This window comes from Lepisosteus oculatus, chromosome 8 (assembly GCF_040954835.1).
Source record: "Lepisosteus oculatus isolate fLepOcu1 chromosome 8, fLepOcu1.hap2, whole genome shotgun sequence".
Classification (NCBI taxonomy): domain Eukaryota; kingdom Metazoa; phylum Chordata; class Actinopteri; order Semionotiformes; family Lepisosteidae; genus Lepisosteus; species Lepisosteus oculatus.
In genome coordinates this window covers 39,742,673-39,947,263 of record NC_090703.1, presented here as the reverse complement: position 1 = coordinate 39,947,263, position 204,591 = coordinate 39,742,673, and the positions used below count along the sequence as shown (strand labels likewise).

The 204,591-nt window shown below is 38.9% G+C and overlaps 3 protein-coding genes and 2 long non-coding RNA genes across 11 annotated transcripts; 2 read left to right on the top strand and 3 right to left on the bottom strand.

The window, feature by feature from the left end:
• Positions 1 to 351: 351 nt before the first annotated feature.
• tnfsf10l (TNF superfamily member 10, like) lies at positions 352 to 23,474 on the bottom strand. The gene is made up of 5 exons (XM_006632725.3): positions 23,106 to 23,474; positions 16,364 to 16,528; positions 6,465 to 6,501; positions 5,151 to 5,264; positions 352 to 4,485 (listed from the first exon to the last, which is right to left on the bottom strand). The coding sequence occupies exons 1-5, from the start codon at positions 23,298 to 23,300 to the stop codon at positions 4,037 to 4,039; spliced, it is 960 nt and encodes a 319-aa protein (XP_006632788.3). The 5' UTR covers positions 23,301 to 23,474; the 3' UTR covers positions 352 to 4,036.
• LOC138241045 (uncharacterized) lies at positions 22,161 to 31,002 on the top strand. The gene is made up of 3 exons (XR_011190257.1): positions 22,161 to 22,202; positions 24,808 to 24,870; positions 30,917 to 31,002. It is a non-coding gene; the product is annotated as an uncharacterized lncRNA (long non-coding RNA).
• On the bottom strand, positions 30,491 to 39,404 carry LOC107077868 (uncharacterized). The gene is made up of 4 exons (XR_011190256.1): positions 39,202 to 39,404; positions 35,377 to 35,466; positions 32,710 to 34,995; positions 30,491 to 31,097 (listed from the first exon to the last, which is right to left on the bottom strand). It is a non-coding gene; the product is annotated as an uncharacterized lncRNA (long non-coding RNA).
• Positions 39,405 to 40,995: 1,591 nt separating this feature from the next.
• ccnb3 (cyclin B3) lies at positions 40,996 to 53,700 on the top strand. Of its 2 annotated transcripts, XM_015351398.2 has the most exons (13): positions 40,996 to 41,176; positions 41,302 to 41,501; positions 41,771 to 41,904; positions 44,386 to 44,469; positions 44,817 to 44,926; positions 46,288 to 46,390; positions 46,731 to 46,829; positions 48,135 to 48,227; positions 48,401 to 48,538; positions 49,582 to 49,737; positions 50,675 to 50,824; positions 51,762 to 51,892; positions 52,704 to 53,700. In XM_015351398.2, the coding sequence occupies exons 3-13, from the start codon at positions 41,812 to 41,814 to the stop codon at positions 52,768 to 52,770; spliced, it is 1,224 nt and encodes a 407-aa protein (XP_015206884.1). In that variant the 5' UTR covers positions 40,996 to 41,176; positions 41,302 to 41,501; positions 41,771 to 41,811; the 3' UTR covers positions 52,771 to 53,700. The 2 variants fall into 2 exon arrangements, with proteins under 2 accessions (XP_015206884.1, XP_006632856.1); XM_006632793.3 differs by lacking the exon at positions 41,302 to 41,501 and having other exon boundaries at positions 40,997 to 41,176.
• A 729-nt stretch (positions 53,701 to 54,429) lies between these two features.
• si:dkey-172j4.3 (diacylglycerol kinase delta) lies at positions 54,430 to 138,385 on the bottom strand. 6 transcript variants are annotated; one of them, XM_015351392.2, is made up of 31 exons: positions 137,756 to 138,385; positions 137,419 to 137,571; positions 135,859 to 136,106; positions 89,325 to 89,435; positions 88,478 to 88,558; positions 88,266 to 88,370; positions 87,525 to 87,657; positions 86,920 to 87,026; positions 84,991 to 85,116; positions 83,850 to 83,952; positions 82,524 to 82,683; positions 81,309 to 81,417; positions 79,807 to 79,946; positions 78,861 to 78,942; positions 78,125 to 78,216; positions 77,554 to 77,653; positions 75,515 to 75,746; positions 74,308 to 74,409; positions 72,977 to 73,070; positions 72,016 to 72,123; positions 71,559 to 71,655; positions 69,612 to 69,719; positions 67,916 to 68,029; positions 67,080 to 67,214; positions 66,614 to 66,777; positions 64,239 to 64,353; positions 62,458 to 62,547; positions 61,277 to 61,393; positions 59,865 to 59,973; positions 58,704 to 58,834; positions 54,430 to 56,214 (listed from the first exon to the last, which is right to left on the bottom strand). In XM_015351392.2, exons 2-31 carry the CDS (start codon positions 137,537 to 137,539, stop codon positions 56,140 to 56,142), a joined length of 3,609 nt encoding a protein of 1,202 aa, XP_015206878.1. In that variant the 5' UTR covers positions 137,540 to 137,571; positions 137,756 to 138,385; the 3' UTR covers positions 54,430 to 56,139. The 6 variants fall into 6 exon arrangements, with proteins under 6 accessions (XP_015206878.1, XP_015206881.1, XP_015206877.1 ...); XM_015351395.2 differs by lacking the exon at positions 137,419 to 137,571 and having other exon boundaries at positions 137,756 to 138,384; XM_015351391.2 differs by lacking the exon at positions 137,756 to 138,385 and having other exon boundaries at positions 137,419 to 137,747.
• Between the last annotated feature and the right edge of the window lie 66,206 nt (positions 138,386 to 204,591).

Here is a 204,591-nt window from a genome sequence, read left to right as displayed (position 1 = left end):
TTTGTAACTGTAAAACCCCAGGTATCTGTCCTTATTGCATCAGTTAGAGAATCAGTTGCCTGTACTACAGCAGTAGCAATAAAAGGAAATATGGGAATAGAGAAAAAACAATTCTAAAAATAATTCCTGATTTTCAACAAAAATAACAAGAAATGATTCATTAGTCAGCACACAGTATGATAAGAGAGATGAGAAACAATCTAATGAACGACCAACAAGCTTGGGAAACAGCATTGTGGTTTTGTGATCCTAAGGACAGTTACACTGAAGCAAACAGACTCCATATGTTAGGCAAGCAGGGCAACAAATGAATGTTGTCCAGACCAAGGAAAACAAGTGTTCATTGAGACATCCTCTGACAAACTTTTATTTTTACAGATAAAAAAAATACACAAGGCAGAAAAATACACAATACACATTCAGTCTACACTCTGGAATTAAAAAAGCTGGAACCCATACTCTTTGAAAACATCCAGCCACCCAGTGTTAAAGTTTGTGCATTTAGTGGTACAGGTGGCAGTAAAAGGCTGCTTCAGGGGTTGAGAGATGTTCTTAAGCAGCTCAGACTTAAGCATGTTAGGCTCTGTAGGGGGAAGTTCTTCACTGCACTGCACTCCTGTTGTGCAGGAAATACAGGACAGAGTTTACTGCATTCCAAAGCAGACAAAAAAACACTGAGTTGTTTATACATTATTACAAACAAATGTAACTCACATTAAATCTATCAAGCTTCCTTTAACTTTGAGAAGCTTATTTATTTAGGGGTCTTATCCTAAATGCAGAATAGGTTTTAAGTAGTTTTCCATTCAGTACCCAGTGTAATCAGAATCCATTTCTGATTGTGTGGTCTCTAAGTACATACTGCAAACTATGAAAAATTAATCACTGAGGGTGTTGTTCCGACTTGATCTGCATGCTGCATTCTCTTGATGCATCGAGGTTTTGCCAAAAGCAGTTCTGAAGCTACTCGGGAGCGTAGTCGATACAGTGCCTTCAGAAGATCCTGTTCCATAGTTAATGAATACACTGGTCTGGCAACTTAACCAGGTCGCAGTAGGGCCCTATGTACTGTACATCACAGAGTACCGAGGCAAAAAAAAAAAAGAATAGCTTGCCAAATCTAGCCAAGTGTTAAAACTGCAGGATTGTGGTGACTTGGACAAAGCACCAAGGAAACAATTCAGTGAAGAGAAATTTAAAGACATCTTTCACATTAGGTAACTTGTTGAGCTAGTGGATTTAAAGCACTTATGGATCCCTTACAGGCAGTAGTGTTAAAGAATCCCAGGAGTCTGCTTGAAAAGCACCTTAAACAGCTCACTTCCACAGTTTTCCTGTGGCAGGGGAAAATATTCTGCTTTAATGACGCATGATACACAAGCTTTTATTGCATGTGGCTGATTCTACTCATTTATACAGCAACACGGAGAAATTTCCATAACAGCGGGTTCTTAGAGGACAGCTCTGGAGTGGAAAAACTTTGGCAACTTTAAAGAATCTCTGACTAATTGCTTATATTCTAATTCCTGTGAAGAAGCAAGAAAGCTCAAATGCCCAGGAGCGAATCCCAACCCATTGCTAAACCTACGCAGGTGTTCGAACTTGTACAGAACTCATCTCTTCTTTGTGAATGAGTCACAGGTCTCCAGGCAGACAAGAAGTCAAAACTCATGACATGCCCATATGGATCATGCAGGAGAAATCCACTTCCTCAGTTACAATTTCCCAGCACAAGTAGTGCCGGTGCTGCTAATAACAAGTTAGGTGTTATCACGCTTTACATTGGGAGACTGGTTCTGCACTGAGACTATCGGAGCAAAAAACGTAAAAAAACAAGTTTGATCAATCCTGATGTCTAATCCCTCAGAAGCAAATAAGAGCACCTCTATCCTTTGTATTTTAGTTATATTCTGTTACAATACAGGTTGCAGTTATTAGGAAAAATATTTACATTTTTTTTAAAAGTATAAACCTTTGGGAGGTCAGATTTTAAAGCAAATCTAAGAACTGAATACTACGAGAGCAGTAAAGCAGAAACTTGAAAACAGTGGTTCCCTCCTGTGCTTTCTCGTGCGGAAGCTGAGGCTGTACAGGCGCTCAAACTGTACTTCAAAAATTCATTTCACTTTGAGGGAGGTTCAAGGTTTTCAAAAGAACCTATATGGTGTTACCAAAAAGTTAGACTAATTCTGTAAAGATCAAAACCTTTCACTGACACCTAATAACTGCTCCCCTGTCAGTGCTAACATGTGAACACATGAACCAATCATGTTGCTGTGTGATGTTGAGTTAACAGCAATTAGACTAAGCTGAGCTTGACCTTTGTTACTATTCTTAACAGAACCTCCCTCAGGCAATGCCCAGTTCTAATGTGAGCCTAATAGAGGACATACAGTACAGAAGGCCTAAATTAGCACCCTACCCCAACTTGACTAACCAGATCTAAAGAATTTCTCAGGAATGTTTACTCGTTGCGGCTGGTAAAAACAAAAACTGATCTGTCCTGGATTATTTTCATTTTTGTTTTTTATTTTTGAGCTAGAGCTCTCTTTCGTGAATCATGTCAATGATGGATAGAGCCTGGCCATATTAAAATGACACACACATGAAATGAGGCACGCAAGGCCAGGCAGGCAGATATGAATGTGTTTGTGCCTGCTCTTTTTTGTGCTTGGTTTTTTTATCTCTATGTCAAGGCTGCCTCTTTTCGTAAATGCAAGAGATCTGCAAAAATATTTTTGAAACGGTGACCCATTTGCTGTAACTGACAAATAAAAATACCAGCATTTCATTCTGAGCTCAAAACCTCAGGATTTTCCTGTCTGATTTCCTCCTAAGGGAAGTAAACATAGATGAGGTCATCATCAAAGTATTCCATCTTTAGGAATCTCCCAGATGAGAAACGTTTTGCACAAACACAATACAACATTTAAAGTATAAAAAGCACTTAAATAGCACGTGCAGAAACAAAGCATATCTTTTTCCATTTCACCATAGTATGACAGAAATATCATTTCATATGGACAGATTTCATGGATCACCAACAGACTAACTCAGGAGAGGTAACCATGCTGCCTTCATGCATGAAAGAGACATGGTTACTCTTTTACTCAATGCATCTGAATCAGGCTACATACATTACAATATTAATAGTTAACAGCTTTTCATGCAGCAGGGAGATAGTCTTTCTGAATACAATAAGCAGCTTCACTTTCATACTCATACAAAGCCTTTGTTCAAATGCAAAATGTGTTCCAGACTCAAATTAAGCTTTAATAAATCTCTTTTCTTAAGCAGCAAAAGATGTGCTACATTAATTTGCAATACTGGGATTTTATCTGTGCACAAAACCATACTACAGGGTTAGGCCTAAAAAATAATATTTCCTGGGGCCTACCTATATTAAATCAAATCTATCAAAGCAAGAGTTCTTAGAAGTTGGCTGAATTTCCTATCACTTACAGAGGACAAAGCAGAAATCCTCAGATAATTAAAGTTCAAACCATAAACCACTTCACATATTACACACCATGCATCCTGACCTCTCCAGTCAAATTACCTCAGACAAAGTACCTCTTCTTCTTCAAAGTGAAGTCAATATCATCAACTGGGATGCCCATAGTTGCACTAATAGCGAGAACCAGGTTTTAAGTTATTTTCTGTTTGGAAATATTATGTTAGGTATCACCGGAGAACCCTGGCCGAGTTTTCATCTCGTCTTACTACCTGCTGGAACCTCTGGTCAAGCAGTAAGTGGTATTAACAGAGCTGGCCTAAGGAATGACTTCAGTAGACCTTGCTGGACTGACTGGGATTATCTTTCAGAGCTGCAGTTCAGAAACCCTTCAGCACGGTTATCCCAGAATGTCACACAGGTTAAATCAGGTGGGCTCCTGACAGTTAAGAGCCAGATGCATTGACTCCTCTCCCCTTTTGTGTTGCTTCAGAGTCTGCTTCCTTCATATGACCCAAAGAGTTTTGTTTGTTCTCCCCCTTGGAAAAGAGTGGTTAATAGAATCCAAAGCAGCTCAGGAGTTCAGAGGTCAAGGCGAAATGCGCCAAAGTAGCTGGACGTTTCGTCAGCGTACACCATGGAAGGGGAGGATACCGAGATGAAGACCTCGTCCCCAGCCGTCAGCTCAAACAGCCCTCCCTGGTAGACCGAGTGGAGGGCGTACTCTGCGTCTGCTGCCCAACACTTGGTGCCCACGCCCTTGAGCAACTGGATGGGCCTCAGGTAGGACGTCTTCTTGTAGAGGCACTGAACCAGCTGGTGGCTGCTGCCCTGCAAGTTGGGGTCCGTCGGGGAGGGATAGCGGAAATACACCTGGGAGTAGAGGTAGTAGCGGCCATCTTGGGGCACCCGGAGCCGCCCGTTGCTCAGGCTCATGTTGTGGACATGTGAGCCAAAGGACTGGGCGTCCCAGGACAGGACTGGGTGACGGCAGGACTGGTGCAGGTCAGGCTGGGGGAAGGCAGAGGGTCCTGAGGGGAGAGAGGAAGGGCCTTGTCAGAGAGACCGACACGTTACTGTTTTTCAACATTTGATCATTCAGCCGGTTTGAAAGTGAATCCTAGATGAAGAGAAAGCCAAGGAGAAAAAACTGGTGATTCGGAGATCAAAAATACATTAGCAAAAAACAAATGAGAAAACAAACCATTCCACCTGGACCCACACTATTAATGAAGCAGAAGTTGCTGGAGTTTGCCGAGTTTGTGTAATATGCTAAGAGTCTGAAGCTGAAGGTAAAGTTTTTATTGTCAGGGAATTTTTTCCTAAAAACAGGACATTCATTTTACTCACCAGCTGTGTGCCCTGAACTTAATTTTGTTAGTGTTGCATCAATTAAAACACAGAATGTAAGAGTATATCTTTGTGGTATTCGTTTATATAAGGCCTTTAAGGAAAAGGCAGAATTTTTAGCCCCACTGTACAGTATAGCAAAATTTCAGCATTAAGTCAGAATCAACCAAATGTATATCTAAACCAAACATATATACTCTTCTATTGCCTTTATAGAATTGTGTACAGGCTAAATTAGTCCTACAAAAAGACTGTTTCATGGGTTTTCACTGAAATATACAGTCAAATACCACTGGAGATGGGTCACAATGAATCCCTGTCTCACAGAGTGAGGTGACACTCTAACCTGAGGTCTGGGGCCCATTGTCTCTCAGAGTGAGGTGCGCTGAAGGCCGTTGGGTTGCCGTGGTAATGACCTTTGACCCCGATGTGTTGAAACTTCGAGGTAGATTTCTTGCTTCTGAAAGGCCGAAAGAGAAAAATAGGTGCATAAAGCAACAGCAAAGAAACAGTGACACCATTGACCTAATGGTTTAGTCAAAACGAGAGAAAGTGTCCAATCAGAACATTAGAAAAGGGTGTGGAGCTAAAGCACAGTACTGTTATTCATTAATCTAGGCCAACTTGCACATTTCAGCCATGCCTATAATAACGTTAAAGCTAACCTCGGAGAAAAATCCTTCATGTTATTTGATTGAATGTGGATCAAAAAACCAGGAAGAAGGAACATGGTTATTTGAAAAAACAGAGAGCTTTACCCCAAACCAAGCAAAAGTCTTTCTTATCCTTTTCTCTACACTTGTTCTGCTGGATTGCTAAATCACTTGCTGGGTCTTTGAATCTGCTTCATGTTGAGGGATTACAATGCCTGATTTGTCCTTTCTGTGACCAGCTCTATCTAAAGTCAGCACACCGACGGGTGACTCAAGCTGGCCTCTGACATCTGACACTTCCTTCACTTGCAGACAGTGGAAACTGAACTCCTGTCGTCTGAGGACATATTAAATCTTATTTTTCAAAATGAAAAGATTAGCCTTTAACCCACAGACTGCTTTATTTCCGATGACAGCGCTGCTCTGAAGTGTTTTGTGGGGCAAAGATAACGGCTCCAGGGCTCTCAAGTTATTACAGTCTAATATCCTCTAGTTTATTAGAATAAAAATGTTATAATGTCCTTAAATGTTTGGAGCAAAGGAATTTCCTTGTGGGAGGTGATTCCACAGTTGAAAATAATTACACCCAGGTGACCAGAGTATGACCAGTCAGTGAGGAAGGGGTACAGCCCCTTCCTACAGATAATGGCTTTAAAAATGATTTATTTCATGATTAAAATGAATCACTCACAATTAACATTTATTTTTTAAATGTGTTGCTTGGAAATATTTGATGAGGCTGAATTAATATTTCTTTCTCCTGAAAAGTCAGACACCAGAGTGACTGTTCTCACTTTCGGTGTCCGGTAGTGTAGGTTCAAGCTGTTCATGATAATGAAAAAGCTCAAGCAAGTTTGGTTCTTTGAAATGTAGGATTCTTTTAAATGCTCAGCTTTTGTTTTAGAATGTAGGTCTGTAAACTGGATAAATACCAGATGCAATTGGAATCGACAACCATAGTTTTTCAGACTAGCTTTCCCACAAGAAAAATTAACACTGAGACTCACCCTGGAGTGCAAGCTTCCTTATGGCATTTTCAGTCACCTGAAAGACAGTAGATCCAGTTTATTTATTAAACTTTTACATTTATTTTCTTCCCACAAGGGCACATTTCGGACCATTTAACCAGCTTGGAAGTTAGTGTTTAATTGATTCAAAGATCCAGACATTTCTTGAAAGAAACCAGGGTTTTGGTTTCAACAATGTAGCTGGGTAGCTGTTCCATTCTTTCACAACCCTTTGAGTAAAGTAGTGAATCCTATTTTTGGTTTTAAATCCACTTCCATGCTTAATCAGGTCAACTGGCACTGCTGTTGAAGGGCTTCAAGTCCCAGGCCTGACTGTTCTCAGCACTGCCCCCCAGTGGTGAAACAATATATGTGCACTAGGAGCTTATGCCTATGGGGGACAATACGAGGAAAAATATTTGTTTTTCTGGGCTGAAGATCTTGGCAGGGTGCAGTTGTCAGTGGGAATTATTATGGTCATTCCTGCTGGTGCAAAACCCCTCCTATCATATTGGACATCAGGACACAGGGAGTTCCTGGAATAAGAAAAGTGGAATTCACTGTGCTGATCAAGATGGGGGTCAAGTTCTGTAGAAGCTCAGTTCCACAGAATGCAATGAGTAGTGAGCTGTGTTATAAGTCAATAAAAGCTTGGCCAACGTCATCTTGATATGAGAGCTCAGGGACTTGCAGATTTTTAAAGGCACACGTCTAGCAAAACTGCAACATAAACAGGCCATGGTTTTATCAAAACCACACTGCAGGCACCACTCAAGAATGTGTCACCTTGTTTGCCAGAGGCATCTTGTGTTTGTCCAAGGGGAAGCTGATGTCACACACAGCACTGGGTTTGGAAATCGCAAATGATGATTTTATTCAAGCCAAGCCATATGTTTTAAAAAAAAAACGTAGCTGTAGTTTTGCGATAATTATTATCTTTAAACTCCAGATTTAAATTCCCAAATTTCCCAGATTCCCAAATATAATGTAGTAAATGCACAGTGAATTTTTGCAAGGCAGCAAAAGGCTTTACAATCCATTGCAAAATGTTTGCCGATATCACGATACCTGCAGTTATTTGACGTGTGTCTGCCCAGCATGATTATAAGAATGATAAAAAGAATGCCTGAAGGATTGGTCAGCAGGCAACATCATAGTCAGGCTGCTCCCAGCTGTCTGATTCTCCCAATATCCATGCCATGCTGTGTTTATCACCTAACAGCAGGTTACAGGGCGAGAGCATTCATCACATCAGACGCAATAAGAACAGATTTACCACAGTAATGAGTGATCAAAGTTTAAGGTCCAAGTCAAAACAAACCCTACAATGCACACTATTATAGCACTCTGCTGTGGTCCTTGTTTCATTACAAGAAATTCCAAAGAGTACAGGAGTTTTTTAAAGCTTTTGTATTGTTCATATGAACGTAGAACCCGTATCAGACTTCAGTGGAATAACCAGACAAGCAGCTCTGGTTTACAGAAAGAAGGAAAGCAGAAATGCCAGCAGCCATATCACCCTGCAACTCACAACTGGCAGCCCACTGAAGCTAAGCAGGTGTGAGCCTGGTCAGTACCTGGATGGGAGACCTCCTGGGAAAAACTAAGGTTGCTGCTGGAAGAGGTGTTAGTGGGGCCAGCAGGGGGTGCTCACCCTGTGGTCCATGTGGGTCCTAATGCCCCAGTATAGTGATGGGGACACTATACTGTAAACAGGCGCCGTCCTTCGGATGAGACGTAAAACCGAGGTCCTGACTCTCTGTGGTCATTAAAAATCCCAGGGTGTTTCTCGAAAAGAGTAGGGGTGTAACCCCGATGTCCTGGCCAAATTTTTCCCATTGGCCCTTATCAATCATGACCTCCTAATACTCCCCCTCTATGAATTGGCTACATTACTCTGCTCTCCTCCCCACTGATAGCTGATGTGTGGTGAGCGTTCTGGCGCACTATGGCTGCCGTCGCATCATCCAGGTGGATGCTACACATTGGTGGTGGTGGAGGGGATCCCCATTACCTGTAAAGCGCTTTGAGTGGAGTGTCCAGAAAAGCGCTATATAAGTGTAAGCAATTATTATTATTATTATAAATGCCTGGAAACATTTGGCTGTTTTTTCAGAAGGATGAGTTTGTCATAAAGAGTAGCCTTAAAATAAATTACATTTCGCTTTGTTGTTTTAAAAGTGGACCAATATTAAAGGATTTTCTGATTGGCCCATGGGTGTATAGGCAGGTCATGAGAAAAAGACACAACTGACTTGTAGCATGGTTATAATAATATTTTGAGAGACAGGCAACATGGATTTAGAAGAATCTCAATTAAATAACATCCTTGAATTATTTTAACAAGCAACAAGAATGTTGCTTGAATCTTTAAAGCACTTTGCATGATACAGATTTCCAGAAAGCATTTGATAAGGTTTTTCATTAAAAACTAATTATCAAATTAAAAAATATAGGAATGCAAGGTAATGTATGAACATGGCCTAAAAACTGGTAATAGACCGGAAACCATAAGTCATCTTAAGGGGCATAATCTTGAATTAGGCAACTATAAGATGTGGTGTACCTCAGGGTTCCATCTAAGGCCTACTGCTCTGATCTGTGTCAATGATTTAGATTCTGGTATACTGTAGTTAACAAACTAGCTAAATTTTCAGGTGATATAAAAACAGGGAGATGAAGCAAACAAAGAAACAGCAGTAAGGGATTTACAGAAGGACAAAATCAAGGACTGGCAAATTAATTGTAACATTGTGTGCAAAGTGAACTATGCAGGAAACAGGAATGTCCATAATACACATCACATCACACGGGCAAATCAAAGCTGCAAGATTCTACTATACCCGATAGGGATCTGAGTGTTAATGTAGATTCTCAATGTTCTCTTCAAGACAATGTAGGGAAGCAAAGAAAAACAATCAGAATGCTTTAGTATACTGTATAGCACAAAGTGTGGAATTTAAATCCAGGAAAGATTTATTCAAGCTTTTTTAGTAAGACCTCATTGAGAATATCGTGGTCATTTGTGGTCACCATACTACAAAAATGGAGTTCAAAGTAAAACAATTTTGATTTTGTCATGGCGAGTGATAAAACATTTCTTTAATGATTCTTAAATGATTTATGGTCACAGGGGAGTGTCATGTTAAAGGAACTAAATATTTTCATTCTAGATCAAATGATTTAGATTCCCACAGCTATTAACCTACCTAATTTGGACTATTGAGTGTATATTTAACTTAATATTATTTCACCATTCATGTATCCTCAGTATCTCACACACTGATGACCCAAGTTCTTTTTTAAAATATTTTTTTAAGATTACAAAAGCTGCTAATTTTTTTTCTCATCTTATGCATGTATGTTTCTTATTTGATAATGAGTTCATACTGTGTTATATCTTTTACCTGCCCACAGAAGTAAATTTATCATCAGGGACAAGAAAGGAAGTGAGTAAGGAGATTAAGAGGAGATTTGGTCCAAGTATAAAACAGTGTTTCACTTTAATTATCCACGATCATTTTTAAATCACTTTTTTACAGACAAGTGTTTGGTATTGTTTTAAAAAAGTCCTTTACATTTACCTGACTCTGCCAAAGTGCAACTGTATTCTCAACTGTCAATAAATTCAATTTAATGAAGCTAAACAATCACCAAATTAGTCAACTTATCTGTTTTCTGCCTGTAAGAATGTATTACAAGAAATGATTTAAAGAATGGAAGGTTTCAGTTTCTTTGAAGTTCCAAACAATCTGGGCAGAAGGAAGTAAGGAGTTAAAAAATCTTTTATTGTTTCTCAGCAGGGCCAGGCTGGCTCACACAATGAAACTCTGCTCTGAATTCCTCCTGCTGTGTTAGAAATCCGAGTCTTAATGTTATCAAGTCCAAACAAAACCAATTGGATGTTTAAGCAAACGGCTATAATGTAGGAGATTGCCAACTGAACTGTCCCATGAAGGTTTACAAACATTGTCTTTCTCTGAGTCTGCTCTGTTTACAGACAGAGCAGACACTGCCTCCACACTGTTTTTTTATACTCTTTATTTTATTTTTTTTATCAAGATACTCTTTATTGCTGTGCCATGTTTGCAGGTATTGTTGCAGCTCTTTACAGCCGAAGGAAAATACATGAAAAACATTCATTCCAGAAAATCTGAGAATGTAAACGCTCCCTCCCTCCCCCACCCCTCTCCTCTCTGTCTCTCCCCCCACCTCCTTTTCCCTCTCTCTCCCTTTTCTTCTGCTCCCCCCTTCCTTGATCTCTACCCCTCTCCTGGCCACCTCCCCCCTCTTGCTCTCTCTCTCTAAAACTAAGTCAAGCTAACAGCAATCAAGGAGTTGTTTGTTTTAGTCATGCTGAGGGAAGCAGAATGTGGTCAGTCCAGGTAGAAATATGTGTACAGATTTTCTGGAAAACAGCCACTTTTAACTTTCTACCTCATAACTCATACTGTATTACAGTAGGTGTCATTTCCCTGCAAGCTGTGCTTATCGTCTGTTTGCAGGCAGAACTCCAGCACAAGACAGCAATCCACAGGCTTTAAAGGAAGCCCAGAGAAGCATTTGGGTTCCATTTTCATGACATTCTATAATCTCTTAACTCTTTCTCTTACTCGTACACCTGTCAGAGAAATACCTGCCTTCTGCACAAATGTTTGCACTAGGCTTTGCAAGATGTAGTGGACAAAAGTACCACATACTGTCAAGTTTGTGCGTGGTCTGTATTGTGCTTGGTGTGGCTTCACAGTTACCTTAAGACCATATTCATGAAGCAGCTGTCTGAAACAGTTACATTTCTAGCACATTTTTAAGAAATCAATTTAAATACTGCAAGTTATTCAACACCTTATATCTCATCATCATCTGATGTATAAAGCACGTGTACTCCTTCATGGTGCTGTTTTCCTCTCCTCTGTTTTGAGAAAGATGCACTTTGCCATTCAAGTTTCATGGCTAGGCTTTTTTTGATGTGGCGGTACATTGTCTTCCTTGTTTTACAGGAGTCAAAAGCCCACTGGTAGAGCTCTCCTATTAATGTATCTGTTCTCTACAGGAGGCCCACTTGAATATTCCTTGCTCAGACAAGTATGAGTCCAGACTTCTCTGTACCACCGGGCAGACTGCAGAGTACATCTGTTAGGCCTATATTCATCCTGATTCAGCACTCCTATAGTCACTTAAGACCCCAGGCTGTGTGTTCTAACAGCGGGTAAGTAACAATGCTTAATACACTCACTCTGCTGGGGTTTAAAGCAATACAATAAGACCCTTCTTTGTCCCTTTCCTTGAGAATCGGAAGAAAAACACTTTAAAATAAAACCAGATGTAGCCTCTAAGAAAAAAAAACGGGTGACTGACGTCATGAGTTTTCAAAACAACATCCAGGTGTGATCTATTTGCAGTTCATTTCAGCAGCTTCATTACCAACTTTTCCCCCAGGTTCTCTAACTTCACTATAGAGGGGACAACTCTCGGAGCTCTCTTTATTTAGATAATTGCCTTAAAACTCAACACGTGGACTGGCCTAGCACTTCCTACAGTAATGAAGTGCTAGGACTCTAATAGCTTTTCGTACAGTGCTGTTCTTTTAATCAAAAAATAATAGGGAAGTGGAGGGTGCTCATGCTATTTCAAGGAAAGTAGCATAAGACAGTTGCTAAATCCCCTAGTAAGAGAAGAAGAATGTTAGAGCTCTATATTCCTGTCAGATTGCTTCAGTAAACCTTCAGAAACCCTCTTCCTTGTTCTTGATTGTTCAAAGGGGGGAAAAGACATTATACAAAAGCACAAGGTATTCTAAAAGCTCTGACAAGAGAAGGGAAAGACCTGAGCTTTGGGTGGTCCTGTTTTCCTTTTCAGAATTAGGTGAAATGGTTTTATCACTCCAGGGTCAGAGAGGAAAACCACTAGAGACAATACATTCTCAGCAGCCATTTAAAATGTGTAAAGTCCCACTGTTTTCCATCAGTCATCACATAGTGCTTTAAGAATTATATGTCAGGAGTTGTTACAGAATATGGCTGTTATTCAACAATTCCACACACACTACAGGGCAAGGATGGGCATCTCTATCCTCTAGAGCAGGAGACAGAAATACTGTAGGTGCATACTTTTCTATTAACAACTGATTAAAACCTAGAAAAGCTGATCATTATACAAATTCTATAACAGTTCACTAATTGTTTAATAATAGTTCAAGTATGTAAGATCAGATGTGAAATGCAAACCAGGGAATGCTGAGGTCCTCATGGACTGGAGTTGCCTAGCAGGATACAAATTAAAAATTCCTGTTCAATTTTGACATTCTAAAGCAGCTCTTACTGATATGCAATGAACCGTTAAGGTTAGCAAAAACACTTATTTTTCCAATTATATCAAGGAAAACAAGCACAGCTCTAGAATAGTTTTCTCAACGAAACTGACACTACTATTTCATTTGCAGGACTAAGTGTGAAGAATTCCTTATTTACTTTCAGAACAAAATAGTTCCTATAAGAGATCAGATTTCAGGAAATCTGATTGTCTTTTTTACCTAACTGTCTGACTGGGCTGAATAACCCTTCTAATGTTCTTAAATTATCCTGATTTAATAAGGCCTGTTGAATCAGCAAAGAACTCATTCTCTTTGATTAATGTACAAAAACTAACGCAAAAGTAACAAACACAAAATCACTTACAGTACCTTTCCATAAAGATACAGTGTTGCAGTTAGTAGTTCTTTGACAACACAGGCATTTAAACCTGTTTATAACTAAACTAATAAAAAATCTCATTAAAAAAATCGCAGACTGTTTAGTTTTAAATTACTTCAGAGCAATTTTGAGGATTTTAATTGTATTTTAATCATAATAATAATTAATACAGAGACTTTCATGATACAGTACATCAGGCCATGGCTAGAAAAAATAATATTTAAAATGACAATTTGTCCCTGATGGTAATTGCCAAAGCAGTAAATGAAAATCATTTTAGAAAATGGGCCAGTATTTTGGGAACTGTTGTGAGCTACTTTAGATCGTATTTAACAAATAGACAATATTTATGTCTATATAAGGAATCAATAATAATAAATGGTGTTACACAAGGATCCATACTGGGCCCTCTGTTGTTTTCTTTATACATGGTATTTGTGCTTTACAAGCACAATTATTTATAAAGACTGCAAGAACTTTCATAGCTATGCACAACACACCCAGCTATTTCTGTTAGTTTCACTCAATTGTAATGCTAATGTCATTAGGTTTGCTCAGAAATGTCTTCAATTGAATCAAGACAAAGAGAAAGGTTACACTAACAGCTTCTTAGCAACACAGAGAGCAGGAAGAAGGTTTACTTACCTCATCTGTTATATCTAAGATGAGGAATCATGCAGTAACGTTTAATTCCAAACTATGCTTTGATTCACACTATTCAATTGCCTTTATAACATTGCTAATATAATCTCATTCATATGTTCTAATGCACAGAAAATAACATACACTGTTTGAAAGGGGAACTGCAGTCCCAATTTCCGGTAATTAAATCAAGGTAACAAAATAAATTAATAGATGGTACCGCACAATTTTACTTTCCAAATTAATCACAAAATTGTGAACTTTGTGAAATGACTGAATAGTCGCCATGTTGTCGCAAACCTCTGGTTTCTCCACGAGCGAGAGCTTGCACAAATGGTGACATGAAGCTGCCCTTCCTGCTCACTAGTCACTGTAGGGACAAATGTAATGCAACGTAGGATGGAATAACAACCGGTTGTGCAGCAGACGTTTCTCCACAGAAATGTTCCAACGTGAGCTGCATGCAGATTTAACAAGTTGTATTTGTCAACAAAACCGTCTAGAAATCGAGAGTAATAGTTCCATTGGATTCAAAGCCCGCTTGTTTGCAATGACATAATCCCGCGTCACGTCACCTGAAGTTTGAATGCCTTGTTCTGAATCGCAGAATATGGCGCTGGGCATACCTGGAAATCTCATCTATTTTGTGATGTAATTTGGAGGTTTTCCACGTTACTGTGTACATTTTTCTTTCATTGTGGTTTGAAATGCACACAATAATGCCGATCCTTTCCAACCCCAAAATATAACAAGAGTGTTGCAGTTCCCCTTTAAATCTCAAAAACTGTATTTCAATTCTTTCCTGCTCCTTCACATAATTTCTGATGTCTACTTGTACGGAATGCAACTACTAGAACGCTAACAAAAACTAAAAACAGGGTAGACAGTGTAGACAGGGCAGAACTTGGCTGCTGGTGCATGATAGAGTTATTTTAAAATACTTTTACTTACATTTGATGAACTGAGTACAATGTCACCAAATTGTTTGACTAAAATACTCTTTTTTATCAGCCAGAACCTCTATTGTGATCTGATTAAACTGGCACTCCAAGGGTGAAATGGCATAAGGCCTAGGGAGACCACTCCCAGCCTGTAGAACTCTTTACACCCATATCATCAGCATTGTTCAGATCTTGTTGGATAACATACTGTATTTGTTCACATCTGGGAGAGCTTTTACACTTCTAAATGTCATTACATTGAGAATGTACTGTCTGTAATGAATTATGATTCCAGGCAAAGGTATAATAAGAAGAAGAATTAAGAAAATAATTTGAAATATCAACTATTTGTATTTTACTATGATTTCTGTGGCATTTTTCATTTTGCAAATGCTATATTAATTATTTCTACTTTAATATATGAAATATATTGTAAAGTGAGAGGTGCTTTGCTTTGGCGTGAAAGATGCAATAATAATATATTTATTAGTAATAGCAGCAGTAGCAGCTCTAGTAGACGTATGGGATATTATTCTGCTATTCAGCTGGAAAAAGTCAATCAGTACTACCTTGTAGATTGATTCTTATTAGGAAGAAGATAAACTGGAGTTCACTGGGAAGTTTTTTGTGATTAATAGCTTTTGTAGTTATACTGTAGTTCTACATAGTTATACATGTATTTATATATACATGTAGTTGTACATAGTTATTTTTTGACAATTGTGTTAAAGCGTTAATGTAACGGACAGTTCTTTCCGGACCCTATGCGGACGACACAATCCGACGAAGTGGGGAAACACTGGGGAAACATCATGCAGGAATACGGGGCTGAAGACAGGGGGGCGTGTCCAAGGTGCGCTGGTGCACGGGGGAGGTGTGGCCGAGGCAAACAATCCAAAAGTGTAATCCTTAGAGTATCCAAAAACACACGAGTAAGTCCAAAACCAGGAGATCCATCAAAACACGGAATTAAAAACACGAAGGCCGGGTCGGAACCGGCAGACAAGGAACAGGAACAGGGGTTAAAACCTTAACGGGACCAGGCGCTTCCAGGTCCCGGACTCGCACGATATGGAAATCAGATGCAGAGCCCGGATGAGCGTCAGTGCCTGGCTTTTAAGGTGGGCTGGGAATAGGGAGCAGGTGCACAGAATAAAGTCTCACGTGAAAGGGCTGGAGCACCCTTAAGGAGGGGGGACTATAATCGTGACAGTTAACCTAAAAAGTAGCTGATATGGCTAGCAGGGAGAGAAGTTCGGTTCATTTTTTAAACCCCTGATGATCTGCAAGGTTACGTATCTGGAAATAGCTAAGAAGGCTAAGCCACATTGACACACAACATCTGGAACACTGCTTGTGTTGCAATTGAGTTTGGCACACCGTTAGGTGAAGTCACTGATTGCCATCTAGAATTGATTTCAATTTTAAAAACAATTGCAGGGTGTAATCATGAATCACTTAACTTCCATTCATGCGTTACAATATTTGTGCAAGTCACCATAGCATGAAATTAATTAATTAATTCTTCATAGGGAGTTACACTAAATGCAAACACTGCAAGAACTTTCATGAGAGTTTATCACTGTGAAATGTGCATGGTGATCCACGTTACAGCAGTACCCACCTTGGAGATGTAGGTTTTGATGCCCTCTGCTAGTTTTAGGCAGGGTTCACTGCTAAACAGCCTGGCCAGCTCTTCAGGAATGTCGTGTCCCTTATTGATCTGCTCCTCAATAGCGTTCAGAAATTGCAGGCACTTCAGCTCCTCCGTGACACCCTGGTTCTTGGTCTGTCAGAGAGAAGAACCATTTTGCATTTCACTCAAATGTCCATGCCCCATTGTATTGCAGTGTGTATTCTCTATCACGTTCATTGATAAGTCTGTTTTTCACATGTCAACCCCAAAACTGGAACTTCCATTAACACAAATGCACCCCCCTTCCTTGGCTGCTATTTTCTTCAAAAGCATGAGTTAAAGAATATTGGTCTTGGTAAAGATGGAAGATATTTTGAATCAGTTCGCGTGGATGGATTTTGTGAATTAACACAAGACTCTCTCATGTTGGTGGTTCCACATAGCTTTTCGAGGAATTGGTTTCTCGAAAAGCAGTTAAGTGTGCAGAAAAAAAACAAACTTGGTAAAGTATCTTTCCTGAACTTGAAGAAAACTCAGGCAAAAGAGGTCTGGAAGTCATGATACTAGACATGTGAATGGTTGATTATCACATTATAGGTAACCTCTCAGTGATGCATTACATTGAAAAGTGAAAGCTGTAGGAGTCCTGTGTATAACCAAATGAGACAATTGGTTATAAAACACTGCAGAGAACACAAAGCAAGCTATCAGGAGGGCTAATATTGTTGCCTGATACAAAGCTGGATGGCAGTAATAATAATTATTATTAATTGCTTACACTTATATAGCGCTTTTCTGGACACTCCACTCAAAGCACTTTACAGGTAATGGGGACTCCCCTCCACCACAACCAATGTGCAGCATCCACCTGGATGATGGGACGGCAGCCATAGTGTGCCAGAACGCTCACCACACATCAGCTATTAGTGGGGAGGAGAGCAGAGTAATGATGCCAATTTTTAGATGGTAAAAACAGTACTCGTCTGTTTAATACAGTGACCATTGTTCAAACAGGCTAACTTGCAGAATCCACACTAGAAGACACTAAAAGCATCTCTTGAAACACTTTGGAACAATCTAATGCTATTCTGGAATCAATCAATTCCTAGCATGAGAATATTAGTACATTTTCCAAATAGAAGTTTCTGAAAGCAAGCAAAGGTAAAGATTTTGATCACCCCGGCTCGAAAAACTAGTTTTGTCATGTCAATTCCAGCAACCGGTGCCCCAAGCAAAGGATTTTTCATTGGCAGGATTTGTTTTACGAGAAAGTCATCTGGTACCCGGAACTCTCTTTGTAATTTGACAAAGAATTTAGAGGGGATGTTTTCAGTTCACTAACCATTTAAAACTGTCATAACACCTGTAACAGTTGTTAATTTAACATTTAATATATTGTCATAACATCCATAACGGTAGTTAATTTAACATTTAAACAGTTCTCCTATAAAATAGTTAGTGCTTTGAAAATAATGCTCTTAATGTTACTGATTACATTAGTAAATCTGACTGATTACACTGGAAGCTTTAACACTACGAAGCCAATATATGACCTTATGTTGACTAGATTATTGTTTGTATTTGGGGTAGGGTCAGGTTGTGGCTTTTATTAAGTGGGGTGGGTCAGGGAGTATGCAGGTTGCAGGTTCGGGTCTTTAAAAAATCAGGCCCTTCCTGGAATCGGCTTCAGATTTCAGTTTTATACAGATATTGTTAAGAAGAAACTAAACAGCACTCACGGAAACGATTAATTAGACAATGTCTTTTACAAGGCTTAGTGTTCTCTGTGCAGTCAACTTTGCCTAAAGTTACACCTAGCAGGGGAAAACAAAACTCACCTACTGTACTTCACTTCACAGAAAAAAAAATTGCTTTAAAAACTTGGCAGGAAACTGGTAACAAATCTGTGATCGCACCAAAGTCATAAACCAGGAGCACTTTCTGTCAGTGCCAGCAGTTGTTGTGATTCACTGCTCAAAACACATTTCTCAATACCTGTCTCATAAATACCCTTGACATAATAGCACTATTGAGATATCTTATTTTTATGGATTTTAACACTACAGTATTAGTGTCTTTACAGCAAGGTTCCATTTTGCAAGTGCAAAAACTAAGACATGGTGAAAATGCATTTTTTTCTCTTTAAACGTTGTGTAGTTTTCCTTTTTGTCTTCTTTTCCTCCATACCAATTTTCATTATCGCTGAAAGCAACAAAACACTGAAATTTAAACGATGTGACAAAAAAAAAGCTTTAATGTGGCAGCAATTATGAATTCAATGCTTCAGTTTTACCCTCCTACTGGTTTAGTAGAAATATAATGAGCTGAGTTCATTATCCAGAAATTAAGAGTTCAAAAACGGGATCTCACCGCAGAATGATTTCCAGGTGAACTACAGCTCAGAACCAAACTAAAGATAACAGAAAACATCAGAATCTCCATTGAAAAGCACTTTTTAATTTTATAGTGATTATTATACATTCAAAATAGTTGGTACTGTTAGGAACTATACAATGAGGTCTCTTAAAATAGGTTATTTTTTCTAGTTTATCAGACTTAAACACCTGGCACTTGTTTTTTTCGTGACCTTATATTTGTTTTGCATTTTCTAACTAAAGACAAGCTAATGTGATTCTGCAAATGTATATATTGCTTAGGACTACTGTGTACTCGTGTGAGAATCACATAGTTATCAGTAAACCACAGAACAGCTTTAAAAGAACATGAGAGAAACTAATGATCAAAACAAGACATGCAGTCCTTCAGTGCTGCTTATTTTTCTAGTCTGTGATTTTATTACAGGATCAAATGAGACTAGTCAGTTATTCAAAAGCCCCTAGAGAGCTGTAATACATACAGTAATGTCTACTGAATGTATAAATATATACCGGATGCAACCCAACCCCATGTCTTTTACAGAAGCTGACACTCCATCTGTTTTCAATAACTGCTTAGACCATTACAGGGTCAATCTGATCCAGAGCCTCACCTGGCCAGCAGGTGCAAGGTAGGATACACCCTGAATTGGACTTCAGTCCATCACAGGGGCACAAGGGGCATTGTAGACATGTTTGTCATGTCTGTCAGCCTAGACAGAATTATTTCGAACTGTTGGAGGAAACCAGAGGATCCGGCAAAATCCCACCTGGCTTCAGGAAGAGCATGCAAACTCCACACAGAAACTGAATTGAACCCAGGACTGTGAACTTGAACCCAGGACTGTGAACCTAGCGCCATGCACCAGTGCTAACTGCCATGCCACCATGCTACCGAAAACTAATATATTTTGGTTAAAAGATAAAGTATATTTTGCACAATTCCTGTTTCTTATATAAAGTACTTCATGTTAATTTCCAATGGGCACGACGTAGTGTAGAGTGCAGGGTGTAGAGACATTTGCTGCTGTGCAGAAGAGTGGCAGAGGTCTACTGTATGTACTGTAGTAAATATCACTGGAGTAAAGACTGAAGGTATCAACTAACTTTTTGTCGGGTTTCTATGGAGTCGCAAACCTTGACTTAGAAAACATCTTAGGCCTGTCTCTTGGGCTGACTCCTGGGCTCAAAATGGATTTTACAAAACAGCCGAATCAGAAATGCCAATGAAAGACTGTTTATGTAGTCATATCTCTTTCACAGCTCAGAAAAAGTTTTAAAAAGCGCATATTTAGGGTAACAGAACTCAACAAAATTAGATAGTGAGGCCTCTTTAAGTGCTATGAAATTGCTGTACACAACGAAAAGTGGTTATGAGCTGCAGACATTCTGCAGCCCTGGTCTATGCTTAGTGGCCACGTTTTGTTTTCATTCAAGTTAGAATACTGCAAAAATAAACTGAAATCAGGAGGTGGACTGTAGCTTGGCCTGCCACATAGACTGTACACTACTAGCGAAAGGAGTTGGATTAGACACAGTGCTTATGAAAACACTGAGATTTCTCAGTGGCCAGGCTCTTATCCTTCCAAAGCTGGAATTCCCTGAAATACAGTAGGTCATTCTGCTCTGGCCAACTTTCCCTTTCTTGTAAATAAGTCTAAAGGTGGAGTACTGCCTCCTGAGACTTCACACACCTTTACAGGAAGCAGCACAGTAACAGGAAAAGTTATTACTTGCACTCAGGCTAAAGGTCTAGATCTTCAGTAAAAGAAGCCTATTAATTATTACCTTGTTACTTTTGGTTTTCTGTGTGTATAAACTTGGTTTCTTCTTTTAAAGCCTGTGGTGGACAAAGGAGAAATGACCCTTCAGGGGTTTATGACCATCTTGGCCCCTGGCCAATGAGATGTAGATTACTTTAAGCCACAACTAGCACGTTTCTTTCCCCCTCTGGCCTCTCCAGTTGCTGCTCTCCTCTGATGCAAAGACGGGACAGTGTCATCTATATCAGTGTGTGATGGAGTCACTGGAATGGTCATTATAATGATGTTGTCCATTATGTTTCAGCAAAACTGGGTTAAACCAACCAAGAATGATGATGACGTCAAAGCTGAGGATCCCTGACTTTATTTTCCAATTGATAAACCACAGATCAACAGTCAATCCATTCCTCCCCTCCATCCTATCAAACCTTGAATTGGTGTTGTGATGTTTTCAATCTGGTTCTGTGCTCCCTGTTTGCCACAAAGTGAAAAAACAAGGCACTGAGTAATCCAGTTTGGGGTGATCTGGTCTTTACGGGCATTGTTGTTATCTTGTTGTGAAAGTGCATGGTGCTCTTGAAGGTTTTTTCAGAGTGCTGTAACGTTGTTGCTTCTCTGCAGTTGTATAAATGTTTATAAGAAAATTGTTATTTTTTGTTTTCTGTGCATGAGGACTGAATGTGATGATGCTGAACATGTATGCTAGAGTAAGATTTACAGACCTTTGGGATTCTCTGCGAGCAGGATGTGAGGTTCTCATCAGATTTTTGAAGTTTTTATTCCCAATTGGTCCAGTAGTGAGACAATACGCTTTCTTAATTGGGTCAAAGCTTAAAAGCTTTTTATGGAGCTCAAAAATGGAGTAGCATATAGGCACAATGTAGTCTAATTAGACAGAGAACAACTGGTCAGCAAAAGCAATTTAGTGCAAAGTTATATTATTCTTTGCTGGGCTCTTTTCAGAAGACGATAGCATTCTCTCATCTTTTTGCAAACTTTAGTTAATGCACAGACACTTTCAGGTATTTTTGTTTGCATTATGGATTAAACAAGGCACTCTGATATAAGTTCAACTAACACTCACAAGTGCAATTAATCAAATTAATAAAATCTCCCTGATACTTTGTCTCAGAAGGTTTAATTGCATACATCACAGCTTTTTAGTGCAATGCTTTATTTGGTGCTGTGATCTGAGCACAAGCCCCCAGTGAGTTAGCTCTGTAAACTCAAACTAGTTTTGAAGAGTCTTATGTCCTTATTCTCAATTGAGACTGAAGTATAAGAGATGATCTCAAACAAAACCATGCTAGATTTGAAATCAGGCTCTGTGAGACAAATTTCTTGTCCGGGGGAAATAGGCTTGAAGTTTTTATGCCAGTATTTTACTTGCATCTGTAACTAATAAAATATGTTAGTCAATAAAAATCCCCCTACAGACAACTGCCCAATTTAATCCATAATGACGCGACAGCAAAGCACGCTCATAATATCATCTTCCATACGTCCTTATGGAAACGGCCAGAGAAAGTTTCGAGACGTCAAAGAGACACTTAACTCCCGATGATTTCTATTTTAATTTAAAGTGTAACTTTCAGAATGTTCGCAATTTGGTGGGTGTGGTGGCAGTTTGTATTTAAAAACAGACAGCGGGGAGCGAAGTGGGATGCTAACCTGCACTCCCTCACCCTGGTAAATGAGCTGTTCAACTTTCTAAATGGTACAGAACAAGCTTTGTTCTACCTATATACGATTGGAGTGATTGAATGTAACGATTAAATGAAGCGCTACCCTGTGTGTTCGTTTCATGGATTTTTGTTTACCTGAAGTCCCACGTTTCCTGTTTAAAGATAGCAAGGTTGTATCTATAATTAAAAGAGCGTCAGTACTTTGACTATCGTTTAATAGAGCTGCAGGAACTTCTTCACGATAGCAGTCGCCAAGACGACTCTCCACAAAGAATGGCATGTTCACGACTTGTAGGCACGCATTTGCTTTTTTACACTTTTGTCCCCAGAGTACACTGGCTACAAGTGTTCGTAAACTAAAAGCAAACTTTTAAATGTGCAACTCAAGAAAGAGACAATGGAGGTTTGGGAAAATCAAACAAAGCGACCCCCCAACTCACAACTTCCCCCAATGGGATTTTGCGCTTCTGCAAAATGAGTTTTCCAGAGATTGGAAAAGTGGATAAAAAGTTATCCCAGAGGGCAAAGAAAACTGTAAAGGTGGTCATGTTCTGTTTTACACGGAATGTAGAGATTTAAAAAATATACAGTATATAAACATTTCCACGGCATATTTTGCCTGCACGCGGTTCTACTGCATTCCATTAGATCTACAAAAGCATTAAGGTGGAAATAAGTATGAATTAAGGCAACACAGCTGATATGATTAAATCACCATAAACTGCAATGATTTTAAATAATACAAAGTTTTAGGATTCCCCTTTCCCTCATGAACACCTACCCCCAACCGATGTAAACAATTGATATCTTACCAAGTTGTGAGTTCTGCTCTCTTTTCACCGCAGATCAAACGTCTGCACCTCGACCACATCCCCGAGTTTTCAGTACCGCAAAAACACTCCCTTACCTGCGCTATAGACATGTTGAAGTACACAAACAGCCCGGTAGTGGAAGCGATTTGGAGCACGACCACAACAATGACCACCATAGCGAGCCATAACTTTGACGGCGCATCCCCCTGTTTCTTCGCCGGCATCATCATGTAAGTGGTGGAGTCGTTGCTGGCAGATCGGAAATAATCCTGGTTATTATGATTAGCCATTGCATTCCTGTCCAGTGATCCAAAGGAAAACCTTAGGTTTTTTAGACTGAAAATCAAAACTACTTTGATTCAAGGTTTGTGTGGGAGTGCTGTTTAATAACTCCTTATCCCGCCTGCTCAGCGCCGTGCACTCTGAAGCGCTGCCAGCCGAGCGCAGAGACTGCGGTGCGAGGGAGGTACAATATAAACTGAGTTAACCCTTTCCACAGCTCTCTGCCACTGAGAGGCGCAAAAACTCCACATCTGCAAGCCGGCAATGCCGTAACAAGTCAGCATTGACCTTTTTAGACTTGTGAACTACTCTTAAATCTGATCGATATCCCCTTTAGCTTTAGAAAGTGCCCTGGGCTTAGTATTTAGAAATTATAATTTAAGAGAAAGTATTTAGCGCTAATCAAAAGTTTATTTGGAAGAAACCTTCTCACTATTCAAATGTATTCTTTTCACTTTCTTTTCACACATTACTCCTGTATTCACCAGAGGAGTCTGCGCGGCCAAGTTATGACCAGGAGGAAATGATGTTAGCTAGAGTTCATTTCCATCTGGCCCCAAAATCGAATAACAACCTGCACAAGGTCTTTTTCTTCAATATAAGCATATACATCTATATAAGCATAACATTTGAAAATATATTTTATCTCTGTAAAAAATAAGTTCACAAGATGCCTTGCTTACCTTTGTTAACATTCGGTGGTCTGGGACCGGTAATAAGCAAGATCCTGGAAACCGCTGAGAAAAAAATCTATTGCAATAAGACATAGTCAGCAGCCATATCATCCTGCAACTCACAACTAGCAACCCACTGAATCTAAGCAGGTGTGTGCCTGGTCAGTACTTGGATGGGAGATCTGGGAAAAACTAAGGTTGTTGCTGGAAAAGGTGTTAGTGGTGGCACACACCCTGCGGTCTGTGTGGGTCCTAATGCCCCAGTATAGTGACAGGGGCCCACAACTGTAAAAAGGCACTGTTCTTTGGATGAGATGTAAAATCAAGGTCCTGACTCTCTGTGGTCATAGAAATAGAGTAGAGGTGTTCCACTGCCATCCTGGACAAAATAACCCCTTTGCCTTCAGCAATCATGGCCTCCTAATAATCCCCTTCTGTGAACTGGCTTCGTCATGCTGTTCTCCCCTCCACTGATAGCTGATGTGTGGTGAGTGTATTGACGCACTATCGCTGCCGGTGGATGCTGCACATTCGTGGTGGTGAAGGGAAGTCCCCATTACCTGTAAAGTGCTTTGAGTGGAGTGTCCGGAAAAGTGCTATATAAGTATAAGGAATTAATATTGTTATTAATATTAATAATAGACTGATGTGTAGTGTTTTTAAAGATTTCCAATATTCTGCGCTTTAACCAAACTGCCTGGTGCTTCAATGTAAATGCAGAGGAACGTGGCTAAGAGGCACCTCTGATGAAAGGCATTATAAAGCTTTATCTAATGCTGAACAGTCTAATGATACATAGCATAGATGGGCTTTATAGAATTTGTAGTCTGTTTAATTCCAGAACAATGAATCAAGGACACTGTTCATCACCCAAAGGACAACCCACAAATGGGAGACCTGCAGGGTGAGTATCAGGACTAAACCTGTTAACATCTGCAACCACTCACCAGTTTTGATGTCACACCTTAAAGACTAGCACCCAACTCATTTTTCATTGGTTAACTCACTGGCTCCTCACCTCTCTCCAACCATCCTGGCAATCTGATTTTTCAAACCAGGTCACTGCAAGCAGTCTGAGTAAGGACTTAAACTTTTCTCCAAGATGCCAAGTAAAGACAGTGAGTCAGTACATTACAGAATTCTGCATAAGAGATTCTTTCTGTAAAAGAAGATATCTTGTGTTTTCTAACCCACTGTATTTTTCACCTGGCCAACAAAACAAGACAGTTGGGCTATTTTTTTGTTGACATCCTCAATATCCGAGCGTATCCAGAACCTAGCTATATCTGGGATTAAATGACTTCTGCCACCTGTATACCTTGCAGTTGGACCCAAGAAGACAACCATGCACATACTGTTTTTAAAGACCAATGTGTTGCAACACTAACTTTCACTAACTCCTTCTCTTCACTTTGTACTGGGGCCCTCAGCTAGCGGGAGGTTTAAACTCATAAATGATGTTTGACCAACAGATCTTTAAGTATAAAACTTCTTTGTTCACATTAGAATTCTCTAGAGTTGAACTATTATTCCAAATGTTGTTTAGTTAACAGTACTAAATGCATATTTACTTGTGTCTGAGAGTATGAATGTGATGCAATATGAGAGTAATAAAACTTACCAGGTAGACCATGACATGTTATAGTCTACATACTGTTATGTAGTTATTATTTCTTCTCCTTATCATCCCTAAGTGAACGATTAGCCTTTCATATAACCGCAGATTGTTTCACAAATATATTCTGTTTGTATTTTTGTTATGCATGTTTTGAAGTTATTTCAATATATTGTATATTTAGAATACGTGTGTGAGATAGTAAATTATTATGTTTGATTGATTCATAATTGATTCCTTGTCAGTAACTCACAATTTACTGTTCCAATTTCTAACTGTTACAGTAAATTAAAGCCCTCACATTACTACAAAGGATTCTCTGAATTTTATGGGCTAATTAATTTAGCTTGCAGGGCTAGTTTGAATAAATGATTTAATTCAATAATTTATTTATTTTCATAGGTACCTTTTTTCTAATTGTATTTCATTAACATTGAGAAAGCAGGAGCTCTGCTACAGCTGCAAGATTTGGCTGTAGCATGGTTGTTTTGCAGTCTGCAGGTTGAAGCAGGCCAGAGCTGATTAACAAGGGCACTCTAGGTGTTCACGTATTATTAAGATTCCCTTACTGAACCTTTCTCCTCTGTTGAGGCATGTCAGTTTTTTTATACCAAGCTTTCACTTGACAAGTGGAGATGAAGGCTCCAGTACACAAGCACTTGGCATAGAAGGAACAGTTCCTAACTTGAAGCTACAGCCATACTGGGGTATGATGCACAAACCCACTGTGTCAGCACTGTCTGGACTGCTTGCACAAGGTGAAGTGTTTTCTTGTGCTTTATCATAAAGACATAAGACAGGTCATAAACAAGAGAAGGCCAGTGTATTGGCTTCAAGAACATTGCTGGGATAGCTTGTTCCATACTCTCACAAACCTTTGTGTAAAGTAGTTCTCAGTTTAAAAAGTACTTTTGCTTAGGTTACCTAAAGTAACCTGTTAGATGCCCTCTGTCTCATTCTGAAGAAGTCCACTATGTTGACTTTGTCAGTGCTTTTGAGTATTTTTAATATTTTAATCAGGTTTTCATGTGTGGAATTCCATTTAAAGTTTGCAAATAGATCTAAAACTCTAAACACAACCAGTTTTCATACTGTGTTGGTATATCATCAGCCTATTGATTGTATTTGTCTACTTTTATTTTTATACTCTCTATAGTTGTAAAAAATAGTTTGGATCCCAAGCCTGGTCCTGGTTGACAATACTGTATGTTCTGTATATTTTTGCCCCAGCTGAGTTTTAAATCACAGACTAATTGATTTTAGTTTTACATTTGCAGATAAATTTGAAATTTGTTTCCAGCTCTCAAAAGGCCGAATGGGATTTGTCATAAGGAGCAGCGCTGTACCAATTTTCAAGTGTGAGAACTGCCCTTGTTCAGCAGTGATACCTGAACAAATTAGTCCTTTGTAGAAGGACAAGTACTCAGATGTGTGGAAGGGCTAAGAACTGTTAGTCAGAAATAAAAGTGAGAAAGCAGAGAAAAATCTGCCTAACATTTGTGTTTGCTGAGTTGTTGGTAACAATACACTTGACGTGGAACATTTTTTAAACTCATGATTGACTACAGGCACAAGAAAACCAAAAGAAGCAAACAACTCAGTTAAAGGCATCAATTAACCCTGGAGATTTAGACCTCATCTGGAACAATAAACAGCAGACACAGGGGTCCCATGGGACCGGGGTGGAGAAAACTAAAGTTTCTCTTCCTCTCCATACTGTCACACTGTGGGCTCCAGTCCAGGAGTCTGTGGATCTAAGTGTAGTAGGATTCCTTGGATACTTTGTATCATCTGCAGATGATGATAATTATTAGTTGATCTGGTTCCTTGATCTATTCCTTTACTTTTTTATTTCTTACATTTTATTAGTGTGTCTTTGTCTTTAAACAGCTGGGCATTTGATTAGAGTCTGAGTGAAGTATCTTGAGAGCTGTGTCTCACCAGTTTAATACTCTTTTCTCTTAGGTTTGAGCTGCTGATGATTGGCAGAGCCAAAGAAAAAATGTGTTAAATTGTGGGCACCAAAGACCCAGACTTGACCCTGACCTGAAAAGCACTCTGAGATGACTGTTGTCTGAAAAGTACTTATTTAAAACTGGTCATTGCTGTTAACAACATTCCCCCTAAATTACAGTTCCATTTGCAGCATAGTGGTACTCAAATCCCAGAGCCCTGCTCAGATTGCCATGTGTAAAGAATGTTTTTTGAACTGAGTCACAACTAAAAGATTCAGTAAAAAAACATGATAATTATTTATTTAACATGATATTTAATTATATGGTTATGTTATTTCCGGATTCAAACTCCATGTTGTCAAAGTTTCAGACCTATCTCCCCCAAACAGTAAAGTACTCATATGAAGTTTCATACTGTATAAAATCAAAGCAAGCTTAAACAAATCCCGTTTGCAAGTTTCCTCTAGAATGCGCTCTAAGAGAAGCTGACCTTTAAGAAAATTTGAATATATCAACTTAGGATGAGTCACAAGGAAAGGCACAGTGATGATCAGAGCCTTCAACACCTTTCATTAATAGCTTGGAAACAGTGTCACGTTGGCAGTAGCGAAGGTTAAATAGGTTAGGGGAAACTGAAAAGAGAGTTGTTGTATCTTCAGTTTGGAAACAAGAAAACAGTTTGTCTTCAGTTTTTAACAAGGAAAGTGTAGTGGCAGAGAAAACTGTAATATGAGGCTCTCTTGCATTCCTTGTTGTTGATGGCGTTTTTCCCTCTCATTTCCTTGAAGAGCTCTGGGCTCTTCAAATTGGAGACAGATGGTTCTGTCTCTACCGAGGCTTCACAGTCTGTGACACAGCTTAGCCTCCTGCGGCAGCTGTACCGTGGGGGTGGTAGGTGATGTCAGCTCTTCTCTCTGCAGCTTTGCTGAGACACAGTTGTTGAGGTCCGGAGGTTCCATGTCTCTGAATACAAAGCAGAGCTCTTCAGTACGGGAATTCTCTGCATATCTCCCCCACACAAACTGGGGGCCATTTCATGGTCCCCACCCATTCTAGCTCAACACAATCCCAACTGATCAGTGGGCTGTAAATTTGCTGGTTTCAGGCCAGTTATACTTCAGATTTGCTGGTGGAATATCAAATGTCTCACTCTACAGCTGTGGTCCGACAGCATAGGCCGGAGAAGGAAAGCAAGTCTTCAAATTCTCCGGTGGGCTCCATAGCGTTTTGTTCCAGAGAACACACTTAAGGGCTGACCTTTCTGTCAGTCATCAGAAAAAACTGAGAAGGGCCGAAGGCAAGATCTTGCGCTACTAAGATGTTGTTGTGGAAATTACTTTTATAACGACAGCAAATCTGCTTGCAAGTGATCCTTTGACTTTGACACAGCTCCGGTAACAGAATTACCACTAAGAGACATCACCATTTCTCTAATTTCCTTTGGAGGAGGTTGTTATCCCCATCTTTTTACTATCCCTGGTTTAGAACAATCAGTTCCAAGATCTGACAGGTTTTATTTCTGTTCCCACCTGGGCTTTTAAACGACAAGATGTGAAAGTGACACCAAATCAGTTGATTAGACTGCATCAGAGAAAAGTAAGACCCTGGGTGGTAGGTCGATTTGTAAATATATTTACAGAAATTAGTATGTCCACAGGACTGCACAATGGCATGGTGGCTAACATTGCTGCCTTGCGGTGCTGGCTCCTTGGGTTTTTGGAGTGTTGTTTACATGTTTGTATGTTCTCCCTGTGTTTGCATGAGTTTTTCCCCACTGTCTGAGACATGCTGGCAGGTTCATTAGATTCTGGGAAAACTGGTCTGGGTGTGAGTGTGTGTCCTGTGATGGGCTAATATCTTGTGCCCATTCCTTGCCAGGATAGGTGCTGGCTCCCCTGTGACCCAGTATGAGCTAAAATGGTTAGAAAATAAGTGAATGGATGGAATATGTATTCAATTTCACCTCACTGAAAATCTGATGTCTCTAAACCAGATTGAGTTCAATCAGCATGTAGGTATCTTGTTGTTTAGCCCTGGAGTCTGAGATGTTGAGAGGTTTAGTTTGGCTTGCATAACATTCTTTATTTTTTCTTGAGAGGGAGATTAAACTCTCAATTCATTTGATACCCACAGTTATTTTCTGTGTGGCTTTTTCTTATGTAACAGAGTGCTCATGAATTCCAGCATGAAAGAAAAGAAAACAGGTCACTTGTTTTGAAGGGTGTGAAAACCCCTCGAACTGAGAATCTTTTAAAAAGGTGCTTTGGAGATGTAAACATACAATAATAAAGAACACCAAAAAACAGGACAGGCCGCACACCTGCGAATCTCTTTAATGCATAAATTGTTTAGTACTTAAAGATTGTTGAAATACTTTAGAAACTGTCTCTCACACTAACCATTCTTTCAGGGATGCTTTGCTATCCATGCTATGGTTTTCTAAATATAAAAAAACTTCATGAATATAGAATGAATCCCATAATTCTGTGATCTCAAAAATCACATTGTTGTCTGTTGCTATTTTGTCATAGTATAGCAAAGCTGGTCTCAGACTGAGAAGCAATGGAGGTTCTCTGTTCACACTGAATCACCGTCACAGGAAAGGCTTGGAATATGTAATGAAGCTACTGCTCTCCAACCCTACTTTTAAAGTAATATTTCTGCTTTTATATGTTATTTTAATATTATACAACATGTGTGTTTCCACAGATATGTTTTCTCAAAGAATGGGTACCTAGTGGTAATGGACATTGTGATTACATTTCAGAAAGTTTGTTGTGAAAAAATGCATAGACACTTTTCAGTTTCAGACACGTGCATTTTTCCAAATATGAGTACAGTACAGTAGGATAAGAATGCCATGTGTTTTCAGCAGGAAAAGTTACTGATGCAGCAGTGTGTCATGTTAGCATATACTGTATTCCCCCTTCAGAACGGAAGAGTCAGAGTGTTGATAATGTATACTGTCTTTTATTTATACAACACAGTAAAAAAGTTTCTAAACAATTTCGAATGCATTTCTTAGTACTTAGTTTAGGTACTTCTAGGATTCTCTTTACTCTAGAGTGTCACAGTACTGTGTACATTTAAAATTCATGAGAATAGATTTCTACTGTACATGGCTTTATCACAGGGAACACTACTTCTAGTGGGCTATACAGTATTGTGCATTTTATTTCAACTGACATACTAATAGCTCTTATTTGAATTTAAATAGATGAATGTAATACGTTCCACAATTTTAAACTGCTATAAACCCTGCTGATCCCAAGTTGTGCATCACTGCTCTAAAACAAACATACCATTGGCAGATCCTTTTCCTGTTTTAGAGTAATTCCATTCACCCTCTTAATGTTATTGTCTGTGCTGTTGATCTTCAGTGAGAGCTGTGAGTCACCGCAGAGCCTGGAGTTGTGTCTGAAGCCACTCAAGCAGAGAGATGGGAAGAGAGCGCCCCCTGGCTTCGGTATGTTGCCTTGCCTCACAGTATTGGAGCAGTGAGGTCAAGAGGTCTCCCACAGTCCATCCATTGGTCACTGCACAGGACCCTAAACTGCAGAACTGAGTCACAGAACAACAGCACAGTGGTCACTCATCACAGATCCCTAACCTGGCCCAAAACAGGTATTACAGTTCAGACTGAGCAAGCTTCAAACTGCAGCTCCCTAAGGTATTAACAGTGTTATACTATTTGGGTATTTCAGGGCTGGTCCAAACTTAACTAGGTTACTCATTTTTACTATTTCTTTAAAACTAGAATAAACAGAACACAAATCTAGCTTCTTTTACATTTATCTCTCCCCCAACCTCTAAATAAAATCTACAGATAAACTGCCTTTTATTGAATTTATTATCGTAGCGCCCTCGCTGGACGTTTAAGCGGCTGCACCTCCTTATTAGTTAGGCGCCCGCTAGGCAGTCTGGGAACAGCTGCAGAGGGACTGGACTTGTGGTCAGTGCGTTGACCTGGGATTGACCTTACACTATAAATAGTTGAAGCACGTTACTGAGTAAGCATTGTAAATAGTGCCTGGTGTGCATTGCTTTCCGCTTATGTCTCTGTTGCCCCCCCACGAGTTTTAAACCTCTGTCTGTTATGTCGGAAAGTCAGAGGTTCATAAACGTGTTGCCTGTGCATCAAAAAGGGTGTGTTTCATTCTGTGCGAATTGTCCGACCATTACATTATGAAAGAGGTCAGGTGTGAAGAACCTACATCACTTTCCATACTTTTGGAGAAATATCTAGTTTAAACCTTTCTAAAACGTGATGTACGCAGAGAAAACATAATTTCAGGAAATGTTGTTATTGTCCAATCACTGACTTCTACTACTACAGTAATAATAAATTAAATTAATTAAAATAATTATTAAAATTAAACAAATTCATACTTCTTATTGATGCATTCAGCGCTGTCAGCAATGTTGATACTTGACTTCAGTGCATGACATACAGTAAGTCTGTCATACTTCAGCCAGTGTCTGTATACAGTATTTACAACAAAACCCTTTACAAAACTTAATGAATTTTATCAGTTATAACTTTTTATCTAAAATTCACTGAGGTTTAAATCCCTTTCAATAACCTCAACAGCCTAAGAATCCTGCAGTTAAGAACTATGAGACACGAGCACAGGCATTTATAGATAGATAAAAACATAATCTTGTTATTATTGCTGAAAATGGTCAGATATACTGTATGTGTTAAATCCATAAGACTGAGATTAACACAACCTAGAAAAATCACCATGAGGTCCATTAGGTGTACCCTATATACTGTAGCATCCTCATCTGTAGTTTTTGTTAGTTTTTTTAGTAGTTAAAGGGAAATTTTAAAAATATTCCATATTTACCTGATATTTTTAAATACATTTGCAAATCTATACACCTCTTTTCTTTATATGCCTTGAAATCATATGGTGTGTTCTTGGATATAATATATTTTGCCAATAAAATACTTTTTTTTCTGAATGTTGTATGCTTTTCCAGTGTTTACATATACAACACAGACACCCCATTTCCTACAGTTGTTTTCAATCATTTTCTGAATGTAATTTACTTCTTTATTGTTTTCAGTGCAGTATGATTTTAAAATATCAGAGAAGCTTACTGATCTGTAGACGCTATGCAGGTTTTTTTTGACCAATTGTAATAGTAAAGGGTGGGAACCACTTACCTGGCTGCAAAGTAGCTCAGCTGTAGTTGCAATCTCCAGTACAGATGTTTGCATCTGGGAGGCTGTGATCCAGTGGAGCACGCCCACCAGTTGCTGTGTGCTTATGTCATTTTGACTATCCAGGTGCGAGACTGCCCTGTAAGCTGGCATCTGGGTGTTTGCCATTTTCAGGGGGAGTTTTGTATCTGATTGGAGTTTACTGTCAAGACTGTTGTCCTGCTTTGAAACATGGGTCTTCACAGATTCTTGCACTGAATTTTTCACCGCCACTGTATCCAGATTTTCAGGAGAATTAACATTTGTTACCACCGGCTGTCGGACCCTTGGTTTCAATTCCGGCATGTGGACACCAGATCTTTTCACTGGGGATCCACAAGCTTTTGCTGTTTTGCTTTCTGCCACAGAAAGAAGAGAATCCTTCACAATTCTTTTGCTCAGCTGTTCAGCTATTACACAGACTGGATCCTTGAAGCTGTCTGAAGTGGGTTCCTGAAGCAGTTGTACGGTTTGAAGAGGAATGTCAGAGATCATTTGGCTAGTAAGGCTGTTCAAGTTGGCTTTCTGAGGTGCACAAAAATTATGACTAGTGGCAATAATGGTAGCATCAGAACTTGTTTCAGACAAAGGAACATAGTTGTATGTTAAAGGTGAACAGCCAGATGCTCCTTCAACACTAAAACTAACAACTCGTGATTCCTGGCTCAGGATACAGTGATTATCTGGATGGGTTCCGCTTTTGGCCTCTTCTGCGTGTCTGGAGATAATCTTCAATGATTCTTTAATTACGTTCCCTGCCCATTGGTTCGCATGGATTTGCAGAATGTCCCAATGAGTCCTGTTCTGCTTAGTTGCTATGTCTTTGCCAGTGCTCTTGATTTTTACATGACATGAGGGATCCTCTCCTTCTCTGGCCTCACTTGTTTCCTTTGTAGGGTGTGACTTTGGAAGACTCTCACTGGAAAGCTGTTTAAGGTCAGCCAAGCTGTTGTAACCCCAGTTGATTATCTTTAAAGACAACTGAGCTGCATAATTTAACAAGGCACGTTTGTCCTCCAGAATTCTCTCAGTGGCTGGGGATTGATCTCCTGGCAGTGCCAGACCAGAAGTATTCTCCTCCTTTTCCTGCTCCCTTTGGGAACACTCTAGAGACAGAGAGCGGATGAGTCTGTCTACAAACTCTGCCTTCTTGTCAGCCATGTCTGGGTCCTCCTGAGGTGAACAGGCTTGGTCCTTGGGTGTGGGAGGAGGGGGTGATGGGAGAAACTCCTTAGCCAGTCCACCTTTCAGTTTCCTGGAGAAACTGCTGCGGTTCTTGGCTTTCTTGGGGACCAGCGGTGTTGGGGGAGGAGCATCAGGATAGTCTATGGAGCTCCTGGTGTGGAGGCTCATTTGGGCCAAAACATAACTGGAATATGTGGACACTGAACTGCCGAAGGAGGTCGGGCGGCGATAACTTGAGAGCCACTGGCAAGGCCTTGAATAGGGTTCATTTGCAGGCTCTTCCAAAGACTCAGAAATTGTATGGGACAAATGTTGCCTGCTGCTGCAATCTCTGACAGTGCAAGAGCTTTCATAGCCGGTATCAGTATTTTTGGATGGTTCTGTGTACTCATTCATTGTGTGATCACTAGTTTCACGAAGAGATCTTGAAAGAAGCGACACAACCTCCTGCATGCATTCTGCTTTCAATTCAGCTGACATTTTTGTTGCAAATTCCTCAGCCACCGACTGGAGGTTGTACTGCTCTCTACCCTCTGGAGATGACCTAATGCTGCATTGTGAAGAAGCCAGATACTCTGACTTACCTCTACCAATCTTCTCCAGAGCTGCTTGGATGACGTTGGACGTGATCTTCTGAGCCAGTTCATCCATGTCAATATCTCTAGAGGAATTTAGTCCTGTGGAAGGGCTTTGCCACCCTGTGTTACCTGTGTGTCTTGGCCATGTTCCTGCGTTTCTGATGGATCCTGGGCAGCAGCCAGACTGTGAAATCTCACTATTTCTAATTAATGGCAAATCTCCTGTTTCAGTGGATTCCCACTGGCTTTGCATGGATGTAAGTATTTCTCTGGCCAAGGAGTCTGCGTAGGTGGGAATTATGTTTCCAGGCACTCGTGACATAGACTGCACAGACCGTGTGTCAGTTTCCATTTCCTGGTCATCAGAGCTGCTGCCCCGGGCCTCACACAGAACATGTGTGTATTCCCAGAGTGCACCGAGCACAGATGACTTGGTATAGGCTGGTGTGGAGCATGAGTCTGCATTAAAATGAATGATTCCTGGTGTCTGCAAACATAATGATGTAACATAAAATTAGGGGCCTGCCTGGTAATAAGACATATAATAACAATAATAATAAGTATATACTTTAATAAATATATATTAATAACTATATTAATATATTTATGTTGATATATTAATAAATAATAAACATTTGTTTAACTTAAAAGGAAAGTACAGTATTGTCATGTCAGTATTTCCCAGTTGTTCAAGTCTGTGATGCTGACTGTCATGAATTTTAGACTGAGTATTTTACAGATTACAGTGTTATTGCCTTTGGTGAATGGACACCAATTTTTTTCCTTGGAAGGAAAAAACACCTGATCCCCCTTGTGGTACTTTCTGGAACAGCCACAAGATACTGAATTTAACAGCAGACGGGCATACCTGCTTTGCATCTGTAGTGTGTTCCGAGTCAGGGCTGATTTCACAGAGCCTCAGTCTACTGCTGAGCCACTCCTCTTCAAGAGACATTTCCTGAATGTGAAAAAAAAAAACTTCAAACCTGCACAGTAAAGGAATACCTCCAAAGATCACCATCATTGTAGTGCATAGCAGCAAATGACCTAAGTATATGAGTATGTTTATTCTCATTTGCAAGTTTTCAGAGCCACTCTCACAACTGAATGTAAACATAATTATGTTTAACAAGTAATAGGTTTATTCCATGCTGAAAAGAGAAGAAAGAAAACACAACGTTTCGTCCGTGGAGCCTTCTTCAGGTGTTCTCTTGCAGCCTACCCAGGCTGACGCAGCTACCCACCTGAATAATTATGTTTCTGTGGATATCAGTATCAAGTCCTGCTGGGAACTCTATACTTCACAGATATGGTAGCCGAAACATTAATACAGTGCTGAATGACTTTTAACTGGGGATCAGCTCAAAGGGTGTTAATTTAATGAGATGGGAGCTTTGTCTCTAGTACAGAGGTAAATATTTGAAAGCCATCAAGCTTTGTAACCCTTCCACCTGCAGACGGTTTCAAATAAATTCTGTCTAATCTAATTCACAGCAGCTTTTTTTGATTGTTTCTAGAAACAGGGCCATGAGCCACACAGGAAGCAATGTGGTTTTCAGCATGCTGCTTCAGGAACAGGCACGGTAAAGTGGCCCCCACTATAACTGCCTAAACTGATAAAGGTACGTACAGTACAAAATGTGAAAGCAATATTTCAGAGGCAAATTTTCAAATGCAGCCTGCAATAGCTCAGCAGGAAGTCACCGTGCTACAGGAAGGAAGAGATTATTAGAGTGAGCAATACGTCTAGATACCTTTGATTACTAAAGTGTCCTTGGACAACAAAATGTGAAGGAAATAACATGATGAGTTTTCACTAGGATTTCCGTCTAGTGCAGTAAAAACTCCACATCCCACAAAGGCTACAAAGATTTCTTTAAATCACACGGACTACATTATTATGTAAGATGTGCATTATTCTGATAGGTCCTTACATTCCTAAAAAGTTCAATTTAAGAACAAAGGCTTTCGAATGGTTGCTTGGTTCAAGCCCGTGATTCTGATTGTTTCGTTTTTTATGTTTACAGGCATGTTTGATTTTTAACTGAAGATCAACAAAGTCATTAACTCCCTGCCTCAGAGGTGACATGCAGTCAAGATCCCGAAATCCCACAACCTGGTATCCAGATTGACTGTGGGGACAGTGGCACTTTGTTTTTTTGTTCAAATAAAAACTCCTTCTTTTTAAATGTAATTATTCATTAGATTGTCTGCTTTATCCCAGGCAGTAGCCACGTGAAAGAAGTATCAAAATACAAGGAGATTAACTTAGATTGCACAACATGTTAAGATAAACAAGGCGAGTCTAGGCACAGTACTATGCATAGTGCAATAAAGGGGTATTCACAGTATGAGATAAACCGCTTAAAACAACATAGGAAGTTCAAAACAATATGCAATGCAGTATATATGTACAAAAATGGGATAGTAGCAATGCAGAGATTTCCTTCAATCAAAAAAATCACAAAACAAAAAGTTTTCTTTTAGATTATGTTTCAACCAGCTGCCTCATCAATAAAACCTCGACTACACTATGTAAGGAAAAAGGACACAGCAGAAAGCTTGTTATATCAAGGTTTTTTCGGACTAAGAATTTGCCTGTAGCGACAAAACAATTTAATGGTCAAATGCATTTTATGGGTATTGTCGGGGAAGATATAAAAATGGCCCCAGCAGAATGAGAACTTGAATCTTATTTGAAACCACAGTTTATAAAAGGGCCTCCTTAATATGTTATCTTGGGTGTCATAGCTATGCAACCATCGTGGTTTGTGAAAGGCTAGCCCAAGAGCCTGTGCCCTTCAGTAGAAACATGAACTGACACAAAAATCGAGGATAAAAACAGTGGAGAAGGTTGATCTGTCAGTAGCATATGGTGGTGGGAGCCAGATGGTGATCACAGCAGTAAACCGAGGATACAAAACAGGCAAAAACATGAAAAAGGAAAAAATTGTAACAGTAAATTAAATATAATCTACAGTATATAAATATAAGCTTTAATCTTGAAGGCTTGATTGCATTACCAGCACATTATACATGTTAAAGGACTCATACAGCTTTATGAAGTTCGTATCCCCCGGCCGGCAGAGGAATCGTACCCCGTTGGGCCCCTGAGCAAGGCCCTTAACCCCAACTGCTCCAGGGGTGTCGTATAAATGGCTGACCCTGCACTCTGACCCCAAGCTTCTCTCCCTGTCTGTGTGTCTCGTGGAGAGCAAGTTGGGGTATACGTAAAAAGACAAATTCCTAATACAAGAAATTGTACATGGCCAATAAAGTAATCTTAATCTTATTTTTACTGTCTACCAAGAGGCTGGGTTAACCACGCTCCTGTAAGGAAGACTTTCCGGACGTAGCTCTGTCTAGGCAGCACAAAGTCATAAACACAGAGGTCCAGGGATAAGTACAAACCTCTGCTTCTTAAGCTTATTTTACTAGGGCATGACTAAGATGGTGTTTCTGTGTACAATGTGGACAATTCATGACTACTGAAGTTCATACATTATGGGGAGTTGAAAGTGGAAACAATCACTGATTCAGGGCAGCATTAGCAGTAAGGATTTGGAAATCAAAATTTGGATTTGGAAATCAAATAAAACAAAATCACAATTACTGTGGGCCAGTGTGTGGCTGCATATGATGACTGGAGAAAAACTACCCCCACAGCTACTAGAAATAAGTAAAGGTGAATTCCAGAGTTAAAAGTGTTCGATGTAGGCTGTTGAGCATTCTTCAAGTGTTGAAGTGCTGTTGAGCCTTCTTCAAGTATTTACTTTTCATCAGGGACTTAACCTTTACTTTTTCCTTTTCAGCCAAAAGCATGCTGACAAACGTTCCCCACTCGAATGTTCACTAGAAACATTACTGTCTGCTTCTGCATTGGCTGTCTTGGCCTGCACAGCCACGTACAAACTCACTATGCCTCAAATTCAGCCAATCTCCCTGGACACCCATAGCCGTGTTAGATAAAGACTTGCTCCTTTGAGCCTTATGAAAGAAAGTGCAGTGTAATTCTCAGAGATGTTTTTACCCAGCGAAAATAGACCAACACTTAGGTAAGGTATCGCAACTTCTTTTTTTCCATCACATAAACAGTCCTATTTGACTTTTGTGTTTTACGTAGCATAGTGCAGCATGCTAAAACAAGTTGTTTCTAAAGCATTTGCAGGTGGGAGGCAAATTTACATCTTTTTTCAACTTGTTGTTGAATTCCTGTTCAGGTTAAAAGTTGCCCTACCAGCAAATCTAACTGTGCGTTGTGCCGTGAGAGGGTCAGATAAGGTGAGCAGTTACTTCATCTCATCGAACTGCTATAATAGCTGTAGTTTTTTAGAAACCAGTTCTTGCCAGCACCTCCTTAAAGTGACTCAAATTAAAATAACAAAACTCCTTTAGTTGCGCTTTCTCTTCAGAGTAGATATTTAAAGCATGTTCACATCGCCATAATCAGTTATCTGAAATTGAAGGTATTAAAAAAAGAAGTAGACTATAAAATAACTAAAAACAAGCTAAGTATCGTTTTACTTATTTTCTGAGTTGGTTTGACAGCAACCGAGCAACTGTGTCAGCCCACGCTTTCTGTCTTCCTTGTTGTATACTTTACAAAGAAGTTTAAAAAAGCAAGATGAAGGAACAAATGGAAAGATAATTCCCCACCGATTAAATTTTATGTAGAACAGGGTGGTCCACTTACCTCAGGTTTGCCTTTTGCTGTTAGGAAAAAAAATTAAGATGAAAAAAATGGCTATTCAGACAGACGTGTGTTGACAGGAGAAAGATGAGGAACTGAGAGATGGTGCCGCAGTAGCTATGAGATTAAACTGACTTCCTGTTTAAAAACCTCAGCTGCTGCAGAAATTGTAACAAGCTACTGTAGTGACAAAGGTGCTGGTAGACAGAGCCGAGATTCTGAAGGGCACTCATTCTGTTTACTCACCTATTGAGTTATTTGTAAAACCCATCCCATGACAAACCTGAGTACTTGTCCCTGAGGCTTATTCTTCTATTACTTCTTTGGCACAGTTTCTATTGTTGAGTTTGCAACGCTGAATGCCCTCTAGGCCGAGTTGTCTGCTGGTGTTTCGGTGGCTTTTTATGCTGGAATAGGGTGTTATGTCTCTCTGATAAGCGAAATTCCCTTTATGAATTTTTAGCTCGTGTTTTCAAATAAAAGCATACTCCCTTTATATTGTGTCTCCACTTTCTCTTCTTAATTCGGTCTGAATAAAAAACAAATTTTACAACACCTTATACAATAGAAGGAGTACGTCATATCACCCTGCAACTCATAACTGGCAGCTCCACTGAAGCTCAGCAGGTGTGAGCCTGGTCAGTACCTGGATGAGAGACCTCCTGGGAAAAACTAAGGTTGCTGCTGGAAGAGGTGTTAGTGGGGCCAGCAGGGGGCGCTCACCCTGTAGTCCATGTGGGTCCTAATGCCCAAGTATAGTGACGGGGACACTATACTGTAAACAGGCGCCGTCCTTCGGATGAGATGTAAAACCCAGGTCCTGATTCTCTGTGGTCATTAAAAATCCCAGGGTGTTTCTTGAAAAGAGTAGGGGTGTAACCCTGGCATCATGGCCAAATTTCCCATTGGCCCTCCTAATAATCTCCATCTATGAATTGGCTTCATTACTCTGCTCTCCTCCCCACTGAGAGATGGTGTGTGGTGAGCGTTCTGGCGCACTATGGCTGCCGTCGCATCATCCAGGTGGATGCTGCACATTGGTGGTGGAGGAGAGTCCCCATTACCTGAAAAGAGCTTTGGGTGGAGTGTCCAGAAAAGTGCTATATACAGGTAAGTGTAAGCAATTATTTTTATTATTGTTCACCCCCTGCTCATTTTAATGTATACTAGGTGAGGTCTTAACCAGTAGCAGAACCACTGTTAGGTATTATCTGAATTCTGCATAATGCCTCAGGACAGCCCGTTGCTGGTAGACAAAAGTGAGACCTTCAGTGGCACACTGTAGAAAAAGTGAAATACCTTAAAATATCGAACTGCTGTAATTAACAAAGCTTTAAAATAATTTTAAACAGTGCTGAACAGTGTCCAGATAACTACTCCTGTTTGTCGAATGTTGTTTTGTATTATTATATCGTATTGTTCTATTACTGTCGTACTGTATGTTATATGATCATAAGCTTTTGATGTGCAAGGCACATTCCTTTAGGGCCAATAAAAATGAATTCATTCAGTTACCCTAAAACGAGTTGATTTTAGCAATCTAACTTGCTTAACACAGTCTTACTACGGCGCCAAGCAATGACGTCTCAAAGAAAGCAAGATGCACTCCCTCTTACACATCAATATTATAATTGATGATAATTTGACCCTTTAAAAAACACAGACACATGTCATCACTCCTTTCTTTCTATTGGTTACTAAGAAGTTTGAAAATTCTAATTGCTCCACCCCTTAACAACGGCATCTTAGAGAATCGCTGATTGGGCGTGCAGTGGAGTCCTCAGCCTATCAGGACAAACAATGGGTTTTCGTGTGGAACTTTGCGAAACGCTAGCTTTTGATAACCAAGCGCTCAATAGCAGTAATCAAATCTGTCAATTTTTCTACCAAAAGTGCTATTTTATTTTATTTTTTTGTGTTTTATGTTGTTGAAGCTATTAAGGGCACTCGTAAGGTACCAAAAGGTCTTCAAAGGAAGGTAAGGATTTTATTATATTTGTGTTTTTCTCGGTTGAGGTTTAGTTTGAAAGAGCATTGTGTGACTTTTGCATGCACAAAATTACTATTAAAAATCTGTCATGATGCTTAGTTTTCTGTTTGCAGGGTTTTTGCTCTGAAGCTCACGAACAGTTGATACGAGCATATGTGTGAGAGATCCTTTTTCTCGGTGGTCCAGCGTTGTCAATGCTTCGTGTAAACATGCCGAAATGCTAGGTTGGATGGTAACAAAACTCTGGAAATACAGTCGTTTAAGCTCGGGTGAAGATCGCATCTCTTTTTTCCATCAGTAGCCTGAGATTCTGGTACTTTCCTTTGCTAAACCTTTACCGTGACGGGGTGCACAAATGCTCTTTACTCGTCCTTTTCCAAACTAAAAATCTCTGTAGGCACGTACCATTTTCCGGACAAGCAATCATGTAAAAGGTTTACATTTTGGACAGTTTGCAGTTTTTACAGCAACTAGATGCTATCTGCGATAGGCTAGGGCAGTTTCTATCTGCAGAACAGCATTTAAATGTCATGTGTGCAGTAGCACTGCGGCACTTTTCACGAAAAGCCTTTCTTTCTGCAGAAAGCTTTTGCTTTGATCTCTGGTGACAGAAGTAGCTAAAGATGCCCTTTTCGAGAGGTAGAAAGCAGGCGACCTCCAAATTGCCCCACTTGAGAGGGAAGGGACCTGCGATGGAGAATGCCCTACACAAACAGGTATGTAATCCCGATTTTGATTTTGTCCACAAGGGTGAAAGTCGATGTATAATTGGAAAACTAAAACCCAAAAATGCTACTCTGTCAGACAAGGAAAGCTTTAGAATAAAACGCGAAGCAACAATGTTCTGTATGTAGTGTGCAAAACTAGAACGTGGGGCAGTTATCGCGGGAATGTGCTTTACAGCACGGTATAGTCGAAGAAATGTAAAATGAAGTGGACTAGTGCTTGCGATTTTGGCTTCTACTTATCATAGGTAGTATCGTTTGCTGGCGCCTTTGTTCACTTAATGGTCAGTCCGACAGACATTGCCTCCAGCTACAGCCAGTGTTCTTGGACATCTTAATCAATCCGAATGTCATCAATAACACAGTCTTATCATTTTGACAATGTGTAGTCTGCACAAAATTTGAAGAAAAAAGAAAACCCTAGTCAGTACTTAAGTACAAATTATGGGGAAAATGAAGACTTTTACAGCACTGTGTCTGAATAGATAGTTACAAATGGTGTAGGGGTGTAACCCTGGCGTCCTGGCCAAATTTGCCATTGGCCCTTACCAGTCATGGCCTCCTAATAATCCCCATTTATGAATTGGCTTCATTACACTGCTCTCCTCCCCACTAATAGCTAAAATGTGGTGAGTGTTCTGGTGCACTATGGCTGCCGTCGCATCATCCAGGTGGGTGCTGCACATTGGTGGTGGTGGTGGGGAGTCCCCATTACCTGTAAAGCACTTTGAGTGGAGTGTCCAGGAAAGCACTATATAAGTGTAAGCAATTATTAAATGGTGGGTTACAAAAATTGTGAGAACCAGGAACTGAATGAGCAGTTAAATCAATTGGTGAAATAAGCCCCCAGCTTGTAAGTGATTTCTAGCAATATACCCAAGCAGTTGGTATAATTAGAGGCACCTGAATTCTTTGTTCTCTGGCACAGCTTTAGTGAGAGGAGTAATAATCCAGGCACACGTGGTTGGACAGATATTTATTAAAATGACACCAACAACATCACAAAACATACAACACAAGTGTCTCTATGCATTTCAGTGGTCTAACATTCTGGTCACCCAGAAAACCCGAGACTGCTACTAATCATTAAACTCTTAATGCCTTCAGAGGCCACATAAGAGAGAAGCTGCCCTCTAACTCAATGCAAAGGAACCTGCAGTTAAATCTCTCTCTCTACACCCTGGATGCCATGAAAATAATGGGAGCCTATATCCCTATCCATAAAAATGCACCCTAAGCAGGAAAGACGTTTCTAACTGAGGTATCTTTTACCCAGGAAAACCCAAGTTCCCTAAAAACACAGAAAAGCACGCTGTCTAACAAGGTCCAAATACTTAGCTCCAGTCAGGTTTGATTTGGGTGATCAAGAAGTAAGAGCTCTCGCCTGGCGCAAGCTTCAAGTCCTAACTCCTCCGGACTCCTCTCTTCTCCCTGCTGCCTGTTCCTTGTTTCTTCCTCCTCTCCCTCTTTTTTCATGTGATCTTATATTGTGTGTGTCTGTACTGCTCCTTGCCAGTCGTTAACCCAGCACTTCCCTAGGTATACTAAGATAAACTTTATAATTGTTTCTGCTCAAGGGGTCCCCAGACCTCAGCAAACATCCTCTCTCCTTTGAAGTAAGAAGTGTTTGCTATTCCAAGCAGCACAAACTTCATCTAAAATCGGAGACACCTCTGTCACCTTAAGCTTTAACAATGTTTAAGTGTTTATCAAAGTCATTGCTTTATATGTAAATTGTGTTTTATGTTAGTAATTTAATTGATTAATGTTTGGGACTTCCTCTATTTTTATGTTTTATATTGTTTTGCCCCATGAGGGGTCCTCACCATCTCTGGGAAAGACTTCTTAGTCTCTCAGAGGGTGCACAGAGCTATCTCTTGCAATGCACAGTGGCATTGTTTGACGATTGCCATGAATGCATTAAGGCTTCCTTGGGGAAACTGTCCTACCGTGCTACTCCTCATGTTTGAGTTTTGAGCTCTTTCTTAAGTCTTGGAGCAACTGAGTGTGAGTGGGATTATTGTGATTGAAAAGTTATTGGCAATAATGGGTCTCAAAACCCCTTCCTGGTGGGCCTGGCATCTGCTGGTGTTTCTTCCAACCCATGTAATCAAATTGCACAAGGCCCTTAACCCCAGCTGCTCCAGGGGCGCTGTACAATGGCTGACCCTGCGCTCTGACCCCAAGCTTCTCTCCCTGTCTCATGTGTGTGTCTCATGGAGAGCAAGTTGGGGTATGCGAAAAGACAAATTCCTAATGCAATTTTTATTGGCTAATAAAGTGATCTTATATTACACTAATGCAAACCAGAGGACACCAGGCCCTGGTCTAGTACCAGAAGAGCTACCTGGAGGCTATTGATCTTCGCCATGTCATTATACTTCTTCTTGTCTTGTGAATCTGCGACTGATGGAAATTGTTCCGGAATGCCCTTCTGTGGTTATAATCCAGTTATTTGTGCTTTCACTGAAGGAGGAAGGCACCCAGGTGAAGCGTTCGCCTTCATCTCCCCAGGGGGCCCCCAAAAAGAGGTCTGCATTTGTGGATATTACAAATGTAAGTATTTTATTTAAAGTGGCATGCGTTCTTAAATGTCTTTTCCTGCCGGCGTTCCCAGATCTCGTTTAGTAATTCCCTTTTTGCACAAAGAAAGGGGAATGCCTCCCAATAATGCTCCAGCCACCTACAGAATATGTCAATATTTTATAATATGTCTTTGTTGTAAATGTAGATTTTATTTTACTTCTATTTTGTTTTGTTTAATGTAAATATCATTACTTTCATTTGCTTTGGCAACACTGATTGTACCCATCAGTCATGCTAATAAAGCACCTTGAATTGAATTGAATGAGGAACACGGGGGGCCAGTTTTCAACTAGCTGATTTTTTTCCCCCTCTGTTAGGCCAGCAAAGGTCTGCCAACCCAGAACAAGAAGAAAGAGCCTGTGAAATCCTCTGTCAAGAAGAAAGAGAAAAATACTGTTGCTGCCAAAAATGAGGCTAATCTCAAGAAGTAAGATGCATTTCTTCAAGGTGTTTCTCTTTAATAAGAACTTAGGTCATAATTGTTCCCAGTTGCAAGGATGCATTTAGAAGATTTATAGCTTTTTACTACTAGGTATATAGGTTTTCATTTGAAAGGATTGAGGAACCTTCTACAAGAGTTCTTTATGAAGATGCAAGCAGGCAGGTCAGTAGTCTAGATCTTACTTGCAGCGTTTATATTTCATGATGGAAAACTGTTTAGATGAAGCTCACTGTTTTGGGTTCATAGTCACTGCTGCTTCTTTTGCTATGTGATACAGAATTTCTTGGAATGTTGATCTTGAATTGTGCCGGTACTTTTCTGTAGCTGTAATATTCTATCAAAAATCTAATGAAATATATTTGATCATCTATGAGGACCAATTGCACTTTAGGACATTAGTTAGAACACGGGCATATTTGTGAGTAAATGCGGTAAATATATGCCCACATATAGTCCGTCACTCATTCAGTTGATAATTTACCTCAAGTTTCAGAGTTAATGTAAGATGTCTGTTGCTAATAATGGCAAAAAACAAGCTTTATGCAGCCACATTTACAGTATGGAGCAGTTAAGTCAACAGTACAATGCTTTAATTTGCTTCTGTCAGTTCAAATGCTTCTTATATTTTGAATAATTGGACACTATTTTCAGATTAACATTTTTAATAAGGAGCCACCTTTATCTTCACACTGTAAAATGCAGCATTCTTGGGGACACAAGCAGACAACTTTTTAAAAGTGGCAATCTCTCTTAAAAGCCAGATTTTGGAATATTGTTTGTATTTAAAAGGTCGTGCCTCTTGATTCATGTTGCACCACAGAGGATTGTCTTCCTATCACATTCAATGCAATGGACCATTATGATGGAAAATTCAGAGTTTAGTGAAATTTTACCCTGAAAAAAGACAACTGTGATATGATCAGTTCTTAAAAAGGTAACAGAATCTTTAAAGCAAGCCTGTGATCAGCTGTGTAGAAAGAACAGTAAATTTAAATGCATTTGGTATGAACTTTAACTTTCCACAGGTCCTAGTCTGAAGGTTCTTTCACATGATGGCAGGAACGTTGTGGTTGCCACTCAAGCAAAATGAATAGAGACACTTCCTTTTACCTAAAGTTTCAGGGTGATTTGTTCTGAGTTTTCCATGTTTTCCATATTTTTCTTTTTTTTTTCCATATTTTGTGAGGTGTTGTACAGAAGTTGTACCAAGATTAAATAAACATTTACTCTGTTTTTTGTGATGTTTTTCCTAAATATCCTGTAACGTTTTTTTTTAACTGTTTATATCTTGTATAACGTGGAAGAACTTTTTTTTTGTGTATTTCACTTGTGATCTTGACCTCCAGATCTGGCTCAATCACCCCTGAAGAGAAGCCAGAGAAACCACAGGAGAAGAAAGCGATCGAGAAGGAGGCAGTGAAGCCCCAGGTTGAAGAACAGTGTTCACAGGTATGCAGATGTTTCTGAAGGTAGTTGTGATAACCCGGTTATGTATACTCCATTTTCAATATATGTTTGCCATTTCAAAAATATAAAAGAGTGCAGACATTTTCAAAATTAGTGAGCAATGTATTTCCAATAGTTCCTCAAGCATTAATATGGTCGTTCCAGTGACTACTCAAACGTAAACTAATTGCTTCTCGGTGTGGGTCTTGCACCATTGGCACATAGATGTTAAGGGGGCCTGCAGTACAGAAGAAATAATTTCGTAGTCGTTAACACAGGTGTGTAAATTCTTGGTTGTCTGAAATTGTATCCTTCCTTGATAAAAGCAAACTGTCTCCGTCAGATTCCAGAGGAATTTGACATCGATAAGGACCACCTGCAGGACAGCTTCATGACGGCAGAGTATGCCAAAGACATCTTTGACTACCTCAAGGCCCGCGAGGTGAGTTATTAAATTGTCATTTTATCACAATGCCTTTTTTTCCCCAATTGCCAGTGACTGGTTTTATGACCCCTCTGATATGGAATCGCCGGTTGTTAATTAAGTGTGAAACTGCGTGCTGGTGAGTTCTTCACCTTTGAGCACATGGCCAGTCTCGCAGGGCTCACAGGAGTTGTACAGCACTTGCCAATGTTCCTGCATGTTCACAGCTGTGCAGCCTGCTAAGGAGTCTCTGGCTCAGAGCTGTGAAATTGGAAATATTTTTTAAATGGGCAAACTCAGGTACAGTAGGTTGTGGACATTACACTTAAAATGAGCATCTTTCATTTTCTAGATGTTTGCAAGCCAGCTCCATTGCACTTGTACTTTGGCTGAAATGATGGTTTAATACTGCTTTTGACAGCTAGAAGGTTTAATGTGTGCGTCTGTTTTAAACGGGTGAAAAGTCATAAGCTCATCAGGAAGCCCTTGGGGTAAACTGTGATCATCCCCCCCCCATGGGTGACTTAAAAGTAAGTCCTTTCTGGACCTCATTTTATGATCTGCTTCAGAGGTATTGAAAATGCAGCACAAATGCTCATTTTTCTTCCCACCACTATATAGCAAACTCCTGTTTGAACCCAAGTGAGCTGCACATGCTTTCCTTTACAGCTGTAAGCGTATCAGTTTTATTTTTCCATTCTGGCTGTGTGGAAGTGTCTATACTTTTTGAAAGTATTAGCAGTGCAAAAATACAATTTACAATAGCTCAATACTTTTTGATCTTAAGATGTTTTAACCTAACTTGGCAGGTTTGCTGTACCGGTTTATTTTGGTTAGTTGACTCAATTGCATTTTCAATGGAGGCTTTATTGCTTTATTCTTTAAATGTCTCATTTTACAGTGGCCACATTCAGCAAGCAGGTGTAAAGAGAGATTGTGGCATTTGTTCTTTTGCAGAGCACTGCCTCTTTTTGCAACATGTTCATGCATAGCTTTATATAAAGCTTGAACCTTTTGTGTCTTCCTCCCATACACTATGCCTTTTAAGAGATTGTTTGAAATAGTTTCAAACTGCTATTTAATTTTTTAGCTACCCAATTATATTAATGTGACAGACTTGCTGTTAGTAAACGAGGTGTCAGTGTCTACGGACACTGTTGTGTTGTTCTGTTGTGGCACAGCTGGATCCAGAGTCCTGAGTTCTGCAGGACATTACACTAGCAAATGGGAGTAGCAGACCATATACTTTATTGAAAGTAAAGAGAAACGTCCTAGATTTTAGCTATAGTGGATATACTAATTTATATAGCTTCTACTTTGCAGGAAAAGTTTATCCTTCAGAATTACATGGACAAACAGCCTGACCTCAACAGAGAGATGCGATCCATTTTAGTGGACTGGATGGTCGAAGTTCAGGTGAGTGCATGAGTTTTCATTCCACTGGATGCTTCTGGTTTGGGTTAGAGCTGTTGCTGGAGAGTGTCGGAGCAAGACTGTATGGGAGGATGCAACAGGGAAGGGTTTTGGACTCTATCCCGCAGTGTTAATAACTATCCCGCCTGATACTCATTGTCTGTTGTCGTCTTCAGGAGAATTTTGAGCTGAACCATGAGACACTGTACCTGGCAGTGAAGCTGGCAGATCACTACCTGTCTCATACTGTGTCTGCAAGAGAGACTTTGCAGCTCATTGGTTCCACCACCATGCTGATCGCATCCAAATTTGAGGTAAAACATCTATTTTAAGGGCTTTGAAGGGCAGCTGCTGGAGAAGCCTGTCTGTTTTCATATTCTACCTGCTTCTGGTGTGCCTGATTTTTTTGCTCACGTGTAACCTGGGACTAGACCATTACTGCATGCCATACAGTTTACAGATTAATATGAGATCTGCAGATTGAGTTGTTCTTGTATCGGATTGGAAGACCGACTTCCTACTGATGGGCAATAGTCGTCTCCTGTGCAGCACCAGGTGTATTGAACTTGCTGCCCAAATCCATTTTTATAAACTAAGATTTGTCAGACTCAATTAACAAGAAAATAGTTGTTTTCAGTGACCAGTTTGCTAGGCTTTTTTACTTGTGTATCACATGTGGTGTTATATACTGACTTGTTTCTTAAAAGCACTCTTAGATCTTTGTGAACAGTTTGGTAGTCAGACAATTGCAGCATGGATGTGCTTTGCTTGCATAATATCTCCATATTTGCTTCTGCTAGTGAATGTGCTAATGGAATTTTTTGGACCTATACTCACTGTGATGAGTACCTTCACCATGTTGGCAGCGTTGTCCGTCTCTGTGCCTGAACATTTAATGGTCCTGTTGTGAAACTTAGTAATCTTTAGTAATATGCTCTGCAGCACGAGTGTACCTGAAACAAGTGCTCCTTGATTCACTTTATAGGTGGTCATCAAACTAACAACGTTTCTTAGTGTGGCCCAAGCAACACGGCCCTTGAGCCCAGTACAGGAACCTGAGTCTCTGTTTAGCCAAACATCTGTGATTTCTGAATTTTCTTGGCTCCACCAGGTGAGAGATGCTCTCAAATGACTTATGTAAAATGATTATATAGAGACCAATTCATGTGGCAGAACAATTACACAGAGGATTTTAGTTTGAAACCATAGCTCCTACTACACCACACTGCTACTTAGTGTGACTAGACTGTTACAAGACCGAGCACCTGTAGACAGCGGGATCCTTTTTTTTTAAGCCCAACACTCAGGCATCTCCTGGGGCAGAATAACCCACAGTGCCCTTTCCACATTCTCACAGGAACGCTGTCCGCCTTGTGTTGATGACTTCCTGTACATCTGTGATGATGCCTACAAGAGGGAGGAGCTAATTGCTATGGAGATGGACGTTCTGCAGACGCTCAAGTTTGATATCAATATTCCGGTGGCATACCGCTTCTTAAGGAGATACGCCAAGGTACGGTGTTGTCTGAACCGTCAGGGTTTGGGGATTTTTTGTACTTTAGATGTCCTAAAGGGATCAAGCTCTGGCTCTGTACTACTTTTATGGAATTGGTCAAAATCTTCTTAATTATAGTAAAATACTGTGTAGGAGGTGTACAGATGTTTATGATCACTCTAAGGAATACTAGGTGTCCAACACCGGAGAAGGAAGTGGTCTTGCCCTCAGTTTAAAATGGAGTTTTCATTTTTTGGGGGAAAAAAATGCTAGTAAGGAGTTCACATCCATCTCTTCCCCTGAATTTCACCCTATTGGTAAAAAAATCCCTTACTTTGGGTTTCTATAAAAGGTTAATTTAGTAAAGCACTAATTCCATCTTAGTTTTATAACTGCAGTGTAGATGAGAACATTGGTGTAGTAGTTTCATTACAGTCTATCCTGCACAGGAGAAATAAACCCTGTAATTATAGAAATGTTGTAAGCATACCAAATTCTTTGGTGTCTCACCATTTACACTTGTTTTCTTCCATGACCAATATTTATAATTTTACTTTCTATATGTTAACATTTTTTGCTGTAGGGTTACTTTACTGATGAGTAACAGGAGAATAGTACAGTACCTAGGTTATGGCATAAATTTTCCAAAGGGATCCAGAATTTTACAATTTCTTTATGGTTCCTTTTATGGTATTTTTTAATGTTCAGCTTGTAGACTGGTTCCTGAAGGCTTCTGAACTTTCAGAACATCTTTCTTGTCTCCAAGAAATGGTCAGGACTCAACTTTCCTTAGTATTTTGTTTATGGCTGGCCAAAGAGTGTGTAGTTTACGTGCATTTACTGCGTTCCTGTGTGCACTCCTGTGCTGTGTGGGGTTTGGCCTGATGACAATGGAAATGAAATGACGCTGATTTCCTACTTAAAGATTGTTTTTCCCCTCCCCGCCTCTCCTCAGTGTGTCCAAGCTGACATGGAGACCCTGACGCTGGCACGATACATCTGCGAGCTGACGCTGCAGGAGTTGGAGTTCGTGCCCGAGAGGGCATCTCAGCTGGCTTCTGCGTGCCTGCTTCTGGCCCTGCACATGAAAGACCTTGGTGGATGGGTGAGCACAAGGCCTCCAGGAGCACTGGGAAAACACTAAAATGCAAAACCTTGACTGCATAATTTCAGCACTTTGTATAAAACTAACAGAAGAGACACCAGTACCTAGTTGCATGAGTATTTGAACTAATCTGTTGTAACAGTCTTGGTGCAATATAATGGAGATTTTCCTGAAGTCACTTCTAAGTACTATATGTGCCACTGAGTTGGCCGTTTTAGAAACCAAAAAGAAAAAGGTATTTTAATGGAAGCTGAATTTTTTTTATTCCTGATATTCAAAGGTCTAGTCCTGTATATGCCTCGAATAAAGGCAGGATAACTTGGCCTGGTTAAAATGGAGTTGTACAGATTAAATTAGACGGGCGAGATCTTTTCTTGAACATGGGGGGGAACATTGGTAGGACCTTAATATTTGGCACTACACTCTTTGCCTAAAGTATAACGTTTAGGTGTCAACGTGTAAGCAAATGAGGTTTTGGTGGTTTGAAAATCTGAGGTTTTAATCTTTGATCCCTGTCTCTTTATTTGAGCTCATTTTAAAAGGTTAGTGGGAACCCTAACTGATTGTGTTCAACAGTCTTTAGGATAAATAAAACATCTCCATGCTACTCTCTATACTCCACCACTGGAACTTTAGTATGGCTTTATAGCAGAAAAACAATAGATTGTAAACTGCCCTGCTTAGTCAGATTATATCTATATTCCATTTCTCCCTTGATCATTTCATTTTTCCTTTCATATATCCTTTATCTACTCTCTGCCCTGAATAAAAATGCCCTTTTCTAATAGTTTTTTGTTGTCGGTCTAAAGTAATGGATCCATGTTTGCTCTTTTTTTCCCATTCACTCATGTCCGATACAAGTTATTTTTCCCATCTGTCCAGTTTAATGACTCATTTTGCAGACTGGGGTGCAACCTGACTGTGGTTCTCATTTCAGACGCCAATCCTGCAGTATCACACGGGCTACACACTGGCTGACCTGGTTCCCCTGGTTAAGAGACTAAACTTCTTACTCACCTACCCAACAGATGACAAGCTGAAATCTGTCAGAAGCAAATACTCGCACAAGTAAGTCTGTTTAATCTGTGGGAACATACAAAAGGTCACAAATGAGAGGAGAAAATTCAGCCTTTCTAGCCAGTTTAGTTTGTACTTTATTGACCCAGGTGTCTTGTGCTTCTGTTTCCTGAGGAAAGCCAGCATATCAGCTTCAGTCACATGGCTGGGCAGCTCTTTCCACACTCCTACAGCCTAAACTTGCCAATTTAAGATGGCAAGACTGTCAAAGACAGCTGGCATGTAAGTGTGTCAAATTACTTCTTGAGAGCTGTAAAAGTTCTGGAGCTCCAAGTCATCTGATAAACCTTAATTTTGCTTTTTGGTTTCAAATAAAAAGTCACCAGATGGTAAACCATGAAAAACAGTTAATAATTCATGTGTATATTTGTTTTTCCATCTTGTGCAGATTAAATCACCAGTAATTTATATGCGTTGGTCTTTCGTGTTGACACCAACCAATGCCCACACATGTTGTCAACAGCAGCATTAAGAAGGTTTTAGCAGAAATGTAGAGGTACTGTACTAAAAGATTACTGGCAACAGTATAATATGAAACTTTGGCAACACCTTAATAAATTCTATGTTGTCATAAAAGCTACTATTCAATTAGATCTTGAGATTTGCTAAGGTGGCATCACTAAACAGGTTTCTAATTACTGTTTAGTTCTTTGGAAACCCTCTTTTTAGCATATACTACTAGTTCTCTGTGTGTCTGTATCTGAGAAACATTTTGGTCAGAGCTGATGGGGTTTGAAGGGGAGACTCAAGAACCGTGTTAGAATCTTGACATGAAGTTAACTGACTTTTATGAATCCTGTAGGGTGTTCTTTGAAGTAGCGAAGATCAAGACTCTGGACATGATGCAACTGCATGAGGCTTTGTGCTGACCTTAACTGCTGCAGCAATGGGGAAAAATGTAAAATATGCAAAACATGTATATATTTGTATCTATTTTATTTTGTATGTACTGTATTTTACTATTATGTAAAGAAAAGGCATTGTTAACTCAATTCATATTAATTTTAATATCAGGATAGTAAGATTCTTTTCTGATGTTCATTTTAAAACTCATGACGGTAAGACACTGATAATTAAACTAGGAAAACTGGTGTTGGATTATCCTTTTAAAAGACTTGTAAAGATGACGCCTGTTTACTTCAGTATTTTTAGCCCCCATGTCATTCCTAGTTTTGTTCTATTGAAGGGTTTGTCATTGAATCAGTTCACCTTTTGAGACTCTTTCCCTCCAGGAGTAGAAAATGTTACTTTATGGTCTTTCTTGGCTCTCAATGCTGATTGATTTGTGAAATTCAGGCTCCTCACAATAGAGCTAAATTAGTTTAGAAAGGTTGTAGCCAAATCTTGAGGTAAAGCTGAATTAATACATTGATGCAAAGACCAGATGAAGACCTTGAGCCTTGTCAGAAAATAATTTGTGAAGTAATTGCATCACTCTTAAAAGGGGAATTATGATGTTGAGCAGTGCAGTTCTGGAGAATGACCTTATCAAACAAACCATTTGACTTCAGCAAAAAAGAGCTTTCCAATCCTAGAGAAGCTCAATGCCCTCTTAAGACAGTGCTAGATATTGGTTAGGTTATTGTGTGAATAGAAGCTTTTTGGTTTGATGAAAGTTATTGTATATCTGGAAAATTGTAATTGTGTGAGTTTTTGCTTAAAAAAAATGTGAATGTATGTACATATATTAATATAAGTTGTTAAACTATTTTTGAGAATTGTTAGAGAACTTTAGATCTTAAAGGATAAATCCCTGGAGATATGTATGACTAATACATTAAAAGTTACTGTGGATGTGAGCTTTTTGTATTTTTGTCTTTTTTCGGAGTACATTTGTCTGCTTATTGGATTAGTTTGTGACAACCTAAGAGCCTCATGCTTAAGAGCTCTGTGGTTTTTAAACACGAACCACTGATCTGTTACTTAGCTGATTGTAACACTACACTGCTGTTTGGATATAGACACAAATTCACAGAGGGCCTACTGTATATAGAAATATAGACCCTTTGCAAATTTTTAGGTATGTTTTTTTTTTTTTAGAAGTGGAAAGACCCGAAGTCAGTTGAGGTTGGCAGAAATGAGTTTAAATGTGGTGTAGTGTTAGTGTAATCATGGAACCTGGCAGGTCTGGGTTCTGATCCAGCCAAAGTTCTCCATAATAGGCTATCAAAGATTTCATTTTATTATAGTTTTAAAAAATATTTTAGCTATTAATATATTGTAAGTGGTATGACCTCTAGCTATTGCTAGTCCATCAACGGCTCATCTGTTAAGGGCTGTTTAGTTGGAAACATGGAAGCAAATTCTTAGTTGGCAAGTTGAGTAGAGACAGCATAATGTTCAGTTGGAAATAAGGACTGAATGCAGAACAAAATCAAAACGAGCAATTACCAGGATCAGTTAGCCCCAGTGATGGAAACACCCAGCTGGAACAAAAAACTGGACACGGTGGTCTCTTCAAGAGTAGATTTCAAGGGGACAGAACATCTAGCCTCACTTGGCAGGATGTGCATTAAACAGACTGGCGCTGGGATCACAACAGTTTTTAATAGGATTCTTTGCAATACTTTCTTTCTAATTATTGACACCCCAGTAAGAATGTAGTTTGTAGATGTGTAAACAGTCATGAACAGCAAAATTGTGTCACTTTAGAGAGAGACACTGAAACTCTGAGCCTTTGGAGCAAAATGGCAAAATAAGCAAAATCATATCTATTCTATACATTAGGCCAATTTGTTTTCAATGCATTGAATATTGGGTTCCAGGATAAACGTTTGACTCGGGAAGATTTTGATTTACAAAGGCGGAATAAGACATACTTGGATATCATGCTGGCTTTGCTTTCCTTCTGTGTTGGTACTATAACTGATCACATTTATGGTTTAATGTAGTATGTCAGCTTGTTCCACACTATTAATCCTCCTACTAACAGACTGCAATGGGGTTTGGCAAATGAGGTGTTTTGTTATTTGACCTTTGTTAACTTAAATATTTTTTGATGGTGTGTAGGGAAATAAACTATCCAAAAGATACAAGCAACCCTGTGTGAAGCCTTAAAATTAAGGTCTTCACTTTTTTAGTATGAATCATGTTAATATACAGGAAAGGCGATCCTTGAAGGATCTTGAGCCCTTTAACCACAGCTTAGCAATGTAGTTCTTGTTAAAAGAGAACCTGCTCCAACACTATACAGTTGTTTAATGCTTGTTTCTACATGGTCTTGTTGATTAAAAGCTCAGTGATGAAAATGGTTCACATGCGAATCATTTGAGAAGTGGAACACTTTTAAAATGCTCTACCTATGTGGCTACAGAAAGATGCTGAACAAAAGGCTCACTTCTGTTAAGGGTTCATATTTTTCTGATAGCTCAAGGCCATGCAGTGTATCTATACTGGAAGTATACACATTAACATGAACTGCACAAAAGTGATGTATTGTTAATGTAGCTGTACTGTATGCTGCCTGAAACAAAGAGGCCCTTTTGGGAAAAAAAAAGAGAAGATAATACTGTTGGCTGTCTTGCATCCAGGACTTAAGTGCAAGGTGAGTAATTTCTTTGCAATGCACAAAACACAATTCTGTTGACACAGCCTTGTTGTGCCTTTGTCACACACACGGGCTTGGCACCAATGTACTGTACAGAAATTGAACAAAAGCACAAGTGTGATGTACAGGTAAGAGCACAGAATCGTGACGTTCACCATGAGAGGTTGGGGAAGGTGTAGAAGCCATGCAGGATTCTGGTCACAGTACAACAAGACTAAGAGGCCCAGCTTCTCTTAGAGGCCTTTTCCACACACAATAATGACATGTTCCACATACTCTTTGAGATATTTATCCTTCTGGCAGGTCTGGAGTGTTTTCAATCTCACAGCTATGCTAAAATCAGTCCCTCGCCTTTCGCTTTCAGCTCATTCTCAACGCGTAGCTGGCCTTCCAATAAAAAAACGAAAAAAAAACACCATTGTACATTGTCAGGCCTTAGCCAAGGGCTCAGGAAAGCACATTCATCAGAAAGTCTACAAGCAGGGGAGACATCTGGATTCGGAAATACCTCCCCCCCCCACCAGTCTCACTCCCATTCAGCAACACTTGAATGGGTTCAGCGCGCGCTCGTGCTGGGATAGAAAGAATAAATGATGACGCTCTGCCCTTTGTTCTTAACACATCCCTCGCAGAGGAAAGAAGACCAGCTTGTAGCGGAGTGAATCCCTCCAGGATCGCCGCATTGTTCTGGTCAGATGGACGTGGTAATCTCCTTAATTCCCTGAAGGATTCGCTTCATGTGACCCACCTTTGTTATCCCAAGATCCTACAGGATAAACACAATGAAAGTTATTTTACAATATCAATTTTACAGGCTGTCTTCCTTTTAAAGACCCTGGAGACTGGAGGCTTGTATTGTAATTTAACTTCTCTCAGTGCTGGGTTGTAAGGTTGGCGCTGCTCTAAGAGGTTTAGTGCTTTGCTTGATCAAGTTTCAAATGAAGTCATCTCTATCATCATGATAAAGTTTGGTTTATCACTCCTATTTCCCAATGGACTTATAGTTTAGAAATGTTAAAAAAAAGTCTGCTATTGAAGTTCTTAAACCTTTATATAATAATATAATATTTGTGAAATTGTTATTGAAAGCAACAGGTGATCTACTGTGCAATGAGTGAAGGTGAATGAGATGAGATGAATGGGGGATATCTGAAAGCAACGTCTCCAATGAATGAGCCCCCTGGCGTTGTCTTTATTGTACAACAGCCACTTGTACTGTATGGTCTGTTTATATTGAGGTGTGTGGATTTGATGAGTGATACAATATTTCCATAGTTACAATTCAGGATTTAAAACTGAAAGTTCATTCTAAAACATGAATAAACAGCTGATATATTTCTCACTTGTTTATCGAATATCTCTTGCAAGAGTATTATGCTAGTAACGGCCCACTTTTTTCTATTTTTATTTTTTGATCTTGGAGAAGGATTTGTCCAAAAATCAGAGCGTGGTGTCGTGTTTCAGAAATATGGAACAAGCAGAAAGCTTGAATTGGCAGCATGCAAATAAGCAAAAACACAGAATTACTGATCGAGGAAATTACATTTCAGTGCCTTAAAGGCTTTCAGAAATACAAGTCAGGAATGACTTGCCAAATGTTTCACTTGGATTTTAGTGCAGAGAAAGGTTGCAAATTGAACAAGACAGGAATGAAAGCAATGCAACGAACATTACAAAATGTATAACTACAGACAGCTTTAGAGACAGCTTTAATTCAGGGTAATGAGTAGCATCATGAAAACCGCTTTCAGGATGCAAGAGGTCTTGAGCCAGAGATAAACCCCTAATATCATCTTGGAAAAACTGGCAGATGGTGGTAGAGAGGAGGAGTGATAGGGTGTAATAATAACGAGATTTATTGTGCTCAGACAATCACTCTGCCAATACGTAGAGTTATTATGCCCTTACTCAGGAAGAGCGACAATTACAGTGGTGCCCTGTGTAGTCATTTCATTAAGGACTATTGCAATATAGGATTAATGCCTGACAACACTCCCACACAGAGCTCTGTGGCTACAATTCTTGGTATTTACCAAGTATTTCAACTTCTTTTTTTTTGTGCCAATTCTTTATACCTAATTTGGAGTCATCAACAGTATGCGACACAGAGTAATGGCTGCAACTCCTGTGCAACCTAAAAAAGAATTAAATAGAGTTGACCTAGCATCCTGCCCATTCAAGCTTGACGCATTGCAGACTCCGCAACGCTGAGCTGTTGAGCTGTGCTCATCTCTCACTGCAAGGTCAACAGAGCCTGAGAGGAGAGTTAGTGCTGAGTAGAACAACAGCTAATCTCTCACTGACGTCACTGCAAGCTACTTCCAAAACCTCAATTAAATTAGCAGAGGTTGAATGTGTTTCTTCAGCTTACAGAGTTAAAGAACAAGAATTTTTAGTAAGAGATGTGTCCCATTTCAGTTGGGTTTTAAATTAATTAAGCCAGGGTGCAATTGTGGAGATATTAGACTAATGAAATCCTTCAATGAGCAAACAATTGATCTTTTGCTCAACAAATGAGGGGATTTCAGATTTCCAAAATGGTTTTCTTGCACAAAGGAGCATTCTTGAGCAATTGCTCTGCAAAACAGATCAAATCGATAAAAGTGAAGACGTTTATTTTCAAAACTTTCTTTGCTCCAGCTGAAAGACATAAGACACAGAGTGAGGTTGAAACAGACACAGTTGAGCCAGAATTTTGCCTAGTGGTGGGCAGAGCACAAGGGAGAGATTCTCGTGGTGTTAAATTATCTCATTGTGTTTTTCTAAAATGAGAAAATTCCTGTTTGTTCCCAACTACACTTTTAAGTTTTTTTTTCTGGTTTTGTAAAAATTCACACTCTCAAATGAACAAGGAAGTAAGATCTTGTAACCATGCTTCGTAATTGTACAGTGAACTTTTAATTAACCTTAAATGAATGGCAAATTTTGCAAATTAAGCAGAACAACCACTGATTAGTACTTCCAAAGGGTTTGTTGTGAGGACCTTATCATGACATTAGAATATTTATTTGAGGTAAAATATGTTTACTATTTTAGTAAAAATGAATACCTATGACAATGTACCTACTATCAGCCAGCAAGTCTTTAAATAATATTTCAGTTTTAAAGAAGGTGGAGTAATATTTTGGCCACAGTGGAATTGTAATAACAGCTTCCTTTTCTCTTGGATGCCATGGCAACCCACAGCTCAAGTGTAGGAGGTGTGTCTGTTCAGCCCCACTCCACACTGACAACACGAGTTTCCCTGTCTTGTACCTTGAGGTCTCGTCTCTCGAGGAGAACCAATTCGGACCCCTGGATGTCATGGCGGACAAATATGTCTTTGTATTCCCCTAACCCAATGGAATCCAGCCAAGCTGCTACTTCCTCTGTGCGCCACTTCTCCACTTGCAAAAGGAAAGGCAGGAAAAACAAAACAAAAAAAAAACAAACAGAAAAGCACATAGCACAATATGCAGTAACACACCAGACATCGACAGGAGGAGGCAGAGACTGACGGGGGATCAAAAGCACACCAGCTGGACAACAACAGGGCTCAGGCGCCCCACAGGGACACAAGGCAGACTCTGCCTTTGTTTCAGCTCATTTCCAGATTGACAGGTTAATGCTGACATGTCAATTCTGCTGGAAAAAATCTTTCATGTGGAATCAGAAGGTACCCATGCCACACTGGACAAAAAATATATATACTACTAACTTAGCCTTCCTTCATTTTTGTCTTTGTCATTTTCAGTGGCTTCAGCTGACATGTTTTCTCTAGCTTTCTCTGTCACACAACTGAAAAAACAGCCCACAAATCAAATATGATTTGTCATTAAAAAGATCTGGTCATCTGGTCATCGCATCTGGGTATTTTTCTCGCAAAAAATGTGGGCTCCCAAAAGCCGAGAGGTGATCAGCACTGAAACCCGTCCCACCCCCACACATACAGTACACACACTTTAGTCTTTACTTATTCAAGTCCAAACAGAAACACTATTGGTAATAATGTTTTCAGCAGTATTAACCGTTTTGGTGTGTGGCAGGTGTGAAATGTACTGTAAATGAAGCTAAGACATTGAAAAGAGCAATTAGTGTTAGGTTGTAGAATATGAAGAAAAATACACATTGAGGTTCAATCCCTATTGTTTAGTGCCTTCTACTGTAACCAAGGAACACAACGAAAGCTTGTGAATTCTCATCTTTATCTTAAATAATTCAGGTAACCAGAAGGTATAAGCTTGCTAAATTGAATGAGACAAAATTAATAGGGAGCTGGCAATTTTGATGGAGGTAACTGCCAAATTAAAAAAATCTGAATTTACAAAAAGACAAACATTGAGTAAATACTGTATGTCTTCAGTTGTTGGATTAATCTTGGCGTTAAACACAAAATCAAATAAAACAAGACCACAGAATCCCATGTCATGCTCTTACCAGGCAGAGAGCTGTTTGATTTTTGTTTGTGGAGTTTTTCTCTGTCCTTCTTTGCCTTAGGTATGATTTTCAGCTTGATGCTGCTCTTGCTGTTGTTCCTGGTGGTCTCCTGAAACAAACAATGAGATAGGGATAAGGGCCAACACGACAAGATGAGTGGTTCAATCTTTAGATGATAATTTTGCCATCCTCTGCTGATTTCACCTGGGTGCTCGTAGCTTTTTCCTAATTTTACTTTACGATATGTTGTTTTTGTACAGATTTCATGTCATAGTAAATTACAAGCTGTTTAGCCACATTAAAGTCTACTTCAGTAATTGCGGTTCTCCAGAGCTCATATGGAAGTATGGAGCATTATGGTTCTCTCCTCATCAAACCTTTACAATTATGTGTATTGCAAAAGGAAAAAAAGTAATATGTCGATGAATAGTCATGTATACATATTTTTGTCACATGACTTCATATTGCATTTTAATTACACCTTACTCAGTCCAGATACTTAAACATTAAATGGTAATGAATCATGCTAGAATGCTGGGAAATCCTGTGCAGCTTGGGAAAGCAGTCTAAAGAATTGTCAAATTCTTTGATGGTGCATAAATACACTGACTAATACTTGTAAAAAAGTCATTCACCTCTAAAGAGCAATATTGTTCAATGGTTCAGATTGCCATCTTTGCAATGAAATATTTCACTAATTTTGTATTAATGATAGAAAAAATACAGTTGCCTTGGATTATTGAGCAGACACACCAGAGACGTTACATTTAGTGACAGACCATTTAATTACTATCAGAGATGGAATTATTAGTGTGATTTTAATTACTGTTGTTCATTTTGTACTTTGTTTGGCAAGAAAACGTGAATCTACAAGAGGGATCTCCAATCCTGGTCCTAAAGACCAACCACATCTGCTGGTTTTTGTTGCACCTGATCCCTCAGTTAAATAATTGAACCTCTAACAGACCCGTTCATAGGCTTAATTTCAACTGCGAAGGAAAAAAAACAACTTACAAAATGCTCCAACCAAGCAACCTGTTCATTGAAGTAAAGAGCTCAGCTGCAAAGAAAACCAGAAGCTGTGTGTGTCCCCAGCACCTGGATTGGGAACCCACATCGATAGCAAAAGCAATCCCAAATGACTTATGAAGCCTTCAAATTGGTTGAAATGTATATGTATATTCTAAATTGGACTGGAGCTTTACAGTTTATTTTTATAGCATGCCATGTCGTTCTCCATTTTGTGCAATGGAAAGGTGACAGAAGTGAAATAGTTTTGGGGGTGCAACTGATGTCACCCAGGTTCAGTCCTTGAAACAGTTTATGTCACAAGATGTAATGATATGAGTGTTAGAGAGTCTGATTCTCAGGGGGCCGGAAGAGAGAGTTTTAGGGTGCTCTGGCAAACGGACCTCATCGGTGCAGTTGACGATGTGTGCGATCCAGTGCACGTCTCCCAGTTTCTGAAGCTCGCTGCTCATACTGTTCAGGGCAGAGTGCAGCTCCTCCTCCTGCGGGGACTCCATCTGCTGCGAGGTTGAGATGAACGTGTTACAGGACATGTGGGCTCCCAAAAGCCGAGAGGCGATCAGCCCTGAAACCCGTCCCGCCCCCCACACATAGAGTACACACACTTTCTTCTTTACTTATTCAAGTCCAAGCAGAAACACTATTGGTAAGAATATTTACAGCATTATTCATGCTGGTTAATGGTATTAACCATTTTGGTGTGTGGCAGATGTGAAATGTACTGTAAATGAAGCTAAGATATTGAAAAGAGCAATTAGTGTTAGCTTGTAACAACAAATCCTGGTCAGAAGGTTCTAAAAAATTAAGTCAGGACACCGCCATTATTAAAAAAAAACCAAACTAAATCCATATTATGTAATCAGACCATATAATAAATTGCTTCTCTTTCTATTGCACACTGTGCAATAGATAGTGCTATGGAGTCCTTTGTGACTAAAAGTACTAAACAAATACAAGAAATGATTACAGACTATGTATGAGGAATAATAATTATTATGTTGTGGATAACCTTGTGTATTTACCATGCAAAAAGCTGTAATTCATCATATGATTACATAATCATTAAGAAAGCGTCTGAAAACTGGAGAAATTTCAACTCCCACTTGTAGTTTTCATTCAGACCCAAGAATTCAGTATTAAGTAACCTGAGTCTGAAATGACGAAATGTAGTTATGGACTACAAAACAAAGGAAAATGATGGATTAGTGAACTGGAAGAGCACGAGGTGCAAAACATCACAATGGATACACTACTTGCCTAACTAGCTTCCTATTGATTTTTTACAAATAATTTTACTATGACAGAATACAGATATTATTATGAAAGATATGAGGTGATACATCTACAAAGAGAAACAGAACTCATCAATTATGGCAGTAAGCACTGAAACCTTAGATGAGTTCTGTCCACACACATGGTTTAAGTTTGCAATGGGCCTGGTCTGACCCAGGTCAAAGACACAGAATTTTAACGCCACAGGCAACAAGACAGGGGACTCAACACCAGTCATATACTGTAGTACTGAAGTAGCCCGGAAGAAGGGACAGGTACAGTATGATCTTACCAGTAACTTTCCATCCAGCAACATTTTAGTTTCCAGCTGTAGCGCTTTGACACTGTTTACAATATCAACCGCAGTGTTTCGGCTGATGAACTGCAGGAACACAAAAAGATGTATAGATATCAAAAGTGGATCCCTGGCAGTGATGTTTCTTTGCTGGCTTTTAATCGTCAGATTTGATGTTTGCCCCCTCCACACACCGCAGGTGCAGAGTAAGCTAGTCTTTATTTTCATTTACATTGAATCGGAACAGAGAACAAACTGAAATATTGTATTTATTTGCTTGAAGCCAACTTCTGTTCTGACTGTGTTTAAAGAACAAAATCTTTAAAAATTAGTGCAGGAAAAAAAAAGTTTCAAGTTGTCTAAATGTAACTATAATATTAGAATCAATATTTTGATTTTGATCAGGTCAGGATTCTTGGCTTGGAGCTGGAAGCTTGTGAGTTCAAATCTCGAGATACTACTGGTATACCCTTAAGCAAGCTATTTCACCCAAATTATTCTAGCAAAATACCCAGCTGTACAATTAGGTACAAATTTGCTTTGGGTAAAAGCCAACAATGTTGTTCAGTAATTTCAGTAAAAAATAATAATTTTGTTTGACAACGCTATCTCTGAATAACATTCATTTATCCTAGTGTATACAGATGCCATTTTTTTAAATTAGTTTATTCACTTGAAGCCTTAGCTACCTCTTGCAAGGTTGAATGCGGTTTCGATAAAGAAAAGCTATTGGCATTTAATTATAGCATTTTAACCAGCAATATGTATTCTAATTGATACATCGGTGAATAAGAGTTTTGGTGATGGAGAGAGCAGTAAGTTAATTACAATGTTTTTTTTTTATCTAGCTCTTCTTCAAAATTACAGCTACTGCAAGTTTGTAACAAGGATACGAATAATTGAAAAGGGAGGGGATGATATTCATCTATCTTAGCTGTTTTTTCATAGGTGCTTATGTAAAGAAATATATTGTTGCAATTTATACAGGCTGGAAGTATCCAGTTGCTCTCTGATGAAACAATAAAAACAGTACTGCATAAGACATGTTAAGACGAAGAGGAACTTCTATTGCAATGCCACTTTATAGTATTGAGTGAGTAGGTCTCAGGAAATTTTTCCTGCTCTATGTATCCTCTGTCCTCAGCTAAATGTAGACATGTGCAGATAAAGTCCCTCCACACCTCTGTTACAGAATTTGGCTTCATAATAGCATTTCATCAGCAGTCCAGCACACAAGGTTATACAGTCTGTTCTTGGATGAGAAAGGTGTGGCAGAGCCAATGTTATTTCAATGATGCTTCTACAACATTGCCTAGGACTGAAGCAGACCAGAGCAGTATAACCCACATGTACTGAAGCAACTCAATAGCAACAATAAGGACTGTAGGGACTGTTCACAATGATTATAATTAAGACTTATTTATGACTTAAGCAAATCTATTTCTGTTTTGTACCTTTACTGTTGTGCGACTTTGTGACTTAGAATTAAGGAGGACAGAACTAAAGCCTTGCAAGTCAAGCTAAACAAGACAAGGTGGGCTTGTTTTCATAAGCCTACTTCAGAATTCTATTAACTGGACTCTAGATACAGCATCCCAGAAGATCAGGAGGCAGTGGGCTGAAGCTGTTGAGCAGCTGGCCCAATTATAATTGTAGATTTTCTGGGTTTATGTTAGTTATGGTCAGCACGCTAGCACTGGGATACACAATGCTAATTCTTGGGTTAGCTGGATGGGCTCACCGGATGCCAATTTGCTTATTTTAAGCTGGTAGCTTACCTCGGGGAAGCTGGATTTGTTGGAGAAAGCCTCGCTCAGAATGAGAGCACTGGCGTTCACAGCATGTGCCAGCTCCTGCTCAACGATTTTGTGTGTCTTTGCAGCTTCCCGGATTCTACAGACAAAACAAAAACACTCTCGCTTATTCCCGAGCTTTTCTATTAAACAGCCGTTGCAAAAATATCCAGTAAAACCTATAAGCAATTCTTGAAGTTCATACTGTACACACTCTCCCGTTTTTTTCAATCTGCTTACCCTTCAGGTGCCTGAAAGCAAAAACTGTGGCAGAAGCCTTTTTGCTCTCAACAGAGAGCTGCCATTAAGTGAAGAGCTTATCATTTGCAACTGGCAGAAGAGTGGAGGATTTAATTGAGGTCAGAGAGCAAAACCATAAAAATCCCCTGAAACAAGGTTGGGGAGTGTAAATTTAGGAAGTTATCTTCAGAAAATCATCCTAAAATGTTTATTTAAATTTTTTATTTCAATTTAGGAAATTAAAAACAGCATTAGGATTTGCTTTGCTCCTGAGTGTTTTGGTTGTGATGCAATCATTTCCTTCGATCTCCCTATTTGATGCTCAAATGTTGCAGTGTGTATGCATCATCCACTCTTGGCTTTGAGCAAATACACAGATTCTGGATTTTCTGCTTGTTTGTCCAAAAGGGAAAGCAATCCCATAGAGCAGTGGTTCTCAAACTTTTTGGACCAAGTACCACCCCTAATCCAACCAAAGCATCCAAGTACCACCTACAACTCATCATCTCATAGGAACCCCAGCAATTCTCATTGACCAACATGAGCGCACGTGCACACACACTCACACATACATATAATAAATATTATAATAATAAACTTTATTATTATTATTAAGCCTTTAAAGGTGGCTTCTTAAAGTGTTTTATAGAAAAAAAGAACAACAAATAAAAATAAAAAAGCACCATTTCAGTGAGAGGGGTGAGCCTGTTTAGTCGAGCAAAGCAGATGTGAATTAATTTTTCGAGCCTTCATACAATTCACAACAGTCTTAACAGATTTTAAATCGTCAGGCATTGTCTTGACGGCAAAGGTCTCGCGGTGGATGTTGCAATGAAACCATTAATTTCTGGAGCAACCTCTCTAATTCGTGCAACTACACCGCTGTGTCGGCTTGTTCATTGCTCTAGCACCGTCTGTACAAACTCCGACACATTTTATCCAGTCAATGCCATTCACTTCGATAAATTCATTCAGAAGCTGAAATACGTGCTCTCCTGTAGTTCCTGTTGGTAGCGGCTTACAGAACAAAGTCCTCACGGGACGTACCCTCAAACTCGTATCTAACGTAAACGAGCAAATTGGCCAAATCGACTACTAATTGCAGTGAAAAACATCTGCTCATCTTAACGCGCTCTGTCACCGTACTTTTGATATAATCCTTCATTTCAATAATTCTATGAATGACTGTGTCTTTCAGGGGGGGCAGCAGGTCGAGCTGTTCGGCAGCTTTTTCTCCACACATAATAGTGTGGGGCTTACCTGCTTTAGCAATCCGCAAGCTTTCATTTTGCCACGTTTCTGTTTTTATTTCAGTGTTTATTTTAAGTATTTATTTCATGCGCATGGAAGAGAAACACAGAGACGCTCAGTGTATTTTTCTCAAATTAACTTAGAACAGTTCTTAAATATTTTTCTGTTATTTTTCACGCTTTCCTGTGCTCACAAGATTACCAGCGTTCGTAGCACGCATTTCTATGCATTCCTGTGTTTACAACGTTGGGATTGTTCCAAAATCACGCACATTCTCCTTTCTCCCTATTTGCTGGAGATACAGTAGCTTTTTTTAAATACAATTGGTCACTTGCGTCCGTAGCACGCATTCCTACAGAGTGGTATAGAATTACAGAGTTTCTCTTGTGTCCACTGAAGTATAAGCGCGCACTGTATCGTAGTACGTAAGCTGCGTATTCGACACGTATAAAAATACAAAATAAGAAAACCCGTTCCGATTTTTTCAGCACACACAACACAGTTCCAGGGTCATTTTGCGTACCACCTGGCGGCACGCCACGTACCACTGCCGGTACGCATACCACAGTTTGAGAACCACTAGAGACATGATATGAGACCCAGGAAAAGCCTCTTGATTCACATTGCCCTGGCGATGCTGTGACTGACATCATTGGCGTCAGTACATGGAAAGGCTATCTGACTGCTGTGGAGGAATCTGTAGGCATAAAGGCTGTCTGACCACATGGGCAGAGTGGCAGTGGAGAGATATGTAGATATAGGGGCTGTCTGACTAATTGATCAGAGGGGCAGTGGAGAGATATGTAGATATAGGGACTATCCTGGGGCAGAGGTGCTGGGCAACAGCCTAGGTGGAGGGGTTGTCTGACCTGTTGATCAGGGTGTCTGCCTCCTGGCCCAGCTGCTGCACCAGCACATACTCCTCCTCTGTCAGGTACTCCATGGACTGCTGGGAGTTGAGTCTTGGCCTTGACGGTCGGTAACCGTCACACTTCCTCTTGTCCTCCCATGACTTCAGGGTGCTCTCAAAGGCCTGTGTCAATTTGAGAACAAATGAAAAAAGAATTCATGTAGTATGAGAAAACGGGGATGAGAGAAAGCATTTGTCAAATATCTTCATAGCAGCATAACGATCTAGAAGCACAACAGCTCAGCTCTACACATGCAGTGTCTTTGTCATCCCTGCTTTCTGCTTCACACAGGTAGAGTAACTGTTTTCTGAACTGCACATTGGGAAGTAACTCTTCAGCGGCATCTTCTAGGTGCCATTTATTTGACTTCAGCTGGGCTCTTTAGCTGTTTGCTCCTCCAGGCCCTTGTGGAACCTGATCCTACCCTGTCTCTTGTGAGCATCTGGGCACGGTTCTTGTGGATGATCTTGACAATTCCTGGGGGCTGAATCCAGGCTTCGCCATCCACTTGCACAGGAACCCCTTCGTCTCCCAGGATGGTTATCTTCACTGCTCGGCACTGTCAGAAAACACAGGAGTCAACAGGTTGACAAAAAGCTGAAGCCCCACTTGTTCACACACGGGCAGGCCGAACACACTTTCCTTTCTTCGCATAATGCTGAAACCAGGTGGGCATCCCCAGTTTTAAGGGTCTCTTGTTTTCATTTCCATTATCCTTATCAATTAGATCAATTTTTTTTTTACAACTCAACCACTATTTTTAGGACTTACATAAAGGTGGTCCATACAAGAGACACTACTTACTACACTGGCCCACTGTTGTCTTCATTCTTGAGAATAAAATGGAATCAGCTATTTTATCAGGGGAAGGGGCACAATAAGTGAAGTAAGTGATAAGACTAACTAATTCGCTGCACTTTTAACACTCTGTCTCATCACATTTTTCAATAGCTTCAATTGCACTGTCAGTATTTTATAGGACTCTATGTAACAGGAAATTACCGTGGTTCCAGAACTGGAATCATTAGCCATTCTAGGAGTCAATCACTGAAAATCAGCAAAAGTAACAGAAATGGTAACTGTGTAGTGCTGCTTTTAATGTTTCTATTACAGTAAGGGGCAATACTGCACTGTACAGAGGCTTGACTTGACTCACTAGCTCTGGAAGAAGGACAAGTCCCAATACATCTAGAACACACCTGGACTGAAGTTTCTTGTGCCAGTGTGATATGTGGCAGCTGCTACGATCTGAGCTCTCACCTGTGCTATGCGATGATGTTGCAGATTTATTACTCGGGACATGGCCATCTGCATGCTCCCAAACACTGCCACTACTTCCAGCTTCTTGTCATCAAAGGATGGGGCCCCAAAGTTCTGAAATAATGAGCATGTGTTAACAGTGACAAGGCTGCCAAGACCACTGCCAAGCTCCTCCACTGAAAGGTTTATTTAATTAAACTTAAGAGTAAGCAAACAAACAGCTCATTCATCTCTGCCCCCAAATGCATTGCATCTGTAGCAGACGAAATATTTAGTGTTGTTTAGCTTTAATGTCTAGCTTGCTGATATTCTGTCTGGTCAAGGAGTCAATATTAAACATGGAAATGAGATTCGAAGCAAATTGGAAATTGTGAATTTGAACATTGTATGAAATATTAAGGAACACAGAATTGGACTTTCCTGAAGACAATTATTTCACTTTCAGAAGAATGGTTACAACTGACAACAGCATGCCATTTGACAGCATGCAGGCTAATTATCCAGTTATTAGTGGCTAACTGATCCTTGAAACCCATCTGTGCCCTTTAAAATCATCATGATTTCTAAGAGTAGCAGAAATTAGTTTTCTTGTAGCGAAATGCAGCCAGCAAGAAATTTAAAATAATGCAAGGTGATTTGTGTAGCATAGAGTTTTAATAATAATCTACAATTAAATCAAAGTGGGTTTTACCGGTACTGTATACAACACCCCAAGAAAGACACATAAGGATTTCCATTCAAACATAAGTGTTTCTGAACCAGTGGAGGCCTGCAATATTGAATGTATTGGTATAAATATAGCAAGACTATTGATTTTATTGCAGAGACCACTATCATGCAAACCACTCTTCAGCAGACATCAATCAGTCCATTATACAGTAACTCTGCAGCCTCCATTACATAGGATAACGTCCTGGTGTATGAGACTAGAACAGGAAGTAATTTATTCTGGTTATGGTACAATTAGACTTCTCAAGTATTATTTACAAATCATGAAACACTTCAGATAATTCAATACTGTTGTTTTTAACTATAACAGGCCAAGTTCACAAAGTCAAATCAATTTAATTGCAACTTAGTTAAACTCTTTGCTAAACACAAATCACAAATTTGCAACAAGGGAAGGTTTCAAAAACATTCAGAATTCATTTATAGTGAAGTTATAGGTATGATCTGTTGTTTTTTTAAATCTCACAGTAGACATACAAACCTATTAACCATGTGCGACACAATTAAGTTGCCAGTGGATACAATTAATTTTAACACCCATCTTGCATTTGTTTGCCTGAATGTCATCCTTACAGTAAATATCGCCTGCAAGAATTTCAGATTTATTTTTAAAATACTCTGGAAGAGAAAAGCCAAAGGCTATCACCCTGAATCTTCAGAAAGGCAGAGGATTTGTTTTTAAACAATCGAGAGACTTTCAGTAAGTAAGAATTCCATTGAACCAGTACATGTACCGGTTACATATGGCAATAAAGTTCAAGTTCAAGTTCGATTAGATTCTGGTCGATTTCAGAAGAGATGTGTTTAATGAGAAATGTTCAGCTGATCATCCACTAGAAAGTCATGCAAACAGAGACAAGTATTAGAAAAAGCATGAAACGCTTTAGGCAACATCGTGTAGGACAATAGAATCAATGAGGCCCACCAAGCTTTTAAAAGTGAAACAGAAAAATTAGAGGTTACTCACATTGTCCTCTTTGGTTCCCCCCCAGAAGTTGATTCCCCCAGCGTAACTTGGGATGTTGAGAACAGCCAAACCCTGGAGACTGGGCAATGACATAGGGACTCCATCGCACTGTGAAAACACACATGACAGAGTGCCAGGCAAAATTAATACTAAATCCTTTTTGATAAAGCGCATTTCTATATCAAAGACAAAACAAGTTACTTACAATCAAGGGACAGAATAGCACATACTATATAAAAATATGATTTAAAATCTGACATTCTAAGCATTGCATCCCGAAACATTAAGTGTGTCATAACTACATGCAGGTAGCTGTGTCAGCATGTGTAGGCTGCAAAGCTATTACAAAGCTCTTACAAAGCTATTATAGCTGCTACATTAATACAGTATACACAGAGCCATGTCATTCCTGCATAAACACAACAAGAGTTTGCAATATATTCTGCAGCAGATATGGCACACACACTAATGAAGGCACAATCTAACACGACACAAAGTTCAAAATAAAGCAGAGACAAACTCCCCCGTGTTTAGGAGCTTGGCACTGAATTTCACCGGGGCCTGATGCAATTAATATCCTGCGGTAAACATGTGGTATTGGGGGTTGACAATCTGACTAATTCAGAGTCGGAGTTCTTAAAAGCCAGAAATGTCTCTGTAAAGCAATGTCTTCACTGAATACACATAAGTCTCAGTATCTCAGACTCTACAATATCCAGAGCTCAATAAACCCCACATCACATTTTACTTGATAGTTTTTTTTATGAAATAAGAATAACAAAATTATTTTTTGATGTACAATTTTTTTTTTTATAAAGAACAGCAGGAATATCAGGACAAGTGAATAATAAAGTGGCCATTTCAGTGTGAGCCATTCAGAACCACAGTTCTGGGCACCATGGCAACCTCAGCACACACAGTACATAAAACCACAGGAAGCAGACTTCTCAGCGCTGTATCAAGACAGAAATGCCGCTTTTTTCTCTGAAGTGGTGATAATTTGTCCCTTGAAAGGATTAAAATCTATTACAGAATCCTTTAACTGCAATTTAGGGGGCTTTCAAGCACCTTCGGGTTGTTTTTTAAGAAATTTGTTGTATTTCCTTTGGCATTTTACAGAAAATAAAATGGCTCAGTACTAAGTCTCCTGCTGGGCTTTTCTGTAAATAGATTCCTAGAACTGAGAGGAAACTTTGCGTACAGCACCTTGTAAAAGTATTGTCCCCCTTTCCGATGATGTCTCATTTTGTTGAATTAATAAGATATACACATTTGTATACATATTTCTAATTACATTGTGAAGTCTCTCAAATAGGCAAAAGAAGAAAAATTCCAGCAAAAGCAAAAAAAACTAAAATATGTTGATTTATAAGTATGAACATGAAACAAAAAAGAAAATTTCTATTTCCTTGTCAGCTGTTTTTTGAGAATTAAATTAGACTTATTTTTTAAAGTATTTGCTTCTGATAAATTTTAGCTTGTTGGTTAATTGAGCAAAACGTTTAGTCTCTTGACTAGAGGAAACTGGTCACCAACAACATCTAATGCCCATAAAAAGTGTTCAACCGGAACATCAAGTTTTGATTACAAATATCCAACTACAAAAATGTATACAGTATGTAATTTGTAATTCAACAAAATAGGAATTCATTGGAAAGGGGAAAATACATTTTTACAAGGCACTGCATCTATTGTTACTCTACATGCTTCTTTAATTTCACACAGATTCATTCATCATAGACAAGACTTCCATAACAACTTAGGATAAAGTAAAAAAAAATGGAACCTGAGGTGCAGTAACTTATGGGTGGTTTGCCAGCTGTCTTGTGACTGAGCAGCAGATGACACAATATCAGCCCTTGAGTTTAGAGAGCTCTGAATGACAGCTGCTGAGTAGATTTCACTTAGCTTCTCTGCTTGGTGGGCTGATCCTGTAAAGGACTATACCTCCAGCTGTACACGTTGCTCCAGGTTCTTGTAGGTCTTTTGAAGCAGCTCCTTGGTTCCCAGCACTCCGTACCACATCATGTTCTTCGTGCGACTGCTGTGAAGAACAGTAGAGCACAGCGCAGCTTGCTGAGAAACATCTCTTACTGAATTACAGCTTCTCAAAATGAGGCAACCAGCATGACAGGACATGACGTTGAAAAGCTGTCGTAAGTTCCCAGATGTAGCCAGCATTATTTTAACATACTTGTTCGCCTGCTGGTACATTGAGGCGGTGTGAATTAAAATTTTAAAACGATCCACACATGTGCCATGTTTCTGTCTGAACCAGAAATCGATTGGCAAATGACATGCCAATGTTGTATAAGAGTAGTAACACTGTGATATTTACATCAAGGCCAGCTGCATGTATATACACCATTATGGTGCCCAAGGAGCCCATCAGATATACTCTTACCTGCATTTTTTTGGATGCTCCTCCCTTTTGTTGTTGAATTCCAATGAAATTTTGGCATCCAGCCCAATTCCAAAGTAGTTGTTCATGACACATTTTTCAGTGCATTGCCTAGAACCAGAGATATGCCTGAATATACTGTGCTGTTCTGTGATGTCAAAGATGATACATACAAGATAGATGTTCTTAGTCTATAGTGTCATCAGAGCATTCTAATTATCGATAGAATATACACAGAAATGACTGATACTGTATATATACAATGGAATCAGAATAAACTCTATCTGTACATATTTTCTGAAACCTATTCAAATTGAATCAGAGCATTTACTTGCATAAATGAGTTTCTGATTTAGGGCTCCATAACTAGTTATTTCAGGCCTCTTCACTGCCTCATAATTATGACTTGATATAGTCGGTTTGCAATTTTGCTTTAGTTAAAGTCAAATGCATCAAATTCTATTACAAGTAGGAGCTCCAATTTCAGTTATAAAATGTAAATTGTTGCTTTTTGCCATGTACAGGATATCTACAGTACTCTTGTTAAAATACTGTATCTGAATATGGCTGGCTAGACAAGAAAAGCTTTCCTATATAGTGTAACCAGATGTTTTCAAAAGCTCTTCAAGCATAACTTTTTACCACACCTAGAATGTTTCAATTGTATTTATTTCTCAGGCAGAAAGCAAAGCAAGAATTTCCATTTGGTGTTGTGTTCCACTGTGTTCTGTTGTTTATTTATAACTGCCTGTGAACAAATGAAAGACCTAAACAGAATTCCGTTGTTCTGATGAAGGTTTGAAATCAATTAGGAACAATATATAAAATCTCCCACTGTGGTGAGAACTGTCTTTGGAACTTTTCCAGACCCGAGGATCACCTGCCTCCAGTGTCTAGCTGTTTCAGGTTAATACAGGTCTGTCTGAATGGGAGAATTCTGTTGCTTCACAGCTCCTATTCTTACATGGAGTTTGGGTCCTCAGTGAAATTATCACAGCTAAAGCTTTCTGACTTTTCCAGGAAGATGGAAGACGTGGTCGAAGACACCGTTCCCCGGCCTGTGGGAACAGAATAATAGAGTGTTTGCTCAGTGAAAGATGTAATGTTGAAGTTGTGCATGGACACAGAACCACTCACTGGAAACTCCATGAAGACTTCTCCCTATTAAACATTTTGAATAGTTTGGTTTGTTTGCTCTCTCAGGGTTCAGGTTCTGGATTATTTAAAAATGGCATTAAATAAGTGATAATTGCATTTATTCATGCTAAAGAAGCTCAAAGCTCTTTGCATAAATTCTACACATATACTGTAGGTGGGGCCCCACTTCACCCACCATCTGCAGATGCATCCACAGCATCCATTCTGCTTCAGCAGCCCCACTACACTGTAAATTACAAAGTGCATTAACAGCAGGAGGGCTGACGTAGCCCAGATTGTACAAACCCAAAGTGGAATTCAGAGGGGACAACAGTTTTATCACCCCTGCTCAATCCAAAACTACTTTGAAGTTTTCATGATCAACCACTTAGGGAGTCTATTTAATATCTCATCCAAAATAAGAGCTAAATGTTCTTAGTCAGCATACTGGAGCACTGCAAGTTTTGGTTGAGGGGGTAATGCAGATATTACTTCCCAGAGTGGCATTTAGACAGGACAGTGGGGTTTAATACCTCCACATTTACAAACGGCGCCATAGGATGTTTAATGACCAAGTGGTGTTGGCTCAGCCTTGGTTTCACGTTTCATTCCAAACAACATTACCTCCTAGACCACAGTGATCTTGGTCATCATACTATTGGATTGGATACAATTAGCTACGGGGAGGGACGCAACCTGCTGATTTATGAACATCACTTACAGCAGCTGCCTGGGTTTCTTGAGATGGTCTCCTATCCCAGCAAATGGCCAGGTCCAGCCTTGCTTATTTTCTGAGATCTGCAAGGACCAGGCTACAAGGTCCTAACATCACTTCCAGACTGGAAACCGCCATGCTTCCACTCAACAACATGAAGATAGTTTTTGGAGTACCTATAGCATACATACTACCCCATTGCACACTAAGTATACTGTAGATAATATCTTTGCTGGAGCAGGTAGAGACAGTATGTGAGGCTGTTCTTGGACTTGGGTTGAAGACAGATTGTTAGGATATGACAGAGGTTTCTGTTTGAAGCAATGCTGTATTTAAGAATTAGGATAGAAATAATGTTAGCATGAGCAATGTAAACTTTTACTGTATGCATATATGAAGCCACTTGAAATTAGTAAATGAAGTGAAGTACAAGCTATCCTTACGCTGCATATCAGTCTCTTTCAGATCCTCGCTATTCTCTCTCTTCATTGAGGAGGAGGAAGACATCCTGTAGACCTGAGTGTGCTTGTTCTGCTCATCCACCACTGAGGAAGAGAAGAGAGAAGAGCACAGAGATTCTGTAAAAGCACACACTGTATTCTTGCCAGGAGGGCTCTCCAGGACGAGAATGAGAAATAGCTTCTTCACCCTCTCAGGGACACTAATTGTCTTCATAAATACTGTAGCAGTAAGAACCACTTCAGAGATGAAACAGCCAGGATGGTACAACAGTTTATTTACTTTTATTTATTTCAGTTTAATGGTATCTCTTAGAAATTAAGCAGAAACTGCCTTTTCAAGAAAAAAAAACACACAGATATTTGTTGTTGTGTATTCAATCAACTGAGGACAAGCTCAACTCTTGTCTCGGATCACCTCATCATTAAGTGACTTCTGAGTCCCCAGGCAGCTGTACTCTACTGCACACCTACAGTAGGCAATACCTGCCAACTGCTATTACCTGAGCATGTCTGGCTCATTACCAAAGCTTAACCTTATTATTTTATTTTGCTTATGAAAAGATCAACACATGAAGCCAATTTCCTTGTGTCGGCTTATTCTTTTAGAGATTTTTACAACAGGACAGGTTGTGCTAAGACAGTAACTATGGAGCCAAAAGCAGCTAGGAGGCACTGTTAATCAAGGATGCTATTTCACTTAACATTGGTTGCTCTTGCCCATGCAACCACTAAGTATATATATATAAAACCCACTAGGTATATATTAACTATAACCTACTTATGTTCTGAACTGTGAGCTATAGCCTACTTGAAACCCCTTCATTGGTGAGTAATTTCAACCATATAAGATAAGATCACTTTATTAGCCATATACAATTTCTTGCATTAGGAATTGGTCTTTTTCTTGCTTGCTCTCCATGAGACACACAGACACACAGACAAGGAGAGAAGCTTGGGGTCAGAGCGCAGGGTCAGCCATTGTACAGAGCCCCTGGAGCAGTTGGGGTTAAGGGCCTTGCTAAGGAGCCCAACGGAGTAGGATTCTTCTGCGGCCACAGGATTTGAACTGGCAACCTTCCAGCCACAGGCACAGATCCTTAGGTGATAAGGTTATTATAATGTTTCTCTGAATGCTGTGCAAGTGTTTGTAAGTGAATGCTTATATATATTAATGGAAAATAGAATATACCCTTTTCTGCTTGTTCAATGATCTGCCGGAGTGCTTTCTTCAGGCTGTTGGCTCTCAACATCAGCTGGTCCTTGGACTTGAAAGCCCTAGGAATGGGCTCTTCTGTGTTACCACTTTCTCCTGGCAGGACCTGTGGGAGGGGCAGGAGGGATCCAGCGGGCACTATCTCTGCCTCGGACTCCTCACTCAGCGCTTTTACCAGTGAATCCAGCTTCTCATTCAACAGCGCACACTGCAGGGGAAACAGTAAACACATTTATTCTGACTCTGAGTGGAGAATTGATAAAAATCTTCTATCCCAATATTTTTACAGATTAATTAGTCAATTTTTTGTACTGAACTGTTCACTCAGAAGACCTTTTATCCTGGTATGGGTTTGTTAGATTTAGAGTGCTGAACTAGAAAGGAACAAGTAGAGTTTAATTGAACTCAATTAAAAAGAAGTAGTGAGATGCACAGTAATGAACAAGGCTTCAACTAGAAAGTATTGTCACACATGAGAAAAGATCCACAGCCAAAACACTTTGCAATTTATTAACAATGTTTCTTTTACAGTTCAGGGTGGAATTAACCTCTACTTTTTGTATGTCATTTATGGTGAACAAATCTTAAAGGAATTCTCCTCAGTGTTGTAATCTGTCAAGAGGTAGCTTTTTTCAAAATACTATTAACATAAGACATGTTACAAATCAGAATAAGTCTTTTGGCTTTTTCAGCTGGTTTGATAGACACAAGCTAACTGATCCAATAATCTAGCTGATCCAGGCATTCCTGAAGGAAGCCTGAGTATCAGCTTTAACAATATAGTTGAGTCGTTTGTTCCATACTCCCACAATCCTTTGGGTAAAAAAGTACTTCCTGTTCTCAGTTTTAAATGTATTCCATATAGATTTTACTTGTGTTCTTCGGTTCATTTTTCACTGTTCATTCTGAGGAAGTATTCTTGGTTGACTTTGTCAATGCTTGGATAGTTTTGAATAATTTTATTAGTATTTTTCAGTTTTATCAAGTCCCCTTTAAAGCCTTTTCTGTTCAGCAATACAAAGGTTCAGTTCTGTCAGTCTGTCAGTGGAGGACATTCTTAATGTATGTTTGTTCTCTTCTGGACTGATTCCAGTTCAGCTATGTATTTTCTACAATATAGTAATAAAAATTGATTATATAACTGTATAATTTTAACATAACATCTCTTGATTTCAATTCTACACATCTAACTACACATCTTATACAGTCCTCGCCTTTTTGTTTGTCTTTTTATTGCTTCTGCACAATGTCTAAAAGATGTAAACAATGTATAAATATAAATACCTTATTCTTTTTTAATAAACAGCCTCTTCCATCTCAGTAATTATGGGTTTTACAGTTCATATTTTTACTACCTGCATGCAAAAACCTGTGCTTGTCAACATCAAAAATTATCTTCCAAATGACGGCACAGTTTCTAAGTCTTTTAGAATTTCATTTGCTGCTTCTATAGTTTTTTTATCCTTCTAGTTGTGTATCATCTGTAAACTTGACTAGTGTACACATTTTAGCTGAATCTAGGTCATTGGCATGAATTCAGAAGAATGCTGGTCCTGGCAAATATGCTCCAATTTGAGCATTCATCCCGTATCTATTTTCTCTGGGTTTGACCTTGCAAACTCAATTCCCAAATGCATTTCCCTGTAATTCGAGAATGATTTTTTTATGTAAAACATAACTAAATTAACAATGCTAAATTTAATACACTGAATTAAACTAATTTTGTTGAATGTGTATCTTCATGGAGATGGCAACAAGACCAACAGAGAATACCATCTACACCCATGATAAGACCAAGACAATTATATAGAAATACAGTAATAATGTTCAATAGAAAATGATTCTAATTTCCAAGCTTGCCTCTGCATAAACTTATTTGAATCATGTACTAGTAGTATTGCTCTGTTATCCACAGTTCCATTGTCTTGTGCTTTAGCTCTTCCACAAGGTGGATATTTCAATACGCTTAGTTATTTCAAGTTGATGGTTTTTTCACAGCTGCTGCTGTTTCTCACCTTTTTTGCCATCGCATCGGCCTCTCCCTTGTTCTCTGTGGCTTTTTCATATGCCTTACCCACTTCGGACACAAAGTCGTTCACTGTGCCACACAAGAACCTGAAGAACGACACCCAGCACACACAAAGTGAATGTGCTGCTCTTTCTAATTGATATGCCAAAGAAAACAATCAAACAGTTCACAAGCGATTCTTTAAAATGCATCAGTCAAAAAAATCAGTAAAAAGAAAAATCTTTTGAAAAAGTAAGTTCTAAATAATGTACTTATAACCCACCAGCAGTCAATTGCCACTTCATGTGACCCAGTATAACATTTAGGAACAATTGGCTATTAATTATGTAATGGAATGAATTGTCATCTATGCAAGAAATAATGAATTGCTTGACCCATTCAATGGGACAGGCTAAAAGCCTGAGATTTGAGTGCCTGAGTTGCAAACATTTTATTGTTGATTTGTTCATACACGTAAAATTTAACTAAACAGTTGATATGTGTAAACATGATAAATGGCACTCAATGCACATCTCACGATCCCTGATCTGCAGAAAGAGGGAATTTAAAAGACTTACTTTGCTGAGGAAATGACGTCAGAGTGTTTGTCTGAGTCCAGGATCTTTGTCAGGTGGGTAGCCACAGAGTCAGCATAGTGAGTCATCTGCGCCTGAGTCAGAAACAGTTTGCATGTAATTCTCTCTGAACTCCAGCAGTTTATGTGCAGCATTCAAATACAGACACACAACAGTCCTGTCAGTGCTTGAGTGTGCACAGCGGCCCCGTATCTGGGTGTGCACAGCAGCCCTGTCACGGTCTCAGTGTGCTCACCAGTCCTGTCAGTGTCTAAGTGTGCACAGTGGTCCTGTCAGTGTCTGAGTATGCACTGAGTATAATTTAAATAATTATTTTTCCTTATTGTTACCAACGGTTGACTTATAGTCACCCTTCAGTCACAGTATTGTCACCCTTCAAATCCTACAACAGCATTTACTAGTTTATTAAGAGATATCAGATTTAACACTGATATCTAGTATATTCAGTTCTGATTCTGATATAAATTTATTGAAAGTCACATATCCTCTCATGGCAACTAGATTTTGAGCAGCATTACTTTTAAAATCAAACGCTAAAACAATGACTGTTCTGTGATACTTGGAGAAACATTGGTTACTGAGCCATCAGCAGGTGTATTTGCCACACTCTTTTTCACTAATTATATGACCTCCTGAGACCATTGCCTTTACTGCAGTATTACCCAGCACCTTTGGAGATTATGGTGTTTCTGCTGACTTTCTGACTCTGTGTTTCTACCTGAAGAGGCGAATCATAGTTCTCCTCTTTAATGGATGGAGAGGACTGTTTCATGGGAACTTCATATGTGAGGATGCTCCACCTGCAAGGAAACAGTTATTAAAACAATCAAAGGAAGCAGACTCTAACAGCAGCACTATTCCTAGAGTACAGTCTACAGTGGGTGATCCATGTTTAAGGCATCAGTCCTTACTTAGGATTCTATTCCAAAAACGTTCCGTAGACCAAATGCAGTTGCTATCCGTGAGTGTGTGATTGTTTTCTGGAAGCTTTGCAGAAATAATATTTTGTGGGTTACGTAAAGATAAAAAACCTGTTTTAAACCTTTTTTGATAACCCAGTCAGACATTTAATTGCATTGGATATTCTTCAGGTCATGAAGTTTAATTAAATTTTTTCTACAATTATTGAAGCTAAAATACATTCAGATTCTGGACTACACAAATGTCAAATTGTTGTGCACAAAACGTCAATTAGAACCACTGCAATTGGTATTGTAAAAGCACAAATCAGTATACCTAAAGTGAGGTAGCAGATAAAATGATACAACCGTTTAATTCAGATCACATGCATATCCCCAACATATATTCTTGAGGAACAATTTTACAGTTCGCTGCTAAGGGCTTTAGTATAAAAGGTGGAGAAGGTTCTGTTACAGATGAATAAACTACACTGGCCTGTTGGCTGAGATATAGTCAAAGATTCACTCCTGGTCTTGAAGCAACAGCGCTGTAGGTTTAGTAAGAAAGATCAGAGATTCAAATAGTTCAATATGATCAATTTACCAATATATCTATCTAAAAAATTGATAATTGATTCAGCACCTCTAGTTGTTATTTAATAGATACAGGACCCAAAGCCTTAGACTTCTGCAGCCTTTTTTACAGGTATGAACCTGTCTGTTTGCACAGGGCAATTCTTCAAAAAAGAAACCATCTCCCGATACCTGTCCAGCATTTTCGTAGTGGCTCGTTCCAGCTTCTCTAGAATCTGCAGGAGCTGGGCGTCATCGTCACACAGTCCCCCCCAGCCCAGGACGCGTGCCAGATCGTTGCCTGTACCCAGTGGCAGCACTCCCAGCTGGCACTTCAACACACAGACAAGAAAGAGAAAGCATGGTGGGCACCAGTCGCACTGTGGACGATATAACTCACTGATGTCCACAACCAACTGTGACCTTCACAGAGCCCTACAGTAATCTCCTTCTGGTACAAGTACCTTCTCTAGAACAGAAAAAAAAAATCTGTGGAATATTAAAGACTATGAAACACTGTCTCTCAAATCAATTTCTGGGCAAATCATTTTTATCTCAAATTGCTTTCTCTGTACTCTTTGTGACGAAGGGCTGTTGCAACCCAGTGTTTCATGAACGCTGGTGAAGTCTTTCATAAACGCTCATTGTTTGCTTTTCATTCCAGAAAAGATAAGGTCTTTTGTTTATGTATCTATCTTAAGATATTATGGTAAATAGGCATTGTTGATTTATGTATTAGCTATTGAATTTAGGCATAACATAAGCTCCAGCTGCCCCTCGACCCTGAATTGGAAGAAATGTTTACAAAATGGATGGATTTATGTACAGTATTACCGGTTGAAGACCCAGAGTGTTGTCCTTGTCTCCAGTCTGTTCCACCATTTTGTGTGGATTTTCAGCCCCTGCCTAAACTCTGGTTTAAATTCAGGCTAACCTGTCCATCAAGAGGATGCAGGTGCAGTTTGGGGTATTTAATCTAGTGTAGTAAATTAATACTAGTGGTGTAGCAACTTTCTTTAGTCCTGATTTTTATGGTGTAACCTTGTTTTTGTTGTCACAGAGCCAAACTATGGAACCATAGGTCTATTTTTGAAGAATACCAGTATGAAACTTCCTTAATGAAACTGCAGTTTGTTATTTTGTTGAATGTTTGTCGCTCTCTTTTGAACTTTGAACTACACAAGAACACTACCACTAAATGGACACTTTTTCATCTGGCCTATATTTTTATGACTTCTGTAGCCACCCCTGGACTTACTGCCAGGTAGTTTAGTCACATTTGCAGAGTATCAGGGATGGCAACTAAGCATGTTAATGGACGCAAATCCATTTTAGGTGAATGGAACTTTCTGCCTGACACAAAATTCAAGTACTGCATAATCTCATTCAGAAAAAAAACAGATTCATAATAAAAAGTTAAAGCTTTCAAACTAAGGCTTTTTCTTATCTGCAGGGACATTATTTTCAAGCTGTATTTGGGAACATGTTGTATCATAGCCTAAGATAAACTTCAGATAATCTGTTTGAACCGTCAGCAGGAACAGCTAACTGTTAGCTAACAGTGTTCTTAAGACACGTGAACAGGTCGCCTCTTGGAGAATCTTGTTGCCAATGAAAACAGTTACTAGTTGTGCGGTGGCCGGGAAAAGTATGATCAACACACACACAGAATTCTAGTTCCTCCCCTGCCTTACCTGCTTGTGCAGCCCCAGTTTGTCCAACTCTGAGAGCACCCAGCCCACACTGCCATCCCCCCCGCACACCAAGATACGGAAAGTAACAAACTTCTGAAAAAGGCGCAGCCTAGGAAAAAGAAATGAGAATAAAGTCAGGTGCATCTTAAACACAAGCTTACTTCTTCATGAAGACTTCTGCAATTCTACATTTGTTGGATCTTTGGTCACAGAAGCTTTCTTGGACGTGTTTGTGGTGCTTTAGAACGATGGTAGTTTTAGTGTCCAGGTGTAGAACATCTTCTCGGACAGCTTTTACAGCTTTGCACATCTCCACCACCTACCTTAAACACACACTACTAGATATTAAGCCCATCACAATGAAATACATGTTCTTGGTGCGCAGATAAGCTCAGTCTATAGCACATGCTATTCAATTAGCCTGCAACATTGATACACATGCTATTTTATTAGTATTATGTCTTTATTCACGTCATCAACACGGCTGGGTAGATTATTTCATATTCCCACTACCCTTTGTGTAAAGAAGTGCCTTCTGAAATTAAACTGAAAATCTGGACAGAATCAGGAATGCTGCCTGTGCCAAGTTGAACAACTGGTAATGCTAACTGATAACATGGCTCTGGGTATGATGAGTCAAAGACAGCTTCAGCTCTTCCAGGCATTGGAAATCCTCCCATGCTAAGGCCATCTGTGCAGATGTGATAAGACTACATCTGAAGGAGTGGAGAACCAATTGGCTTGGGGCACACATCTGCCAAGACATTCAGAAATTTAGAATGGAAAGGTGAAAAATTCAAAGAGAGATTGCGAGGGAGAGACATGGAATAATGTGTTTTTTCTGAGGGAAACATAAAAGGACCAGGTAATTAAAATAAATCTGAACTTTATACCAGACATGGAGCTCTTTTGTTTTAATGATAAAAGTTTTTTCCGTGTAGTTCAGGTTTTTTCACATAGCTTTTATAATAAACATGTATAGTAATTTCATCCTTGCATTTAAACTGGTGATAATAGCAAAGCATAGTCGTTTTACAGTAGTAAAAGTCGTATAAAAGCAAATAAACGGAAAATTAAAAATAAAATACTTTTACTATCTCTTTCTTCAGTTTCTTTTTTAGACTTGATTTTCTTTTTACGTTCACCACTTGCACCACTCCCGCTGATTGAATGAAATTAAGCAAGCCTAGACGCCAATCTAGGAGCCCCACTCACCCAAGCTGCGGACCCCCGTTCATGAGGTCAAAGACCTGCGCGGGATTCAGCAGCTGCTTGAACCTGCGCAGGAACTTAACGCCCTGGTTGTCTCCACTCTTGGAATTGACCAGCACCAGCAGAGGACTGGAGCACGAAGGTGAGGTGGCTTTCCAGAACCCTGCCAGCAAACCAGAACAGAACTACATTAACAACTGGGTTCTTATTCAATGCACATTTACGATTCACTATTACCCATTCTGTACATTCCTGGTTGGATTATTTTCTAACATGAAAGAAATGTGTAAGACAGGCAATTCGATTGATCCTTTGGATTTTTAATCATTAGCTTCGTCCTTTCCCCTGAGGGATCACATATTAAGATAAGATCACTTTATTAGCCATATACAATTTCTTACATTAGGAATTTGTCAATGGTTTGCCCCTGGATATATGGATGTCATTCTGAATGGAGTACCTGGAGCTCATGCCAACATATGGGTTACTGTTCATTTCCTAATGGAAGAGAATGACTGTTTTCCAAAAACATTTTAATTTGCAAGTATGCTTAAGAAGCAATGCAATTTGAGCAATATTGATTAATGTCACTGCTGGAACAGAGCCCCAGTTTCTGTCTCCAAATTAATGCGCTCAACCCATTTGTAATTAATTTTGCAAATTTATCACTGTACTAATCCTGAGATTTGTTTCCGCCTTTTTTCAAGTCAATTGCTTTTATGAAAATCCAATAGCATTTTTGAATCATAAATATTGCAGATGACAGATTTATTAGCACTGAACAGCCTTGACTCATAAAAGGCAGGGTATCTCCTTGTTCAACACACATCTTCCACCTTCCTCTTAGTTAAAGGTCTTTACGTTCATTTTTAGTTGTATGCTCACAAAATTGAGAAAATCTTGAAATCTAATAATGTTCATTGAGGAACTGTGAGCTAAACTGTTATTAAATCTTCAAGGACTAATCTACTATATCAGCATAACATGGTGGACTACAAGTTGGAAGGAGTAAAGGTCTTTGCAACTACTTCATAAAATTCATGGATGTAAAAATGAGTTAACCTGCTCAGAAGTGACAGTTCTAAACTTTCTAAATTCTCTCTCTCTGCATGCTGCTTTTCTACTCGAAAGCCAGAGCTGTACCAAACTGTGGCTTGCTGGAGAGTCAGAGAGAATGCATCTGGGAGATGACTCTGCAGTGCTGAGCTGGCAGAAGACGTTGCAGTGAAAACACAGCATATCAATTATTGACTGAAGCCTCCTCTGCTCTCTTCTCTGATTGAAAAAGGCAGGTTGCTGTGGCGACTTGTGAAATTTCCCATTACTCACCATCAGAGTCAATACTGTTGAGGGCTGTAGGAGGGATGATGGACACTTTGCACTGCCCTAGAGGGCACCTCTTTCCAATCTGCTCCTTACAGCTGTTATGGACCTGCGAAAATAACCCAGAAGAACACCTGTGATGAATTTAATTTGGAGGAAATGTAAATATAGCCCCTACCCTGAGCTGAGAAACAGACCATCCTATTGATTGTCGTCCCAATTTAAAAACATATTCACGAACAACAAATCTGGGCTCCAGATTGTCAAATTTATCTTTATGTATGTTTAGGATTATTTTTGGTGCCTATTACTTGCCCGAGACAGTCCGATTTAGAAAGACGTTGTCCATATGTTCAGGTTCTCCAGCATCTGAGAGGTCACTGCTGGTCTGCAGCTACAGCAGCAATTAACCAAGTGACAATTTGCAGTCTATTTAAGTAATTCTGGAGAGTCATAGTCTTTTTCCTTGGAGCGGAAATGGGAGATGTATCCTAATTCTTCCTAATTCTTCTCGCTGTGCCAGATCCACTGGAAATGAAAATCCAAAAAATCTTTAAGACTCAGCCCATGGCAGGAATCCCTTTGTCCTTATCGGGAGAAAGAAGAAGTGCAGACAACTTCCTTTGCCCAAACTGCCCATTGAGCCATTTGCCTTTCAATGTACCACACTGACATATGAGGAGATTCACTACCAGTTGGAAGAGCAATTTCCTTGCACTTGATGTCATGTGCACTGGAAAGTCACTGGAGATATTGCTCGAGACACTTTTTTACTTGGAGCTAAGAGAACCTTGAGCAATTAATTGCAGCCCTTGCCCTGCAGAAACAGAACTAACTTGAGAAATCCCATTCACAATCAGTCAGTCACATGACATCAACCTCAATTAATCAATCGTGAGCTTATGGGTACTTGCAGGCTTGTACTGACATCATCTTTACTGGATGAGCCACCCAGAGATCTAGGTCATCATTTTTTAACAACTAAGTATTTTTTTGCTTTTTAATTAATTCTAGAAAAGCAGTATATTTGAAGAAAAACATTATATCTGAGTAAAGTGGCAATTAAATATAAAACATCCAGAAGAAGCTACAGAAGAGTTTGTTTTGTGTTCTTGTTCATCAGTGGTGGAAGGTGAAGGTGACTCACAATAGCTTTGCACCACAGACACCTCCAGTCCTGCAGTCTGCGCACACTGCCACAGTTCCTGTCACACACCACACACTTGGCACTCACTGGCAGGTTTCCCTCTAGCCACTGGTGAGGCATTGCCACCTGAGAAAAAATGAGACACAACAGTTCATCGACACCTGGGTGTTTCCTTTCGTGTCAAGTTTTGAGAATACTCTTCTTGTGAAAGAGGAAACAGGACTAAAGAGCTGAGTGTGAGGCTCGGCATATACTGTAGGCCTACCTCTAAATTCTGCCTGGAGGGGTGCAACTGACTGTGCCCAGACTCCATATTCTGAAGTTATACCTTAGGCTACTCCGTTTGCAGTAGTTCTTTTACAATGTTGGTGTACGAACATGAGAAAAGAGGTTGAGAAATGAAAGAAACTACTCAGATCATCGAGTTCATTTAGCTGCTAGTACCTTATCGATCTGCAGAAATCAGATTAATTGTGTCTTGAAGGAGGCTGTTATATAAGCTTCAGCAATACGGTAGTGTAGCTTGCTCTAGATGACTGGAGTGTGCTGCTTATGTCCTTAAGGTTTTGTTACATGTTGACTCTTAATAGTTTGAATATGTGAGTCAGGTGCCCTCACAATCTTCTTCTTTGTTCCTGACTAAACAGGTTCATTTTCTTCAGCCTGTCAGATGTTTTAGATATTCTTTTAAGCCTAGACATGTGTCTGTTTACTATTCCTTGCACTGATTTCAGAGCAGCTCTATCTTATGTGTGGTGTGGGGATACATTCATTATACATTCATTCTTTCTTTTCATTCTATTTGTTTTTTTATTCATGCTCCCTAAAGGTGTCTAGAGAAGCAAAATGAATTTTCACCATAAGCCATAATTTTCATTCTTTTTCACAAGTGCCATCTTCAAGATCAGTTTTACCAATTTTTATGTAGTAATAGTTCATGTTTTTGCTACCTGCACATAATAACTATTGGCATGTCTACATTAATTGTATTTTCCTAGTCTTGCCTTTTGTCAAAAGGTTTTGAGCTTCTTTAGTGTCACTTTCTGGTACAGTATGAAACTTCCTGGTATGTTCATGTGTTGGAAGTTGGAAGGCATGGCGATAATAAAAAATCATATATATCATATACTGTTTTATAAGGTACAGAAGAATTTCTCTGAATCCTCTCTATAAACACAAGTGAAGAAACTGTATGCCTTCCAGGATCAGCGTGAATCTTCTTTTATTGGAAAGGAGAGCAAGACACTCACTTGTCTTACTTTTGTAGTGTTTGGAAATCACAGTCTGCCGTTTGCCCATTTCTCAATAGTTCTAGTCCTCTACAAAAATCACTGATAATCCTAAAACATCTAATTTATATACAGAAAGAACAGTATTCTTTAATGTGAAGTATGGAATGGCATGACATTAGATAAGATTATAAAATGGTTTTCTTCAAAGAAGCAATTTGCATTAATACAACACTTAGTCTATGTCATTATGGAATGCTGGGTGTCTGAATCACACTGTGAAATGAACATACTGTGGTCAGCCTGATTCATTTTGATACAAACTAAAATTTGTTCAGAAGAAGCTTGAAAAAGATCAAACATCAGTTCCCTTAAGCTGGATGCAAAGAAAGTTCTTCCTTACTGTCTGTAGATGTTTCAAATTTAGCTTTAACATGTGATAAGACATATATGTAACACTTTTTCTATTAAGTTAGTGCTCCAAGGATACAAATTGTTGTGAAAAGATTGTGTTTGTGTTACACCTGAGAAATTCGTAATTCAAAGCTGCTGGCCATTTTGAGATCTTGCATTGGTAATGTAATCTTGTAACTAAGTGAATTGTGCCTGTTGACAGACAAGTTCCTTCCCAAGTTTGGTATACCAAGCCTGCAAATTACATTTGCTTCATACCTTTACTGAAAGGCCTGTGTTTACTTACCCCATCCTCATCTTCAATAATATCATTGCCTATGGAGGCTAATGTGGTCCATTTACAGTTGTTCGTTGATCTAACTGCACAGCGTTTGTGGGCTTTGAATTTACACACTGGAGGCAAACAAAAAGAAGAAATTAGGCTAGTAACCATAGATGTTGCAAATTACACATTATAAAAAAACAAATAGACACTCAATCTTAGAAATTCTACTCAATTCTATTAAGAAAAGTCATAAAGTCAAGACAAATGTAAAATAGAAAGATGAAATATCTGATTTTCAATAGTTCTCCTAACAGTATTGTAATCTGCTGGTGGTTATGATTTAATGCAATGGCAATATTCTCATTCTCAAAAATAATCTCACCAATGCGTAAGTTAACACGTTTCCCCTCAGCATTATGAGTTCTGTAACTGAATACATTTCTGCTTGTGCTTTGCTTTGTTGACCTTTGTAGCCTTTCTGACCTATGGTATGCCAACATGATAATTGGAGAAACGGTGAGATATTGGAAACGAGCGCAGCAGTGTTTTATGTGTTTGAGTCAAATAGCTCACTACATGTTGTGATGTTGGATGCTGTGTCATCTGGTCCATGGAGGAGAGAATACCTTCACAGGACAGTCCATGTGAAGTGACCCCTGAGAGGGCATCCCGACACACGTTGCAGAAGGTGGGCCGGGCGTGGGAGCAGGCGTACCAGTTGTGCATCCCAGAGAAGTGCTCCATGTTGAACTGGCTGGCCTGTGGAGAAAACATGTCTGTGTTAGTTGAGTAAGATGGCTCCTTGCCCTAATGACGGTTGACTACAACCAGTCTGCACAGAATGTTCCCTCTATGGTTTATTATTGCACTTTATGATTCTTTACAGATTTTACCCAGCTATAACAGTCATTAATATGCACTTCACAGAAGTAAAAGTGATATGACAGTCTTGAAGGAGAAAACGATTCCTCTCTCCATCCGTTGTTTCTTTTCCAAATATTCAAGTCAAATATTCTGACTTTTCTTTAGTCAAATATCCCAGTGGTCCTTCAGTTTCTGTTTTAAAACTCGACAATTTTATAATTCAATACGATCCAAGGATGAGATTCACAATCAGTGCTTGTGTGCTGTTATTTACTGGACTTTTTAATGAAAAAAGACATAACAATAATACAAAGACAGATCTACAAAAGTATTGTAGATCATTATGTATCTTTATATGAAACAGTGTTTGACCTTCAAGTGAAAGTTCTTGGCAAGGGTCGTTCTCTTTCCTAATCCATTCTTCCTTTTCACTGAGACTCCTTCCCAGTTGAGTTCAGCCCTTAACATGTCCGATATCACAGAAATACAGTGATTTGTCTCACCTCGTAACTTTCCCACTTCTGCACAGATTTAAGAGCACCAATCCAGTCCTCCATTTCCTTCCTGTTTTCAGCACATAGGATCAGCTTTCGAAATGGGGTGATTACCTGTCAGAAGGATGAAGAGAAATAAATGAGAGACCTGAAGGCCTATAGACGCTCATTACTAAAATAGACTAGGATAGTGCTATTTCGAATCTATATTGTTTACGTACCGTGAAGCTGTTATTAATGTTCTTTGTACTTGTTTCTGCAACGCTGGCATCTGACAGGTCAACTTCATCAAATATTAGAGACTGAAATAAGAGCAAAATGATAAAGAAAGAGTGATTAATATAGTATCCATTTATCACAGGCCTGAGACAATAGGCAAGTGTAAATTATATTTCTCTAAGAAGATCATACACCATTTCATTGAGTCTAATGATGTCTGGGAATGTCTTCAATGAACCATTGCATTACAGTAGTTCATATATACAGGATCCCTCATAACTATTCTTCCATCAACATCCTTTTAGAAACAGGTGTAGATTTGGAGAACGTAGAATGAAAGAAGCATTAAAAAGTTTTGTTATATATACAAACACTAATAAACTAATAAAAGAAAGAGGATACACACTTAAAGGGTAAATCAAAGAGTAAAAAAGTAAAAAAATATATTATTGCTTCCAAAGGTTATTTATTCCCACAACTAAAATTTCAGAGAGTAGCCATTCAGGATATTTAATGTATTTGAATTGAGAACTGGTTAATTGATAGAAAAAGTACAGACAAGCTTCAATTGTTGTGACATAATTAGTGGAGTTCCATAGGGATCTGTATTAGGATTACTCGTTTGACTAAAAGTGAAGATCCAAATTGTGGTAGTTACTAAATTTTTCCCAACAAAATAAAATAAAGGCGTTGAATAACCTTCTCTTATTTATAAATCTTTTCATATTTTTACCATACTGTATATATCAGACTTTTTATAAATACAATGGCAAAAAATATTTTGTACATATAACAAAATTATATTTAATTAATCATTTCAGGAAATTAGAGAAATACTTAAATCAGTACCTTTGAATCTTTGGCATAATAGAGAGTTCTTCCTCTCAGTTTGAAATATCTCTTCTTCCATCTCTGGAAGGAACTGGTTTGTTTCAGCAGCAGTCCTTCTTTGACACTTTTCTGGAATGTGACAGAAGAGAGAGGGTTTTAGTTCTCATACAAATCAGCCCTATTGATATCTCATAACAAACAATATCTTCTTATACGCTATAGTGCTCTTCAGATTGTACTCTAAATACGCATTAAATACTTTAAAACATCACAGAACAGAAGACTTATAGATTTTTGGAAAAAAAATCATACTGTATTCTTAATAGATTTGCACAGCATAAAATTATATTTGTCATTTACAATAAATTTTAAGTCACATTATTTTACTGTATATGTTTTATAAAGGCTTCTCTGGCACGGATTACACTTGCTATCCTATGTGTTTCTGGCACATCTGAGGAATCTTTTCTTCAGGCTGTATTGCTCTAGGTCCTTCACACTCTTTGGTTTCTGTTTGTGAACAGCCTTCTTGAGTTTGAACCACAAATCTTGATTTGAACGAAGTCTGAAAAATGAAATGGCCAGTCAAAAATGTTTATTTTGTCTGCAGGTAACCATTCACTTGCTGGTTGGGATGTACGCTTTGGACCATTGTTATCCTGGAATGTCCATTTTCAGCACAGCTTGAGCTTCTTGGAAGAGGGAACCAGGTGTGTGGACCAGAATTAATGATTTCCCTTATCAAGTTCAAGTTCAAGTTTATTGTCATTATACTCATATACAGGTATATGGTATAATGAAATGCTATTTAGCTACTGTAGCTCTCAGCCGATAAGTAGTACAAAAAAACAACAATACAATTGTATATTAAAAGAAAGACAGAGACAACAGGACAGGTAATGTGCAAAACAACATCAGATGTGCAAAAACATGCATCAACAGAATGAAATAAAAGGATAGAAATTATGGGGAGTGAGCTTCTTGACATGTAAGGCAGAGGTACATTTCAATGTGTGTTTGAGTTTTTGGTAAGAAAGAAGGCACTATGAGGTTCAGATCATAGGTGAGAGGTGAGGTGAGAGTGAGAGAGGCTGGGAGTTTAATAGTTTGATAGTGTGGGGGTAAAAAAGCAAAACAACCCAAAACATAGACCTCTGCTTTATTTCACGGTGGTTTTCCAACATCAGCTTCACTTGTTTTATGTCAAATACTAATGAGCGTGACCAATAAGCTCAATATAATTTTATCTAACCATAAGACATGGTTCCCATTGGCATTCAGGTATATTTTAGTTTGGCAAAATTCGAGGCATCTGCTTATGAGATATTCACTGCCAGAAAAGATTTCTTCCTTGAAACCCAGCCACGACTTTGAATGGTAGTTTTTGACACTTTGATGCTGAAGATGTCAGTGTGTATTGGAGATCTCCAACTGTTGTCTTCGAATTTATGGCTGCCTCTCAAACACCTTGTCTCACAGCCTGTGCCCTTTTCCTTGCCAGGTAGTCACTGTACCAGCCACCTTACATGTATTTAAATTAATTAAAATAAATTTACCTTTAAGCTAAGTGCAAATGATTGGATTGAGAATTAGTTATTATGTAGAAAAAAGAAGATACAGAAAAACATTGAATTATTAATAATAATTGGGGTACTACCACAGGGTTCCGGGACTACTACTCTTTTTAATTAATATCAATGATCTAGATTCCAAAACAGTTGACTTGTCAAGTTTGCATATGCTACCAAATTAGGAGGATTAGCAAACACCATAGAAGTAGCAAATGAAATTAAAAAATTTTAGATAGAAATCACGATTGTGCAAACATCTGAGAGATGATGTTTAAAGTAGACAAGGACTGATTACTGGATGCAGGTAAAACAAACATTACAAATTCAAAGTGGTAAATACTGAAGAGGCCACTTACAAAAAAAGACTCGGCTGTTTATGTCGATGCATCATTTACATCTTCTAGACAATATGGGGAAGCAAATAAAAAGGCAACAAACCAAATGCTGGTATATATACTGTAGTTGGGACCGAATTTAAATCAATAGATGTAATATGAAAAATGTATGCACTAATAAGGTCTTGTCTAGAATATTGTGTACAAAGTTATAGAAAGGAAATTGCTACTCTGGAGTCTTCTGGATGGTAATTCATAGGTATTGTATGTGAACTGTAATTACTAGTAACAGTAAGTTTAATTGTGAAAAAAATACATATTACACCAAAATGAGATATGCATGGCATGAAGATGTTTCAATAGAATTCAGTATGAAAACAGACTGGATGGCACAGTGATATAGTAGTTAACATTGCTATCTCGTAGTGCTTGTAGTGACCCAGGGCTCAATTCCTGGGGTGCTATCTGCATGAAGTTTGTATGTTCTGCCTGTGTTCACGTGGGTTTTCACCAGGTATTCTGGTTTCCTCCCACAGTCCAAAGACATGCAGTACTGATAGGTAAACTGGCCTCTGGGAAAACTGGCCCTGGTGTGAGTGTGCATCTTTGTCTCTATGTGTGGCCTGTGATGAAATGGCTTCCTGTCCAGGGTGTATCCTGCCTCATGCCCGTTGATGGTCAGGATTGCTCCCCTGTGATCATGAATTGGAAGAAGTGGTTGAAAATGGATAGATGGATAAAATATGATGATGTCCCATTCTTAAAATGTGAAGGGAATGTTCATGGATCAAGGTTGCAGTCTATACTGTATATGCCTTTCTTGGTCAGTTAATTCTCACTCCACTTCTCACTTTCTGATGTTTAGGTAGCTTGCTTAAAAAATATTCAGCTGTTTGCTGAAAGAAGTAGTCATCAGAACACAGAGGGAAACATATCAGTTGTGTCATCCTGGGTTTTCCTAAAGCTCTCACTCTGGTGTAGCATGGGTAATATAAACAGTCAAGTGTCGGAGCACTGTGAAACCATTCGAATACAAATACAAAACAAAAACAGAGTGGAAAAGCAATGTCAATCGTGATACAGACTGTGGGAAACTAATAGCTCAGACACGCATGTTGAATCCATGGGAAAATTTCTAAAGCAACCCTCAGTGTTTAAAGCATTCACCTACAGTACATTCACCTACATGTGGGTGGCCATCTGATTGTGTGTCAGTAACGCTTTCGTGAGATATTGTTGGTTGTCAAAAAATGTCTTCTTCTTGACCGTCTATTCTGAGCACTGAGTTTCTTTACTCTCTCCAAGTACTGTAGGTAGGTCTATACGTGAGCAACACTGGCCCATATGTCCAGAACATAACTTAATTTCTGTGGGGTTAAGAGAACATGGTTCCCATGGCTCTGTCATGACCTGTCTCCATATGATTTATATCTTTACCACCAGGGTAGGTGACTGCCTAGGGCCCCGATGCTGCCAAGGAGCCCCCTCAACATTTTGTTTATCAGCACATTCAACTGTGAGCCAAAAATTCCTTCCATGGCTCTTTGTGTTGTTGTTGTACTATTCTCAGCTGTTAAAGTTTGTTGAAATGATATTAGTCGTGAATATAAGTGCAGCAGTTTATTTTACCGTCAATGTAGTAAATGACTTAGATGAGTACATTATTGTGATTTCAGTTGGTACTTCACTGAACGGTGTTTTTTTTTCAAATTGTGTAAAGTAGTATGTACATATTGCTTAATAGTTAAAAATTAAAATCCTGTAGTTGCACCTGGTAACCAAATGTTGCACACTGTCCTTCAAAGGGACTTACCCATTGAATGCTGAGAAGAGGACAGGCTTCGTTCATTAAAGCTTCAGAGTTACAGATTCATGTAACTAGTGAATAGTAGACAAGCCACATTTTCTAGCTAGCCATGTAGACTACTTTAGGTGTTTTACTAAAAGTTAACAGATTCACATTTCACATTGTTACTTTCAATGTAATAATACATGTTATCTTTGTCAAGTGTGTGCCTCCTGTTTGCAAGCTACTTATTACAATGTTCTGCAAATCTGGTTAATAAATGTTATATAAGTTATATAATTCATGTATTTAATTATTCTAAATAGTAAAATAAGTTAGGGGTGGGAGCTGATAAATCGTGATCTGGAGGGGCCCCCAAAAAGCTAGGGCCAGCCATCGACGATGAATACCATCGAGACTACAATCGATGATGGTGAGGGGAGGTGGTGTTTTCTTCATCTGTTCTTGTTTGGTTCTGTTTTTGAGGACTTTAATGGAAAAAGGCCTTTGCAAAACACACTGTGCTTACAGAGTGAAGAGTGGTGGGGTGATGGGTGAGGCCTACAGAGTCTGCTGTCCTTCAAACTGTTCTGCTTTTGGGGACTTCTAGCTCACAACTGATAAAACACTTTGGTTTTTGATTATTATGGCAAAATACAGGCGTTTTTGTTGTGCAAATCTCACTACATTCTTCAAGTCCTGTGTCAAAACGAAGTCTCTTTCATAACCATTGGTGAAGAAATAACATTTGGCATGGTGAAAGACACAAGCTTACAAAAAGCTTGAAAGACAAAGGTTACAAGCTCGTGTTGTGATTATGGTTTGTTGTGGGCAAATCTTAATGCTTAAAAGGTTTTCAGGACAGACTTTCTCTGTTTGCTCACAGCCTATAGATTTTACCGGCTATGATGAAAGCATTATGGTGGTGAACTGCCATTTTCAGCATGCACTTCTGCAAATGGATTATAACAGGCTGCAGGCAAAAACACAGGCTTGCTGTGGCTCATATTTTATAAAGCCGCATTTTATTTTTAGCTACATTTTTTTTCCCTTAAACAACAGGGCAATTTATTTTCACCAAGTCAAGAAAGATAACAAGAGAAGCACTTTAAGAGTGGAGACACAGACCCCATGCTGCCACAGTAATAGTGTGTTAGGTCCTGTCACGAGGAAGGCATTTCTCAATGCCAAGAAGGGAGAACAAGCTGTAAAACAAATTTAACAGTGTTTACCACCTGTGTTACTTTCCTATTTTTAAGTTAGAAACAGCTCAGCATAACTGTCTAGTTATAGCACATTCTTATTTCCATGTCTCCAGGCACTGTCATTAAACTGCAGAAAGGAGCTGGAAGCTCGTGGCAAGCCACACTTTGCAAACTCCAAAAATGGATTTCAATCATTTCAGGAAAAAGTTCCTGGAGGGGATTTAATCTGGCAGACATAAAGCCAAGAGAGAGGTTACAAAAAGGTTTAATTAAATTTAAATGTATGTACTTATAGAAATGTAACATGCTCATACAGTATACACTATTTATCCATCTGAGGGTTATGGGCAACACTTCCCTCACCCTCACATACAGTAAGCCAGTATAACACAGGACTACAAAGAAAGGGCCACTTTAGGACTGCCAATCAAACACTAAGGGACAATCCACTCAAACATGTGGAGAACATGCAAACTCCATAGAGACAAACACCCCAGTCTGCAATCAAACCCAGGGCCCAAGGGCTGAGAGACAGCAGCAACAATTCTCAAGTTAGCACTCTGTCCTGATTTATTTGTCCTGCTTTCAATGATGCTGCTAGCTTTCTCATAACGATTTCTAGATCTACAGTACACTTTTGTATTACCCTTTGTCAGTCTCACTGCTCAAAGTAAAAAAGCTCAAATAAATTACTCTGTGATAAAAAAATACTGTTTCTGTGCTGTACATTACTTCTGTCAGGAATGACATTCCCTCTTGTTTATCCAGTTTTAAAAAGAAATTCTGAGAACCATGGCATGACTTGTTAAAATACCAAAGGCACAGTGAAGGGAGACAAACTAAGGTCAGTTCTCAGAGTTATATAGAAGTGAGAAAAGCAAAACATGAAAAACCAGATGATGCATTTATCTTAAATATTTTAGGAAAGCTGAAAGATTTTACTTAGAATTTAAAATATATAGAATAAACTTTTTCTTCCACCAGAGTAATGTTCTTTCATCATGTTTTTCCATACCGTAAATGAGCAATAGGTATGCTTATTAAGCTCAAGTAATCTTAGGGCAGCACTGTGCTAGAAAACGCACTGCAGTACTCAGGGTGGCACAATGTGACGAATGAACCTCAAGCTGCTGTCACACTGAACACCTATAGGAGAAGCTGACCTGCATCCTGGCTTCTCGTCAAGGCTGTATTAACACTGTAAGACACTTCCTGATTCTGTGACTCATGCTATCCACCCTGCGGTGCTTTTTTTTGTGTGCTATTTTTATGAGGCACATGGAATACATTTGAAGGAACGCTCAGTGAATTTTAAACTGAGCCAAAGACAGGGTACCTTTTTATCCCTGATGGTCTGACACTGAGATAAACTGTTTTCTGTGCTCTAATTGCAGACCTTGACAGTCCTCACACAGAGCAAACAATGAAACCAAAGCCCAAGGAATTCTCCTTGATAATAGATTGCTGCCTCTGTCCCTGCAAAGGGTCTGTTGTGGTGGGCATTCAAAGAAACAGGGAAATTATAACAGAGATCTGGTAAAGCATATGTATCATACATATGCACTGAGCAACAGCCAGAAATTCTAGTCTGCTGAGCCAAATGTATTGGCATATACACAATACATCAGTGCTGGTTAGCTATATAAACATCACTTCTGGACTTTTTGGGCTTTCTGCTTCCTCTGCTTCTCTTAGGAGCAGTCATAGCTTTGTGTATCATCATTAGATTAGAGTGGGGTGTAGAGTATGATTTCATTTTAAGTGATAGCGATAGAATATGATTCTGTAAAAAACATATCAACATATACTGTATATTTATATAAATAATATGTAGGAGTATATAAATATATGGAGTATATAAATGCTTCAGTGCTAAAGAACCAAAACTAAACTACTAAATAGCACATTCACAATGAAAAAGTTAAGATCTCGGTGTAAGAAAAGAAATCTCACTAAAATCAGCTGTTATTCACAAGCTAGTTTGCTCAGGCTATAAATGATTTTACATCAGAGCAAAGACAACATCTCCTGTTATAATGCCACTACATAGTCTTTAATGAGGCTAGAAATTGCTGACAACCTGCTGCTGTACTGCAATTTAAATAATTGAAGAAATAACTAAACAACCACATTACAGGACAGAGGAGGAGGCAATTAAATGCTACAACAGTATGCAGTGTGCCCGAGCTTGGACCTAATTTTAAACCAGAATCTAATAACACAGGGCTCTATTCAGGCAGCTTTTAATACAATTATAACATAAACTGTAGTTATGTATCAGAAGTTACACTACAGGAATAACCAACAATATTGTTTGTTTTCCATTCCCACACAACCCCCAACTTGTGCTGTCAATTTACTGTTGGTTATTTAGTGTTATGAAGCCAATATATTGCAAGCCGTGCCATGTGTCAGGTGCATGGCTTGTTTTTCTATGAATTCTGTGGTTTCTATAAATAGAATGAGGTTTAATTGCAACAAAAATACAGCAATTGGTTTCTCTCAGAACTCAATTTAGGTCAGGGTCAAAACTGAGAACACAAGCACTTTTCAATGTACCTAAAGCTTTTGATGTCCCATTGATTCTGTTCACTGTTCCAAATTCCCATTTTATCCCAAGATTCCAATGTGTTTTGCATTCCGGAGGGACTCTTCATCCTCCAGTGAAGTACAGCTCTGCTTGGATGATGCTGCACCAGCACACAGACCCACTGCATAGCAGATCAGATGAAGAAGTGAGAAATGCACTACCAATGAACCAAATGTACCAATTCTGAAGATAAACTAGTAGTCTGTGTCCGATTGAATGTGAACAATAAATTATAGGATGATTTGGATCATGCCCAGAGACACATATAATAAATAAGACAATTGTAGGTGCTCACATTCTAAGATAACTATCCTAATAAAATAATTTTATAGGGGAAAAGAGAGAAAATGAAATACATAAATGCAAACGTAAATTGGAATATTAGATATTCCAGCTGTTCAATCTACAAAATAATAGCTCAGGCTAAAAATAACTCATCATACCATAAGTGCCAGTGTTTATTAAAAAAGACTGCAAATGGAAGCGATATAAGGGGAGCACAGTGAATAGTATTGCTGCCTCACAGCACCTGGGCCCTGGGTTCAATTCCTGACCAGGGGTGTTGTCTGCATGGAGTTTGCGTGTTCATTTCCTCTGGGTGCTTTGGTTGCCTCCCACTGACATACCGGTAGGTTAATTGGCTTCTGGGAAAACTGGCCCTGATGTGAGTGTGTGCATGATTATGTTCGCTCTCTGGTGGACCAGCATCCAGTCCAGGGTGCAGCAGTTAGAAAATGATGGATGGATGGAATTAAAAATGATTTATGAAAAACAACTCAAGATTGTAGATACTGAGATGGCTACCAGGTATATCATGTTATGTATGATGAAGACGTGTGTACGGTCCATCGCATATCCCTGGAACCCCAGACAGCATCACTTTGGCTGCTAACTGGAGGTAATGTCAAATACAGTACTATGCACAAACAAGCAGGAGCAACACAATTATCTCACAATGTCTTTTCTCTCAAGCATTCAGTAGCATTTTATATGAATCTTAGCGAGTTAGGTTAAATCACTTAACTTAAAGCAGACTTTGTGGGAATGAAACAGAGCCATGGTATGAGAGGATAATGAAGGGAAACAAATGCTTGAAACAGAACAGAAGTATCCCAAGATCAGGTCAACAAAAAACTATATATTCCAAATGGTTCCACAAATAAATTAGAAAAGGGGAACAAGGGAAAAGAAACAATTTCATTAAAAGGATTAAAAAAACAGGATCCTGTTAAGGGAACAGAGTACAATGAATCACAAGCACAAAAAATGATATTAGAAAAGCCAAAAGAGATAGGATGTAATATTGCCATGGAAGCTAAATAACAGTAATCTAATATGCATCCGAGACAATTCAGGGAAACATCTAGACAATGAAAGGCTAATGTACTAAAATAGCATTTCACTCAGGTTTCACTTAGGAAGAAATCATCAACATGCCTCAGGCAGCGGAAGGACGAAATTTTCTACTCAATGGTATTAGTGTAGAAGAGGCAGAAGTATATTGGGTCCTAGAAGCTTTCAAGATTAATAAATCTCTGGGGCCCAGTGACATTTTACCAGTTAAATGAAAGGAAACAAGAATTTATTCATAAGCTATTGACACAACTCTTCCAGCAGTTGCTCAAGACAGGAAAAAAACCCAGGCACTGGACTGGATGTAGTACCCATCCATAAAAAGAGTGACAACACGGAACCAATTAATTATAGCCTAAAAAGCCATTATTCTATTACATGTTAGAATTCAGACACAATTATTATGGATGAATCTAAAGTAAAGGAGGACCTATATGGTAATAGAATCCTAGGCAATAATCAACATAGAGGTCTTGCTTAACTAACTTGTTTGAACAAGCAACAATAGTAATGATCGCACAGAAAGCACATGATCCGGTCTATAAAGACTTTTGAAAGGCTTTTAATAATGTTCTCAAATTACAGGCAGTAGGCATTTTGGGAAATGTATGTTTGGATTGTTTAATAAATTGAAAATAAGGGATAAGGGATGAATGCTCAAATTAGGGTGATGTAATTAGCAAAATATCACAGGGATCTGCATTAGGACCTCATCATTTATACTATATCTAAGATTCAAGAACACCTGTTTCATGCAGAAAAGTATGACATTGAGGCTAAAAAAGCAAACTATAAATGCAAAATAAAGACCTTGGCATATTCTTCCAAAACAAAACAGAGTAAATTGCTTTTCCTGAATGCTTTAATTCAATTCACAGAACCAAGAATAAGGTATGACTATGTCTTGGTGGCTGTATGAGAATTTCGTTTTATTGAATATGCAATCTGTTCTGAAAACTCAACAGATGTTCTCAGAACTCCCCCTCTACAGCTTGTATTTACTATAGATGTTATCTTGTCATTGTTAAGGCTGCCTTAATATGAAGCTCAGATTCTAGTGCTTCAGGTGCAACCTTCTATGAATTACTGCAAAGAAATAGGTATCCAGAACTGTATAACCTTACTCCAGATAGTTAAAAAAGTGAATTTCCAAGCAATACTGTAAGTGAATTTCATCCAGGATTGTAAACGCTTGGCACAAAACACTGAGGTAGTTAAAAAATTTGGATTGGAAGAAAGGAGGTAATTGTTTTCATGAAAGCTGCTGTCTATCTTTCTTATTCTGTAATGTGTGTATTGTGTCTATCGGGTGAGTTGTGGCTCTGTGGCTAAGGATCTGCACCTGTGGCTTTAAAGTTGCAGGTTCAAATCCTGTGGCTGGCAGAAGAATCCTATTCTCCTGAGCCCCTGAGCAAGACCCTTAACCCCAGCTGCTCTGGGGGCGCTGTATAAATGGCTGACCCTGTGCTCTGACCCCAAGCTTCTCTCCCTGTCTGTGTGTCTCATGGAGAGCAAGCTGGGGTATGCGAAAAGATGAATTCTTAATGCAAGAGATTGTAAATGGCTAATAAAGTGATTTTATCTTATTGCACATTTTGTACACCAAATATAAGTAACTGTAAAGGATTTCTCTTGAATCTCAGCGTGAATTTTGTACTGCTGGGCAGTAAAACTCTTATTGTTCCTGTCAGCATTCTCTTAGATTCCTTGTAACTGTTTAAAACAATCTACTGTATGTCTGGACCTGAACAACGTATTTCAGTCAGTCAGGGCTCTGTTTCATTGATGATGTGCAAAGCAGAAAAGAGGGACAAGACAACATTGTACTGCAGTAAGTATGACATGGTAGAGGAGAGTGATGAGAATCATGTTACAGGTACAGTATAATCAAGACATCAGGCTTTCAGTGCTCCTGGTAGGCACTGTGGCCAGGCAACACCTCAAACTTTGCTCTGGGCAGTGATATATTGGATGTCGAATTGCACAGTGTACTATACTGCACCGCAATATACAGTTCAGTGCAGTAGGTCTGTCCTGTCACACTTCCAAGCTTAGAGGCTTCTATTTAAAACCAGCAGAGTACAAAGTGTATGAGTAATGTAGGACTAAATGCACTAAACTAAGATGAAGATAGCCACTACTGTGCACCACCAGTACTGCTTTACAGTCTATCTACTCATAAAATAATAAAACATTCAAACAACTGTCTTTCCTGATTATAGGTGCAAACTCTAACCAGAGAGGCTCAACAGCCTGCAAGAAAAGGAAGACTGTAAAGAAAATTCAAGAAGTGTCAGCTAATCCTGAGGCTTACTGGCCCACATAAATTCTCAGTCCTGAGAGCTCCAGAAATGTAGTCTCTTTCAAAAATATGAAAGCCGGTTTCTGGAAAACGTCAATGCCTAGAAAGCCTCTCAGTCCCCAACTGATTTAGGTCCTATAACGTTTAAACTGTCTGATGCAATGTTCCATTTTAATGGACAGATGTGAGAGTTCAGGCTTCCAAAGATGCTGTCTTGTCATGTTCCTCCTGTCAAGAGCTGTGACATGGCTGAGCCACAGATAAGATTACCTGAGCAAATACTGAGATAATTTAAATAATTAAGAGCTTTCGAGAAACTGAAATCAGAAAAGCTTACAGCTGAAGCAGGAGGCATCTGCTCTGAAAACGTTCCCTTTCATTAAAGGTAAATAAATCAGTGGCAGTTAGCACATTAATCTGTCCCATCCCCACAGGAGCCACCACTGCAAACAGTTCAATCTCAAGACCAGAGATATCAGCAGAGTAAAAATAAAGAGCCAAAGGGTGTCCAAACCTGTCTGTTTCTGAGTGGATCCTGTTTGCTCATTTTCCTCTGTCTCATTTTGCCCCCCTCTGTCACTGATTGTGAAAGGGAAGGGGGGAGAGGGAAGCTGCTGGGTGTAAAGTTCAGAGGCATGATAGAGCTGTGAATAAGACCTGGGATGCTCTAACTTACTGCACAGGGGAGCCCGCAGGTGTGTGGGACACACCCACCTGAGAATCCCCCAGCCAATTGGGTGAAATATGCAAATTAGCTGCTTTCTCCAGGATCAAGAGCCACTCCCACCAGTCCCACCCAATACAGCCACCCAGGTAAGGAGCTGAGAGACTGTACAGAGCAGGTCAGTGTTAAAAATAGAATTACATTATGGTGTTGGGTAACCTGCTGAGCAAGATGATAACTGAAACAGGAACAAACACTTAACCTGGTCGAATTACGTGACAGGCTTTAACAATAGAGAGTTTTTGCCGCATGGTTTTTGTAAGAATAAATGCAGGGCTATTTTTGGAATGGTCCTAAAGCTACAGATGACAGGCTTGTATTTTCTGGAAAATGTAGGCGTCAGCTTGAGGAAGCAGGATGGTGCATGTTCATTTATTTATTTAAACAAAGGCACGGCCAGCTCTCACTCCCAGTGATACCAGCCAGGATTTGGCCTTCTGTGCAGGGTCAAAGAAACCATCCCAAATACATCAAATCTGTAAACCAGGCACTTTTTAAGGTACAAGTAATAGGTTTATTCCATGCTGAAAAAAAGAAGAAAGAAAACACAACGTTTCAGCCGTGGAGCCTACTTCAGGTGTGAGGTGTGAGGTGCTCACACCTGAAGAAGGCTCTACGGCCGAAACGTGTTTTCTTTCTTCTTTTTTTCAGCATGGAATAAACCTATTACTTGTTCCTTTGCAGCCTATGCATGCTGACGCAGCTACCCACCTGAACTACTTTTTAAGGTAGATTGCAGGCTGCATATCCAAAGGATTTTCCATCTCACTCTTTTTTTAAAAGAAATCTCAAGAACTAACTCTTCTAATTCCACAAAATCAATATACCATTTGGACGAACTAGGAGGCGATTAAATTAACATACTGAAAGATGAATTTGACACTTTACATCTGCTTTTCTAATTGGGAAAGACAGATGCCAATATATTGACACATGCGTTTGGAAACCAGCATCTTGAGCACTGGTCTGGGAAGAGAAAGTGAAACAGTTCAGGCTGTGATGTGGAAGGAGTGACCTGCCCAAATGCAATAGATACAGTAAGTCATTTTGTTTTCTCAAACATACAGCTCAAAGTCCAGTTCATGAAATCAGGTCTATGCACTGCATCCATAAATATTCCTCATGTAAGACATTTTGCTTATCAGATGGAAAGAGGTGTCGATAAAATCATACTGTCACATTGGATTCTTGTCTTCCTGTCCCCTGTTTGCAAATTCCATCATCATTCTAATAATTGCTTGGCTACCAGGCACCTTTTTAGTCCAAAACTGAGTCCCTGACCACGTGCCTTGAACACATACACCTTATTATGTACCATCGAACATACCCATCACTGCTAAAGAAAAAATGTGTCATTCAGGAACACAATCATCTTTTACGCCATGCTTGGTATGTGGGAGGTAAATGAAGTTCATCTGTGAAAAGGAAACAACTTGTATTTACGCCTCTTCGTGACCATCGGTGACAAAGACGTGCTGGGCTGTAAGAATTTTAAATTCTGTCCTTGATGTGAATTCTCATTTCTCTTAGGATTGTGCTTGGAGAGTCCAGAGAGAAAGGTGACTATTTTCTGTTTGCAGATAATGAGCCACAAGGGATAGATAAGCCCACAGCTCATCAGAGGATTAATCCTGTCCCAGAGATGACAGGAGCTCTATCAATCAATCAATCAATTAAAGTTTGCTGCAGCAGTAGTTGCTGGCAATGAAATGTCTTTTCTACAGGCTCACGGGGGGGGATACAAATCACAAAATTAAAGTTACAAAATAAGGTTACATACAGTACTGCAAGAATAGATAATAGTGCAAGAGAAATGAATAAAATAGACTCAGAGAAAACTCAATATAAATAGAGCTGCTATGTGTCCAGGGTGTATGCAATACATTATGTCCAAGTAGTGCAGTGTGTCGAATACAATGAAAACTGTATGTCCATGTAGCCATTACGGATGATTTGCTGAAGGAACTGCTGCTTGGCTGTCTAGCTAGCTAATCTTCGTAGAACTCAAAAGATAAGACGTGCCAGGGTGGTATGGTGAAAAACAGCTAGAGAAATCAATATGTTATTTACAGCTGGGCTCAGTCCACAAATTTGCACAACTCTTAGAGGTAAAATCCAAATGGATTTAGCTGACGAGAGAGTTGGGTTCTGCTCTGTTTGGATTCAGTTTTGTCAATGCTTCAAGTCTAACCAGAAAGCTCCTAAATGAGGCTGACCGTACCAACTCAACTGTTGGAGAATGTTAGGATAATATATACAAAAGAAGATAAAAGTAATTTTTCTTACAATGGATTTAAGGTTTATTTTCTTGCATTATATTGCATTTTCATGCCTTGTCATATATCCATCACTTCACTATGTCAATAACAAAGAAATTATTTTTTAAAGGCAAGGGTTTTCCATATGAAGTCAGCCATGCACTGGAAGACAATTCTGAAAATAGACAACATTGCCTAAATAAGCATATTCTACTGTTGTTGCATTCATGACATGTTGTTACATTAATGACTTCTTCACAAATCTTCAAAAAGGTTCAATTTGACAAACATTAGATGGCCCTCACTTGAACAAAAAGCCATTAGAAAGATACAAGGTTAAGGGATGGGTTTGGTGGCTCTGGCCACTGATGAGGAAATTTAAATAAAAGCTTAAGTGGGAACACAGTACCGAATATGCCCACTAGAGGGAAGCACTTGAGGCCAGCTGGTCCTGTGAATGGGTGCTGCAGTCATTTGTATTTGTCAGCTCTCTTGGAGCCAGCTCTCTGCCCTCTGATCCCTCTGTTCAAGTATGACTCTTCCAAAGCAGACACACGTGCTTCTCTGCAGCAGAGTGATCAGCTCAGACCCAGAACTCTACTGCTGCTTCACTGGATCTGCATATCTGGACAGCTACATTTACACAGTTTGAATTACTACAGGATATCAAACAAGATACAGTAAGATCACTTTATTAGCCATATACAATTTGGTATTTTCGCATACCCCGGCTTGCTCTCCATGAGACACACAGACACTCAGGGGCATTTATATGGCCGCCACTGGAGCAGCTGGGGTTAAGGGCCTTGCTCAGGGGCCCAACAGAGTAGGATCCCTCTGCCGGCCGGCGGCACAGATCCATAGCCACAGTGCCACCACTCCTGCTCCACTCCAGACTGACCTTTTGATTGAAATAAGCTGCATTTAAGAATCGGATTTACGTATTGGGTACTGCTTGTTTCTCTTTGTGTATCAGTTTAACACAATCTTTAAAAAAGAAAAGATACAGCAGCTGCCCTTCAGATTCATTCAGTCCAGTTGACCATTTGTGGTTTGAACTAAATAACATGGTCATGAGGACATAGAGCAATTCGGCCTGGAGGAATGGTCAAAAAAATTCCCCCTCAGAACAGCCAATGTTGAAAATATAATACCTTTGTTACATTGCACTATTGTTGACTAGTATTACTGTTACTAATATAATATAATTCAAGGTATTCATTTCTTCTTATGTAAAACCACTTTCGATTTATAAAGGACTCCCATTTATCAGAAGGCAGCACTTCACTCTTCAGTCTCGAGTATTAGAAATATTTGTTGGAATATTCTTAAGATAGCCACACAGGTGTTCCAGACATGTTTAGATGGGATTTGGGCTACTTGAGAATCATTGGTGCCAATAGCAAAGCAAAGCGAGACTACTAGATGTTTTCAGGTAAAGAACCACCAGAAGCAGTCAGCAGTGCACCTTTTTCAGAGATTTCTCCAGGGCTTCTGTGAACAGGAGATATAGCCACTATTGTAGTTTGCCATAAGTCTGTGTGGGTTGCTATGGCAACAGCCAAAGTTGCAGTTCAGGAGTCCAACTGGGCTGAAGGCTGATACTCAGAGGTCGTGTCTGAGTGCATCAGCTATGGCTCTTGCAAAGGTGCTTCGTGCTGCACTAAGAAAGCCAGTGCCCTTCAGAACAAAAACTGTTGTCCAGCAGACCTCAGACAGGACTATGATGCAGAGAGGCGCATTGTGACCAGTCTGCTATTGGTCTGTGTACCAGTACACCAGTACTCCACTACTGTACCTTATCCAAGGGGCTTTCCTAAATTCTGACTTCAGGCCACAATCTTTTAAATGTCATTTTCTGTGGGTTATATGTTTGTGTGTGTATTACTTCCCGAAAAAAGCATTGTCACTGCTGTTTTTCAGTCTGTGAAGCAGACATGACATTTAATATACTGTATATAAGAGCAAGTACAGCTTCAAGGACAGTCAATACCTCCACTTTTTTAATGCGTTTGTTTCTTGCAAAACTGTGGGCACTTGTTATAAATGGTGAGGCTATTCAAAATATTCATGCTATCTACATACAGTACTTCCCACTATTTGTAGTTCGTTGTTACTAATAGTACTGTAGTTTTCATATAGGATAAGTTAAGAATTTGTGTCAGTGACAATCTGTTTTCTCATTTGTAATTTTTGCAGCTCACTCCCTAGTCTGCCCTGTAACAAGGCTGTTACAACAAAGCAGCTTTTTAAACCAGACTACAGGGATTCTTCTGTTTTTTTATTTAAACTAACCATATTTTGAAATGCGGGGGTGGGCGACACCCAGAAAACCACTTCCTTTCCAAAATAGCTCTGCAATGTATTAATAGAAATTAAAAAAGAAAAAAAAAGCAACAGCTTTCTTGCTAGAAAAAAAACCCCGATGATAGAGATGATGTGACAGATTAATTACTGTTTTTTATCAGTCCTTTACGAAGGGTTTAGCCATGGAAATATGCTGCTGTCGTTATCAGCTCAATCAAAGAGCTAAAATAAGCAGTAAGGTTATATGCATAGGCTATATGAATGAAAATACAGCCCAGGCATATTGAAGTACATTTATGGTTCTTCTTTTAAACCTTCAGTAAGATACAGTAGCTTGCATTGGCCAGCTGATTGCTTTCATCATACTGTTCCAATCTGTCTTTTGTAATCGTCTGTGATTAAAGCATGTCCTACAGTACCTTCAGCCTCCAGTGCAGGTTTCATCGCTGACTTCACTATGCAGTTTAATGCAGTTAGCGATCAAGGTTTTCTTGTATTTTCACTTGATTGTCCCCTTTGTATTTCTCTCATACCGAAAGAAACTACTGTAGAACAGCTCATTTCAGCACATTCTCAATGCTATGCACTTCCTGTGATGTTCTTCAGATGAATATGTGTACTGTTCCCTGGGCACCTGCTGTACTTTTTCTTTATTATGAAGTGTGGGGGTCTGGGCTTTTCGAGGCCACTTCTAAACAAATGACCTGAGCTGAAAGAGACTGATTTTTCATAACTGGAAAACTGACAAAATATTTTGACCCTAAACCTACGAACTTAATCATAGTGTACTTAGGTTATGACTGTGCTAAAATGCATAAGCTTCGCTTATTCCACAAACAAGAAAAGCATAGACAAACCATTCTTCCTCAAAATTAAAACAGGCACTGTCTTTGTGCATGCCCTTTGAGTTGTAATAAATATTCCCCAAAACAGCATAAAAACTAAATTTCAGGTATTATGAAAACATTGACAGCCCGGCACAAACAGCAGCAGAGTACAGAAACTACAGCGACTCATGACATTAAAAGAATATGATGGAAAAACACTTTAGTCTAGAAAGTGATTGGGATGAAATCTTTCAATTATAAAACCAGCACTAGATAAACATTCAGCTTACACAAGGATCTGTCTGAGTTCTTGTAGCTTTGAGCTAGATTTTATCTAGCCTTCTTTATATGCTTTCTGTTTGGTGTTTCATTCTATTATATTAATAAACACTAAAACAATTTAGAAGCAGTCAGCAGGGGTCATGAACATTTAACTGTAGCTCAGACACTGCTGTATCCCTGCAGTTGTGATTGAAAGTGACAGATTTTATATCTTCCCACAGATTAAGGCTGCTTCTGCAAAAAAAAATATTTCCATGTGATTACATGCTGGTAACCTCATTTTTACAGCCACTACCTGTCAGTGGGGACCGTGGAGCTATCTTGGTTTCAGTGCCCCCCCTCTGAAAAAGGAATAATTAATAAGCAGGGAAAAATAATGCTCTTGAACAAAAATCTGTGTAAATAAGAAAAGAATAGGTCTTTCGTTTAGTACTGTAGCTCAACAATGCATTCATCCCCCATGATCTCTGATACTGCATCAACAGAATAACAAAAGGTACAGTACAGCAAATTAGATGAGATCAGGAATGCTATTGCACCTGGTCATCAATAGCTTGAACAGGAGTTAATTTAATTTCTCTGGTTGGAGACACGTTTTCAGAGAATACCCATCAGAGACATCCAGAGAGCAGAGACCGTATATATGAAACATAATCGCTACAGCTTTTTTTTTTCTTTCCTTACCAAGGCTGCAACCCTGAATCATCACGATCTCTAGAGATTAAAGAGCTGAAGTCATGTCTTTACAGCTCATCGGCAAAAGACAATTCCCATTGAATGCCCCACTACAATATTGGACAACAGATACCAATGTCATCTGATACTATTCAATCCATTTTATTTATGGAGTGTACAGTGTGTGCTAATGCTGAAAACTCTCCTCTATCTTTGAGGAGAACAGAACTTTCATTTTTAAATTTCATTTAAGAAGCAAAACCCCTGAAACAAATATATTGAATTAGACAGAAAAAAACAGGCTTAAAATGATTTAAAATTAGCCAACATGACACAATCAAAACCCAGAGAAATCACAGAGCTTTGAGAAGTTAAAGAGACCGAACAGACATTTTATGTCTCTAAAGCAGGGTTTGTCTTAGAAAAGCAATAAATAAAAGGATGGGGGCACACAACTCCTGAGCTGGATCTGGGGGAATTCCTTGCACTTCCTTAAGAAACAGACGGGATTCTTGCTGCGTTGTTTTATTTTTGTTTCTATGGTGACATTTATGGCGGAACGGTAGTGCAGTAGTTCGCATCGCTGCCTCGCAGCACTAGGGCCCCGTGTTTAGTGCCTGGAGTGCTATCAGCCTGGGGATTGTATGTCCTCCCTGTGTTCACCTGGGTTTCCTCCCACAGGCCAAAGACATGCTGTCAGGTTAAGTGGTGTCTGAAAAAAAATGGCCCTGGTGTGAGTGTGTGCATGTTGGTATCTGTGTCAGTCTGCCCTGCGAGGGACTGGTGTTATGTTCAGGGTATTTTGCCACATTGGGCTCTTGGCTTTGCTAGAAAAGGCTCCTGCTTTCCTGTGACCCTGTCTTGAATAAAGTGATGAGAAAAAGGATGGATGGAGATAATAAATAATTGCTTCCAACGGAAAAGGAAATCACGAGCCAAGGGTAATGTTCACTAATCCAGAGAAGAAACCTAAGGTCGAAGCTGCTTTCTAGTTTTGCAAACCATCCCATTGAATATCTTAGGATGCTCAATGCTTTACAGTTCTCTGTTTTTGAGTGGTTTGTGAGAAACACTGTTGTAAATAGTACATCACCTATTGCTTCCACAGCCATTAACCTCTTATACAAGATTGATTTGTCAAACAAGCAGCAGAATCAATAGTACCAGTAGACTAGCCACAAAATTCAAAATACATGTATCATTCAAGGCAACATGGAAAATGTCCCTTTCAATGCAAGCATCCAGACCCTGCATAAAAGATTTGCATTAAGATGCTCATGCTGCTATTAATATAGTTAGCATTGTTCCTGAAATTCACAAAATGCTTAAACCATACTAACAGGTTTATATTTGTAAACGTATCAAACAAATCAACATTCTCTCTTGCAGATATGCTATGCTTTTTATCTTGCAGAGCAAGGAGTTTTACTCATAAATAAATCTGTGATAATCAATGTCATAGCTTCCCAAAAAGATGTTCTAAGCTACAGTACATGCTTCTGTATAAAACAACAGTGACTGGTGTCAAGTACATTTTAAATTGAGAGAAAAGTATATAAAGTAAAATATTCAGATAGTCAGGTCTAAGTATTCACTTATACAATCACCAGATGTCTGGTTGTTCCTAAATCAGAGCCAGGACCTAATGAACATATACAATACTATATTTTTAAAGTGGAAACTGGAAAATGGCAGCAACTACCAAATTTACTAGATTTTTAACGAGGGAAAGTTCTGTGATCTTATTCAAGGGAGTCAAAAGTGTTTTCCAGAGGGCTGTCCTATTGCCTCCCATCAATCACCTGATCAAAAGAATTACTGTATTCAATAGAAGACTTTAACAGTACCTTTCCAAATCTTAGGACATTCCTAAGGGAGCTGTAACCTTAGCTGAGCTGACTTACAGTATAATCAGCTGTAAAAGATAAGAAATTCTAAAATCTCCCCACTTCATATAGTTCCTGAAAGTTGTTGTGGTTCATTCCACATTAAGCTTAATTAACCTAATAACATGCTCAATTGCAAACACATTGCAGGTTTTCACAGCCAACAAATTGAGTACTGTGCTCGATTCCAGTTATGGCATATCTAAATTATTTGGAGTCTCCAGTTAATTTAACAGTTGGACCAATTAAAAACTTAAAAGCTTAGGGGAAACAAAAGCCAAAAGACACTCTAGCACTCTAGTGTGAACCCTCCATGATTTAGAGCAAACATTAATTGCTCACCTCCTTAATAGACTTGTATAGGAGCTCCCTCATGCATTCCAAAATCTGCTTACTAGTCTCTTAACACCTTTGACAGCGAGACTAACAGTGCCATCAGAGCACAGTCTGATTAATAATCCTCTTTGCCTCCATCTGTGAGCAGCCTCTCTGTCCTGGCTGGAGTGCAGCAGCATGTGTATCTCACAAGCCAGTGATTCACAGCCGCGTGCCCAGAATTTTGACAAGGCCTCTCCTTGGCTGAGAAGGACAGGGTGTGACAGCTTCAGCAGTGTAACTTGAAAGGAACTCTTCCGTGAAGTGTGTTACTTGAAGCAAATGCCGTGTTTACTAGTTTAACATTTAAGGAGGAGGCCATTTCCTCCATCACGGGCACACGGTCTTCTCTTTTACAGTATAGTTCTACAGTACTTACTATTTTCTACTTCATGAAGTGGGGATTTTCAACATGTGTATGTTGGCTCAGATGCATCACTCATTTGGTGAGGTGCTTGGAACCGGATAAAAATGTGCTGACAGTGATCTTTCTTGCAAAAGCCAACCTGCAATGCAGAAATTGTGCTAAACTGCTTCGGTGCATGAAAAAGATCCATGCAAAGTCATGGCCATCAGTGTAGTCCTTCGGTCCCAATATACTGGCAATTATTTGAAGTTGTTATTCTGTACTTTTTTTCAAATTGTACGCACTTCTCAGGATTACATTTCAAACAAACATGTTGCTTTTTTGATGTGGTAACCAGAATTGAGCTTGATGAAGTGGTGGCTTGTCTTTAGCTTTGGTTTTGCTTGCAAGCTTCTTGCTAAAATAACTGTTGGTAATACTTTGCATTTTAACTTAGAGCTATGGCTGACAGCGTTAATAGAACTCTGATAGGGACCAATGTGACCAGCACACTGTTACTTAATTTATAGTAAGAGACACAATTGTTAAACGTCACAAATTGAACAGTCAGGGACTCCTTTATTTGCATTTCCTGGATAATTAGAAGCAATTGCCTCTTGCTGGTCTTAAATAACAGCCTTGTAAAGATGTTTTAATGAAACCATCAATTGTGATTCAGGACAGAGTTGCTTACAGGAGAAACTGAACCTGTTTCTTGTCTTTGTATTAGATTGCCACAACTGGTAGCTTCATCAGGCAATGTGATCAAGGTGCCAGCTTCTGATGAACACTATTTCATCCAAATTCTGTGACCAGTTTTGATAATTATAAAAAGGGGTGCAGTACTTTCTTAACTTTCTAAAACACTGATCATTGCAGAACTGAGAGAGGTGATAAACAATAGGTACTTCCCTTGCTAAATGGATAACCACACTTTACGACTTTCTCATGGACATTTACGAATGTGTATTTCACATAATCTGATTTGCACACTTTATGAACAGATTATAGAATGCAGAGATTTTACAGAGTACTGTAGCACTTTCTTTATGTTGATCCATTGCTGCAGATTTAAAACTGTTTGGTCTTAAATTATCTTTAATAGACATTTTAATTTCTAAATATGATTGAAACTGATGGCAGGTATTTTATATTCAGTACAAGTATTGTTTGCCTGTTTAACTCACAAATCCCCATATTGTTATAAAGTATTTAATTTAAATGAAACAAAAGGAAAATGTTAGTAATCTCTTTTGCTTAATGTTAATAAACAAAACACACATTTTTATTATTGTATTTGGTGGTAAATAATATATATATACAGTATACTATGATATACAATGGATTAAAATGATATTCTGAAACAAAAGATTTGTTCAAGAACATTACAGCATTAAAAAAGTAATGAACTTTTTAAAATGTAATTCTGGAAAATCAAATAAAAATAGCTGAGTTTTTGTTTTCAACAACAACAAAAAACTTTCTTTTCTTCAGCATTTAGACTTTCATTTTGTCTTTGAGCAGCAGACTCCAAACACTGAAGTCAAAGTCAGACTGGTAGATGTTCACAGAACCTTTAGCTGTCTAATTAACAAGAGATACCGGTCATCCAAGTATCACAATACTTCAAAATAAAGAGATTCATTTGACCCAAGAGGGTAGAACAGACTTTATTAAAAATAAAATTCTTTAAGTTTATTCCTATCTGTCATGTTTCTCTAAGAAAAGTTTATTATTGGAGTTCATAATGCAAATCCCAGTCAAGACTTGACCCAATAAACTTGAAGATCACTTGATTTTTTCAATTTTTTATACCACTATAAGAACTTAAACCACTGACCCAGTTCTTATCACTACATATTCAGTTAGTCCATTCAGACAAAATACATGAATAAGCACAGAGCTTTCTTATTCTTTTGAGTACTGCACAAAAGTAGACACTGAACATGAAAAGTGGACAGACTTGTGCCACAGAGTTTGTTTGATTTGTGCCTGATTAGAAGATGAAAGAAAAGAGAGTGAAAAGAAGGACAGGATAACTACGCTCAAGTGGGTCAGATACAGTAATAAGAAACCTTGTAAATCACATAATGGAAATTTGAGCTGTTTGTTCATATTCACAGAAACCACAGTGACATCACCCAGGTCAGATGCTCCCTTATCTGACAGAAACAGCTAAAGTATAAAACGCAAACAAAAATTAAAATAGAACTTCTATACTCCAAAAGCACGATCTGTTTTAAAAAGATATGTTAGTTCTGCTCTCTTTGATGTTCATGGCCTGATTATAATTAGTGAAGTACTAAAATCAGTAGCTTTGAGGAACTTTGCATTTCTTTTTATGTTTCAGAATCTAGTTGTGACAGACTACACTATTTTACAGCAAGGAGCACTTTCCATGCTTTTTTTATCTAAATACAATCCTAAAGTGAGCAAAAACTGTGCTGCTTTAGATCTTCAGTACGCTGATGTGCATCTTCATTTTTCCATTACTTCATTTCCAAATTAATAAAAATAAGTAATTATTTACCATTACTTTTGTCTAAAGAGTTCTTTCTTGGGCAGCACAGTGGCACAGTGGTGAGCATGGCTACCTCACAACACCGTATATAGTTTGTATTTTCTACTTGTGTTCATGTGGTTTTGCTGCAGTTTCCTCCCACAATCCAAAGGCTTTGCGCCCATCGCTTGCCAGGATAGGTTCTGGCTCCTCCATGACGCAGAATTGGAAGAAGAGGTGAGAAAATGGATGGAGATTCCCCGAACCTAATCTGAAGTTGCAGCAACAAATGCCGAGGCTGCACACAGGGGAGAACGAGGAAGTGTGGGCAGACTCCTCCAACGTGCCCAGCTTCCAGTCTTTTGCCCTTTAACACGTCACAGCCTCGTAATGGAGGATCAGTGTCGACTGCAGGCTCGTCCCTCACTGACAGCACCGCAAGCCTGCAGGCACCTGGGAGGCTGCAAAGGGGTGCCATGTCTTTGTGAGCCCTAACCAATTAATCCCACTTTCCTCTAGGTGGTGTTAAAATGATTTACTGCTAGGAGAATCCCAGCAACTGTCAACCAGTGACATGACCTGGGAGACTTGAGCAGCTGAGCCACTTGACAGGCCCCCCCAATTGCATGGTGAGTGTTACAGTAAAAGCCATTCAAAACAGCAGCAGTTACTGTACATGGTCAGTTACACAGCTGTGTGTGGTCAGCTGCTTATATGAACTGTTTCACATACCGGGGGCATAGATATGAGCTGCTGTGTTCCAGTACAAGATCCTGCCATTATGGCAAAACTAAAACCAAGAACAATTGTATTTTTTAGGTAAAGTTTTATCTTAATTTAACTAGAAAAGAAAACCTGCTTGGGATTTTGGTTCTGTTTACAGTCTTTTCTGAGCTGATGCTACAATGGTTACGGAGCTGTGGCTCCTTGATTTAATCAGACACCCTTAATCCAGTTCACCTGGTAATAATTGCTCTATTTGCATTTCAATGCCTGCCTAAAAATAGCCCAATTGATATGACTTTGAATATAAAAGAAATTCAGTCTGCTGCCGGCGAAATTTTTGTCGTGTTGTAAACGGCTGCTGCTGATTCTATTAATTGATGCCTGTTAGGGACGTTAGCCATTTTCTGCTGTAATCCTGGCGGGCACATGGGCATGACAGTTCGCATCGCGCTCATCACACAACGCTGAGCCAGGGTTTGCTAGCTCAGTATGAGTGGTTGATGGTAGAGCGGGCTCTGAGACTGAAACGCCGCTGCTTTATCAGCAAGCAAAAAAAAGGCAATGTGCAGCCAAAAAAAAACAGACACAGTGCAATTCTCCACTTCAGCTGAAGGCAAATTGAGATGTGCCAAATTTCTAATTTCATGCAACACTTGCATTTTTCTTGACGAAGAAATTATTTCATATTTCTTCAAAAAAACAAGAAAGCTTCTTCAAATCTACAAGTTAAATTCAGTGTTTCATTAAGTGTGCTTTCCCCCAGTCCCTCCCATCGAAGAGCTGTATGAATGACAAAGGTTTCTCAGAGTCCATATACTGTACAGGTGTTTTTCTAAATTAGGTTTGCTATCAGTGTGAGTTCTCCCCTTGTACAAACATTGGATGTGTTCAAGCTTGGATTCCTCAAAATTGGCGCCTGACCACCACCTAGAAATTATGCAGACTTTATTATTAAAAAAGGAGTTGTCAGACTTAAATTCTGAATTTAAAAAGCTAATTTAATGAAAGATTCAATACTTTTTATGCAACATTTGGAGCAGCATATCTATTCTGGACAGATAATTATAGTAGTTGATTGATTGGTCTATTAGGGATACCACAGCAAAAACCTGTCAAGTATTAATCATGCTCTTGTGTCATTGTCTGGAGATGTCACACTACCCCCTTGAAACTGACCTTGACAATGCTATGTGATGCACTCTTTTTAGTAGACTATCTTAGGTATCCTGGACCTCAGGCTCTGTACTTGCAAAAGTACAGTATAGACCTCTGGGACATAAAATTGTTCATATCAAGACAGTTTCCATGGTCTTCAGCATTATGAAGAAGAAAGGAGCCAAGCTATGTCTTAAACTCATGCTTAGTAATTTGCAGGAGCAATTCAACCTGCAGTTTTCAATTCTTCAGGGCTGCTTAAATGTTATCACAAGAAAACAGAACACTGGAGAAATTTAAATGGACACAGTTGCTCTTTTAGACAATCAGACAATTCAAATGCAGCCGTCGCAGACAACAAAAAGGACTCTATTTGTGAAGTAGCTCACTTCCGCCACAGGTTTGATCGTCACATGGTAGAGAAGCTCTCTGGCATTCGACCTCACTGTCCTGCAGGAGGAAGTCTAAGTGGCAAAAGAGAAGAATAACAGTAAACCACAACACTGTGTTACTGCTTTGTTTCTTCCTTCTGTCTCCATCCTGCTTCTGCATGATCAGATCTGTGCTGCTGTCTTGCATGCTGCCTATGCTGCCTCTGTCGATGATACTGTAACCTTAATTAAGCACTGTTTTTTAACACCATGTCCTTCAGAGGATGAAACTATGCAGACTATTTTTTCCTGTATTAAAATGGTTTCTCAATGCCTTTGCACTAAAATCATGCTGGGTTAGGCTCAGGCGAGGTTGCCATGGCACACTGACGCAACTGTTCTCAGAAAGTTGTTTTGTAAAAGAAGCTCCTAGCTGAAAAAAAGCACCACAAAAGTCTAAGAATAAGAAACTAAGAAAAGGGAGACTGCTGGGAAACGTAAAATCACTTACATTTTGTGTCCATGTTAGGTGAGGAGTTTGTGTCTTATTTTTATAGAAAAGAAAAGGCTCAAGTAATATCCTGCCCCATAATAAAACAGAATAAATACACACACACCAATCAGAAAATTAAGCTGGATATTATACTGTAGGTTAATATCATTTTGGAGCCAAAAGGCTTCTAATTATTGAATTGTAGATCATGCATATTGTACAATGGTTAAAGTGTAAAAGACACTGTATGTCTGCATTATGTGAATACCGAAATAAACTTTAGATACCTCAGAATAGTTCTTATGATCCCTTATTTAAACAAACTATCACAGAAACCACATGTCACAACGTTACTGTAATCATAGAGTTATCAGAGGCCTTATCCTTGTGAAAAGAGATAATATTCTATTGACTCTACAAACATTCAAGTGTTGTGTCCCATCTTGACTGGTTGGATGAGTGACAACTGGCAGACCTTCATGTGGTGTTATGATACGGCTGAGAGGTTTTTCTTCACCCCGTCAATGCAAAACACACCCACAAGACTTTGCAAGTCAAATTGGAGGAACACTTTCATTTTGTCCTCCATTGAGGACTATTAACATTTTCTGCATTGGCCTGCTGGCAGGTACTGATGTACCATTTCAATGAAGGCTTGCTGGCTCAATGCTGACATGAGAAACAGCTTTTCACTTTTTTATTTTCTATACCTGATTTAATCAGGCTTACTTCTTGAAAGAAAGGCTTGCAAAAATGTAGGAAAACATACCGTATCAAGTGGCAAATCAGTACATTTAAAGAGATAGGTAAATCAAGTCAATCAGTAGAACAGTACTTTGCTTGCATTTGGAGCAGGTAATTACAGTGCTAGTGCAATCCTCATATGACATCTGCTGTCAGCAAGAACTACTATGATTATATATCACATGGTTATCACATAGTTTACAGCTGTAACATCTATATATGGGACTAATCTGTGAGGAAATAAATGTATAGTAGGTGTGTTACTGTTATTTAAAGATTGTCTTCATATCTGGCCACACTTGAATAACTGTAGGAAGCAATATGCCCAATGAAAAATACCCTCAACCACAAATTCATGAGTTGTGAAACAAAAGAATTTGTGTTCCCACACTTTCACTTCAGGCATTCTCCATTTTGGAGAAATGAGACAAAAATGTTGAATCATTTTGTTGTCATTTTTGTTCCTGCTACTCCTGAAAATTTGCATGACTGCAGATTTAAACTACCAACTGCCAGTGTTACTAATCACAAGGAAGTGATGCCATAAAGAGACATTCCAGGGAGGTGGAGCTCAGCTGGAGCTGCATTAGGATCTAGTTAATGACAATACATTGTGAAATGGGAAGACGCACTGCTCTGGGAACTAGCTGCACATCTGAGGGCTGTATGCCTGCTTTGTAGTATTACACAGTGGGCACCCGCGTCCCTTGCACTAGAATGCCACAGTCCTTCTAATTAAGTGAATGGTGCATTTATATCAGTGACACATGCCATTACAGAACAGAAGTGTCAAAATCTAATCCCTGAGTTCATTGGTGCTCGCCAGATTTCAGCTCCTTTAAATGCACAGTTCAATGACCAGATTATTAGATTATTCGTGCAAGTGCAACTCTTCTCTTCAGGCCTTAGAGACATTTATTGGTACCTCCAATAAATCTTCAGGCCTTAGAGACCTTGTAAACTAGGCGTAATCAAATAACAGACCATGCAATAACTTCCACTGCAGGAATGTGTTAAAGCCAACTTGTGAACATTTTAACGGATAATTATTGGGCTCACATTTTAATCTGTCAGTGGAAATGGCCGCACTTTTGAATAGTCCTGTTTTTACACAGTTTGCCCACAATCCAACATAACCAAGGTCACCTCCTAGACATACACCTGTTCTTTTGTATCTTTCCGGAGTTTCCTATCAGTTTTTAATAATTTTAGGCCTCTACTTTCCGCAAGTGTTCACAAATGCCAAGCAGTCTACCATTGTTTAGTTTTTGCTCTTTCTTTACTTTCTTTCTATCTTCCCTCCGAAATACTGGAAGATCGGGTGAAGCTGTAATAGCTCCCTAAAACACTTGATTCCTTGCCCCCAGAACTCATCCTGTCTGCTGCACTCATGTGCCCAGTGGTACACAAGCTAACCACACTTTATGAAGGCAGCCTTGAGTCTTCAGTCATTAAGATGAATAAAGGGAAACTGTAACAAGTGCTAGCTGTTTCTTTCTATGATTATATCTTATTACTGAGATAATAATAAATCTTAAACATGCATTTTCACACCATTAACTACTGCTTGCTAAAACCTAACAACCCAATCACATCACCTGAGTCATCTCATTAATGTAAAACTAATAACAATTTTACACAGTTAAGCTTTGTAACACCCAGTATAATATTCTCACCTCATCTCATGCCTCTACAGTACTGCCTCTTTTTTTTCCATCCTCGTTATTCTCTTTCAATTCAGAAAAATCACTCCTGCGTGCCTTACTAGTATCACATATCAGACCCACATCCTGTTTGTGATCCCCATTCCCTTGTCTTATTTAGCTCCTGTTCCTCTGGCCTTTGCCCTTTGGTGCTGAACATAATAAATGACTCACCTGGCTTAGCGCCGCCAGTTTTACAAAAACGCTGCAATTCCACCAAGTGCCAAAAAACTAACTAATAAGGCTTTGAATAACCTGTATAATTTTTGGCCCATATTTATCTTGCCTTTCCTTGGGATTATATTATACTAAAATGTTGCACCTGAACAGTCATGTCAATCTGACAAATACAAAGCATTGAAATTTCTCTTATTCTAGTTGAGAATAAATGATATGGAAGCTCCTGACAAATGATTTGTGTATGTCAACTATTTACATTCTCTTGGATTTTAGATGGGTCTGCACAGTGGCGCAATGGTTATAGCGTCACAGCAATGGGTTGTGGGTTCAATTCCTGGGGTGATATTTGTGTAAAGTTTGCATGTTCACCCTGTGTTCAAGTGGGTTTCCTCTGGATTCTCCAGGTCCTTCCAGAGTCCAAAGATATATTGGTAGGTTAATTGGCTTATGGGAAAATTGTCCCTGGTGTAAGTGTGTGCTCATACCATTCATCCAGGAGAACCGAGTAATTTAAATCAAAAGGCTTGGAATTAGGATTATTTCTTCAGGGGATCCAAGCGAACATTAACATCCCTTAAAACCTCTGAAGCATTAAGATTTTCCCCCAGCAAATCGGAATCAAAACATGAGAGAATAACCACATCTTTCACCATGCTAAATGGTATTACTTCACCAATGATTATGAAAGAGACTTGTTTTGACACAGGGGCTTTGGAATTGAGATTTGCAGAAAACTGCCTGGTTTTTGCCAGAATAGTAAAAAAACAAAGTGTTTTGTCAGTCGTGAGGACAAAACCAGCAGTCTTCACCAGCAGAATCCAGACAGCAGACTCTGCAGGTTTCAGCCACTGCCCCCACCTGCCTCCACCACTCCTCACTCTGTAAGCAGGGTATGTTTTGCTACAGAATGAAACTAGAACAGAAGAAGACAACACTGCCTCCCTCATTGGTGGTATTCTCCCCAAGATTCCATCTACAAGAAATCTGGAAGACAACTGATCTGATTTGCTCTGCGTTCTGATGACTACTTCTTTCAGCAAAAAGCTTATTGTTCTTTCTAATTATTCTACCTAAACAATAGGATAAACACAAAGAATTGGAGGCAGAAACTAACTGACAAATAGGCATACAGTATATAGACTGTTTCCAACATTGATCCATGAACCTTCCCTTCACGTTTCCAGGACGGGACATTTTATCCATCTATCCATTTATTTTCTAACTGATTCTTCCAATTCAGAGCCTATCCCAGCGATCAATGGGCACAAGGAAGAATACACCTTGGACGGGACAATATTCCACTGTAGGGAAGACACAAACACAAACACTCACACCCAGGGAAGAAATTGGAGAAGCCAGAGGAGACCCATGCAAACATGAGGAGAACTTACAAACTCCCCACAGACAGAACCCCAAGTCCAGAATTGAACCAACAGCCCCAGCACTAAGAGACAGTAATGCTAACCACTGAGCCACAGTCCTCCCCTTACACTTCATCCAGGACCTGAAATAATGGACATAAATACTTTTGCTATAATCCATGATAAATTTAACTCCATATTATTGAATACAGTATTCCAATCTCAGATAATTAATGCATTAGATTCTGTCTTGTTTTTGCACCATGTATCACATTACAGTGGAATGAAAGCCAAGCTACTTCTTATCATTTATAGCAGCATCAGGCTTTAATGCAATTTTTTTTTTAAAAGCCATTAGTAAAAATCTCCATAACATGCCTGACAGGTCTGTTAACCTACAACTGCATCCAAATCACCCATGTTCTAGTTTGTGAAGTAGCAACAGCACAAAAAGCTTTACAAAGCTTTATGGCAAAGAAGGCCTCTTTATTTACAGGGTATGTCTTGCCGTCCAAGAGAATATTTTATAAACTCAGAGCTTACACCTAATCCAAGTCTGTGTGTAGGCAGAAGAGCAGGAGTGATTTCTCTCAATTGAAATTACATACAAAATGACTGCAGCTCCATGTCTGCATCTGACTGAAACTGTCAGAAACAAACCACATGAGGATGCGGCACAAAGCTCAGTTAAAATAACGAATAAAAGCTGTGGCTCTCTGTTCATCTAGAATTGTGAAAACAAAACAGAAGCCTTCAGCAGTAGGCCTGCATTGTTCACAAGATTTCGTGAAGGGGAATTTGTTGTCACAGTCTCTTCAGCATATTGACATCATCTCAGAGTTTCACATTCCAGATCCTCGCATTGCTATATCCACTAATTTTAAACACATTTACTGTTACTGTAAACTCTGCCGTGGGATTTCAACATGTTTCTCTTGTTTTGCCAGCAGTAAAGATGTAAGAGAACCTTATTTTGCTGTGTTGCCTCATCTTTACTTGGTTTTCATCAAAAGTGTGTTTATGGGTACAGTAGTTGCTAATGCCTCTTCTTTGAGAGCTGACTGGCTGAAGGACACATCTCAAAATGCCTCAGAATTTCTTCATTACTTGATGTTTGATTGTCTGCGCTGAAGCAGCTACATTGCATAGTATCCCTTGGTACCTCCAATAAATCTTGCTGGTGAAATCGCCCTTGTGCAACAGGTCTGCAATAACATTTTAACAGTTTCCCCCAAAAGAAATTTAACTGAGATAGGCACGTCTTCCCTTTTCTGTTGCAAGCACCTATGAATATTGCAGAAAATAATTCATATTTTTCAGCTGACAATCATTTGGTGGTTTGACTGAAACTGCACCAGGGATTAAAATGGTAGTCGAAGTCAATCCAGGATCTCCCTTCCACTGAAATAGGTGGATTTGTACAAATTTAACTGTATCCCTCCTCCTCCACAGGGAATTTGCTTTTCATGTTTCTTGTACCATTTATTTCAGAAGACTTTATTGTTAGATTCAATCATATTGGCGGCTAGTTGGCTACAAAATAAATCTTGCACAAGCAGATACTCAGCAGAAATAACAGAAAGCAATCTTTCTTCCATATTATGAAAGAGGCACTACAGCGAATGGTCTTTTTGTGCATTCAAAGCTTTGCTATAGTACCTCCAGAGCAACGGGTACAATGTTATCTCCTCCATCTCTGGGTTTCCTCTTTGCATTGTTGTGCTCGAATGAGCTCGTTTTGTCATCTTCACATCGTTCCCCCACCCCAGCAGCCTCCTCCAGAGGGCTTTCATTGCATTTCAATGTTAGGTATTCTCTCGCAGATCACCTACAGATTGTGGTACATGTGGCTTTAAAGAGGAGCACAGCACTGTCATGGAACCCTGGCAGAAACCTCCCAATGTTGCACACCTTACTTCCCCTGCCACAGCATTTCACAAACTGCTCCGAGAATGTCAATCTGAGCTGAAGCTTTGTGTTGGGTTTCCTTTGTAGGCCATAGTAAGGATTACTCAGCTCAGTTTATTCAAAAATGTGATTTCAAAAATCCTCTTTCGATACAGTGCAAACATCCTACACTTTTCTCTGCTAGAGCTGTATGTTTTTTCAATTATGCCCAATCTGTCTGTAAGCTTACAGGTATATAGGCGCAATTCCAGTAAAGAGTTAAACCTCTACACAAAGGGAGCTTGAAGACGACCATGCCCAGTCTGAATCGTATTCCATCCTTCTGTTCAGTCATCTTATGTTATAATTAATGAAAACATGTTTGAAGTGAAAGCATTTGGGCTGTGAATACAAAGCCTATAGGGGAATACCGAGATGTACCCAGCAAGGCTTACACACAAGCGCAAAGCCTATCAAGCTTAAAATATCATGATATCTTTTGAATTCGGTTCCATATGCTTTGAGGGGTTTTATTAGTCTATAGGGAACGTTTGAAAATTACAGGCCTGTGCTTCAGCTGAATGGATTTCAATTTTCACACAGTGTAGTAGCATCTCATAAACATTGCAGTTTATGCAGTCCTCTTTCAGTGCTGGAGATCACGTACAGTACAATCGACTACATGTTACAGCAGTTGAGATGGCTTTTGAAAGAGGATGTGACTGTTAAAAAAACAATAACAATAATAAAAATGGTTAAATTTATGTTAGGGAAGAAACGGCTTTTATAGTACATAAGAGTTCAGGTGGTTCTTACTTTTACAAATAATGGAACACAGAGTATCTGCAAGAAGATAACAAAAATAGCTCAGGAAATGGCATCGTTTGAAAGCTAATTCAAGTAGAATATTGTTTACAATTTTGGTGAACGTGATACAAAAAAGATATTGATGCCCTTTATAGAGAAGGGCAACTAGACATTCTCAGGCTTAAAAGACACTGACAGGCTATTACAGGTGTTTTTAGTGTTGAATGGAGAGGACTGTGACAGGACCCAATTCAAGTACTCAGGATCATGAAAGGAACTAACAAAAGCAACCCAACAGACCTCTTCAGAATCAACAGTGAAACATTTACAGGAGGATACAGGTCAAAACAAAGGGGAAGCACATATAAAACTAAAAACACAATAACTCTTTACACAAAGGGTTGTGGGGGCCTGGGACAAGCTCAGCTACTGTTGTTACTGATTCCCTGGTTTCTATCAAGAAGAAAGCTGAAATCCTTGGATCATAAAGCAGTCACACAAGCCACAGTGGCCAAATACTCTTCGGTGCTCTGTAACTTCTATATGTTCTTATGGCTGATAAAATTCATATATTCTTTGGGCTCCCCGAGACAACCTCTAGAAGTACTTTTGTTCTAAAATATCTGTGGCTTTTTAAAAAAAACGTTCAATGCAAAACAAACAAAATACCAATGTAAGACAACCACGGAAGGGGGTTATTAATCAGTAACCAAGCTTCTGTGTTCTTTTTCATCTGTGTGCAAAGGAGCTGAATACCCAAGATCATTCTCAGGCTGCTTAGTTTTCTGTGTTCCCATCTACCTCAGCCTCTGCATTAATTACCATATGTCATACAAGATAGTACTGATGTCATGCAACACAACAGCATAGATGAATGAGTCAGGGATATACAGTACACTATGCCTTACTGCTACCGTTCCTGCTCAATGTTCAGTCTGAGAAGACAGTAAAATTGCAGTTCTATCTAGTTCGATAAATTACACTAATGAAGCATCACAAGCAACCATGCCAGTTTGATGCATTTTAAAGACTTGATAACATTATATATTAATAATACAAACAGGTCTTTTAAAAAACATTTTCACACTTCTGGGAAATCTCAGGTGTTTCTGTAGCTGTAACCCAGGTTTGCAAGTTAGGTTAAAGGCTTCAATATTTGATTATGAAATAGCTTAAGTGAAATGAAATAAAAAGAAGCATTTAAAGTGATCATAGTCTGATATGAAACATTTCATATAAATAAATTCTTTGTTCAAGAATAATTATAGGCACAATCAGGTCAGACATCTGTACCAGTGAACACACAGGACTTTGAGAGTAGGAAGAATAAGATAGTTTGCACTTGAAAATAACAGAGTGTGGCTTTTTATAAAATGAATCATAACAGAGTGCAATTGGGATACAAATGTACGCATTGATAGGAATGGAAAGCTTTTCTTGGTGTTCTTCATTCATTGAGCTCCAGAAAAGCAAAATTCCCATAACTTTATAATTCAATCTGTAAAACCTGTACTGATGGCCAACCTACTAAGCTTAATGGCTTTGCTGGCACCACTGTGAGTGCTTGTTAGAAAAATGAAGGTAAAATTAGAAGCTTCTTGCTTTTAACATGTTTCTTAATGTCACAGAGCATGTCTGCCATTATAGAAATATGGCTAATGGCCCATGCCTTCCTTTTTATAATTGCTGCATTAGCAAAAAGAATTGATTGAGTATCTTTGGAGGACTCTATGCTAAAAACTGAAAGTATATGGATGCAACTATCTTTTGCTGTATCCAAGGGCTGAACAGGAAAAAATCTTATAAATAATAAAAAATCTATTTTAAAATGACACACTTAACCTTATCTAACCAAATTCTGACCTGTGGTTTCCCAGTGTTACTATAAGAACAGTTAAGTACACCTTTCACTTTAGCACAAAGGACCTGGCTGGACAGACTCTGGCCACATGCAGAGAAACAGAGGAAAATTCTCCAAAATAATATAGTAGCTTCAGTTTGCTTTTGAATGTTTGTGGCAGATTCCACTTCAGCACACAGGGTTAATGAGAATAAGGAGATGCAGCAGTTGTATGAGTTTTGTTCTGACTTGCAAGAATTTAGCAATTCTCTCTGTGTACAGGGGCCCTGCTGACAGCTGTTAGCAGGGAGAAGAAAGTGGTCAGTGCCAGGTGGGGAGGAAATATTACACTTATCACATGCCAAGCTGAGGGGCAAGACCAGGCATTATTGCTGTTTTCCATGCCAGCTTTCAGCCTAACTTTCTGCCCTACATTTATGAAATTACAGACAGCCAAAATGATTTCTGTGTGCAACCATCTCAAGATCACACAAGAGGGCAAGAGGTCCAAAGCTCAACCTTCTCTGCCTATACGAACTGCTCTGGTCATGTACAGTACAGTAGTTTGCAGTGTTTTTTCACTAGACTGTAGCTGTGATGTAGCTATAACTCAAGGCAATTTATTGACTAGACAAACCAGCCACCTGGCCACTCAACAGAACAGGTTTTGTTCTGGTAAGCTTTGAATGCTTTTGATTCTGTTTTGACTGGAAAATACCATATACTGTGCAATTCATGCAGTTGAGCTTTAAACTCAGCACAAAGGTGGCCAATAGTAATCACAGGTGCTTTTTGCTCTCACAAAATACATATGTTTTACTCAGGAGGAGAAAAAAATTAAACCAACACATAAGGAATTCAATGCACTGCTCCTATTACCATTCTTAACCTAGATCTTAATGCCCTGCTAAAAATAAACCACCTGGCCTAAAAATTGACAACAGCTACACATGAGGGAACCAAGCTCTGCAAAAACCACTTCCTTTAGTTCTAATTCAGCATTGTTTGTAACCCAGTTACGGCTGTACTCTCAATTCTAGCATGCAGACGTGAAAAAAATACTGCAGTCTTACTTCCAGCAAGCCTAAAAATAGAAACGGTAGGGTTCATGCCTTCCCCATTAACCTCAACAAAGGTACACGTATGCTGTGAAAAACAACAAAAAGAGACTTAGCTCTTGTAACGACAGATTCTGCTACATATTTATTTTAAATTTAAATTTAAATATTCACATATTTATCACATATTTAGGTAGTTAATCATTTCACAATTGAAACGTTTAACTACCTAAGGTCTCAACACCATCCATGTGCTTGCAATAACACACAATTTATTTTTGCCCTGCTGTTTAGGAGAGATCACCTGCCTAGGCAAGTGAATGTAAACTCAGCACCAAAACATCAAAGTGAACATGTACTTAATGACGATACAAGTGTTAGGACCTTGCAGCCTGATATGATCATATTTCATAAGATAATCAAAGCTGGGCCTGGTCAGCAGGTGGATGCGACACCTCTTAAGACAACAGTTTTGTTGCTGCAAATGGTATTAGGGGACCAATAGACTCTTCTCTTTGTACCAGTATGTCTGAACTAATGCCACCATATGGTGATGGTGGAAGGACACTGCCATAGGAATGAGATGTGATGAGATGTTAAAGAGGGGTCCTGACTACATGGTCATGAAAGATCCCATGGCACTTTTAATAAGAGTAGCGGTGTTAACAACTGCCTGAATTCCATTCGATTCCTGCACAATCTGGCATCCCAAAGATTCCCTCATAATTCAATTAGTGAAGTAATTTCTCACGTTTCCACCTGATCTATTTCTAGTAGCAGTGTATCTGCTGCCGCAGGATGGCTGCTGTGTGTCGCCTAGGTAGGTGCTGTAGTTTGGCCATGAATGAACTGGCTCCCCTCCTTATACTGTATAAAGCACTTTAAAATAAAAAAACACTGTAAAATGCAGGGATTTAATATTATTAGGTTTAGGATTAGTACAGACAATAACAAAGTTTAAGGACCATATTCATACATGTTTTTCACGAGGCTTTTAGCAAGGCAAATATATACTTTATATATTAAAGTAAAAATGAAAATACAATATTCTCAGGTTTCCTGTCAGCTCCCAGAGACACACTGACACACTGATGTGACTAGAGTGTCCTAATTGCCCGTCTACTAGAGCAGGGGTTCCCAACCTTGTTTGTCAGCTGAACCCCTTCAACCAAAAATATTTGCCTCAAGTTCCCCCTTGAGAATTTAACTAAATCAAACCTTTCGATAAATGCTACAGCAACCCTCTTAACATGCTTCTTTTGAAAAAATATGAATATTACTACTGTTGTTTTTTTATATTCTTATTATTACATTGTTATTTATTAATAGTACTATTTAACAACTCAAAACAATATATATATATATATTTTAAAATTTAATTTAATTTGACATTGATGTTTCCATCACAATATCACGAACCTCCTGAAGTACTGTACAGTCATAACCCCTAGGGGTGTGCAACTCCCGGTTGGGAACCCCTGTACTAGAGCATTGTGTCATTTTCATATGAAGACAGTGATAGGTGTTCATTTTAAACATTGAAAAATGTTTTATCAATCAAATATATTGGTTCACCTCTAATAAATGTCTGGCTAAATAAGTATTCTTGCTGTTTGTTCTTAAGTGGAAATTGCTCCTTTCACACAAATTAATGGACTTGTTTTTACCAGAATCCCACCACAATCACCTCATGGGAAGTCTGGGGAATTTGCACTGTGGGTTAACAGACTCCTACAATAGCTGTTACTGTAATACTGATTACAGTAACAGAGCGGAGCGTTGGCACTGCAGCTAAGGATCTGTGCCTGTGGCTGGAAGGTTGCCAGATCAAATCCCACGGCTGGCAGAGGAATCCTACTCTGTTGGGCCCCTGAGCAAGGCCCTCAATCCCAGCTGCTCCAGGAGCACTGTATAAATGGCTGACCTTGTGCTCTGACCCCAAGCTTTTGTCCCATGGAGAGTTGGGGTATGTGAAAAGACAACTTCCTAATGCAAGAAATTGTAAATGGCTAATAAAGTGATCTCTCTCTCTCTGATGTGTTGAGCACATGAATAATTATACTTATGAAATCAGCATGTTTTTGAGAAACAATAGGCTTTGATTGCCCAGTAGGAACCTATATTCAAAGAATTTCTTCAGCTGTTATAAACTGGAAAGATTCAGCAAAAACCCGCTATACAAGATAAGAGCTTGTCTTGCTTGTCTCATTTTCTTAATCCATTAGATGCTATTAGATGTTTATGAAAAATGTAATTATTTGACATGGCTGCACTGATGCTGAGCTGTATCTGAACACTTACAGTATGCATCAAACATTTAGATTGTCTTTGTACAGTAGTCTATACAAGTCCTGTGCTCAGTATTAGTTTCAATATCATGCAGGTACTGCTTTTCTTTTTGGCTTGTGCTATTGTTTTACATTGATGGGTTCTGTCATCACATAGGTGTTGATTTAAAAAAGTAATGCCGCTAAAATATGCATGTCTGCGACAGATTTGTCATTACTACAATAGGAATTTGTACTGATGGGGGAACAATTCAAATTTTTGATGATGTATGTTTTGTGTGAAATGAATCTCTTTAAACAATCAAAACTGGGATGCACTAAAGTGAATCTATCACCAAACCTTTATCTTTGATGTTTTGACTCATGGATCGCCATTTGCAAAATGCAATAATGAAATCTGAATTTGTAAAACGATCAGTGTTTCTTGTATAATGAACTTTTAGAACCTGTATACAGTAGTTCTCGCACAAACACAAGAACTAACTATAAAAGAGAAAGGAGTTGCCTGGGATTCATTATTTTGAGAAATATCTGGATGAGATCTTTAGTTACTAAATACCAAATGAGGTGATGAACTAAACAGCCTCCTTTAGTTGTTAACCTTTCTTATGTTCTCATAATGCAGTGAATCTTCTTATGTTCTTAAATCTCTCATGGTACAGAGGTCTTTTTTTGGTCTTATTTTCTTGTGGTACAGGGAATCTTGCTCCTCTTGCTACATTAAAGCAACAGTGCTCACGCAAACCTAGACTAAGAGCTACTGATTGCCTGTGCCGATTGCTCCTGATGTACAGTACTCTCTTTGTGATAATTCCTGTTTTGCTCCAGTTGTTTTAATTTCTTTTGACCTTTAATTTTGCAACAAGACAGGGTAACAGGGGTGTCCCAGGCAGGGTGGTAAACCAATACAGCTCTCTTATGCACGAAGAATAGTGTATTTCCTGGAAAAAAAAACGAATTATATTCTCCAATGTGCAAATAATCAGTGCAGCATAGTAAACCCATATTCTGATTACATATCTATTTATATAGAAAGTTTGTACTATTTAACATTTTACTACAATTATAGCTACATTTACCATACTGTATCTGTTACCACATTGCTTACACTGTTTCGGTTCATACTGTGCTGCAAAATAATTCCATGATTAACATGTTTTTCTAATATCATGCTTTCCGCTCTTTAGTGAGAGGTCTGTTAGTGAGCACATGCTTGCTTCATGTGCCATGGCTACTCTTCATACACACCAATTCCGGTTTCTACAGCATCCTGTTTGGGGTTTTTAGTGTACTGTAGAACATTCTGGGTGTTATTCTTGGTGTTTCAAAAAAAAGAGAGGAAATGTCAAAATAGTGTTCCTTCCTGTTTTTGTTGTTTTTTTCCCCTTTAATAAAAGCAAATAGAGAACAGGGGTTATAAATATTGAAAGACACCTCTCTCTACTCAAAACTGAGACGGTTTCTTTGTAATGGCCAGCACCCCTGAAAAGTTCATCTGGCAATGCCTCACTCGACCTACAGGACAGTCTATTCACTATCATCACTATTATCTATTATCTAATATTCTAATATGTAATATAACTAATATTCACCATTGACTTTTATCCATTACTCAGAGGCATCTCTGCCAGAGCACATAAGGCTATATAAGAAAAGATACAAATCAATATTCTGAAAAACAGCTTTATAAACACCACTTGGAAATTACCTAATGTAACATGTTATTTTAAATTTACGGCTCCTTTAAAACACTTCCCAAATTACTTTTGGTGAAAAACCTGCTGGCTAAATCCATGTCTGTTTGACAGTTAAGAGATGCCTCACGAGTCTGGATGAAACATGATAATGCATTATCTTTTGAAGAAGTTTGGTTGACGCATATATTTACTGAGGAACTGGGAGGCTTGTATCACAAATGCATAATGAAAAGACACTGTATTCTTCTGGCTAATTTCATAAAAGCATGCTGTAAAAAGCAGTAGCACCTATTACTAAATGCCAAACCCAGAACAAAATGCCCACTCTGCAGCCACAGATGGCCTCTCTGGCCATAAAGTGTCCAGAAAGAGAATCAATTCCACTGCTTATCAGGGTCCCTGGCAGAGACAGGGGCTTGAAGGCTGCAGTAAATAGGATCACCACGTTCTGAATCTTGAGGGTCAGTTTGAAACAGAAGAATGCGGTTAATAGTTCAGGTTCTGTACAATCTTATGTCCTATGAAATGTATCCCCTCTGCTTTCTATATTCTGATGGATTGGCATTCAGGGTCTGAGACAGCAAGCAGCAGTTATTTGCAAGAGCTTTATTGTGGTGCTATACTTCTCTCTAGACCAGTATAAGTGAAAGGATCTTGAAACTGCATTTCATCCTACAGTATATAATGTCTAGGTACTTCACAAAAACCACTGGCTTATAGCAGAGAGTGTGTGCTTACTTTACAGTCTATAGGCATTATTCTGGGGGCTAGAGCTGACAGACATATTCACTATCTGCCCACTTTCACTTGATTGATTGTCCTTCATTAAGTGACCTTCAACTGAAAAATGAAGATAATCTATCCTCCACCCATGACAACCTGCAACTCTGTAAGCACACGTGTGAGTAACAGCTAATGTGGTTTCTATATACTAGTTTAGCATGAGCCTACAGTTAAAATGAGAAACTACAGATTCAAGCCAATGAAAAGAGAACAGGTAAGCTTATATTATGTCCATTAGTCCAAAAAGTAGTAACATCAAATGCAGGATTTTCTTAGAATATCAGTTCATATATAATACATAATTTAAACAAATGCAGGCAGTTCTTAAAATAAAGAAACCTGTCTTATGAGGGTCCAGTAGTATACAATATTATACTAATATTTAAAAACATCTAGAGTAACAAATATAAGTCATTCTTGGAGCTCAATATTTTCAATAGGGATTCTGTTTTTCTGTTTATAGAAAACTGATTGTGCCAGGGAACCAGGTAATTGTGACGCTCCTTGCATCATAATTTATGCAGCTCTGTTTAAGTAATCCATCTTCATTACTGATGAGATATGTTTCAAATTGACCCTCCAGCCACAGCCATCCATTTCATTGTATCTCAGGTGTTCTGAAAGTTGTTTTATGAGTGTCCTGCCAATGTATGAGTACACTATGAATTTATGATTACACAACCTCATTAAAACTGGGTTAAAACTTATTTTTCTTGAAAACATAGGCACAGAAACAAGTAGATTGAAATGTTTTTCTTTATATACTGTATGTACCGTGTTGTTCCCATAGACAGTGGTGACTGAAAGTTGTTTCTTTTCAATTATCGCATGCCAATCTCTGAATGAAATAAGAGTTTGTGCCTCATCTACTATCTAAGTACTGGACAATCTTTGTTTTTCCCGAATTTTGGTATTTTACAAACTTTGTTTTCCCCAAATATTGGAATCTAGGGAATGGACCTTAATCAATGCAATTCTTTATGGAATAAAACAGATAATACGTTTTATAGATTTTTTTTTTAAATACGGAATTAGAAGAAAATAATTTTTTAAGGACAATTTGCATATACGTTTTTTTTTATGTTATCACTGGCCTAGGCAGATTGAGACAGAGGAAGGAAGAGGAACAGTGAAATCAGAAGGGGAGCCAACATACAGTAAACCAAATCAGCCCTCAGTTCTGTAGCTGCACATTTGATAAATAGCATCACATTCAGCCACTGGGGTCTCAAAAAGACTTTGGTGCTAGTGGCCTCTGGCTCAATTGAAACACGTCTGGCGAAATCATTTCTAAGCTGTAGAAAGATCCAGAAAGCCTCTTATTGGTGTGGTGCTTGCTGCTCGGCTAGTGCTGCCTGATACAGCTGAATGACTTGGGGAGGAAGCCAGGGGAAGCAGAAGAGAAATGGCCAATCAGAGAGCCACAAGCTTAAAGGGCAAGTACACCTGTTACTCTGCCATGTGTCTATGGTGCAGGAGTATCTTCTAATGTGTCAGATAAGAGACACTTAATTTCTTTTGCCTCGGTCAAGAAGGAAAACCCCAAAGAAGACGGCTGATACCAACGGTCTGTCCTGGAGCAATAATTCACGAGCAGGTAGTGTTTTTGAATAAAGAAAATGCATTCAGACTATTAGTGTAGAATTTGTTTGAACCTTAATGCTACACTTGGAAGCATAAATTCATGAACCACTATGTTTAGGAAAAATCTTAGAATTTGGTCAATTCTAATTCAAAATAAAAAACATACACATGAACATATCGTGAATGACATAAAATGTTGAGTATGTAATACAATTGCTTTTAATTGGAACTACAGTACACAGCATCAGTGTGAACCCTTGCCTAAATGATGTCAGGGTAAATTCAAAAGGCTGTACCTTTCTGTGGCCGAACACTGGAAGTTGCAGGTGATTCTCAAATAAAGTGTGCCCTGTTCCAACCACGCATCATGTTCATTAATTCATTGCAATACAGCTCCTGTAAAACAATCTCACACTTTCGTATGTCTTCTTTTACCAGCAAATGGCTATTTTCTTAATTGGTTGTGAAATAGATAAGAGTCTGTTCTTTGCTAATTGAGTTTCTAAATAGCCTGTGAAGCTCAGTGCAGTATAGAGACTTAGCACACTGCCTGGAGCTGAATCCAGAATTGTATTATTTATAATACGCAACAACTAGCCAAATAAAGTTGTGTGTTCTAGCCATATAAAAAATAATGTTGCTTTTCTATTGCAAAATTGTGCTTAATTTTTTGTAATCATGTTAAAGAAAATATACTACAAAGAAGAGCAAGCCGGTACAAATTATTAAGGAATGTGCTACATTAACAGGCTTAAAAAAAATCTTAACCATTTTAGTCTCAGGCACTGAAGTATTCAAAACCTTTCAAGGAACTGGCAAAGTCAGCTCAATGCACTTCTTCAGAGTGAACAGTGAAACACAAAGCAGAGAACACAAATGGAAACTATGTGGAACTCTGTATTTAAAACTAAGAACAGGAGGCAAAGGGGGGCATTTCTTTACTCAAAGGCTTGTGGGAGTATGAAACAGTATGAAACGGACTAAACGGCCAAGATGTTGAAACCAAAACCTTGAATCCATTAGCTACCAACTACCAAATGATTTAGACGGGCCTTCTCTCAACGTTCTTACATTCCTACAGTATGTCAAATGAATGCTTCTCTACACTGCAGAAACTTGCAGAAGCCTGGTCAGTGCCACTAGTTCTCTAGAGAGCTGAAAGTTTAATTTTACTGTTTGTCTTCTAAGGAAAAATGGAGGATGTAATCTAAGATAAACATACATAGATATATAAAGACATAGATAATGAACGATCATGTCTGGAAAAGAGATATGTTTGTTTTGCAACAGTAAAATATAAAGTAGTGTTAATACTGTGTGGTGTCATATGTTGCCTTAAAGCAGCAACACCCTAACAAATTACACAGCACTATTGATAGGAACATGCAACCATTTGCAAACATGGACTTAGTGTGAAGAAGTCGACAGAAAAGAGTTTACTGGGATGCTTTTGATCAGTCAAGAAGCTGAAGGCTCATGCCCAGTGATGAGCCAGACTCTCTGACTCAGTTAAATGTATCATGGACTATATATAGCTGAAACTCCAATGTTTTCACTCAAATTAGGCTCAAAAGTGTACTTATCAGATTATATAAAACAGAGGCTTGATTTGTTGTGTTGAAGATATAGACTGTTTTGGTTCTCTTCAAATCTCTGCACAATTATTCTTTTGTGTTGCATGGTCTGTCAGTTTTGGAACTCCTCTCTGCAACGGAGATCAGTGAGTGAACTGGGAACTCATCTGTTTATCTATCTATCTATTTCATGGGAGACAGCAAGTCTCCCCAGTTTCGTCTTCCGGATATTGAACCATGTCATCTGAGTTGTCTATACACCTTCACTTATCATGGCCGGCCCGATTCGTGCCTTCTCAATTACAAAGGCGCAACAAGCAGCATCACAATCTCCAGCACCCAGCAAGATATCAGCTCTCAGAACAAAGCATTCTGTATCAGCAAATGTATCTGTAAATGTATCTCAACCCCAAATCATAATAATAGGTAAATGCAATTTATTCTTTACTTCTCTGTCACAAAACATGTATATATTGTTCTTTTTTTCCAGAATTGGACCTACAGTATATATTTAAAATGAATGTTGCTGCACTACACAACAAAATTATGCATCTAGACAACATTGAATGGGCCCTCAATACAGCAATACAAAACATATTTTCTTCAAAATATAAGTCCGTTGTAACATTCATGGAGATCGAATAGCACCATATTTTAACCCACTATTTAAAAGTGGTGATGTGGTTTGAACCTCTTATAATTATTATTTTTCCTTCCTCTTCCAATTAATAGAGTAGATACAGTACATGAATGAATGGAAGGATGGATTTCCTATCAAGATGCTATTGTTTTCTGCCTCTTACCTAAACTATAGGCCTTACCTGGGAGAAGGGAGTGTGATTAAGCCCACGAACCCTTCCAAAATGCTAAAAGTCTTGATTTGTTCATAAAGATCCACTAGGTATCGCTCACTGTTTTTAAAGCATCCATTCTCTCTTCATTTTTTCCAGTTACTTGCTATTTCCTTTGTCAGTCACTCTTCTCTACCTTGGTCCTTTCTCTTGGACATGTTCATCCCAAACAGGACAAAAAAATCAAATGACCAAAAGGGGTTATTTATCAAACAAAATAAAAAAAATGCAATTGCAATTTTTCAAATAATAGTGTATTTCTGTACTGTGTATTTACTGGCAGAATTTTTTAATACTGTAATGACTTACTTAGGTATATGTCCTACTTACTGTATGATTCCCTTTGTTTTTAAAAATATTGATCTCTGTTTACTTCTTTTTACTTTTGCATGAGTCCAGCACAATGATGGCTCTGAAAACTTGAAAATTCACTGAGCATGTAGACTGGAGCACATCAGGGAAGACTGTAGTAGAGTCAATGGGACTTTGTCTCAAACTGAAATCAAGTTCTCTATTTTATTCCAAATAAAAGCTGCCTGGCCATTGTTGTATGAGACTCAGTCCCTGAGAAGAGTAACAGGTTAAACCTGGCACTGGGGAGGCTGTCACATGAGGAGAGGTAAACAGAGTTTAATCTCTTTAGGACTGCATAACAGAAGCCTTTGAGGAGATTTGATTGATGTTCCAAATCCTGAAGGGGATTGTGAAAGTCATCTCCTGATTCTACTTAAGGGCCTGAAGAGATACCTTGACCACAGGGTGAGTCTGGAAATTTACTGAAGTTAGATTTAGGACAAAACATATAACACAGATTCAAACAGCTTTTTTAAAACCAGAACCCCCCAAAACAGCCACGAAAGATTAACTGACATGAGCTGTGAGTTAAAAGCATAATGTTTCTACTCGAAGGTGACTGCTGCACTTATTAGGTTTACTAGAGATGTGTTCTAAACAACTCGGGCACAGAGACACCACAACATCTGTGATTCTTTCGTTATCTTTAAGATGCCACAAAAAAGCTAGATTTCTTTGTGATATATCCTTCTTGGGTTGAAGAAGGAGAGCCAAGATTGTTTCGTACTCCTTAACACAGGGAACATAGAGAAATGACTACCTAAAATCAAAATGTTTTTCATAGAAAGGGCAATCATTAATCAATGCTGTTAAAGCCCTTCTGATATTCTCCTGGCTGCAAATCTAACAACACCCTGGAGTTGAAAAACATAAAGAAATATTCGTTTTGAAGGTTTAGTCATTCAAAGAAAAAACAAATATATATATATACACTGTATGTATGCATTTTATCACAGGTAAAATGCTGTTATGTTCTTTACCAAGTCAGCTAAGGAAAATAGAATACAATCTTTCTTTCATCTGACATAAGAGCAATTTATTATACATATTTATGGAAACATTTAGCAGATTATCATTAAATAATAAAAGCTGTGACTATAGACAGGGTGGGAATTAAATTATTATAATAAAACAAAAATTAAACACAATAATCTTAAAAGAACAATACACTTACAGCATATCTCTAAACATAATAAGTTTACAATACAATACTGTATGTCAGTGTGCAGAATTGGATATAGGGATGCAGTTTAAAAATACAGATCAGTTCTTAACGGAGAATTAACCCTACTGTACAGTATATGTAAAAATCATTCATTATTGATTTATTGTGGACTGGATAGTTTTCACAATATTTTGTCCACAGGGAAAATAATGACTTACAGTAGGTCTCTAATGGCCTTTGGCTGGACACTCTGTATTCTTAGTGCATTACAGAGGAATACCCTATCACTCTATGAACTCAGTCTTGATTTGGAAATGTGTATCAGTACAGTTGCAGTAAATAATATAAACAGAATTAAAGGGGTCACATTGGTTACAGATTCTTGCATGTAACCTTCATATCTCCTAGCAAAATGCAAAAAGATCCTGCAGGATGCATTACACACAGAAAAAAAGAATGCAAGGATACCTGAATAGAGGGTATCTGAGCTGTAGAAGAAAGGCTAGGAGAGTAACAAATACAAAATTATGTGATGAGGATAACCAATCATGGTTTGGAGATCAAACCATCTGCTCAAACTCCAGACTTGCAAAGCCTCCAGGTCCTTACCTTGGCCCGTATCTGCCCGGAAGTGGACACCTTCCTAATGAGCTTGTGGGAGGTCTCCTCCTGGTCCCCGTCACTGTCAGATGACTCTTCTCCGGCTTCTTGCTGGGCCAGCCTGTCCGAGTCGTGAGGAGACAGAGACTCCTGGGGCTCTCGCACGTACAGAACATTGGGGCTCAGCTTCTTGGCCATGGTCGGGTCAGGTTGGGGTGGACCAAGGACAGATCCACTCCTCTTACCAGTCCAATATTCTGCAGAGATGAGTTTGCACAGTTAGCTTTTTATACCACATTTTCCCTATTTCTAGATTTCTTCAAAGAGGCTTTTCCTTTATTCCTCATTGACAACTCCCTGATACTGTTATCTACTGCTTCTTTTTTGTCTGTTAATGTCTTTAATGTGACTTAGTGCTTCATTGTTCATCTTCATTTAACGGAGCAATTCTCCCGTGTTGCTAACCTAGTTAAGAGGCTGCTTCCTTTCACTCTCTTCTTGCTTAATTGATGATTCTTGTCTAGTTGGCTAGAAAAGAAAGGGAAAGTGCCAGCATTTATCAGTGCCCAAACAGCTGGTATGAGAAAACAGTTTTGCTTCGCTCATTTGCTTTGTCCTGTCTGGACAAGACTGAAGCCTGTTTGAAGGACTGAGAGAACATTTTCTTTTCCTTTAAGAGAAAATTGAAGGATGCTGGCAGCGTGAGACTGGCTCAGAAACGATACGACAAAAAAGTCACAGCAAACTTAACCCAAATACTGTTTCATGTAACGAACAGAAATAATGATGATCTTAGTGCATAAAATATCAATTGCATATCCCCTTATATTAAAGGCATGTACAGTAAACGAAAGTAAGACAGACTGTACATACAGTATGAGTATATTTACTTAAAAACTCTACTAAACCTATTAAAGCACCACCATAACTTTGGACCCTGCTAGTTTTAATAGTTAAGTTGTTGCTGTTATGATCATCATCATCACCTTCGTCATTATTAGTATTAGAAGCAGTATTCCGTTGCATTCCATGTTTATAATGCAGATCATCTGTATTTCAAAATACAAATCCAAATACAATTTTTTTCACCTGTTATGATACAACTAATCTCCGTTCCCTTAGAGTCTCTTATTTCTCCTCAATGAAATAACACATTCCATCGATTTCTGGGCCCTTCATCTTTCAACAAAGGAGTTGCGGTTTCATAATTTAGCTGCATCATAACATTGGATAGCATGAATAAAATTCTTACATGAATCATCATAATGATGTAGGACCCTTTAGGTCTATATATGTTCAATCTGCCTTTCTTTCACGGAATGTAGCCCTCTAAACACTGTCCCGAGGCAACAGGCAGGCGAGAGTGCTTTGCCCTTGGCGACACGTACCCTACCGAGTAGCGCAAGGAATGTGTAGCTCCTTCATTCATTCATCGCTTCGCGTATCCATTCAGAATTATAAGACTTCCCTTCACTCTGCAATGGCAATATCTGCCTAAAATTCCACCTCCCCGATTTCTCTGCCTTCAGACCCGAGCGCTTAAAAGGATATACACGCTGTTCTGTTTACCTCTGCAGCGGCGCTTCTCCTTTGTAACGTATTGAGCTGTCACTGTCGGTTTCGGGTCCTTCTCTTCACACACACTCTTCTTATCAGTCTCCCTCTCTCGCACACACACACATGCAGGCATGCAGATGCATGGGCTCGGAGCTCGGGGAAAGGCTGGAAGAATGCACACAGACGCATCTAATCGTCCTTGAGTCCATGGTTAACTGGCTGAACAGAGAAAACACGTCCTATACGCGGATGAACATGAACGGAAAGTTCATGATTTATTATTTAGGACTAACACAAAGCATTACACTGACTGCTTACACAGAGTGGCAGTAAAATATCGTCGCCTCACCTGTTCTGTGACAGCACCCACGACAGGTGGTTACATCATTCAAACGCGATAACCTCTAAGCTCTCCCAGAGAACAGCATGAGGTTTGGCTCGCAATTAAACCTTCACTGCCCTGTTGTGTTCGAATAACTCTTTCTAGCTACCGTATCTCCTAATTTCTGTACCTTTTAGAACAAGTCATTCAGCAGGTCTTGGACTAAAGACCTGCTTATTGGTTACCTAGACAAGTTCGGCTTTTGAACTAAGTCTCCTTCTCGTGCGTGCGTCTGCGTCCGCGTTATTAATACATTTCTGCAGATTACTCATTTTGAAATATTTTGGTCCACTTCCTTCTTGAGACACACCAGACGTTTTGAACAACGCGCTGACGCGCTATGCTACCCTGAATATTAACAAAAAGCTATAAAATGCGGTTTCACTTTCATCATTTACAATTTCGCCACCCTTTGTGAAATAGGGAAAAAGCAACTAAGGATTCGTCAGCATGTGCAATCCTCTCTGTTGATTTTCACGGTGGGATTCATTGACATCAGAATCCTCCCGAACATTCAAAGGTTGTAAAACTCCGATCCAGGATTAAAAGAAAATTGTGATTCTTGATCTAAATCTAGAACGTCTTCGCCATGTGCTTGTAAGACTGTTCGCAGGAAAGCCTTCTGCCCGCATAGTTAACCGGAACCGGTTTTAAAGAGACCGGGCTGAGCAGCGGGTATGAGCTGTGGCAGCACCTTCGTTACTTATTTGCTAAGGTACTGTACCTTATCTTTCCGTTTTTGCTCTAAAAAACTTAAGAAAATTACAAACCCTAAAAATAAAACAAACTAGATCTCTAGTGGTATACAGGAAATTGCAGATTATCTGTTTTTATTAACAGATGACTGCACCAATTAATCCCGTCTTTTAATTCCATAAAAGACGTGAGGCACCTGTAAAAGACGGGCATGTTCTTTCTGTTAATTACAGGCCAGGCACTGTCGGAGTATTCTGATACTGTCTCTATAGAAGGGTTACAGTATATGCCATACAATTCCCAATGGGAGCTAAAAAACAACTTGGAGCTGACTTTAAATCAGATAAACCACAATATAGTATGTTTTCAAGGGTTTGAAGGGTAATCATTTCACATAGTCTTGCCAAATTCTAAATGGGGATTGAATGTTTGCCTTAAGAACACAGATTCACTCAAAAGTCTGATTTTGTTTCTTGTGCAGAAAAGTGAGATTTTGTTTCTTGATTTTCTTTTTTTTGTACACCGCTTTTATTAATAAGAACACAGATACAGATTATTTTCATTTTAGTTACACCTGGGCCTACAACTGTATGTGCCTGTCATCAAAGCAGTGAAAATCTGTTTTTAATCAAAATTTGTTGAATTTGCAAAAAGCTTCAGCACTAGTTCATGAGTTCATGGCCACCATGGGCGGATTTTTCTTTCTGAGGTCTGTGAACTACTGAAATACTGCTTATTATGATCCCTGGAAAAGCCCCCACCTGCTCCTGGAACTGCTGGTGTGGTTCATCCCTAATGAATGACACTTTATCAACCAGGATTCAGGTCAGATCATTGTCCAAGCAACAGTAGCAATGCAGGATGCAGCCTCAAAGGGACGACAGACAGTCACAGGGTAGACAGACACAGACACACACACTCACACCATGGCTAGTTTTCCCAGAAGCCAAATAATTTAGCACAACAGTATGTCTCATTTACCGTGAGGAAACTGGACACCTGGACACACTGAACACAGGGACAACATACAAACCATGCAGAGAGCAGCCCAGGTCCAGAATTGAATCCATGGTTCCAGCAATGCTAACCCCTGCGCCACCGTGCCTCCATAATTAGTTCAAACCTCATTTGATTCTTTACAGGATCACTGTCCAGCCCACATGTCCAGGGTGACTTGACAGGTGTGATTTCCATTCCTTCTTAACTATGACAGACCAATTTAGGGATATGCACTTTGGAATATGCCTGGTGCTCCATGAAAACCAAATGGCTACCACGTAAAAGCTTTCGAGATTTTGTTACAGAATTTGATATGGTGTTTGTGTTCAATCCTAGATGCCGTGATACCAGGCTTTCCCCAAGTTTTTCAATTAAATCATCCACTTAGGAATTAGTGTGGATAGCAAATCTGAGCACTTTAAGCTTTTGAAATTTCTCAAAGAATTGCCCAGGCCAATCTGCTGTTGGAACTAAGAACTAAGAATATTGGATTTGACCATAGGTTGTCAGTCTCTTCATCCATCCACCCATCCTTTTTCGAACTGCTTCATCCAATTCAGGGTCACAGTGGAGCCTCTTGGCAAGCAAAGGGTTCAAAACAGAATACAGCCTGGATGGGATGTCAGTCCATTAGACACACACATAGACACACCAGAGCTAAGTTTCCCAGTAACCAATTAACTTACCAGTATGTTCTTGGACAGTGGGAGAAAGTCAGAGTGCCCACAGGGGACCCACACAACCACTGGGAGAACACATAAGTAGATAGCACCCTAGGTACTCCAAGCAGATAGCACAGCAAATCCAGACTTGAACCCAGGGCCCCAGCACAGTCACGCAACAATGCTAACCACTGAGCAACCATGTTTCCCTTCAGTATCTTCAGTTGACCTCTTTTGCATTTCTTTTTACTTCAGGAATCCTTTAGGGAGAAATATGCACCATCAATCTCTGTAGTTTCTCGGTTGCAGGCTTCAGCATGTGAATTATCCCCGGCAGAAAAAGACACACCTTTGTTTTCATGCAAAAACAATTTAGGAAGCTAATTCTCCACTCGCCTGTGAGCTCCAGAGTGATTTGAATGGTCTCAGCATAGATCACTGTCACATAGTAGTGAACAATTCAGTTAGATGTACTTTGTGTTTGAGAAAGCAGGCAGTACACCTGTTGTGCAATTCTGACAGGAATGGATCTTTATTTAATATAAACTAGGAATGTTTGACAGCAGAAAGTCTGCAATGTTCAAAGTCATATCAATCCAAATATGGCTGTCTCCTAAAATGAGATTTATAGTAGTATAAAGGAGGCTGTTGAAGCTGTGTTTTTGGTATAAAAAGCTCCTGGAAATGCCTGGTCACTATTGTTGAGGAATGAGAAGATGATGTGTCTCTCTGGAGTCCACCCTAAAGAGGACCTTTCATAATAATCTAATTTCATAATAACAGCCAACTGAAAAGAGGTGTTCTTGGGCTTTCCAGGCTTTAAACTTATTTGTTCTTTTTGTTGTCTGTCTACAAAAACAACAACATGCAACTGTTACTGTCACTGTTTTAGCTGACCTCTGGAAAAAAAATTCTGGACTGAATTTGAAGAAGAGAGACAGAGGACTCCCCAGGTACACAGAATCAATACAACGGGTATCATTTGACACTTGTCTCCACATCTGAGTAGTCCCTCATGTCTGAGAGGTGTGTTCTGAAGGTTTTTTTACTCAAGATTACATCACTTTAATCTTGCAGGACACATGAATCTGATGTTTAAGAAATAAGAAATGGAAAAATCAGAAGTAAGAGCAAATGTGATACCCCACTGGTATGTGGTTTATATTTTATATATATAACATCCTCACAGTCATAGTGAAAAAAAAAACTGCAAAATGCTTTGTCCCCACCAAAAGTTAACAGAACTGAAACCGCTACATTTATATTTTCCACTTGACAAACCTTGTCAAATGTAAGTAGACTGAAAACAAAATAACCCAGAGATGTGAACACAGTGGATATAGCAGTTGCACTGTAATTTAGGAACTTTCACACTTCCTGTGTTCTGTTCTAGGTATTATTCAATATGTTAGTATTCACTTCCTTAGCAGTGTTGGGGTTGGCAGACATTGGTGGTGTGCTGGCACAAACGTGCTGAGAAGACTACTTTTAGCTTCCACAGAACCTTTTAGGAAGGAATACGAGCAAGTCAGCTCAGAAAAACGAACTGCCAAGCAGATGAATCAGCAGTGACACCATTGTCTTGACTTTGTGCATAGTGAACTGTATGGATAACAAAGTGTTAGAAACATTGTACATATTTCTTGAGCAGATCAACCCTCTTGACACAAGAATACGTGCAACTCTTCAAGATATACGCGAGGATCACGTAGGTATTTATAGTATTTTAGGAGATGAAAAGAACGTTGGGAGCGATTGCTGATTACTAATTCTTGCTAATTACTGATGCCTGAGTCTGATTGAATTTGGTTGTCATCCCTCCCAAACTTTCGTTATACACCCCATGAAAAGCCCAGCTCATTTCACTGGAAAGATCTTGACACCTTCTGGCTTTAGGAATTCAGCATGCAATTGTGTTGGTGCATCTTCTGAAATATAAAAAGAAAATCGATAAAACATTCTTTAGGATGTTCTAATAGACAAAAAATTGCAAATTGTTTTATACTGTTTTTCTCTACGATCAAACTGTGCACCCTGACTGAAAAATTGATAGGTAGATTCTTAATTGACTCTTGGAAAGGGATATTTTCCACACCAAACCTGCACAAGAAACTGTATTTTAATTTGTATTATTGTTCTAGCTAATTTAAATACATTTATAAGGCAGTATTAAGCATCTATATATTGTAAAAACTGTATGAGGGTTTATACAGTCTGTGCCATTAGAATTCTTTGAACAGTTTCATAGATATTTTCTGTGGTGTCATTATTCTGCGAACTTCAGATAGAACCGTGATAATTACATTTCCTACAAATTTAAACTGAAACATTACAAATAAAACAGCACAGGACTAGTTTTTGTTTTCTTCGATTATTGTAAACTATTCTTTTGCAATGCGGAGGCTTTGGTAACAAAAAGACAAGAAACAAATCAGAGTATGCTTTCTGATTAGACCAAATATGCTGTTGAAAATCTTTTCAGACTCTGCATCTAACCAGATTTATAACAGGAATATAAATGTTGTGATTAGAGAGTGTCTTTTAATTGCCCATGTTTGTTCCCTGCTATAAACTGACATCACATTTAGGAACTAGTCCCAACTTGCTCACTATACCTTCAGATTCCAGATTTCTGTGACCCTAAACTGGAATGAAATGTTTTCTGATAATCATTGCATGGTTAGGGCTGAGAGCCATCTAGTGGACTTCTGTGTTGTGCTTCATGATTTAGTGTACTGTATTCCATACCTCCAATTGTTTTTCAGCAGTGGTACTGTTAAGAAAAACACACATCATTTCCTATGGTGAACTGCTCTGGGATTCAGTGCCACTATGCTAAGCAAATACTCTAAGTAAATGGTAAATTGCACAGAACAGTATTTCAGATACCAGTATTTGCTGTAATGCATTACATGATTATTCCAATTTGCAATAACCAGTTACTGACTCCAGGGGCGAAAAGAAGAAAATGAATATTAAAATGAATGAATGTATTATAAATTTGATATTCAGTCCAGCATTTACACATACTGCACATATTTCACAGTCATACTGGAAGTAGAGTTCATTGTAATCATTATTACTTGTTAAGCAACACCTATTGGGCACTGATCTAAACATTTTTATATTTAATCAAAATGGATTCATCCTAGCAAATAATTTATCCGATTTTTAATGCTTTACATAATATAAAACACTTCACAGAAGCCTTTGGACTAAAGAGCAATACTCCATGAGTGCTCAATGCCACACCCAGTTTGTGATCTATTACTTTACATGTGAGCTTGCTGGGCTGTATTCACCTGCATTTCTATGGGTTTTTCTTTAGTTAAATTAAGGCACACTCCTTTCACGTACACAAATTTGAGAATGATGCCAGAACAAAAAGAAATCGTGAAGAATCATGTCTCTCCGTTGTGTTTTAATAAATGGTTAGTAATGAAAGTGCAGGAGGAATAACCATTTATAACATCATTATAGAGATGAGTATAACTTTCCTCTCCTGTGCTGCTCAGCAAAGCTGGTAGTCAGCTGTCTGTACAGTACCTTTTAGGATCTCTCTGACCCTGAAACAAATGCCCACTGTTTACTGTTCCTTGATTGGTGCTCCATATTGCCTGTTTATCCAAACACCTTAAGCCAAATCTCTTTTGCTCATGGACATCTCTGACTTCAGATCCTAAGGGACAAGTGAAGCATGCTGTTTTCCTGAGGCTGGTGTGTTTGTGCCTAGTGAGACTCAGACAGGTGTTGCACTGAGAAGATGTATTGTAAAATAATAGTTTAATGTGGTCTTCTGAACATGCAAAGAAAAGAACTTGAATGTGTGGTCATCCCTGGGGGCTGAGATGGAATTTTTCCCAGTTTTCTATACTGGGTCTCCTTTCTCCTGGTTGTTGAACAGCTGTGTCTGCTGTGTTCCATGCTCTATCAACATGCTTTTTGCCTGCTATTTTTTGTCCTGCCCTGCCAAATGCCAACATCCCCATCCCAACACGACCTTCTCACCATGTGCTTCATCATCCCTGACTGTTTGACGTCTTTGGTCAATTAACAAATGCAAATGTCCGCACTCTGTCTTCCTGTCAGGTCCTTGTATGTCTGCAGCCAGCATGAGGTTTCACACTCATCCAGTCTTTCCCCTTCAGCCATCCTGTTGCATCACCTGTCTACTTTTGCCATTATTATAGGCTTGGCTGCTCTCTGCGCTGCATTCTGCTAGGTATGATCCCCTCTCTGCTGTATTCCTTCTGTTTATAAAACAAAATGTCTGGGCTGGTGGATTCAACGTCTTCTTGTATTTTGCTAGTATTTTTCTAGTGTTGTGCACTAACTTAACAACAGTTACCTCGTTCGCCTCCTTCCATTCTTCGTTTTTCACTCTCCTAGGCTGATGCTATGTATCCCTCCCACAAACAAAATTCAAATCAACCAGCCTCGTTTCTCCAGTACTTAAATACTTTAACATCAATCCCTACAAATGATGGCATAATTACAAAATTTACAATATTATAATTATTGTAATTGCAATTACCAACACACTAATCGTGACCATTAATGTAATTACTACTAAGTCTGTTACTACGATACCTATTAAATTTAACTCTTTAACATATTTCTCTACTCTAGGTACCCAGGGGTTCTAGCTGGCTCTTTGATAGGAACAAGTAATAGGTTTATTCCATGCTGAACAGAGAAGAGAGAAAACACAACGTGTCGCCTGTGAAGCCTTCTGACACGGCTACCCACTAAAACTGCCTCCCTGATAGTCCTACTATCCCCCTTACCTGCTTGCTCACCCCTTCAGCAATGCTGTTTGCAAAGAAAATGGGCACAGAAAAAAAGGTGAATTCACTTTTCATTTCGCCATTTGTCATTACTCCATGTTCACTTATGTGAATAGTCATCGCTTTGCACTTTCGATTGTAGTTTTGCATCTGACCTGTATTTTCATAACACCTGTGACCACTCCCAGACTTACAGTCAGGTGGTTTAGGTCATGTGGTGTTACAGCTGGGATCATGAGGGACAACAAAAGGGGATGGATGGATGTCAGTGCGGATCGTAAACAGCCTCTGGTATCTGAAGCTCAGAAGAAAAAGTGTACATATTCATACTTGGGATATTCTATTCCTTTAATACGGCATTTAGGTAAGGTAAAATATATAATATACTTTGGAGAACTTTTATCCCAGTGGCAGGGGCCTTGTGAAGTTCACATTAAGACAGGGCCATTGAACTATGAACTGTACCTGCCAGGGAAAAGACAGAGAAGCTAATTTTTCATACGATATAAATTTGTTTAAACTCTGGGGAGCCCCCGCAGTAGTCAAGTCATTTTTCACATCACACCCAAACATTGGTAATAATACAAAAATTCTCATTAAATACAGCTAAAAACAACAATAATTAATACTTCTAGATTCCACCAGGGGGAGATACAAAACTTGAAAATTGTGAGCCTTGATTACAGTTAAATAAACAGTGAAAACAGTTGGCATTTCTGGGGTCTAGTGTTCATGCATCCGAGTTATTTGCTGTGAGCAGTTTTTTCTCCACAATTTTATAAAACATATTTTAGAAGAGAACTCCTAGCATCTGATGACATGAAGTAAAACATTTTTAAGGGACAAGCTACAGGTGCTCATATAAGGTATGACATGATTATCTGTTTTTGTTCGTTTTAAACACATTCCAAGTTTCCCTTGACAGCTTGTGAAGCAATAAAACGTATTTTGTTCTTAAAAAGTCATATGACCCTTTTCTGTATTAGGTCCTTCTTGTTTATTTGATTTAATTGTAGGAGCTACTGTGGCTTGTTTTATATTCCTAATGACCCAAATGTTTCAGACGAGGTGTGCAAAACAGCTTCAAATGCTTCTTTTTTTTTTTCGCTCTCTTTGTCAGCGCTCAAGCAAGAGCTTAGACCTTTACCTAGCCCCCCACGTGCCAGTTTTATTCTGATCTGTCCTTGGAACAGGGCTCAAACCAGTCGGACTACAGCATAAACAGAGAATGTGAGAATTCACATTTACACAGCGCAGTGCTTTCAGTATCTCACTCGCCCAACAATGAATTCCCATTACACCTTCATAACAAATTACCGCAGGCAATAATTACAGCTGCAAAGAACAGAAGGAGCCATAATGCGTTTGATGGCTATTGGACCCAGTAAATATGCTTTTGATACAAATAAGCCAGATCTTTTTGTGACCTTTCCAGAGGAACTACAGACCTCTAGGGCCTTCTTAGCACAATACTATTTGAGGAAGGAGATTCTGAATGGAGATGCAGTTTTTATATGGAACAATTCTGCAGGGTGCACATTCACTTCTGCATGTACTGTACTGTATGTCTTCAGACAAGCAATTGCATATACAGTATATCACAGTTTTTTAGTGGAAAGGAAATTACACATTTCTGTGAAAGGAAATCAGCTATTGTTATCTAATGATGAAGCATGGAAAAGAGGATGTCATGGCTGGCAACTTCCGTGGGTTTTGTTTCTGATAATCTGTAATTTGTACAGTATCTTTCACTCTCAATGAAGTTGACACCGAGTCTTTCGGTATACAGTTTTTGACGTTTAAAAAACAAAAAAATTGTTTCCATCTGTCAGCCCGGTTGATTTTATTCTCACCAAGCTTAGGAAACTCAGCACATGTGGGATTGAATCTGCACCCTAAATGAAAGACTCAACAGAAGTGTCCATTGGAAGTTTCCATAGGTCTTTTGGCTCTTAAGTGGACCATTAGCCCAGATATGATCAGGAAAAGTCAAAGTTCACCTGAACTACATGAACCCTATAAGGCACAGTAGAGGGAGACTGGCAAGAAAATAGGGATCTAGAGACTTACTGCACGTTTTGATGTGAAAGATAAATAGACTGTATCAATACTGTTTTGTGATTTGTGGGAAAAACAGCAATTTAACCTGACCCATAGTATGCAGGTTGCACTAGGATAAAATAGAGGAATGTCCCCAAAGAGAGATAGGATTTGATTGGATTTGTTGGTTTCCTTTTAAGTTTCAAGTGTGCAACCTTGTGAAAATAAAAAAGGATTTCAAAAATTGAAACACAGCTTATATTGCAGTAAAGGGTCTGTCTTTGCACTGCCATGAAACGCCCATATGACAACGTACAATGACTACTTCACAAGGCGTACCTTAATGGTTGCTTTTCCTGTCCTCTGCTGTATCTCGTATTACTTGAGAAAGGTGAAGAAGTCATACCCATCTTCCCAGAAAACTGCAATATTAAATACACTCAGTCTTCCAATATTAATATCTGCCATTTTCTGTTTCACGTCTCACTGGTTTTCTGTTGTGGGAAATAAAAATTATTCTCCCGCTCTCTCCCACAGACAAGGAAAGACTTTTTTCACATTCAGTAAGAGACACAGCCAGCCATGCAGAATCTCAAAATAGAATTGTATTGGTGCGTACATACGCTTCATATCATTAGTAGTTATTAATGCACTGCAGAGACTCAGTATTGATTCGTTAAGATCCAGACTGGAGCACATCTGCTTTTGTCTGCGCAGTGTCTTACAGTACATATACAAATTTGTGATTGTATTGAAGAATAATCTACTGTGGATGTGATTATAAAATGAGACTGCAGATTCTGTGTACGTATTGCTCTCAGGATTTCCACAGTGATCTGAATTTCAGTGAAGAGTGGGGAAATATTAAGGATGCTGCTTGGATAAGCATGCTGCATTTTGAACACCAATATAATATAATAGGGAAATTACATACTATAGAATCCCACAATAGCATCCCAACATCAGGTACGTGATTAGAAAATAACAGGGGATTTTAGACATAGATCTAAAAACATCTAGAAAACATTGCAGGTTTTGAGAAATCAAAATGTACGGACATACACAAATGATACCATGTAAGCACATCATTTTAGTAACCGACCAACCCTCACTGATAAGAATGAATGGGGCACACCAGACATTTTTCTCTCAATCTTTGCACTGGTAAACGGCAGCTCTAAATAAGCAAATGCAAATGAGAGGCACACATTTTGAGACTCACATTCTTCAGGCTAAAATAAACTGGGACAGGTTATTGCAAGATCACATTCTTCAGAATCAAAGAGGGGAATTTCCTCAGGCATCCCATTTAGTTCCGAAGCCAGTTTTATGACACACTTCACTTTTGGGTAGTTGGTTCTCATTTGGGGTCCTTGAGAAATAACACCTCCCTGATGGTACTGTTAGCAATTTTCTATATCTTTTCTATATATGTTTGCTACTGTATGTCACTTATCCAAACAAGGGAGCAGCCCTTTCCTGTCTACTGTTTATTCTCTTCGCCAGCAGAACATTAAGTCATTATAAGATGAAAGCTGTTCTTTGTCACCCTGTGATGAGCAGCTCTATATAGGGCCTGGACTGTGGGTGTGAGTGTTTATCTGGCAAGTTGAGCATCTTAGACAAGGATAAGACAAATAGGCAAAAACTAGTCCATTTTCAGTTCACACCTTTTGTCTTCTTCTGATAAAATAAAGGGTCTTAACGTACAGTAGATGCTCTTAGGTTAGGTTCTTCTAGGCTGTAAAAGAACTCACTTAACCATTTAAAATCTCTTTCCATGGATTCACAGAGAAGCCTGTTTCATTGCGTATGTTCTTGTTAAAAGCTCACTTACACAAATATAAAACCTTAAATACTACAGAACATATACAACCTTCTCAGAAAACCAAAAATACAGCATACTGTTAAGCAAGTTAACAGCCACAGGCTATATTGTAGCTCACAGACCAGCCTCAGTTTCAGAGCAAGGAATTCAACATGAGAAGCTGGGTCACTAACAAAGCTGCCTGTGAAACTGCAGTCCTCTTCTTTTGGTGATAAGAGCCATGAGGCCTGACACACTATCTTTTGATTTTTAAATTGTTTTAGCACTTCAGTCTCTTTTCAATAAAGGCATCTTCATTGTGTCCTACTATAAATGGAGCTACAGAAAATGCAGAGTCTGGGGGCAATTGTTTTTCTGATATTAATGAAGCTTTGGGGATTTAACAGATGCCCTGTGTGTCATATTCAATTCTAAACTCACTGAAATGTACAATGCATGAAGTCACTTTTGTATACAGCGTCAGCACTACTTTTTGTGTGGCTTCAAACTTCATAGCACAGAGTAGTGAAAACAGAAAGATGAAAAAAATCAAGATCTTCCTATTTAAATTCAATTTTTTGTGCATTTATACTGCTTGCATTTATATATTTATACTGCTTGACTTAACCACTTGACTTATCATTCTTCTTATTATTATTATTCAGTGCTGCTTAGGACAAGAACACTTGAAATCAGTGTTTTGTTTCTAAATATTTAAAATATCCTTACTGAAAGGAGGGATATTGCTTTTCAGAAAACAATTCTGGAATTTTGTTTTTTAAAAAAAGCATCAATTTTGGCTTTTGCAGTGACAGTAATGTTTTATTTAATTCAGTCGCATTTCAAAGTCATGAACTGATTTCTTTGTATATTTGCTGTGGCTGTTACTATCTATAATAATCACAGTAATCAGTGTCTTAATTAGATGTTAAGCGCAAAGTGCGAAAATACTCAAATTCACACTCCTAATGACACCTTAGAGTCATCTTTTTTTTTGACATCACAAGCAAAACATCTTTAACCAGGAACTACCAAGGATCACTTTATGCCAGGACAAGCCACCTGTTCAGAGTATTTGTTTTTACAAAGGGTTGTGGGAATCTAGAGTGAGCAGATGCTTTCAATTAAGATCTTCAGATCAATTGTCTATGAATCTCATCAAGAACTAGATGTGCTGAGTGGACCCTCTCCTGTGCAGCCTTTCTTCTGAAAGTAAGGCTGGAACCCAAGGCAAATTATGTAATGTCAAATATAAGAAACGTCTGTCTGTAAATTGTGACTGAACAGTGCCTTAGTGAGGAGAACTTGTATGAACTGGTGTTTATTTAATATTGGATTCTTACATTGCATTGGAAGTCTATGGTGTTGGTGGACATTTAAAAAACAATAGTTCAGGTGGGTAGCTGAGTCAGCATGCATAGGCTGCAAAGGAGCAAGTAATAGGTTTATTCCATGCTGAAAAAAAAGAAAATAGAAAACACAACGTTTCAGCCATGGAGCCTTCTTCAGGTGTGAGAGAGACAGGGCAGTAGGTAAAGGTAAAGTAGCGGGAGAACAAAGGCTGGGAGAGAGGAGGAGCGAGATGCGGGAGCATGGGACAGAAAGAGAGGCCAAATCAAGAGGTGTGAAGTCAGAATAGGTGTAGAGAGGTGTGACATGAAACGTCCAATGAATGGAGAAAATTTAGAAGAAAAGTAGTTTGTCATTAAGAAAAGGGGGAAGGTGTGATTCTAGCTGCAGGATAATTTGGTTTCAGTAGTCTTTCTGATGTATGAGTTCGGAAAACCATCTTTGAGAACACAGATGGAGAGAATAGAGTGGTCATGGCTGTCAGAGGTGAAATGGGAAACAATGGGCTTGGAGAGATCTTTAATCTTCACAGCCCTGTTCTCTGAAGCGGTCTCCGAGTCTCCTTCCTGTTTCTCCAATGTAGATGGCTGGGCATTTACTGCAAGAGATACAGTAAATAAGGTTGCTGGAGGTACAAGATGCCATCTGGGTCATCCGGAATTGTCCTGAGGGGCCTTGAATGAGTGTGGTGTTAGATGTGTACTTGCAGGTGATACAGCGAGCTCTGTTGCAAGGGAAAGTGCCTGGTGTGGAAGGTTGCTGAGGGCAGTTTAAAAACCAATGGCAAACAAGTCACAGAAAGCATAATACTCAGAATATACCAGTCACAAAACTGGTGGCTCTTTGTCAGTTGTGCTCTGGTACTTGTGGAAATACTCACAGTCAGCTAGTACCCAGGCACATGTGCCTTCACCATGGTCAAGCAGCCAGAACAAATGAACAAAAAAATGAATAAACTAAAAAACGTATAAACGAACTGGCAAACAAATGAACAAATGAACAAATCAATCAATCAACCAACCAGTCAATCATCTCAGTATAAAAAGCTCGCATGTAGAAAAGAACTCTGCTATTGTGGGTGAAGAGTTCAAGAGCAGCTGCAAAAAAGAGACTTGAGATCGTTTATAGATGAGGAGCCTCTCAAAGGACTTTGAAAGAGGTTAATATTACAACACGAGACAGCACACATATGTTAAAATGCATAAAGTAAAACAGGTTAACAGTAAATCAGGTTAGCAAAGCACAGATAAAGGATTCCTTTGAAAGTGATTTCAATTTTTAACAATTAAAGGAAGCTTCTCTAATAAAAAATAAACATTTATAAGCAACACTGACAAGTGTGGAAGGTGATATGCAAGGAGAGAAATAAACACTAATGATATACAGTTATGAGGACAGCCATTAATGATTGTGTAACCAGTATTTACTAGGTATGAGAAGCAAAACAGATTTAAGGAAGGGTAAACACAGCAGACATGTCTTTATTACATCCCTGATCAAAAAGAAGGTAGGGATCTACCTAACTGTGACTTGTAGAGAGCAAAGGTGCGAAGCAGCTTATTAGATGCTCACCACATGTCCTCTCTTGGGCACAGCAGATGTTGGAATCAAATGGTGGAAGAGGCTATACAGGAAAACAACTGAGTGTTAATCATTAGACATAGATGGAGAGCTTGAATACGTCAGAGCAGAGCCTTGCATAAGATTTGAAATCCTGATGGGCAGCCATGGCAGACAAAGCAAAAATGTGTGCACTGTTAGGCAGAGCCAAGCCAGGACTGAATAATCAGTCAAATTGCTTCATCTAAAAAAAAAGAATAAATTAAATGCATAACTGAAGAAGCATGAAAGAAAACATCTGTCTCATTATTGCAAATATAAACTGAGATAATGACACAAGCAGTTATAAAAATCCCACCTTTTTGTTAAACTTATTATTTACTGTTCTTCTCAATTTGCAGTCCCATTACTTTATTCTGCCTTGTACAAATGGCAATCAGAACTTGTCAATGATAAAAATTGAGAGCATTAGCATTTGCTGATTACTACAGAACAAAATGTCAGTTCTCTATTCCTTTTAGTTCTTGTGAAAGCTAAAAGCCTAAACTTTTAAAATAACCTTTCATGCTTGAAGTCACAGGACATGTAATCATCCTTTAATAATGCAATAATAGAGCACTATTATGCACGCATTTTGGTTATGCATTACGGACAAAACATTGTGTGGTACAATTAAAATGAGCCATTTAAACCAGATCTGCAATGATTGCCATACTGTCCAGATGTCCAGATACTGTCAGTCATCTGAAATGCTTTATACACGTACTTAAATTGAACATTTGCTTTAACAGTCTGATGATTTAATCTACGCTGTAGTTGAAATGAATTATTCATTAAGAGAGATGGCTTACTCCTTAAGAGACAGTTTTGAGGACCATGTGAGGCACTCCTCTCTTTGAATTCTCTGGTTAATTAAAACTACCTGTATTGTCTAGCATCCAGTTAGGTGATCCCCATTGTAAAGTGGTGAGGCCAAATACAATATAGCCACATCAAAGTGAATATTTCACATCAAAATGGATATATTGTTTCTTTTTTCTTCCATAGATTACAGAATGGTCTCCCACCTTCCATCAAGGTACGGAGAAAAAGCTAAAAGCTAGACCATTACATATTCCTGTCAAATAGCAGTTTATAAATAAGAGTCCCTGCATCAGGGAATATTAACTCACTGAAAGAAAATCTCTTTGAACTGTTCTTGCAATCGAAATCTGGAGAGCTTTTGTCAAGAAAACAGTAGAACTCCACAGTCCTTCTTTGATCTGTTGTGTACCTGCCTTGAAACATTTTTGAAAGATTATTTTCCTAGAACAAAAAAGTCCACTGGCAAAACGTCATGCCACTTTCACGAGTATCCTTAACAGTAACAGGCCAGCTTGGAAGCGAACACACACAGCCATGCCCATATGAATTTGTATCCTGTCAGTACTTGAAATTAAACAATCGATTGAGCAGCTGTCAGGAAAAGCTAATTACAACCTGAACAACAGGGAAAAGGCAATAACTCAGATGTACAAAAATAATATTGTTGTATTATATTTTTCTGTGCTCATAATAGCCAGATAAATTCTTTAAAATGTCACAACTGTACACAGTCTGCAAAAGAATAAATATAATAATAGAATTTGTCACTTACCGTGCTTGGCACGCCAAAAAGGTTTAGTACAGAAATGATTTATTTGGACTGGCATTTTGTTCAGTATGCATGGTGCCCAGTCTGCTGAGTTAGGCTCCAGATCACTCTCACCCTGTACTGGACTAAGAAGTTACTGAAATTGGATAGATTATATATTAGCTTTCACAAACTGCTTTTACACAACGGTAAATTAAAAAAAAACATTTAAAATTTCAAAGAAAAGTGTTGGGGAAGCATGATCTTTTGGAAACTTGAAACTTCTCCAGAAAGGAACTGTACAATGGGCTTGATTGCTCGAGTCTATTGCCCCCTAATTACATCAGTTTGCAGAGTGGAATACGCTGTCATCTACATGTAATTCCTTCTGGGGTTAACTGTGTCTTCACCTCCCTTTCTCTCCTCTTTAGAATTATTTGCATGTGTGGTTTAATCTTTAAGATTAAGGTTTAAGATTTCTAGGAATGTTACTGAATGTTTCTGTTACAATGACTTAGTTTGACACAGTATGTTCCAAAACTCAAACCTACAGGCGTTGCTTCCTGAATGATTCAGGCTGTAAGACTCTGACCTGAGTTCAGGCTGAGCACTCTGATAATGGGCTTGAGCCTGGGCAATGTGACCAGGTTTTGCAAAGTGGAAATGCACAATTGAATGAATGCAGAGATGTAAAAAAACATAATAAGGAGTTCCCAGTTGGGTGGGAACTCTTAATTTCTATAAATTGAAAGAGCAATGATGTATCCAACTGAAGGTTCACACAGTAAATATAATGTATTTATGTGCTTTTCTTCTTCTCTTACAGAAAAACAGAATAAGGTTATTGTTAACAGAACTGAAACACTTACTGTAAATTAACATTGAATGAAAAAAGGTGCATAGCCTTTTATATTTAGATTACTATATAAGAAGAAAGAAACTCAATCACTTTTCAAACACCTTCTCTCTCTTGAGAAATGGAAAAAGTGCTATATTTCACAGTGTTGGCACAGTAATTTCCTGAATCATTGATTGCAAAAGGTCATTTCAAGCACAGCTGGGTGGTTAGACGGACTAGAGAGCAGTGTTGAGGTTTCCTTGGGACCTTGTTTTTTTATTAAAATATGTTATATAAAAGTCTGGCCAGAAAAAAAATACTGTAATGTATTAACACATCACTGACTTTTCTGCCATCCTAAGCCTCTGGAAATGAGAAAGCAATCTCTTTATAATTCATGAGGCGATGTACAGTACTAACAGTGTGTAGTAAGTGTGAGCTGCAATTCATGAGACATTCTTCTGCATACAACTCTGCATTGCGTGAAAAACCTTCTTTGGGAGTGAGCAAAAGGAAAATGGATTGTCCAGTGATTTTTCCTTCAATATTTTCTTTCAAAGCTGAAGTCAGAAAAATAATGAGTTGTACTTACGCCAGAAAACCACAACATGTATGCACCTAATGAGTGGAACAGGGACTGTAAACAGCACAAGCCTTTTGGAAATGTTACCTTTGTCCTTATGGGGGAATAGGTGAACACTAGATTGCTGAGCACACAGACAAACTCCAGTTTCATTTGGTCTTAGAAAAATATGTGGATTACCAAAGGCATGTACAGTACCATGACAAAGCAAAGTGCTTTTTAAAGCAACCAATGTCACAAGTCTCATGAGAAAAGAATCAGCATTTTATCAAGTTTTCTTTCTAAAAAATATAAACAAATAAATTCTTAACCCTACTGTACCTACAGTATGCTGGTCTACAATAAATGGTCATATCTTAAGTGACAATAGCCTGCACTCATTTCAGGACTTGATGGAGACTTTCCACATTTCTTTTTTATATATCTCAGACTCCAATCAGCCTTTCAAGTACAGCTTTTGTCATGTCCTTTAAAAATGCAAGAATGCTTTTTTTTAAAACTCAAAATGATAAATAATTTATTTTATTTAAAGTGAGAAATCCTTACACACACAACAAAATTTTCATTTATTGATAACTGAATGGTCATTTTTTCTTTATATAATCATACTATTCACTGTTGTTGTAATTTGTAGACTACTGTATTTAAAAAATAAAAGTTCTACTGTACCTAGTTCTATTGGGGTTTTTCCCCACTTACTGCAAGATTTTATAGAGCTGCTTGTCATCCCTTATTGTAAATATGTTATGAATTCTTATCATACAACAAACATGTGATAATGCTCATGTGAATATTGGACAGCAATGTGTATCTCCAGGAAACCAGCACTCTTATTTACTAGTCAGGATTCCATACTCCTCACAGTGCAATTCTAATCAATCTGTCAATTAAAACTCTAGGACACTCCAGGAAGAATGAGTTAAATCCTTCCTGGCTGTGATTAATTCTCAATTCCCATTGTGGCAGCTTTCTCTTGATGTGTCTGCCATGTGGTTTGATAATTAGATTTTGCCTTCCAAACAGGGCTCTTACTTTGCAGTACATTTCTTTGGACCTTGAGATGATAAACAAAAACACCAGATATGACAAGGAATTGTATCAATAAATTTAATCACTTTTTTTCTCACAGCATTCTCTGAATGTCCTTTCGAGCTCCTTCTCCGAAGTTGTGTCAAATTAAGCAAGGATGCACCGGACTGTCTGGTTCCTGTCTGTCCTGTTCTTGACACTGGTCCTGGAGTAGCGAGTTGTCATCTGGTTTTTGCTCCAGCTCCAGAGTTCTAATTAAAAAGGCTGAATTTCTCAATTTTCTATACGGGATATATTTGGATGTATGTAATATTACTAAATAAAATTCTTGGTTGGCAAAGTGGTGCCACAAAGCACTGGAGCACTGCTATCTGGGCTATCTGTGTGGAGGTTGTATGTTCTCCCTGTGTTCTGGTGGGTTTTCACTGGATGCTCAGATTTCCTCCAGTAGTTCAAGGACATGCTGGAAGGTTAACTGGCTTTTAGGAAAACTGGCCCTGGTGTGAATGTGTGCGTGTCTGTGGTATCTCCCCTGCGATGGACTGGAGTTCCATCCTGGGTGTATCTTGCCTTATGCCTGTTGCTTGCTCTGGCTCCTCCTCATGGTTTAATTGAAAGAAGCAGTTATAGAAAATGGAAGAATGGAAATACCATTAATTTTTAATTTATTTCATATATTAAATGCAGTCATTTAAATGAGTTAAAATGTAACAGGGTGTGGTTTGGAAAGATTCACTGCAGCATGTTTTAGTGCATTAACAATTCTAAAACACTTCGAAAAAAATGTTATGCATGAAAAAGTCATGCAACAACACTGTATCAAATAGAAGTACTGTAGCTTATAAACCTGTCACCCTTATATCACCTTGAAATACAGTATGTGAGAGGCTCAGAGGAAATATTTTGAACATGTATTTGAAAGCTGTAGTTTGAGGTGCAAAAATAATAGATGTATGTATTCAGAATCGACGAATATCCAGATATATTGTGAAAAGGTGAAAAAAAAGATTACTAAGCCTACTGTGTAATACTAAGCAAATGAGGAGAGAAACATAACACTTTGTGAACGTACGGCTCATTACCTCCTACTGGTGTGAAAAGCATTTTTTTTCATCAGCAAGGCAGTACAGTGAACTCCATTTTACACCCAGAAAACACTTCAGACATATTCTTGACATATTAGAGTTCAGCTTAGTGCTTTTTTCATTAGCTGGAGCTCCTAATATCCCATTTAATAATCAATAGCAAAATCTAATGATTAAATTACTAGTGAATGAATAGTGAATAATGTGAATGAATGAATAGTGAATGATGAATAGTTCTACACTATTTATAATTACTTTTAAACAGCATAATGTGTTTTATCTTTCCCTTTCTCAGCCTTCACCTGCTTTTATGGCTTCATCTAATGGGGAAGTAAGGACTCAATTGCATTCCCTATTCAGGACTCAGAGGCAAGCGATCAAAGTATTGATGAGTTACTTGGTAGACAGAGGCACCTTAAAGTGTGATGCTGAAGCCTACAGTACATCACAGGCTTTAAAAACGATTTAAGCCCAGCTATTATAGACTGATGTCAGCTGACAGCTGCAAAATTAAAATTGGGTTCCATGTTGTCTCAATAGTCTGCGATGAGAGATTCCACTATGTTTGTCTATTTGTACTTCAAGGTTATGTTCCATATGTTCCAGTACTCATGAAGAAAGCTAGAATTTCAGCTTTGACAGTGTGGCTGGGTAGGTTGTTTCATGTACACAAAACCCTTTGTTCTCAGTTTAAATACCTTCCTATTTGACCATTTGACCTTCTGTTATCTTAAAATCCATTGTTTTTGAAGTAGTGTGTTGGATTGATTTTGTGGCTTTTGGGATTTTTCATTGAGGCCACTTTTAGTCTTTGATCAAGTCTGAAGAGATTAAGTTTCTCTAAACAAGCCTGGGTATGGTATCCCTTTAAGGGCAGGAGTTATCTTTGTTGCCCTACTACGGGCTGATTGTAGAGCAGTGAAATGTGGTAAACCAAGTTTGAAGTAGTTTACCTTAATTAAGACTATTCCAGACAGTCACTGTTTGATTTTGGTTCTAACTGGTTCAAAAGCATAGATTTCATGTTCTCTGTCATCTTCAGCTATTTTGCCAGATAGTTCTGTCTTTTGCCCCATGATCCTTGGTGAACTGCGAAGTTACATAAAGCAGGCAGCAGTCTGGTTGACTGATCTTGTACTGCTTGGAAGCCAGCAGAACCTCAGAGTTAGCAACAAAAACAATGAATATGGGTCAATTGCATCATAATATGAAATAATCTGTAATCTTTAATACCCTAGGTTTACTCTGTCAGTTTTGTACTCATCATACGGTATGTTTCACAGCCCGGTTAAACTTCAACTAAGATTCTTTTGCAGTGGTTAGAATTGCTGCCTTGCTGTGCTGGGGCCCTGGGTTCAGTTACTGGATGCTACAGTATCTGGATGGAGTTGGAATATTCTCCACATGTTTGCTGGTAGGTTATTAGGGTCTGGAAAAATGCTGGCCCTAGTGAGAGTGTTTGTGTCTGTGTCTATGACAGACTAGCATCCTATTTAGGATGCTTTGAGGTCATTGCTTGCGGTGATAAGGATAGGCTCTGGGTTTCCCTCAACCCTGTGGCAGATAAAGTGCTTAGATAATGGATGTATTCTTTTTTAAAAGGAAAGAAGCTTTACTTGAAATAAAGTACAACGGTGAATTTTATTAAATTAAGTTTTTCCTTCTCATTTTAAAATAATTTTGACCTAACCACAGAAGAATCAGAGTGAACAAGTATAGAGCACAGATGAGTTAATGAGCCAAAACGACTAAATAATAGTGTATTTAATAACAAGAGTTGCCCTGTTGTTGAAGCCATACTTCTTTTAATAAACGGCTAGATGAAAATTTCAGATCAATGAGCTACTAACTACAAAATGGGCTAGATGGGCCAAATGGCCTACTCCTGTTTGCAAAGGTTCTTGCATTTTTATATAAAGATGAATGACCCTGCTGAAGTATCCATGAGGATTGTGATCAGAACTTCAATGCAGACAGTGACATTAAAATGAGCTCAATTACTGTCTGAGTCATCAGCAACACAGTAGATTAATCAAGGTCAGGTATCAAAATAAACACATGGGAGACAGGATAATTCAAAACTCTTGTCATCTGTTAACACTCGTTGAATATTTTATTGTTGGGCATAGTGGTATTTGATCTTTTGATATTCCTCTTCATCTCTCCTCGATTGATTTATTTTATTGCTTTCATGAATGCATTAATGAAACGGAAGCTCATCTGACACAATATGAATTGTGATTGAAAGAGTTAGTTTCTTTGGTTTTGGGAAGCTTCCAAATGCTTGTCCTCCAGGAGCATGACGTATATAGAGTTGCAGCATGTGTCCTTCTCAATATTCTTTGCAAGTTTTGGAAACAAATATGAAATAATGTTGCTGAATTTTTTTTTGGGGGGAGGCTGTGGAATTGAGACTATAAATTAGACACAAGGGTATAGGAAGGAGAGCAGACATTGCAGGATGCCTGCTTACCTAACCAAGTCACCGACCAGACCAGCCAAACAAGTCTAGAGCTAAAGAGGCATCATGAAGGGCTGAAAGAGTTTAAAGCTCTTCTTCCATCAAGAGCCCTGCTACTCCTAATGGAAAGAGGGGCTAAAGGCAAAGAACATGCTGGATCAAAGCCAGATAGTATTGTAGGGACTATAGTAAGCAGAGGAGAGAGCAGAATATACAATATATAAACAAGGACAGATCAGATATACCTGATACCTGAATCCAGAGGGGTGGGAGGTTACAGGGTTTGGAAGCCTTGAGGTTTTGAGCAGGAAACTGCAAGACTTGTGGATGTGGTGTACGTAGCTACCACTCATGACTCCAACGAGCATTGAAGAAAGAGAAGGTCATAGAACACCTGCTGGCTGAGGTGAGGATATGATGCTGGACAGACAGAGAGTTAAGGAGTCTGCATCAGAAGCAGCAGTAGGCAAGGCAGTGAAAGTGCCAGTGACAGAAGCACTAACCTAGAGTGAGAGGGCAGACTAATGTGTCTAATGGCTTAAAAAGCTGGTTTTAAGCCTGTCGAATAATAAAATGTTCAACACAATCCATGTCGCCTCACGTTTGTGTGAGTGTATAGCAGGAGAGGGTCAGAATGGAGCCCCACAAAGAGCTGATCTCAACTTTGGCAAACGGTAGATTCTTCTTTACATGACACTGCTGTTTACCTGTCTCTTTCTTTCCCTGAGTTCCTCACAGCTGACAATGACGTCAACCTACAGGCTTGGCAGTAGAGCATCTTGCTGCCATGCATCACAAGCTGCCACTGTGGGATTTATGGAGTTTTGTTTTTCTGCTGTAAAGAACGGGGGATGAGCAGTTTGGGTTAAAGGGTAAATCTCTAAAAGCCCATAACAGCTGGCATACGTGTGTGAAGAGCTGTCAGCTGAGAGAGGACTGAAAGCCATTCCAATAAATGGCAGGTTCTAGTTAGGACTGCATAGTAATATCAGACTTTTGTGTTAAACTTGGGAGTGCCAAAGATTTTGCTTAGGCTGCGTTTTTAGAATACAATAGTTCCTGAGCATAGCACACTTCTTGTTCTTACTCTTTACTCTTAGTCCTCACTCCTTACTCATACTCATCCCTTTTTTAACCTTTTTATGGAATTTAGTCATGGAGGAGCCAGACTCTATCCCAACCAGCAAAGGGCATAATATGGCATACATGTTGGATGGGACAACTGTCCATCACAGGGCAGACACACAGACAGAATGCACACACTCACACCCAGGACAGTTATCCCAGAAGCCAATTTACCTACCAGTATGTCTTTGGAGTGTGGGTGGAAGGAAACAGGAGCACTTGGAGGAAACCCACATGAACATAGGGAGAGCATACAAACTCCACACAGACGGCACCCAATGTATGTAATTAAACTCAGGAATGCAACGCTGAGAGGCAGCAATGTTTCTGCTTTTGGTACTGCAGTACTTTCTGTACTCACGAACACAGTACTTATAGACCAATATGGTGTATTTAGGCCCCCTTTGATTGCATTATAGCAGCTTTTCATATGTGTCGGCTTCTCAATTTACCAGGAATTGTAGTGATTCAAAACATTTTTTTTTGCTAAAAACATAATATTATGTTTTACATCAGGATTCTGTTGCATCTTCTTACTGCTTCAATTTGCTATAAAACATTTATTGGGGCACTTGAGTCCTTACAAGCTGTCCTGAACAGTAATGTAATGTTAAATGCGCCTCCTGGCAATGCTGTTCAGTTCTGATATACTGGAGTGTAAAAGTTCATATGCAGTTCTGAAGAGGACAATGAAAGTGCCAATCACTGAGGAGCACAAATACCTATAGGCTTTCATCTGTCAGGAACAACAAAACAATTCTAGCTACATCAATCACTACTATAATGTTCTGAATGTGATCATTGCAAACAAAGATACTAAATTCAAAGCAAAAAAGATCTATTCATCTGAAAGTGTCATAGCATAGACAATTGTTTCTCTATTTCCATTGATAGTGTAGTGATTCAAATGTAGACAGAAGAATAGGTACTCTAACTGAAGAGCTGCAGTATGAAAAAGGCAATGTAAGCCTTCAGTAAAGCTTCACCATCCATACACATGGCTAGTGTTCTCTTTTTACACTTGAGCAATTCGGTGCAAGCAGCTTCAGCTCATGCAGAGCCTTGATGTTTGGAACATAGCTGAAAGTGGAAAGTCTGCGTGCTATTAGCCAACTGTTAAACCAAACCCATCAAGAGAAAACAACAAAGACCAGAATCTTCCAACTGTGATCATTTCTAATTTGCATTGAAGGATGTGGAAAACTATTCTTTATGCACATTTTATTCAGTTTTGCACTTCATACCAAAAAGGGGAACCTGTTTGAAAAAAAGTTTGTGATTAATTGACAAATAACATGCTGTTCTCTGAATGTAGTGAAACATGGGATCACAATTGAAAAACATTTCTTTTTGGATTTGTGGAAAACTGGAATAAGCCAGTAGTTGCGGTCCATATTCTGGGCACTGTTATAACAAATGGACACAATCTTAAGATTCAATTAACTACTAAACTACCAAATGAGCAAGACTGACCAAATAGCCCCCTGTTATTTGTAGGCCTTTCTTATATTGTAAGATCAACAAACATCTTTTATCTACAAGAAGGTCTGGCTTTGGAAAGGCTGGCAAAGTAAACATCGCAAGATTACATATGACAAGGCCCAAACATCTGACTTAAAAATTGTTGTCAAAATGACTCCAAGAATCAAATAAAAACACATTGAAAACAACATTGTTGATTTCTATTTATACCTCAGAACATTTTTTTCCCAGCTTGTCTGTACAGTATTTTTGGAGCCTGATAGCTCATTCAGTCAGTAATGATGCAATGACCCTTAATGACTGTCCAGGCATATCCACACAGGCTGTATATAGACTTATTTTTGGCAGGCAGTGCAGTAACAACACAAAGCTAGTTGCACCTGCAAATAACCCAACCCTCCTATCCCTCAACAGATATTTTTAAGACGCTGTAGACAACTGGAGTTCTGCGAAAAGGAAGTTATACAACTCTCAGAACAGTTTTCCCTTATTTTCCCTTTTATTGACTACTTACACACTGATGTTTATGGGGCTGTGTGTGTTGTCACATACAGGTGTCTGACACTTAAACAGATTAAACTGGTATGGTAGCAGATATTTTTGTATTATTGTATTGCTACAAACTGTCAAATTGACACAAAACCTCTGTACAACTGGGGCAGAGTCCTTCAGAATTAGTAAGATGCCCTACTCGGCATCTTTGATTATGAGATGGAAGGGGAAGGGTGTTAGCATAAACAGAGAAATAAAAAAAGGAAATGAAATATGATTCTATCACTCTGGTGATTGAGCTCATTATTTAAAACTGCCTTGTAGACCTTCCTGCCTTTCAGACGTGATAAATCTTCCTTCTCTCTCCTTTGACTGCAAGGAAGGATTTCAACAACATGACCCTCCTCTCACCTCCTCCAGCCTCTCTGTTCTTATCTTTTGCCATTTCACACAGCAAAATGAAATCACGCCCAGGTCCTTAAAGTTTACGTTGACTGCAGGGGAGTGTTTCCCTGCCTCACGAGGCTGTGGAAATGGAGAATATCAATTCTGCAGCCCTAATCAGATTCATCAATGTTTCTAGCCATCTGTGGGTGACAAGCACAGCAGATGTGTTTTACAGAAATGCCCTTTGCTAAATTTTAATGTGCCACATAACTCATGCTGCTGCAAAGCTTATCAGTTCATGCAAATTGTTATTATACTGAATTTGGTAGTGAAGTAGCTGCAGCAGGCTCTCATACATAAACTCTGTGAAACTGAGTTGCAGCAGATTAGAACAGAGAAGATTTCACAAAAAGATATTACTATTAGGTATTTTTAAAGATTGAACCACATTCCAAGGGAAATGAGGAATGTAAAGTCTCATGCCTCACACAAGAACTGTGTTCAGTCAGTACATTTAAGCATAATTCACCAGTAAGGACTAAGGCAGTAACCAGTGAGGCATTTTGAGATATACTGTATTTTCTGCATGTTCAGGACCTCATAAAGGGTGTACAGTATTGAATGTTTATAATATATTAATATATTTGGGTATGAGCGGAATAAATGCATGATGGTTAGCACAACTGCCTCATCTTCAGGACCATGGATTCAAGTCTGAACCTCAAGATCCTGTCTGTTTAGATTTTGCTCACTGTGTTTGCATGGATTATATCAGGGTGCTTCAGTATGTTTTTAATCTCACCTACCAAAGACATGCCAACTAGGTTTGATTCGCAATTCAGCATTGCCCCCTTCACCCTTATTAATATTAATAAAAATTAATACGATGCACTGTCATCCTTTCCAAAGTGATGACAGCCCGTACTGTACCAATGTGCATCTGGGATAGGCTAAAAGCTTGTTGTGACCCTTCATCAAGATAAGCAGCTCACTGATAATGAATTGATAGATAAGTGTAATTCATATGTATGAGACGTAGAAGCCTGGAACTAAAAGACACTGCTGACCGGGTTATTATCCTGCCATCAATCCATTTTCAGGATAATTCCTTTATCCTTAGAAGGTCACAGTGAGACAGGCCATAAAACCAGCAGGCACTGGGTGCAAGGTGAGACCCTGGATGAAACGCTCATCCAGCACAGGATGAACACACACATATATTTTAATAAATGGTGGGGAGGGGTAATTTACAGGCACCTATTAATGTCGTGGATAGCATGCCTTTCGACCACCGGAGGATACTGGGGCACCGAGGAAGAACTCTTAGAAACACAAGGAAAACATTCAAACTCCATACAGAAGACACCCCAACTCAAAATTGAACTCAGGACCCCAAAACCGCTGTCATGCTACACTGGATGGTGAATTATTAGTCTGAGTGATGTGGTTGGTTTTGTATCGAAGATGAAAACTTTAGATTTACCTTTTTTACCTATGTGAAAGCGTAAGATTTTAATACAACAGAACTTTGTGTTAAAGCTTAACTGGTCATGTTTTTTTTGTTTATTTACAGAACAATCTGAAGAAGACAACTTTGGAAATCATGTAGAACCATCCCTGATACATTTATTTGCATGAGTTTCATACAATAAAAGCCTTTTTTCATATTCTGAACCGTTATGTTAGTTGCAGGATCTCACTGCTGAACATGAAAACCGAAAGCAAGCTCATGTCTCACACTGAAACTATTGTTTCCTGAAGATGGACAATGCACAATCCATTTTAATTCAGCAATGCTCTAGTTGTTGCAACATGCTAACAGCAATGCCAAAGAAATGACACGCTGTGATCAGCCATCAGACTGGTGACATCACTTTAAAACAAAAAGCTGCTTACACATGAGGAATAACTGGGCGACTGCAGACTAAGAAGGGACTCCAGCACTTAAAATCCTCAAAGGTAATGACAGTGTCAACCTGGTCGCATACCTCACACATACTTCAGAATCAGCAGTGAAATCTGAATCAGAGAACACAAGTCCCAGATATCCCTGGAGTAGGGGAACTGTCACACCCTGTACATCTAGAGGGCACTCTACTTCTGTCCTTTTCCTAGTTCCCTAGTTCCTAGTTCAGCTTCTTAAGAACAAGGAAAAGCTTCAGCTTGTCTAATTAAGCAGATATGTAGTTCAGCTTGGTAATTAAGGGCTCAGGTGGAAAGAAATCCCCAAATCGTCTGGACCCCAGGACTGAAATTGTGTCCCCTGCCCCAGACATCTACTTCACAGACACAGTGGAATTGGCCAGCCAAGACCTCCAAAAGTCCAACAAGCTGCAGGGTGAAAGTGAGATAAGGAAAGGATTAAAGTAACAGTTATATTTCTCACCATGAATACCACCTGCAGTCCTTTATGACTAATTAAGCACACAAATGGGGGGGCTTCATTTTAAAGTCTTTCTTTCAGCTGAAACTGTAAGATGGAACTTTTCTGGCTGACCCAGTTTTGATGTTTTTGTGCTGTTTACTTGATTATTTTTGCTGTGTGTGAAAGAGTGGCCTGAGGATGTTATGCTTTTGTTTACAGAACAAAGCTCACTGGTTTTCCTACAAGGCAGTGCAGCACATTTACCCAAAATACAAGCAGCAAATTAATTAAAAAGAAGGACGAAATGTGTTTCATTTCAGAGAATTAAAAAAATGGTCTCTTCCTGGTTTTTGTATATTTGATTACCTCTCTACATGCACAGAAATGCATTTAAAACCTAAAAGAAAAGGCACATATTTACATAAAAGGTGATGGGATTATGGAATTTACCCAGCAATGTTATTAAAGATGATATCTTAGTTTCTTTTAAGAAAAAAAATGTGAATGAGATAATGGGATCAATTAACTATTAATGAACAAATGGATTACATGAACAGCCTCCTATCATTTATAATCTTTTTATAAAGATTATAAAAAGGTTTATTATCTTTTTATAATAAGAAAACAATAAAGTGTTTGCTTAGATCATAAAGCAAACAAAAGTCGTACCAAATGTAAGGTTTTAAAACATTTTTTTATACTTTACTAGTATCACGCCCAGTACACCTAGAGGGCGCTCTACTTCCCTCCTGTTCCTAGTACCCTGTGATTATTCATGTCTTTCTGGTGTGTCTTGTTGTGTAGCCTATTTACTTCTTGCTTTTGCTCTGCTCCTCGTTTAGTATTGAGGTTCGGATGTCCTGAGATTCGCCTAGCACCAGGTCACTCCTGTCCATGGCCTGAGGGCATAGGTTTCTATACGGCATTTCCTGAACAGATAACCCATGTCTCGCCGCTACGCATAGGGTCTATTTTCGTTTCCGACATCCGTGACAGCTAGTCTTTCAAAGAAAACACTTAATTACTTGTCATGGTACTGTGTTTTAATGTGTCAGGCTATGTACTGTAAGCCTCTGGTATTTCCTCACAGTAGTTTAGTCTTGTAGGACTCAAAGAAGCCCCGTGATTGCAGCATTAATGGTTAATAAATATTAATATCTTAGTAATAATGGACGCATGAGATAAAAATACAATTTTATTAAAATATGATCATATTATTTCTGGACATAGGTAAATGCCTTTATTGGTATTGCATTTAACTAGCAAAATATGAGAAGAATTTTAAAAAATAGTTTCAGTCATGTTCTAGCAGATTTTTCAAATTATTCTTTAGAATGATGGGTTACAATGGCAAAACGTTTATGACACACTGTATTATTTTTCCTAAACTTATAAGAACAAAAAATCAATGAAAGAAAAGGATAGTCCCAGCCTGTAAATGACTAAAGTCTAAGCCCCAGCATTGAACCGCAGGCATGAACCTGATAATAAAAGACGCACTTGGAGAATTAGTAACCTCCTCTAGAGCGGGATAAAGTGAGCCAGACTTAAGCAGGCTCATGGTAAATGCAAAAGATTCCCTGAGCGAGGAACATTGTGCAAAAGTCAAAAGAATGACTCTGAAAATGAGAATACAGTGCAAATAAGAAAAGAAGTGTAATAGTGACCCAATCCTTTTGGTAAAAAAAAAAACTTGGGGAAATGTCCTATAAAGCCTACTTAATTCTAGACCCACTGACTTCCCCAGTACTTAAAACTTATTTTGGTCACAAGGAGATACTATTTGGTTATTCTAAGGTTAGATAAGTATAAGTAGAAAATGGAACTAAGTATTTAGAACCAATTATTCTTCCAGAACATAATTGCTCTTGATCTGTTAGGACACCCTGTAGTGTTCCTTTCCTATGGAGCTCCTTGATTGCCAAGTGCCTAGAGTCATCTGACTTGCTTGACTGGCCTTCCTGCAGCTCTGCATTTTTGCAGTTTGAATATTGTTCAGGTAAACTGAATGTAGTTCTACAAAATTCCAAAGGCACTGTATGAAGCTGTTGTAGCCCCTCTCCAAGGTACTGAAATCTGAGCTAAAAAAATACAAGGCAAGCTGCTTTTCTCCCAGTAGTAAAAATCAATTCAGAAGAATACAAGCTTTTGTATTTTAAGGATAATAAAATCTAACATCAGAGAGTATACTGTACTTACTTTAATTAGAACATGTCTCAGAGTCACAGAGTTATAATTTACTTGTGGCACCATGTAGTCTCTTAACCCAAGATTTATCTATTTCTAATTTCCAGGCAAATCACAAGGCTAAAAAAAAAGGTTAAAAAAGACAAGAATTGTTTCACCTTGGAGCTCCAGTGTGTCTGTCCTTTATTTTAAACCGTATATTACACTCAAGGTCAAAATTAGTGCTTATGTCTTATTCCAAAGTACTGGACAAACCTTTCTTTCTCAAGAAGCCAAACTTGACAATCTTAGGTTTACAAAAAATTGCCTATACCCAGATATTCTTGGCTCCAAGATTAAAGTTTGTCCATTTCTGGTACATAAACTCAGAAGTATCTCCTTCATGATCCACTTCAATCCAATTACACTGCAAACATGTTTTCCTAAAGAATTCTTTCCAAACATCTGTTAGGGCTACAATGCTGTGCCAGTCTGTGCTTACACAGGAATTATTTGATTAAGTCTCTGGTTTGCTCTATAATAAGCTTGATCAACAGGCAGCTTGTAGCATCCAAAACAAACATTCCAATTTACTGCTAACTATAAACAATCGTTTCCTTTGTTTTAAAATGCCCTGGCAGATTCATGGACACGTAGAGTTCCACTACCCTCCAATCTCTCTCTAATGAAGAGGATATTAAAGACTGACAAGTAATTGAAGCCTTGTGTTCCTGAGGAATAAGTGATTTTATCTTTATTTACTGTATTTGGACACTCACCGTTGGATGCATGCCCCTTAACGATATGCTTTTCTTTGCAACCATACCTTATATTTACTTCTGATGCTCAGAAAGCTTAAGAGTCCTGACAGCATTATTAGTCGTAACTAATAAGTCGTAACCACTCATCATTTGGATGAAGATCAGGCAATGACAGCTGCAGGTCAGAGATGGGAGGAAGGGTAAAGCTGTCAGGCATTCCATGTGTTGAATTTATTTTATACAGGTACTGTATCAGTGATATACTGTATGGCCTTCTTCCTTGACTACTGTACATATTACAATTTGAAATTTTCTCAATGACCCTTAGAGACTGTCCTTCAAAACATAATTTTTCAATGGTAATTGACTTAACTGGTTAAATAAAGGACAAAAAGCAGGAACCCACAGATGTGTATTGTATGCAGCAGCAGGAGTTGTTAGTGTGGCACGTCTCCACCAACCAGTTTGTGAAAACTGAGATGATCACAAGACGGCTGCCAATAAGAAAATGCTGATCTCATTGGATATACAGCACATATATATGTGTTTATATTGTGGTAAAGTAAGAGCTTGGAACACTGCATGCGAAAAATCTCTTATAGTAGAAATGTATCCAGTAGAGTGGGGAGACAGGAGTGCCCAGAGCACAGGCAATCCGAAGGAACAGATGAAGGTCAGTGCTTAACACAAGGAGCCATAACGGGAGCTCCAAGAGGGAGTAGCAGAAACAAAGTAAATTTGTATTTGTTAAAACAAGCACAACCTAAACTGAAACATCAGAACAGAGTCATTTCAGAATTTGAAGAAGCCTCAAAAGCATCTGCTACCGTGCTCAGCATGGATTAGCATGAAACATAAAGCACTTTGCAGTTGAAATACAGTACATACAGTTAGCACACAGAAGGAAGCCATTCAGCTACACCTCAACCCCTGATCGTGTCAAGATTTATAGAACTCAGTCATCATCCATCATCAGATTTGATGGCTTCTTCCCTACACAGTCCTTTATTTTTTCACTGTAGGCAAGCATCCCACTACAGACAAATTGGACTAGATGGGTAAGTGGCCTATTGTATGTAGCTGTCCAACATACAGAATTAGCAGTAATGTACTTTGTGTTGTAAAAAGGTTGCTGTGATATGCATTGTGATGGAAGTGATTTTGCTCAATAACCCAATCAGTCAATCAGAGACTCTTGCAGTTTGTTGAGCTTATTCCAAGATAAGAAACTCAAGTTTTTATATCAAGAGGGATTGGCAGTTCCAGTCCATCAGGGCTCTACAGGTTTTAACAACTGAAAACTAAAATAAACACAAGGCCCTTAAGGTCCTGAGGGATTGGAGTTGGCCACCTGTCACGATATTATTTCCCCCTCCTTAAGGGTGCTCCAGCCCTATCACTCAAGACTTTATTCCATGCACCTGCTCCCTATTCCCTGCCCACCTTAAAAGCCAGGCGCTGACGCTCTTCCGGGCTCTGCATCTGATTTCCATATCATGCGAGTCCGGGACCAGGAAGCGCCTGGTCCCGTTAAGGTTTTAACCCCCTGTTCCTTGTCCCTGTCCGCCGGTTCCGACCCGGTCTTCGTGGTTTTAATTCCGAGTTCTGATGGATCTCCTGGTTTTGGACTTACCTTCGTGTTTTGGATACTCTATGGATTATTCTTTGGGATTGTTCGCCTCGGCCACACCTCCCCCGTGCACCAGCGCACCTTGGACACGCCCCCCTGTCTTCAGCCCCGTTTTCCTGCATGACGTTTCCCAGTGTTCCCCCACTTCGTCGGATTGTGTCGTCCGCATAGGGTCCGGAAAGAACTGTTCGTTACACCACCTCTGTTATACGTATGCATTTCAGACTTGAAATTCTTCTGAATTAATTCCAGAACAGCAGGGTACTGTGTATGTTTTGTAATCTGGTGATCAGAAGCAGAACTTCCACTCATCACAAGGTAGGGTGAATACAAGGGTAGTTGAAGGAGAACATGCAACTTGTTTTCCTTTTTTTACCATCAGAGAGCTTTTCAAATGATTTTATATTTTTGTGAAAGGAGTCTGATTTAATATTGAATCCCTGCAATTACTCAGTGAGCTGTACTGCTAAAACTAGTGGACAGGTAGCATATGTCCAGGCCTGGTGAACAATGACAGCTGATACTGACCTCTTCGCATTTTGTACCAAAGCAGAACATTAATAACACCATTTCAAACACAAGAAAATAGCCTTGCAGTCTAGAGGACTCAATAATTAAAAAAATATTATCATGTTATTGACGGAGTTGTTAAAAGATGATGTCTTGCTTTGCATTTTGACAGTCAAGGCTTTGTGCTTTTGAGAGTAAAATTTCCCACTTGGTGTAATGTTGAACCCTATCACCTGGGTAAGCACTGTCTGCATTTCATCTTAATCTGCCATGCACTTAAGAGCATTAAAGATAAAATCAAAGGATCACTACAGTGAATCACTCAGCTGGTAACACAATTATATGGCATGTATTAATCTTTTAGATTTACATCCAAACAGATTGCAAGCAGAACAGGTGTGTATTCCAATATTGTCATTTGGAGAAAATCATTTTTTGTTTGCTGGCATCACCAAATTGCTATGCAATCTGTGCTGTACTTAAGAAAACCATACACTCTCTAGAACTGATTAGGACCCTTCAGTCAAACTAGCTATCCTAGAGAGGCAGGCAACATACTGTTATTGGATTAAGAGGCAGGAGACAGACTTCCATCTCTTTTCCAGGACAAAAGAAAATCCCCTGATCTGAATTGTATTGGAACGAGTAGGACATAGCATTTAAAGCCTGCACATATTCCCCTTAACGCAATGTTAGCTGAAAGCCATCCTGCTGGGAGAAAGGGTTGCAAATATTTTGGAAAACATGCCACATCCAGTTACTGGGGGGCAGTGAGTGCAAAATCCTAAGGAAACCAATGTTTTTTTAAATTTATTTTTGGATAAGATAGTATTCTTTTAGTATCATTTTAGTCCAAGACCTACTAAAACATTATTCTCTCTTCTTAAAAGGTATGTCTGTAATTATCCACTTAAAAGTGAATTTAAAAACTGCTGCAGGGCAACAGAAATATTGAAGTTGATATTCATTAATAGTCCCAGAGTAGTGTTGTCAGATTGCCCAGTCATCTCTTTTACCTCTGATTATTACTGCAGTGGCACAAACTGTTATGATTGACTCATTGCGCTTATTAAATTATAATTTAACATGAAATGTTCAGTGTCACTGCCATTTTTAATTCACCTCCCAACACATGGAAGAGTTTGTGTACATAAGACTTCAACACTAAGATCAATCAATATCAAGTGCACGCAGGAATTACTTCATCATTGCCATTGTGTTTTCTGTCACTCAGATTCTGCCATTCGTGATACCAAGGAGTTTCTATGTTTCGTTACTGAGATTTTACTGCTATCCTTTCCCATCACTTTCTTGATATTATAACACACCTCTCCTCTTCAGCTGTCTTGATTGGCCTACTGGGATCAGCACCTACAGCAGTTAAATTTCAGAATATACATACAGTACAAGCTCCAAGTTATTTACAAATAGACTCAGACATAATGCTGTTACTGCAAAACCCTGGACTGGCACTCCTTGAATTCAGTTTGCCCATTAATCTTTACTATTAATAAATAAATCAGTGCTTCATAAACCCACAAGTTTATTTATTAGTGTCACACACTGATTCCTCTCACTACCCCATGTGCACACAGACACACTATTTCCCTCTGCTATTGGGGTGTGGTGCTGGCCTGATCATTGTGTCTTTTGGGATACTTTGCATTCTGGTTCATTGCAATCATCTCAATGATGACAAATAGCTCACTAAAAAATACAGTAAATGAACGGATGGACATTTTGGTGAAAGAGTGGGCTGTGTATGGATGTTCAATAAAAAGGTGAGATCAGAGAGATAATTCTGCAGGAGATGGAACGTCAATATCTATATCCTGTGTCATGCTATATCCTGATGTGATCCTCAGTTACCGCTGTTCAGCAATTCCCCCAGTCTTTCAGATTTTCTTCCTACTATGCTAAGATAATAGAATGCCCACGGCAGAGTCTTGCACTACACACAGAGTCTGAAGTACACAGTGCCCTGTCTGAACTGAATCTGCACATTGTTTTAAAAAGTTACCATAAGCATAGTGAATTTTAAATACAACTATAAGAGACAAAGTCCAAACCAAAGCACAGTAGCCCATTAGACAGAATTCCTGTGATCAGAAGTAAACTGAGATCACATGATCCCCAGGAAATAAAAGAGTATTGTGTAGTAAAAACAAACAAGAAAGAGTAATTTATTAAGTACAGAATAACATGGGGTACAGCAAACAGGAATTAATTATTTAAGGAACTGAATACAGTTCTCAAAGATGCTTTCTCTCAGTAGTTCTCTCAATATACTGTACCATTCTGACTGAGGGCTTTGTACATGTCACATCACAGAGCCAGAACCATATCCAGAACCAGTCTGGATGATATTTTGTCAAAATTAACCAGTGTTTAATCTGGATTGAACAATCCATTTCTTCTTCAGAGTCTAAGAGATACCAGGGTGAAATTTTGCACATTCACACAGTTATTTCATCAGAAATGTTGTGCTGTACTCAGCATCTTAGAAAAGTACAAAGTAAATAAGATGATTATTATAAAGTTAACCCTTTAACTACTAAAACTCTACCTCAGCAATACAGATCCCTATTTTCAAGGCACAACAGCAGTCTCTGTACTTGGTACTTGAAATCACAGACTGTCAATTTTGAGTCCAGAGGCTCACTACTCTACAATATCAATCAGTCTTATCTTCAAACACAGCTGTTGAACTGATATAAGATTCTTCTTAAAAGAGGAGCAATTGCTTGCTAATATACAACTATTGCAATTCCCTTCTTCACAACAGAAGCTGAATCCTAACATCTGAAATTCAGAACAAGTTGAGAAAAAAATAGTGTCCTTCATTATAGAGGCAGATCCTTGCATTAAAATTAATAACACATGTTCAAAGAATGACAATTCAAGGCATCAGAAATAAGACCCTGTACATGTTTTTCCCTGCAGCGCTTATCGCCCCAAACCAGATCAGCTTCACAGTACAAGAGGCCATTTTTCTCAATTTGTTGCTGCTTTTAATTTGATTGAGGGATGTAATGACAAACATCATACACAGAAACGTTTTGCTTATTCCTTGGGCTTTCCTTTGACATTATGACATGTTAAGACGTCTATATGAGGGCATGAAAATTTCTTTCTCTATACCGATGGATGAATATTTGAAAAATCTTCTATGTGAAAATGGGTATTTTTTCATTTCCAGTGGCTTTGACCTACCTGAGGAAAACCAGCCATTGAGTATTGAGTTTCATTATGAAAGTTTACAAATGAAAGGGGGCTAATTAATAATAATAATAATAATAATAATAACCACAACATCACTTTATTGGCCCTATACTATTTCTTGCATTAGGAATTTGTCTTTTCGCATACCCCAGCTTGTTCTCCATTAGCCCACTTTGCTTGGTTGCTAGTACCTCAGTAATCCATTCATCTTACCCAGATGTGTCCTAAAACCTCCCAGGATAACATCTTTTCCAACATGCTCCTTTGCATTTATCCATATTCCTTTCGAACCAGAACTGCCTCATGATCTCAATCTTTCCCATCTGTGAAAGGGAGGTGAGAGTAAGTTTTGATTGAAGTCCTCTCTTAGATGCTATAATTGCCATCATGTTTGTAATCTAAAATAAGATATAAGAAGGAGAATCACTGAATTTGTTCATTTGTTTATTGATTAAATTTAGAAATGTCAGACATCATGCAACAGTGAAATGTGTTGAACGTTTGAGATCTTGCGTACTGTGTATTCATGGTCTTTATAACAACAATAACATGTAGTCGATGGAAAGTTTTAGGCTTACGTGAAGTAAATGTTTTAATCAGTTTTTCTCATTGCCCTTGATTACTTCATTACTAGAAACCAATCAAATGCAAATGGAGATGGTCTTGCTTGGATGGGGTTATTTGAAGTTGCATTTCTCTTGTTTCTTTGTAGTCCATTAAGCAGTTAGTGGAGTCCTTTGCAAGCTTTATACAAATAGATATTGAAATTAAGTCACTGTACAATGAAAACCGGGGAACAGATAAACAGGAGACCCTCAGACATGTTTTCTTTCTTTTTTTTTAGGTTGTTTTAACAACTTTGTATTACCGAGCCTCCCTTTTCTCCTTAGCCAGTAATGACTTATTGATCAGTATGCTTTACAGGGCAATTGTGGCTGGCAGCCTATGTTAGTGTCATTATAGCCTTCTAATTATCTAGATTTTTTAAAACATTTTACTTTAGGCCTCTCAGGACATGCTTTACCTGTTCTCAGTCTCAAAGGGCTTAGGCCATGCAGAGAGGAAAGTAATTAGAAGGGCCTATTATAAACATATCAATTGTTTTCAGTTGCTGGACATAACCTTTTTCTTAAGGTATAACGGGCTGGCTCTGGTATGCCAAAGCCGAACTAAATAGTAAACAATAGAAACATGAACATATCTACAGCAATATACATTCTGGAAATAAGCCAGCCACCAGGAGAGTAAGGTGACATTGTAAAAGATCATAAAACAGAGCCCTTATAGAGGCTCCCTGCTTTTGACAGGTGGCAAGGACACTAATAATGGGAGCTAAACAGAATTCAGTTGGTTCCATTTATTATACACACATCTTTCTTCATGAGAGATATTTCACATTGAAATGGGATTCTCGTCATTTACTGTACCTCCTTCCAACTCCGGGACAAAAATCTCTACACCTATAGCAGGCTGTGCCACCTACAGCAGTTACAGTGTTACTGTACATCTGCAACATATTGCAGGATTGATATCCATGGAAATATAGGCCCACTCAGTAGCTTTCTCACAAGATGTTTGCCAACTATTTATACATCTGCCAGCAGCCATGTCACCCCACAACTCACAAGTGGCAACCCACTGAAGCTCAGCAGGTGTGAGCCTGGTCAGTACCTGGATGAGAGACCTCCTGGGTAAAAGCAAGGTTGCCACTGGAAGTGGTGTTAGTGAGAACAGTAGGGGGCGCTCACCCTCCAGTCTGTGTGGGTCCTAATGCTCCAGTATAGTGAAGGAGACACTATACTGTAAAAAAGGCAATGTCCTCCAGATGACTGACTCTGTGGTCATTAAAAATCCCTTGGCATTTCTCAACAAGAGTAAGGGTGTTACCCTGGTGTCCTGGCCAAATTTCCCATTAGTCTTTATGAATCATGGCCTCCTTCCTCATCTATGAATTGGCTTCATCACTCTTTTCTCTTCCCCATTGATAGCAGAATGTGTAGTGAGCGTACTGGTGCGCTATGGCTGCCGTTGCATCATCCAGGTGGGTGCTGCACATTGGTGGTGGTGGACAGGAGTCCCCATTACCTGTAAAGCGCTTTGAGTGGAATGTCCAGAAAAGTACTATATAAGTGTAAGGAATTATTATTATTATCGTTGTTGTTATTATTTTTAGCTTCTTGTGGCCTGAATTCCTGTTGGTGGTTTTATTTACAGTGTCTGTCTGTAAATCCTGAGGTTGTTTGAATTTATATATTAGTCGTGATATTGCCTTGAATAATGCAGATCTCACTTCTTTCATGTAACATATCACAGTGAGGAAAGAGACTGGTCTGTTATAAATCATGTTCAAGTTCAAGTTTATTGTAATTATACTCATACACAGGAATATGGTATAACGAAAAGCTATTTATCTAGCTCTCAGATGGGAAGTAGTACAAAAAAAACACAACAATACAATTGTATAAGAAAAGAAAGACAGGGACAACAGGACAGAAAATTATGGGGAGTGAACTCATTGATATGTGAGGTAGAGGTAGTTTTCAATGTGTGTTTGAGTTTTGATAAAGAGAGAAGGCACTGTGAGGGTTCAGATCGTGGATGAGAGAGGCTGGGAGTTTAATAGTTTGATTGTGCGGGGGTAAAAACTGTCTCTGAGTCTGGTTGTCCGGGCCCAGATGCTCTGGTACCGTTTTCCAGATGTTGGAACTTAGTACATGCTGGGCCATTTCCAATATGGACAGAAGAGAGCGCTATGATGGAATATACCTTTTAAAAGACCTGTAATCATCAGAGGGGTAAAATAATTGTTTGACATTTAAATTTATGATGCCACACAATCATTGAATCAATTTCCATTTTTATTGTATACTGCATGTGTACTGCAGGTTACTTATACCTTTGCTCAATAGTGGAGATTGTCTATTTTTGTATATTTGTAATGATATGGCTGCAAATCAAAGTAAATATTTTTAGGACACCTTAATTACAATCATTTTTTTTAATATTTTATAAGAACTGGCATCTTCTGTAATTACTGCCTGTAATTACTGTGTCTATTTAAAGATACATGCTACAGTACCCCTCTCCTGGGTGTACCACAATATAAATTTTAATTTATTGTTAACATCACGAGTACATGCATGATTTAGAAATTTCACCTCACTGCTTCACACACGTTCAAGTTTGATCACCAATCGAATTGAAAGTAAAACTGAAGTGAACTAAGATCTACAGTAATAATACTGTAAATAATAGCCAACCATCCAAACAGATGAAATTTCATTCAGGTGATATGTTTGAAAATGCAGCTGTATAGAAAACGTTAATAATGAAATGGAATGCATTTTATAATGAATTAACAAACAAAGACGTCTGCATTATATTGCCACAAATCATCATGTTAAATTAAATTACTGAATTTTATGCATTCCATATTAGTGATACCTCTGCCTCATTTAAAACCTGGATTTATTTTCCTTCTCTAGGTCTGTATCATCAGTGGTTCTAAATTATTAAACCCTTTTTTTCCCATCTCAATTAGAATCCCTGGAAACAGCGGGGGCATTCCAATTAGAAATGTCCGATTTCTGCTTTTCTTCAATCACTCTCCTTACTTTTTAAACTACGTAAGAAAGAGTACATTCCTGGAGCCTTGAGCTTCTCTTTTTTCCCTGAGAAAATGTCAAGCCCCTAGATGGGCACATTAATCATTTTAATAAGTATGAATGATTTCAAGGAAAGATTATATTTTACTAATAACCAAGCAGAACTACTTGCCTTCCAACAAATATTTACATAACTTGAGACAGGGGAGTAAGAATGTTCTTAACTCCTGAAGATTCTCATTTTGTGCAGATCTGGACATAAATTCCCCAAGTGACAACATAATGATTTACTGAATGCATCTGGGACTTGTAGGGCTTGCTAACAAAGGTATCCTCTACCCACTTGGTATAGTCTGCTGAGTCTTATCACATATTTTCATGCTCACAGCATTGTCAGTGAGATATCTCCCCCTCTGAGTGCAACCTCCCCGTGGGCACTGGAGGTATCCACATATACAGTACATCAGCAAACAGTGTGAAGAAGTGATTTGTTGGAGCCATTTGAAAGTTCATGTGCTTCTACAGCTGTGAGAATGAGGAGGATTAACATATAACAATAGCAGGTAGGGGACATACTGTGTATTAGGAAATCAACAAGTATTTTGAATTTATATTTAATTCAACAGAGATTAAATTGTTTTTTAGAAGATTTAAAAATCTGAGGAAAAGAACAGTACTGAAAGAGAAAAGGGTGCAGTGGTTGGCATTGAGGCCTCTCAGGGTCCTGGGTTCAACTCTGGACCAGGGATGCTATCTGATTTTATATGTTTTCTCCATGTTTTTGTGGATTTCCTCTGGGTGCTCCTGTTTCCCACCATAATCCAAAAACATACTAGTAGGTTAATTGGTATCTGGGAAACTTGGCTCTGGTGTGAGTCTGTGTGTTTGGGTCTGTGTGTGCCCTGCAATGACCTAGCATGCAGTACAGCATGTATTCCACTGTATGCCTGTTTCTTGCCAGGATAGGCTCTGGCTTCTCCACAACCCAGTATTGGATGAAGCTGTTAGAAAATGGATGGATGGAAAGAGAAAAAAATAAATCTGCAGGATCATCATATTGTTGAGAATATTTCAAACTCACAGGCCACTGTTGTCCTGGAAAACAGCATTCTCAAAGTGGTCGCAATCGTGCAGGAGTCCTCAGAACACTCTTGTGTCACCTCTCAGTATGCCCATCTGCTGTTAATCAGGCACCCGCTTATTTACTTAATCATTCACTTTGTTTCTCTCATATAATTTATGAACCTCCACTGGAAAGGTGCTCTGACATTGTGCTACATGTGTCAGTGCTACATTCAGTTCTGCTCTGTCACCCTGAACACCCCAAAAGCCCTAGAATGTAAGACCCTAGACCTGAAACCTGAAACCGAGAACCTGCCTGTATCCTGTCTCCTCTGGCGTCTTTCCCTACCTGCTTCCCTGTCTGCACCTCCATCTGCTTTCCTCCCAGTAGGCCATTACACTCCTCACTCCCCACATCACCCTGGCTGTCTCCAGAGAGCTAACCTTTCGCACTTTCTGGATAGTGACGAAACTCACACAGCTGAGAGCTGCATTCAGCCACGTTTCCACAAAATCAGAATGTTGTTAAATCTTGATATCTTATCAAGGGTTTCCTCTAACACCATGCACAACCATAAACAATTCTTAGTATAAAAAATCTCTTGTATAATGCTAAATGGCTTCCATTCTTAAACCATTCACTGACAGACAGTCCAGAGTAACCAATCCTTTTTCTTACTTTCTACATTTACAGTCTTTCCATACCACAGGGAGTACAGTACAGTACTCCACTTACAGTACAGAGAACACTGGCACTGCTTGTGAAACTGTTGGCTGTGAGAATGCGTATAAATGAAAGGCTAAATGTTCAAATTGATAGTTAATAAAAGTTAAAGATAGACCTTACCCTGTCAAATATTCTAAAGCTTTTATGCATACACAAATACATGGGAAGCTAACTAGCTAATATCCAATTATAAGATGAAGTAGTAGAGGCAGGCAACTGAAATAGCACCAGTGTTCTGCATTCCAATGTGAGTTATGAGTTCTGCTGGCAACAGTTGAGAACAGTCATTGGGGGAGATGTGATTTAAGAACACTGCATCCAGACTTCTACAATTCAGATCTGGGCTGGCCAGGCCCCTTTCTGTGTTTCAGATGATGTCTTAGTGGATTGTGTATTCATAATAACCTTCCCCAGGTTAGGGATCACATACAGTAAACAGACTTCTGCCCTGGGATAAGACTAGCCTTCTGTGGAAGATTAAAACCACACTTGCTATAGTACCTATCCCATATTTTCCCCATGACATTTAATTAAATTCTTTTTTAATATGCTGATATTTCATTTCAGTGACAAGCTTTCATAGCTGATTCTATTAGGTCTTATTATGAAAGTTTATTTTTTTGCTTTATAGAAATTGTATTTGCTGATTCTAAAATAAAAACTGGCATCACGAAAAAATACATCTTTTGATAACAGCCAACATTCAGGATAAAAGGGTTATAACCTCTTGCTACACAATATCCCAGAACCCTCACCACTGCTCCTCCATACCTAATAACACAACAGCAAAATCAAGGAGCTGCCTCAAATAACTACCAAGACAATTTCTAGCCTCCTCCACCATCGACATGCTGCCAAATTAAGAATGTTATAAAGATATAAAAGCAATATATCTGCCTAAAATTGCCATGACACGAATTCCAAAAATAAAATGGAGAAAATGTTTAAAATAAAAAAGTAATCACTGAAAAACAACAGTCATATCATGAACCTAAGTTATGAAAATACACTATACTGTAAATAGACTCATGTTCATGTTTGGGGTACTTCACTGTTACCTGGATTCCTTAATTGCAAAATTGTCCAGTACTCATTCTCTCCACAACTCTAATGCTGGTGACCACCAGCATGATTTTGTTTTTAATGTGACATCCCGTTTATCAATGATAATAGTGTGTTTTTGATTTACCAGATGGAGACGAAAGGAAGAAAGCACTGCAGAAATCCATATTCAACTAGCAACACTGTTTTTCCCAAGGAGCCCAGTGCAAATGTAGAGAAACAGAAGGATAGCTTTAATGGCAAAGGAAAAAGTATCCTACTCTTCCACAGAAAGACTGACAGTCACACACTGAGACCTCTGAAGCAGGCATGTGTTAAGGCACATTGGGTAATTCCTGCACTCGCTCACTTTCTAAAAATTACTCGAGTGTGGCAGATGCTTCTTTCTTTGATCAAGCTGAGGTGCTGCCACTTGCTGCTTTAAGGCTCCAGACTGAAAGAACATAAAATATTTCAAAGGATTTGCATAGTAGACAGTAAACACCCACCTGTACAGCCTAGAAGGATAAATCATAATCCTTTGAATTTCATACTAAGAAAGAACAGCTTAATGATAAGTCTAAACTGCATTCTGACTGGATTTAGGGTAATTTATTTTAAATGCTCCCATAATTCTCATGTTTAGCCATTTTGGACCAGCAAGATGAATGTTAATTTGGAAGTGTATGTACAGTATATGCCATTCAATGCTTTATTACAGTCACTACACAGAGTAGCTGTTTTTTTCTTAATTTGATATTTAATTGAATGTCTCTGTTATTATTTCTAATGCAGTGCACATGCAGATAGCCTCAACCCTTTTCTGCAAATAAAGTAATCAGAGGAGTGGTGCATGTCTCGCTGAAATCACTGTAAGCTGGCCCAAGTAGCCAATGCTGTGCTCAAAATCTAGAGTATCCTGGCAAAATCGTCATGCATATCCCAGTATAACTCAACTAGTTGTGTACCACTGCTTTGGGAATCCAGGCCAAATTACATAATCCAGGCTAGATCATTGATTCTTAAAGGCATGCTCCACTGGGAGTGTAAAATTTATTTCTTTGGTAGGGGTCTTCTCTACCCAAGTAAATAAATTAAACATCTGTCGATTTCAAGTACATCTTTTATTGTCTTTTCCATATCTCTGGAAAGACAGGTACACTACAAGTATCCAAAATCAGGATCTTTCCTAACAAGCATCATCACAAACCTTATTTGCTACTGCAGGTTAGTTAAGGTTCCGATCTTGGTGAATGTTTCCCTGCTTGTGAACTTGGCTTTTGAATTCGGCTTATTCTGCCAGTCACCCAAACAAACAGGACTAATATACAGCCTTGCCACTGAAAGGGTGCTGGTGCTACTATTGTTTCATCCTTGGCACTATTAAAGTGCAGTCATCCTACTATCAGTTGAGTGATGAGTCTGCTCTGCATAACCCTTTATATAAACCTGTCTCCTGTTACTGCTACTACTAGAATGTTTCCTCATTAGTGTGACAACTCAGAATAAATCTGGAGCAAAAAGCTATTCATTAGTGGGCATCACGTTTTAATCCAGTGCTTCCTGCGTGAAAATTTTGGATTTATTATTTTTACATATTGCAATAACAATGCGTACCTGGATATTTTAACAACTTTTCATGTCCGACACACTTTAGCCTAAATTGAGAGATTATGATATTTTCAACAGTTTCATGAGCAATGGAGCTGTTTTCAGGGACGATAAAACAAAAATTCCCGAGGATCTGAATTTGTAAACCTGTAAGGTAGATTGAGCCCTATAGGCCAGGCACCAGCAGTCTGTATCAATCGACTGAGACTGGAATTTTCTCCAAGCAGGGACAAACAGTTATTAAATTGCTGTTCAACCAGGGTTCAGCATGCAACAGTATTTCCTGCCATCTACCAGCAATCCAGGGGCTTTTAAGGGGGTTACTCTTTATGGCATTGTTAGTGACAGCCATTTCTCCTCAAACACATTCCATCTCTTCTATACAGGTCCTGTGGGGTTCCCAGTGTGCAGAATGTTGTATGATTCTGAGGTGTGCAGACTTGAGAGGAAAGCATGTGTAGTCTTCACTCTACCAGGATCATACTATAGTCATAATAGTGAGACTTATTTTTCAGAAATTGGTCCTTCCAAGCGGGTAGTTGAACAAAGAATTCCATCCATCCACTTTCTAACCACTTTATCCAGCACAGGGTCACAGGAGCTGGAACCCACAGTATCCTCACAAGCTACCGGCGATAAACCCTGGAGAGGACATCAGTGGATCACAGGGCACACACAGACACAGCACGCCACTTTTCCCGGAAGCCCATCAACCTATCAGTATACATATCTTGGGATTGTGTGAGGAAATGGTAGTACCTGCTGGAAACCCAAGTGAACATGTGTAGTACACATTCCACACAGATAATACCCAAAGAATTGAACACAAAGCCCCTGCACTGAAAGGCAGCAATGCTAGCCACTGTGCCACCATACCTACCTTAAAAATAACCGATTAGCTAATTATCTAATTCTCCTCTAGTGAGCCTGTTTATTAGTGGAAGCTCAACTAAGATATAAGTCTTTTCAGGAGCTTGCCTGCCACACCCTGACTGAATAAAGCTAAGAACTGCCATTCAAACTCAACCAAAACTAATTATTTTCTAACTGGGATTAGTGACAATCGAAACATTGACAGTATTGCATGAGCTCCCTTAAGAGGATATCCTTGTGTTATTATTGCCTCTCAGTGTGCTGAGTCTAGGACAAATTTAGCCAAATCTCATTTCATTGTCTAAAAGGTAAAACAGCTGCGAGGACAGATTATAGTCACCCCCTCTCTGGGAAAATGTGATAAGACATAAAGTCTTGAATTTAAGATCACATGAGTGTGTCCAGGCAGTCAAAGTTTCTGAAACCATACCTCCAGATATTCTGATGGATGACCAATCGGCACAAGCTTGCTTTAACTCTCTAAAAGCAGAAATCGATGCCTTGCCTTTAAAAGGCTGTTTTTAAGATGGGTAGCACATCAAATCCTATTCATCATTATAATGGCTTTCCTTGAAGCCAAAGTCCTCATCCTCTGGGAGTCCCTGCTCACAAGATAGAGTGTAAGATTGACGTGAATTATGGACATTATTAGTCACAGGGTATCCCACTCCAAAATCAATGCCTTGTTTTAGCCCAGTACTTTTGCCTTGTAACCTACCAATCATTATGTACCTGTACCATTAATTTATTTTTAAAAGAAGACGCTTGACACACACACACAGATGCCCCGACAAAACAAGTAAAGACAGATATAATAATCTCTACTGCAATTTCCTAATACTGTGATGAAACACTATAAACTATTAAAACCTTGATATAATTTTGTAGTATTTGAGATTTCCCAGCTGGATTTCTTGCTCCAATGAAACAATGTTAGGTTTATATACTACTTTTTTCTAACTTCATTACTCAAGCCATACTTTATGTTACAGAATGACTTACTTTGCTTTTTGATAGTCTTGTTCTGTTAATATGTTGCAGATCTAATACCTGGAGAAAGAGATGAGCAATTTTTGCTCTGAAAAGTCCTTTTTTGTGATTTGGTTGCTGCACTTCACTAAGACTATAAGAATGAGCCAGTCATAAATATCTGTATAGACTGAAAGATTCTAACACAACACTGTTCTAAACAAACACAAAAGATTTTAATGTTAATGTAGAAACGAAACTGGTTGTTAGTGCATGTGCTTCGGCACACAGATTTTAATTTATTGCGGCTATTTAATTTGGAAGTTATTATCGATATAATTATAATAAAGGGCTGAATAGTGGCTGCCCTATTACTGTTGCTAATTCTCAGTTCCAGGGTTCTAGATTCAGTTCTAATCTCGAACATCCATCCCTGTGGAACTTGCGTGTTCTGCACATTTAGCTTGGGTTTTCACCAGGTACCGTAGTTTTCATTGCATCTCCCAAGCATATACTGACTGCTTTCGTTAGGTGCGTAATATTTTTCCATGTCCCCAGAAAACCTAGTCACTTCCAGGGGGAGAGACGAAATGCACTCTCGTGTTATTTTGTGCAGTGTGCTTCTAGAATACAGTAGGTTCCAGCTTGCTGTTACCCTCAGTGAGATAAGTAGCTTTCTGTTGATGGATCATTATAAAAGCACTTGTCTGTGAACGTGCCATGTACCGCTTCTAATTATTCAGTGACTGACTTATTGATTAGATAACCAATAGAGATCTTTCCGTAGAAATGACACAAATTAAAATATGGATCATTCTTTAGCATTTGCAAGGTTAAAATGAATATATTTAGCTCCCTGTGATGGTTTACTATTCTGTTTATTATTATTAACACTAAGGACAATAAAGGAAACAGTATATTCAGGAGCTTTGCTGTCAAAGTCCTCAGGGATTAATCAAATCAGGTGTCAGCTATGTCTTTGCAGAGGCAGAGTGTGAATCTTTTCAAATCATCTACTGTAGTTGCTGATGCCAGGACCAATTTAGTCAAGGAGACGAATACAGAAGTCAGTGAAGTCCAAGCTTGTAGCTGTGAAGCACTTTGATCAGCTGAGGAAAGCAGCCCCCTATTAAACCTCCAAGAACACAAAGAATGTATATTTTAACGATACCAGGCTTCTTCTGTGTTTTTCATCAAGGGTGATGAAAGGAGAAGAGAGCACAAGAGCTAAACTCTTAATTGACCTATCACTGGCCATGAGTGACTGAAAGACAAACACATCCCCAAAATGGATGATCTTTACATTGTATCTCAATTTACACTTCAGGGGAGACCTCTTGTTAACGGCAGGTGCCCCATTACGTGAATTCTGAGCTTGTTACTGACTGTCCTACATATTTCAATTTCAATTTCATATACACATAGACATGGCATAGCACATACAAAAATGCCTTAAAGGAATATCAATCTAGACAGTCTGTTGGCTGACCTGTCTTTTAACATGGGGATAATAACAAATTCTTTTTACTGTTCTTACAGTAGATAATTCTTTATTATTGGATCTGACAAAGACAATGAAGCAAATTTAATTTATTCCTCAATAGAATACCATTACCAAATACAGTAGAAACTCTACTAACAATAAAAATAATGTTTCTTCATTGTGTATGACTATTATTAATAGGAGGATTATTTCCAATGTTTTATAATGTAGCAAATTAATTCTTCTCTTTTGAGTCCTGATGCCATCTGTAATAGTGAAAATTACATGTGGTCGTGTTTCAGGCGCACAAAGCTAAAGCATAAACCCCGCCCCCTTCTTCAAGACCATAATGCAATGTGTAGACAGGAGTCGTTTATCGCCTGGTTAACGATTTTAATTTAGAAGAAGGATTAAAAGGAAATTGGGCCATGACTGTACTCTAAACAATAGCAATAGCAGGGCATTACCGCACTGTTAATATTCCACTAATGTCTGATGCTTTCTACCTTCTGATCACACTGAACTAAATGTTGTTTAATGCAGTTGAATCATGAATTAGACATATACACACGCTCTGAATCACATTAAAGCTATTCATTAGTTTGCCTGCGGGTAGATGAAGAAAATTGTGTTTTTAGTTTATCCATAAACCTAGAAGAGAGCTGAAGGAAATTATGCAGCAGGATTTAAACTGCATGCTCAAATCCATCATGATAAGCTGTGAACTGAAGGGGCTTAGGCATTCTGCATGTAAATTATTAGCAACGCACTGCTATCTTCCCTGGAAGCTCCAGTTCTGTTTACAGAAGCTGTTGAACGCAGTGCAGAAAACACAGGGATTTTTTAACAGTTTTTACAATGGCTTTTAAAGAACATACAATGCTCTTTTTGAAAGAATGTGTGGCCTAAACATTTTAGGTGGTTTTAAGAGGGATGACCAAGGATTTTGGCCAACATTTTCTTGGTGATAAAAGGAGAAAAGTAAAGTGTAGAGCACTGCAGACAAGTCCTGATAAGATCAAATAGATCTATTAACAGTTATTTAGTAGAAATGTGTGTTTCTTTGCATAATCCAATCCATGTTTTCATGACAGATCAAAAGCATCAGACAAGCTTTAAAATGCTACCATGAACAGGGTTTGGAATTTGTAATTTAAGACTGGTGAACAGTTCTTGTGTTGGTTTACATTCTTTGTATACTATGAAGGGGCCTGTTTTTTCAGCAGAATTTCTGTCATATACAAGGTGTGCTGAAATTACCTCTTAGGAAAAGAGAATAACTACTCAAAGAGTGACATGAGACAATTTAACATACAGTAATGGTAGTTTTCATTCGCACTGTATGAAATGCAAGTACATGAAATAACAAAACAGGAGGGCTTGTAACTGAAATGACAGAAATGACAAATGTAATTCAGATATTTCAATGATGTGTTTTAATTTGAATGAAAACAACCAAAATACCATGACAAGAATAATGTACACATTTACAGCACACCTATCATAGAGAGTGATAAAATGACTTAGAATTAAAGTGTTCTGCACTGCAAAATATAGGAAAGTGTCTAAAGATGTTTTATTGATACTACTTAAAATAAAACAAAAGGGTGAAAATCCCATTAGAAAAACAATTTGAAATGATGTTTGATCAAGGTTGTAGCAGTCTGCAGTTTAACGCTATTTGCCCTTTATTACCAGTAATTCTTACCTCCAGCAGCCCCTAACAATTCATTACCAGCCATTCTTCAAATGTGCACTCGTCAATTGATTGCTTTCCATATACCTGGCAATTCTAAGACAATCAATGCAACTGTGTCCTGAAAAGGAGTGGATTTGCTGATGTTTGCACTTGGCCTTCAGTGATTCATATGAGGAGAGTGATGAGGTTTCTGTAGTGATTACAGCAGAATCTGAATGAAGGGAGTCCCTCTGTCATACTGTAAGCAATCATACAGATAGTAGTGTGTTAGGCCATCTCATGGGTAACCATGAGAAAGACAAAGCAGGACTATTTACAATGAAAATTATAAATAATAAATGGAACATGTAATCATGTCAATGTGGTAATGTGGCAGTTTGGATCCTGCATTTATTCTGGTGCTGAGATCCTTCTGTGTGAAGTTTGCATGGTCTCCCACTCTTCAGGTATTTTCTAAGTGTTCTGGTTTATTTCCACCTCCCAAAGACATGCTGGTTAGGTGTTGCTAATTTCTCTGTGTGTATCTCCATATGTGTTTGTGTGTCCCATGTGAGGGGCTGTTGATCTGTACCAGGTGTACTCCCACATTGTGTCTTATTGATTCTGGGATAGTTACAGTGAATGATACTAGGAATATGAGTTCTACTTATAAAAATGGATGTGCATATAAGCACACAAGGATATATGGTCACCAAGCAGAAGAAGTGTATAAAGGATTCCCAAGAGTGGCTGCCCATGGCAACAGCAACTTAAGTCTGTTAGACAGGAAATTCATTCACTCTGCGAGATCAATGTCAGATTGAACAGTCCAGGCATCACAAATCTGTAAATCCTACTTTAAATACGCATTTCAGTGCAGAGGTGCTCAAGGTCGCACAGAAAGGGTTCAAGGTTCTCCCCAGTGAGAGGATTAATTAGTCAGTTTTCACATTCGCTGAACATGGTGCTAATTTGGAGACACACACTACTCACAAACTGTCTAATAAGCTTCATCCTGAAGAGATGTGTTAATCTCTCTGCCCCAGAGACATTCCCACTGTGAAGGTGCTTGGAACCTTGAGCAAGCCAGAGAGAAATGATAGGAACTGACAGAGGCCTGTGTTTAATGTTTTATTTACCGCATGAAATGGCCCTGCAAGGCAGCCTGCCAACCTTCAGTGAATTTCAGGATAATGTAATCTGTGTGGCAAGATCTTGGTTTCGGAAACAGTAAGATACAGAGATGGAAAGAACAAGCTGGAGCCGTCACGCGTGCATGAGCCTCACTAATGAGCTAAATTCTGCTTCTCAGTCAGAATTCTTTACCTACAGGTTTGAAGATTATAAAGTGAGTTTCCAAGACATATGGCATTATGTGTTGTGTACTGTATATGGGTAAAGGTTTTGAAATAATGGACTTGCATTTCATCATTCTGTGAGGGCTGTGAAGATTGAAGATCTCTCCAAGCCCATTGTTTCTCATTTCACCTCTGACAGCCACGACCACTCTAATCTCTCTGTGTTCTCAAAGACGGTTTTCCGAACTCATACATCAGAAAGACTACTGAAACCAAACTTTTCCTGCAGCTAGGATCACACATTCCCCCTTCTCTTAACGAAAGACTACTCTTCTTTTAAATTTTCTCCATTCATTGGAAGTTTCATTTCACACCTCTCTACACCTATTCTGACTTCACACCTCTTGATTGGCCTCTCTTTCTGTCCCCTATTCCTGCCTCTCACTCCTCCTCCCTCCCAGCCTTTGTTCTGCTGCTACATTACCTTTGCCTACTGCCTTGTCTCTCTCACACCCGAAGAAGGCTCCACGGCCGAAACGTTGTGTTTTCTTTCTTCTTCTTTTTTCAGCATAGATAAAACCTATTACTTGTTCCTTTGCAGTATACGCATGCTGACGCAGCTACCCACCTGAACCATTATTGACAATAGATACATATGCATCAATGAATACAAACTAAATTCGTTTTTTCACCTGATAAGTTTTATGAGGCATTGCATGATGTCATGTTGCATTTTAAAATGAAGTGAAGGAAACTCTTAGCAGCTCTGACTGTCCGATGATTTTAAAAAAAAAATGATCCCCAATTCACTGATAGAAATTTGAATAATTCAAGCTCTAGTTAAAGAGGAAATGGTCCCTCACTGAGAACCATACCATAAAATGTTTTTTAAAACCTGCAGTTGACTTTTTCAACACAAAACCTGTGCCCACCTGTCATGTTCAGACTTTAAGAAAAGAAGGGGGTGTTATCTTGCAGGTACAGTAGCTGTTGAAATGCGCAGCGTACAGTGTCGTGTTGTTGCATATTCGGTTTCTATAACCCTGGTTGTATCACGAGAAGCTTATAAATGAAGCCAATTTTGAAATATACGATTTAGGGAAGTCAGGCTTTGAATAAAAATGGCACATTTGCCATCAAAGACACTGCTAGGATTACACTGTCTTTGGGAATGAGAATGATGAGGCCAGGGTGAGACGAGTATCTTATGTTATGGAAAGGGGGCATACATGTAATGAATATTAAATAAGCATTGCTTTCTTCTTTGTGGCCTTTTGTTATGCATTAACATTCTGGTGTGCAGCCTTCCTTACATCCTCTACATTGTGACTCAATTACACTTTTGATATCTGCACAACTAGGTTCCAAAGCATAATTGAACCTCCGAGCTTGAATATTTCTAATTATATTTATCTGCTTGAAAAATAAATGTAACATTTTTTGCCATGGCCATGTTGTCAAACCCAATGCTTCGGCTTCTTTCAAAAAGCTGGGTAAGATACTGTACTTGGATCAAATAGCAGCTAATTGAGCTAGATGGGCGTAATATTTTCTCCTTTATAACTTCTCTTAAATCTTTATGCTACTGCCAAATTCTTTACAAAATGCTTTACAAGGTTTCCATCAAGGTCAGAAAGGTAAGCAGTCTGCTGGATTTTTAACACCAACAACAAGAAAATCAGTAATTTTACATGAAAAAAATTAAAAGGCATGCATACAGTATGTGTATTATCCTGTAACTTGTGTTAATCTGTGAAAGGCTTACAGCCCAGTAGTATGTGGTTAAGCAGTGTTTGGATAATGAAGTGACTTCATTTTATTCACTCCTTCAAAAGTAAAAGTTATTTTGTAATTTTGAAGAAAACAGATTATGTCCACTCATCCCTGAGGGATTCCCGAAGCATAGCACCTCAATCTCATATCTGAGGAGAGACCTTAATGGGATTGGCCAAGTGGGACACACAATTCCTTTTATTCCGTTTTCTGAATCTAAAACAGAGGTAATAGTGCAGTTTCTACTTTCATTAGGTCCATAAATCTAGACAAGAGGATTTGTGGAACTATAGTTTTGTGAATCAACATTGTAGGTCAGTAACTCTGAAGTGAACTACAGTATAATCAAACACTTTAAATGACTGATAGACCTCTTCAGTGGGCAGAACTCCTGATATATTGGACTAGAGCTATGGACAACCAAAAACAAAGTAGAATTGATTTTCAATCTTTTGCCTTGTCCTTTGAAAGAACTGATGTTCTTTGCCAATAAATTAACTTCATGTTTGCTGGCATGTGTGATTGGTGGCAAACCACTTGGACTGGAGGCAGTATAGCTCAAGACATTCCAGAAAATTTAGCAGAAGACCAAGGCAAGAGAGGTTCAGCTGAAACACACAACAATTTCACACTGGTAAGAAGTCATTTTGTGGCTGTGAAGGTCCGTCAGTATTAGCTTCTTGTCTAGATTCCTTGGCTTGTCAGGCTCATGTAACATGTCTAGAGGGTTTAAAAGATAAACCTTAATTTACATACTGGGAAAATACATGTAATTCAAACTTTTACACGGCTATTTGTGAGACTGGAGAAGTAAACTGTACACAGTACCTCAACATCCCTTGAAGCAATACAATCTGTCTTTCACATAACATTACGTGCAATCTGGAAAGATGGATTTAAAGGGGAATATTATATAAACAAAAGATAGATCATTTTGCAGGGAATTCTGAGCCTGTACTGGCAAGCAATAAATTCAACTCACAATACACTCTGGACATGACACCTGTCACACCCTCTGCAGCCAGAGGGCGCTCCTTCTCTGTCCTGTCTCATATTTCTGGTTCTCTGCTGTCCTTCCGGTTTTTTTCTCTCTCTGGGGCTATATATTTCCAGGTCTTTCACTCTGCCTTGGCTCAGCATTGACGTTCGGATGTCCTGAAACACTAGCACCAGGTCGCCATTCCACGGTTCGTCCCTCCCGACATCCGTGACAACGCCAGTCCATTACAGGGCATACACTGATAGTAACACATACACAACACCAGGGTAAATTTTCCCAGGAGACATCAACCTACCAGTATGTTTTTGGATTGTGGGAGGAAAGCAGATCCTCCATCGTAAACTAGAGAACATACAAACTCCCTGCAGATAGCACTCCGGGTCCAAAATTGAACCCGGAGTGGCTTTTAGGAATATGTTCATAAAAATATGATACTATGATACTAAATCTGACATGGTAATTACTCAAAATATGTAAATGATTCTGCCACCAGCAGTGTTAATGAAAAACAATCAAATACTCCAATAATCTCCAGCTGTTATGCACCTGTTATAGCTAGGGTAGAAACACTGTGATGGCGTAGATACAGTAGATGCTGCTTTTTCATCTTAAGGATTTAGTCTCTTTTTTTCCTTTTTCTCTTTAATATGTAAGCTACATATTAACATTCATTGTTTGTATCTTTTTAAAATGTATTTTGTTGTTTCGTAAACAGAGAAAAAGTTTGTTTAAAATAAGGTTATGTACCTTAATTATGCGCCCCAGTGTTTCAGTTGCAATAAAGGCTAAAATCCATTTTACTTCCTTTTCAACAGATGTCCTGTCATGCATCAATGTTTTGCATTTCTGGTTCCTTCTTTGTTGCCAGTTTGGAATAAAAAAACTGGGAATGACAATAAGACAAATAAGGGCCTTAAGTAAACGTTTTTTATAATGTCTAGTGGTTAACATTGCAGCCTTGAAGTGCTGGAGCCCTGGATTATATTTCTGCAGCTCGATCTGTATGGAGTTTACAAGTTCTCCCTGTGTTTCCTCCTGGTGCTCCAATTTCCTCCCAGCGTCCAAAGACATACTGGTAGATTAATTGGCATCTTTCCTATGATGGGTTGGATGTTTTTTATTTAAAAAATTTCACATTAAATGGATGGTTCTATTTCCCAGGATACTTTTACTATCATAAATACAAAAAAACATAAGAAAATATCTCATATTATAAGATATGGGGAAAAAACTGGAAAGTTACTTATACAGTTCTATCAACACAGGAGAAATAAGAAAGCTTTAATTCTAGATGCTATAGTTTTCAGATAGTGCACTTGAAATGCAACATCTCAATTAGCAGTTAATTGAAAGACTTGTTCTCTCTTCCATTTTACTTCTGCTCTTAACCTTTATTCTCCTTTCTGCAACACTGACCTTTCCGCTTGCAGTGAAGTTGCCTCTGACAGCTGCTGGGATTCTTGATTTTAAGATAAGGGCTTGTTTCAGCTATCTGCAGGCTGCCAGATGAAAAGAGATAAAGACACTAAACACAGAAGAGGGATTACCATCATTGGCTTGGTTGCAGGCAGCCACACACCTCTTGCTAATGAGCATGTGGCAGGGCTCAGTACTTCCTGTTAGTTGGGTCTTATTTGGACAGGCTTTTTACAGTCTGTGCTCACTTTGACTGCTCTGTCCCAAGGAGCAAGTAGTTAACAGGAAAGCCATTACTCTTTATCTGAATCCGATTTCATTTTGGATGTGAAATCTCCATCTCCAACTTACCCTTTCTCTCTAAAATTCTAGAACGTGCTGTCACACTTCAGTTACATAACCACCTCATGACAAACAACCTTTTCGAACCCCTCCAATCTGGCTTCCGTCAACTTCACAGCACAGAAACCGCCCTAGTCAAAGTCACCAACGATCTCCTAATAGCTTCTGATTCTGGTTCTCTTTCCATACTCATCCTTCTTGATCTCAGTGCTGCCTTTGACACTGTTGACCATAACATCTTGCTTTCTCATCTCGAGACTGTGTTTGGAGTCTCTGACACTGCCCTCAAATGGTTTAAGTCTTACCTCACTGATCGCTGTCACTTTGTCTCTCTCAATGGGTACAGGTCTGAAATTGGTCTTGTCAAGTCTGGTGTCCCTCAGGGCTCAATACTGGGCCCCTTGCTCTTCAGCATTTACATGTTCCCACTTGGTCAGCTTTTAAGATCACATGGCCTCAGCTTTCATTTTTACGCTGACGATACTCAAATATACATCCATACCAAACCCGACACTGATGTGGCTGTCTCTATTCTATCTAATTGCATCTCTGACATAAAAATTTGGATGACTCAAAACTTCCTTCATCTTAACTGTGACAAGACTGAAGTCATGCTTATTGGTACCCCCATCAACTTCGCAAAGCCAGTCCTGTAACCCTGTCTGTAGATGGCTCTGTACTTGAGCTCCAATCAAAATTGAAAAACCTTGGGGTTATATTCGACTCTGGCTTAACATTCGACCCACATGTACAGCATACTGTCAAAACATCTTTTTTTCACCTTAGAAATATCGCAAGACTACGCCCTATGCTATCATTAACTGTGGCTGAAAAGCTGATCAACATATTTGTATTCTCTCGAATTGACTACTGCAATGCTCTGCTCCCTGGGGTATCTAAATCTACTCTGAACAAGCTGCAGTATGTCCAAAATTCAGCAGCCAGAATCCTGACCAGATCTAGTGCAAGTGTTCACATTACTCCTATCCTGGAGTCCTTGCACTGGCTTCCGGTCAAATTCCGCGTAGACTTTAAAATCCTCATGCTCACCTACAAGGCTTTACATGGCTTGGCACCTCAATACCTGTCTGAACTTTTATCGCCCTACTCCCCACCTCGCAACCTCCGCTCTTCAAATTCTGCCCTCCTTACTGTCCCCCAAGCCCGTCTACATTGTATGGGCGACAGGGCCTTCTCCTGCTATGCCCCCAAGCTCTGGAACTCCTTGCCCAAGGATATTAGAGAGTCACCTTCTCTAAACTCCTTCAAATCCAGACTCAAAACCCTCCTTTTCAGAAAAGCCTTTACTTAACTGGTTCCATTCTTCACCCCTCTGCTCTTCTTAATACCATCTTCCACGGTCTCCTCTATTGTTATTGTTGTATTGCTGTAATTATAATTGTGTCCTGTCTTGTGAAATTTTTCTTATTTATTGTTGTAGTCTTCTTATTTATTGTTATTGTCATCCTGTAAAGCGCTTTGAGAAGCCACCTTTAAAGGCGCTATATAAAATAAAGTTTATTATATATTATTATTATCTACAACCACCAATCTACTAATTTACTACAAATTAATTTCACCGTCGGTCCAGTGTTTTGCCTTACAGATTTTCCGGAAGTGCACTGATATGGTATACTGTATTGCCAAGTCACATAAGAATTTATAAAGTCATACCCAAAACTAAGGGAGGCACGGTGGTGCAGTGGTGAGTATTATTGCCTTGCTGTGCCGGGTTCAGTTCCATACCTGGGAGTACTATCTGTGTGGAGTTTGTATTTTCTTCCCATGTTTACATAAGGTTTCCTCCAGGTGCTCTGGTTTCCTCCCACAGTCCGACATGCCGGTGCTGTAGGTTAATTGGCTTCTGGAAAAAATGACTCTCTTGTGAGTCCGTCTGTGTTTGTGTTTGTGTGTGTCTGCCCCGTGATGGACTGGCATCCCATCCAGGTTGTTTCTTTCCTTGCACCCGTTGCTTGCTGGGAAGGACTGTGGCTCAACTGCAACCATGAATTGAATGAAGCAGTTGGAAAATAGATACCGTAGATATCCAAGACTTCTGAAAGTGTAATAAAGAAACATTTTAGGGTCAAAAATCAAATACACCTGATGAATGTCATAATAGGATACTTAAAGTCACTGTACCTCTCACAATTAGTCTTGCTATCAGACACAACAGCTATGTAGCCTCCTCCTATCTTTTTTTGACTCTGTGCAACAGGTGAGGTGAGAGTGTCAGCACTCTGTTCCCTTGCTCAGGAACTGCTGCTGGTCAGGCAAGCTGAGGGGAACCACAAAGACCAGGACCAAACGCAAGTAAGCAAAATCAAATTGCTTTTTTTTTCTTGACAGAATTGGAACTATGGGGGGTGCAAAGGGAGAAAATCTTTACATTTTAGTATAAAACCCAACCTGTCAGGAAAACAGTAGTGTCAGAGCTTGGTTCTTATCTAGCGAAATCTAAGTATAATTTTAACTTTAACAGGGTCACAGAAATATTGATTTTGGTGGCCTTTTTTGCTAAAAATATAATTTCTGATGATAGCTTTGGACTTTTTAACCTGTGCACTTGTTTTTAGAAAATGGGAAGCAAAATATGCTATGAAGCACTATGATAAAAAGGTGCTATCTCAATAACACTGATATTACCAGCAGGCATATACAGTATGTCATATTCTTTGTGCACTGGGACATTTTCAGAATTTATCAAGTGATTGTCACAGAATCTCTTCACCAAGCACATACTCATTCTCAAGATAGGCAGAGGATTCTGAAACTGTGCCAACAGCCCACACAGAGTCTGTCCACCAGCCTCAGCAACATGTTGAAATCTGTGGTTTCAGGAGCATTATTCAGTCCTGAAAAATAAAGCTACAGACAGGCATAAACTATAGAGAACTTTCTGTGAGCCACAAAAACTTAGTGTCAGAGCTTTGCTTTTATTGCTGCTGTGTTGTTTACTCCCAAATCATAACAAAATGTAGTGGAGTAGATGAAATCCGACAGCTCAAAAGTCTCTCTACCTTAATCCAGGGGGATATTTGTTCCCAATGTCCACATTGTGCAGGATCTTTCCTGTATAACAGGAGATTTATTGGAAACCTTTGGGAGGTTTTATTGTAATTCACTAGGAATAACAACACTAAAGAATAAAGTGTCCTAAAAGGCATATGGAGTGTTTAGTTACAATTTTGCTTAACCTGCAGCAGAGGTAGAGGTGGGATGTACAGTAAAAGACATATGTGAGGGAGACAAGGGGGTCACATAAAGTACTTAGTGTTTTAGGAGAAAAAATGACGTCAGGATTGATTGTGAATTACTAACAGCCGAGTCTGATTTAACTTGGTTGTTGACATCCCCCCCGAACTTTAATTCCAAACTCCATTAAATGGAGCTACAGGTATATAAATTTAAGCTGTTAAATGTTATCAAAGCTGTAGGCAATGCCAAACAGAGGAATTCTTAGGTAAACAATATTCCTAATATCTGTGGTGCTTTTCCATTAAATCTTTCTAAATGATCTGTGTTGCCCTATAGTTGATGTTATGAACTGGTTGAATCATGATTGACCATGATTGAATCATGTCATGATTTTGCTTTAAAAGTAATATTGATATTGGGCCTTCCTTATGCAAAATCATGGATTAACCTCAGGTTTCTTTAAACATTCTCCTTGATGGTACAGTATATAAAAATTCTGGTGAGCATAAAACACAGGCTTCAGTACGAGTCTGGTTTAGTGCAGCTACGCAGCCTGTCTTTCCAGCCTCCCAGCTCAGCTCACAGTAATGAGTCAATGATTACATTTCATAGCAGGGCAGAGCAACACTGACAGATGAGAACACAGCCACGTTATTGAATAACCACATAAAGATTCCCCAGACAAGGGCAATACCAATCAGCTTTAGATTTTAAGCAATAATTTTATGGTCCCAACCTATCCAATTCACAGTCGATCCATAGGACAGAGCTTCTCAAAACATTAAGTACGAATAAGTCATTTCATTCCAACACGCCTGAACATTAAACTCTACAATCACAAAACACATTATTCCACCGGCATAGAGTGCAGTGCAGTTATTCTTTCATTGTCTTTTGTCATCATGTGATTACTGTTCTTAGAAGTATAGGTGGGAAGTTCTGTAGGCCTAACACATCACAGTGGATCATTTCTGGGTCTAGATGGTGTGCTAAAGCAGTGGCCAGTTTATAGTGCTTTATACAATGTTTTACTCCATAATGATCATCTAGAACATTACATTACTGTGAGACACAAAACGTAGTGTCGGAGCTTTGATTTTGTTGTTGCTACATAATTACAGCAAGAAAACAGTAAATACTTGTTTCTTCATCACATTTTTTTAGACTGAGAGAGAGTTGCAGTCTGCAAAGCACACTGCTACCGTGCTCGTTGTGGTTAGTATGTTTACAGAGATCAGCAGCAGTATCAGAGCTGAGTGTGGTCCTGCGATACAAAGCAAAGAAATAAATAGTTTGTGTCAAAGAAAAAGAAACCTCAATGGCATTTAAGTACATATATTTGTGTATATTTACACTCTTACTGAAAAAAAAATTGATGTTCAGAACCCGTAATCATCTGCACCATAGTTGTACAGTATAAGAGCTAATATGTACAGTATGGGTGTATTGTAAAACTGTGGGTATATGGGAATTTAACTGCAAACTGAGTCACCTTGTTGTCAAACGATTTGTACTCACTGGCAAGGTGAAATCTCACTCCATTAACTCTCATTGCACTTAGTGGTGTGTCTGTTATAGTACTAATATTCCACACAGGTTTTATAAACCCACCAAGTACCTTCATAGTCTCGTGGAAGTTATGAGAATCAGACTATTAAAGAAAACAGATTAACTCATGTAACTTGTGCTGAGTACTGATAGTTGCAAAAAATATAACTGAAACAGCAATATTATAATTACTGTTTTCTTTAGGTTCTGTTGGCCTGATAGCTGGGCACGTTCAATGGCTGATTGGTAGTGTTGTTGGATCTGTCTAAATTGTGACAGCCATTGAGAGTATATGGCAATAAACTCCTCTACTACTGTTACACTACTACTGGGTGACACATGGCAGCCATTCTATACCTGCAGCCCTTCACAGCAGATAAGGGGGAGGAGTGAGAATTTACTTCACCATTTGAAATAAAGGGCAGTGTAATGAACTGCACAAGCCCAAATACTAATTCATGAGGGCAACTGAAGATCGAGTGAAAGGAGAAGCGTTTATTGAGCTTGTTAAAACCTGGCTTAGCCCTTTTGGTTGAAGGCCACAGGACGGGAAGAGACCCCCATGCCTGGTGAAATAGTAGCCAAGGGGCAGCTCCAAAGGTGGAGATGGAATGGAGGAGGGATGTAAAATGAACAAGGGAGAGGAGAGAGTGACATGTAGTATACTGTACAGTATATGGGAATCTGAGAAATTATGTCAGGATTAGTTGTGGGTTGCGGCAGCTGAGCTTAATTAGTCCTGCCTGCCCTCATCCCTCCCAAGCATTCCTTAGAACCCCATTGAAACAGGAAATCTCTCTATATTAAGAATATAATAAAAAAAGAGATATTCAATGACATAGATGTCAGGATTTACATTATGTTTAATGCTTAAGCTGAAGGACAGTGCCGCCTAGAGCACAATCACTATTCTGGGGTACACAATTAGAAATTCTGATCCAGTAGGAAGAGCTCCATCTGCAGGTCCACCAACACAACAGTAGCAACCTGTTTTTGTTGGAAGTCTCCAGTCCCTGTACTGACCAGGCCCAAACTTTCTCAGCTTCTGAAATCTGATGAGATGTATAAAGTAGTAACACTGCAGTTCAGTCCTTCAGAATAAGAGTCAGAAAGTCTATGTGAGAGAATTGCAGACTTGTAGAAAAACACATACAGTACAAAGAAAGGCATGCTTAAACTCAGTCGGACTGTCTTTGTGAGTTTGATCAGATTCAGCAGCTGTGTGCAAGAATACCAAATGCAGATAAGGCACAGAACAGCTAAAATGCAGAGACATACAGTACATAAGTGAGTGGCAGATATACCTTAAGCGCAGTACATACAGTAACTCAATGGTGACCACCAGTCTCTCATGCAACAGATATAAAAGCTAGGCCCATCATGTGACCACAAGTTTAATCCAATTCAAATAACTAATAGCTGCTCAAAATCTCAAGTACACGAAACTCTACTGATATTTTGAGCCATTTGTCTCTCAATGAAATGTGACCTGATTCATTCAGCTGGTTTCTAATTCTCAGAAGAATTACTGTTCATACAGCTTTAGTTGCACTTTAGCAAAATTCTACAATTCACTTTCTTTTTAATAAGTAATATTTCACCTTTATGAATTAATTCATTTTTGTTGGAGATTGTATTAAAGGGGAACTCCAACACTACTTTGTATATTTCAGGGCTAGAAAGAATCAGCACTGATAAGTGCATTTCAAACCACAATAAAAGTAAAATGTACACAGTAACTTGGAAATTTCCAGGTACGAGTAATACCATATTCTGTGATTCAGAATGAGGCAATAAAACTTCCAATGTCATGAAGTGGGCTTATATTATAAACAAGCAGGCTTGGCATACTGTACATTTCTTTTAATCCAATTGAAATATTGCTCTTAATTTTGTGATGGTTTTCATGTTGACTCAGTTTATGTTGGAACATTTCTGCGACATAAGCTGCACTTATTCGCTCACACATCTCATTATAATTAATCATTGCAGTGACTAGTGAGCAGGAAGGGCTGCAGTAAGTCACAATTCATGGGAACTTTTGCCCTTGTCAGTGGCAAGACCAGGAGTTTGCAACAACATGGTGATTTGCAGTATGTTCACAAAGTTCACAGTTTTGTTCTTAATTCCAAAATTGTAAAAATGTTCTGTTCTTATTTAATTAATTAATTTTGGTCATTACCGGTCTGAAAAAAGTGGGATAGCAGTTCCCATTTAAGACAGGGAAAATGGATAAACGGAAAAATACTTTATTATAAGCAAAAAAGTTAATACAAAAGTAAATAATCATAGTAAAGGCAACAATGACTAATTGAGAATATACAGTGCCAACAAAAAGAGTAGCTTCACATTATGTTGTGATAGTGCCTCTTATCTACACTCCATACTGCATTGCAATATTGTTTTACATTTAAATTCCAAAACTCAGATATCATTATTGGGTAACTGAGTTAATACTTAGCCCCTGAGTTAATACGCACACCTGGAAGCACCTTTGGAAGCAAGTACAACTGTAAATCTGTTGGAAAAGGCCTCTGTCAAATTTATGTACCAAACTTTGGCGATATCTCCAATAAAAATGATTTCCATATACACCTAACAACCAGTACATCCCATAAACTGACAGTCAGTGCACAGTGTTACCAGTTTAACCAGAACCTAGCTGGGCTGTATGACATTGTCTCATTCAAGAAAAAGTGAAGATGTGACTAAACATTTAGTTCATTTTTAAAACTTTGTGAATAATGTTAAAAAACCTTTTCTGGACAATTATTTTAATGGTAAAGTACACCCTAAACAAAGAGGGATTCAAATATTATTTCCAGTTTAGGGTGTGTATTTTGATTAGGAAAATAATTACTGGTAGGATAGCTATGACACAATACTAAAAGTATCTGGAAAATCAGTCTAAGAACAATAAAATACAATTAAGTAAGAATTAGATCCCTTTTGAAAGCACTTGAACTTTGTGATATATCTGGTGTTGGATTATACAAGAGAAAAATCTATAACAGAGGGCACATTGGTTTGTATAGCTACCTCCCAACACATGGCCCAATCCCTAGGGGTCTATCTGTGTGGAGTGTTTATGTTCTACGCACATGGGTTTCCTCCCATAGTCCAAAAACGTACTGTTCTGGTAGGTTAATTGGCTTCTAAAAAAAACTGGCTCTGGTGTGAGTGTGTGCGTTAGTGTCTGTGTGCCCTGTGATGGACTGGCATCCTGTCCAGGCTATATCCTGCCATGTGCCTGTTGCTCTGTTGCTTGCCACAATAGGCTCCGACTCCCCTGCAACCCTGTATTGGATAAAACAGAAAATGGATCAATGGATGGATTAGGATCAGTGTATAATAACTATGAAAACTGAACTTTGCGGTATTGTAGTTGATGTGTTTATTGGGTTTTGTTAAGTGTTATTTTCCTTAAGTTCTTTCAATGAGGTTAAGTTTGAAGTTCAGTTTGAAACTTCTGATATACTATACTATGAAGTAATACCTATAAATTAATGGACATATATAAGACTAATATGTGATTGTTACGACCCCAAGTGTCTAGGGGTCAAGGTGTGTAACATTTAGGATAATTCTTTTGGAAGCAGGGGGGTTTTGGTGAGGGACTAGGAAGCGTGATAACAAGGGTAAGGAACTAGAGTGGTGCCATAGGAAAGAAAATAACAAACAAAATGGAGCTGGCTAGGACAGTGAGGGAAAGCTAATCTGACTACAAAAGAAAACCCGAAACACAAGGTCTTCGGCGTCTTCAACACCCTAGCTAACCTGCACTGACTACCCAAAACCATACAAGACAAACGGCACTCACCCGTACTAAACTAGTGTACTAATACAAAATCAACTAAGTGTGTAAGTGCACACAACAACCTAAACTAACCTTATATACAAAAGTTCACACAAAAACACAAGTGAACCAGGAATACAAATAAGGGAAAACAAGAGTAATCAAAAGGAGCAGGGTACAAAAGAACATGTAACACTTTAGGACAAGGTAATGGCAAAACAAGGATGAACACACAAACAAACAAAAGTACAAAGAAATTAACAAAAAAAACAACAAAACAACAAAGCTGAAGCTATACGAAAATACACACACACAAAGCAAAACAAACCAACAAACGAAGCCGAAGCGATAACCAAAACCAAACGGGACCAAAGTCAAACAAAAGGCCTCTCCTTGCTGAAAACCTCCATGTTATATAGTGAAGAAAATGTGTTCCGATTGGCTGAGAACTAATTGATGATGACATCATACAGTGTGGTGTAATGGTGGGCCAATGGGGAAGGGAGAACAATCAAGGGTCAGCAGTGTGGACATAACAGAAAAAAACACACACAGAACACACACTGGGACGTAACAATGATATAGGAATATTGTTAATGTTAATTAATGTTTCTTTATTAGCCCTATACAATTTCTTGCATTAGGAATGCGTCTTTTCGCATACCCCAGCTTTTCTCCATGGAGACACAGACACAGAGACAGGGAGAGAAGCTTGGGGTCAGAGCGCAGGGTCTGCCATTGTACGGCGCCCCTGGAGCAGTTAGGGTAAGGGCCTTGCTCAGGGGCCCAACGGAGTAGGATTCCTCTGCCGGCCACGGGATTTGAACCGGCAACCTTCCAGTCACAGGCGCAGATCCCTAGTCACAGAGCATTGGTCTACTAAAATAATTGATATGATTAAATAAGCATAAAATCGCATGTGAAAGCTCATGAGCTGTGTGAAAAACTTAAATTATGACTCTGTATGCATTTAGTCCATTAAAAAAATAATTTAAAAAAATGAATAGCATGGCAAACCTTTTGAAGAGCTCTAAAACACATTATACTTAAATTTTAAAAACACACACCCCTTTTATTAAACAATAGATTCATTTTGCAGTTTGAAAGTGGCTATTGAGAGATTAAAGAAAAAAAAAATATTAAGGAAATTAATTTTGCCAGGGGCTGTAGGAACCCGTCTAACTTAAAATGAAGCTGATGCTTCAAATGATGTCCTGCTGATGGATTTAACTACTTAGGAAAGGCAACCAAGATAGAACAGTCCACAATAAAGTTATGAAACCAAAACGAAGAAACACTCCAGAATCGGTATGATTCACAGTTGTAGAAATTGATTACCTTCCTGAAATGACAACTTTGATGGAAAATTGATGTAGTATTTATTGTTGATTAATTAGGTAAAACTGTTACCTCAGAAAAACAAAGTAAAAAGCAAAGACATCTGGATCCAAGGAAGTTCCAGATCAACTCAATGAATATTGACCAGAGTCTATTCAAGTTGACTAGAAGTGAAAAATGCTGCTGCGTATAATAACATTTACGGCTAATCAATATAATTAAATTACTTGGCCTTCCAGACTGATAGACGCTTCCTCTCAGGGGTAGAATAAAGAATGAATTGCCCAGTGGAAAAAATACTTTCATGAGCAAAAACTGACACAGTGCAATAAGAAAAAAAATACCATTTGCTGATTGCTACGGACATAGGAATACTTCAACCAGCACAGCTCAAGCCCTGTAAGAATTTAGAAGGCATTGCAATGCCCCATCACTATAGTTCCAGAGGCAGACTTATTCTGATGAATGCTGAGTTTTGGTCATTTTCAGCAGCAAGTTGAGAGGCATCTGAGTAAAAAAAAAGACATGAAGATGTTCAGGCTAGGTTGCTGTAAGAAATGAAAAAAAGCCTTCAGTGTCCCACATTTACTAAATCGATGTATGGAAGATTTTTTTTACAAAACGGGCTGTTGCAGCTTCTGCAGCCTAAACATTGCTGGTTCTGAAAAGCTCAATCAAAGAGATTTCATCCAAACTCAGGCTGAGCCCTACAGTTCAGATATTTGATGTTTGGATTGACAAAGCAGAGCAAGACCCTTGTGAACTGGTAGTCTCCTTGAATTACAGAGCTCCTCCAGTCAACGTAACATGGGTATGAGAAAGAATGTTTTTGTGATTGTGCCTACAGTATGACTGTTAACAGCTTGAGGTCTAAGGCAGAAAACACATCCATTAACAACCATAGATTCAGAATATCGGTTATAGAAATTTTAAATCAGCTATCAGAGATTTAACAGATCTAAATAAGATACGAGTCCAAAATTCGATTATATAAACATTTTTAAACTGTTTTTGTTTTCCATGTATTGTATACTGAAAGACATAAAAAAAATCAATTTTCGTTTATTGCACTTTCAATATTCATTTGTTGCACTTGTAATGCCTCTCAAGATACAGTACTGTATATTCTGAGCTGTCATAATTTATTTTTCCCTACCTACTCTACAGTATACATCAAACACAGCTGACAAAACAATTCTGTTCTGTAATAGCATTCCCTAAGAGAAAAGAGTGCAGGACTATTTTGCTATCATGAAACATCACAGCAGCTACTGTAGGTCAACGTCTCTCAATATCAGCAGGAATCAAACAGGTAAATGCACAACTAAAACTAAACTTTCATCCCTGCAAAGCCTATTGACATGAATTACATTCATCATCTACTTAGTCAGTAATACATTTACATTTATGCATTTGGCAGATCCTTTAATACACAGCAATTTACAGTCACATTTGGTTAAGATGTAAAAGATGCAGATAACAGTAGCCGAACACAGCAATAAAATCACAAACACCAGTAATTAAAAGACACATTGTGTTGGTCCATGTTTCATAATTCCTATAAGACATTCCGCATTATCGTGAAAGGTGGTTTGGGGGATTTATTTATGTATTAGGGGCCATGAATTAGAGAGAAAGATTCTGCCAAATCACCATGGAACTGGGGTCAACCGAGTGTAGGAGACATTAGGAGATATGAAGGGTTTTGGGTTCAGATCCAAGCTTAGTGTTCCTGGTGCATCTTTGAAAAAGCAATTTCATTCAGATGAAATTCTTTTCAAAGTAAGCCAAACAGTACATACTGTAAGAAGCCATTATGAAGTGTTGCAGAAGCTAATACATCTTATTTAGCAATAGAACGCAGGTCTTCTTAATTTTATTTAGGAACTTCCTTTACTTGGGAGATATGGTGGCATCGTGGTTAGCATTGTTGCCTTGCTGTGTTGGGGTCCTGGGTTACATTCCAGACCTGGGGTGGTCTTTATGTGGTGTTTGTACTGTATGTTCTCCCCTAAAATGACTGGTTTCAGCCCTGGTGATAGTGTTTGAATCTCTGGTGTACCCTGCCTTGTCCCTTTGCTTGCTGAGATAGGCTTTAGCTTGCCAACAACCCTGAATTGGAAGAAGTGGTTAGAAAATGGATGGATGGAACTTCCTTTACTCCTTCACAAATGCTTCACCTCATTAACATCACTTGCTCTTCTGCACATTCATGAAACAAATAGGCCAAAGACAGAAAGATGTGAGAGAAATGAGATGTGAATAGAACAATATGAAATGCTTAAGACCTTTGCACGCTAGTGTACATAAAGACATTAGTTGAAATTAGACACATTCTCCTTTCGGAATCTTGTGAAAATTACACTTATTTGTATTTAATCAGTACATACATTTAT

Bases quoted from the DNA above. Each gene is read 5' to 3' on its own strand.
- tnfsf10l (XM_006632725.3), bottom strand. From the start codon at position 23,300: ATGGCTAATCATAATAACCAGGATTATTTCCGATCTGCCAGCAACGAC. The intron at 6,502-16,363 runs GTGGGTACTGCT...ACTGTCTTTCAG, and splicing joins TCAAAACCTACATCTCCAAG to GTGACTGAAAATGCCATAAG. The intron at 5,265-6,464 runs GTGAGTCTCAGT...TCGGCCTTTCAG, and splicing joins AAGGAAGCTTGCACTCCAGG to AAGCAAGAAATCTACCTCGA.
- ccnb3 (XM_015351398.2), top strand. From the start codon at position 41,812: ATGCCCTTTTCGAGAGGTAGAAAGCAGGCGACCTCCAAATTGCCCCAC. The intron at 41,905-44,385 runs GTATGTAATCCC...CTTTCACTGAAG, and splicing joins AGAATGCCCTACACAAACAG to GAGGAAGGCACCCAGGTGAA. The intron at 44,470-44,816 runs GTAAGTATTTTA...CCCCTCTGTTAG, and splicing joins CATTTGTGGATATTACAAAT to GCCAGCAAAGGTCTGCCAAC.
- si:dkey-172j4.3 (XM_015351392.2), bottom strand. From the start codon at position 137,539: ATGCCTGCATGTGTGTGTGTGCGAGAGAGGGAGACTGATAAGAAGAGT. The intron at 73,071-74,307 runs GTAAGGATAGCT...CTGTTCCCACAG, and splicing joins GAAAGAGACTGATATGCAGC to GCCGGGGAACGGTGTCTTCG. The intron at 66,778-67,079 runs GTAGGATCAGGT...AAATTGACACAG, and splicing joins AGATGCTCACAAGAGACAGG to GCCTTTGAGAGCACCCTGAA.